Source organism: Camelus bactrianus, unplaced genomic scaffold, assembly GCF_048773025.1.
Source record: "Camelus bactrianus isolate YW-2024 breed Bactrian camel unplaced genomic scaffold, ASM4877302v1 HiC_scaffold_43, whole genome shotgun sequence".
Taxonomy (NCBI): domain Eukaryota; kingdom Metazoa; phylum Chordata; class Mammalia; order Artiodactyla; family Camelidae; genus Camelus; species Camelus bactrianus.
The window spans coordinates 6884448-7131837 of NW_027413959.1; the positions used below are offsets into that span (position 1 = coordinate 6884448).

General features: G+C 44.0%; 1 long non-coding RNA gene across 1 annotated transcript; it reads right to left on the minus strand.

The window, feature by feature from the left end:
• Nucleotides 1-81614: 81614 nt before the first annotated feature.
• Nucleotides 81615-199855, minus strand: LOC141576885 (uncharacterized). The gene is made up of 16 exons (XR_012505311.1): nucleotides 199749-199855; nucleotides 197956-198115; nucleotides 194186-194903; nucleotides 187901-188080; nucleotides 168559-168672; nucleotides 168055-168279; nucleotides 161269-161392; nucleotides 138548-149324; nucleotides 116529-116714; nucleotides 115574-115781; nucleotides 114595-114654; nucleotides 113844-114064; nucleotides 107538-107737; nucleotides 94969-95064; nucleotides 84377-84611; nucleotides 81615-83547 (listed from the first exon to the last, which is right to left on the minus strand). It is a non-coding gene; the product is annotated as an uncharacterized LOC141576885 (long non-coding RNA).
• Nucleotides 199856-247390: the final 47535 nt, after the last annotated feature.

The window sequence follows — 247390 nt, forward strand, 5'->3', positions numbered from 1 at the left end:
TTCTGAGAGATAAGTGTGTGTGAAAGCCGTCCTTCACCTAGCTTGTTTTGAACACAAAGTTTCTTTTCAGTTGCAAACTCCATTCCATATATATATATGGGGAAGTACTAGCTCCAACTCTGTTTTACAGTGAAAACTGCAGGAACTTCTAACCGGCAATAGGAAACAGACTGAGAAAGCAGAGTAAAATGTCTCCTGAAACCCGTTCCCTTGGTGCTAGATGAACGAACGTCTCTCCCCTTGCTCAGTTCTGAGAGATAAGTGTGTGTGAAAGCCGTCCTTCACCTAGCTTGTCGGGAACACAAAGTTTCTTTTCAGTTGCAAACTCCATTCCATACATATATATGGGGAGGTACTAGCTCCATGTCGGTTTTACAGTGAAAACTGCAGGAACTTCAAACCGGCACTAGGAAACAGACTGAGAAAGCAGAGAAAAAGTGTCTCCTGCAACCCGTTCCCTTGGTGCTAGATGAACGAACGTCTCTCCACTTGCTCAGTTCTGAGGGATAAGTGTGTGTGAAAGTCGTCCTTCACCTAGCTTGTTGGGAACACAAAGTTTCTTTTCAGTTGCAAACTCCATTCCATACATATATATGGGGAGGTACAATATTCAACTCGGTTTTACAGAGAAAACTGCAGGAACTTCAAACCGGCACTAGGAAACAGACTGAGAAAGCAGAGAAAAAGTGTCTATTGCAACCCGTTCCCTTGGTGCTAGATGAACGAACCTCTCTCCACTTGCTCAGTTCTGAGAGATATGTGTGTGTGAAAGCCGTCCTTCACCTAGCTTGTTGGGAACACAAAGTTTCTTTTCAGTTGCAAACTCCATTCCATAGATATATATGGGGAGGTACAAGCTCCAAATCGGTTTAACAGTGAAAACTGCAGGAACTTGAAACCGCCACTAGGAAACAGACTGAGAAAGCAGAGAAAAAGTGTCTCCTGCAACCCGGTCCCTTGGTGCTAGATGAACGAACGTCTCTCCACTTGCTCAGCTCTGAGAGATAAGTGTGTGTGAAAGCCGTCCTTCACCTAGCTTGTTGGGAACACAAAGTTTCTTATCAGTTGCAAACTCCACTCCATACATATATATGGGGAGGTACTAGCTTCAACTCGGTTTTACAGTGAAAACTGCAGGAACTTCTAACCAGCACTAGGAAACAGACTGAGAAAGCCGGGAAAAAGTGTCTCCTGCAACCCGTTCCCTTGGTGCTAGATGAACGAACGTCTCTCCACTTGCTCAGTTCTGAGAGATAATTGTGTGAGAAAGCCGTCCTTCACCTAGCTTGTTGGGAACACATAGATTCTATTCAGTAGCAAACTCCACTCCATACATATAAATGGGGAGGTACTAGCTCCAACTCGGTTTTACAGTGAAAACTGCAGGAACTTCAAACCGGCACTAGGAAACAGACTGAGAAAGCAGAGAAAAAGTGTCTCCTGCAACCCGTTCCCTTAGTGGTAGATGAACGAACGTCTCTCCACTTGCTCAGTTCTGAGAGATAAGTGTGTGTGAAAGCCTTCCTTCACCTAGCTTGTTGGGAACACAAAGTTTCTTTTCAGTAACAAACTCCACTCCATGCATATATATGGGGAGTTACTAGCTCCAAATCTGTTTTACAGTGAAAACTGCAGGAACTTCAAACCGGCACTAGGATAAAGACTGAGAAAGCAGAGAAAAAGTGTCTCCTGCAACCCGTTCCCTTGGTGCTAGATGAACGAACGTCTCTCCACTTGCTCAGTTCTGAGAGATAATTGTGTGTGAAAGCCGTCCTTCACCTAGCTTGTTGGGAACACAAAGTTTCTTTTCAGTAGCAAACTCCACTCCATGCATATATACGGGGAGGTACTAGCTCCAAGTCGGTTTTACAGTGAAAATTGCAGGAACTTCTAACCAGCACTAGGAAACAGACTGAGAAAGCCGGGAAAAAGTGTCTCCTGCAACCCGTTCCCTTGGTGCTAGATGAACGAACGTCTCTCCACTTGCTGAGTTCTGAGAGATAAGTGTGTGTGAAAGCCGTCCTTCACCTAGCTTGTTGGGAACACAAAGTTTCTCTTCAGTTGCAAACTCCACTCCATACAAATATATGGGGAGGTACTAGCTCCAACTCGGTTTTACAGTGAAAACTGCAGGAACTTCAAACCGGCACTAGGAAACAGACTGAGAAACCAGAGTAAAAGTTTCTCCTGCAACCCGTTCCCTTTGTGCTAGATGAACGAACGTATCTCCACATGCTCAGTTCTGAGAGATAAGTGTGTGTGAAAGCCGTCCTTCACCTAGCTTGTTGGGAACACAAAGTTTCTCTTCAGTTGCAAACTCCACTCCATACAAATATATGGGGAGGTACTAGCTCCAACTCGGTTTTACAGTGAAAACTGCAGGAACTTCAAACCGGCACTAGGAAACAGACTGAGAAACCAGAGTAAAAGTTTCTCCTGCAACCCGTTCCCTTTGTGCTAGATGAACGAACGTCTCTCCACATGCTTAGTTCTGAGAGATAAGTGTGTGTGAAAGCCGTCCTTCAGCTAGCTTGTTGGGAACACAAAGTTTCTCTTCAGTTGCAAACGCCACTCCATACATATATATGGGGAGGTACTAGCTCCAACTCGGTATTACAGTGAAAACTGCAGGAACTTCAAACCGGCACTAGAAAACAGACTGAGAAACCAGAGTAAAAGTTTCTCCTGCAACCCGTTCCCTTTGTGCTAGATGAACGAACGTCTCTCCACATGCTCAGTTCTGAGAGATAAGTGTGTATGAAAGCCGTCCTTCACCTAGCTTGTTTGGAACACAAAGTTTCTCTTCAGTTGCAAACTCCACTCCATACAAATATATGGTTAGGTACTAGCTCCAACTCGGTTTTACAGTGAAAACTGCAGGAACTTCAAACCGGCACTAGGAAACAGACTGAGAAACCAGAGTAAAAGTTTCTCCTGCAACCCGTTCCCTTTGTGCTAGATGAACGAACGTCTCTCCACATGCTCAGTTCTGAGAGATATGTGTGTGTGAAAGCCGTCCTTCAACTAGCTTGTTGGGAACACAAAGTTTCTCTTCAGTTGCAAACTCCACTCCATACATATATATGGGGAGGTACTAGCTCCAACTCGGTTTTACAGTGAAAACTGCAGGAACTTCAAACCGGCACTAGAAAACAGACTGAGAAACCAGAGTAATAGTTTCTCCTGCAACCCGTTCCCTTTGTGCTAGATGAACGAACGTCTCTCCACATGCTCATTTCTGAGAGATATGTGTGTGTGAAAGCCGTCCTTCACTTAGCTTGTTGGGAACACAAAGTTTCTCTTCAGTTGCAAACGCCACTCCATACATATATATGGGGAGGTACTAGCTCCAACTCGGTTTTACAGTGAAAACTGCAGGAACTTCAAACCGGCACTAGGAAACAGACTGAGAAACCAGAGTAAAAGTTTCTCCTGCAACTCGTTCCCTTTGTGCTAGATGAACGAACGTCTCTCCACATGCTCAGTTCTGAGAGATAAGTGTGTGTGAAAGCCGTCCTTCAGCTAGCTTGTTGGGAACACAAAGTTTCTCTTCAGTTGCAAACTCCACTCCATACAAATATAAGGGGAGGTACTAGCTCCAACTCGGTTTTACAGTGAAAACTGCAGGAACTTCAAACCGGCACTAGGAAACAGACTGAGAAATCAGAGTAAAAGTTTCTCCTGCAACCCGTTCCATTTGTTCTAGATGAACGAACGTCTCTCCACATGCTCAGTTCAGAGAGATAAGTGTGTGTGAAAGCCGTCCTTCATTTAGCTTGTTGGGTACACAAAGTTTCTCTTCAGTTGCAAACTCCACTCCATACAAATATATGGGGAGGTACTAGCTCCAACTCGGTTTTACATAGAAAACTGCAGGAACTTCAAACCGGCACTAGGAAACAGACTGAGAAACCAGAGTAAAAGTTTCTCCTGCAACCCGTTCCCTTGGTGCTAGATGAACGATCGTCTCTCCACATGCTTAGTTCTGAGAGATAAGTGTGTGTGAAAGCCGTCCTTCACCTAGCTTGTTGGGAACACAAAGTTTCTCTTCAGTTGCAAACTCCACTCCATACAAATATATGGGGAGGTACTAGCTCCAACTCGGTTTTACAGTGAAAACTGCAGGAACTTCAAACCGGCACTAGGAAACAGACTGAGAAACCAGAGTAAAAGTTTCTCCTGCAAACCGTTCCCTTTTTGCTAGATGAACGAACGTCTCTCCACATGCTCAGTTCTGAGAGATAAGTGTGTGTGAAAGCCGTCCTTCACTTAGCTTGTTGGGAAAACAAAGTTTCTCTTCAGTTGCAAACTCCACTCCATACAAATATATGGGGAGGTACTAGCTCCAACTCGGTTTTACAGTGAAAACTGCAGGAACTTCAAACCGGCACTAGGAAACAGACTGAGAAACCAGAGTAAAAGTTTCTCCTGCAACCCGTTCCCTTTGTGCTAGATGAACGAACGTATCTCCACATGCTCAGTTCTGAGAGATAAGTGTGTGTGAAAGCCGTCCTTCAACTAGCTTGTTGGGAACACAAAGTTTCTCTTCAGTTGCAAACTCCACTCCATACAAATATATGGGGAGGTACTAGCTCCAACTCGGTTTTACAGTGAAAACTGCAGGAACTTCAAACCGGCACTAGGAAACAGACTGAGAAACCAGAGTAATAGTTTCACCTGCAACCCGTTCCCTTTGTGCTAGATGAACGAACGTCTCTCCACATGCTTAGTTCTGAGAGATAAGTGTGTGTGAAAGCCGTCCTTCAGCTAGCTTGTTGGGAACACAAAGTTTCTCTTCAGTTGCAAACTCCACTCCATACATATATATGGGGAGGTACTAGCTCCAACTCGGTATTACAGTGAAAACTGCAGGAACTTCAAACCGGCACTAGAAAACAGACTGAGAAACCAGAGTAATAGTTTCTCCTGCAACCCGTTCCCTTTGTGCTAGATGAACGAACGTCTCTCCACATGCTCATTTCTGAGAGATATGTGTGTGTGAAAGCCGTCCTTCACTTAGCTTGTTGGGAACACAAAGTTTCTCTTCAGTTGCAAACGCCACTCCATACATATATATGGGGAGGTACTAGCTCCAACTCGGTTTTACAGTGAAAACTGCAGGAACTTCAAACCGGCACTAGGAAACAGACTGAGAAACCAGAGTAAAAGTTTCTCCTGCAACTCGTTCCCTTTGTGCTAGATGAACGAACGTCTCTCCACATGCTCAGTTCTGAGAGATAATTGTGTGTGAAAGCCGTCCTTCAGCTAGCTTGTTGGGAACACAAAGTTTCTCTTCAGTTGCAAACTCCACTCCATACAAATATAAGGGGAGGTACTAGCTCCAACTCGGTTTTACAGTGAAAACTGCAGGAACTTCAAACCGGCACTAGGAAACAGACTGAGAAATCAGAGTAAAAGTTTCTCCTGCAACCCGTTCCATTTGTTCTAGATGAACGAACGTCTCTCCACATGCTCAGTTCAGAGAGATAAGTGTGTGTGAAAGCCGTCCTTCATTTAGCTTGTTGGGTACACAAAGTTTCTCTTCAGTTGCAAACTCCACTCCATACAAATATATGGGGAGGTACTAGCTCCAACTCGGTTTTACATAGAAAACTGCAGGAACTTCAAACCGGCACTAGGAAACAGACTGAGAAACCAGAGTAAAAGTTTCTCCTGCAACCCGTTCCCTTGGTGCTAGATGAACGATCGTCTCTCCACATGCTTAGTTCTGAGAGATAAGTGTGTGTGAAAGCCGTCCTTCACCTAGCTTGTTGGGAACACAAAGTTTCTCTTCAGTTGCAAACTCCACTCCATACAAATATATGGGGAGGTACTAGCTCCAACTCGGTTTTACAGTGAAAACTGCAGGAACTTCAAACCGGCACTAGGAAACAGACTGAGAAACCAGAGTAAAAGTTTCTCCTGCAAACCGTTCCCTTTGTGCTAGATGAACGAACGTCTCTCCACATGCTCAGTTCTGAGAGATAAGTGTGTGTGAAAGCCGTCCTTCAGCTAGCTTGTTGGGAACACAAAGTTTCTCTTCAGTTGCAAACTCCACTCCATACAAATATATGGGGAGGTACTAGCTCCAACTCGGTTTTACAGTGAAAACTGCAGGAACTTCAAACCGGCACTAGGAAACAGACTGAGAAATCAGAGTAAAAGTTTCCCCTGCAACCCGTTCCATTTGTTCTAGATGAACGAACGTCTCTCCACATGCTCAGTTCAGAGAGATAAGTGTGTGTGAAAGCCGTCCTTCATTTAGCTTGTTGGGTACACAAAGTTTCTCTTCAGTTGCAAACTCCACTCCATACAAATATATGGGGAGGTACTAGCTCCAACTCGGTTTTACATAGAAAACTGCAGGAACTTCAAACCGGCACTAGGAAACAGACTGAGAAACCAGAGTAAAAGTTTCTCCTGCAACCCGTTCCCTTGGTGCTAGATGAACGATCGTCTCTCCACATGCTTAGTTCTGAGAGATAAGTGTGTGTGAAAGCCGTCCTTCACCTAGCTTGTTGGGAACACAAAGTTTCTCTTCAGTTGCAAACGCCACTCCATACATATATATGGGGAGGTACTAGCTCCAACTCGGTTTTACAGTGAAAACTGCAGGAACTTCAAACCGGCACTAGGAAACAGACTGAGAAACCAGAGAAAAAGTGTCTCCTGCAACCCGTTCCCTTGGTGCTAGATGAACGAACGTCTCTCCACTTGCTCAGTTCTGAGAGATAAGTGTGTGTGAAAGCCGTCCTTCACCTAGCTTGTTGGGAACACAAAGTTCCTTTTCAGTAGCAAAATCCACTCCATGCATATATACGGGGAAGTACTAGCTCCAAATGTGATTTACAGTGAAAACTGCAGGAACTTCAAACCGCCACTAGGAAACAGACTGAGAAACCAGAGAAAAAGTGTCTCCTGCAACCTGTTCCCTTGGTGCTAAATGAACGAACGTCTCTCCACTTGCTCAGTTCTGAGAGGTAATTGTGTATGAAAGCCGTCCTTCACCTAGCTTGTTGGGAACACAAAGTTTCTTTTCAGTTGCAAACTCCATTCCATACATATATATGGGGAGGTACTAGCTCCAAGTCGGTTTTACAGTGAAAACTGCAGGAACTTCTAACCGGCACTAGGAAACAGACTGAGAAAGCCGAGAAAAAGTGGCTCCTGCAACCCGTTCCCTTGGTGCTAGATGAACGAACGTCTCTCCAATTGCTGATTTCTGAGAGATAAGTGTGTGTGAAAGCCGTCCTTCACCTAGCTTGTTGGGAACACAAAGTTTCTTTTTCAGTTGCAAACTTCATTCCATACATATATATGGGGAGGTACAAGCTCCAACTCGGTTTTACAGTGAAAACTGCAGGAACTTCTAACCGGCACTAGGAAACAGACTGAGAATGCAGAGAAAAAGTGACTCCTGCAACCCGTTCCCTTGGTGCTAGATGAACGAACGTCTCTCCACTTGCTTAGTTCTGAGAGATAAGTGTGTGTGAAAGCCGTCCTTCACCTAGCTTGTTGGGAACACAAAGTTTCTTATCAGTTGCAAACTCCACTCCATACATATATATGGGGAGGTACTAGCTCCAAGTCGGTTTTACATTGAAAACTGCAGGAACTTCAAACCGCCACTAGGAAACAGACTGAGAGACCAGAGAAAAAGTGTCTCCTGCAACCCGTTCCCTTTGTGCTAGATGAACGAACGTCTCTCCACTTGCTTAGTTCTGAGAGATAAGTGTGTGTGAAAGCCGTCCTTCACCTAGCTTGTTGGGAACACAAAGTTTCTTTTCAGTAGCAAACTCCACTCAATGCATATATACGGGGAGGTACTAGCTCCAAGTCGGTTTTACAGTGAAAACTGCAGGAACTTCTAACCAGCACTAGGAAACAGACTGAGAAAGCCGGGAAAAAGTGTCTCCTGCAACCCGTTCCCTTGGTGCTAGATGAACGAACGTCTCTCCACTTGCTGAGTTCTGAGAGATAAGTGTGTGTGAAAGCCGTCCTTCACCTAGCTTGTTGGGAACTCAAAGTTTCTTTTCAGTTGCAAACTCCATTCCATACATATATATGGGGAGGTACAAGCTCCAACTCGATTTTACAGTGAAAACTGCAGGAACATCTAACTGGCACTAGGAAACAGACTGAGAAAGCAGAGAAAAATGTCTCCTGCAACCCGTTCCCTTGGTGCTAGATGAACGAACGTCTCTGTACCTGCTCAGTTCTGAGAGATAATTGTGTGTGAAAGCCGTCCTTCACCTAGCTTGTTGGGAACACAAAGTTTCTTTTCAGTAGCAAACTCCACTCCATGCATATATACGGGGAGGTACTAGCTCCAAATCTGTTTTACAGTGAAAACTGCAGGAACTTCTAACCGGCACTAGGAAACAGACTGAGAAAGCCTAGAAATATTTTCTCCTGCAACCCGTTCCCTTGGTGCTAGATGAACGAACGTGTCTCCACTTGCTCAATTCTGAGAGATAAGTGTGTGTGAAAGCCGTACTTCACCTAGCTTGTTGGGAACACAAAGTTTCTTTTCAGTTGCAAACTCCATTCCATACATATATATGGGGAGGTACAAGCTCCAACTCGGTTTTACAGTGAAAACTGCAGGAACTTCTAACCGGCACTAGGAAACAGACTGAGAAAGCAGAGAAAAAGTGTCTCCTGCAACCCGTTCCCTTGGTGCTAGATGAACGAACGTCTCTGTACCTGCTCAGTTCTGAGAGATAAGTGTGTGTGAAAGCCATTCTTCACCTAGCTTGTTGGGAACACAAAGTTTCTTATCAGTTGCAAACTCCACTCCATACATATATATGGGGAGGTACTAGCTCCAACTCGGTTTTACAGTGAAAACTGCAGGAACTTCAAACCGGCACTAGGATAAAGACTGAGAAAGCAGAGAAAAAGTGTCTCCTGCAACCCGTTCCCTTGGTGCTAGATGAACGAACGTCTCTCCACTTGCTCAGTTCTGAGAGATAAGTGTGTGTGAAAGCCGTCCTTCACCTAGCTTGTTGGGAACACAAAGTTTCTTTTCAGTTGCAAACTCCATTCCATGCATATATACGGGGAGGTACTAGCTCCAAGTCGGTTTTACAGTGAAAACTGCAGGAACTTCTAACCAGCACTAGGAAACAGACTGAGAAAGCCGGGAAAAAGTGTCTCCTGCAACCCGTTCCCTTGGTGCTAGATGAACGAACGTCTCTCCACTTGCTGAGTTCTGAGAGATAAGTGTGTGTGAAAGCCGTCCTTCACCTAGCTTGTTGGGAACTCAAAGTTTCTTTTCAGTTGCAAACTCCATTCCATACATATATATGGGGAGGTACAAGCTCCAACTCGATTTTACAGTGAAAACTGCAGGAACATCTAACTGGCACTAGGAAACAGACTGAGAAAGCAGAGAAAAATGTCTCCTGCAACCCGTTCCCTTGGTGCTAGATGAACGAACGTCTCTGTACCTGCTCAGTTCTGAGAGATAATTGTGTGTGAAAGCCGTCCTTCACCTAGCTTGTTGGGAACACAAAGTTTCTTTTCAGTAGCAAACTCCACTCCATGCATATATACGGGGAGGTACTAGCTCCAAATCTGTTTTACAGTGAAAACTGCAGGAACTTCAAACCGCCACTAGGAAACAGACTGAGAAACCAGAGAAAAAGTGTCTCCTGCAACCCTTTCCCTTGGTGCTAGATGAACGAACGTCTCTCCACTTGCTGAGTTCTGAGAGATAATTGTGTGTGAAAGCCGTCCTTTACTTAGCTTGTTGGGAACACAAAGTTTCTTTTCAGTTGCAAACTCCATTCCATACATATATATGGGGAGGTACTCGCTCCAAGTCGGTTTTACAGTGAAAACTGCAGGAACTTCTAACCGGCACTAGGAAACAGACTGAGAAAGCCGAGAAATATTTTCTCCTGCAACCCGTTCCCTTGGTGCTAGATGAACGAACGTGTCTCCACTTGCTCAATTCTGAGAGATAAGTGTGTGTGAAAGCCGTACTTCACCTAGCTTGTTGGGAACACAAAGTATCTTTTCAGTTGCAAACTCCATTCCATACATATATATGGGGAGGTACAAGCTCCAACTCGGTTTTACAGTGAAAACTGCAGGAACTTCTAACCGGCACTAGGAAACAGACTGAGAAAGCAGAGAAAAAGTGTCTCCTGCAACCCGTTCCCTTGGTGCTAGATGAACGAACGTCTCTGTACCTGCTCAGTTCTGAGAGATAAGTGTGTGTGAAAGCCATTCTTCACCTAGCTTGTTGGGAACACAAAGTTTCTTATCAGTTGCAAACTCCACTCCATACATATATATGGGGAGGTACTAGCTCCAACTCGGTTTTACAGTGAAAACTGCAGGAACTTCAAACCGGCACTAGGATAAAGACTGAGAAAGCAGAGAAAAAGTGTCTCCTGCAACCCGTTCCCTTGGTGCTAGATGAACGAACGTCTCTCCACTTGCTCAGTTCTGAGAGATAAGTGTGTGTGAAAGCCGTCCTTCACCTAGCTTGTTGGGAACACAAAGTTTCTTTTCAGTTGCAAACTCCATTCCATGCATATATACGGGGAGGTACTAGCTCCAAGTCGGTTTTACAGTGAAAACTGCAGGAACTTCTAACCAGCACTAGGAAACAGACTGAGAAAGCCGGGAAAAAGTGTCTCCTGCAACCCGTTCCCTTGGTGCTAGATGAACGAACGTCTCTCCACTTGCTGATTTCTGAGAGATAAGTGTGTGTGAAAGCCGTCCTTCACCTAGCTTGTTGGGAACACAAAGTTTCTTTTCAGTTGCAAACTCCATTCCATACATATATATGGGGAGGTACAAGCTCCAACTCGATTTTACAGTGAAACCTGCAGGAACATCTAACTGGCAGTAGGAAACAGACTGAGAAAGCAGAGAAAAATGTCTCCTGCAACCCGTTCCCTTGGTGCTAGATGAACGAACGTCTCTGTACCTGCTCAGTTCTGAGAGATAATTGTGTGTGAAAGCCGTCCTTCACCTAGCTTGTTGGGAACACAAAGTTTCTTATCAGTGGCAAACTCCAATCCATACATATATATGGGGAGGTACTAGCTCCAACTCGGTTTTACAGTGAAAACTGCAGGAACTTCAAACCGGCACTAGGATACAGACTGAGAAAGCAGAGAAAAAGTGTCTCCTGCAACCCGTTCCCTTGGTGCTAGATGAACGAACGTCTCTCCACTTGCTCAGTTCTGAGAGTTAATTGTGTGTGAAAGCCGTACTTCACCTAGCTTGTTGGGAACACAAAGTTTCTTTTCAGTAGCAAACTCCACTCCATGCATATATACGGGGAGGTACTAGCTCCAAATCTGTTTTACAGTGAAAACTGCAGGAACTTCAAACCGCCACTAGGAAACAGACTGAGAAACCAGAGTAATAGTTTCACCTGCAACCCGTTCCCTTTGTGCTAGATGAACGAACGTCTCTCCACATGCTTAGTTCTGAGAGATAAGTGTGTGTGAAAGCCGTCCTTCAGCTAGCTTGTTGGGAACACAAAGTTTCTCTTCAGTTGCAAACTCCACTCCATACATATATATGGGGAGGTACTAGCTCCAACTCGGTATTACAGTGAAAACTGCAGGAACTTCAAACCGGCACTAGAAAACAGACTGAGAAACCAGAGTAATAGTTTCTCCTGCAACCCGTTCCCTTTGTGCTAGATGAACGAACGTCTCTCCACATGCTCATTTCTGAGAGATATGTGTGTGTGAAAGCCGTCCTTCACTTAGCTTGTTGGGAACACAAAGTTTCTCTTCAGTTGCAAACGCCACTCCATACATATATATGGGGAGGTACTAGCTCCAACTCGGTTTTACAGTGAAAACTGCAGGAACTTCAAACCGGCACTAGGAAACAGACTGAGAAACCAGAGTAAAAGTTTCTCCTGCAACTCGTTCCCTTTGTGCTAGATGAACGAACGTCTCTCCACATGCTCAGTTCTGAGAGATAATTGTGTGTGAAAGCCGTCCTTCAGCTAGCTTGTTGGGAACACAAAGTTTCTCTTCAGTTGCAAACTCCACTCCATACAAATATAAGGGGAGGTACTAGCTCCAACTCGGTTTTACAGTGAAAACTGCAGGAACTTCAAACCGGCACTAGGAAACAGACTGAGAAATCAGAGTAAAAGTTTCTCCTGCAACCCGTTCCATTTGTTCTAGATGAACGAACGTCTCTCCACATGCTCAGTTCAGAGAGATAAGTGTGTGTGAAAGCCGTCCTTCATTTAGCTTGTTGGGTACACAAAGTTTCTCTTCAGTTGCAAACTCCACTCCATACAAATATATGGGGAGGTACTAGCTCCAACTCGGTTTTACATAGAAAACTGCAGGAACTTCAAACCGGCACTAGGAAACAGACTGAGAAACCAGAGTAAAAGTTTCTCCTGCAACCCGTTCCCTTGGTGCTAGATGAACGATCGTCTCTCCACATGCTTAGTTCTGAGAGATAAGTGTGTGTGAAAGCCGTCCTTCACCTAGCTTGTTGGGAACACAAAGTTTCTCTTCAGTTGCAAACTCCACTCCATACAAATATATGGGGAGGTACTAGCTCCAACTCGGTTTTACAGTGAAAACTGCAGGAACTTCAAACCGGCACTAGGAAACAGACTGAGAAACCAGAGTAAAAGTTTCTCCTGCAAACCGTTCCCTTTGTGCTAGATGAACGAACGTCTCTCCACATGCTCAGTTCTGAGAGATAAGTGTGTGTGAAAGCCGTCCTTCACTTAGCTTGTTGGGAAAACAAAGTTTCTCTTCAGTTGCAAACTCCACTCCATACAAATATATGGGGAGGTACTAGCTCCAACTCGGTTTTACAGTGAAAACTGCAGGAACTTCAAACCGGCACTAGGAAACAGACTGAGAAACCAGAGTAAAAGTTTCTCCTGCAACCCGTTCCCTTTGTGCTAGATGAACGAACGTATCTCCACATGCTCAGTTCTGAGAGATAAGTGTGTGTGAAAGCCGTCCTTCACCTAGCTTGTTGGGAACACAAAGTTTCTCTTCAGTTGCAAACTCCACTCCATACAAATATATGGGGAGGTACTAGCTCCAACTCGGTTTTACAGTGAAAACTGCAGGAACTTCAAACCGGCACTAGGAAACAGACTGAGAAACCAGAGTAATAGTTTCACCTGCAACCCGTTCCCTTTGTGCTAGATGAACGAACGTCTCTCCACATGCTTAGTTCTGAGAGATAAGTGTGTGTGAAAGCCGTCCTTCAGCTAGCTTGTTGGGAACACAAAGTTTCTCTTCAGTTGCAAACTCCACTCCATACATATATATGGGGAGGTACTAGCTCCAACTCGGTATTACAGTGAAAACTGCAGGAACTTCAAACCGGCACTAGAAAACAGACTGAGAAACCAGAGTAATAGTTTCTCCTGCAACCCGTTCCCTTTGTGCTAGATGAACGAACGTCTCTCCACATGCTCATTTCTGAGAGATATGTGTGTGTGAAAGCCGTCCTTCACTTAGCTTGTTGGGAACACAAAGTTTCTCTTCAGTTGCAAACGCCACTCCATACATATATATGGGGAGGTACTAGCTCCAACTCGGTTTTACAGTGAAAACTGCAGGAACTTCAAACCGGCACTAGGAAACAGACTGAGAAAGCAGAGTAAAAGTTTCTCCTGCAACTCGTTCCCTTTGTGCTAGATGAACGAACGTCTCTCCACATGCTCAGTTCTGAGAGATAAGTGTGTGTGAAAGCCGTCCTTCAGCTAGCTTGTTGGGAACACAAAGTTTCTCTTCAGTTGCAAACTCCACTCCATACAAATATATGGGGAGGTACTAGCTCCAACTCGGTTTTACAGTGAAAACTGCAGGAACTTCAAACCGGCACTAGGAAACAGACTGAGAAATCAGAGTAAAAGTTTCCCCTGCAACCCGTTCCATTTGTTCTAGATGAACGAACGTCTCTCCACATGCTCAGTTCAGAGAGATAAGTGTGTGTGAAAGCCGTCCTTCGTTTAGCTTGTTGGGTACACAAAGTTTCTCTTCAGTTGCAAACTCCACTCCATACAAATATATGGGGAGGTACTAGCTCCAACTCGGTTTTACATAGAAAACTGCAGGAACTTCAAACCGGCACTAGGAAACAGACTGAGAAACCAGAGTAAAAGTTTCTCCTGCAACCCGTTCCCTTGGTGCTAGATGAACGATCGTCTCTCCACATGCTTAGTTCTGAGAGATAAGTGTGTGTGAAAGCCGTCCTTCACCTAGCTTGTTGGGAACACAAAGTTTCTCTTCAGTTGCAAACGCCACTCCATACATATATATGGGGAGGTACTAGCTCCAACTCGGTTTTACAGTGAAAACTGCAGGAACTTCAAACCGGCACTAGGAAACAGACTGAGAAACCAGAGAAAAAGTGTCTCCTGCAACCCGTTCCCTTGGTGCTAGATGAACGAACGTCTCTCCACTTGCTCAGTTCTGAGAGATAAGTGTGTGTGAAAGCCGTCCTTCACCTAGCTTGTTGGGAACACAAAGTTCCTTTTCAGTAGCAAAATCCACTCCATGCATATATACGGGGAAGTACTAGCTCCAAATGTGATTTACAGTGAAAACTGCAGGAACTTCAAACCGCCACTAGGAAACAGACTGAGAAACCAGAGAAAAAGTGTCTCCTGCAACCTGTTCCCTTGGTGCTAAATGAACGAACGTCTCTCCACTTGCTCAGTTCTGAGAGGTAATTGTGTATGAAAGCCGTCCTTCACCTAGCTTGTTGGGAACACAAAGTTTCTTTTCAGTTGCAAACTCCATTCCATACATATATATGGGGAGGTACTAGCTCCAAGTCGGTTTTACAGTGAAAACTGCAGGAACTTCTAACCGGCACTAGGAAACAGACTGAGAAAGCCGAGAAAAAGTGGCTCCTGCAACCCGTTCCCTTGGTGCTAGATGAACGAACGTCTCTCCAATTGCTGATTTCTGAGAGATAAGTGTGTGTGAAAGCCGTCCTTCACCTAGCTTGTTGGGAACACAAAGTTTCTTTTTCAGTTGCAAACTTCATTCCATACATATATATGGGGAGGTACAAGCTCCAACTCGGTTTTACAGTGAAAACTGCAGGAACTTCTAACCGGCACTAGGAAACAGACTGAGAATGCAGAGAAAAAGTGACTCCTGCAACCCGTTCCCTTGGTGCTAGATGAACGAACGTCTCTCCACTTGCTTAGTTCTGAGAGATAAGTGTGTGTGAAAGCCGTCCTTCACCTAGCTTGTTGGGAACACAAAGTTTCTTATCAGTTGCAAACTCCACTCCATACATATATATGGGGAGGTACTAGCTCCAAGTCGGTTTTACATTGAAAACTGCAGGAACTTCAAACCGCCACTAGGAAACAGACTGAGAGACCAGAGAAAAAGTGTCTCCTGCAACCCGTTCCCTTTGTGCTAGATGAACGAACGTCTCTCCACTTGCTTAGTTCTGAGAGATAAGTGTGTGTGAAAGCCGTCCTTCACCTAGCTTGTTGGGAACACAAAGTTTCTTTTCAGTAGCAAACTCCACTCAATGCATATATACGGGGAGGTACTAGCTCCAAGTCGGTTTTACAGTGAAAACTGCAGGAACTTCTAACCAGCACTAGGAAACAGACTGAGAAAGCCGGGAAAAAGTGTCTCCTGCAACCCGTTCCCTTGGTGCTAGATGAACGAACGTCTCTCCACTTGCTGAGTTCTGAGAGATAAGTGTGTGTGAAAGCCGTCCTTCACCTAGCTTGTTGGGAACTCAAAGTTTCTTTTCAGTTGCAAACTCCATTCCATACATATATATGGGGAGGTACAAGCTCCAACTCGATTTTACAGTGAAAACTGCAGGAACATCTAACTGGCACTAGGAAACAGACTGAGAAAGCAGAGAAAAATGTCTCCTGCAACCCGTTCCCTTGGTGCTAGATGAACGAACGTCTCTGTACCTGCTCAGTTCTGAGAGATAATTGTGTGTGAAAGCCGTCCTTCACCTAGCTTGTTGGGAACACAAAGTTTCTTTTCAGTAGCAAACTCCACTCCATGCATATATACGGGGAGGTACTAGCTCCAAATCTGTTTTACAGTGAAAACTGCAGGAACTTCAAACCGCCACTAGGAAACAGACTGAGAAACCAGAGAAAAAGTGTCTCCTGCAACCCTTTCCCTTGGTGCTAGATGAACGAACGTCTCTCCACTTGCTGAGTTCTGAGAGATAATTGTGTGTGAAAGCCGTCCTTTACTTAGCTTGTTGGGAACACAAAGTTTCTTTTCAGTTGCAAACTCCATTCCATACATATATATGGGGAGGTACTCGCTCCAAGTCGGTTTTACAGTGAAAACTGCAGGAACTTCTAACCGGCACTAGGAAACAGACTGAGAAAGCCGAGAAATATTTTCTCCTGCAACCCGTTCCCTTGGTGCTAGATGAACGAACGTGTCTCCACTTGCTCAATTCTGAGAGATAAGTGTGTGTGAAAGCCGTACTTCACCTAGCTTGTTGGGAACACAAAGTTTCTTTTCAGTTGCAAACTCCATTCCATACATATATATGGGGAGGTACAAGCTCCAACTCGGTTTTACAGTGAAAACTGCAGGAACTTCTAACCGGCACTAGGAAACAGACTGAGAAAGCAGAGAAAAAGTGTCTCCTGCAACCCGTTCCCTTGGTGCTAGATGAACGAACGTCTCTGTACCTGCTCAGTTCTGAGAGATAAGTGTGTGTGAAAGCCATTCTTCACCTAGCTTGTTGGGAACACAAAGTTTCTTATCAGTTGCAAACTCCACTCCATACATATATATGGGGAGGTACTAGCTCCAACTCGGTTTTACAGTGAAAACTGCAGGAACTTCAAACCGGCACTAGGATAAAGACTGAGAAAGCAGAGAAAAAGTGTCTCCTGCAACCCGTTCCCTTGGTGCTAGATGAACGAACGTCTCTCCACTTGCTCAGTTCTGAGAGATAAGTGTGTGTGAAAGCCGTCCTTCACCTAGCTTGTTGGGAACACAAAGTTTCTTTTCAGTTGCAAACTCCATTCCATGCATATATACGGGGAGGTACTAGCTCCAAGTCGGTTTTACAGTGAAAACTGCAGGAACTTCTAACCAGCACTAGGAAACAGACTGAGAAAGCCGGGAAAAAGTGTCTCCTGCAACCCGTTCCCTTGGTGCTAGATGAACGAACGTCTCTCCACTTGCTGATTTCTGAGAGATAAGTGTGTGTGAAAGCCGTCCTTCACCTAGCTTGTTGGGAACACAAAGTTTCTTTTCAGTTGCAAACTCCATTCCATACATATATATGGGGAGGTACAAGCTCCAACTCGATTTTACAGTGAAACCTGCAGGAACATCTAACTGGCAGTAGGAAACAGACTGAGAAAGCAGAGAAAAATGTCTCCTGCAACCCGTTCCCTTGGTGCTAGATGAACGAACGTCTCTGTACCTGCTCAGTTCTGAGAGATAATTGTGTGTGAAAGCCGTCCTTCACCTAGCTTGTTGGGAACACAAAGTTTCTTATCAGTGGCAAACTCCAATCCATACATATATATGGGGAGGTACTAGCTCCAACTCGGTTTTACAGTGAAAACTGCAGGAACTTCAAACCGGCACTAGGATACAGACTGAGAAAGCAGAGAAAAAGTGTCTCCTGCAACCCGTTCCCTTGGTGCTAGATGAACGAACGTCTCTCCACTTGCTCAGTTCTGAGAGTTAATTGTGTGTGAAAGCCGTACTTCACCTAGCTTGTTGGGAACACAAAGTTTCTTTTCAGTAGCAAACTCCACTCCATGCATATATACGGGGAGGTACTAGCTCCAAATCTGTTTTACAGTGAAAACTGCAGGAACTTCAAACCGCCACTAGGAAACAGACTGAGAAACCAGAGAAAAAGTGTCTCCTGCAACCCTTTCCCTTGGTGCTAGATGAACGAACGTCTCTCCACTTGCTGAGTTCTGAGAGATAATTGTGTGTGAAAGCCGTCCTTTACTTAGCTTGTTGGGAACCCAAAGTTTCTTTTCAGTTGCAAACTCCATTCCATACATATATATGGGGAGGTACTCGCTCCAAGTCGGTTTTACAGTGAAAACTGCAGGAACTTCTAACCGGCACTAGGAAACAGACTGAGAAAGCCGAGAAATATTTTCTCCTGCAACCCGTTCCCTTGGTGCTAGATGAACGAACGTGTCTCCACTTGCTCAATTCTGAGAGATAAGTGTGTGTGAAAGCCGTACTTCACCTAGCTTGTTGTGAACACAAAGTTTCTTTTCAGTTGCAAACTCCATTCCATACATATATATGGGGAGGTACAAGCTCCAACTCGGTTTTACAGTGAAAACTGCAGGAACTTCTAACCGGCACTAGGAAACAGACTGAGAAAGCAGAGAAAAAGTGTCTCCTGCAACCCGTTCCCTTGGTGCTAGATGAACGAACGTCTCTGTACTAGCTCAGTTCTGAGAGATAAGTTTGTGTGAAAGCCATCCTTCACCTAGCTTGTTGGGAACACAAAGTTTCTTATCAGTTGCAAACTCCACTCCATACATATATATGGGGAGGTACTAGCTCCAACTCGGTTTTACAGTGAAAACTCCAGGAACTTCAAACCGGCACTAGGATACAGACTGAGAAAGCAGAGAAAAAGTGTCTCCTGCAACCCGTTCCCTTGGTGCTAGATGAACGAACGTCTCTCCACTTGCTCAGTTCTGATAGTTAATTGTGTGTGAAAGCCGTCCTTCACCTAGCTTGTTGGGAACACAAAGTTTCTTTTCAGTAGCAAACTCCACTCCATGCATATATACGGGGAGGTACTAGCTCCAAATCTGTTTTACAGTGAAAACTGCAGGAACTTGAAACCGCCACTAGAAACAGAATGAGAAACCAGAGAAAAAGTGTCTCCTGCAACCCGTTCCCTTGGTGCTAGATGAACGAACGTCTCTCCACTTGCTCAGTTCTGAGAGATAATTGTGTGTGAAAGCCGTCCTTCACCTAGCTTGTTGGGAACACAAAGTTTCTTTTCAGTTGCAAACTCCATTCCATACATATATATGGGGAGGTACAAGCTCCAACTCGGTTTTACAGTGAAACCTGCATTAACTTCTAACCGACACTAGGAAACAGACTGAGAAAGCAGAGAAAAAGTACCTCCTGCAACCCGTTCCCTTGGTGCTAGATGAACGAACGTCTCTGTACCTGCTCAGTTTTGAGAGATAAGTGTGTGTGAAAGCCGTCCTTCACCTAGCTTGTTGGGAACACAAAGTTTCTTTTCAGTTGCAAACTCCATTCCATACATATATATGGGGAGGTACAAGCTCCAACTCGGTTTTACAGTGAAAACTGCAGGAACTTCTAACCGACACTAGGAAACAGACTGAGAAAGCAGAGAAAAAGTACCTCCTGCAACCCGTTCCCTTGGTGCTAGATGAACGAACGTCTCTGTACCTGCTCAGTTTTGAGAGATAAGTGTGTGTGAAAGCCGTCCTTCACCTAACTTGTTGGGAACACAAAGCTTCTTTTCAGTAGCAAACTCCACTCCATGCATATATACGGGGAGGTACTAGCTCCTAATCTGTTTTACAGTGAAAACTGCAGGAACTTCAAACCACCACTAGGAAAAAGACTGAGAAACCAGAGAAAAAGTGTCTCCTGCAACCCGTTCCCTTGGTGCTAGATGAACGAACGTCTCTCCACTTGCTCAGTTCTGAGAGATAATTGTGTGTGAAAGCCGTGCTTCACTTAGCTTGTTGGGAACACAAAGTTTCTTTTCAGTTGCAAACTCCATTCCATACATATATATGGGGAGGTACTAGCTCCAACTCGGTTTTACAGTGAAAACTGCAGGAACTTCTAACCGGCACTAGAAAACAGACTGAGAAAGCCGAGAAAAATTGTCTCCTGCAACCCGTTCCCTTGGTGCTAGATGAACGAACGTCTCTCCACTTGCTGAGTTCTGAGAGATAAGTGTGTGTGAAAGCCGTCCTTCATCTAGCTTGTTGGGAACACAAAGTTTCTTTTCAGTTGCAAACTCCATTCCATACATATATATGGGGAGGTACAAGCTCCAACTCGGTTTTACAGTGAAAACTGCAGGAACATCTAACCGGCACTAGGAAACAGACTGAGAAAGCAGAGAAAAAGTTTCTCCTGCAACCCGTTCCCTTGGTGCTAGATGAACGAACGTCTCTGTACCTGCTCAGTTCTGAGAGATATGTGTGTGTGAAAGCCGTCCTTCACCTAGCTTGTTGGGAACACAAAGTTTCTTATCAGCTTCAAACTCCACTCCATACATATATATGGGTAGGTACTAGCTCCAACTCGGTTTTACAGTGAAAACTGCAGGAACTTCAAACCGGCACTAGGATACAGACTGAGAAAGCATAGAAAAAGTGTCCCTGCAACCCGTTCCCTTGGTGCTAGATGAACGAACGTATCTCCACTTGCTCAGTTTTGAGAGATAAGTGTGTGTGAAAGCCGTTCTTCACCTAGCTTGTTGGGAACACAAAGTTTCTTTTCAGTAGCAAACTCCACTCCATGCATATATACGGGGAGGTACTAGCTCCAAATCTGTTTTACAGTGAAAACTGCAGGAAATTCAAACCGCCACTAGGAAACAGAATGAGAAACCAGAGAAAAAGTTTATCCTGCAACCCGTTCCCTTGGTGCTAGATGAACGAAAGTCTCTCCACTTGCTGAGTTCTGAGAGATAAGTGTGTGTGAAAGCCGTCCTTCACTTAGCTTGTTGGGAACACAAAGTTTCTTTTCAGTTGCAAACTCCATTCCATACATATATATGGGGAGGTACTAGCTCCAAGTCGGTTTTACAGTGAAAACTGCAGGAACTTCTAACCGGCACTAGGAAACAGACTGAGAAAGCCGAGAAAAAGTGTCTCCTGCAACCCGTTCCCTTGGTGCTAGATGAACGAACGTCTCTCCACTTGCTCAATTCTGAGGTATAAGTGTGTGTGAAAGCCGTCCTTCACCTAGCTTGTTGGGAACACAAAGTTTCTTTTCAGTTGCAAACTCCATTCCATACATATATATTGGGAGGTACTAGCTCCATGTCGGTATTACAGTGAAAACTGCAGGAACTTCTAACCGACACTAGGAAACAGGTTGAGAAAGCAGAGAAAAAGTGTCTCCTGCAACTCGTTCCCTTGGTGCTAGATGAACGTACGTCTCTCCACTTGCTCAGTTCTGAGAGATAATTGTGTGTGAATGCGGTCCTTCACTTAGCTTGTAGGGAACACAAAGTTTCTTTTCAGTTGCAAACTCCATTCCATACATATATATGGGGAGGTACTAGCTCCAAGTCGGTATTACAGTGAAAACTGCAGGAACTTCTAACCGGCACTAGGAAACAGACTGAGAAAGCCGAGAAATAGTGTCTCCTGCAACCCGTTCCCTTGGTGCTAGATGAACGAACGTCTCTCCACTTGCTGATTTCTGAGAGATAAGTGTGTGTGAAAGCCGTCCTTCACCTAGCTTGTTGGGAACACAAAGTTTCTTTTCAGTGGCAAACTCCATTCCATACTTATATATGGGGAGGTACAAGCTCCAACTCTGTTTAACAGTGAAATTGCAGGAACTTCAAACCGGCACTACGAAGCAGACTGAGAAAGCAGAGAAAAAGTGTCTCCTGCAACCCGTTCCCTTGGTGCTAGATGAACGAACATCTCTCCACTTGCTCAGTTCTGAGAGATAAGTGTGTGTGAAAGCCGTCCTTCACCTAGCTTGTTGGGAACACAAAGTTTTTTTTCAGTTGCAAACTCCATTCCATACATATATATGGTGAGGTACTAGCTCCAACTCGGTTTTACAGTGAAAACTGCAGGAACTTCAAACCGGCACTAGGAAACAGACTGAGAAAGCAGAGTAAAATGTCTCCTCAAACCCGTTCCCTTGGTGCTAGATGAACGAACGTCTCTCCACTTGCTCAGTTCTGAGAGATAAGTGTGTGTGAAAGCCGTCCTTCACCTAGCTTGTTGGGAACACAAAGTTTCTTTTCAGTTGAAAACTCCATTCCATACATATATATTGGGAGGTACTAGCTCCATGTCGGTATTACAGTGAAAACTGCAGGAACTTCAAACCGGCACTAGGAAACAGACTGAGAAAGCAGAGAAAAAGTGTCTCCTGCAAACCGTTCCCTTGGTGCTAGATGAACGAACGTCTCTGTACATGCTCATTTCTGAGAGATAAGTGTGTGTGAAAGCCGTCCTTCAACTAGCTTGTTGGGAACACAAAGATTCTTTTCAGTTGCAAATTCCACTCCATACATATATATCGGAAAGTTCTAGTTCCAACTCTGTTTAACAGTCAAATTTCAGGAACTTCAAACTGGCACTAGGAAGCAGACTGAGAAAGCAGAGAAAAAGTGTCTCCTGCAACCCGTTCCCTTGGTGCTAGATGAACGAACGTCTCTCCACTTGCTCAGTTCTGAGAGATAAGTGTGTGTGAAAGCCGTCCTTCACCTAGCTTGTTTTGAACACAAAGTTTCTTTTCAGTTGCAAACTCCATTCCATATATATATATGGGGAGGTAGTAGCTCCAACTCGGTTTTACAGTGAAAACTGCAGGAACTTCTAACCGGCACTAGGAAACAGACTGAGAAAGCAGAGTAAAATGTCTCCTCAAACCCGTTCCCTTGGTGCTAGATGAACGAACGTCTCTCCACTTTCTCAGTTCTGAGAGATAAGTGTGTGTGAAAGCCGTCCTTCACCTAGCTTGTTGGGAACACAAAGTTTGTTTTGAGTTGCAAACTCCATTCCATACATATAAATGGTGAGGTACTAGCTCCAAATCGGTTTGACAGTGAAAACTGCAGGAACTTCAAACCGGCACTAGGAAACAGACTGAGAAAGCAGAGTAAAATGTCTCCTCAAACCCGTTCCATTGGTGCTAGATGAACGAACGTCTCTCCACTTGCTCAGTTCTGAGAGATAAGTGTGTGTGAAAGCCGTCCTTCACCTAGCTTGTTGGGAACACAAAGTTTCTTTTCAGTTGCAAACTCCGTTCCATACATATATATGGGGAGGTACTAGCTCCATGTCGGTTTTACAGTGAAAACTGCAGAAACTTCAAACCGGCAATAGGAAACAGACTGAGAAAGCAGAGAAAAAGTGTCTCCTGCAAACCGTTCCCTTGGTGCTAGATGAACGAACGTCTCTGTACATGCTCATTTCTGAGAGATAAGTGTGTGTGAAAGCCGTCCTTCAACTAGCTTGTTGGGAACACAAAGATTCTTTTCAGTTGCAAATTCCACTCCATACATATATATCGGAAAGTTCTAGTTCCAACTCTGTTTAACAGTCAAATTGCAGGAACTTCAAACGGGCACTAGGAAACAGACTGAGAAAGCAGAGAAAAAGTGTCTCCTGCAACCCGTTCCCTTGGTGCTAGATGAACGAACGTCTCTGTACATGCTCATTTCTGAGAGATAAGTGTGTGTGAAAGCCGTCCTTCACCTAGCTTGTTTTGAACACAAAGTTTCTTTTCAGTTGCAAACTCCATTCCATATATATATATGGGGAAGTACTAGCTCCAACTCTGTTTTACAGTGAAAACTGCAGGAACTTCTAACCGGCAATAGGAAACAGACTGAGAAAGCAGAGTAAAATGTCTCCTGAAACCCGTTCCCTTGGTGCTAGATGAACGAACGTCTCTCCCCTTGCTCAGTTCTGAGAGATAAGTGTGTGTGAAAGCCGTCCTTCACCTAGCTTGTCGGGAACACAAAGTTTCTTTTCAGTTGCAAACTCCATTCCATACATATATATGGGGAGGTACTAGCTCCATGTCGGTTTTACAGTGAAAACTGCAGGAACTTCAAACCGGCACTAGGAAACAGACTGAGAAAGCAGAGAAAAAGTGTCTCCTGCAACCCGTTCCCTTGGTGCTAGATGAACGAACGTCTCTCCACTTGCTCAGTTCTGAGGGATAAGTGTGTGTGAAAGTCGTCCTTCACCTAGCTTGTTGGGAACACAAAGTTTCTTTTCAGTTGCAAACTCCATTCCATACATATATATGGGGAGGTACAATATTCAACTCGGTTTTACAGAGAAAACTGCAGGAACTTCAAACCGGCACTAGGAAACAGACTGAGAAAGCAGAGAAAAAGTGTCTATTGCAACCCGTTCCCTTGGTGCTAGATGAACGAACCTCTCTCCACTTGCTCAGTTCTGAGAGATATGTGTGTGTGAAAGCCGTCCTTCACCTAGCTTGTTGGGAACACAAAGTTTCTTTTCAGTTGCAAACTCCATTCCATAGATATATATGGGGAGGTACAAGCTCCAAATCGGTTTAACAGTGAAAACTGCAGGAACTTGAAACCGCCACTAGGAAACAGACTGAGAAAGCAGAGAAAAAGTGTCTCCTGCAACCCGGTCCCTTGGTGCTAGATGAACGAACGTCTCTCCACTTGCTCAGCTCTGAGAGATAAGTGTGTGTGAAAGCCGTCCTTCACCTAGCTTGTTGGGAACACAAAGTTTCTTATCAGTTGCAAACTCCACTCCATACATATATATGGGGAGGTACTAGCTCCAACTCGGTTTTACAGTGAAAACTGCAGGAACTTCTAACCAGCACTAGGAAACAGACTGAGAAAGCCGGGAAAAAGTGTCTCCTGCAACCCGTTCCCTTGGTGCTAGATGAACGAACGTCTCTCCACTTGCTCAGTTCTGAGAGATAATTGTGTGAGAAAGCCGTCCTTCACCTAGCTTGTTGGGAACACATAGATTCTATTCAGTAGCAAACTCCACTCCATACATATAAATGGGGAGGTACTAGCTCCAACTCGGTTTTACAGTGAAAACTGCAGGAACTTCAAACCGGCACTAGGAAACAGACTGAGAAAGCAGAGAAAAAGTGTCTCCTGCAACCCGTTCCCTTAGTGGTAGATGAACGAACGTCTCTCCACTTGCTCAGTTCTGAGAGATAAGTGTGTGTGAAAGCCTTCCTTCACCTAGCTTGTTGGGAACACAAAGTTTCTTTTCAGTAACAAACTCCACTCCATGCATATATATGGGGAGTTACTAGCTCCAAATCTGTTTTACAGTGAAAACTGCAGGAACTTAAAACCAGCACTAGGATAAAGACTGAGAAAGCAGAGAAAAAGTGTCTCCTGCAACCCGTTCCCTTGGTGCTAGATGAACGAACGTCTCTCCACTTGCTCAGTTCTGAGAGATAATTGTGTGTGAAAGCCGTCCTTCACCTAGCTTGTTGGGAACACAAAGTTTCTTTTCAGTAGCAAACTCCACTCCATGCATATATACGGGGAGGTACTAGCTCCAAGTCGGTTTTACAGTGAAAATTGCAGGAACTTCTAACCAGCACTAGGAAACAGACTGAGAAAGCCGGGAAAAAGTGTCTCCTGCAACCCGTTCCCTTGGTGCTAGATGAACGAACGTCTCTCCACTTGCTGAGTTCTGAGAGATAAGTGTGTGTGAAAGCCGTCCTTCACCTAGCTTGTTGGGAACACAAAGTTTCTTTTCAGTAGCAAACTCCACTCCATGCATATATACGGGGAGGTAATAGCTCCAAGTCGGTTTTACAGTGAAAATTGCAGGAACTTCTAACCAGCACTAGGAAACAGACTGAGAAAGCCGGGAAAAAGTGTCTCCTGCAACCCGTTCCCTTGGTGCTAGATGAACGAACGTCTCTCCACTTGCTGAGTTCTGAGAGATAAGTGTGTGTGAAAGCCGTCCTTCACCTAGCTTGTTGGGAACACAAAGTTTCTTTTCAGTTGCAAACTCCATTCCATACATATATATGGGGAGGTACAAGCTCCAACTCGATTTTACAGTGAAAACTGCTGGAACATCTAACTGGCACTAGGAAACAGACTGAGAAAGCAGAGAAAAATGTCTCCTGCAACCCGTTCCCTTGGTGCTAGATGAACGAACGTCTCTGTACCTGCTCAGTTCTGAGAGATAATTGTGTGTGAAAGCCGTCCTTCACCTAGCTTGTTGGGAACACAAAGTTTCTTTTCAGTAGCAAACTCCCCTCCATGCATATATACGGGGAGGTACTAGCTCCAAATCTGTTTTACAGTGAAAACTGCAGGAACTTCAAACCGCCACTAGGAAACAGACTGAGAAACCAGAGAAAAAGTGTCTCCTGCAACCCTTTCCCTTGGTGCTAGATGAACGAACGTCTCTCCACTTGCTGAGTTCTGAGAGATAATTGTGTGTGAAAGCCGTCCTTTACTTAGCTTGTTGGGAACACAAAGTTTCTTTTCAGTTGCAAACTCCATTCCATACATATATATGGGGAGGTACTCGCTCCAAGTCGGTTTTACAGTGAAAACTGCAGGAACTTCTAACCGGCACTAGGAAACAGACTGAGAAAGCCGAGAAATATTTTCTCCTGCAACCCGTTCCCTTGGTGCTAGATGAACGAACGTGTCTCCACTTGCTCAATTCTGAGAGATAAGTGTGTGTGAAAGCCGTACTTCACCTAGCTTGTTGGGAACACAAAGTTTCTTTTCAGTTGCAAACTCCATTCCATACATATATATGGGGAGGTACAAGCTCCAACTCGGTTTTACAGTGAAAACTGCAGGAACTTCTAACCGGCACTAGGAAACAGACTGAGAAAGCAGAGAAAAAGTGTCTCCTGCAACCCGTTCCCTTGGTGCTAGATGAACGAACGTCTCTGTACCTGCTCAGTTCTGAGAGATAAGTGTGTGTGAAAGCCATTCTTCACCTAGCTTGTTGGGAACACAAAGTTTCTTATCAGTTGCAAACTCCACTCCATACATATATATGGGGAGGTACTAGCTCCAACTCGGTTTTACAGTGAAAACTGCAGGAACTTCAAACCGGCACTAGGATAAAGACTGAGAAAGCAGAGAAAAAGTGTCTCCTGCAACCCGTTCCCTTGGTGCTAGATGAACGAACGTCTCTCCACTTGCTCAGTTCTGAGAGATAAGTGTGTGTGAAAGCCGTCCTTCACCTAGCTTGTTGGGAACACAAAGTTTCTTTTCAGTTGCAAACTCCATTCCATGCATATATACGGGGAGGTACTAGCTCCAAGTCGGTTTTACAGTGAAAACTGCAGGAACTTCTAACCAGCACTAGGAAACAGACTGAGAAAGCCGGGAAAAAGCGTCTCCTGCAACCCGTTCCCTTGGTGCTAGATGAACGAACGTCTCTCCACTTGCTGATTTCTGAGAGATAAGTGTGTGTGAAAGCCGTCCTTCACCTAGCTTGTTGGGAACACAAAGTTTCTTTTCAGTTGCAAACTCCATTCCATACATATATATGGGGAGGTACAAGCTCCAACTCGATTTTACAGTGAAACCTGCAGGAACATCTAACTGGCACTAGGAAACAGACTGAGAAAGCAGAGAAAAATGTCTCCTGCAACCCGTTCCCTTGGTGCTAGATGAACGAACGTCTCTGTACCTGCTCAGTTCTGAGAGATAATTGTGTGTGAAAGCCGTCCTTCACCTAGCTTGTTGTGAACACAAAGTTTCTTATCAGTGGCAAACTCCAATCCATACATATATATGGGGAGGTACTAGCTCCAACTCGGTTTTACAGTGAAAACTGCAGGAACTTCAAACCGGCACTAGGATACAGACTGAGAAAGCAGAGAAAAAGTGTCTCCTGCAACCCGTTCCCTTGGTGCTAGATGAACGAACGTCTCTCCACTTGCTCAGTTCTGAGAGATAATTGTGTTTGAAAGCCGTCCTTTACTTAGCTTGTTGGGAACCCAAAGTTTCTTTTCAGTTGCAAACTCCATTCCATACATATATATGGGGAGGTACTCGCTCCAAGTCGGTTTTACAGTGAAAACAGCAGGAACTTCTAACCGGCACTAGGAAACAGACTGAGAAAGCCGAGAAATATTTTCTCCTGCAACCCGTTCCCTTGGTGCTAGATGAACGAACGTCTCTCCACTTGCTGAGTTCTGAGAGATAAGTGTGTGTGAAAGCCGTCCTTCACCTAGCTTGTTGGGAACACAAAGTTTCTTTTCAGTAGCAAACTCCACTCCATGCATATATACGGGGAGGTAATAGCTCCAAGTCGGTTTTACAGTGAAAATTGCAGGAACTTCTAACCAGCACTAGGAAACAGACTGAGAAAGCCGGGAAAAAGTGTCTCCTGCAACCCGTTCCCTTGGTGCTAGATGAACGAACGTCTCTCCACTTGCTGAGTTCTGAGAGATATGTGTGTGTGAAAGCCGTCCTTCACCTAGCTTGTTGGGAACACAAAGTTTCTTTTCAGTAGCAAACTCCCCTCCATGCATATATACGGGGAGGTACTAGCTCCAAATCTGTTTTACAGTGAAAACTGCAGGAACTTCAAACCGCCACTAGGAAACAGACTGAGAAACCAGAGAAAAAGTGTCCCCTGCAACCCTTTCCCTTGGTGCTAGATGAACGAACGTCTCTCCACTTGCTGAGTTCTGAGAGATAATTGTGTGTGAAAGCCGTCCTTTACTTAGCTTGTTGGGAACACAAAGTTTCTTTTCAGTTGCAAACTCCATTCCATACATATATATGGGGAGGTACTCGCTCCAAGTCGGTTTTACAGTGAAAACTGCAGGAACTTCTAACCGGCACTAGGAAACAGACTGAGAAAGCCGAGAAATATTTTCTCCTGCAACCCGTTCCCTTGGTGCTAGATGAACGAACGTGTCTCTACTTGCTCAATTCTGAGAGATAAGTGTGTGTGAAAGCCGTACTTCACCTAGCTTGTTGGGAACACAAAGTTTCTTTTCAGTTGCAAACTCCATTCCATACATATATATGGGGAGGTACAAGCTCCAACTCGGTTTTACAGTGAAAACTGCAGGAACTTCTAACCGGCACTAGGAAACAGACTGAGAAAGCAGAGGAAAAGTGTCTCCTGCAACCCGTTCCCTTGGTGCTAGATGAACGAACGTCTCTGTACCTGCTCAGTTCTGAGAGATAAGTGTGTGTGAAAGCCATTCTTCACCTAGCTTGTTGGGAACACAAAGTTTCTTATCAGTTGCAAACTCCACTCCATACATATATATGGGGAGGTACTAGCTCCAACTCGGTTTTACAGTGAAAACTGCAGGAACTTCAAACCGGCACTAGGATAAAGACTGAGAAAGCAGAGAAAAAGTGTCTCCTGCAACCCGTTCCCTTGGTGCTAGATGAACGAACGTCTCTCCACTTGCTCAGTTCTGAGAGATAAGTGTGTGTGAAAGCCGTCCTTCACGTAGCTTGTTGGGAACACAAAGTTTCTTTTCAGTTGCAAACTCCATTCCATGCATATATACGGGGAGGTACTAGCTCCAAGTCGGTTTTACAGTGAAAACTGCAGGAACTTCTAACCAGCACTAGGAAACAGACTGAGAAAGCCGGGAAAAAGCGTCTCCTGCAACCCGTTCCCTTGGTGCTAGATGAACGAACGTCTCTCCACTTGCTGATTTCTCAGAGATAAGTGTGTGTGACAGCCGTCCTTCACCTAGCTTGTTGGGAACACAAAGTTTCTTTTCAGTAGCAAACTCCACTCCATGCATATATATGGGGAGGTACTAGCTTCAAGTCGGTTTTACAGTGAAAACTGCAGGAACTTCTAACCAGCACTAGGACAGAATGAGAAAGCCGGGAAAAAGTGTCTCCTGCAACCCGTTCCCTTGGTGCTAGATGAACGAACGTGTCTCCACTTGCTCAATTCTGAGAGATAAGTGTGTGTGAAAGCCGTACTTCACCTAGCTTGTTGGGAACACAAAGTTTCTTTTCAGTTGCAAACTCCATTCCATACATATATATGGGGAGGTACAAGCTCCAACTCGGTTTTACAGTGAAAACTGCAGGAACTTCTAACCGGCACTAGGAAACAGACTGAGAAAGCAGAGAAAAAGTGTCTCCTGCAACCCGTTCCCTTGGTGCTAGATGAACGAACGTCTCTGTACTAGCTCAGTTCTGAGAGATAAGTGTGTGTGAAAGCCATCCTTCACCTAGCTTGTTGGGAACACAAAGTTTCTTATCAGTTGCAAACTCCACTCCATACATATATATGGGGAGATACTAGCTCCAACTCGGTTTTACAGTGAAAACTGCAGGAACTTCAAACCGGCACTAGGATAAAGACTGAGAAAGCAGAGGAAAAGTGTCTCCTGCAACCCGTTCCCTTGGTGCTTGATGAACGAACGTCTCTCCACTTGCTCAGTTCTGAGAGATAAGTGTGTGTGACAGCCGTCCTTCACCTAGCTTGTTGGGAACACAAAGTTTCTTTTCAGTAGCAAACTCCACTCCATGCATATATATGGGGAGGTACTAGCTTCAAGTCGGTTTTACAGTGAAAACTGCAGGAACTTCTAACCAGCACTAGGAAACAGAATGAGAAAGCCGGGAAAAAGTGTCTCCTGCAACCCGTTCCCTTGGTGCTAGATGAACGAACGTCTCTCCACTTGCTGAGTTCTGAGAGATAAGTGTGTGTGAAAGCCGTCCTTCACCTAGCTTGTTGGGAACACAAAGTTTCTTTTCAGTTGCAAACTCCATTCCATACATATATATGGGGAGGTACTCGCTCCAAGTCGGTTTTACAGTGAAAACTGCAGGAACTTCTAACCGGCACTAGGAAACAGACTGAGAAACCCGAGAAATATTTTCTCCTGCAACCCGTTCCCTTGGTGCTAGATGAACGAACGTGTCTCCACTTGCTCAATTCTGAGAGATAAGTGTGTGTGAAAGCCGTACTTCACCTAGCTTGTTGGGAACACAAAGTTTCTTTTCAGTTGCAAACTCCATTCCATACATATATATGGGGAGGTACAAGCTCCAACTCGGTTTTACAGTGAAAACTGCAGGAACTTCTAACCGGCACTAGGAAACAGACTGAGAAAGCAGAGAAAAAGTGTCTCCTGCAACCCGTTCCCTTGGTGCTAGATGAACGAACGTCTCTGTACCTGCTCAGTTCTGAGAGATAAGTGTGTGTGAAAGCCATTCTTCACCTAGCTTTTTGGGAACACAAAGTTTCTTATCAGTTGCAAACTCCACTCCATACATATATATGGGGAGGTACTAGCTCCAACTCGGTTTTACAGTGAAAACTGCAGGAACTTCAAACCGGCACTAGGATAAAGACTGAGAAAGCAGAGAAAAAGTGTCTCCTGCAACCCGTTCCCTTGGTGCTAGATGAACGAACGTCTCTCCACTTGCTCAGTTCTGAGAGATAAGTGTGTGTGAAAGCCGTCCTTCACCTAGCTTGTTGGGAACACAAAGTTTCTTTTCAGTTGCAAACTCCATTCCATGCATATATACGGGGAGGTACTAGCTCCAAGTCGGTTTTACAGTGAAAACTGCAGGAACTTCTAACCAGCACTAGGAAACAGACTGAGAAAGCCGGGAAAAAGCGTCTCCTGCAACCCGTTCCCTTGGTGCTAGATGAACGAACGTCTCTCCACTTGCTGATTTCTGAGAGATAAGTGTGTGTGAAAGCCGTCCTTCACCTAGCTTGTTGGGAACACAAAGTTTCTTTTCAGTTGCAAACTCCATTCCATACATATATATGGGGAGGTACAAGCTCCAACTCGATTTTACAGTGAAACCTGCAGGAACATCTAACTGGCACTAGGAAACAGACTGAGAAAGCAGAGAAAAATGTCTCCTGCAACCCGTTCCCTTGGTGCTAGATGAACGAACGTCTCTGTACCTGCTCAGTTCTGAGAGATAATTGTGTGTGAAAGCCGTCCTTCACCTAGCTTGTTGGGAACACAAAGTTTCTTATCAGTGGCAAACTCCAATCCATACATATATATGGGGAGGTACTAGCTCCAACTCGGTTTTACAGTGAAAACTGCAGGAACTTCAAACCGGCACTAGGATACAGACTGAGAAAGCAGAGAAAAAGTGTCTCCTGCAACCAGTTCCCTTGGTGCTAGATGAACGAACGTCTCTCCACTTGCTCAGTTCTGAGAGATAATTGTGTGTGAAAGCCGTCCTTCACCTAGCTTGTTGGGAACACAAAGTTTCTTTTCAGTTGCAAACTCCATTCCATACATATATATGGGGAGGTACTCGCTCCAAGTCGGTTTTACAGTGAAAACTGCAGGAACTTCTAACCGGCACTAGGAAACAGACTGAGAAAGCCGAGAAATATTTTCTCCTGCAACCCGTTCCCTTGGTGCTAGATGAACGAACGTGTCTCCACTTGCTCAATTCTGAGAGATAAGTGTGTGTGAAAGCCGTACTTCACCTAGCTTGTTGGGAACACAAAGTTTCTTTTCAGTTGCAAACTCCATTCCATACATATATATGGGGAGGTACAAGCTCCAACTCGGTTTTACAGTGAAAACTGCAGGAACTTCTAACCGGCACTAGGAAACAGACTGAGAAAGCAGAGAAAAAGTGTCTCCTGCAACCCGTTCCCTTGGTGCTAGATGAACGAACGTCTCTGTACTAGCTCAGTTCTGAGAGATAAGTGTGTGTGAAAGCCATCCTTCACCTAGCTTGTTGGGAACACAAAGTTTCTTATCAGTTGCAAACTCCACTCCATACATATATATGGGGAGGTACTAGCTCCAACTCGGTTTTACAGTGAAAACTGCAGGAACTTCAACCCGGCACTAGGATAAAGACTGAGAAAGCAGAGGAAAAGTGTCTCCTGCAACCCGTTCCCTTGATGCTTGATGAACGAACGTCTCTCCACTTGCTCAGTTCTGAGAGATAAGTGTGTGTGACAGCCGTCCTTCACCTAGCTTGTTGGGAACACAAAGTTTCTTTTCAGTAGCAAACTCCACTCCATGCATATATATGGGGAGGTACTAGCTTCAAGTCGGTTTTACAGTGAAAACTGCAGGAACTTCTAACCAGCACTAGGAAACAGAATGAGAAAGCCGGGAAAAAGTGTCTCCTGCAACCCGTTCCCTTGGTGCTAGATGAACGAACGTCTCTCCACTTGCTGAGTTCTGAGAGATAAGTGTGTGTGAAAGCCGTCCTTCACCTAGCTTGTTGGGAACACAAAGTTTCTTTTCAGTTGCAAACTCCATTCCATACATATATATGGGGAGGTACAAGCTCCAACTCGATTTTACAGTGAAAACTGCAGGAACATCTAACCGGCACTAGGAAACAGACTGAGAAACCAGAGAAAAATGTCTCCTGCAAACCGTTCCCTTGGTGCTAGATGAACGAACGTCTCTGTACCTGCTCAGTTCTGAGAGATAATTGTGTGTGAAAGCCGTCCTTCACCTAGCTTGTTGGGAACACAAAGTTTCTTATCAGTGGCAAACTCCACTCCATACATATATATGGGGAGGTACTAGCTCCAACTCGGTTTTACAGTGAAAACTGCAGGAACTTCAAACCGGCACTAGGATACAGACGTAGAAAGCAGAGAAATAGTGTCTCCTGCAACCCGTTCCCTTGGTGCTAGATGAACGAACGTCTCTCCACTTGCTCAGTTCTGATAGTTAATTGTGTGTGAAAGCCGTCCTTCACCTAGCTTGTTGGGAACACAAAGTTTCTTTTCAGTAGCAAACTCCACTCCATGCATATATACGGGGAGGTACTAGCTCCAAATCTGTTTTACAGTGAAAACTGCAGGAACTTCAAACCGCCACTAGAAACAGAATGAGAAACCAGAGAAAAAGTGTCTCCTGCAACCCGTTCCCTTGGTGCTAGATGAACGAACGTCTCTCCACTTGCTCAGTTCTGAGAGATAATTGTGTGTGAAAGCCGTCCTTCACTTAGCTTGTTGGGAAAACAAAGATTCTTTTCAGTTGCAAACTCCATTCCATATATATATATGGGGAGGTACTAGCTCCCAGTCGGTTTTACAGTGAAAACTGCAGGAACTTCTAACCGGCACTAGGAAACAGTCTGAGAAGGCCGAGAAAAAGTGTCTCCTGCAACCCGTTCCCTTGGTGCTAGATGAACGAACGTCTCTCCACTTGCTCAATTCTGAGAGATAAGTGTGTGTGAAAGCCGTCCTTCACCTAGCTTGTTGGGAACACAAAGTTTCTTTTCAGTTGCAAACTCCATTCCATACATATATATGGGGAGGTACAAGCTCCAACTCGGTTTTACAGTGAAACCTGCAGGAACTTCTAACCGACACTAGGAAACAGACTGAGAAAGCAGAGAAAAAGTACCTCCTGCAACCCGTTCCCTTGGTGCTAGATGAACGAAAGTCTCTGTACCTGCTCAGTTTTGAGAGATAAGTGTGTGTGAAAGCCGTCCTTCACCTAGCTTGTTGGGAACACAAAGTTTCTTTTCAGTTGCAAACTCCATTCCATACATATATATGGGGAGGTACAAGCTCCAACTCGGTTTTACAGTGAAAACTGCAGGAACTTCTAACCGACACTAGGAAACAGACTGAGAAAGCAGAGAAAAAGTACCTCCTGCAACCCGTTCCCTTGGTGCTAGATGAACGAACGTCTCTGTACCTGCTCAGTTTTGAGAGATAAGTGTGTGTGAAAGCCGTCCTTCACCTAACTTGTTGGGAACACAAAGCTTCTTTTCAGTAGCAAACTCCACTCCATGCATATATACGGGGATGTACTAGCTCCTAATCTGTTTTACAGTGAAAACTGCAGGAACTTCAAACCACCACTAGGAAAAAGACTGAGAAACCAGAGAAAAAGTGTCTCCTGCAACCCGTTCCCTTGGTGCTAGATGAACGAACGTCTCTCCACTTGCTCAGTTCTGAGAGATAATTGTGTGTGAAAGCCGTGCTTCACTTAGCTTGTTGGGAACACAAAGTTTCTTTTCAGTTGCAAACTCCATTCCATACATATATATGGGGAGGTACTAGCTCCAACTCGGTTTTACAGTGAAAACTGCAGGAACTTCTAACCGGCACTAGAAAACAGACTGAGAAAGCCGAGAAAAATTGTCTCCTGCAACCCGTTCCCTTGGTGCTAGATGAACGAACGTCTCTCCACTTGCTGAGTTCTCAGAGATAAGTGTGTGTGAAAGCCGTCCTTCATCTAGCTTGTTGGGAACACAAAGTTTCTTTTCAGTTGCAAACTCCATTCCATACATATATATGGGGAGGTACAAGCTCCAACTCGGTTTTACAGTGAAAACTGCAGGAACATCTAACCGGCACTAGGAAACAGACTGAGAAAGCAGAGAAAAAGTTTCTCCTGCAACCCGTTCCCTTGGTGCTAGATGAACGAACGTCTCTGTACCTGCTCAGTTCTGAGAGATAATTGTGTGTGAAAGCCGTCCTTCACCTAGCTTGTTGGGAACACAAAGTTTCTTATCAGCTTGAAACTCCACTCCATACATATATATGGGTAGGTACTAGCTCCAACTCGGTTTTACAGTGAAAACTGCAGGAACTTCAAACCGGCACTAGGATACAGACTGAGAAAGCATAGAAAAAGTGTCCCTGCAACCCGTTCCCTTGGTGCTAGATGAACGAACGTATCTCCACTTGCTCAGTTCTGAGAGATAAGTGTGTGTGAAAGCCGTTCTTCACCTAGCTTGTTGGGAACACAAAGTTTCTTTTCAGTAGCAAACTCCACTCCATGCATATATACGGGGAGGTACTAGCTCCAAATCTGTTTTACAGTGAAAACTGCAGGAAATTCAAACCGCCACTAGGAAACAGAATGAGAAACCAGAGAAAAAGTTTATCCTGCAACCCGTTCCCTTGGTGCTAGATGAACGAAAGTCTCTCCACTTGCTGACTTCTGAGAGATTAGTGTGTGTGAAAGCCGTCCTTCACTTAGCTTGTTGGGAACACAAAGTTTCTTTTCAGTTGCAAACTCCATTCCATACATATATATGGGGAGGTACTAGCTCCAAGTCGGTTTTACAGTGAAAACTGCAGGAACTTCTAACCGGCACTAGGAAACAGACTGAGAAAGCCGAGAAAAAGTGTCTCCTGCAACCCGTTCCCTTGGTGCTAGATGAACGAACGTCTCTCCACTTGCTCAATTCTGAGGTATAAGTGTGTGTGAAAGCCGTACTTCACCTAGCTTTTTGGGAACACAAAGTTTCTTTTCAGTTGCAAACTCCATTCCATACATATATATGGGGAGGTACAAGCTCAAACTCGATTTTACAGTGAAAACTGCAGGAACTTCTAACCGACACTAGGAAACAGATTGAGAAAGCAGAGAAAAAGTGTCTCCTGCAACCCGTTCCCTTGGTGCTAGATGAACGTACGTCTCTCCACTTGCTCAGTTCTGAGAGATAATTGTGTGTGAATGCGGTCCTTCACTTAGCTTGTAGGGAACACAAAGTTTCTTTTCAGTTGCAAACTCCATTCCATACATATATATGGGGAGGTACTAGCTCCAAGTCGGTATTACAGTGAAAACTGCAGGAACTTCTAACTGGCACTAGGAAACAGACTGAGAAAGCCGAGAAATAGTGTCTCCTGCAACCCGTTCCCTTGGTGCTAGATGAACGAACGTCTCTCCACTTGCTGATTTCTGAGAGATAAGTGTGTGTGAAAGCCGTCCTTCACCTAGCTTGTTGGGAACACAAAGTTTCTTTTCAGTGGCAAACTCCATTCCATACTTATATATGGGGAGGTACAAGCTCCAACTCTGTTTAACAGTGAAATTGCAGGAACTTCAAACCGGCACTAGGAAGCAGACTGAGAAAGCAGAGAAAAAGTGTCTCCTGCAACCCGTTCCCTTGGTGCTAGATGAACGAACGTCTCTCCACTTGCTCAGTTCTGAGAGATAAGTGTGTGTGAAAGCCGTCCTTCACCTAGCTTGTTGGGAACACAAAGTTTTTTTTCAGTTGCAAACTCCATTCCATACATATATATGGTGAGGTACTAGCTCCAAATCGGTTTGACAGTGAAAACTGCAGGAACTTCAAACCGGCACTAGGAAACAGACTGAGAAAGCAGAGTAAAATGTCTCCTCAAACCCGTTCCCTTGGTGCTAGATGAACGAACGTCTCTCCACTTGCTCAGTTCTGAGAGATAAGTGTGTGTGAAAGCCGTCCTTCACCTAGCTTGTTGGGAACACAAAGTTTCTTTTCAGTTGCAAACTCCATTCCATACATATATATTGGGAGGTACTAGCTCCATGTCGGTTTTACAGTGAAAACTGCAGGAACTTCAAACCGGCACTAGGAAACAGACTGAGAAAGCAGAGAAAAAGTGTCTCCTGCAAACCGTTCCCTTGGTGCTAGATGAACGAACGTCTCTCCACTTGCTCAGTTCTGAGAGATAAGTGTGTGTGAAAGCCGTCCTTCACCTAGCTTGTTTTGAACACAAAGTTTCTTTTCAGTTGCAAACTCCATTCCATATATATATATGGGGAGGTACTTGCTCCAACTCGGTTTTACAGTGAAAACTGCAGGAACTTCTAACCGGCACTAGGAAACAGACTGAGAAAGCAGAGTAAAATGTCTCCTCAAACCCGTTCCCTTGGTGCTAGATGAACGAACGTCTCTCCACTTTCTCAGTTCTGAGAGATAAGTGTGTGTGAAAGCCGTCCTTCACCTAGCTTGTTGGGAACACAAAGTTTGTTTTGAGTTGCAAACTCCATTCCATACATATAAATGGTGAGGTACTAGCTCCAAATCGGTTTGACAGTGAAAACTGCAGGAACTTCAAACCGGCACTAGGAAACAGACTGAGAAAGCAGAGTAAAATGTCTCCTCAAACCCGTTCCCTTGGTGCTAGATGAACGAACGTCTCTCCACTTTCTCAGTTCTGAGAGATAAGTGTGTGTGAAAGCCGTCCTTCACCTAGCTTGTTGGGAACACAAAGTTTCTTTTCAGTTGCAAACTCCATTCCATACATATATATGGGGAGGTACTAGCTCCATGTCGGTTTTACAGTGAAAACTGCAGGAACTTCAAACCGGCAATAGGAAACAGACTGAGAAAGCAGAGAAAAAGTGTCTCCTGCAAACCGTTCCCTTGGTGCTAGATGAACGAACGTCTCTGTACATGCTCATTTCTGAGAGGTAAGTGTGTGTGAAAGCCGTCCTTCAACTAGCTTGTTGGGAACACAAAGATTCTTTTCAGTTGCAAATTCCACTCCATACATATATATCGGAAAGTTCTAGTTCCAACTCTGTTTAACAGTCAAATTGCAGGAACTTCAAACGGGCACTAGGAAACAGACTGAGAAAGCAGAGAAAAAGTGTCTCCTGCAACCCGTTCCCTTGGTGCTAGATGAACGAACGTCTCTCCACTTGCTCAGTTCTGAGAGATAAGTGTGTGTGAAAGCCGTCCTTCACCTAGCTTGTTTTGAACACAAAGTTTCTTTTCAGTTGCAAACTCCATTCCATATATATATATGGGGAAGTACTAGCTCCAACTCTGTTTTACAGTGAAAACTGCAGGAACTTCTAACCGGCAATAGGAAACAGACTGAGAAAGCAGAGTAAAATGTCTCCTGAAACCCGTTCCCTTGGTGCTAGATGAACGAACGTCTCTCCCCTTGCTCAGTTCTGAGAGATAAGTGTGTGTGAAAGCCGTCCTTCACCTAGCTTGTCGGGAACACAAAGTTTCTTTTCAGTTGCAAACTCCATTCCATACATATATATGGGGAGGTACTAGCTCCATGTCGGTTTTACAGTGAAAACTGCAGGAACTTCAAACCGGCACTAGGAAACAGACTGAGAAAGCAGAGAAAAAGTGTCTCCTGCAACCCGTTCCCTTGGTGCTAGATGAACGAACGTCTCTCCACTTGCTCAGTTCTGAGGGATAAGTGTGTGTGAAAGTCGTCCTTCACCTAGCTTGTTGGGAACACAAAGTTTCTTTTCAGTTGCAAACTCCATTCCATACATATATATGGGGAGGTACAATATTCAACTCGGTTTTACAGAGAAAACTGCAGGAACTTCAAACCGGCACTAGGAAACAGACTGAGAAAGCAGAGAAAAAGAGTCTATTGCAACCCGTTCCCTTGGTGCTAGATGAACGAACCTCTCTCCACTTGCTCAGTTCTGAGAGATATGTGTGTGTGAAAGCCGTCCTTCACCTAGCTTGTTGGGAACACAAAGTTTCTTTTCAGTTGCAAACTCCATTCCATAGATATATATGGGGAGGTACAAGCTCCAAATCGGTTTAACAGTGAAAACTGCAGGAACTTGAAACCGCCACTAGGAAACAGACTGAGAAAGCAGAGAAAAAGTGTCTCCTGCAACCCGGTCCCTTGGTGCTAGATGAACGAACGTCTCTCCACTTGCTCAGCTCTGAGAGATAAGTGTGTGTGAAAGCCGTCCTTCACCTAGCTTGTTGGGAACACAAAGTTTCTTATCAGTTGCAAACTCCACTCCATACATATATATGGGGAGGTACTAGCTCCAACTCGGTTTTACAGTGAAAACTGCAGGAACTTCTAACCAGCACTAGGAAAAAGACTGAGAAAGCCGGGAAAAAGTGTCCCCTGCAACCCGTTCCCTTGGTGCTAGATGAACGAACGTCTCTCCACTTGCTCAGTTCTGAGAGATAATTGTGTGAGAAAGCCGTCCTTCACCTAGCTTGTTGGGAACACACAGATTCTATTCAGTAGCAAACTCCACTCCATACATATAAATGGGGAGGTACTAGCTCCAACTCGGTTTTACAGTGAAAACTGCAGGAACTTCAAACCGGCACTAGGAAACAGACTGAGAAAGCAGAGAAAAAGTGTCTCCTGCAACCCGTACCCTTAGTGGTAGATGAACGAACGTCTCTCCACTTGCTCAGTTCTGAGAGATAAGTGTGTGTGAAAGCCTTCCTTCACCTAGCTTGTTGGGAACACAAAGTTTCTTTTCAGTAACAAACTCCACTCCATGCATATATATGGGGAGTTACTAGCTCCAAATCTGTTTTACAGTGAAAACTGCAGGAACTTCAAACCGCCACTAGGAAACAGACTGAGAAACCAGAGAAAAAGTGTCTCCTGTAACCCGTTCCCTTGGTGCTAGATGAACGAAAGTCTCTCCACTTGCTGAGTTCTGAGAGATAAGTGTGTGTGAAAGCCGTCCTTCACCTAGCTTGTTGGGAACACAAAGTTTCTTTTCAGTTGCAAACTCCATTCCATACATATATATGGGGAGGTACAAGCTCCAACTTTGTTTTACAGTGAAAACTGCAGGAACTTCTAACCGGCACTAGGAAACAGACTGAGAAAGCAGAGAAAAAGTGTCTCCTGCAAACCGTTCCCTTGGTGCTAGATGAACGAACGTCTCTGTACATGCTCATTTCTGAGAGATAAGTGTGTGTGAAAGCCGTCCATCACCTAGCTTGTTGGGAACACAAAGATGCTTTTCAGTTGCAAATTCCACTCCATACATATATATCGGAAAGTTCTAGTTCCAACTCTGTTTAACAGTCAAATTGCAGGAACTTCAAACGGGCACTAGGAAACAGACTGAGAAAGCAGAGAAAAAGTGTCTCCTGCAACCCGTTCCCTTGGTGCTAGAAGAACGAACGTCTCTCCACTTGCTCAGTTCTGAGAGATAAGTGTGTGTGAAAGCCGTCCTTCACCTAGCTTGTTTTGAACGCAAAGTTTCTTTTCAGTTGCAAACTCCATTCCATATATATATATGGGGAAGTACTAGCTCCAACTCTGTTTTACAGTGAAAACTGCAGGAACTTCTAACCGGCAATAGGAAACAGACTGAGAAAGCAGAGTAAAATGTCTCCTGAAACCCGTTCCCTTGGTGCTAGATGAACGAACGTCTCTCCCCTTGCTCAGTTCTGAGAAATAAGTGTGTGTGAAAGCCGTCCTTCACCTAGCTTGTCGGGAACACAAAGTTTCTTTTCAGTTGCAAACTCCATTCCATACATATATATGGGGAGGTACTAGCTCCATGTCGGTTTTACAGTGAAAACTGCAGGAACTTCAAACCGGCACTAGGAAACAGACTGAGAAAGCAGAGAAAAAGTGTCTCCTGCAACCCGTTCCCTTGGTGCTAGATGAACGAACGTCTCTCCACTTGCTCAGTTCTGAGGGATAATTGTGTGTGAAAGTCGTCCTTCACCTAGCTTGTTGGGAACACAAAGTTTCTTTTCAGTTGCAAACTCCATTCCATACATATATATGGGGAGGTACAATATTCAACTCGGTTTTACAGAGAAAACTGCAGGAACTTCAAACCGGCACTAGGAAACAGACTGAGAAAGCAGAGAAAAAGAGTCTATTGCAACCCGTTCCCTTGGTGCTAGATGAACGAACCTCTCTCCACTTGCTCAGTTCTGAGAGATATGTGTGTGTGAAAGCCGTCCTTCACCTAGCTTGTTGGGAACACAAAGTTTCTTTTCAGTTGCAAACTCCATTCCATAGATATATATGGGGAGGTACAAGCTCCAAATCGGTTTAACAGTGAAAACTGCAGGAACTTGAAACCGCCACTAGGAAACAGACTGAGAAAGCAGAGAAAAAGTGTCTCCTGCAACCCGGTCCCTTGGTGCTAGATGAACGAACGTCTCTCCACTTGCTCAGCTCTGAGAGATAAGTGTGTGTGAAAGCCGTCCTTCACCTAGCTTGTTGGGAACACAAAGTTTCTTATCAGTTGCAAACTCCACTCCATACATATATATGGGGAGGTACTAGCTCCAACTCGGTTTTACAGTGAAAACTGCAGGAACTTCTAACCAGCACTAGGAAACAGACTGAGAAAGCCGGGAAAAAGTGTCTCCTGCAACCCGTTCCCTTGGTGCTAGATGAACGAACTTCTCTCCACTTGCTCAGTTCTGAGAGATAATTGTGTGAGAAAGCCGTCCTTCACCTAGCTTGTTGGGAACACATAGATTCTATTCAGTAGCAAACTCCACTCCATACATATAAATGGGGAGGTACTAGCTCCAACTCGGTTTTACAGTGAAAACTGCAGGAACTTCAAACCGGCACTAGGAAACAGACTGAGAAAGCAGAGAAAAAGTGTCTCCTGCAACCCGTTCCCTTAGTGGTAGATGAACGAACGTCTCTCCACTTGCTCAGTTCTGAGAGATAAGTGTGTGTGAAAGCCTTCCTTCACCTAGCTTGTTGGGAACACAAAGTTTCTTTTCAGTAACAAACTCCACTCCATGCATATATATGGGGAGTTACTAGCTCCAAATCTGTTTTACAGTGAAAACTGCAGGAACTTCAAACCGCCACTAGGAAACAGACTGAGAAACCAGAGAAAAAGTGTCTCCTGCAACCCGTTCCCTTGGTGCTAGATGAACGAAAGTCTCTCCACTTGCTGAGTTCTGAGAGATAAGTGTGTGTGAAAGCCGTCCTTCACCTAGCTTGTTGGGAACACAAAGTTTCTTTTCAGTTGCAAACTCCATTCCATACATATATATCGGGAGGTACAAGCTCCAACTTTGTTTTACAGTGAAAACTGCAGGAACTTCTAACCGGCACTAGGAAACAGACTGAGAACGCAGAGAAAAAGTGTCTCCTGCAACCCGTTTCCTTGGTGCTAGATGAACGAACGTCTCTCCACTTGCTTAGTTCTGAGAGATAAGTGTATGTGAAAGCCGTCCTTCACCTAGCTTGTTGGGAACACAAAGTTTCTTATCAGTTGCAAACTCCACTCCATACATATATATGGGGAGGTACAAGCTCAAAGTCGGTTTTACAGTGAAAACTGCAGGAACTTCAAACCGCCACTAGGAAACAGACTGAGAGACCAGAGAAAAAGTGTCTCCTGCAACCCGTTCCCTTTGTGCTAGATGAACGAACGTCTCTCCACTTGCTTAGTTCTGAGAGATAAGTGTGTGTGAAAGCCGTCCTTCACCTAGCTTGTTGGGAACACAAAGTTTCTTTTCAGTTGCATAATCCACTCCATGCATATATATGGGGAGGTTCTAGCTCCAAATCTGTTTTACAGTGAAAACTGCAGGAATTTCAAACCGCCACTAGTAAACAGACTGAGAAACAGAGAAAAAGTGTCTCCTGCAACCCGTTCCCGTGGTGCTAGATGAACGAACGTCTCTCCCCTTGCTCAGTTCTGAGAGATAAGTGTGTGTGAAAGCCGTCCTTCACCTAGCTTGTTGGGAACACAAAGTTTCTTATCAGTTGCAAACTCCACTCCATGCATATATACGGGGAGGTACTAGCTCCTAATCTGTTTTACAGTGAAAACTGCAGGAACTTCAAACCGCCACTAGGAAACAGACTGAGAAAGCAGAGAAAAAGTGTCTCCTGCAACCCGTTCCCTTGGTGCTAGATGAACGAACGTCTCTGTACCTGCTCAGTTCTTAGAGATAAGTGTGTGTGAAAGCGGTCCTTCACCTAGCTTGTTGGGAACACAAAGTTTCTTATCAGTGGCAAACTCCACTCCTTACATATATATGGGGAGGTACTAGTTCCAACTCTGTTTTACAGTGAAAACTGCAGGAACTTCAAACCGGCACTAGGATACAGACTGAGAAAGCAGAGAAAAAGTGTCTCCTGCAACCCGTTCCCTTGGTGCTAGATGAACGAACGTCTCTCCACTTTCTCAGTTCTGAGAGATAAGTGTGTGTGAAAGCCGTCCTTCACCTAGCTTGTTGGGAACACAAAGTCTGTTTTCAGTTGCAAACTCCATTCCATACATATATATGGGGAGGTACTAGCTCCAAGTCGGTTTTACAGTGAAAACTGCAGGAACTTCTAACCGGCACTAGGAAACAGACTGAGAAAGCCGAGAAAAAGTGTCTCCTGCAACCCGTTCCCTTGGTGCTAGATGAACGAACGTCTCTCCACTTGCTCAATTCTGAGGTATAAGTGTGTGTGAAAGCCGTACTTCACCTAGCTTTTTGGGAACACAAAGTTTCTTTTCAGTTGCAAACTCCATTCCATACATATATATGGGGAGGTACAAGCTCAAACTCGATTTTACAGTGAAAACTGCAGGAACTTCTAACCGACACTAGGAAACAGATTGAGAAAGCAGAGAAAAAGTGTCTCCTGCAACCCGTTCCCTTGGTGCTAGATGAACGTACGTCTCTCCACTTGCTCAGTTCTGAGAGATAATTGTGTGTGAATGCGGTCCTTCACTTAGCTTGTAGGGAACACAAAGTTTCTTTTCAGTTGCAAACTCCATTCCATACATATATATGGGGAGGTACTAGCTCCAAGTCGGTATTACAGTGAAAACTGCAGGAACTTCTAACTGGCACTAGGAAACAGACTGAGAAAGCCGAGAAATAGTGTCTCCTGCAACCCGTTCCCTTGGTGCTAGATGAACGAACGTCTCTCCACTTGCTGATTTCTGAGAGATAAGTGTGTGTGAAAGCCGTCCTTCACCTAGCTTGTTGGGAACACAAAGTTTCTTTTCAGTGGCAAACTCCATTCCATACTTATATATGGGGAGGTACAAGCTCCAACTCTGTTTAACAGTGAAATTGCAGGAACTTCAAACCGGCACTAGGAAGCAGACTGAGAAAGCAGAGAAAAAGTGTCTCCTGCAACCCGTTCCCTTGGTGCTAGATGAACGAACGTCTCTCCACTTGCTCAGTTCTGAGAGATAAGTGTGTGTGAAAGCCGTCCTTCACCTAGCTTGTTGGGAACACAAAGTTTTTTTTCAGTTGCAAACTCCATTCCATACATATATATGGTGAGGTACTAGCTCCAAATCGGTTTGACAGTGAAAACTGCAGGAACTTCAAACCGGCACTAGGAAACAGACTGAGAAAGCAGAGTAAAATGTCTCCTCAAACCCGTTCCCTTGGTGCTAGATGAACGAACGTCTCTCCACTTGCTCAGTTCTGAGAGATAAGTGTGTGTGAAAGCCGTCCTTCACCTAGCTTGTTGGGAACACAAAGTTTCTTTTCAGTTGCAAACTCCATTCCATACATATATATTGGGAGGTACTAGCTCCATGTCGGTTTTACAGTGAAAACTGCAGGAACTTCAAACCGGCACTAGGAAACAGACTGAGAAAGCAGAGAAAAAGTGTCTCCTGCAAACCGTTCCCTTGGTGCTAGATGAACGAACGTCTCTCCACTTGCTCAGTTCTGAGAGATAAGTGTGTGTGAAAGCCGTCCTTCACCTAGCTTGTTTTGAACACAAAGTTTCTTTTCAGTTGCAAACTCCATTCCATATATATATATGGGGAGGTACTTGCTCCAACTCGGTTTTACAGTGAAAACTGCAGGAACTTCTAACCGGCACTAGGAAACAGACTGAGAAAGCAGAGTAAAATGTCTCCTCAAACCCGTTCCCTTGGTGCTAGATGAACGAACGTCTCTCCACTTTCTCAGTTCTGAGAGATAAGTGTGTGTGAAAGCCGTCCTTCACCTAGCTTGTTGGGAACACAAAGTTTGTTTTGAGTTGCAAACTCCATTCCATACATATAAATGGTGAGGTACTAGCTCCAAATCGGTTTGACAGTGAAAACTGCAGGAACTTCAAACCGGCACTAGGAAACAGACTGAGAAAGCAGAGTAAAATGTCTCCTCAAACCCGTTCCATTGGTGCTAGATGAACGAACGTCTCTCCACTTGCTCAGTTCTGAGAGATAAGTGTGTGTGAAAGCCGTCCTTCACCTAGCTTGTTGGGAACACAAAGTTTCTTTTCAGTTGCAAACTCCATTCCATACATATATATGGGGAGGTACTAGCTCCATGTCGGTTTTACAGTGAAAACTGCAGGAACTTCAAACCGGCAATAGGAAACAGACTGAGAAAGCAGAGAAAAAGTGTCTCCTGCAAACCGTTCCCTTGGTGCTAGATGAACGAACGTCTCTGTACATGCTCATTTCTGAGAGGTAAGTGTGTGTGAAAGCCGTCCTTCAACTAGCTTGTTGGGAACACAAAGATTCTTTTCAGTTGCAAATTCCACTCCATACATATATATCGGAAAGTTCTAGTTCCAACTCTGTTTAACAGTCAAATTGCAGGAACTTCAAACGGGCACTAGGAAACAGACTGAGAAAGCAGAGAAAAAGTGTCTCCTGCAACCCGTTCCCTTGGTGCTAGATGAACGAACGTCTCTCCACTTGCTCAGTTCTGAGAGATAAGTGTGTGTGAAAGCCGTCCTTCACCTAGCTTGTTTTGAACACAAAGTTTCTTTTCAGTTGCAAACTCCATTCCATATATATATATGGGGAAGTACTAGCTCCAACTCTGTTTTACAGTGAAAACTGCAGGAACTTCTAACCGGCAATAGGAAACAGACTGAGAAAGCAGAGTAAAATGTCTCCTGAAACCCGTTCCCTTGGTGCTAGATGAACGAACGTCTCTCCCCTTGCTCAGTTCTGAGAGATAAGTGTGTGTGAAAGCCGTCCTTCACCTAGCTTGTCGGGAACACAAAGTTTCTTTTCAGTTGCAAACTCCATTCCATACATATATATGGGGAGGTACTAGCTCCATGTCGGTTTTACAGTGAAAACTGCAGGAACTTCAAACCGGCACTAGGAAACAGACTGAGAAAGCAGAGAAAAAGTGTCTCCTGCAACCCGTTCCCTTGGTGCTAGATGAACGAACGTCTCTCCACTTGCTCAGTTCTGAGGGATAAGTGTGTGTGAAAGTCGTCCTTCACCTAGCTTGTTGGGAACACAAAGTTTCTTTTCAGTTGCAAACTCCATTCCATACATATATATGGGGAGGTACAATATTCAACTCGGTTTTACAGAGAAAACTGCAGGAACTTCAAACCGGCACTAGGAAACAGACTGAGAAAGCAGAGAAAAAGAGTCTATTGCAACCCGTTCCCTTGGTGCTAGATGAACGAACCTCTCTCCACTTGCTCAGTTCTGAGAGATATGTGTGTGTGAAAGCCGTCCTTCACCTAGCTTGTTGGGAACACAAAGTTTCTTTTCAGTTGCAAACTCCATTCCATAGATATATATGGGGAGGTACAAGCTCCAAATCGGTTTAACAGTGAAAACTGCAGGAACTTGAAACCGCCACTAGGAAACAGACTGAGAAAGCAGAGAAAAAGTGTCTCCTGCAACCCGGTCCCTTGGTGCTAGATGAACGAACGTCTCTCCACTTGCTCAGCTCTGAGAGATAAGTGTGTGTGAAAGCCGTCCTTCACCTAGCTTGTTGGGAACACAAAGTTTCTTATCAGTTGCAAACTCCACTCCATACATATATATGGGGAGGTACTAGCTCCAACTCGGTTTTACAGTGAAAACTGCAGGAACTTCTAACCAGCACTAGGAAAAAGACTGAGAAAGCCGGGAAAAAGTGTCCCCTGCAACCCGTTCCCTTGGTGCTAGATGAACGAACGTCTCTCCACTTGCTCAGTTCTGAGAGATAATTGTGTGAGAAAGCCGTCCTTCACCTAGCTTGTTGGGAACACACAGATTCTATTCAGTAGCAAACTCCACTCCATACATATAAATGGGGAGGTACTAGCTCCAACTCGGTTTTACAGTGAAAACTGCAGGAACTTCAAACCGGCACTAGGAAACAGACTGAGAAAGCAGAGAAAAAGTGTCTCCTGCAACCCGTACCCTTAGTGGTAGATGAACGAACGTCTCTCCACTTGCTCAGTTCTGAGAGATAAGTGTGTGTGAAAGCCTTCCTTCACCTAGCTTGTTGGGAACACAAAGTTTCTTTTCAGTAACAAACTCCACTCCATGCATATATATGGGGAGTTACTAGCTCCAAATCTGTTTTACAGTGAAAACTGCAGGAACTTCAAACCGCCACTAGGAAACAGACTGAGAAACCAGAGAAAAAGTGTCTCCTGTAACCCGTTCCCTTGGTGCTAGATGAACGAAAGTCTCTCCACTTGCTGAGTTCTGAGAGATAAGTGTGTGTGAAAGCCGTCCTTCACCTAGCTTGTTGGGAACACAAAGTTTCTTTTCAGTTGCAAACTCCATTCCATACATATATATGGGGAGGTACAAGCTCCAACTTTGTTTTACAGTGAAAACTGCAGGAACTTCTAACCGGCACTAGGAAACAGACTGAGAAAGCAGAGAAAAAGTGTCTCCTGCAAACCGTTCCCTTGGTGCTAGATGAACGAACGTCTCTGTACATGCTCATTTCTGAGAGATAAGTGTGTGTGAAAGCCGTCCATCACCTAGCTTGTTGGGAACACAAAGATGCTTTTCAGTTGCAAATTCCACTCCATACATATATATCGGAAAGTTCTAGTTCCAACTCTGTTTAACAGTCAAATTGCAGGAACTTCAAACGGGCACTAGGAAACAGACTGAGAAAGCAGAGAAAAAGTGTCTCCTGCAACCCGTTCCCTTGGTGCTAGAAGAACGAACGTCTCTCCACTTGCTCAGTTCTGAGAGATAAGTGTGTGTGAAAGCCGTCCTTCACCTAGCTTGTTTTGAACGCAAAGTTTCTTTTCAGTTGCAAACTCCATTCCATATATATATATGGGGAAGTACTAGCTCCAACTCTGTTTTACAGTGAAAACTGCAGGAACTTCTAACCGGCAATAGGAAACAGACTGAGAAAGCAGAGTAAAATGTCTCCTGAAACCCGTTCCCTTGGTGCTAGATGAACGAACGTCTCTCCCCTTGCTCAGTTCTGAGAAATAAGTGTGTGTGAAAGCCGTCCTTCACCTAGCTTGTCGGGAACACAAAGTTTCTTTTCAGTTGCAAACTCCATTCCATACATATATATGGGGAGGTACTAGCTCCATGTCGGTTTTACAGTGAAAACTGCAGGAACTTCAAACCGGCACTAGGAAACAGACTGAGAAAGCAGAGAAAAAGTGTCTCCTGCAACCCGTTCCCTTGGTGCTAGATGAACGAACGTCTCTCCACTTGCTCAGTTCTGAGGGATAATTGTGTGTGAAAGTCGTCCTTCACCTAGCTTGTTGGGAACACAAAGTTTCTTTTCAGTTGCAAACTCCATTCCATACATATATATGGGGAGGTACAATATTCAACTCGGTTTTACAGAGAAAACTGCAGGAACTTCAAACCGGCACTAGGAAACAGACTGAGAAAGCAGAGAAAAAGAGTCTATTGCAACCCGTTCCCTTGGTGCTAGATGAACGAACCTCTCTCCACTTGCTCAGTTCTGAGAGATATGTGTGTGTGAAAGCCGTCCTTCACCTAGCTTGTTGGGAACACAAAGTTTCTTTTCAGTTGCAAACTCCATTCCATAGATATATATGGGGAGGTACAAGCTCCAAATCGGTTTAACAGTGAAAACTGCAGGAACTTGAAACCGCCACTAGGAAACAGACTGAGAAAGCAGAGAAAAAGTGTCTCCTGCAACCCGGTCCCTTGGTGCTAGATGAACGAACGTCTCTCCACTTGCTCAGCTCTGAGAGATAAGTGTGTGTGAAAGCCGTCCTTCACCTAGCTTGTTGGGAACACAAAGTTTCTTATCAGTTGCAAACTCCACTCCATACATATATATGGGGAGGTACTAGCTCCAACTCGGTTTTACAGTGAAAACTGCAGGAACTTCTAACCAGCACTAGGAAACAGACTGAGAAAGCCGGGAAAAAGTGTCTCCTGCAACCCGTTCCCTTGGTGCTAGATGAACGAACTTCTCTCCACTTGCTCAGTTCTGAGAGATAATTGTGTGAGAAAGCCGTCCTTCACCTAGCTTGTTGGGAACACATAGATTCTATTCAGTAGCAAACTCCACTCCATACATATAAATGGGGAGGTACTAGCTCCAACTCGGTTTTACAGTGAAAACTGCAGGAACTTCAAACCGGCACTAGGAAACAGACTGAGAAAGCAGAGAAAAAGTGTCTCCTGCAACCCGTTCCCTTAGTGGTAGATGAACGAACGTCTCTCCACTTGCTCAGTTCTGAGAGATAAGTGTGTGTGAAAGCCTTCCTTCACCTAGCTTGTTGGGAACACAAAGTTTCTTTTCAGTAACAAACTCCACTCCATGCATATATATGGGGAGTTACTAGCTCCAAATCTGTTTTACAGTGAAAACTGCAGGAACTTCAAACCGCCACTAGGAAACAGACTGAGAAACCAGAGAAAAAGTGTCTCCTGCAACCCGTTCCCTTGGTGCTAGATGAACGAAAGTCTCTCCACTTGCTGAGTTCTGAGAGATAAGTGTGTGTGAAAGCCGTCCTTCACCTAGCTTGTTGGGAACACAAAGTTTCTTTTCAGTTGCAAACTCCATTCCATACATATATATCGGGAGGTACAAGCTCCAACTTTGTTTTACAGTGAAAACTGCAGGAACTTCTAACCGGCACTAGGAAACAGACTGAGAACGCAGAGAAAAAGTGTCTCCTGCAACCCGTTTCCTTGGTGCTAGATGAACGAACGTCTCTCCACTTGCTTAGTTCTGAGAGATAAGTGTATGTGAAAGCCGTCCTTCACCTAGCTTGTTGGGAACACAAAGTTTCTTATCAGTTGCAAACTCCACTCCATACATATATATGGGGAGGTACAAGCTCAAAGTCGGTTTTACAGTGAAAACTGCAGGAACTTCAAACCGCCACTAGGAAACAGACTGAGAGACCAGAGAAAAAGTGTCTCCTGCAACCCGTTCCCTTTGTGCTAGATGAACGAACGTCTCTCCACTTGCTTAGTTCTGAGAGATAAGTGTGTGTGAAAGCCGTCCTTCACCTAGCTTGTTGGGAACACAAAGTTTCTTTTCAGTTGCATAATCCACTCCATGCATATATATGGGGAGGTTCTAGCTCCAAATCTGTTTTACAGTGAAAACTGCAGGAATTTCAAACCGCCACTAGTAAACAGACTGAGAAACAGAGAAAAAGTGTCTCCTGCAACCCGTTCCCGTGGTGCTAGATGAACGAACGTCTCTCCCCTTGCTCAGTTCTGAGAGATAAGTGTGTGTGAAAGCCGTCCTTCACCTAGCTTGTTGGGAACACAAAGTTTCTTATCAGTTGCAAACTCCACTCCATGCATATATACGGGGAGGTACTAGCTCCTAATCTGTTTTACAGTGAAAACTGCAGGAACTTCAAACCGCCACTAGGAAACAGACTGAGAAAGCAGAGAAAAAGTGTCTCCTGCAACCCGTTCCCTTGGTGCTAGATGAACGAACGTCTCTGTACCTGCTCAGTTCTTAGAGATAAGTGTGTGTGAAAGCGGTCCTTCACCTAGCTTGTTGGGAACACAAAGTTTCTTATCAGTGGCAAACTCCACTCCTTACATATATATGGGGAGGTACTAGTTCCAACTCTGTTTTACAGTGAAAACTGCAGGAACTTCAAACCGGCACTAGGATACAGACTGAGAAAGCAGAGAAAAAGTGTCTCCTGCAACCCGTTCCCTTGGTGCTAGATGAACGAACGTCTCTCCACTTTCTCAGTTCTGAGAGATAAGTGTGTGTGAAAGCCGTCCTTCACCTAGCTTGTTGGGAACACAAAGTCTGTTTTCAGTTGCAAACTCCATTCCATACATATATATTTTGAGGTACTAGCTCCAAATCGGTTTGACAGTGAAAACTGCAGGAACTTCAAACCGGCACTAGGAAACAGACTGAGAAAGCAGAGTAAAATGTCTCCTCAAACCCGTTCCCTTGGTGCTAGATGAACGAACGTCTCTCCACTTGCTCAGTTCTGAGAGATAAGTGTGTGTGAAAGCCGTCCTTCACCTAGCTTGTTGGGAACACAAAGTTTCTTTTCACTTGCAAACTCCATTCCATACATATATATGGGGAGGTACTAGCTCCATGTCGGTTTTACAGTGAAAACTGCAGGAACTTCAAACCGGCACTAGGAAACAGACTGAGAAAGCAGAGAAAAAGTGTCTCCTGCAAACCGTTCCCTTGGTGCTAGATGAACGAACGTCTCTGTACATGCTCATTTCTGAGAGATAATTGTGTGTGAAAGCCGTCCTTCAACTAGCTTGTTGGGAACACAAAGATTCTTTTCAGTTGCAAATTCCACTCCATACATATATATCGGAAAGTTCTAGTTCCAACTCTGTTTAACAGTCAAATTGCAGGAACTTCAAACTGGCACTAGGAAACAGACTGAGAAAGCAGAGAAAAAGTGTCTCCTGCAACCCGTTCCCTTGGTGCTAGATGAACGAACGTCTCTCCACTTGCTCAGTTCTGAGAGATAAGTGTGTGTGAAAGCCGTCCTTCACCTAGCTTGTTTTGAACACAAAGTTTCTTATCAGTTGCAAACTCCATTCCATATATATATATGGTGAAGTACTAGCTCCAACTCTGTTTTACAGTGAAAACTGCAGGAACTTCTAACCGGCAATAGGAAACAGACTGAGAAAGCAGAGTAAAATGTCTCCTGAAACCCGTTCCCTTGGTGCTAGATGAACGAACGTCTCTCCCCTTGCTCAGTTCTGAGAGATAAGTGTGTGTGAAATCCGTCCTTCACCTAGCTTGTCGGGAACACAAAGTTTCTTTTCAGTTGCAAACTCCATTCCATACATATATATGGGGAGGTACTAGCTCCATGTCGGTTTTACAGTGAAAACTGCAGGAACTTCAAACCGGCACTAGGAAACAGACTGAGAAAGCAGAGAAAAAGAGTCTATTGCAACCCGTTCCCTTGGTGCTAGATGAACGAACCTCTCTCCACTTGCTCAGTTCTGAGAGATATTTGTGTGTGAAAGCCGTCCTTCACCTAGCTTGTTGGGAACACAAAGTTTCTTTTCAGTTGAAAACTCCATTCCATAGATATATATGGGGAGGTACAAGCTCCAAATCGGTTTAACAGTGAAAACTGCAGGAACTTGAAACCGCCACTAGGAAACAGACTGAGAAAGCAGAGAAAAAGTGTCTCCTGCAACCCGGTCCCTTGGTGCTAGATGAACGAACGTCTCTCCACTTGCTCAGCTCTGAGAGATAAGTGTGTGTGAAAGCCGTCCTTCACCTAGCTTGTTGGGAACACAAAGTTTCTTATCAGTTGCAAACTCCACTCCATACATATATATGGGGAGGTACTAGCTCCAACTCGGTTTTACAGTGAAAACTGCAGGAACTTCTAACCAGCACTAGGAAACAGACTGAGAAAGCCGGGAAAAAGTGTCTCCTGCAACCCGTTCCCTTGGTGCTAGATGAACGAACGTCTCTCCACTTGCTCAGTTCTGAGAGATAATTGTGTGAGAAAGCCGTCCTTCACCTAGCTTGTTGGGAACACATAGATTCTATTCAGTAGCAAACTCCACTCCATACATATAAATGGGGAGGTACTAGCTCCAACTCGGTTTTACAGTGAAAACTGCATTAACTTCAAACCGGCACTAGGAAACAGACTGAGAAAGCAGAGAAAAAGTTTCTCCTGCAACCCGTTCCCTTAGTGGTAGATGAACGAACGTCTCTCCACTTGCTCAGTTCTGAGAGATAAGTGTGTGTGAAAGCCGTCCTTCACCTAGCTTGTTGGGAACACAAAGTTTCTTTTCAGTAACAAACTCCACTCCATGCATATATATGGGGAGTTACTAGCTCCAAATCTGTTTTACAGTGAAAACTGCAGGAACTTCAAACCGCCACTAGGAAACAGACTGAGAAACCAGAGAAAAAGTGTCTCCTGCAACCCGTTCCCTTGGTGCTAGATGAACGAACGTCTCTCCACTTGCTCAGTTCTGAGAGATATTTGTGTGTGAAAGCCGTCCTTCACCTAGCTTGTTGGGAACACAAAGTTTCTTTTCAGTTGCAAACTCCATTCCATACATATATATGGGGAGGTACAAGCTCCAACTCGGTTTTACAGTGAAAACTGCAGGAACTTCTAACCGACACTAGGAAACAGATTGAGAAAGCAGAGAAAAAGTGTCTCCTGCAACCCGTTCCCTTGGTGCTAGATGAACGTACGTCTCTCCACTTGCTCAGTTCTGAGAGATAATTGTGTGTGAATGCGGTCCTTCACTTAGCTTGTAGGGAACACAAAGTTTCTTTTCACTTGCAAACTCCATTCCATACATATATATGGGGAGGTACTAGCTCCAAGTCGGTATTACAGTGAAAACTGCAGGAACTTCTAACCGGCACTCGGAAACAGACTGAGAAAGCCGAGAAAAAGTGTCTCCTGCAACCCGTTCCCTTGGTGCTAGATGAACGAACGTCTCTCCACTTGCTGATTTCTGAGAGATAAGTGTGTGTGAAAGCCGTCCTTCATCTAGCTTGTAGGGAACACAAAGTTTCTTTTCAGTTGCAAACTCCATTCCATACATATATATGGGGAGGTACAAGCTCCAACTCGGTTTTACAGTGAAAACTGCAGGAACTTCAAACCGGCACTAGGAAACAGACTGAGAAAGCCGAGAAAAAGTTTCTCCTGCAACCCATTCCCTTGGTGCTAGATGAACGAACGTCTCTGTATCTGCTCAGTTCTGAGAGATAAGTGTGTGTGAAAGCCGTCCTTCACCTAGCTTGTTGGGAAAACAAAGTTTCTTTTCAGTTGCAAACTCCATTCCATACATATATATGGGGAGGTACAAGCTCCATCTAGGTTTACAGTGAAAACTGCAGGAACTTCAAACCCGCACTAGGATACAGACTGAGAAAGCCGAGAAAAAGTTTCTCCTGCAACCCATTCCCTTGGTGCTAGATGAACGAACGTCTCTCCACTTGCCCAGTTCTGAGAGATAAGTGTGTGTGAAAGCCGTCCTTCACCTAGCTTGTTGGGAACACAAAGTTTCTTTTCAGTTGCAAACTCCATTCCATACTTATATATGGGGAGGTACAAGCTCCAACTCTGTTTAACAGTGAAATTGCAGGAACTTCAAACTGGCACTAGGAAGCAGACTGAGAAAGCAGAGAAAAAGTGTCTCCTGCAACCAGTTCCCTTGGTGCTAGATGAACGAACGTCTCTCCACTTGCTCAGTTCTGAGAGATAAGTGTGTGTGAAAGCCGTCCTTCACCTAGCTTGTTTTGAACACAAAGTTTCTTTTCAGTTGCAAACTCCATTCCATATATATATATGGGGAGGTACTAGCTGCAACTCGGTTTTACAGTGAAAACTGCAGGAACTTCTAACCGGCACTAGGAAACAGAATGAGAAAGCAGAGAAAAAGTGTCTCCTGCAACCCGTTCCCTTGGTGCTAGATGAACGAACGTCTCTCCACTTTCTCAGTTCTGAGAGATAAGTGTGTGTGAAAGCCGTCCTTCACCTAGCTTGTTGGGAACACAAAGTGTGTTTTCAGTTGCAAACTCCATTCCATACATATATATGGTGAGGTACTATCTCCAAATCGGTTTGACAGTGAAAACTGCAGGAACTTCAAACCGGCACTAGGAAACAGACTGAGAAAACAGAGTAAAATGTCTCCTCAAACCCGTTCCCTTGGTGCTAGATGAACGAACGTCTCTCCACTTGCTCAGTTCTGAGAGATAAGTGTGTGTGAAAGCCGTCCTTCACCTAGCTTGTTGGGAACACAAAGTTTCTTTTCACTTGCAAACTCCATTCCATACATATATATGGGGAGGTACTAGCTCCATGTCGGTTTTACAGTGAAAACTGCAGGTACTTCAAACCGGCACTAGGAAACAGACTGAGAAAGCAGAGAAAAAGTGTCTCCTGCAAACCGTTCCCTTGGTGCTAGATGAACGAACGTCTCTGTACATGCTCATTTCTGAGAGATAAGTGTGTGTGAAAGCCGTCCTTCAACTAGCTTGTTGGGAACACAAAGATTCTTTTCAGTTGCAAATTCCACTCCATACATATATATCGGAAAGTTCTAGTTCCAACTCTGTTTAACAGTGAAATTGCAGGAACTTCAAACTGGCCTTAGGAAGCAGACTGAGAAAGCAGAGAAAAAGTGTCTCCTGCAACCCGTTCCCTTGGTGCTAGATGAACGAACGTCTCTCCACTTGCTCAGTTCTGAGAGATAAGTGTGTGTGAAAGCCGTCCTTCACCTAGCTTGTTTTGAACACAAAGTTTCTTTTCAGTTGCAAACTCCATTCCATATATATATATGGGGAGGTACTAGCTCCAACTCGGTTTTACAGTGAAAACTGCAGGAACTTCTAACCGGCACTAGGAAACAGAATGAGAAAGCAGAGAAAAAGTGTCTCCTGCTACCCGTTCCCTTGGTGCTAGATGAACGAACGTCTCTGTACATGCTCATTTCTGAGAGATAAGTGTGTGTGAAAGCCGTCCTTCACCTAGCTTGTTGGGAACACAAAGATTCTTTTCAGTTGCAAATTCCACTCCATACATATATATCGGAAAGTTCTAGTTCCAACTCTGTTTAACAGTCAAATTGCAGGAACTTCAAACTGGCACTAGGAAACAGACTGGGAAAGCAGAGAAAAAGTGTCTCCTGCAACCCGTTCCCTTGGTGCTAGATGAACGAACGTCTCTCCACTTGCTCAGTTCTGAGAGATAAGTGTGTGTGAAAGCCGTCCTTCACCTAGCTTGTTGGGAACACAAAGTTTCTTTTCAGTTGCAAACTCCATTCCATACATATATATGGGGAGGTACTAGCTCCATGTCGTTTTTACAGTGAAAACTGTAGGAACTTCAAACCGGCACTAGGAAACAGACTGAGAAAGCAGAGAAAAGTGTCTCCTGCAAACCGTTCCCTTGGTGCTAGATGAACGAACGTCTCTGTACATGCTCATTTCTGAGAGATAAGTGTGTGTGAAAGCCGTCCTTCACCTAGCTTGTTGGGAACACAAAGATTCTTTTCAGTTGCAAATTCCACTCCATACATATATATCGGAAAGTTCTAGTTCCAACTCTGTTTAACAGTCAAATTGCAGGAACTTCAAACTGGCACTAGGAAACAGACTGGGAAAGCAGAGAAAAAGTGTCTCCTGCAACCCGTTCCCTTGGTGCTAGATGAACGAACGTCTCTCCACTTGCTCAGTTCTGAGAGATAAGTGTGTGTGAAAGCCGTCCTTCACCTAGCTTGTTTTGAACACAAAGTTTCTTTTCAGTTGCAAACTCCATTCCATATATATATATGGGGAAGTACTAGCTCCAACTCTGTTTTACAGTGAAAACTGCAGGAACTTCTAACCGGCAATAGGAAACAGACTGAGAAAGCAGAGTAAAATGTCTCCTGAATCCGTTCCCTTGGTGCTAGATGAACGAACGTCTCTCCCCTTGCTCAGTTCTGAGAGATATGTGTGTGTGAAAGCCGTCCTTCACCTAGCTTGTTGGGAACACAAAGTTTCTTATCAGTTGCAAACTCCACTCCATACATATATATGGGGAGGTACTAGCTCCAACTCGGTTTTACAGTGAAAACTGCAGGAACTTCTAACCAGCACTAGGAAACAGACTGAGAAAGCCGGGAAAAAGTGTCTCCTGCAACCCGTTCCCTTGGTGCTAGATGAACGAACGTCTCTCCACTTGCTCAGTTCTGAGAGATAATTGTGTGAGAAAGCCGTCCTTCACCTAGCTTGTTGGGAACACATAGATTCTATTCAGTAGCAAACTCCACTCCATACATATAAATGGGGAGGTACTAGCTCCAACTCGGTTTTACAGTGAAAACTGCATTAACTTCAAACCGGCACTAGGAAACAGACTGAGAAAGCAGAGAAAAAGTTTCTCCTGCAACCCGTTCCCTTAGTGGTAGATGAACGAACGTCTCTCCACTTGCTCAGTTCTGAGAGATAAGTGTGTGTGAAAGCCGTCCTTCACCTAGCTTGTTGGGAACACAAAGTTTCTTTTCAGTAACAAACTCCACTCCATGCATATATATGGGGAGTTACTAGCTCCAAATCTGTTTTACAGTGAAAACTGCAGGAACTTCAAACCGCCACTAGGAAACAGACTGAGAAACCAGAGAAAAAGTGTCTCCTGCAACCCGTTCCCTTGGTGCTAGATGAACGAACGTCTCTCCACTTGCTCAGTTCTGAGAGATATTTGTGTGTGAAAGCCGTCCTTCACCTAGCTTGTTGGGAACACAAAGTTTCTTTTCAGTTGCAAACTCCATTCCATACATATATATGGGGAGGTACAAGCTCCAACTCGGTTTTACAGTGAAAACTGCAGGAACTTCTAACCGACACTAGGAAACAGATTGAGAAAGCAGAGAAAAAGTGTCTCCTGCAACCCGTTCCCTTGGTGCTAGATGAACGTACGTCTCTCCACTTGCTCAGTTCTGAGAGATAATTGTGTGTGAATGCGGTCCTTCACTTAGCTTGTAGGGAACACAAAGTTTCTTTTCACTTGCAAACTCCATTCCATACATATATATGGGGAGGTACTAGCTCCAAGTCGGTATTACAGTGAAAACTGCAGGAACTTCTAACCGGCACTCGGAAACAGACTGAGAAAGCCGAGAAAAAGTGTCTCCTGCAACCCGTTCCCTTGGTGCTAGATGAACGAACGTCTCTCCACTTGCTGATTTCTGAGAGATAAGTGTGTGTGAAAGCCGTCCTTCATCTAGCTTGTAGGGAACACAAAGTTTCTTTTCAGTTGCAAACTCCATTCCATACATATATATGGGGAGGTACAAGCTCCAACTCGGTTTTACAGTGAAAACTGCAGGAACTTCAAACCGGCACTAGGAAACAGACTGAGAAAGCCGAGAAAAAGTTTCTCCTGCAACCCATTCCCTTGGTGCTAGATGAACGAACGTCTCTGTATCTGCTCAGTTCTGAGAGATAAGTGTGTGTGAAAGCCGTCCTTCACCTAGCTTGTTGGGAAAACAAAGTTTCTTTTCAGTTGCAAACTCCATTCCATACATATATATGGGGAGGTACAAGCTCCATCTAGGTTTACAGTGAAAACTGCAGGAACTTCAAACCCGCACTAGGATACAGACTGAGAAAGCCGAGAAAAAGTTTCTCCTGCAACCCATTCCCTTGGTGCTAGATGAACGAACGTCTCTCCACTTGCCCAGTTCTGAGAGATAAGTGTGTGTGAAAGCCGTCCTTCACCTAGCTTGTTGGGAACACAAAGTTTCTTTTCAGTTGCAAACTCCATTCCATACTTATATATGGGGAGGTACAAGCTCCAACTCTGTTTAACAGTGAAATTGCAGGAACTTCAAACTGGCACTAGGAAGCAGACTGAGAAAGCAGAGAAAAAGTGTCTCCTGCAACCAGTTCCCTTGGTGCTAGATGAACGAACGTCTCTCCACTTGCTCAGTTCTGAGAGATAAGTGTGTGTGAAAGCCGTCCTTCACCTAGCTTGTTTTGAACACAAAGTTTCTTTTCAGTTGCAAACTCCATTCCATATATATATATGGGGAGGTACTAGCTGCAACTCGGTTTTACAGTGAAAACTGCAGGAACTTCTAACCGGCACTAGGAAACAGAATGAGAAAGCAGAGAAAAAGTGTCTCCTGCAACCCGTTCCCTTGGTGCTAGATGAACGAACGTCTCTCCACTTTCTCAGTTCTGAGAGATAAGTGTGTGTGAAAGCCGTCCTTCACCTAGCTTGTTGGGAACACAAAGTGTGTTTTCAGTTGCAAACTCCATTCCATACATATATATGGTGAGGTACTATCTCCAAATCGGTTTGACAGTGAAAACTGCAGGAACTTCAAACCGGCACTAGGAAACAGACTGAGAAAACAGAGTAAAATGTCTCCTCAAACCCGTTCCCTTGGTGCTAGATGAACGAACGTCTCTCCACTTGCTCAGTTCTGAGAGATAAGTGTGTGTGAAAGCCGTCCTTCACCTAGCTTGTTGGGAACACAAAGTTTCTTTTCACTTGCAAACTCCATTCCATACATATATATGGGGAGGTACTAGCTCCATGTCGGTTTTACAGTGAAAACTGCAGGTACTTCAAACCGGCACTAGGAAACAGACTGAGAAAGCAGAGAAAAAGTGTCTCCTGCAAACCGTTCCCTTGGTGCTAGATGAACGAACGTCTCTGTACATGCTCATTTCTGAGAGATAAGTGTGTGTGAAAGCCGTCCTTCAACTAGCTTGTTGGGAACACAAAGATTCTTTTCAGTTGCAAATTCCACTCCATACATATATATCGGAAAGTTCTAGTTCCAACTCTGTTTAACAGTGAAATTGCAGGAACTTCAAACTGGCCTTAGGAAGCAGACTGAGAAAGCAGAGAAAAAGTGTCTCCTGCAACCCGTTCCCTTGGTGCTAGATGAACGAACGTCTCTCCACTTGCTCAGTTCTGAGAGATAAGTGTGTGTGAAAGCCGTCCTTCACCTAGCTTGTTTTGAACACAAAGTTTCTTTTCAGTTGCAAACTCCATTCCATATATATATATGGGGAGGTACTAGCTCCAACTCGGTTTTACAGTGAAAACTGCAGGAACTTCTAACCGGCACTAGGAAACAGAATGAGAAAGCAGAGAAAAAGTGTCTCCTGCTACCCGTTCCCTTGGTGCTAGATGAACGAACGTCTCTGTACATGCTCATTTCTGAGAGATAAGTGTGTGTGAAAGCCGTCCTTCACCTAGCTTGTTGGGAACACAAAGATTCTTTTCAGTTGCAAATTCCACTCCATACATATATATCGGAAAGTTCTAGTTCCAACTCTGTTTAACAGTCAAATTGCAGGAACTTCAAACTGGCACTAGGAAACAGACTGGGAAAGCAGAGAAAAAGTGTCTCCTGCAACCCGTTCCCTTGGTGCTAGATGAACGAACGTCTCTCCACTTGCTCAGTTCTGAGAGATAAGTGTGTGTGAAAGCCGTCCTTCACCTAGCTTGTTGGGAACACAAAGTTTCTTTTCAGTTGCAAACTCCATTCCATACATATATATGGGGAGGTACTAGCTCCATGTCGTTTTTACAGTGAAAACTGTAGGAACTTCAAACCGGCACTAGGAAACAGACTGAGAAAGCAGAGAAAAGTGTCTCCTGCAAACCGTTCCCTTGGTGCTAGATGAACGAACGTCTCTGTACATGCTCATTTCTGAGAGATAAGTGTGTGTGAAAGCCGTCCTTCACCTAGCTTGTTGGGAACACAAAGATTCTTTTCAGTTGCAAATTCCACTCCATACATATATATCGGAAAGTTCTAGTTCCAACTCTGTTTAACAGTCAAATTGCAGGAACTTCAAACTGGCACTAGGAAACAGACTGGGAAAGCAGAGAAAAAGTGTCTCCTGCAACCCGTTCCCTTGGTGCTAGATGAACGAACGTCTCTCCACTTGCTCAGTTCTGAGAGATAAGTGTGTGTGAAAGCCGTCCTTCACCTAGCTTGTTTTGAACACAAAGTTTCTTTTCAGTTGCAAACTCCATTCCATATATATATATGGGGAAGTACTAGCTCCAACTCTGTTTTACAGTGAAAACTGCAGGAACTTCTAACCGGCAATAGGAAACAGACTGAGAAAGCAGAGTAAAATGTCTCCTGAATCCGTTCCCTTGGTGCTAGATGAACGAACGTCTCTCCCCTTGCTCAGTTCTGAGAGATATGTGTGTGTGAAAGCCGTCCTTCACCTAGCTTGTTGGGAACACAAAGTTTCTTTTCAGTTGCAAACTCCATTCCATACATATATATGGGGAGGTACTAGCTCCATGTCGGTTTTACAGTGAAAACTGCAGGAACTTCAAACCGGCACTAGGAAACAGACTGAGAAAGCAGAGAAAAAGTGTCTCCTGCAACCCGTTCCCTTGGTGCTAGATGAACGAACGTCTCTCCACTTGCTCAGTTCTGAGGGATAAGTGTGTGTGAAAGTCGTCCTTCACCTAGCTTGTTGGGAACACAAAGTTTCTTTTCAGTTGCAAACTCCATTCCATCCATATATATGGGGAGGTACAATCTTCAACTCGGTTTTACAGAGAAAACTGCAGGAACTTCAAACCGGCACTAGGAAACAGACTGAGAACGCCGGGAAAAAGAGTCTATTGCAACCCGTTCCCTTGGTGCTAGATGAACGAACCTCTCTCCACTTGCTCAGTTCTGAGAGATAATTGTGTGAGAAAGCCGTCCTTCACCTAGCTTGTTGGGAACACATATATTCTATTCAGTAGCAAACTCCACTCCATACATATAAATGGGGAGGTACTAGCTCCAACTCGGTTTTACAGTGAAAACTGCAGGAACTTCAAACCGGCACTAGGAAACAGACTGAGAAAGCAGAGAAAAAGTGTCTCCTGCAACCCGTTCCCTTAGTGGTAGATGAACGAACGTCTCTCCACTTGCTCAGTTCTGAGAGATAAGTGTGTGTGAAAGCCGTCCTTCACCTAGCTTGTTGGGAACACAAAGTTTCTTTTCAGTAACAAACTCCACTCCATGCATATATATGGGGAGTTACTAGCTCCAAATCTGTTTTACAGTGAAAACTGCAGGAACTTCAAACCGCCACTAGGAAACAGACTGAGAAACCAGAGAAAAAGTGTCTCCTGCAACCCGTTCCCTTGGTGCTAGATGAACGAACGTCTCTCCACTTGCTCAGTTCTGAGAGATATTTGTGTGTGAAAGCCGTCCTTCACCTAGCTTGTTGGGAACACAAAGTTTCTTTTCAGTTGCAAACTCCAATCCATACATATGTATGGGGTGGTACTCGCTCCAAGTCGGTTTTACAGTGAAAACTGCAGGAACTTCAAACCGGCACTAGGAAACAGACTGAGAAAGCAGAGAAGAAGTGTCTCCTGCAACCCGTTCCCTTGGTGCTAGATGAACGAAAGTCTCTCCACTTGGTCAGTTCTGAGAGATAAGTGTGTGTGAAAGCCGTCCTTCACCTAGCTTGTTGGGAACACAAAATTTCTTTTCAGTTGTAACTCCACTCCATACATATATGTGGGGATGTACTAGCTCCAACTCGGTTTTACAGTGAAAACTGCAAGAACTTCAAACCAGCACTAGGAACCCGACTAAGAATCCATTATAAGTCTTTCTACTGAACCCACTCCCTTTGTTAGTTGAACAAATGTCTCTCTATATGTTGAATATTGAGTGTTAATTTTTTGGTAAGTCTTCAATGTTCTAAATTGTTTAGAACACATTTTTTTTCTGTTGTTATCTGCCCTACATACATATATATGCTGATTACTAGCTCCAACTCAGCTTTACAGAAAAACTTCATGATATTTGCCCGGATCTAGGATAAGATACTGATAAACCAGAGTAATTTTTTCTACTTCAGTCCATTCCATTTATACTGGATAATAGAACTTCTCTTCTCATTCTCAATTCTGACAGATAAATATTTGTGCATGGCATCAGAAAGCTTAATTGTTGGAAAAACCGTTTCTTTTCAGTGGGTAAATACACTACATGCATATATATGGGAAAGTACTAGCTCCAAGTCGATTTTACAGTGAAAACTGCGTGAACTTCAAAGTGTCACTCTGAATCATACTGTGAGTCCAGGGTATGTGATTCTATTTCAACCCTTTTCCTTTTTATATATGAACGAACTTCTCTCCACTTGCACAATTCTGAGTGTTAAATGTGTGTGAAAGTCTTCAATTAAATTTCTTGGGAACACACAGTTTCTTATGAGTGGTTTAATTCACTACATTTGTATAAATGTGGAGATACTAGTTACAACTCGTATTTACAATGAAAACTGCATGAACTTCAAACCAGCACTAGGAAGCATAGTCAGAATCCAGTGTAGGTGTTTCTCCTGCACACCATTCCCTTTACGCTAGACAAATGAATATCTCTCCACATTCTCAATATTCAAAACTGAATGAGTGTTGAAGCCATCCTTCATCTACCTTGTTGATAACCCAGAGTTTCAGTCCAATGGAAATTACTTTTCTTTCATATATATAGGAACTTTCTAGCATGGACTCGGTTTTATACTGTAAACTTCTTTTATTTGAAACCGGCTTTGAGAAACATGCTGACAACTCATAGAATCTGTTTCTGTATATCACTTAACCTTCAATGCTGGATGAAAAAACTCCTCTCCACAGGCTTACTTCTGACATCTGAATTTGTTTTGGAGACGACCTTCACTTAACTTGTTTGAATACCAGAGGTTCTGTTGTAGGGGAACTAAGCTACTTACGTATCTAAGGGCAGGCGCTCACTCCAACGTGGTTTTCCACACTAAATCGCTTTTACATTGAAAACGGCGTTAGGAAACATGCTGAAATTTTAGAGAATGTGTGTCTGTAATACCTCTGCATTTTATTCTGCATGAAGGAACTCCTCTCAACATGCTCAATTTTCATAACTCTATGAGTTTGGAAGCTTTAATTCACCTAGCTTGTTGGAAACCCAGAGTTTCAGTCCAAGGCAAACTAAGCTGCTTCCATATATATCGGGACGTAATAGTACTAACTCAATTTTAAACTGCAAATCGCCTTTACTTGAAATCGGCTTTGAGAAACATGCTGAGAAATCAGAGTAATTATTTCTGTATGTCACTTAACCTTCAATGCTGGATGAAAGAACGTCTCTCCACAAGCTCAATTCTGATATCTGAGTTTGTGTTGGAGCCGTCCTTCAGCTAACTTGTTGGAAATCCATAGTTTCTGGTACAGGGGAACTACGCTACTTACATTTGTAAGGGGGGGCTTTCGCTCCAACTTCGTTTTCCAGATCAAACCGCTTTTACATTGAAACCGGCATAAGAAACACGGTCAGAAATCAGAGAATGTGTGTCTAGAAGTCCCTCTGCCTTTTATGCTGGATGAAGGAACGCCTCTCCACATGCTCAATTTTCAGGAATATAGGAGTGTGGAAGCCACCTTTCACCTAGCTTGTTGGAAACCCAGATTTTCAGTCCAAGGTAAACTTCGCTGCTTTCATATATATGGGGACGTACTAGCACGAACTCAGTTTTTCACTGCAAACCGCTTTTACTTGAAACCGGGTTTAAGAAATATACTGAGAAATCAGAGAACGTGTTTGTACATCTCACTCTGCCTTTTATGTTTACTGTGAAACGGTGGTTTGAAAGAAAAATCACTTTGCTTTGGTAAACTGTTTTGAATCGAGTTCCTCCGCTTTGATATGTAAATTGGGTAGTTCCCGTTTTCCAGAAGCTCTGGTTTTCCAACAGGTTAGGAGAAGGACGTCTCCAACACAAATTCAAGTGTCAGAAGTGATCTTGTGGAAAGGCGTTCTTTCATCCAGCATTGAAGGTTAAGTTACATACAGAAATACTTACTCTGAATTCTCAGCATGTTTCCTAATGCCAGTTTCTAAGGAAGAGTGGTTTGCTGTGGAAAACCACTTTGGAGCGAGAGCCTCTGCTTAGATATGTAAGCAGCGTAGTTCCCCTAGACCAGAAACCCTTGTTTTCAAAGAAGTTATCTGAATGGCTCCAACTCACATTTAGATGTCAGAAGTGAGCATGTTGGGAGGCGTTCCTTCTTCCACCATTGAAGGTTAAGTGACATACTGAAACACTCACTCTGATTTCTTAGCATGTTTCTGAAATCCGTTTCAAGTAAAAACGTCTTGCAGTGGAAATGAGAGTTGGTGCTAGTTCGTTCGCATATATATGAAAGCAGCGTTGTTTCCCTAGTCCAGAAACTGTTGGTTCCCAACGAGCTAGGTGAAGGACGGCTTCCATACATATACAGGTTTGAAAATAGAGCATGTGTAGAGGCCTTATTTCACCCAGCATAAAAGGCAGAGTGACATATAGAAACACATTCTCTGATTTCTCAGCATGTTTACTAACGCCGATTTCAAAGTAAAAGTAGTTAGCTGTGGAAATCCACGTTGAAGCGAGTGCCTCCCCTTAGACATGTTAGTAGCGTAGTTCCCCTAGACCAGAAACAATGGGTTTACTGCAAGTTAGGTGAAGGACAGTTCCAACACACATTCAGCTGTCAGACGTGAGCATGTGGAGATGCGTTCTTTCATCCAGCATTGAAGGTAAAGTGACATACAGAAACATTTACTCTGATTTCTCAGAATGTTTCGCAAAGCCGGTTTCAAGTAAAAGCGGTTTGCATAGGAAAACCGAGTTGGTGTTAGTACATTGCCATATATATGAAAGCAGCGTAGTTTCCCTAGTCCAGAAATTCTGGGTTCCCAACAAGCTTGGTGAAGGACGGCCTCCACACTTATACAGATCTGAAAATAGAGCATGTGGAGTGATGTTCTTTCATCCAGCATAAAAGGCAGAGTGACATGTAGAAACACATTCTCTGATTTCTCAGCATGTTTACTAACGCCGATTTAAAAGTAAAAGCTGTTTGTGTGGAAAACTGCATTGGAGAGAGTGCCTCCCCTTAGATATGTAAGCAGCGTAGTACCCCTAGACCAGAAAATCTTGTTTTCCAACATTTTAAGTGAAGGACGTCTCCAACACTCATCCAGCTGTCATAAGTGAGCATGTGGAGAGGCGTTCTTTCATCCTGCATTGAAGGTTAAGTGACATACTGAAACACTATCTCTGATTTCTCAGCATGTTTCTCAAAGCCGGTTTCAAGTAAAGCGGTTTGCAGTGGAAATGAGGGTTGGTGCTAGGACGTCCCCAAATATAAGAAAGCAGCGTAGTTCCCCTAGTCCTGAAACTATGGTTCCCAACAAATAGGTGAAAGAAGCTTCCATACATATACAGATTTGAAAATAGAGCATTTGGAGTGGCGTTCTTTCATCCATCATAAAAGGCAGAGTGACATGTAGAAACACATTCTCTGATTTCTCAGCGTGTTTACTAACGCTGGTTTCAAAGTAAAAGTGGTTTGCTTAGGAAAACCGCGTTGGAACGACTGCCTCCGGTTACATTTGTAAGTAGCTTAGTTCCCCTAGACCAGAAACTCTGGGCTTCCAACAAGTAAGGTGAAGGACACCTCCAACACACATTCAAATGTCAGAAGTTATCATGTGGAGAGGCGTTCTTTCGTCCAGCATTGACGGTTAAGTGACATACAGAAACACTTACTCTGATTTCTCAGGGTTTTTTTCAGAGCCGGTTGCAAGTAAACATGGTTTGCAGTGAAAAACCGTTTTGGTACTAATGCATCCCCATAGATATGTATGTAGCGTAGTTTCCCTACCCCAGAAACTGTGGGTTCCCAATTAGCTAGTTGAAGGACAGCTTCCAAACTCATACATTATCTAAAAATTGAGCATGTGTTGTGGAGTTCTTTCATACAGCATAAAAGGTGGAGTGACATATAGAAACACTAACTCTGATTTCTCAGCATGATTCTGAAAGCTGGTTTCAAGTAAAAGCTCTTTGGAATGGAAAAGCCAACTGGAGCTTATGCCTCACCTTATATAAGTAAGTACCGTAATTCCCCGAGACCAGAAACTGGGTTCTCAAAAACCTAGGTGAAAGTTGGCTTCCACTCACATATGTTTCCAAAATGGAACAAGTGTAGAAGAATTCCTTTGTCTCACCTAAACAGCAAGGCTAAATCTCAAGCACTTACCATGATTTCTCTGCATGTTTACTTGAGTAGATTTAAAGCTAAAAGCATTTTTCGCTCAGATACCTAGTTAGAGCTTATTCCTGCTGTTATATATATCGGTCGGGCAGTGCCCCAACACCACAATTCTGTTTTCCAGCAGTGTTGGTGAAGGGTGGCTTCCACACATATTCGGTTTTCTCTCATCCTCACTCTTCTGCTTAGACATCAATGCAGGTTGTGTATTGTGGAAGCCAAGGAAATTTTTTTTCATTTAGGATCAACCTCGGAGAAAACTGAGACCTGCTTCTGCTTCTTTTCCCTGCTAGATTTCCTCTTGGTGCATTACCAATCCTCAAGAGTGAGTTCCTTTAACCAAGTAATTATTTCAAAAAAATGAGCAGGTTTCCATATGGCCATTACTTCTTTTATATTCTTGCTTTTTAATACCTCTCTTCCATCTCTTTATCTCCAGGTGTCTTATTTCTATGTCCTTTGGTTTGGGCTGATGGCTAATCAGCATTAGTGTAGAAATTGTTGCTTGATATTACTGATCTATATTCTTTCCATGGATATTTGATTTATCATTGGAATTTAGGGAAGATAGTTTCTTTAAAAAATCTCTGGTAAGTAACTTGCGGAGGACCCTGATTCTGTTGGTCTAGAACTATAATGCTTAATTTCTGAATAAGTGATACTTTCACAGAGCTCAAAATTCCAAAGGTTTGCGTGTCACCTCTGTCCCGAAGACTTTCAAACTTTTCTTTGGGGGCACTCAGAACTGAGTGTGTGTGTGTGTGTGTGTGTGTGTGTGTGTGTGTGTGTTTGTGTGTGTGTGTGTGTCCTTCTGGACTTAGTTTAGCCTGAAATGAGCAAAGGCAAGTACCCCCCATTTTACACAATCAATAGACGACTTTCACAATTTGATACCTTTTAAAAATATATGAACTGTAATGTTGTAGAATTTTACAAGAGGCAGTGACCTTCAGGACTGTCAGCAATGGAGGCAGAACAGTTGGAGGGACAGCAGGTGCTCGTGCTCAGTGGCTGAAGTCACACAACATCCACGGCCACCTCTGGTTAATCTTATAGAGTGGGTGCTGTCTGCAGGCTTTCAGGGCTGTGCCCCCTCCCCACCAAACATATATATTAGGAAAAGTGGTGAGCCTCAGTATGAGAAACAATAAAGAATTAGTAGGGGAAATTGAGTTTATTGTTTTTAAAAGAAAAATTAACATCCAGGTAGTTTAATTTCAGCTCCTAATAGACTGATGTGTTGACATTCACAAGGATGCGTAAACACCTGCAAGATCATGGGGCAGGACCGGAGACTCTGAAGCAGCAATCACCACACACAACTTCCACTGCTGTCCTTGACAGCCTTATAGAATTACTTGATTAAGAAAAGGCCATAGATTTTAAATATCATCATTTTGAGAAACCAGTACTTTTGAAATCTTATATACTAATGTAACTAAATTGGATAAAGAAATGTTAAATGTGTAATAAAGCATCCAAAGAGGTAATGATTACTGAAAACACCACAAATTGAAGAGGACCACAGCATAATGTGCATATATATTTTAATGATCTGGAAGAATCAGCTCAGCAGTCTATTCGAGACATCTAGAGATGATGTCAAAAGTGGGTGTCCTTGGATAGCTTTTTGTGAATGTTAGAGTGAAGTCAGGGTCAGGTACACAAAATTAGTTTAAAAACAAAAGGTGAACCAGATTTCTTTTCAAAAATCTATTGTGTCTTGTTAGAAATCATCAAATCCAGTGTCAAGGGAAGGAAAAAAAAAACCTAGTGACCACGTGACTGTTTCAGGAGCTGGTAGTAAAATGACAGTTGACAATTGTGTAAATTAGATATGATCTTGATGTCCAACTGACCCAAAGATTTTTAGTCCATGTGCCAATAATATATCAAGGAATAAATAGTGATATATGTTTTATCAGCTCTGTTATCCCCCCTTCAAGCCTGCATTTTGATTGGGAAACTAAGAACTTCTACTGCAGGGAGGGGGATTTTCAAAAATGGAGTGTCCCCCAACCGAGAAAATTAAGAAAATGTAGCCATACACTGTAGAGACACAGGGAGATCTGTTGAGCCAGATGACACTTGCTTTACTGTCAACTAGTGGAGGTGCAGCTTTTTGAAGACTTGGGTACCACGTTGCTGCCTTTCTCAAGGTATTGCCGACGGCTCTTGAGAAGCGATGAAGTGAGGCCAAGGAATTAGCCTCCGAATGCCCTTTGCCATGGATGTTGTCTCTATTCGCCACTTTTAAGCTTTAGCTTAGACAAGTTGCCGTGTCTTGCCAAGTGAGCTAAATACAGTAAGTACATCTTGAAGCACACGACTCTTTCCTCCTCACTGCAGCAGAGGTCCTCTGCATTGGAGCATCCTGAGATGTCATCAATGTCATTTTTTATGTTCGGAATCAGTAAGGATGCTATGTCCACATGGATGAGGAGGGTAAGATTTCATTCTCTAAAGTGACAATGATGGGTTGACCTTTTCACTTAAAGGGTCTGACATCAACAAATGCGTGTCTGTTCTGGACCAAGAAGAAACAAGTGTTTGAAAAAGAATAGCTTGAAAGGTCAGTGGGACATGACAGGCATCTTCTTCATGTCCTCAAGTTCGGGTATCCAACATGGTTTTCCTATCCTGAGTGATACTGACAATTTGCCGTGCTCTGTGCCACATGTATACCAAAGGCTTTCCTAAATAAAATATCTAGAAATGGTAACATTCTTGATATGTGTTAAACCGGGGGATGTGAAGGATTTAAAATTAGTCCCTAATGTGCATTGATTTTTTTTAAAGACATCAATTTTATAGAAACTTTTGAAGAATTAAAGTGACAGAAAATTACAAAGCACCTTTTCCTTCTGGTAAGAAAGGGTTCTGTATTCCTTTATTGATGAATGTAACATAGAATCAGTACTAATATTGTTTGTATTGTACTTAGTGTTTACAGAGTGATTCACAGATATTCTCCTATTTCATCTGTGCAATGACCTCTGGAAGATAAGATTTCCTAGTTATGCTTTTTAATGTCTATTTTTAACTCTGTCTAAAAGCAGATTGAGCCCCATTTGCTCAATTTAGAAGGCTGGACTGATATTGTGTCAGAACATTCCATGAGGCAGAGGAAAGGAAGAGACTGGGGTTCTACATGATGGAAGCTGCTCCTGAAATGATTTGACCAGCAGTCTTATCCATTTTTCCCAAGGCTGGAAACAAAACATAACCCAAGACAAGGAAAACAAGGATCCCATGTGACTCCAGCCTTGGCACGTAGAGTCACTGCTGTCTTTCTGTGCCTTGGAGAGGAGGATGCTTTGGGACTGTGTTCTACAAACTCTGTTTTGTTTATCTCCACAGTGTCTTGTTTTACTGGCATATGCTGTAACTTGATTTAAATTTCATAGCTTTAAAACAAAAATCAAGATCTCTTTATCATTTATTAACTATTTTGTAAAGAGTTTTTGGTGAATATTGAACTTTATTATTAGGTCTTACCATGGCAATGTACAACACCTAGTTCCCCAGATAACAGCAGTTGCTTAAACATGCTAAAATTGTATTTCCCTCTTACATAAAGAAGTCAAGCAATCGGTAGCCCAGGGCTGGTTTGCATGATGGCCCCTGGGTCAGAGAACAAGATGCCTGTTATCTTCAGCCCATCAACCTGATGGCCCAAAGTGGCTGCCTGAGGGTCAACCAGGCAGCAGAGAGGAGGGAAGAAAGGTGCTTCAGTTCCCTTTTGGGATGGTTCTGTAAAGTCCCAGGTAGCTTTCCTGCTTTTATCTTGCTTTAGACAGAGGGCTGAGAGACAGCTTGCTATGAGGTAAGCTCAACTCAGGACCAGCCTTCTCCCTCGAGGGGAGGGGAGGGAGTGCGCGGGGAGGAACCGATCATCCTGCACATGGTGTAAGACACCACGATGAGCCGCCGGGGGCCTCTGCAGTCCGCCCATTGCTTTGGGCTGCACTGAGCGGTTGGTAACGGTTGAGATTTTCACGTAGAGGTGCGTGTATGCTTGAACAATTGCTCGGTTCATTTAAACTAGTGGCTACCAGAGCACGTTGGAGAACAAATTTGTTCTCACCTTCTAGCCAGTGACCCTCCCGCCAGGTTTCTGTCCTGCTGTTCATTTCCACGTTATTTTCCAAGACTTCCAGAGGAAATGTAAGCAGCCTGATGCTCAAATGCTTTTCTGTGTGATTCCCCCCTTGTTCTTTGAAGGAAAAACAAATTGCCTAGAGAAGAGTGGACAAAATTCCAACCCTCCATTTCTTTAAAGCTCTGAGATTTGGTGTTAGGAAATAGAAGAAAATTCCAGAAACACCGTTAAGAAACATTATTTCTTTCAAATGTGATTTTTAACAGCAAAGGACAATATAATTTATAGAACAACTTTTAAGACAATTGAATTGGCAGTAAGTTCACATAATGAAACTTCCAACAAGTCTTTATATTTCTCCTGGAAATTCCTTGGCTATTGGTGTAAATTATTAATAATTAATATCAGCTTTCTATTCTTTCTCTTCCTGTAGTTGTAGAGTTAACATGAAAATAGCTTGTTGTGTCACTGAGAAAGCCTCCTGGTCAGCCTTTTAGTTAAACAGCTTGTGTGCATTTCGGTGGCAGGTGTGCTAAATAGTAGTTTTCAGGCACTTGGGGGATGCCCATCACACCAGCACTGTGGGAGCCTATTTCTCACCCACGACCAGGTGAGACCCTCCTTTCCTCCACTGCCTCGCCCAGCCCCCCGCATTCTGGTTATTTCTCACCACCCAATTTCATCAGATTCAACCCTGCACAAGCAGAACAAGTCTTGGTTTCTCAAAGACCAGGATCTTAGTTCTAGGTTTTGTTAAAGGACAGTGTATAAAATCAGGCAAATTTATGTGTCTATTGAGGCCTCGGGATCTCTGCAATTAAAACAAGAAGTTGAGTTACAATACTATTCTTTTCCACTTCTGAATTTCTATAACTCCACACAATAGCTTTTTTATTAATTAGCTAAAAATTTTTCCAGAATATATTTTCCTAAGATTCACAAATATCTGTTACTTTATATTTAAAGATGCTATATTTAAAAAATGGAATAATTATTTACTTTTAAAAAGTAATTTAAGTCAAGAAATGTTTGATACTGAAAGTTTACTATGAGTTCAAGTATGTAAGCTTAATTTTTGTGGTACTGTCGTTAAAACACACAACGTGAGAGTTGTGGGTTAAGTTTTATCTGGGGCAAAATGAGGACCAGAGCCCAGGTGTCAGCATCTCAGGGAGCTCGGAGGAACTGCTCTGAATTTGAGGGGGAGTTCAGCATTATATGAGATTTCATTGAATGCAGGCGTGCAGTCAAGTGTACGTTAAGTCAGAGGCTGCTGCTATTCGAGGAACAGGTGTCTCTGTTAATGATTTTAGTGCTTTTCTAGATAGGAGGATATGCAAGAATTTGGGCTCATAAAATTTCCTGAAAATGTCTAACTATCTGAAAGATTTTCTGCCCATTTTCCCAGAGCACAGAGCGCCCCATTCCTGATCTCCACCCTGAACTACTTTCAGAGGGTGTTCAAGGTCAGCAGCTGCAGTGGCTCATGACTTAATCAAATCAGAGGTAGATGACAAGTGCCAATTTTTAGTTGACAATATGTATATATTGTAGGAAAAAAATGTTACTTTCCAACCCTACCCCTGTTTTACTTTTAGTTAGAGGTCAACTGATAACTGTTAGATGACTTAAGTCAGATGAGGGGTGAAGGAGTCGTCTCGTGAGCCGGCCAGTGCTCTATGTCAGCCTCCTTGATCACATTCAATTTTCTTTCTGTTCAAACAGCATGCATCTGATTTTATGAAGTTTGGAGACTGTCCTGAGCACATGGGGTCTGGAAGTGGCCCTGTTCCTGTGGTCTTTGTTTATTCTGTGAATTATGGTGTGAATCTTTATGTGCCCAAGCTTCATCATAATTTCAAACTTTAAGGATTTAAATATGGGAGATGGATGCCAAGTTCTGGGAATAGATTTTCAGGATAACAGCCAGGATTGGTAAAAAGTAGGGAGAATGGATACAGCCTTTAAAAAAGAAAAGTTATTTTACAATTTCTGGCAGATAAATTAAAGTCCTCGTTGGGATTCTGTCAGGAATGTTTAATTGGGAGACCTACCTCCCATTTTCATGAAATAAAATAATTTTATTATTTGTTTAGTGCCTACTGTCTAACAAATAAGTATCCCCTTTGCATATATTTTTATCATTTAATCTCTACAAAGATTCCCTGGAGAACACACGTGTCACAAGTGAGGGAACCAATATCATCCAGGGTAAGTGGCTGGAAGGCAGATGGGTTGGAGGGCTTACCCTCCTTCAGGCTGAGACAGAGACACCAAGGTTTATTGACAAGCTTGTTGTTGAAGTTGTTTATTTAATACTTTGCTTCCTTGATGAATTGGATCTCTTGAAATTGTTTATGTCTGGCTTATCTTCCCCTCTCTCCTCTGCCTCAGGACTTCTCCTCGTAAGTAGTATGAATTCAGCCTGAGCTGATTCAGGAAAATCAGAAAATAAAAAATTAGCCCACACAAATGACTTCTTAGTCCTTGTAATTCAGTACTTCCTAAAATTCTCAGAAACGCAAGGAAGGTGTGTTACCTCGGGGACTGAGTGCATTTGAAGAGTGAGAAATGTTAAGTGTTATATGGTAAAGGCGCAGGCTCTATAGACAAAGATCCGGGTTTGGATACTGGCTCCATCAAGTACTGGAAACATGACCACCTACAGCCTCAGTTTCTTCATGTGTTAAATGGGCTGATGGAGCTCACGTCCAAGTGGTCAGGTCAAAATGAGATGGTACGAGTGACTCTCAGGCAGAATGCTTGGCAAAGTGCTAGTTGCTCTTGCTGGTTTATAATGTCCTCTTAGGTAATTCCGTTGTCCATTGGCTTGAGAATACCTCCTCATTTGATTTAAGAAAAATAGCATACCTTAAGAATTTTAAAATAAGGAATGAAGATTTACTGATTAATGCTGGGTGTATTTTTATAGGTCATTTATTAAAAAAAAAAGTAGGAGTTCTCTAAAGAGAATTTATTCAGTGTGCCTAGAATATGATTCAGTTAAAAATGGTTTTCCTTTAAATACTTTTCAGAAATTTTCTGTGATATTTTTCTTGAAAAGTACTTGAAGATTTCTGAGGAGGTTTTACATTTAGAAAAGTTTATTCTTGTAACAATTGACACATTAAATAAATGATTCATACCCTGGACAGCATAAAGCACTGGCTTTTTTTTTTTAATATATATAATTTTGGTGGTTAGTTCTATGACATTTTATTGGGTAGAACTATCTCCCATTTCCATTTTACAGGCAGAGAAGATGAGTCATACGATACTCACTATACAAGAGAAGCAGAGGCTGATTAATTTGGGCAGAAGTGTAAAAGGGTGTGGAGAAAAAAATCGTTGACTCACAAACTGGACGCATTCTGTGGTGCTGTGCAGCTGAAACGGATTTGATTTTGCTTCTGGGTTGTCCTAGGTTTTGGCACATGTGCCTGGAAATGTCTGTCGGGCAAAGATGCTTATTTAAGAAGGTTGTCATTGTAAATGTTCTTAAGAGTATTAAACAAATTCCACAGCAAATAAATGAACATGTTTGGAAGGTTTTCCACCCTCATGTAATTTCCAGAAAAGAGACATGATTCACTTGCTAAACCAAACACACAGGTACAGTAATGAGCCTGGCTCACATGACTGGACAGCACGGAGGGAGCCTCATCTATTGGCGTGGGTTACGCTGCAGGAAGCGCAACTGAAATTTTAATTAGAATTTATTTACAGCGAGTGCTGCTTCCGCGTTTTTCTCCCCAAAGTAAGGAAGCGCCCTCAATGCCTGGCCATTAGTCTGCAGAGCCCCGCGGCTCACACACTCCCCTGCTCATCAGGAGGCTGATGGAGCCAGTTTGCTTAGACACACTTAGCTACACTCGCAGCGGGGATCATCAGTCTCTTCTGTGTGTTGATCTCCACGTGCAGGGGAGAAAATCGACTTTTGCTGCCGACAAACGCTAATTGACTACCAGTTGTTTCAGAGGGACTGTGATGTTGAAAACTGGTGTCCCATTCATTTTTATATGTTGGATGCTGACAAATTTCACGGCATCACCTTCACGGTAAGTACACCCACCAGGGAGGGTGTCGGAGTTTGAATCTGTGTGTTTTAGTATTCAGATCCTGGCACTGGTCAGTTTACAGTGTTCTCGCTGGGTTTGGGAGACTGTTTCTGGAGCGATTTCTTTGGCTTCCAATAAATTTGCAAAGCCGTCTCCTTCAGTCGATTTCTGATGAGTTGAGTTGGGAGGGGCATGTGAAATTGGGGCGAGCAGAGAGGTGGAATGAAAACTAGCCACCATCTGGTTACCTTTCATTTTTTGTGGGCCAAAAATGCTTGTCTTCTTTTCTTTTCTCCTCAATTCATCCCTTCAGGTCAGGGAGTCGTCTTCAAGAATTTCTTCCTAAAATGTAAAGTAATGATGAAGGCAGTGTGTTTCTGTGGTTGATTTCATTTGATTTGCTTTCATTGTTAAAGATTTTCTGGTGAGGTTCTTATGAGCTCTTAAAAGCTGGAAGAGCTGCAATACCAAGGAGAGAAAGTCAGAGAAATGAGTCAGCGGCCCCTGTGAGGTCTGGGGGACGAGGGCAGGAGGTGGGGCGGAGGCAGCACCGTGGCCTCACCTGCAGCCCTGAGGGCAACGTGTACATGTAAAGCCAGAGTCTCTTGTCACCATGTGTTCTAACAGGACTCCCACTAAAGGAATGCGAGGAGATTTGGGGAGGCCTTAACTTTTACCCTCTTGCCAAACATCTTTAATGCTGACTGTATTTATTCAAGATGACACAGAGATCACCTGCAGAGTGTGAGGAAGCGGTGCTTGCTTCCTGTCTTGCCCGCCCCAGGCTCACTCATCAGACACCTGATTCTTGCAGGCACTGCAGTGCCCGTGGGGGGAGCTCTGCTCCTCTGGGAGCTGGGCACGGCAGTGCGCACACTGAAGCCGGCCGCACCATCGCTGATCCCACTCCAAATGGTGAGATGAGCCCTTTGTGTAAGTAGTAGAGGTGGGATCCAGAGTCTTCCTGTGTTTAAGGAGTTCTGCAGTAAAGCCAACTTGGAGGAAAGAAAGAAAATGCCTACTGTTCCATGACTGTGTCCTAAGGGTATAAAGCTCACTGTGGAGCACACGTGAGATCTCATTCAGTAAACACTCTGGGGTCTTGATTCTGACTTGTCTTGAATTTGGCATTCTCATGTTATTTCTCTTAAAATATGTCTAAGCAATCATTTTTGTTTGATGGTTATGTGTGCATAAGGGTCCTGAAGAAACTGTTGTGGATGGAAGTGTGGGTACCAGAAGGGCTGGTGGCCCTGGGGGCTGCCCGAGCTCCACACCATTTGTTACCAGCAGTCTTTCAGATTGCATCTTATTCCAGAGCTCATCGGGGCTCCCATCTCTCACTACGTGTCTTGAGAGAATATTTGTTCAGAGGGGAGGGGACGGGGTGCTTCCAAGTTTGGGTTCTGGGGTTCCCTGTCTAAAGGTGGCACTGGAACAAATCATTTATTCATGGAGTAATGAAGCCCCCCAGTCTCGTGGCTAATTGGGACTCCCTGTCCTTCTTCATTTTAGGAGCTGGAGGGCTTGGGTTAGGCCACCAAACCTGTTTTTTGGTGAGCTTTCAGTCTTATAACTCCACCTGGGTTGTCCCGTTTCAGTCACATGACTTTGATTTTTGCAGGTAGGTGTTAATCCTGGATAGTGCCTGGGACTTCCTGGTTTCCCCTACAGTAGGGACACTGAAGAAAGTTCACCCCATAAGGTGTGTTCGGGGGCCTCGAGGACAAGTAGGGACCCACAGACAGATGTCTGGATGGGTGGCGATCAGGCCCAAGTCTTGGAAGAACAGAGATTCCATTACTGTTTTAACAGTGAAATTGAAGGAGTAATTCTGGAAGGTCTGATGCAACTGAGATTAAAATTATTATATGGTTTTTATTGTTAGCAGGAGTGGTTTTTAACCCTTAGACCCAGTCCCCCCTATTGACAATAAATATTTTTTAACCTTTCTTTTCTGGTGCCCGGAAGTGAACGTCATAGAAAATGTAAAGTAACTATAAATATGATAAACAAATAGACAGGTAGATGGAAAGATGTTTTGCCTAAATTCTTATATTATGGGGTATTTTATATTCTATGCTAATTAGTGACCACTCAGGACAAAAGGCACATACAAAGGGAGTCACTTCTAATAAACTATTTTTCCAACCCTTACCTAACTGGGAAACAAGTGGCTTCAGAATGTTAGAGCACCTCCCAAGTCCCTGGGGAAATCTCCTTGTCAGAGTTACACTTGCTGATGGTGTCCTGTGCCAAGTGAAAGCAAATGCGGTTCGGAAGCTGCCCGGAGGCTGACTCCGGGGATTCCTTCTCCGTCGCAGCTGTGAGGGAGCCTTGTCTTTCCTGACCACAATCAAAGAGGCGATTTTGAATCTCTTAAAACTGCCATACCAGTGTATATCACAACCCTCACAAGATACATTGAATAAAGTAGAAAAATTTAAGTGTCTCCTTTAGGATAGAAATAGGGTATAAAAGAAATAAATTAAAAAATTCTAGTGCCCGAATAAGTGCTACATTACACTGGCTGCATTATAAGGTTAGAAAACTTCATTACCGCTTTACATACCACATCTTGTATTTAGATTTTATTTATCTTTTTTTCCCTAAAGAAAAAACAATCATTTGATGAGTTCTTGTGTCAGAGGTGATGAGAAGAGAGCAAGTGTAAAACCGGGAATCGTGGTGCTGGTTAGTCTAAGACCATCTCCGTCACTGCGCAGATCATCTTTACTCATTTTACTGCACTTTTTGGAATCACCTTCTCACTTGAAAAAACTCCCGTGTCAGTTGGATTTGCTAGTAAAACAATTATTTTTCTTACCTAGAACATCAGTGATGTTTTCAAGATGATAAAAAAAATTTGCCCATGGCATTTAAACAGTTGCTTGTTCTCGTAACTCATGGCTCACGGTCTCGTATTTGTCACAATTGGAACTGTGTTTTCTTTCTGCAAATTCTCATTGCTTTGGTGACGCAGGGACACTTGTCCTTACTGGATGGAGTATGATAGTAGTTTTTTGCATTCTCTCCCTAAATCTGGAGTCCTGTGTTATGTTTCCTGTTAACTTAAAAAATAGGAATATTGTTATTTACCTAAATATCTAACCTCACACCAGTGGTGCATATCAAATTGGTCCAAATGGGAATTCCAATATTAAATGAGACAGTAATTTCACAACCCACTTTTCCAAAAATTTGGATTGATGGTTCAATTATACCAGGGACATTAGCTGTTTTAATTGAATCAATCATTGCTTTCTTCAATAAAATTTTCCATTCCATCTGCTCTTTTGGTTTATTGTTCTTCAGTGTTTCATTTGCTTTCTTTCCCAAAAATATATGATTTTGGCTTTTGTCATTGAAAACCCTTACTGGTTTTGCTACCTCTTGCTGGAGAGGAAGGCTTGTGACTGTTTTATAGTCACTGGTTTCATGGTTGTATGAGTGCTTAATGCCACGTTGCAGGGGTGTGGAGACCTAATGAATTGTGTACATAAAAGGCTTAGTCTACACTGAGTGAAGGGTTAGTGTTCGCAGCCCATGTCATCAGTATCATAATTAATCCATTACAATCATCCTCTATTAATCAGTGTTTTCCTTCTAACGTCTCCAGGAGAGGAAATGTAGTAGTCTAAATGCAAATCTTTGCCAAACTTTCAGTCAATTCAAAACCCTTAAAGCTTTGCTGTCAATAGGACTGTGTGCCTTCTATCCCTAATTCTGCTCCTCCTGACCCAGGACGCGGTCTCCACAGCTGATGATCCATGAGACACTGGATTCTTGGTCCCATGGCTCTGTGTGTTCTGGGACTTCTGGGGACTTCAGCACTGTTTTAGGGGCTTTGGGTCCCACCTCTTCATAGCATTGCTGAGATGAGATCTGTGGATTCACCCTCATTCTTGACTGTATGGTGCATTTTTTCTAGAACCAAAACACGCCACCGTGGCAGCACTACTTTGAACACGTGCTGGGGCAGGGTGTGCTTGTCATTTCTTGGATTTAAATTTTCTGTTCTAATTTCTATAATGGGGTATATTGACAGATACACTCCATGTAAACAGAAGCTCTGTGGGGTTTTCAGCAACTTCTAAGAGCATAAATATTCCTGAAGCAGCTAATCTTCCTCCCAACAAGTGAGGAGCAAGCCGGCAAGTCCTGGGTGCCTGTGGCAGCCAAGCTGTGCAGCCCAGGCTGCTCACCGAGGAACAAGGAGAAAATCTTAAAAACCTACTTCCATGCTGTCTTTCACAGAATCTCAGAAATGAACGTTTTAATATCTAAAGAGGGGTGTTTTTTTAAAAAAATTTTATTTTTTTCCTTTTTCAGTTTTATCAGGCAGAATTTTTACAGTTCAACTTCACATACACATATTGCATGTAAATAAATGCATAGAGCATACTGCAGTTTTTAGTTTACATATATGTACTAATTATTGTTTCATAAGAACAGATTAGAGCTTTAGATTTTTAAAATTAGTTACCAGAGGAATAAGGACATCTACAAAAGAATAAACAGAATATGGTAATCCAATCACAAAGGACAGTCAGATGTGCTTGCATATATTCAAAAAATCAAAACAATATTTAGTTCATTTGTGGTCTTATTATTATTGCTATTAATTTTAGATTCCCCATAAATGAAGTCATATGGCATTTTTCTTTCTCTTTCCACCCCACTTCACTTAGAATGACAGTCTTCAGGTCCATCCATATTGCTGCAAATGGCATCTTTTATGGCTGAGTAGTATTCCATTGTATATATGTATCACCTCGTCTTTATCCAGTCATGTGCTGATGGACATTTGTGTTGTTTACATGTTCCTTGTCCTATGTCCCTTCTGGCAACAATTACGGATTTTAAATATTTTCCACCTTAAAATCCTTCCTGAAGGAGATGTGGTAACTGGAATCAAAAACAGTTACAGCACAGGGTTGTTTGTGATGGCCTTGGGGGCTTGGTAGAAAGGTTGGCAGAAAGGATTTCAGATTCTGATCAAATGAGTCCTCCTCTTGTAGCCCTGCTGACCGCCTCTCTCACGGCCTGCCCTACAAGTCTGACCAGTCCCTTCTGTGAATCCTACTGTATTGTGCACAAATTTTGTCCAATTGGTGTCATCCAGTAGGGACCTTAAATGAGGCACCCAAGCTCCTGTGTTGGTTTCTTCCATCAGCCCTTACTTCCTTGGGAGCCAGGACTGTCTCATTGCCCCAAGGATCCCTAATGCCTAGTGAGATGCATGATAAAGCTGATACTTAATGAGCACATGGGTCAAATGGAAAAACCTGATCAAAAAAAGGCCCTCATTTTTCAGACATGCCTACTTGAGCACATAGGGTAAAATGACATGTCTTCTTGGATTTGCTGTCAAATACTTCAACAAAGGACAAATAAAAGAACAAAGGTCTGAATAAAGGAAATATGGAAAAGTTTGTGAATTCCTTAATCTGGGTGATTGGCTTATTGTACTATACTTACTCATGTATACTTAAGTTAGTTTATAATTTTACTGTCATTAGCTGAATAGCAAGTATTAATACGTATTAATTGAAATCCTTAGAACTGAACAAACTTACCCCACACAAAATCCTTAATATCCTAGTAGTTTGTCTTTCAGAAATCTTTTCCCACAAAGACAGGAAAAAAGGGAAAGGCAGATCCGTGCAGTATTTCCACGTTGTCAAAAGACCAAAGGCCGATACAAAAGAAGAGATTGTAAAAAATATAAAGAGGCTGAAATCAATGTCCGGAAAACCTAGCTAACAATCCTAAATGGCCCAACTTAACTAACCTCAGCACTGCTGCATCAAGAATGGGGCAAATAGCACCTAGTGGATTTTTTTTAATAAATAAATAATAATCCAGTTCCTACCACAGGCAATTATGATAAGACTGAGTATAATTTCTAACACCAACTAGTGTACAAATCATAATTTCTACTTGATTCAAACTGCTTCTTCTATAAAATTTGAATCTTTTTATTCTTAAGACAGATTTGTGGCCTATGACCAAGTGATAAAATTTTCAACTGGCTTGTATTAAAAAAGTTCACCATAGTGAGAGTTTATTACATCAAGTATTCCTTTTTGGGAAACCCATGTGCCTTGTCACTCTCTTTCATAAGATTTCCTGTGGAAAATTCAATCCTTCATTCAGGAAAAGGCTGAGCAATATACCTCATGGAAAACCTTCATAAACTGCAACACAAGAAAATGAAAATGACAGTGAGCAGCCCGTGAAGCCGGCAGACACGCAGCGCACGGCTGTGTTCCCGCCTCGAATTTCTGTAACCAGCAGGGAAAATGTGCATTTCAAGAAATAGACATAAACAATTTTCAGGACCTGAGCACACAATTTCCCTTTCAGGGTTTAGTGGGCTTCCATTTAATTCTATGAGAAATGTTTAAAACAACAGAACAACAGCTGAGATAGGGTTTAAAGTAACTTTTATGTCTTAGTGAAAATAAAGCCAACTGATAGTTATCATTTTTACTTTATTTGATCTCACTCTCTTACTTTACCTCCCCAACCTCCTCCAGAAAATGATTGTGAACATCCCCTCCTGTGTCAGAAGGCTAAGTAGAAAGTACCAATCAAATGGAGGTGTGCTTTGTTGTTTTATTTTTCAAAACAAACAAGTTTCATTCATGTGATTTAATAATTTACATCAGAAACAAAGTCTACTCAATAAATGGTAGCCAACACATGTCATCATAGCTGCTCATCAGGTTTGGCCCCATGTTACACACTTTTACATGGACATGTGCCATGTGCTCTCATGGGAAATGGTGAGTGGGGACAGGGCCTCTGCTCTCACAGGGCAGACAGCCTGGTGGGGGAGGTGGTGTTCAATCATTGCCCTTTTTTTTTTAATATACTTACAAATTATGGGAAATGCTATTTAAAAAGAACAAAATGAGTCAATGAAAGTGAAAAATACAAGGACAGTATTTAGGCTGAGGGAAGACAGGGAACCTCTTTGAAGAGCTGACACTCCACTGAGACCCAAAGGACAACTCCGGTGCTGCAGGTGAAGGGCAGGGACACATTGATAAGGGGCTGATATCCAGAATATACCAAAATCTCTTTAAACTCAACAAGAAGGATGAACAACCTGATTAAAAAATGAGCAAAATGCCTGAACAGAGACCTCATCAAAGAAGAAATCTACATGCCAAAGAAGTCTATGGAAAGATGCTCCACAGCATCTGTCATCAAGGGGATGCAGACTGAAACAGCGAGGTACCACTGCACACCTGTCAGAACTGCCAAAACGCAGAACACTGACAGCACCGAATGCTGGTGAGGATGTGGAGCATCAGGAATTCTCATGCATTGCTGGTGGGAATGTAAAATGGCCCAGATACTTTGGAAGACGGTCTGGCAATTTTTTACAAAACTAAACGTACTCCTAACACATAATCCGGCAACTGTGCTCCTTGGTGTTTACTCGACGAAATGGAAACTTATGTCCACACACAAAACTGCATACAGATGTTAATAGCAGCTTTATTCATAATCACCAGAACTCAGAAGCAACTAAGCTGTTCTTCAGTAGGTGAATGGATTAACTGTGGTCCAGCCAGAAAATGGACTATTATTTGGTGCTAAAATGAAATGAGTTATCAAGGCATGGAAAGACATGGAGGAACCTTAAATGCATATTACTAAGTGAAAGAAGCCAATCTGGGAAGGTTCCGCAACTGTCTGATTCCAACTGTATGGTGTTCTGGGAAAGGGAAAACCACAGAGACTAAAAGATCAGTGGCTGTCAGAGGCTAGAGGGGAAGGAGCAATGAATGAGGTGCAGCCCGGACCATTTTAAGGTCACTAAGACAGACTACTCTGTATGATGCTGTGACGGTGGATACATGTCATTGCACATCTGTCCAAACCCACAGAGTGCACACCACCAAGTGTAAATCCTAGTGTCAAGTCTGGGCTCTGGGTGATGATGACGTGTCAGTGCAGGTTCACCGATTGTCGCAAATGCATGCTCTGTTGCAGGCGTCAATAATGAGGAGGCTGTGGGGACAAACTGCAGTTCATACACTGAATCCAGCCCCAGACACAGCTGTTAATAAAGCTCTGTGGGTGTGTGGAATGTCCGGATGCTCTGGCGTCTGAACAGCAGAGCTGAGCAGCTGCACAAGAGATCAGGAGGTTTGCAGACACTGAAATACTTACTCCCAAGCCCTTGACAGAAAAAGTCTGCTGAGCCCTATTCTAAATGAATCAGAATTCACCCTGATGAGACAGGACAGCAGGGCCCAAACCAGGCATGGTTAATGGGACTGAAGCAATGTTTTAGTTCGAACACCTTTGCTGAAGTCCTGCAGATCCAGCGACAGACTGTAGCCAGGAAGCGTCTGGAGAAGGAGTCGGTAGCAGGCCTTCCCGCCAGGCTCCGTAATGCCGGGGGCCACGCGCTGCACGGGGGCCACCCTCTTGAAGAAGGCGGACTTGCGGTGGAAGCCGATCAACTCATAGAGCTCGGAGAGGATGCTGCACTGCTGAATTCTCTCCTAGGAATGCTGAAGCACTGGGAGAAAAGCAACAAGCATTTGAACGAAACATGTAATGGAAAAAATACCCGTAAAAAATTTTCCCTTAAAACAGAGACCCAACGATACAGGAAGGAACAGGAAGGCTGACTTCATGCACTGATGGGACCGGATGCAGAAATGCAGGGAAGCAGCGCTGTGCAGATGCTCCAGACCCACTCTGGGCCCCACCTTTCCGCGTTCCGCCTCTCCTTTTACTAGAAAGGTCCGTATTCCCTGAAACAGAGGAATCTGCTACCTAAACATGGGACACAGAGAAGGGAAATAGGAAAAGGACGGGAAAGTAAAGGAACAAAAGTTCATCTACACCCTAGGGTTTGGGCGGGACTTTCACCAAACACACAACCTCTCATAGCACATAGCACACAGTGAGAGGCTGACAGAGTGACTGCGACTTCTGCTCCTTAAACACCAGCTACCTGCCAGCACACGCTGTGACCGTTACTGAATCATTACAATCATTTCAGAAACTATTACTACCCCGGCTCACAGGCAAGGAAATCTGAATCTCGGGGAGGATTTATTATCATCCTGGACAAATTCCCATGGCCCAGAAGTGTCAGAGCCTCCGGCAGACCCTGGACTAAAATGCTCCTCATCACCACGGGCCCTGAGCCCAGGCTGAGGCCACGTTAGGTCTGCACGGGCCCAGAGCATGAGTCTGTGGGACAGGGAGTGGTCCCATTTGAAGTGCCAGGCCAAGGCCCTCAGGAACATATGTAATGAAACCAAATACCCAAACTCATTTCCAACGCACTTCCCTGTCCGGTAGGACTGCTCGGCACATCTGGCTTATCACCTGTGCACAGGCTGTGCAAGGGGCCCAGACAGTGACGTGACGTCCCCATGGAAGTGGCTCAGAGACCGCTTCATCACAGGACAGACTCTCCCGGCTTCCAACGTTAACTCTCCATTTCATTTCCAACTGGAAAGTAAGTTTAGACTTGTTTTCCTCTCCAGAAACAAAGACAGTGGTAACATCAGCGGGAAACTCAAGACTGAGGAAGAGTCTCCTGGACATTTGGAAGGATAGGCTGGGGAGGGAACAGAGATAGGGATCAGAAAGACCCGTGTTCCAGTCCAAAGTCTGCACATCACTCGCTTTGACAGTTTCCTTATTAATACAGGTGATAAAATCTAATTATGATTGTTTTGAAAACTAAAAGAAATAACGTATGCCACTAGCATAGGTGTAAAATCCTCCATGAGTGTTCCAGAAATGGACGTGACCATGGTTAGATACTGTCTGCCAAGTCTTGTTTGCTAAGCTCACATCAGACAGCCAGAGATGTGCCAGAGAATGCCTCAACAGCCAGCAGCCTTCTCCAACTTGGAAACTCACAGTGTCCGAAGAACAGGCAGTGGTGGATGCTTTGGGACACTGTGGAGGTAGCACTCCAGTGATGACTTTAAAAAGCTGGGGAGAATTTAGGGGACCATACAGTTCAAATACAGTAAACTCATTCCATGTCTACAAATATTCATCTGTAGCCATGATGATTCTGAGAGGAAATATATATTCAAACGTACATCATTTTCCCACATAAGTGCATCAAAACAATTTGGAAAGAATGTAACTTTCTTCTCTAGATCACACAGTGGGGATTACAAGGTTTGTACTGACAGCACTACGTGTAAATCATATGCAAACGTAACTGGGTCCATTATCAGTCATCATCATTTGAAGGGAAGGATGGAAAAGAACAAAGCCAAGCTAATACGCTCCGGTATTTTGTTGGGTTACTATGTCACAGAGGAGACGGACAGGTCATCAAGGAACCACTCTGCCGTGATCACGGAGCCAGGGAACGGGATGGGCGGCAAGATGTATGGCGCAGCCGTAGCTGTGCCCACCCTTCTAGGCAGGTACCCAGTCACTTCGACAAGATGTCAAAAGTGTATGCCCACGTCCTCATCACCTGTCATGCATTAAAGAGAAATGGAAACCTATAAACGGCCAATAACCTCGGTGGGTACACCGTCCAAAGAGCAACGTCACAGTTTGACAACTGGCCATCCCGGTTCCCTGGGCTTCATTCTTGGAGAACCTTAAAAACCACTCCTCTGTCCTCAAGAAGTGCTGCCTACTTGTCCTATCTTTGGCTCAGGGATACAGCACGTTCACGTGGACTTTAATGTCTGCACAGATTTGACTGTCTTTCTCCAGGTTCACTTGTCCATTCTGAAGAGGCCTGAGTTAAGTCCAAACTCCATAAGATCAATTCCCTCCAGTGACAACTCAACGAACCTGCAATTACAAACCAACTGAACAGGACTGTCCTCAGCTAAAAATGTCACCCGCCCTTCACTGCTTTCTTAATCTCCTCTCCTGGCTAATTGCAACAGACTAAAACCACCCTCCACCAAGTTCCCCAACTATGTCAAATAGAAAGTAAGGTCCATAAAAGAGGTGACAACTCCATAGTCACCTCTGAATTCCTAGCATATGTTAATGTTAATAAGTAGAACTATGATTATGGCTTCTTTCCTTTAAAACCTTTCTGGTTATTTAAATGAGACCATGGAAGGGAGGAGTTTGGGTTCAGTATCTTGATCCAGTAGACTCTGGAGACATTTTTCGGAATGGCTGTCCACTGATTCATTCAAAACACAACTTCTCTTTCCGGGAGGAGCTGTGAATTTCTGTCAGGAGCTTGTTGTCACTCTCATGCCAGAACAGATTTAAACTAAATACATACATTGGATATGTTATTTTTCCCCGCTTCCAAAAAATTTAACTTTCCTTACTTCCTTGCCTTGAGGAATGCTTTTTTACTTTTCATTCTAATTCACCCTTTTATAAAGCAGGATTCTCAGGATGTGCTTGGCCTTACATAAGAACAGCCATCCAACTCCCAGTGTGAGAGGCCTTGGGCTCATCTCCTGACCTCCTGTCAAGGCAACTGAAACTCAGTTCAGGAGCCAACTGGCCCCCCAGGGATTCTAAGGCTCGCGTATCTCCCAGAATCCCTGCTTTCTGGTTTGACATGTCTTCTGAGGATTTCCCCTCACTTACTTCACAATTAGCTGTGCAGCTTGAAAGATGAGGAAGGAAGGTCTTATTTCTTAATCAGCATTTTAAGGAACTTATGTAATGAAGGTTTTCAAGACTTTCTAGAACCCTCCATTGCCAAGGCAGAAAACACAATAGATATTTTCTAAATTTAGCTATCATGTGCATTTTTTCTTTGCTTTTGTTTTCTTAACTGCTAACAGACATTTTTTAATTAAAAAATAAAATAAGGCCCCAAATAGGATAGAACATTGAAGAGGAAACAAAATTAAAGGGCAAAGACAGAAAAATGATAAGTACTCTACAAAGTTAATAAAAAACATACACTATGGATCAGATCAGCAATTCTCAGTAACAACTAATTGAAACCTGACTATGAGGTAAAATGTCTCTCCTGTCAGGAGACGGCCAACAGAAAGCAGAATTAAATCAACAAACTAAAATTCTAAGTCTGGCGAAGTAGAGAAGTCTACCAGCTAAATGTGTTTTCTTCTGGAAGAGAGGGAGACTCATAAGATCTTTTCTGTGGAGCCTGAGCCCAGGTGAGGATGGTGAAGTGAGCTCTGTAAGTACCCAATTAGCAAAGTGAGTGATGAATAAAGAGACGTGAGCTTTGATGACAGAGATGATACTACTATTCACTTGTCTTTAAGTATGTCTTCACGTTCAATGATCAATACCTCGGCGTCCTCAGGGATTGAGATTATAGGAAAATGCACAGCCCGGTCCTAGACCTCCTCTGTGATTGTGGCACTGCACTTAGATGTTTCAAGGGCACCTCCAACTCCACCTGCAAAGAGCTGACTTCATGGTGCTCCTCCCATGGCCGTCCTGCCCAGGGCCCCTTGTCGGGGTCAAGGTCTGTCTGCCTCTCCCAGCTCAGTCCCATCACTCACAGATGTGACTGGACCCCTCCTTCAGGGCCCAATTTCCTCAGTCAACGAGTCCCACCACCCACACCTCACCTACCAGGTTCTCACTGGCACTCCCTCAGCACTGACTCTGTGCTGGGGACCACACTGCACACTATGAACACGTTATCTCACTGGATCTCCACAGCAGTCCTGGGAAGTCGGTATATCACTGTTTCAATTAATAAGATAAATTGTTTCACTTCCTTGAGTGTGTCATCCAAAGTGACACGGCTACTGAGACACAAACATGGTACTGAAAATCACTTGAAAATTGAACACTGCTACACCTCAAAAACACCCTACTCTGACTTATCACATCACCTCCTGCCGAGCCTTCTAAATGTTTCTAAGCATTCTACAAGACAAAAGTGATCTACGAGAGCACCCTTCTCCCCTACTTAAAATCTGACAATGACGTTCCACTTCCCTTAGGAGAAAGCCCCACCGGCCTGAGTACAGCCCAACAGCCCGGCATCCGCGTTCCCTGCACGGCCGCGCCGCCTCACCCACCACGCAGCGCTACACGTGCCGTGTCCAGGACAGGGATGCTGACTCCCTACAACCCGGGGATCGTCTCAATCGAACAATGATCACCCTCTTCAGTGGTCACCCTATTCATTGCTGACTCTCAGAAAAATATTTTCTCAGGGTGAATCAATATCTTTTTCCTTACAACTTCCCATCATTGATAATGAGCTCCCCCCAAAAGAGAGAAGACCTAATCCTCAGTCTCCTTATCTGCAATGTATGAATAACAAGGAAATATGAGAGGTTTTAAGCGAAATAATATTGATATGAAGCTGAGGGACAATTCCCAACATACAGTAAGCACTCAATATGTGCTTACTTAATATTAATAAAATAGATTCCATTCCAGCAACCTTAAATCAATGTTTTATGGCTTTGTCCAAAAGACTACTGACAAACTATTGGACGAACCCCTTTGAGCAGATCTGCCCAAGCGCACTGGGATAGGTAAGCCTTGACTCCAGTTACAGCTGCAGCCAACCAGCACTACGGGGCAGGGGCAGTTTGCTCAAACTCTTACATGTTGTTTGAGCATTTAGTTGTAGTTATTGAATAAAGACAGGTAGTATATAGTCAAAGCTCCTGAAACATAAATCTTCAAAGATTGATTCAAATTAGGTTTCAAGTACAACACTCTCACTAGAAATTATTTGAAAATTATTGTCTTAGCTCCTCTGCACATCAAAAGGTCATGTTCTTAATGTATCTGACTATATACACTGAGAGGATTGTTTAAAAGAAATTAAGATGAAGCCATAATGAATAAGCTTTCATTATAATCTGCACAAAGCCCCACCCAAGGGTCTCACTTCTCACTTCCACATAGGAGTTCAGGTAGCTTAACCTGGGTCTTGGTTTCTTATGACACGGGGGTGGGAAGAATTGTGGATAGATTTATGTAGCAAATATAAATCTAGGGTATTTGCTGTGTAGGAATCCTAGAAATAAATAAATTGATATATAGTCCCACCCTTAGGAAGCTCAGCCTTTCAAATTACAACAGCATAAAAAATGAAATGAGAGATACATTTAAGAAAATTTTACAAGATTTTCACATTGAACATTTTGAAGTGTCACCAAAAAAATAATTAAAAGATCTACATATATGGAAGGCATCCCATGTTCATGGAATGGTAGACAATATTGTTAAAAATGTTAAGACTCCCGAAAGTGATCTACAAATTAAATGGAGTCCCTATCAAAATTCCAGCTGACTTCTTTGCAAAAATTGAAAAACTGATGCCAAAATTCATATGGAAGTGCAAGGGGCCCAGGACAGCCAAAACAATCTTGAAAAAGAAGAGCAAATTTGGAGGACTCACTCAAAGGTTACTACAAATCTATAGTACTAAAGTCATTATGGTACTGGCATAAGTTTGAATGCAAAAATCTATGAGACACAATAAAAAATCCAGGGGGGAAACTTACATTTACAGTCATTTTTCCAGAAATGTGCCAACAACACTCCATTGAAAGAATAGTCTATTCAACAAATGGTGCAGAGACACCTGGGTATCTGAAGGCAAAAGAATGATTCTGGAATCTGGACCCCCGTATTTTATATAACAAATAAAATATTAATTCAAAATGGATCACAGACAGAAACGTAAAAACTAAATGTATAAATTTTCTAAAAGAAGACATAGTTTAAATCTTTGTGGTCCTAGGATAGGCTATGGCTTCCTAGATACAATACCAAGAGCAGAAGTGAAAAACAAGAAAGATAAGATGGACTTCATCAAAATTAAAACCATTTGTTACAAAGGACATCATCAAGAAAGTGAAATGAAAGGGGAAGGGGGTAGCTCAAGTGATAGAGTGCATGCTTAGCAAGAAAAATAAAATGAATAAATCTAATTACCTCCACTAGAAAGAAATTGTTTTAATGTTTACAAAAAGTAAAGTGAAACGACAATCTGCTGAATAGGAGAAAAATTTTGCAGAGCATATATCTAATAATAGACTAGTATCCAGGATATAAAACAAATGCTTACAACTGACCAATACAAAGAAAATCGACCCAAATTTTAAATATGCCAAGTATTTAAATAGATACACAATTGGCCAATAAGCATATGAAAAGATGCTCAGCATCACTTGCGAAATCAAAATCAAAATGATATCTGATTTTACACTCACTAGGATGGTTATAATCAAAACATGGACAATAACAAGTGTCGGTCAGGAGGCAGAGAAATGGGAACCCTCAATATGCAGCCGTTGGAAAGGAGCAATGGTGCAGCTTCTTTGGAAAAGCCTGGTGTTTCCTCAAAAGGTTAGAAATATATGGCTCAGCAATTCCACTCCTACATATAGAGTCATCCCTCAGTATCCTCGGGGGGTTCGTTTCAGGAACCCCCCACCCTGGATACCATAATCCAAGGATGTTCGAGTCCCTTTACAACCAGCCATCTGGATCCATGAAGTGGAAACTACAGATATGGCGGGCCAACTGTACAGCCAACAGAATGAAAATATATTCTCACAAAAACTTACACATCAATATTCATGGCAGTATCATTCAGAGTAGCCAAAAGTTACAAACAATATCCATCCATCAATGAATGGGTAAACAAAATTACCAAGAATAGGCCCACAAATTTTTGGTCATTGAATCTTTGACAAAGGAGGTGAGAACATACAATGGAGTAAAGACAGCCTCTTCAGCAAATGATGTAGGGAAAACTGGACAGCTGCATGTAAATGAATGAAGTTAGACTACTCCCTCACAGCATACACAAAAATGAATTCAAAATGGCTTAAAGACTTAAACATGTAGTCAAGACACTATGAACCTCTTAGAAGAAAACATAGGCAAAACATCTGACATACATCTCAACAATGTTTTCCTAGAGCAGTCTACTCAAGCAATAGAAATACAAGCAAAAATATACAAGTGGGATTTAATTAAACTTGCAAGCTTTAGCACAGAAAAGGAAACAATAAGCAAAACAAAAAGACAATCTATGGAATGGGAGAAAATAGTTGCAATAAATGAGACTGACAAGGGCTTAATTCCCAGAATATGTAAACAGCTTTTACACTTCATAAGAAAGAAAAACAAACAATTCAATCCAAAAATGGTCAGAAGTCCTAAAGAAACATTTCTCCAATGAAGACATACAATTGACCAATAGGCACATGAAAAAATGCTCAATATCATTATCAGAGAAATGCAAATCAAAACTGCAATCAAGTATCAACTCTCACTATTCAGAATAGCCATCATTCAGAAGTTCACAGACAGTAAATGCTGGAGAGGCTGCGGGGAATTGGAAACCCTCCTACACTGTGGTGGGAATGAAGTTTGGTGGAGCCATTGTGGAAAACAGTATAGAGGTTCCTCAAAAGACTAAAAATTGACCTCTCATATGACCCAGCAATCTCACTCCTGGGCGTATATCCAGAAGGATCCGTAATTCAAAAAGACACCTACACCCCAACTTTCAGAGCAGCACTATTTACAATAGCAAGACATGGAAACAACCTAAGTGTCCACTGACAGATGACTGGATAAAGAGTTTGTAGTGTATTTGTACAATAGATTACTATTCACCCATAAAAAAATAATAAAATAATGCCATTTGCAGCAACATGAATGGACCTGGAGAATGTCATTCTAAGTGAAGTAAGCCCGAAAGAGAAAGAAAAATACCATATGAGATCCCTCACATGTGGAATCTAAAACAAACAAACAAACAAAAAAACAAAAAACAAAAAATAAAGCAAAGAAACAAAAAGATAAACTTATCTACAGAACAGAAACAGACACAGAGACATAGAAACCAAACTATGGTTACCAGAGAGGAGAGGGTGTGGGAAGGAATATATTGGGAGTTCAAGATTTGCAGATACAGAGTATGTATAGAATAAACAGCAAGTTTATACTGTATAGCACAGGAGAATATATTTAATATCTTATAGTAACTTATGTTTAAAAAGATTATGAAAATGAATACAGTTATGTTCTTTAACTGAAGTGTTGTGCTGTACAAAAGAAACTGACACATTATTAAGTTACTAGACTTCAATGAAAATGTTTTTAAATAGACCAAAAACGAAAAAAAAGAAAAAGGATATTATCAAACTAAAAGAATAAAGTACTGATTCAGGCTACAACATGGATGAACCTTCAAACTTTATGCTAAAATAAGCCAGACACAAAGGCCAAATAGTGCCCTTTAAGGTGAACTGTATCTGAGTGTTTATTGTACTATTCCTGTAAATTTTCCGGAGGTTTGAAGTCTATCAATATCAAAAAAAAGTTTTATTCATTAAAATCATAAAACGCTTCCTCACAGGAGGGCTTTAATTATTAAATGCAAAAATGCATGTAAAGCTCTTGAAACAACACTTTGCACGTCCACACACAGTCACTGCTTTCACTGCCACTCAGAGGTTGTTACCAGCGCTGATGAGAGCTACCTCCACTCGCTCTCCTGCATACAGGAGTGAGGACCTGAGCTCTAACAGGCAGTGTGAGCGTGAACCTGGGTCAGACACAGCCACATCCCAGACTCTGCGTTACCCAACTTTCTTATACAAACTGCAACATATAATGTAAACACGCTACAGGGATGTATCTTACAATGCAGGGAATACAGCCAATGTTTTACAGTAACTATAAATGGAGCATCTATTGTACACCTGAAATATATCATATTTTAAATCAGCTATATCTTTGTAAAAAATTAAAAATAATTTAAAAATGTTATCAGTTTAAAATTCAATTCAGTTTTTAAGTAACTACTAAACAGCTTAGAATGTATAAAAGCATTTAAGTGTGCTGTTTGTTTACATATTTATTTACTTTTAGCCTCCTGCTAAAAGAGAAATTAAACAATTTTTTCAAACACAGCTTAACAACCATAACAACAAAAAGGCAAAACTGAGAGTGAAGAGAAAATGGAGATTCAATACTTAAATGAAACCAGGGGGAGGTAAAGTCATAAAAATGGATTCCATGAAGTCAGGGCAAGTGTTAAAGGCCGACTAGAAATTCAGGTGTAAGATTCTTGACAGATAAAGCAAAAAGAAAAAGATGATGGGGAGGGCGGTACAGCGTGTGCTTAGCGTGCACAGGGTCCTGGGTTCGAACACCAGGGCCTCCACTAACAGATAAATACACCTAATTACCTACCCCCCCAAAGAGCCCCAAAGAAAAGAAAAAGAGAAATTTCTTTCCCAAATAATCCTGATATTAAATTTGGATTAAATACTTAAAAAAAAAAAAAAAAACAGAAAAGATGAGTGACACTGTGAAGGAAAAGCCCAGCTGGGCTAACAAGCTAAGTCACAAATCTAAGTGTGATAAGTGTCCGTTTACTGATGTAAGTTTTGCTGGGCTAACTCGTAAATCCGATGTCAACAATTGTCAGTAATGTGATCTGTTCCAAATTGATAAGCTTCAGTGTACTGATTCCTTGCTTTTTGTTGTTGGAGCCTTATTGGCTAATAGCCCCATACTTGTAATTGAACCTATAAAACCTCACGTGCAGGTCTTGGAGGTGCTCAGAGCTTCGGAACAGAAGCCCCTCTGAGCCCGCCGGGGTAATAAATCTCAGTACTCCAACCCTCTGTGTGGTGCTTATTTCTTGGCTGGCCTGTTGTTTCCAAAACAACACAAGCGACGATGCCCGTGAGATAGTTCTGCAGTGGGTGCTGGCAGGTCCCCATGTCTCACGTGGGAAAATCTGAAACATCCTTCTCACCACTCAGAGTCATCATAAGCCCACACCTCACTTCCCGCTGTTAAATGCAGGAGCACAGGCAGGGCCCGGCCTTTGTTCTCTCTGTGTCATCACAGTGAGATAGGTTGGAAGGGGGCAGAGCACATCCATTCAAGGAAGGCCACAACAATTAACATCATAATGGTGAAGGATTCAACCCCCAATAGGCCTTGAGGCACAGGATGAAGAGATTTAACTTCTAGCAGATCTTGAGCTTCATTATGCACCCACTGTAATAGTAACATGGTGAATAACATGCCCCAGGCACCATGGCAGTCCCAAGGCTAGCCACAAAAGGTCAAAGGGTGGGAAATGGTCAACTCTCTGGGAATACAAGCCCCTTGCCCTAAGGCTGATCCTTCTACTTATTAGCATATGAAACCACCAAGCCCAAGAAAAAAGAGCAACAAAACACCACCTCGGGGTCACCACTCTCTCTCCCTCTTCAGAGAAGGCCCACACTATGTGGAGTGTGTACCTACTTTTAATCTGAGCATCAAACCCCCACAACTCGTGAAGTTTCTCTTGCCTTTCAATGTATCTCTCTGAATAAATATACCTTTACTCAACACTGGCTTGCTCTTGAATTCTTTACTGCATGAAGCCAAGGAACAAAATCTGGTGGGGCACATCCCAGGGGCTCATCCAAAGCCTGAGACACAGCCCTTCTCATGCGTCACGTTTTTTTTCTTGTATCAACAGGATTGGGTTGTGAAAGGAGCTCTGAGGCCCCAGCTAAGGGACAGAAGCAGCCCCCAGGGCTCGAATTGGCGGGCAGCCTCTTCCCCAGCAGGGGCCCTGGGGTCTGCCCAGTTCTGTGTGTTTCCCTGTTGTGCTGACTCCCCAGCCTGACAGCGTTCTCACTAGGCCTGTCCCCACAAAACCCTTCTCTCCAAAATACAAGCACATCATGTCACAGTCCTCTTGTTCAACCAGGAAATGTTCAACCCACTGTTTCCCTCCCCAGTAAAGTACCTAACTGTCCTCCCTCCCATCCCACCACTTCTTTCTTTGTGACAACTCTGCACTCCCCACCCACCATCATGAACGCAGGTGCCTTGCTGGCTGGGACCGAGATGTTTCAGTCTCACACATCCTGCGTCCATTCACTTTCCCCTTGTTACCTTATAAAAGCCTTTCCTGAGTCACCCACGAATCTGATACTGAACATCACAAAGTGCTGAGTTTGCAGTCACTGTGTGCATACCTCCCAGGTTTTGAGTAGGTTTCCTTCACAAGATCTTCATTAAGGAGCTGCATCAAGAAGTTTAAAGAGTCTTTTCTTACATCTGAGCTGAGGAGCCTGCAAAAAATTTAAATGGCTTTGAAGAGAGGGTTAACCAGGGACAGAGGTTTCGCAGGTCCTATTCAACATTGTCATGAGGCAAAATGTTCTTCAAAGGCTCAGAGTGGCTTCTGAACGTGGAGTCAGCAAGGAGGAGGTGACAGGCAGTGAGTAGGGTGGGTGACACTGGGTGCGCTTCCCCAGCTGGGGAAGAATTGGATTTTGTTCTAGTTTTCCAAACAATTTCTTACTACCTTTTTCACCTATTGTCACATACCATTTCCTACGAATTAAGAATATCAATGTCAGTCATTTGGGCCACTTGGGAGAAGCAACACGATGCCATTCACAGGGCTGGGACATGACAGCCACACCAGTCTAGGTTGATAGACCAGTGGGGGTATTTCCAAGGTGATCACGGGCATGCAGCAAACTCCCCAGCTTCAATGACCTCATCTCAAAGGTGGGGCCAATAAAACTACCAAGAAAAGTGCGTGATGATTATTGCCGACAACTGTTTACTAGGTAATTGCCCGTGACAGCTGCAGCTTAATGGGGAATGAGTATGATAACAAGGCCCTGTCTACCTGGCCACACGCTCCCTGCCTTCCTGCCTTGGTGCAGCAGCAGAGTTTGTTTAGCCGATATGAACGCCCCCAGAGCAGCACTGATGGGAAAGCTCGCAGCTCTGCACTGCGAGGTGTGTTCCTTTCCTTCTCAGAGCTGATCACAGTTTGCTGTCATCTGTTTTTATGTTTATCCCTTTTATAACTGCCTCCCCCCGGAGTTTTTGCTCAAGCAGCGCAGGGCCAGTGTGTCTTGCGGCCTGCCAGATATTCTGGGCTGGGAAACAGCTGACCCCACATCTGGCTCTATTGCTGAACGGAGAGGGCAGAAGGCCCTGGGGCACATGCTGAACCGAGGCCACTGCACCCAAAATTATGATCTGACTTTGGGCAAATTACAGTCTTCTTTACCCTGAGATTCCTCATCTGTCCATGAAAATAAATGCCCATGGCACACAGAGTTACAAGGATTAAAGGAAATCACCAAATTCATAACCTAGCCAAGGGGCTACCAGTGCGTCCTCAACAGACAAATGCTGCCTTTACGAATGTGACACACGCGAAGTGGGGCGGCCGCACACAGTGAACACTGATAAATGCCAGTGTGTTAAGTGCTTCATGTGTGCTACAATACTCTTCAGAACTTACAACAATCCCAGGAAGAAACGAATAATATCATGCCCATTTCACAAATTCACCAACAGGTTAAGAGAGGTTACATTCTAGTCCAAGGCCCTATGGTGAGGAAATGGCGATTTAAACCGGATTCTGGGCCCAGGCCTTGTCTCCAACTCTCTCCCAGCCACCTGATCACTTGCCTATGAATTCCACCTGTCCAATACCTAAGTGTGCAGTCGGCCAGCTCTTAAATGCAATGTGTGCTACCGTTTGTCAATGTTGGTTAATTACCATAAACTGTTCTCAGAAACCACTACAGAAAAGAAAGGTGGACTTAAGGAATTCTGCATTGCGTTCTCCTGTAATGTGCAGAAACCCTTCCCTACACCACCAAATCCAAATGTATGCTTCCTCCATGTTTATGTTTGCACACGGCTTATTAAAGTAGAATTACCTGCAGTAATTCCATCTCGGCTGCTTTCCAAGGTTGCAGATTATCCATAATCATTCCGTGAATGAAAATACTACAATGTGAATGAAAATACTGCAACCATGTCAGTAAGCAAAGAATGCTGAAACCAAGTCATTAGCGGCTGCTGCCACCCCCCAGCGAGGAAAGGCCTGCAGCCCAGCCGCTGCAGCAACTCACAATGGTGCCCTCTGAGCAGACTCAGAATAAGAAAGGACAGGATACTGGCCCTAGATAGCTAGGTGCTTGTCTAAAGAATGAATTCAGTGAGTCCAAAATATTTTCTTCCTCCCATATATAGAAAAGCACTAAATTATTGAACTTGAGATACCTGGCTTTCTTTAGATAACAAGCAATCTTTTATTGTTCCAACAACCTTGTCTTTGTTGTAAAGCTCCTATATATCCTAGCTCATCCCAAACCTCTTGGGAGCAGTCCCTCAGAGAGATCTGAGAGGCTGTCATCCCGGCTCGAGTCCTCCCGCAAATAAAACATAACTCTTAAATTTTAGGTGGCACATGTATTTCAGTCAACTGTTTTGGACACCATGAAGGGACCCAGAGCAGACTTTCTCCACCTGAACTCTCCGAGTAACTGGGGCCTTTGTACCAGCAGTGGCCCTTTGTGACCATCCGCCTCCTCGGGGAGTCCAGATGAATTTGGGTGAGTCTCTCCTGGTTCTCGGATCTCATATATTGGTTGATAATCCTGAGTTTTATTTGGCGGTGTTTCCAGGTACCTGGCCCTCCAGTTGAAGGAGACTGGGGGGAATTACCCACCCAGTGGAGACATACTGGGTGGGACCTCGTTGAAAGGTAACGGGAAATACCCACATTGAAGAGACGTCAGAAGTGGGCTGGTGGAAACCTATTAGGAAAATACTCACCCAGTGGAGACGTCCTGAGTGGGTCCAAGTTGAAAACACTGGGTTCAGGACTGAGTGGTTAGGTAAGAGGCTGGTCTAATGTTTTCCTCAATTTGGTTACATCCATTGAATTTTTCAGGATAAAAGTAAAACTCTTACGAGGAACCTTTCAACTCCAAAAATGGGACCATCCTCCTGGCTGGTAACAGCTTTCTCGGGTGACAGAGAATCTTGCAGGAGTGGTAGAGACAAAGACTTCATGCCATAGAGTTGTCCCTGCGGGAAATCTTACTAGCAAATTTATTCTGAGTACCCGACCTTACAATGGGGAATAGAACTTTCAAAAAAAATAAAAAAAAGAAAAGAAAAGAAAAAGAAATGACAGATTGCCAGCCTCCAATTAATACCCCAGCCAGGTTTATGTACATACAAAACTTACAACATTAATTGGGAATTAGAAAAGAAAATCTCAATCTGAAAGTAAATAATCAGGCCTGATAGAAACATTTTTTGGAATTCTGAACTTATAAAAACAAAATCCACTTTAGGGGGAACTTGAATTTCTCTTCCTGTGTCCTTGAAATGTAAACGTTTTATCTTTCTCTGGGTCTTTTAAGTTTGTTTATGTATGTATATGTATGTTTACTTTCTTTTAAAAGGAAACCTTGGACTCTGCCATACAAAAGGTACAAGTATTGCGTACATATGGTGGCCACGTAAATAAATTGGATTCTAAGCAATTCTTTGTACCAATTTTCAGATATTTTGCCATCTTAAACTTTGTTGCATCAGCCTGGACCACAAAGGCCTTTAGCTTTTGGAGAGTAAAGCTTTGAATTTTATTTAGGCAACACCCCCACTCTCATGTGGAAAAGCCTCTTCATCTTATTCATTTAAAATCACTATATGTATATATATATAAATTGATGGCCATATGATGGATCCTTTAATTTGGAAAAGCTTTTAAATTTGTGAAAGTTGAAAGAGATCTCATGATAAACAGCTGTTTAATTGGTACCTATTAAAATCAAGTTTAAAGATAGAATAATATATCTAATTGTTAACCTAAGAACTTAGTTTAAAAAAAAACTGTTTTGAAAAGCTACATTTGTGTTTTTCCTTTCCAATAAATGGTTCTAGAGATGTTAATAAAAACTTAGAATAATTATTGGTAATTAAGTTGAATAACTGGAAAAAGGATTGTAAAAAGTCAGAAAAAAAAAGATAAGGGCTTATCCCAAATGGATAAATATTTTTATATGGTTATTTTGAATGAGATAAATAAAATGGACATTTTTGGAATAGATACAAGGTTTTGATACTACACTAGTAAAGTTAAAAAAAAGGGCCAAAGAGATCACCTACTGTCCCCCAACATTAAAGTTCAAACAAGTCCATTTTATTTGCCACAGTTTAAAATATATGTATATATAGACTGATATACTTGATTAATGATTGGGACAACAGACCAATTAATCAAATTAAAAATTGAGTAGGACCTAAGCACTTTGGCTGAAACTTGGGCATCCTAGAGACTTTTCTATAAAATTAGATACAATGAACAACAACAACAAAAAGGTTCTGGCAATCCTTCTAGAAATAAAAATTATTGATTAAACCTAATAAATATAAAAATTAAAGGTATAAGATTTAAAAAATTTGAGATAAAAGTTTATAAAATTGGTATATTTAAATGGTCTTTATATAAACCTTTTGCTTAATTATGTTGTGGGATAGTTCTGTTTCAATGGAAAAACGCTTCCCCTTCTTGGTATTATAAGGCTGGGCACATATCTGTCCCTCAGAAAATATTAATTGAACAAAGTAAAGGAAACCAATAGAGTTACATGAGCCATCCAATATAACGTAGAACTAAAAACTAATATACAGTGGCTAATAAAAAAAATATAATAAGAGGTTTACCCTGGGTTTAACTTATAACTCAAGGAAAAGAGACATCACTAAATACCTTATGCAAGCTTTGGAAGACATGATAAAGTAAACCTTAAAGTTTTAAAACATTGAATTCTTTGTTTACAGCTCTCCTGATTGATAAAAAAAAATGCCAATTAAGGAGATACAATTGGTTCTGGGTGACAGAGCAGTTCTCTGGGGAACTGGAAGCGTGTGTCTTTGTCTTGCATACCAGAAATGTAAATACAGAAACAGTGACCTAGGACTGAGCCTAGTTAGCTCAATGAGATAAAACTTAGGGCCAAGAAATTTTTGGCATTTTAGAACTCAGAACTCTGACGGGTCCTTCAGACTTTGTCAAGAAATCTTAAATATCTGTTTCATAAATAGTAAGCCTTAGTGATTTGAGCAAGCAAATTCAGCCTACTAGAACTATTATTATACCTATATTATAATTAACTTTTAAAGTGAAGCTATGAGATCTCTAGCTTTTGTCTGTTTATAAACCTGCGTACACATTACAGATGTGAGATATTTATACAGCTAAAAAAAAAAAATCAAAGTCAAAGATCTCTGCTTAATTGACGTAAAAAATAAGAGCTTACAAATTAAGTATTTTTAAAATAAAAACTGAACAAATTGACTTTCAGCATCACGTGAACTGGAAAAATTCAATATTAAGATAATATTTGATATTGTTTAGTTTAAGTTTGTTCTAATTAATATAGACATCTTTAAAGTCATCAATATTAAGTATAATACCTTTACTGTACCTAGGTTTAATGAAAGTCAAATAAGATTCTGTTATATCTGGTGAAGATTTGTCAAGAAAAAAATAACAGTAATGTGGTGTGGTAAAATTTTAAGTAAATTAAATGCAAATGAGATGAGAGCTTTGGGTAAATTTTTAAAATATATTTTTAAAATGTATGCTTAACATAATCTCTAAATGTTTGGTATGTTTAAATTCTAGAGTTGTGCTAAATTAAGTTAAATGATAGGATTTTATTTAATAGCTATGCCATTTTCAGATAAAATAAGATTGAAATATGAATTACTTAACATTTAACTTACTCTTACAGAGAAACTAAAGGTGTTTAGATATATTAATAAATGGTTGGTGCCACCCTGAAATAGACTCTATTTTTAAGGGAATGATCTCAGTATCCTAGGAAAGTAAGATAAATGTGTAAAGGAAGATATAAGAATGGAATTATATTTTGTTAATGAAAAATAGTGACTTTGTCCTGAAGCTGGTTATTTCTGAATGGAAGAGAAAATAAGGGACACACTAATATGAGACTAGAAAGCTGTGGAAGGCTTGTGGAAGAGGTACCCTAAAGAAAGAGTTTCGTACGTTGTCGGAATTGGCTAAATTTAGAATCAACTTGGGCAAAGTAAATGAATCTTAGAAGTAAGTTGGTACAAGACTAGATTTGGTTTTCTCGCTGTTAAGAGGAAACATGTTTTTTGAAATGTTAATCCACCTTCAGCAACAGATTGTAAACCTTCTTATACCACTTAACTGATCTGTTCTGCCTTTACCTTTGACGTATTTTCTTGTTAATGAATAAGTACTGCTTTACAGTGACCTATATGTTTATCTGACCAAGTGTTCTGAAATCTTTTAAAAAGATCCCCAGATATCAATTTCTAATTAAAGTTCTTTTAATCTCCAGTTAAGTTTGGGAAGTTACAGATGGCCCCTGAAACATCCCAAAGAGAGATTTTAAAAGAGTAAGTTTCAATTGGCGTGTTAAATAACATGATATTGTCAAATGAATAATAAATCTTCTAAGGTTATATTGTATGAGAAAATATTATTAATATAGATATTGTAGAAATTATATGGACTCCCTAAAATTCTGGTATATCTGAAATGTTACCAGTGATAATTCTGGGTATAGTGACCAGGTTTCTTTATCGATTATAGTGTAACGGTGTTTAACCATGATTTTAAATCTTTTGTCATTTATAGACAGTTAATGGTTGTCTTCTGATGGTTTTGCAAAATGCTTGCTCTTCAAGGAGATTTACTGATTTCTAATAAATTTCAAACTATAGCAGTGAACTAAACTGGGTAAGAAATTTTAAATTTCCAATGAAAACTGTGATTAAAAGAATTAGTTACATGGGACTGAGTAAACTGGTGAATATGTTTATAAATTTTGATTTTGTTTAAAATACTACTGGCTTTTAACCTGTTTCCCAGACATAAAGAATCTCTTCTCTTTAAGCTAGCTATGATTCACAGCAATTTGATAAATTATACCTATGTAATCAGACTTGGAACAGTTATCTTTTCTCTCTATCTGATCCCTCAATAGACTAAAAACTCTTAGGTCCCCAGTGGCTCTATCAGACAAATGAGGAAGATCATCTCCTAACAAATATAGGAATCTAAAGGTATTTTAAGGATTTTAAAGAGAAAAGAATTTACCTAAATCTGTAAGGCAGAAATCCATGACAAGCCGTTGACGGGGCTTTCCAGGCCTTAGCAAATCTTATTAACATTCTACCCTGAGACTCCTTATTAAAAGTTCCAACACAGCCAATTTAAAAAAGCCTATATGATCAAATAATCAGACTTGACTTGTAAAGAAATTAATCTTGATTTGGCTTTGAGAAAAATGAGGGTAATTTTAGAGAGAAAAAATCTATATTTTACTGGATATTAAGTTCTAGTTTTGTTAATTGAGGTCTATATTTACTAAGACACTTCCCAGATCATTCCTTGCTTTTATGTCATATTGCTGTACAGTTTAATTTAATTATGAAAAGGATACTCTAGGTTTGTTTCCGAAGCTCAGTAATCTATCCTTGTGTAAATTTCCAATGCTCCATGACCTAAGCCAGGGGATTATACATACTGGAACATGCATGACTTAAAGAACTGTCTCCAACCTGAATGGAAAGACCATTTATCAAGTACTCTTAACTAGACCATACACACAAAAGCTGAAGGAAACGGAATTTCGGATTCATTTCCTGTCAGAAACAGCCCCTTCAGTGCACTGGCCTATAGAGCACTTGCTCACCTGAAAACAATGCCAAAATGGTGAAAAAGCTACCAGGCCAGGATGAGAAGAAGACGACATCTGAGCTCGACAGCTGACCCAAGACAACGGACCAGGCTTGTATACCAATTACTTTGACAATTTCTCCTACCTTTGATTATGAACTACTCCAATTGTTAAGTTTATGGTAAATTACCTATGTCTAGTACTTCTGTGTTACCTTGGTGGGTTTCCCTACTCCAAGGCTCTAACTAGATAGCCCTCAGAAACGTTATTCTAAAAATAATTTATAGTTCTCTTTAGGCCACTGTTGATCTTACAACGTGGGAGAACTCACCTGGCCAATTAATACCTGCTCGGAGCCTGACCATAAATATGAACTTTCTCATAAGATCACTCAAACTCAATCAGAAATACAAGCAAAATTTTAACCCAAATATACAACTTCTCTACTATTAAATTCTTACTCGTTACTTAAAAACGTTACTAGCTATATTAGTTATATGATCTCTATTTTATTAAATTGTTGTCTGTTACATTTCCCAACGTGTAACTAGGCCTACAAGATTGATGATGGCTAAACATCCTGAATAAATAGATAAAATTTTTAACCCTGCATAAAATAAATGTAATAGTGTGATTCTAGGTATAGGAATGAGCAACGAAGGGCAAACATTTCCTGGATCATAATAGACTAGTAAGACAGGCGATCCAGAAAACTTTTAGTATCAACAGGCCCTGATAAAAAAACCTAACACCTTGAATGGCAGCTCAGAAAATTCTTCACCTGAAATAGGAATGAGCCATCCTAGCACCGTGGGACAAAATTGGTCATGAAATGTCTCTCAAAATATAGGTCGAATTTAGGACCAAGGGGGAGCACTGTGAATGAAAATACTACAATGTGAGTGAAAATACTACAACCATGTCAGTAAACAAAGAATGCTGAGACCAAGCCCTCAGCAGCTGCTGCCACACCCCAGCGAGGATATGCCTGAAACCCAGCCTTTCAGCCACTCACAGTGGTGCCCTCTGAGCAGACTCAGAATAAGAAAGGACAGGATACTGTCCCTAGATAGCTAGGTGCTTGCCAAAGGAATGAATTCAATAACCCATATGTTTGCTTCATCCCATACATAGAAAAGCACTAAATACTTGAACTTGAGATATCTGGCTTTCTTTAGATAACAAGCAATCTTTTATTGTTCCAAGTACCTGGTCTTTGTTGTAAAGCTCCTATTTATCCAAGCTCCTCCCCTACCTCTTGGGAGCAGTCCCTCAGAGATCTGAGAGGCTGTCATTCAGGCTCGAGGCCTCCCGCCAAATAAAACATAACTCTTAAATTTTAGGCTGAACGATTATTTCAATGAAGTCCCAGAATAGACACAACTCATCAATTCTGTAATGGAACACACTGAGTCAGGAACCAAAAGCATGTTCTAGTCCCGAAAAACTACGGTTTCCTCTTTCTTCCTGTCATTATACAATCCCACCAGAACTCATTAATTTGCTGTCTGCACGCTTGGCAACCAAACTCAGAGAAGATTCAACGTAACAGAGCTCCATGCTGGGAAGAACCCCCCGCAGAAGCACAGCGGTTGGCCTGCCCTCCCGCATGCTCTGCTGACCCCTAGTGTCCTCCGTGGAGACCAGGCCAACAGAACTGCTCCAAACAGCTACAAAGTCCCACAGATTAAATAAAAGCATTTTATTTTATACTATATGTTATGTATATACTCATCTCTGAAAACAGCTTTGCCAGAAGCCCAAATCTTCAACATTAATCTGCAAAGGCAAATCCGGTCCCCAAGGGAAAACAAGTTTTAAGATGATGCTATGGCCTCCAAAGTCCTCTTCAGGACCATCAACCAAACTGCCTGCAGGCCTGCAGCTGCAGGCGGCTACATGTCTGCTTTTAAAGCAACCCCTTCCTGCCCTCGGGCACTACAATGTCCCTCTACGCCCTCCCTTCTCAGGGTAAGAGCAGCTGCTGCAGAACCTTGCAGGGCAGCACTGACAGGACTGGACTAAAGGATCAGAGCTAAACTAAGCCTTCTGATGACACGAGCTGTGTCACTTTACAGATGAAGATATATATAGAGGGTTGGGGTGATATTGCTCAAAGTCACACAGCTAATAAGTGGCAAAGTCCATACCTCTGGTCCTCCCTCTGGCGAGATGCCCCAGCTGGGACGCCCACAGGGTTCTCTCGTGCCTGCCTGACCAGTCCTTTACTGTCACTCATAACCCACAACACGGTCTGACCCTAGCCTGCTTTTTCAGCATCTTTTCCTTCCAATCTTGCAGGAACAAGGCTGCTTGGGCCACTTTATGACTTCTGGCTTCCCAAAACCTCCATGCTCAGGCTGGTCTTGCCTGTGCATCCTTCCCCCTGCTCAGAGGCACTTCTTCCCCTGCAGGAGGACTTTTCCACTCTCCACAGGGACACCCCCTCAGGGGAGCCCTCTTCTTGCCCTCAGAAAGGCAGGTGTCCCAGGCCACATCCCGAGCTGCCCCATTAGGTCTGCGGGTGCTCAGGTCTGCTAGTCAGACCAGCAGCCTCAGAGCCAGGAATTATGCCCGGGTCACCCTGCAAACCTACTGCCCGCCTCACAGCCCCCAGCCAGCAGGCCACCTGGAAGTCACAGCAAGTGCCCCACCCAATCCAGAAGTCTCTTCATTTGCCAGCACCGCTGATGACTTGTCTCCAACCTTTGGTCAGTTTTGCAAAAAAGAGCACCTTCCACAGTGAACAGGGGGTTTTCGCTTCTGCTCCCATCCTTACTGCAAATGTCAAGGGAAACCAAAAGGCCTTTTCTCAACACTTTTCTGATGACACCCTTCCACCCACTATACTCATATGCTCAAGAAAATTGGGTCCACGTGATTTTGTTTCCCTTACACTAAGTGGCTCAAAACACTTTGTGATTTTTTTTTTCCTTTTTTGAGGGTATTTGTACTCAGTTTCTCGGCTTTAATCTGTTTTCGTCTCTCTCTTCAGTATCCCAAGCAGTTACCACTTCTTAGCCCCTTCAGCAGCCTCCCTCCCAACATCTAGTCTAGGAAATCAGCTGTGATGAGGGGCCTGGAGGCAGTCACAGAAGAAGTAACTAAGGGACAGAGAGGCGACATAGTTTGCCCAAGGTGATCAGCCTCAACCCCCAACAGTGTGTTTCACGTCCCTCTGTTTAACTCTTATGCTAAACAAGCTAACTTTTTGTAGATTATGGTTATAAACAGATGAGGTATCAAAATACATACAAGGACACACATCAACTCTAAGATGTTCATTAACTTCACTATTTTGTTTCTATTTTTTTATTTCTATTAAAAAATAATTAAGAACCTCTGCAGTCAATATAGAAAAATGTTACTGGGTTTTAATCCAGAATATAGAGGTGTTGTGTGTCATTACTCATACTTATTTGTATGTTCACAAGACAAAATGATTTGAAGGTCTCTCTCCCCTCCTCCTACTCAGTACCTGCTCTCACCAGATCTCCCAGTCCACACATCTAACAGCCTTTCACTTCACCCACAGCTGAACTCATCAGTTTTCCCCCAGAGCTCCCTCTGCAGCTTTCCCTCCTCAGAGCACAGCAGGACCATCACTTACCTCATTAATCCACCCAGAAACCTGGGCCTTCCTCCATCCTACCTTCACAGACAGCATTCATCCTTTCATTTTTACCATCTAAACATGCCTTCAATCTGTTCGCTTTTACACACTGACCGTCCCACCGCTCAAGTGGAAGCCACCAACACTGCACACCTGGACTCACGAGTCTCCCAAGTGTCCCCACAGCCGCTCTCACGTACTTGAGACAAAAGGGATTGTGTCACTCCCGCGGTTTTAGGACTCTTTTCAAACCCACTCTTCTTAGAAGAAACTCCCAGTTCTTCACCTGATAAAGATCTTTGCCATCAAATTGTCAGCTCAGGGAGGGCAGGACAAGCCCTCTCCCCTCGGCCCCTCCCTCTGGCAGAGCATCAGGTTGGGAGGACCTGCTGAGCTACACCAGCCTGTATTCTAACCCTGGTCTTGAGTTCTTAGCAAACTGCTTCACTTATCCATACAAACCCAAGGTAGATTAGAAAGATTTTAGATGTTGAGCTAGACTATTGATTTGGGGATTTTGCACTAGCAACCTGCAAGTACATGTTCTAATGATTCTGTCTTCTTAAAACCACACCCAGATTTAAGGAGTATTTGTGGAATGTCTTCGGAGTAAAAGGGACTGTACTTTAACAGACTATATGTTTTATAACATGAACAACCCTGACAGGGTCACAAATGGAACCACCTCACAAGTGACAGAAGACAGGTGAGAGGCACAAAGCAACAGGTCACAGAGATGGTAAGAGCAAAGTTGTTTCTCCAACCCCCAAAAAATTTTTTGAAAGAACCGAAAACTCTGAATTTTGAAAGTAAAACACTATCATATAAAGAAATAAAATAAATAATCCTCTTCATCAGTGTTTCAAGATCTGACTGCAGAATTTTTAGCATGCCATACTGAATCCTAGCACAGAAAAATCAGATGGACTAGTGGTGAGTAAGTTCCAGGGAAACGGCAGCAATTCCTCCACTTGTAAGAGGACACACACTCAATTGTCGAAGGTGATTTTAAACCACATTCTGGAGAAATTCAGAAGATTCAGGCACCGATTCTAGATGGTGATGACACGGAAGGACGGGTTGGATGCATGCTTCTAACTGAGTCACCGGCATTCTTACACTGCAGGGGGAAACGGAGGCTCTCAGTTATGAGCAGAGATGTTCCTGTCATGTCTCCCAGGCCGTGCCTCGGGGACTCAGTGTCCTGCAGCAGCCTGGCCCCAGACGAGGACCCGCAGCGTGGCCCACTCAACCAGGAGGGGCACTGTGCTTGAGAAAGCCCATCCCCGATGGGAGAAAGAGGGGCTGGTGGGGTTGTGTGTACCTATAAATGATCATAGAAATACACCTGCATACATTCATTTGATACAATTAATATTAGCAGGCTATTTAACAAAATTTCAATTGTCAGTGTTAATTTTACCATTCCTTTCCTCTTGTCCCCTGCACTCTGAGACAGGCTTAGGCTCTCTCACACCTGCAGCTCTGATGCAATAGTTGTGAAGTCATTTTACTTTGCTGCAAGTGTCCTCGCTCCCCGTGTCGCTGTGACTGTCGTCTCTTAACAGAGTCAGATGTCTTCCTGGATCTCTCCCTGAGTTCCTTGCTCCTGCTTCTCAGATCCTGAGATAAAGAACAGGTGAAGACACATGACTAGAAAAGGCACTGTGGACTTGACCAAGTCCTCAGTGACCCCCTAGGTGAGTGCTGCCCACACCTTACCTTCGATTCTCAACGTTCTGCCCAGGGTGACATCCAGACAGGAAAGAGTCTTGGGCCCAATTAAAAGCTGTGAGGCTTGGGTGCAGGGAAAGGTGCAGGAGCTGGTTCTGGAGCCGGGCCCCTCCCCACCTCTGCTACTCTCTCTACCGAGGCCCTGCCCCCAAGCCCCCAGGCTCCCTGATCTTCTGTCCTTCTCTTCTACACTACTCCAAGCCCTTTTCCCCTTCCTTTATTCCCTGATTATCCCCAGCTGGAGTGATTTTTTCATCACAGCATCTAAAAAAAATTTCCTACAGCTGAAAAAGAAGTCTCCAGAGGTCAATGCCCACATGGTGGTTCCTGAAGAGAGCCCCTGGTTAGGGTGACTCTCACCAACACTCACAGGGCATCAGACATGTTGCAGGGTCGACCACCCCCAACAAGAATTTGCTGTGACCCCTATGCCCGCACAGCATCCCTGTTCACAAAACTGTAGTTGGGCCACTTATCCGTTATTAAGAAGCAAAAGTAAAAAAATTGCTCATGTTTCTTACTAAAATTATCTATGAGGTGGAAAAAGAAATTGTAATAGAAAAGAACAAATTTGACTCCATGTTAGATGTTTTCGTTTGTCTTTAAACCTGTACCCTGTTTTCTAGGCTAAGACTTGTTATCTCTGCACCTTTTGTAAAAGAAAGTTGCCTTTAGCCTGAAATATCCAGAAGGGCCTATTTTGCGGGCTCTGATCTTTAAGGATGTTAGCTCTTCTACACTTATGTAGAGATGGCAAGTTGCAAAATAAAGAATAAACTTTGTTTTTTTGAGGTTTTACAGGGGTGCCATGATTTGACCCACATGGACAGCTGCAAGAACAAAGGATTCCAAGGAAATCAATTCGTACAGCAAGAAGTTTGCAACAACCAACCACACCCCCGCCCCTTTTTAGTAAAAAAGGAGACTGAATTCTGACTTGGGGAAGAGGGTTCTCCAGGATATCAGTATGCCATCTTCTGGGTCTGCCAGCTTTTCAAATAAAGTCACTATTCCTTGCTCTAACACCTCATCTCCCGATTTACTGGCCTGTCATTCAGGAAGCAGAACTAGTTTTGACGTGGTAACTAAATGACTTCATTGGAGGTAGTATGTCTCCACTGTTTCCTCATTTCCTATATGTCACAACCTATCAATTTTATATGCTGTTTAACAACACAACCAAAAAACCTTTGTTAGGGAATTGATTCTATGGAAAGAAAGTTATTTCTACTCCTTCAAACCTTTTTTTTTCTTTTCTATTTTATTTTGTTTTGCTTATTGAAAAGAAAATAAAAGTGAAATCATTTTATTTCACGTATTTTTGTTACAACTACATATTTTAAATTCTACAGAAAGATTTAAATTGCATTATAAATTTGTTCATATATTAATATAAAGATATATACACAATCAATGCGGATTAGGAAAGGAATGGATATTTACTAAAAATCCACTGCACATCCAGTCTTTTACAAGCATATCCTGGAATATAATAAGCTCTAGAATCCAGGGGTCCCCCACCCCCTTTCTCCCTGCCGAGTGCCTTAGTAATCCACAACCAAGGCACCATCATAGAGCCACGCGATATGTATTTTAGGTATAAATGAGGAAATTAACTCATTCAACTCTAAATCAAAAACCTTAAAATAAATACTTAACTTATTTACAAACAAAGAAAATTGAACACAATTAAGTACAGTTTCTTCCCCAAGGTCACTAAGCTAATAACTGGTAAAGGCAAGATTTGAGCTCATCTGCCTGATTCTAAACACTAAGGTGGAAAACACATTTGATTGTGGAGGGTCCAGCAGCAAAGCCTATCACCCTATCTTTATTCAGATCTAGCCTTAGACAGCCTGAGACAGCACCCCATTCCTATGGAACTCGAGGATAACACAAAGGATTTTATATCCAGTAGTTTCTTAGGTCTCATTTATATAAAGTGTCAGCAGGTCAGCAGAAAAAACTCTGGGAAATATGAGTGGGTCCAGAGCTTTTTGCTGATTAGTAACTTTATTTATCAGAACAGCGTGACCTTCCCATGAGAGGCCACAAGGACCTTAACTAAAGGCAGGTGAGCAATGAAAACTAGCAAGACCCTGGAACTCAAGCAAGAAGGATCACTGCCATCCCCCACCAAGTTGCCTCTTCACCCTCGTGGGCACGATGGCAGAAGATCCAGGTTCTTGTCCAAGTTACACTATCATGGATTCTCACCCATAAACAGATACGACTCTATGCTGTCTTAAGTCCTTCCCAACTCAAATATGATGACACCAATATCTGAGCAGAATGTCTATGTCTCCACTTCCTCTCTTCTGTTAGGAGAATAATTCTATGGCCACAAAGCAGAAATCCAACTAAAAACACCATGCATGAAGCCAGGTGAAAGTCTGCGTAAGACACTTTGCTCTCACGGACAGTGAATGAAAACTCAGAATAAGTGGTTCTTCTTCCTCTGTAAGTGGGAGGTAGCCTGATTGTGTGTGTGTGTGTGTGTGTGTGTGTGTGTGTGTGTGCGTGCGCGCGCGTGTGCGTAAATCAAATACAATGAATTCTGGGATGTGTACAGATTTTTTTATGTTACTGTCATTTCATGAGGATGAGACAACCTTTAAAGTAATTTGAATCTAGTGTTCTGAGATATTCTCAGGTTCTTTTGGTGGAGGAGGGGAAAGGGGAAATGAAAGGAGGAAAGAAGTAAATGAAGCAAAGGAGTAAGAATACTGCTAGCGAAAGGCAAGACATTAATTTTGTTCCTACTTGCATCACACACAAATTAGGGACTGGCTTTCCCCAGGTGTGTTGTCGAACACTGAGTTGCAGAAGAGGCAACAGCCCATTTCTCACTGAACTTGTGACAGTACGTGGCATCTTATAGACACAAATCATTTACCCTGATCAAACACTCTAGCAGCAGGCCGTAATTCTCCTATTTTGAGACACAAGAAAACAGGAGTTCAAAGCGGATATATAACTTGACAAAAGTCAGAGGACCATTAAACAAGAGAGGATGAATTCAAACTCAGATCTGAATGCAGAGTCTGCTCTTCTCACTCCCAGGACTGGAAAATCCTTAACACACAGGCTCCCCAGCTCCCCTGCAGTGATCCTGGCGCCAAGCATTTCCCATGTTAATGGTCGCCAGTTCTCACAGTCACAGCGCTCTGTGCAGCCAATGGCCTCCATCGGACCTTGATCATCTACCTGTCACGCCCAACAGGCTTCTCCACAAAGGCAGGAATGCTGGCTTTCAAGTGCATAAAAAGCCATCCCTGGTCTAACCTGGGCTCTTCGGAGGCCTCTCCAGCCTAAAGGCAGCCATGAAAATGCTCACAGTTTGTACATGAGCCACACTACCTCTCTCCATCAGTCTCCCCAAATACACTACTTAGCTACGACCACTTTGATAATCTTGGAAACAAATTTTGAAAAACAGAAAAGAAAGGATTCTGGAACAAGTATTTAATACTTACAATTTTAAATGACAAGTTACAAAGTGAGTATTGACAATCCGAATCTGCCTTCCTAGGTGTCAATTTGAAGAGTTAAAAAATATAATTGCAAAAAATTCTCACTTACAAAATTAAGTAAAACATAAACAATAATCTGGGCTAAACTCAAAAATAATGCCCATGTTGTACATGGAGAAAAATACAGGACTATACTGAGGGGTAAATTAAGAGATGTGAATGTAGAGACATCAACATATTGCATGGAGGAAAGCAGCTTTGTAAAATGAATGCTCTTTTAAAGATAATTCAAAACTTACTAAAAAATCCTATGAAAACCCTTATCTGTTTTTATTCTTTAACTTGAACAAAGTATTTTAGAATTCTTCAGGAATAATAAAGTCATAAAACTAGCCAAGAAAAATTGGGATGGAAGAAAAGAATCAAAAAAAAAATCACACTGTCAGATATTAAATAAATTTTTACAGTATGTAAGTTATGGTGCTGGAGTAATAAAGTAAGATTGACAGAAATAAACCATGAGCTCAAAAAGAGACTTTAGTGTACATAAGTATTTTGTGCATGTGGGATTTCAAATCAAAGAGCAAAGTATGAATTCAATAATTGTCCTGGGAAAATCAGAGAATCACCTGGAAAGAACAAATTCTATTCCTGTCATAATAACCAAAGAAAAATTACAGATAGTGATGTAAATATTAAAAAGTACTAATAACAGCAAATGCAACTCTTTGCTCATATTAATTCAACTTCTCCTCACTATAACAAGTACTATTATCATCTCCATCTTAGAGATTAAAAAACCTACAGAAGAGATTTGTAGCATTATAAGAAAGTATTTCTAAAATAATACCAAAAATAAAACCCAAAAAGAAGACATTTACTATCTTAAGTATATTTTGGGCCACAACAAAAGTAAACCTACTGAATAAAATGAAAGGCAAGAAATGACAAGTAAAAACTGCGTGATACATATTGATGAAGTCAAGGGGTTAATGTTCATAACATACAAAGAGCTGTCACAAAGCAACAAGAAGCTCCCTCACTTAACTGTGTGCGAAGGACAAAAGGGATCATTCATGTTTTAAAAGTCAGATGGCTAATAAGTGAAAAATGCTGAATACCTCATTGGTCATCAAATGCAAACTAAAACAATGAAAAAGCACTTTTGCTCATCATATTGGCAAATATTTTTAAAAGTTGTTCTAGCTAGTGTCCATCTGTGAGAGAACAAACTGTGAGCAACGTGTTTGGGGGACGACATGTCAATGGATATGTAAACTCTGATAAACGTGTGTACACACAGATTCAACTCCCCTTCTAGGAATCGTTTCGTTTAGAAAAAAATCAGTTCAAAAAGATTTACTCATCAGAGCATTTACACAGCACTTTTTACAATGGTGGGAAGAAAAGCTGAAGTGAAATCATATCCAGCGATAGAGAATTGGTTACATAAGTTATTCTACATCTTTTCATTCCCCGCAGGAGAAGGAATTTCTAGAGTCACTTGAAAGGAGCCTGTGATGTATGTAATTGTCACATCCAGGGACTAAATTCCCAGAAACCTTAACTAAAGGAATACTCATACAAGATCACAGGAATGTTTGTACAAGAAGGACGCCAGTCAAACACCCTTTCTGACAGTGGAAAATGGAGAAAACTTAAGTATCCACCATCAAGACAATGATGCGGTAAATCAAGGCGAGCTGTGGGCACTAAGGGGCAGGCGTTTTGGCGTGGTCCAAGGCCTTGTCCACAGTACTCTCCCACCAAAGGTGTCCTTACACAAGAGACCAAATCTACTGCACATCAGGAGACCCCTCTACTCTATCTGAAAGGACCGGGTGAGTCTGGAGTGGGAGGACGTCTATGATATACACCTCAGTGAATAAACCGAGCTGCACAAAACATATAGTGTGGCCTTATTTTTCAATACAGCATATATACACACACATATACATAGATTTCTCATATACATGTATGTATGTATGTGTATATATATATGACAGGCATAAAGGTCATAAAATATATACACCACATTGTCAGCAGTTTTTACTCTCAGGAAAAAAAGGGGAAGGGATGTAGGGGCCTTTCGGTACCACCACAGTTCTCTTTTCAGTATTTCAGTTAAATATACTTGGAATTTAAAAGTTTATTTAAGTCCGAAGTAAAATGGACGATGCCTCCACAAGACAGAATGCTATACTGGTCATTAAAAATCATGCCAGGGGAGAGAGAATACAGTAGAAAAACGTGTAATAAGCCGAATGGAAAATGGATGTCTCCACACAGTAAACAGGCACAGAGTGCTCGCTGGTTTTTATGACAGATGTAATACACACTGATGAAAAGAACAGAAAATAGATGTTAAAGTGTTAATTATTATCTCTGAGTAGTGGGACCAGGATAGACACTTTTGTCCCTTTTTTCAGACTTATTATATTAAATACACATTATTTTTCATCTGAAAAAAGCATTTTTAGATGTCTAGTACCACACATTGAAAAAATTACACTAGTACTTACAGAAATAACTAGGAGACACGGCAGCAGCGTCACAAAGTGTAGAACGGGCAATCCTGAATAACACCGCGCAGTTACATAAGGACCCACAAAGTAAGAGCACCTGCTGTCTTAGGGCGTAGCCCCCTTCTATTTGTCAGTTGTGTCTTCAGGGCTGAGGCAGTTCTGAGCACGGCCAGTGTCAGTGCTGGTGTCTGGATGGATGCCACTGGAGGTGAGGGCACCTGCAAGCCGAGAGGAAGAACAGAAATCATCCTCTGCTTTTTCTGTCTTGTTTCCTTGTTACTTTTGAAGAGAGGTGTAAATAAGATAAACTAAATCTTCCCTATTAAAATTTCAGTAATGAAACCGTTTTTAAAGGGTTCACAACTTATATTCTGCCTATAACTGTCTTTTCAACAAAGCATCATATTTCTTAAGTGTTAATTAACTCAGTTAATTAACTACCTGTTGAAACCTATTAAAGAACATGAAATGCACTATGTAAAATCACCACGCCTGCAGTGACTGGCACATCTGTCTTGATAGCAGTGCAGTCAGCCCCCACCATCCCGTGGCCCTGAGCTCCTTATGCTGCTAAGAGAGCACGCTGCCACCTCAGATGGAGAGAAACGGTGAAAGCGTTTTCTGAAATCTACAGCACTGACAAAACATAACTGACAAATCCCAGGCTCCTTTGAGGCTGTCATTTTCTGTTTCTGGCCTACACCCGTCAATGAGCAGAACCACCCCATTCCCGAGCCATGGGACTCACGTGGGAAGCAGTTTTGGAGAAATTTCCAGGTATAGAATGTAACCAACTATACATAGAACTCTGAAAAAAGAAAAGATGCAATACTCTGATTTTGGAAGAAACTCAAAATATTCTCCTAAGCCTTAGTAGCTGGAAAGGCTGGGCATCTCCTAAGCCACTTATTTATTTCACAGCCAGTGAGCATCTCCCACAAACCCTGTTTCCCTGTGTCTGCTGGGAGCCTCAGGCACACTGTTGCTGTCGATCTTATAAGTCACAGGCCTGAGGCGTGTGTCTCACGCCTGCAACTCTCACACAGGCTCGCCTCCTAGCCTCACTGTCTGAACTTGGCCCCATTTTCTCACCTGTTTATTTGGTATCTGTTCTTCTGTAAGCTGCCTGAAATGCTTTTTGGAACAAGTCAGAAGAATCAGTGGGTACAGAAATGGACAGATGGACAGGTGAGAGTTGGGGAGACAGAGTGACTCCAAGAAAAGGGGAACAAAGAAAATTTCCTTTGCAGAACCCTCTTCTAGTCAGGGAAGAAAACCACCACGGAGAAGTGTGAAGAGGCAGGTGGCTTAGGACGGTTTCCTGGATTCCATGAAAAGTCACACCAAGAGATGAGAGGGTAGAACTATAAATAATAAAAGAAAAAAGCATGCATGCTTGAAAAATATATCTACAATATGTACTTTCTAAAGAATAGATTCAAATCAGCACGGCCCAATAACACAATCCTTGGGTATTTACAGAAGTGAGAATCCCATCTCCAAACCACAAGGCATCCCTTCGGAGCACTAAGAGTCTACACGGGACGGTCATAAAGCTGTCATCGCAAAAGCGATGCTATCCTGCCCTTACGAGGAATGAGCAGCTGTGCTCGGGCTGCCCACGCGCGCCATTTACACCCCACAGCACCTCTACGGGAGAGGGACGCCTAGCGAGCCCCATCTCTGCAGGACAGAAAACAAGTCCGGGAGAGGCTAAGCCGACCTACCAGTTCTCCATCTCACAGGACTGGTCACTCCAGGGCAGGACTCGAACTCGGACCCACGTTTGTAACCGCAGTACTACCGTGATTTGTGTGCTTTTTGTGTGTATAATACATTTGTTTCCGGCATGAAAGGATATTTAACAAATGTTCGGTTGTCTTGTCTATCTCATTAGCTCACAATCTTTATATTTTTGAATTGTACTCTTTTCCCCTGGAGAAAGGAACGGAAAGAGCGGGGGTCAGAATGAGATGGGGCTCCATTCTTTATCTGTTACCTCATCTCTTCCAGTCCCCAACCAGGGAGAAGGAGCAAATGTTCTCTTCATCTTTAAAGAGAGAGCTCCACTGATGGTGACTTACTCAACTCCAAAACCATGTCTGGGGGAAGGGCACAGACAGCAACCAGAGAAGTATCACCCGTAGGAAGGAGAAAAGAGCTCAGGGTGTCAGCCTGATTTAATTTCAATGGATAATATAATACCACAGACTAAAAATACTAGCATGCAGTGAATTTGCTATTTCTTGACATCTAGCAAGTTTTCATAGCCCGCATGAAACATTATCGTGAACTAGTTAAAGGAAGAGTCCACACTCAGGGAAAATCAATGCCACAGGCAGGCTGAAACAGAGGCTGGAGGAAAGGAAGAGAAAAGGCATAGTTAAGAAGAGGGGAAAGTGTGGGAAAAAGACATCATCACAAGGACTCTCCGGCATCATCCAGCTATCATATAATCATTCATTCAAGAGAGAGTTACTTAGGTCCTATTTTGTGCAAGATTTTACACAGGGCAAAGCAAGAGTGCAGCGTCCATGGTGGCAGCAAGTGGCGGGGCTATAATACAATTCTGATCCTGGTACCTTGCAAAATTGTACTCAGTATAAAGGCAAAAAAATAAGGTAAAATAATACTATGTAAACTCTATGCATTGTTGAAAAAAATTAAAGAAGACCTAAATACCTGGACAGACACACCACGCACATTCCTGGATCAGATGACAGAGCTCTTGGGATGGCAGTGCTCCCCAGAGCGATCTGTATACTCAACGTGGTCTCGATCACAATCCCAGCGGGCACCTCTGCAGTAACTGACTAGCTGCTGCTACTATTCATATGGGAATTCGAGGGACTCAGTAACCAAAACGTACTTGAAAAAAAGAAAAAAATGAGAGGACTTGTAATTCTCAATTTCAAACCTTACAACTGTATCTCCAGGTGAGATTAGAGACCATTTTTAAGTTATTACTGGGTTTATCCTTATTTTCAAAATTCTCTACAATGAATATACCTCTTAGAATAAGAAAAATAAAAAGAAAGGTATCTTGTAAAACATGCACAGTGATTCATTCATTGGGAAAAAACTTATTTTAACTATAAAGAGGTAAACAAATATCTAGTGAAAAAGGACTACTTAAAAACAAGTGTGCATTTACAATTTTCATAATTTGAAAACTGAAAAGCACAAAAACATCAAGTTACTAGGGAGACTAGTGAAACATATTAATAGTTATTTTCAAAAATTCTAATTGAACAATGAAAACTCAAGAAAGGGAAAATTGTGATTGACACCCAAGTGCAAACACATGGAGAGCAAACGCCTAGAAATCACAGTTCCTTTAAATCTGCTTCTAACTCAATAGGAGAGGAAATTCCTCACTTAGGGGACAGTGGAATCCCATACATAAGACAGGATACACAGTACAAACTGCAGTAGTATTGGGAGTGAATTTCTTAGAATTCTAATGTTACAACATTGCTGAAAAACTATAAAAACACTGACGGAAAGATTAAAACACACAGTCATATATATTATATAGAAACATATGAAGTCTGCTCCCATGTTGCATAGAAATACAAACATATTTGTTCATTTATAGGCACTGATTACTTTATCCCAGATAGAATATTTCAACTAAAACAAAAAATCAATAATACACTCCTCTTGTCAAATCTACTTGATAAGTTACTCTGCTATGCAACCATAATGTGTTTAAGATAGATCTAAAATTAGTGAAAAATCTTTGTATGGTTTCTTGAATTGTTCTCAAAATTCCAAGCTTAATTTTAAAATAGATCTGAGCAGTATTTCTATATTATCTTTTCCCTTGTGAAATGAACAACACAGTCTGTTGTCAAAATTCTGTCCTTACAATGATTCACAAGCACCGTTTCCTAACAAAACTGCTGAACAGCAAGGCACTATCCAGACACTGTGACCAAATAAATGAAACACAAGGAAGACAGTGACCCTATCCTGGAGGGCTTATAATCTGTGTCAACAGTGGGTTTTTATTTGATTGGTTTGATTGGGTAGCAAAATAAAATCAATCAAGTACTTTCTGCTTTTAGCATTCTGTAAGTCATGACTGTTTTTAGTGTCATGAGAAGGAAAGACTTAAGCATGACTTGATTAGGTCAACTAGCAACAATCATCACTGGAGAGTGAGTAATAAAGAAGTTAACTGATAGAAATACTTCTGACTACATGAAACCTAAAATAAATCTACACTGATATCCGAAAGGAAAATGAGGAGATGAGGTCCCCAATGAGAAAACAAACTAACAAGGAATCAAAAAAGGAAAGACGTTTTCATTAACGATTCCAGGCAGTAGTGGAGCATAGTGGTGAGGATCACAGATGTTTGGGAAGAACATGAGTGCCTGAACTCCCACAGCACTGGGTAGCTGTGAAACTGATATTTCAGAGAAATTTTCTGCATCTCAGTCTTCTATCCATACACTGGGGACAACAACCGCACCCATCTCCTAGAACAGTCTTACGAATTAAGTTATTTTATATATAAAATTTTAAATAAAATACCTCAGATTTTAAATAATACCCCAAAAGCACAAGGAACAAAGAAAACAGAGATAAATTTGAGTTCATCAAAATTTAACACTTTGCTTCAAAGGGCACCATCCAGAAAGTGAAAAAACAACACACAGGAGAAATTTTTTTCAAATCATTTATCTGATAAGGAATTTGTATCTATAAAAAAAAAAGTACCTCCTACAACTCAACAATAAAAAGGCAACTCAATTAAAAGGTGAATAAAGGATCTGAAATGGTATTTTTCAAGGAAAATATACAAATGGCCAATAAGCACAAAGAAACGATGTTCAATATCTTTAGCTGTATGGGAAATCAAGTCAAAATCACTAGGAGAAACCGCTTCACACTCACAACAATAGCTTATAATAAAAAAAAGTGTAACAAGCACTAATAATGACACAGAGGAAGCGGAGCGCACAGCCCTTTCTGGTGAGGACGTAACACAGCGTGGCCACTTTGGAAAACAGCCTGGCAGGTCCTCAGAGAGTTGAACATTTGGTTTCTGAATGACCCAGCAACTCTGCTGTCTGGGCACCAACGTAAGAGAACTGAAAACAAATATCCACATAAAAACTCCTACAGGAATATTCATGGCGACACTACTCATCACAGCCAAAAAGCAGAAACAACCCAATTGCCTATCACCTGATGAATGGGTAAACAGTGGGGCCCAGCCATACAGTGGAATATTATTCAGCAATAGCAAAGCATAGAGTACTGACCCAGGCCACAACGTGGACAAACTTTGATAACGTTACTCAGTGTGAAATAAGTCAGTCACAATAGACGGTTAAATTTACATGAAGTGACTCGATTTAAATGAAATGTCCAGCACAGGCAAATCCACAGAGAGAGAAGAGTGGCTCCTTGGGGCTGGGGGAGGATGGGGAAGATGGGAATGACTGCTTATGCATACGGGGCTTCCTGTTGGGGGAATGAAAATATTCTAAGATTAAATGGGATGCACAATTCTGGGCATAGAGTAAAAACGACTGTATATTTAAATGGGTGAATTGGATTAAAACTGGTAAGAAAAAAAGCACCTCGGGCCAGTACCTTCCCTAGTAAATGCAAATTGCTAACTTTTATTAGAGGAAGAAGAAACTGCCCTCAGCATGAAAGTAGGAGATAAGCAAATGTGAGTTAACCGAAATTGGACAAGAGCATTTCACTTGAAACAGTTGCTGAGTGTACACGAAATATTCAGAAATAAGAAAATCTGTTTCACATCAGGAAGAAGCATTCTGCTTCAAATGCAGATCAAGGATTCGGCAAGCCCAGCTGCTACAAATGACCAGAGAAGAAACCTGGTTTTTAAAACAAGCACCAGAGCCAACAAGGAAATGGTGGTGAGGAAAGCAGGCGGCCGAATATCTGGAACAGTTTGCTACAAATAATTTCTCCACTGAAAATTTAAAAATAAAATGAAAGTGATAAAATGCTCTGTTGACCTCACGTAAATGGGCTTCCTTCGGTGCTCGACTGTTCTGTAACCCCGATTGAGAGACTCAGGAGAATCAGCATGTCTCCTGGGAGTCCCCAAAGGACTGCCCACCAGCACGCTGACCACCATCACATCTACCAGGGATGAATTGCAGAGAAGAGACCAACTTCTGAAAGGCACAGGAAATGTTGACAAGGGAAGAAAAAGCTGCAGTCAGTCCTGGGACAGAGGCCCTCTGAGCAGAGGCCAGAAGGCTGCAGGTGAACTGCAGTGGCCGTGGGACAGGAAGGGACCATGGGGGAGCATATCTCAATTCTCTCCTCTCTCTCCATCGGGTAGGAGAGATAAACCTGCATCCTTCTCACCTGGAACTGTGGGTTGGCTGGCAGAAGTCTTACCGACATGGAATGATTATTCAAGTCTCTGTGGAAAAAGTCAATAAATCGAGAGGGAGTAGGGAGCCAACTCCACGAGCCTCTCAATTGCACCCTTATTTATTGTGTATAATCAAAGGAAAAATTCATTAACAGTTGTGTGATAGTAATAGGAACTTCGGGAAAGACAGTATGAAGCAGAGATTGTAGAATACACAATGAGTACAAAGGATTAGTGTATCTTTAGGGAAGTCATGGGGTGAGGGGAGCAAGATACATTTTTAGACATGTGAATTACAAAGCAGACCACCAGACCAGCCAGGTCCTTGTTCTGTGGATCATAGACTATCTAACAGCACACAAGCTCAGCGTTTATAGCTGAGGGCCTCGGTCCTTGCTTTGCAACCAGCAGAGTGCTATCTAAAAGCTCATCTATGCAAGCAAAGCATTGTCTCTGCTTTTTAAGGCAAGGAGACTGGAGTGAGGATGTACAGGCACTTGCTTGCAAAGCAGTTTTTAAGCATATATTTTTCTTCTTAAAGTTCACAGGAGGCTGGAGTGTGTTACAATTTGTTAAACCAATCATGGGGTCCCACATGGAACCATTATGGAGGACACCCTAGGATGACAAATCCTGCCTCTGGGTCTTTTCCTGCCATCTTCAGCCACTCTAGCATGGTCTAGGCACATCCGTGAATAACGATCCTACAGAACTACCCACACTCTTAACTCCTGGTGCTTGAAACTTAATTTTAGCTCTACACAACTTACCGTAGAAAAGTTTCAGAAATAAAAGATATAATATTCCTTTTATATCTCATTATATTACTGATTTTTCTGATTGCTCTAAGTTGCTTCTAGTTGGTAAAGCACATAATTCTGCAGGTGAATTCAGTAATTTCCATTGGGCATATCTAGCCATTTTGGGCTCTCTAACTTCTATTGGTCAAATACCGATACACTTAATTGATTTCTTTGTTTATCAATTTCAGCCGGGAGGAGAGGGAGTGTCACTCTTTTCCTCAGCCCACCCTCAACCCTTTTCTCATCAACTCAGGCCTCCTGAAAACAAAACAAAGGATTTGTTTCCCTTCTACTCTTTCCACAAAAGCAACAGGAAACATCAGCCTGGAGAAAGAATTCAACACAAATATTAAAACAAAAATCTATAAACCTGGAGCAACTCCATCTCCGAATCATGATACACAATGACATGAGAGTAAGTGTGTCAGGCACAAAGCATGCGTGAGCCTGACCACCTGATTTCTATTCTTCAAAGGAAGGAAGGTTTTCATATTTTTTATTATCATACTTTGTCATTGTTTCTGATTATGCCAAAAAATAGTTTATGAAAGAATTATGCACTGCAATAACAGATTATTATTGTATCAATTATAGAAGGCATTCAGAGGGGATAGGAAAAGCCACCTCTGTAAAAAATGCAAAATTTCTTCCCCTGTTAAGAACACGTATACAAAATGCAACAGAGAATTCAAATTCTTGTGGAGAGGAGCAAAAGCCACAGAACCAAAGCAAAGTCAATAGAATGAGTTAATTCAGAATTCACTGGACAAACATGCTCAATGCATTCAAATAATTTTAAAGGCACACTGCAAACCATTCACTTAATGATCTGCAGGCTAGAGGAAGCATTTCCCGCTTTAACAGACAACAGAAATCAATAGGGTGCCCCAACAAACAAGGACCAAAGAACAATCAGGTTTTTAACAGCTCTGACAAATCAGCATGTTCTAAAGATCAAAATCCAGAAATTTTAAACATTCATTCACACCACAATGAAACAAGCACTTAAAAAAAAAAAAAAAAAAACAAAGAAACTAAGCACATAGATCATGTACATAGATCAATGAGGACTTCATTTACCGCTGGAAGAACAGGCTATAGCCTTCTACTTGAAAAATAAAACTACTTTTAATGATAACTGCTAAAACACATTTCATCATTCATGTTGCCTTGAAAAATCTGAGGCACATGTATCTGATCAGAAAAGCAATTCTGGTAATAGTAGGTTACAATTCAGTGCCAGTTTGCTTTAGAAGAAAAGAGAAAAAAAAGCTACTGTTTCTCATATCCTGCACAAAGTGTGAAGAGTCTCCCTGCCTCTTTCTCCTCCCGTTTTCTGAGCTCATGCTCCCCAACCCTTCTGAAACAAGTATGAGAAACTCTTATTCCCACCAATATGCCAAATGACAAAAGAATATCAATTTATTTGTGTAAATATATGCCTATACCTTGAACTGTAGGAGAAAGGTATCAGAAGTCCATATGAAACATATTTCTAGATTCCTGAAGTCACACACACAAACGTTCACACAGACACAGACACATACCCCCTGGATTACTGGGCACTTCACAAGTTTAGGAATTCCAACTTCTAGAAGATAACTTTGTAGTTAGTTTAAAATACAAATCTGTCAGCTTTTGAAAGCCTTGATCATCTGCTAAACCATCCAAATATCAAAGAGATCCAATTAGCTTTCTCTGTAGAATGTAATTTCACTTGATGGCAAAACAGACCCTAAGAAGTACTGGATCAAAGATTCGTGTTTATCACTACCTATGATCGTTTTTAAGCACATTAACAGATTCAAAAATGTATGTCTCAACAACATTTATTCTTATTGAAAAAGCATACGTGTTCAACTCTCTATACAGTGACTAGGTCCCATGATGGTGTTTAAGAGCTATTTTGTGTATTGAAATATTTATTTTCAAGTGCAGACAAGGAGGGTGTGTATTACTCAGTTGTAGAGCACCTGCTTAGCATGAACTATGTCCTGGATTCAGTCCCCAGTACCTCCAAAAAAATAAATAAAAATAAGTGCATATTTAAAAATAAGAATAAAGTTATATAAAAAAAAGCAGACTAAAAAGCACTGCAATCTATGTGCTACAATTATAGTAAAAAAAAAGTGTTTCTTTCAAATATTGACTATATGCCAATCACAGAGACAATCACAAATCACACCTGATAACCATCACGTGTGATTCTCAGCAACACTACTAAGTAGACATGGATGAGAATCCCGGCACTGCGGATGAGGAGACGGAGCTCGGAGGAGCTGCGGACCCTGACCGTCCTGCTCCCCGTGACACCGCGTCTACCCAGGGCAAGCTCTGACAGACCTGCTCTGAGGGGACACCCAGCTGCATGGAACCTTGGGGCATTGGGGAGTCGCAGAAAACACTAAAAATTGTTCAGTGAAAAACCAGCTCAAATATATTACACTTTGCCACATCCTTTAAAAAGGGAAAATGACTGAGACCTTTTTGATGCCTCCGTGTTCTTTCTGCCATCATCAATTATTTGCCCTCTCAGGGTGACTAGTGATGAACTGGACCCCATATGAAATGCACTCATATGGAAGAGATTTTAAAGTTATTTTAAGAAGTTTGTAAGACCCTGTCTATGCCTCACACAGGTGGTCATCCATCACTTCTCACCGGTGTGGACGTACCACCTGAAATCACTCCTTTCTGCTTTTTAAAATCCCTTCATCTAATCCAGGGTTTTCAACAGCAAAGAAGCACCTCAACCACAGACACTGGACAGCTTTTCACCAAACGGACTCGAACAGCCCATTGGACTACCTGGAAACCCTTTTCTTCTATTAAAACCACTTCCAGGTACTTCATCATTTTCTGATTGGTGGACTTGGCCTCTGACTGGCCTACTCAGAGAGCTCCCAGCCTCACATGCGGGGGTGGGAGAGGACCCTGCTGTTGGGGGAAATCAGTGAGGAAGGCGGACATACTCCCGCCAGGTCTGCAAGGGTAGAAGTGCCACAACGTGCTCAGAAATTATACCGTCATCACCCCTGGGCTCCCATGGACTTGTTTCACATTAACCAAACTCATGACACACTGATGAAAGAAAACCAGAAACTTAACTTATTAATGTAACAGAAGACGTGAAACTATGAACCAGACTGAAATATCAGAGTTCAACCATGAGTACATTTTCTCAATGGCCTAATCACGGGGAGGCAGTCACATGGCAAGCATGGACAGAAACAGAGCAGGAAGGGTTTCTAGATTAACTCAATGGACTAAATTTCTGTTATAAGAACTGATCTACTGCCTGGAAAACAAATAACGCCAATCACGATGCACTCTCGACAGTGGCCAAGACATGACTATGAGCATCTGTGTAACTCTCCTTTCCCTGTCCTTTCTGGGCTAACATATGCACAGAGGTACAAAGATTCAGGGATGCAGATAACTCTAAACACCCAAAGCCCATCTCTGGGAGCCTCAAACCAGTAAGCCAGGGTTTAAATACCAGCTCTGTCACTTACTATTTCTGTGATTTTGGCCAACTTACCCTCTGTGTGCCTCAATTTCCACACTGTAAAACTGGGATAACAATCAAACCTTCCTTACTCGCTTGTTGAGAAGATTGAAGGATTCATTTCTGTAAAACTCTCAGAAAAGAATGTAGCACATTTTGGGTGTTCAACAAATGTCAACTTAATATCAAAGTGATTTACAAGTCTCCCTTCTAATCATCTTATGTGTTTCCTGGCTAGTCTAAGTCCCAAAGAAAATCCTTATTTCTCCTTTTATAAACTCTTGGGGAGGACCCTTCTCTTCCATCCCACCACCTGTTTAAACCGAGGGAGGGAATGCCTCCTAACCACTCCTCTGGGCCATGGAGAGTGCTTCTCCATTCACACCCCTGGCCCCTGGCCAACAGATAGCCCTCGTCACACTAACAGAGTGAGGTGTGAGTCCGGGAAGACAAGCAGGGCATTTGAAACCCTTCCTTTCCCTCCAGTGTTGATCACCATTGGGAAGCACATGGGATGCTCGGCTCCATGGCAGGACAGCCTTGTGTATGAATGGGCAGGTCCTCTCAAGTGAAGGTTCGCTGTGTCACAGAGCTACATGGGACAGGGTGAGTCTCTAATTCTGGGACACAGTATCATGACACGCATTTTCCCACAGCCCTGAAGTTCATGGAGAACGTGGCTTCATCAGTAACAAATAAGACATTTATCGCCTGCCTACTCTTATGTGTCATCTCTCAGTTGGCTGCTGGAGACAACATGTGTATAAGTATTGGATCCCTTTAAGCCCCAAAATATATGAAGTAACAAAGAATTCTGTGGCTTAACGTTGGTTCAGGGCGACTGTGTAACAGTTCTGACTCTGCTGATGCTTAATTATGGGTATAGGAACTAAGGAACCTCCTCAAATATCTCTCAGCATAAAACCAGCTTTTCTTATTTTCCTGTTTCTTAGTAATTGCCAAAGACTCTCAAATGATGGCTTCACACAAAAAAGCAGCTAAAGTTTATGAGCCCTCTTGACATACCCACTGTGGTAAACACTTTACATAATTTCTAATTCTCACAATTCTGCAAAGCAGATACGAGCGTCCCCATCTCACAGACGAGGGAAAAACTCAGAGCAAACTGACTCAGGCTCACGTGGCTCAGTGGCAGCACGTGCACGCAAACCCAAGACAAAAAACTACACCCCTTCTTATATGTACAAAATCACCTCCCAACAAATGATACACAGCTGCTGGGTCAATACTCAGGGAACTCAGTACACTTTTCAGCTTTAAGGTGCTCCAGAGGCCGCTCTTAGCTGCTTTATAAAATTCCGGCTCACTGGTTGCTAACACTGGAAGAAAAGACCGATTTTGCCATTGTTTGCACAGCAAGTCTGAAATGTTCACAGCGAGATGACAGAATAAGTCTAAGACATAAGCAGAATAATTTTTCCAGGTAGACAGACATAATGGACATTGTGCTATTCTGAAGCACTAAGCAACGGAATCAAAACAAAATAACATTTGTTAAGCCTTCTTTTGCAAAAGGAATATTAAGACTGTTAGAAGGTGCAACAGCACCACCTATGGCTAAAATGACCTTCCAGGTTGCCGGGAAAGATGCAACACAAAAATTGCCTGTAGGATCAGAAAAGAGAATCAGATAACTAAAAGCTTATGTAGCACATACTGCACTTTGCTTCGGGGGAAGGGAAGGGTATTCAGTATTTAATCTGATATTGCTAATACTCCTGAATATAAACAAAAGACATAGGTTCATGGAAACTCATCTTAGAAGAGGAAAGAATCCAGTCCAGCCACTTCATTTTACAGGAGGGGAAACTGAGACATGGGTTCTGTCCTGCAATCGGCAGCAAAGCTCTCCCAGGCCTCATGTCTTGCACTGTAGCATAAACCAACAGATCTGTACTAGGCCTATATTCATAAAAGTCACGTTTGTATTTTTCCAACATTAGGTTATCTAAGTATCTTGCAAAATAATTCACAAAGAGCCAGGATATCATACAAGATTGATGAAATACAAAAACATTTATTTATATAATAAAACAGCATGAGCTTTATTCTATTATAAAAGTGACTTGTTAAATCAATGTTTTGATATTTTAAACCTGTTAAGAGTGCAGGAAAACAAATCAAAATTTTGCTTAATCACAAAAGAGAGAAGCTTATTCCCTGAAAATGATCAATGTGGATTTTACTAAACTTAATGAATCTGGTCAGAATCCCACGAATTTAAATGTCTGTGTGGATGGTTACACGGCAACATGAATTCTGAGTTGTAACAATACATATTCTGTGTAAATAATATTCAAGGTCGTCTGATTAAGGCAATTTAACTAGTCCCTGTCTCACTAGTATGATACAGATTTCATTAAAACTTCATACTACACTAAAAAAAAAAATGAATCCTTGTTACTTTAAACCATATTCAAATATATCATATATATAAATATTATAAATATTGAATATGCATCAGAAATAAGCGACACTCTTTAGTATTCAGAGTTGATCCTTCTAAAATATCTGTCATTCTGACAGCACATTTTTATTAAGCACCTCTTGGGTTCTTTGTATACAAGGCGTCTAACTCTCACAGTCAGACAAGTTAAACGATATTACTCAAATTTCACAAATAAGGAAATGTACTTAAGCCATGAAAACAACTTACATATTCACCATCAGGAAAGAAAAGAGTAAAGATTTTACTTATAATATTCACTGACAATCTTTTCTTCCATATTAAGACTACATAAAACCAATTCAGTCTTTGTAAGTATTTCTGTCAATAAGGGCCACTAGAGAAAAACAAGTAACATCATTAACAGTGGTTGGACTTTCAAAGCCCACTTCTCTTTGGCACTATAATTGTTTTTAATGTTTTGTTTTTTGTGCTAACAGACCACTAAATTAAAAAAAATTAACTTTTTAAGTAATTACCTGAGAATTAAACATTTGTGAAAATGTACAATTTTAATTTATGACACTCTGTCTCACATTCTCACTGGTGTCTCTCCTTTGAAGGCCTCATAAGGCTGAGATCACAAAAATCGGCCATTTATGGAGTCACAGCAGTTCGGGTAACCACTCAACGGGAGGCTGATTAGAGGAGCAATTAAGAATGCATCCTGTGCAGCCTGGGTTCCAGCACAGAGCTAGCCACCGCCAGCTGGGTGTGATTTAGGACAAGCTGCTCCATCTCTCAATCCCTCAGCTGCAAAAAAGGAGACGCTGATACCTACCCTCAAACACCTGCTATGAAGTAAAACATGAGGAAAGCATTTTAGTGTTAGGTAGGTGTCCACTCAGAGCGAGTTTGGTCATTATGATGATGAGGATGGCTGTTAATAAATTAAGCTAGACCAAAAAGGAGAAATCACCTTAAAGGAGAAACATTTTAATTCAATCAGCATTTCCTTTTGGATGGATTGCAGAAAGTTCTATTGATGTTTTTAATAAACCAAGTTTTGTCCATTAATTATAGATTTACAGGTTCATGGACAAGTCTCCAGAAAAAGAATTAGAGGCCTCTAACTTCTGAATACTAAGAAAGTAAATTAAAAAAAAAATCATTTGGGAGATTATACCTCATTTGGGAGAGTATGTGCTTAGCATGCATGAGGCCCTCAGTTCAGTCCCCATAAACTCCATTTAAAAACTTTCTTTTTTAAGAAATGGAGAATTAAAGCAAAAAGATGGAGGAATACAGAATTTTTTAGAGAATCATCTCAGATTTAAGATGGGGAGAAAACATCCATTTCTCAGAGGAAATCTTGAGAACTATGTAAACAGGATCTGAGATGTCTAGTCTTCTAACATTATTCATGAATTCATATTACCAAGTCTTAAAACTACCTGATAACCCACAGAGGTGATACTGATCGTAACACCTGCCAACACGGATCGAGCTCCCGCTAGGACTGCTCTGTTCTGACATCTCTGCTCCTGAGGCCTGACCAGGCTGAGAGCACTAAATTCGGTCATTCATGAGCATCTCGTGTAAGTCCTCCATGTGTGCTTCTAACTCTCCCCTCACCAGCCCCTCTGAGGGAAGCACTGTTATCATCATCCCCACCCGCAGATAAGGCCACTGAGGCACAGAGACTAAACCCTTTCCAGGTCACATTGGCATTAAAGGACGTCTGTATTTCTGCTGTTTTCCTTTTGACAAAGTAATCTGAGATATCAATTCAAGGGAGAATGTTAAATAGTCAAGTCTGTCAGTTCTTCACCTCAAAGAGCAGATACTATAAATTCCTGATGTAGGATGAGGCTGCCGCCACATACTGACTCAGCTTGAAATTAATATCCAAGATGAAGCAGCGGATTCATGTAAATATTCACGACTGTCAACTCCGCTCTCGGGTCTGGGCCCTTCACTGCCTGAACGGGGGTGAAATCCCCACCCGTGTCAGGGAGGGACGCGCAGCTCTTCCGGGACTCACCCAGGATTCACGGGCTGTTTCCCCCCACAGGCTGTCCTCAACGATTAAAAAGCTCTCAAGATTTTTACACCATGCAAAACTAAAAGACATTTCTGCAGATGGAGCACTTTCTCAGGCTTAAACCTTTTTTGCCTACACTCAGCAAGGGGCAAAAAAAAAAGAAACATGACTCTACAAAGTCTCTGACCCTCACCACTCACGGGAGTAGAACGGCCACAGCAGCAGATGAGTCTTCTCATTGCACGATGAGAACAAAATAAAGCCGCCCCAACAACAGGCACTCCCAGAGACAGAGCTCAGCAGTCTTCTGCACACTCACAGTTGTGCAGCCCTCACCACCATCTATTTCCTGAACACTTCATCACCCCAGAAGAAACCTCCTGTCACTAACAGTCACTCCCTAATCCCCCTCCACCCAGCCCCTTTCAACCATCACCTGCTCTCTGCCTCTGCATGTGCCTTTTCTGGGCATTTCAGATCACTGAAATCAACAATATGTGGCCGTTTGTGTCTGCTTCCTTTCACTTAAAATGCTGTTTTCAAGGCTTGTCCATTTTGAAGTGGTATCAGCATCTCTCTCTCTCTCTCTTTTTTTTTTTTTGAAAACGTTAAAGTTTATTAGAAGGTAGTAAGTACTATCAAAAAGAGTACGGTGGAGCATAAGTGATTGGGTTTCAAAGGGAAAAGTGCGGGTTGAACAGTCAGGGAGGAGTTCCCAGAACAGGTGGCCTTTTTCATTTTCCCCTTTATTTGTTTTTTCTTTTTTATTCACTCTTACATGTGAATAATGTTCCACTACATGGAGATACTACATTCTGTTCTTCCATTCAGCAGCAATTTATGGACGAAGTCCAGTAGAATGAGTGTAAGAAGTGACTACCATGGATGGCATTTAAGCAAAGGGCAAGACGTGCTTTCAAAAAACAAGCCAACAAACAGAGGCACAAGGAAATTCAGTGCGTTTCTGAGCAAAGAACATGCTTGCTTCGGCAGGACTACCGTGCAGGGCTGGGGCGGATACTGGCAAGAATCACGGTGAGGGAGTCACCTGAGAAGACTCCCCACTGCAAGCAGCTCAGCCAATTCTCCCTCACCCTGTATTGTTAGAGCCATGTTTCTAGGTTACTCTTATTTCAAGTAATAGTACTTTAACTGCACATCTGATCATCTGCCTCAGACCACATTACCTAGAAGCCACAGAAAATCATTCACTGTCCGGAGCAGCTCCAGGACATAACGGTGATGGATCAGGGAGTCCAGCAGCATTCCAGCCTGCAGGCACAAACCCCACATGTGCCCTGGTGATGTCCGGAAAATAAAATGCATGGAAATATCTCATTGCTGGTACACGACATCTGCCCTCAAATTGACCCAAAATCATGCTGGCAAAGCACTACTCAAACTTTTCACTCCAAAAAAAAAAAAAAAATGCTAAGAAGGCAAATTTAGGCCCTTCCATTAAAAACCAGCAACCATCACTGCCAGTATCTGAGCTGGAATTCTCCTGACTTCAAAAATCACCGCGCAGTTACTTTTCAAAAGTGAAAGTCATATATGTATTCCACGTAGATGATATTACAGTAGGATTTTTCTTTTCAAAATTTCCAGTTGCAACATTAGCACAAGAAAGTTTATGTTTCAGCTTTAAAAAAATCAATTATCCTCCACTTTCTTAATTTTGAACCTATTATTATTTTATAAAGGGAGCTATGCTGCATATTATAAACCAACTGTTTGGTTTCTGCAAATAAGACCTTTATGGCCTCACTATTTCAGAGCAAACTTTAATGATGTTTTGAGAGGTGGGGCCTGGGGCGCTCACTAACAGCTCTTTAAATACTGACAATTATGTGCTCTTAACTAATGCAAAGGCTCTAACTCCACACTAGCTCAGAAAACAAAGAAACTGCACCAAAGACTTACTTTAAAATTTTAATATATTCCTATTGTTTTGAATATTAAAGTTCTTAAAAGATATGATTTTTTTTGAGAAAGCCAACAGCTGTATTAAATTTCCTCTCACCAAGAAAGCAATCTTTATCAAGAATAAAAACCCCTATAGAAATCGAAATGACGGGACGTTTCTAGCTAAGTGAACATGCAGATCTGAACACAAACCTAAATCCTATCAGATCTCACTCGAACGAGCTCAACAAAGTCCTGGGCTACCCTGGAACTTAGCTCTTCTTTTCCAAAAGCTGGCTGAGCTAAGATCATCACACAAGGCAGGGAAGGAGAGAAGACGAAAGTCCACCTGGCAGCCTCCATCTGTTTTCTTCCAGCCAAAAGTCGCCTCTAGGGTCGCCCTGCTAACAAGCCCTCCCCATAAGGAAATCCGGCATCCACACTTCCCCTGCCGTCCCCAAGCAGTGCCGACGCCTCTCTCCCAGCCTGTGAATGCTCTTCTAATGACCCCCTTGTTGGTGGCACCCTTCCCCTCTTCCCTGCTACACACACACACACACACACAGAGCCACAGCAGTCTTCCCAAATCACAAATTTGATTACATCACCCCCACTTCAAACCCTTCAGAGGCTCCCTGGTGGAATTCTAGCCCCACCCCAGACACTGCTTGCCCAGCCTCACCTCAGTACACAGGTCCCCAGTGACCTCAGGGGCCCCCTGACTTGCTCCTACTTCCCACTTGTCTCCAGGCTCATTTTGACTGTTTCCCAAGGAAGCCTTCCCTCCTTCCAACTACCACAATTTGTTCCTCTATTCCTAGAACATTCTAGGCTAAGTCTACTTCTGACAATGCTAAGCTCACAAGAAGCAAATACATTTTGCTTACTAATGTGGCTCCACCCTCTCTCCCCTAGACACACAGAAGTGCACGTGTTATGAATAAATGAATGACGGGGTGGGTCTCAAAGGGACAGACATACCTACTCTCACCCGTCCCGACCCTTGTGTCTGTAGAATATCAGAAGAAAAACCAGAATTACCTTTCCTGAGGGTCACTTTCTGATGACACCCTTCACTGACTACTGTGTCAGTTCTAGTAAAACCCAAGCTCTTCCAAAGCCCTCCATCCCGGACTCTCTCCAGTGTCCTCACCAGCAGGGGCACCTTCCACCCTGGACCACACAGGGCACTCTCCCCGTTTTCCCACGCCAAAAGCCTCCAGGCATCTGCCCGGGCTGCACCTGCCACCTGAGCCACATTCTTGACTACTTCTCCTGGCTGACACTTTGTCCTCACAAATGAATGTAGAGTCCATTTCTTCCAGGAAGTCCTCTCTGATAATGTCCTTTAGGTCTTGGTTGGGCTTCATCTATAGCAGCAGTACATGGTGACCAACTGGGTGTTTGCCCGCTCCTTTGAGACCACGAACTCTTGGGGGCCACGTGGGAAGGAGTGAGAGATTACAAGAGGGGTGCGGGAAGCAAAAAGCAAAAATCACAGCCCAAGTCCCAAATTCAAGGATACTTTCTCAGGAAAAAGTATAAACAATTTCACACGTGTGCAATTTGGCTACTGTTTTTGTGGCTTGTGGACAGCAAGAAATTGGTGTTCTAGTCCAAAACCAAGATTACATGCAAAGAAATGTATATATTCATATCCAAAGGAAACCAGAGCTGCTCAACAACAGTTTGCATTTAGAATTGAAAGGAACTTTGATAAAGGCAATCTCTCTCTCTCTCTTCCTTCTTTTCTGGCATCGTATAATTTTAGAAGTATTTGCGTGACCAAGAGATGGCTACAGCCCGTGATTCTTCACTGGAGTGTTTGGGGCTGAGGAAGACCAGATTACATTCACTGCGTAAATGCAATCACACCAACACACTGATAGGTGCCGTGGTGGTGGAGATGATGTTCCAAAGCAGGCAACCTTTTTCTGTAAGAGAACTCTAAATAGAAAGTAAGAAATGCAATGTTCTGTAGTCAATTTCATTTGCTATATGGGTCATTAATTGATAGTATATCTTGTCTAATGAAACCCAAAAATAAATTGTCAAAGTCGATTTTCTTCATCTGACCATTTTATGCTAACTTTGGATATTAAACCCTCACTCCATAAGTAAAACTCAGGCCTACGCTGCAGCATAGTTACATCCCGTGGAAGAAAGCCGATCAAGGGAGAACTGGAGAGTTTCCCTTCAGAAGCTGCTAAGTCTGGTTTTGCACCTGTACGTGATTTGCAACCACGTCATCGAGAATGGAGAAAACCTAACAACTGTGGGGCGAAAAGCACTGCGGTGCTTCAGAAAAATCAAAGAACGCTGAGCTTTGTGAAACAGTCCTGAGGCACTTAAATCGTACTTTTTCTGAAAGGCTCCAAAACTGACCCAATTCACCATTCCAGGTTCAACAGGGAGGTACCGGAATTAGTAGAGAAAACATGCCCTTGAAGTCTGACAAGGCCTTGCTTGAATTCTGCTGCAGCATTTACTAGCCACTAAATGGACCAATTCCTTAACCCTCTGAGAAGGCTTCCCGATCTGCAAAAGGGGGCTGCCACCTCCCACCTGGGAAGCATGGATGTGAATTCAACACGCAAGTAGGGCGGCCGACTGGTACCTGACACGGGGCCTGGCTAGTTTCCCTCCGCTGCCCTTCTCCCCCTTTAAACTTGCACTGTTCCCCCGGTAAGGATCAAAACCACGGAACAGAATGCCCGATTTTTCTGTGTATCCCCGGATACATGACTTACCCTTAGGAGGCCAGAAAAACTGCTTCCTCCCCAGTCACTATCAACGTTCTTAAGATTCTGGGTATTTTTAACTCTATTTTCCAGGGAGACTATTCCAGAACTTTCCAAGCACCATTCTCCAGGTTGGCTCCCCTCCCAGCACCCATCCTTTCTCACTTCAGATACTCTGTATGATTGCCTTCTGTTCATGGGAAAGCGAGTCCGGTAGGGTGGGGACTCCCAAGGACTCCACCCTCCCTCACAGGTGAGTGTGACTACCTTCTGCCCACTCCTCACTCCAACTCCAGCTTCTAAGAACTCTACCCTCTAGGACCCTGCAGATTCTGCATCTTCCCAAGACACACACGTGGCCACGACCCTCCCTTCAGATTTCTTCCTGGCTGGCCCTGCACACACCCCAGCCCCTTAAAGATAAATGGCATTAGGCTGAAAATCGCAAATGCCGCTGACTGACACACCAAAGCTGCATGGTCTGGGCTTTCCTCCAACCCAGGCAGGGCCCTGCCCCCCCTCAGCCTCAGTCTGCAGCTCTCGAGATGATGTAATTCACATGCAAGGCTATGAACACCAGCTAAGAATGACGATTCCCAACGTGTATCTATAGTCCGGCTCCTTCACCTGAGCCACAAACTCATAGACACGAGTGCCTCTTTGAAGTCCTAATTTGGATGACAAATGGCATCTTAAAAATGCCTCATGTTCACCATTTACTCTGGAATTCGATTCCTGGCAGGTACCTCCCAGACTCCCCATTTTAGTAACAGCCCCAGCACCCAACAATGTGTTTGAGGTCACATTCAATTTCCAATGTTCCCTCCCCTAATCCCTGCCCTGGAATCAGTCCTATTATTTCCGTCACTAAGCCCATCTCAAATGTGGTTCTACAGGGACCATGGCCGTAACCCCCCAAGTTCACAGCATGGTACACTGACTAACAGTCCTCCGTAGGGTGCTCCCTGGAGGGGGAGGCATCTCCTGCCGCTGGTCACCTCAGAAGGCACTGGATTCTCACAAAGGAGGCCCAGGAGAAGGGACTCAAGGTTCTCCCGTGGTCTGAGCTTTGAAGGGCCCGAGGTCTGGGGGAGCTCCTAATTAGCAGCCACACTTGCCAGTGAGCAGATGAGGATGGAGGAACCCAGGCAAGGCTGTTCTCACTCCAACCCCTGGGCTCTCGGGAGCCACGGGAAAGGCCTGTGTCCAGGGCACAGCCCGGCCATCACAGATCCCAACCAGCATTAGCCAACACGGACAGCCTAGACTCCATCTAATTGTGACACTTACTTCTGTTCTGTTCCCCACCCAGAATGTGATGGACTCATTCAGATATTATGGCCTGTCTCAAGCGATACAAATTCAGTGATAAATGAAGTGTCCACATTTGGACCAGAGCATGAAAGGAGAAACAAGGCCTCATGTTCAGCATGATGTTGGTGGCCAAACCCTTCCACCGAGTGAGATGAAGCATGATGGGGGTGAGAATCCAAGGTCCTAGGTCGGCCAAAACATCTTCCTTCAAGGTTGGCTGGGGTGTTGCAGACTCCCTACCGCAAACTAACTACACGGCCGTCAGTGGTGTACATCAGCTGCAACAGACACGGAGTCAGCTATTTATGCCAACATGGGTTAAAAGTAAAGGCCGGGGCAGGGAGGCCTGCACGGCTGCTGAGGCAAAGCACAGACCCGGCTCTGAATGCCCACTGGCTGGAGAAGAGAGGAAGCTACGGTCCCCTTTAGCGGTCGCTGTGTCAACAAGATCCAGGTAAGCCAGCTACTTAGGAGAAGGCCATGTTTTCCTGATACTCAGAAAAACCAGCCTCGTAAAGGGAACACAAGAGTGGCATGGATTTTAGACCCCCCTAAGCCACTTTATGAAGGCAAAGTAAATTAAATGGCACAGGGATGTTGAATGCAAAAAAAAAAAAAAAATTAAATAAGTAAACGGTGACTGCTTCCTCCAACAGCGTCCCCTGCAGCTGCACACCCATGAGCCTGCCACTTTCTCACCAGTGACCGCTGGTCAGGAAGTGCCATCACGCACGTCACACAGTGACAGCCAGGAACCGCGTGAAGAGCACGTTTGTGTAAAAGCAGGAATCGAGCAAGATGCTGCAGAATTTGACTTTACAAGTTTAAATACTCCATGAAAAGAATCCCTCAGCAGCCGCCTAAATCAATTCGCATCTCACTTCTTCAAAACAATCAAACAAATTTAATAAGGGCGCATTTGTCACCAAATATAAGGAGGACCAAACAGGTTCCTCAAAGCAAGGATTTTAACAGGTATCAAACACCAGTGGGTGATGTGCTAACAAAGCAAATATTCCAAAAAATTAGAAAATAAAAAATGACTAGGATAATACATGGATCAAGGCAACTGTTAAGTTTTTGCTCTTTAAAGCGATGGAGACAGTACGGAGGGCAATCTGGATATTTCCAATGCAGGGTGTGCACAGCCCACATTTTCAGACGCAACAACATGCTCACTTGGCAGTACAAGAGAAAAAGAATAAAGAAAAAGGAAAAGAGGAACAAGAGAAAATTAGAAACACACAAGAACAAAAATGATTTTGACAGCATGTACAAGAATTTATGTGAGTGTGTGAGGCCAGGGATGCTGGGACGGTGAGACCCACACTCACCTCCTGCTCCGGGGAAGGCAGGGGCCTGAGGGGAGTGGCGCTGCCGGGGGACCCCAACATGATCAGCGCCCCTAACCAAAACTCCACCTATATGCGTCTAGGCAGATTTTGAGCTACAAATTGTGGTCGCATTTCAGGCTGGACAGTTTTACTCACTTCCACCAAGAGTAGCAGGAGAGAATTAGGCTGTTCCTGTACCAAAGCATTGTTTAAAAAATTAATGACTGTGGAATAGTAAAAGCAAAAATTCAGTAAAAGTGACTGGAGGAGAATGTGCTTGACCCGAGCTCACTGGCCACGTTATCTCACTGACGTTAAGATGCTGGCTGAGCCCTTATGGTACCAAAACAGACAGACCCACCAGGAGGGAGGTTTAATGCGCTGCTGTATTTTGATGCCTAGAGCCATGCCTGGTACACGAGGTTCTGGGTAAACAATGGTGACAGTGTCAACCACTATGGGCTAAGCACATATCCAGCTACTCCGCCAAATCCCAAGGGCAGACTTCAAAAGGCAAAAACAAGTTGGCATTCTCTGGTGGGTCTGCAGAGTCAGAGCCAAGCAGTTGCTGAGCAAAAATGTCACCAGTGCCTCCTATGACAAAAGAGGAGGCACTGGCCTGGGGCTGGGGCAGGGCTCTAGGCTTCCACTGCTCACCAACCAATCTGTCCAGGGGGAGAACGTGGTCTCTGCGTATGTTGCACCTATGCACCTACCTTGACTGACGCCTGGGGGCTCAGCAGGAGGTGACATGTGAGGTGAACGGAGCCAGCCTCGGTGTAGCACGGTGCTGGCAGCTATGCCCTCAGCAGCGCCCAGGCTCCTAAACCTGACACCTCGTCTCCAAGGAGCAGAAGGGGAGTGTGGGCATGAAGATCACAGGGCCCTGTGAGGACAAGTACAGGCCATGACATGCCTTGCCCATTCCTTAAGCCATAGAGTTATGTCCGGGAGGAACAGAAAATTCATCCAGAGCCCGCTAGGCACCTCACACACGTGGGGGACTCGGGTCCCCTGTGCCTATCACTCACAGGGCTGGTCTGGACATTCTTTTTATCAATTCTCTGGCATCTTCTCCTCCAACTTACCAACAACCAGAAAGTAGAATCTGATCTTAGTTAATTTCAAGAATCACAGAGCACCGCCTCCACAGTGGGCCCGGCAGCCGTGCCAGGTCCTCCGACCGTCACCTGTCAGACCGCCATGAGTATTCTCCAGACTCAAGGCCTGAGGCCGTAGGCCGTGGGCACACAGCTTCCCTCACTCTCCCCAGCAAAGGGGGACCACCTCTCGGCAAAGGCATGTCACCCTCTTCTGCACGAAGGACAGCACTATAGATACACGGGGAAACAGAGCAGATGGTGGGGGGGGTAGGCAGCCCAGAAGAGCTCGTCTGTAATTCCGAGACAAAGTGGGGCCGTTGACTTAATCACAGGGACAAAGTGAGGATGAACATTTCCCTGCTCTTTCCCATACTCCGTGATACGCCTTTCCCTGCATAAGGAGTTCATTCGGAAGTCCCTGGCGGTGATTCTGATGTCCTAACATGGCATGCTGGCTGTCGGGCAGGAATAGAGGGCCTGAGCCGAACAGGTGCTGGGCCTGGGAGGCAGGAGACAGCGGCTCCAGCCCCAGCTCAACCAGCGCCTCGTTCTGCCTCTCGGGATTCAGCATCTCATCTACAAGCAAAGGGATGAGACTATCTTAAGACAGGCTGCCCAACATAAATGAAATGAGAGCCATGTAAAGAAAGTTTCCCAGTTGCCACATTTAAAACGGTAAACAAAGAAACAAACCAAGAAACAAAAAACAAATACTAGAAAATGATTTTAAGAACAAATCTTAAACTACTGTATGTAAAATACTATCATTTTGACATGTAATCAATATAGGAAGTGATAAGATAGTTTACATTCTTTTTACTAGACAAGTCTCAGCGTCTGATGTTCATTTGACCTACAGCAAATCTCAGCTCAGAGCAGCCTCCTCCCCAGCTCTCCTAGCATCAGTGGCTGTGGCTACTCTATTGGACAGCAACTCCAGGGGTCCCACCAGGGTCCTGGCTGAAAACCTGGAGTAAGTGTCCACAATAACCCTAAAAGGATCTCTCTGAAACAAAGGCGGATTCACTTTTAAATGTCTGTAAACCGGCGGGCTGCACCTCCCTCCACCCTTGGCTACAAGAGAGTCCTCTTCCTTGCTGATCCCTTTCTGGATGTAGGGAAGAAACCCGGCACACAGCCAGGGTGGACTGGCCTCCAGGTAAACTTACCTGCTTTCTGTGTCCAGTCCCATGATGTCCTCCTTTTCAAATGGGATGCAGAGAAGGAGGATCTTGTCCCCAGAATTGTCGGATGCACAGTCCAGCCTCTTGGACTTGGGCAAGATGAAGAGTGACTCAGTGAAGTCCTTGATCCTCTTCTCCACCACCCTGCATTCCTCGTAAATTGAAGGCCACTTTGGTGCGCGGCTGCTCGGCCACCTCCCCATGCAGCAGAAGTCAAAGTGCTGAGAGTCATAGAGCGTGGTGCCATACAGCTCCTCTTCACGTGGAGCTTTTCGAAGCCTTGGCCGAGAGGCAGTCAGTAATGATGACAAGGCCCAAGACCTTGCGGTGGGTCTGGAAGTCGCTCCACCCATTCTTGGGCGCATAGTGGTGGCTGTAGTGGATACAGTTTGCCCACTGGGAGCCGCACGGACTGATCTGACTCACCAAGGTGATTCACTTATAGATGCAAAAGAAATTCTCCTCTGAGATGATCCCCACCTGTTCGACCACCACGGGGAAAGTCTGGTGGTCCTCAGCACACTGCACGTAGTCAGGGATGCTCATGTTGCAGGCCCTGACGAGAGGGGAGAGGAGATCGAGGTACATACTGTACTGTGGGCTGCAGGCCCATCTGGGTTGCGGTGACCTGGTGTGTACCAACCAGAAAGCAAGGGAAGCTCAAGTAAATCCGGGGGTACAGTTTGTCCTCAGAGTCTTCAAATGGCTACCGTAGCTCGGATCACATTACCCAGCTTTTGGTCTAGGCTTTCTGCCCTGCAGAGAAGGGTCATTTCTTGTTTTCTGTTTCCAAGCACCTACCAAGGCCCTGATGCAAAGTCACTGCTGAAAAATGCTGAATAAGGAAGTGAACAAAGGAAGTGCTTTCCCCAACCTCCTTCAGCAGAATATAAAGAAAAGGACTACAGTGGGATCAAAAGATCTGGTTTTCTATCCAATTTATTTGAACTCCTAATCTTCAGAATAATGGATAAGAAAACTTGCCTTGGGGAGGAGGGTACAGTTCAGTGGTAGAGCACGTGATTAGCATGTACGAGGTCCTGGGTTCAAACACCAGTACCTCATTTTAAAAAATGAAACAAATAAATAAACCTAATTACCCTCCTGAAAAAATATTTTTTAATTCAAAATTCAAAAAAAAACCTTGCAATTGACACAACATTGTAAACTTGACTATACTTCAATTAAAAAAAAAAATCTTTGTCTTACATGAATATATCTGGATTACAGAAGTTTGCAAATGTAAAATGCCTAGGGTACCACCTGCATAAAAAGGGGTGACTGTACAAATTTAGTATCGCTCCTTTATGAGTTATATTTCATTTGGGGGGGTTATAACTTCTTAGAGCTAATTTTCTCAGATTAAAAAATATAAACAATACCTGATTCTCAGGACTGCTGAAGAATCAGATAACCCTATGAAAACATCTGACCCACAGAGGTTACTCAATAATGTTTGTTGAATGAATGAATAAACCAGCAAAATGAATGCTGCTCCCTGCCACAGACCATCATAATGGTACTGCCTGGAAATCCCAAGCCCACGTTCCACCCGTCTCGACACTAACCATGTGGGTGACCTGGTCAGGCCTGTGTGATTCTCTAAGCCCCAGTTTAATCGTGAATAAAATTAGGGCAATAAAACAAACCTCAAATTGTTAGTGAGTCAGTAATGAATTGTACCCCAAACTTGCAAGTTGGAACCATTAAGGAAAACTATACAAAGGGTCCATAGGCCCTCTCCATATTATCTCTTACAACTACATGGGAATCTACATTATATCTCAAAATAAAAAGTCTAATTTTTTAAAGAGGCTATTGAGGTTAAATGAGCTCACTGTCTCAAATAAGGAACACAAAGCACAAATAGGACAATGCCCAGCACATGAGATACACTCAGTTAACATTCCCACTCAACCCATTGGTCCCTCCAACTTCAGAGCAAGAGGATGGGTCCTCGTGGCAAGAGGCCACTGCACCTGAAGCTAACAAAACTAATGGTGCCCACTTCCAAGAGCTCCTGTCATCACCCTTGTTCTAATTTTCTATTTGTAATTTTTTTCTTTTTATTAAATAGAAACTCCCAATTGCATAGCCTTCACCTGACTAGACATCATGATGGCAGCCCTTCAAAACCTGACCACAGAGATCATGATGGCAGCCCTTCTTGGTGAAACAATAAAATGAAAAGCCATTTCCACAAGACCTCTGTGTAAATCTACTAGGGAACTTAATCCTGGACTGAGGAAGAGGACTGGGGAGGAGGGGGCAATCAGGTGCACAGAAAACTATGGGCCACCTGTCCCACGATGGACTTTAGACTCAACCCTCACCCTCCAGGAAATTCAAAATACACACCGACAGATTGCTATGGACAAGATTTTTTTTTTTTAAACAAATCCCTGAATCCCTAGCAGGTCTTATTTCTACCGAAACACCAATGGATTATGTGTATAATGTTTCACAAAAGCCCTAAAATATTATCACGCCAACTTGACACATCAAGAAAAACTGAGGTAGAGAAGTTTATCACATTGTACATGATTAGAGAGAGGCCACGTCAGACACCGTATTTAAATCCAAGCCACTGCTCCAGTGCTCACACTAGAAAGTGTGACATACTGCACCTTTCCTGCCCTCTCCCTGCAAGAAATCTCTGAAGAGTCTTTTCTGTGCCACCTGGAATCACAATCACATCAATTTTCCACAAAGTGCTTTGTCACTCCTTGGAGGCTGTATCAAAATCTAAAGGGTTGGGATGGGAGGAGTGATTTGCATTTTCTGTTTCTCAAAGGAAACATGGCTTTAAAAGAAACTGAAAAGCACATATCTAGTCTAAGACCTCATTGTGCAGAGAAAAAAATGGAAGCTCAGAAGAGATGAGGAAAGGTCCTTATTAATAAATATATCCTCAGCGCAGCACCAAGCCAGCCCTGGGCACTGCTGGGGGAGGATCTGGGAGACCCAGGAGAATGAGTGTTAGAAAAAGGAAAGAGAATAAGCATAAAAGGCCCTGTCTCTACACCACCATACCATGGAATTCCACCAAATTACCAAGTAAGGGTGCAGCCAATATTAAGGTGGGCTAAGCAGGTTATAGAAACCTGGAAGTCTCAACCATATTGGAAATTCCAACATTTACTATGTTTTTTTCCCAGTTCAAGCATCAACTCAGTGGGAACTCTGTACCAGGGACTACACGAGGCCTGGAGTTCTCCCAAATACAGACCTATATTACCACGTGTACAAACCACATAAAGGCCACCAGAAGAAAAGCACCCACAGATGGAATTACTGAAACTGAAAGCAGCCAACCAGCATATATTACTAAGAAAAATGTTGCTCCTAGAAATGGACTCATGGACATAGAAAGCCAACTGTGTTTAGCAGGCAGGAAAGGGGGGATTAACAGATACACGTTAATAAATATAAAATAAATGACAAGGACCTACTATATAGCACAGGGAACTATAATCAATTTCTTGTAATGAGTTGTACTAAAAACAATCTAAAAGATATATAGATACATATGCTTATGTTTATAACTGAATCTCTGCTGTACATCTGAAACTAACATTGTAAATTGACTACACTTCAAAAAAATTAATTTAAAAAAATAAGTAAAAATAAAAGCAACGCCATTAAGAAAAAATAAAAGAACACTCTAATCCCCTTAGCTGTAGCTGCCGAAGAATTTTGGTTGCAAGCACCAAGTCCACTAGATCACTCCAGCACTGGCTGTCACTCTTTCTGACCATCAGAGAGTCACTTGGCTTCACTGAGGTTAATTTTCTCTTCTGTGAAAGGCTACAGTTGCAACTAATGATGTATAGAATCTCATCATTCACAAGCCCAACAATTAGTGAGGACTTCCCATGGGCCAGGCTCTGGAGAGGTGAAAATATAGGGTCCCAGTTATATTCATGGTTAGAAGAAGTTTATGCCATAAAGACATTAATTCTTCCTATTTTGATAGACAGATTCATTGCAATTCTGATTAGAATTCCTACCAGATTTTTCATGGAATGTAACAAGTTAATTTATGGTCAAGAATAGACAAGAAACTTCTTTAGAACCACCACTGGGGAGGGGTGGATTGGTCATTCATTTCCACTGGTCTTTCTGATGTGATGAAAATGTTCTGGAATAATAATTGTTGCACAAGTGTAAATATGCTAAAAGCTGCTGAATTGTACCATTTAAATGGGTGGACTTCATGGTGTGTGAACAATATCACAATAAAGCTGTTATATGAAAAAATATTTCTTGACAATTATTTTTCCCTCTATACTACTTAGTCTGCCCCACAATTTAAGAAAAACAAAAAACCAAAACAAACCAAACTGTGCCAGGAGCTCTTTAGGACTGCAATGTCCCTGGGTCTCCAACGCCTCTGGTGGTGCTGTTCCTGTTAACACACCAAGCTGGGCTGGGCTAGTTAGGGAATGTAACTGTCTTTTTAAAATCGATGGTCACACGTTTCACCCTGGGAGAGGGAAGGAAGGAGGATGACACAGCCTTATGCCTTCAGCTCATTTTTAACTGAACCAAGCCCTGCTATCAACACTGTAATCCCTCTCACTATAAAAACACATGACACCAACAAGCATCGCCATCATAACACCTGAAAGTGTTCAAGGTACTTACCTGGGGCAGAAACACTGAGGGAGGAGACAGAAGCTCGCTTGGCACTGAGGATCCCTTTTCCCAACTCCACCAGTAGCTGGGCTTTACAGCCGGAGGCTCTCAGCCCAGGGAGCAGCGCAGACGCCACTGAGCTGTTCCTCAGGGAGCGGGAAAGGAAGACCAGGGCAGCCCCGGAGTCGCGGGGCAGGGAAATGGGTGGAAACGCGGGCTGCAGCCCCGATCGGTGGCCATCCCCAGCCCCAGCCCCAGCTGCCCCGTCCGGGTCCGCAGACCCCGCCCGCCTGGGACGCAGCCCGCCCGGGACGCAGCCCGCCCAGTTGAGGGGACGGGCCGGTGGCCAAGGAGAGGAAGCCCGGGAGGAGAGGACTCGCGGGCGAGAGAGGGGAAGGGGACGCCAGCAGCGGACTGAGTGGAGGCCGGCTGGGTGAGAGGCGGCAGGTGCACACCTGGCCCCGGGAAGCTGTGGCACTGGGGCACTGGGGCAGGTGGCGCGGGCAGAGGGGTCTGGCCCGAGCAATTCAGCTGAACACAGGCTGACTCGCGCCCTCGTGGTCTGTGACACGCGGACCGCCCTCCCGCAGCCACCTGACCCCTTTCCCGGGAGACCCCACATTTCACTTCCACAGCCAGAGGCACCGGCCCCAGGCAGGAGCTAAAGGCCTGCCGGGCGACAGAGCTGAGAAGCCTTTGGGGCTAATCCCCGGCTCGGAGCTGGAGCTTCCAACCCGCGGTCCAGCTGACACCGACCGCCCATGCGCAGGAGGGCCAGCAATCCGCTCTGGGTTCTGCGAGAGAAGGTGGGGCAGTGAGGGAGGGAAAAGATGAGAGGGGGAGGAGAGGAGGGAAAAAGTGGAGGGAGACAGATGGACAGGAAGAGCAGAGAGAAGGGAGGGATCTGGAAAGGGTAAGGTCCTAGCGGGGATGGAGAGAAAAAGCTTTACCTCTGGTGGCACCCTGAAGAAGGCGGCAGTCCTGCCTCTGTACCCTTCTGTAACACTTCAAGGCCCGCAGCTCAAGTTTTACCTCCCTGATCCAGCCCTCCATCCGATGCTGCTGCAGAACCCCTACGGGTATCACACCTGTTGCCCCCACGCGGAGCAGGGTTTTCTGTTGGTCTGGGAACCAAGCACCCGCAGGTGTTGTCGCTCAGAACTACCTTGGGAAGAGTACATATTCCCCTTTTACACGCTGGGAAACAGGCAGGCACGATCTTTGCCTTAGCTCCACTGTCCCAGGTGTTGGGCTGGCAGGGAGCGGGGTGGTTCAAGATCAGAGCCCCAGATAGAGCAGACTGCCTGAGTGTTGGTGCATAGTCCCCATCCGTCCTGGGTAAACCACACTCCACCCTATTGGAACCATCAAGGGCTCAGAGTAGTTCCCTGGGTGTGGGAGAGCTGTCCTCATGTGAAGGAAAAGCCCAGCTGGGCTAACAAGCTAAGTCACAAATCTAAGTGTGATAAGTGTCGGTTTACTGATCTAAATTCTGCTGGGCTAACTCGTAAATCTGAAGTTTAGTGTCAGTTTACTGGGCTAACAAGCTAAGCCGTAAATCGAAGCTCAACAAGTGTCTATTACAAGTTGACAAGCACCAGTGTGCTGATTCCTTGCTTTTTGTTGCTTGAGCCTTATTGGCTAATACACCCTTACTTGTAATTAACCCTTTAAAACTTCATGTGTATGTCTTGGATGTGGGTGCTAAGAACTTCGGAGCAGAAGCCCCTTTGAGCCCGCCGGCATAATAAATCTGAGTACGCCAACACTCCGAGTGGTGATTGTTCCTTGGCTGGCCTGTTGTTTCCATAACACTCAGTTCCAGTGCCCAGCTTGCTAGGTATATAGGAGTGCTACCAAATCCAAATTCATTCTCTTCAGTGCAGGACAGGCCAATAAGTTGGGAGACCAGGTGTTGGGGCATGGAATAGCAAGTTTCTGTAGACCTAGATGGCAAACTAATGTCCTGGAAAACCATCTCCCCAAGTCAGAATTCAGGCTCTTTTCCTACGTGCTTGGTTGTTGCAATCTTCTTGGTGTAGGAATTCCTTCTTGTTAGAATCCTTTGTTCTTGCAGCTATCTGCCTGTGTCAAATCTCTGTAAACCTCTAACAAAACAAACGTTATTTTCTATTCTGCAATTTCTTATCTTTTTATGAATGAAAATGTGTTAAATATACTTAAAGATCAGAGCCTTCAGAATAGGTTCTCCTGTATATTTCAGGCTCTAAGCAACATTGTTTTACAAGCAAGGTGAAGCCTAGGAGACAAAGCATAGGGTTAAAGTCAAAGGAAAAGATCTAATATGGAGTCAGATTTGTTCTGTTCTATTACCCAGGCAGAAGCCACTTGAGGATTTAAATCACTTTAAGTTAAATATAACTAAAACTTTAAAGGAATTTACATACATAGGTGGGAATGTGCATAGCATATCTGGAAAAGCACCCAAAGGATAGTAAACAGTGGCATCTCCAGGGAGGGCTGGAAGAACAGAGGATGAGGGAAAACTTCTTTCACTTGTGTATTTTTGTGCTCTGTTTGAATTTTTTTTAACCATTTGCATGTATTTCTTTTTCAGTTAAAAAAATGTGTAATGGAGCAAAGGAGTAACTAGCTCAGCAAATACAGCAGCCATGGAATCACTGAGTCATCACTTTTGATTTAAGCCAGGAAGCATTTATTGACTCTCACCTATGTGCCCAGTGCTGTTTTAAAAATTCTTTTATTTATTATTATTATTATTATTATTATTATTATTATTATTATTATTATTATTATTATTATTATTATTATTACTATTACTATTATTATTTTTATTATTACTATTTTTATTATTATTATTATTTTATGAAATAATAACAAGGTATCCCTCACCCCTGCCCATGGCTGGTGGAAAACCAACTGAGTTTTTATTGAGTTGTTTTCCAAGGAGTAGAGATGAGTTATAAACTGAACACATCTTCAGGGCAAAAGAGTCGGAGTGGTTTTCCAGCAGGCCAGACAGCTATGAAGGGTTTTCAATAGAGGCCCCCAGAGGCTGAGAGAGAAATCCTCGAGGACCCTACAAAAAGCTGCCCAAACTGTCTTCTCCATGGCAATACTGAAATAGGAAAGAACAAATCTGACTCCATATTAGATCTGTTCCTTTGACTTTAACAAAGCCAAGTTAATACTCTCCGGTCTTTTCATGGGTTATGATGTCACAGAGGAGATGGACAGGTCAACAAGGAACCACTCTGCCGTGATCACGGAGACGGGGAGCGGGATGGGCGGCAACATGTGTGACGCAGCTGTAGCCGTGCCCGCGTTTCTAGGCAGGTACCCAAATTCGCCTCGACAAGATGTCAAACACTTGTGCCCACGTCCTCATCACCTGACATGTATTAAAGAGAAATGGAAATGTATAAAAGGCCAATACCCTTGGTGGGTACACCGTCCAAAGAGCAAAGTCACAGTTTGACAACTGGCCATCTCGGTTCCCTGGGCTTCATTCTTGGAGAACCTTAAAAACGACTCCTCTGTCCTTAAGAAGTGCTGCATATTTGTCCTATCTTTGGCTCAGGGATGGAGCACGTTCAAGTGAACTTTAATGTCTGCACAGATTTGACTGTCTTTCTCCAGGTTCACTTGTCCATTCTAAAGAGGCCTGAGCTAAGTCCATCCTCCGTAAGATCTATTCCATCCAGTGACTGCTCATTGAGCCTGCAATTAAGGGCCAGCAGAACAAGAATGTCCTTAGCTAAAATGTTCACCCACCCTTCACTGCTTTCTTAATCTCCTCTCCTGGCTAATTGCAACAGACTATCACCTCCCTCCACCAAGCTCCCCAACTATGTCAGTTTGTCTCCCCAAAGAGAAAGTAAGGTCCATAAAAGAGGAGACAACTCCATAGTCACCTCTGAATTCCTAGCATAAAGTAATGTTAAGAAATAGAACTATGATTATGGCTTCTTTCCTTTAAAACCTTTCTGGTTATTTGATTGAGACCTTGGAAGACAGGTGTTTGCAGTCAAGTATCTTGATCCTCAAGACTCTGGAGGCCTTTTTCGGAATGGCTGCTCACTGATTCATTCAAACCACAGCTTCTCATTCCAGGAGTAGCTGTGATTCTCTGCCAGGAGTTTGTGGTTACTCTCATGCCAGAAGAGCTTTAAACTATATCCTTACTTTGGATTTGTTATTTATCCCCTCTTCCAAAAAAATTGACTTTCCTTACTGTCTTACCTTGAGGAATTTTTTTTCATAGTTAACCCTTTTGTAAACCATGCTTCTCGGGATGGGCTTGGCCTTACATATGATCAGTCATCCAACTCCCAGTGTGAGAGGACTCGGGTTCACCTCCTACCCTCCTGTCAAGGCAACTGAAACTCAGTACAGGAGCCAACAGGCACCCCAGGGCTTCTAAGGCTCGTGTATCACCCAGAATCCCTGCTTTCTGGTTTGTCTTGGCTTCTGAGGATTTCCCCTCACTTTCTTCACAATTAGCTGTGCAGCATGAAAGATGAAGAAAGAAGGTTTTATTTCTTAATCAGCATTTTAAGAAACTTGTGTAATGAAGGTTTTCACGAGTTTCTAGAACCCTCCGTTGCCGAGACAGAAAACACACTAGATATTTTCTAAGTTTAGCAATCATGTGTAATTTTTCTTTTCTTTTGTTTTCTTAACTGCAAATAGACATTTTTTAATTAAAAAAATAAGGCCCCAAATAGGATAGAGACTTCAAGGGGCATACAAAATTAAAGGGCAAAGACAGAAAAATGATAAATACTCTACAAGGTTAATATAATACTTACACTATGGATCAGATCAGCAATTCTCAGTAACAGCTAATTGAAATATGCCCATGAGGTAAAACGTCTCTCCTGTCAGGAGATGGCTAACAGAAAATAGAATTAAAACAACAAACTAAAATTCTAAGTCTGGCGAGGTACAGAATTCTACCAGCTAAATGTGTCTTCTTCTGGAAAAGAGGGAGGCTCACCAGCTCTTTACTGTGGAGCCTGAGCCCAGGGGATGGCGTGGAAGTGAGCTCTGTAAGTACCCAATAGCAAACTTGTGATGAATAAAGACATGTGAGCTTTGATGACAGAGATGATAATACTATTCACTTGTCCTGTAAAGTATGTCTTCACGTTCAATGATCAATACCTCGGCGTCCTCAGGGATTAAAATTATAGGAAAATTCACAGCCCGGGCCCAGACCTCCTCTTTGAGCTCATGACAATGCACTTAGATGTCTCAAAGGCAACTCGAGCTCCACCTGCAAAGATCTGACTTCACGGTGCTCCTCCCATAGCCGTCCTACCCAGGGCCCCTGGTCGGGGGGCAAGGTCTCCCTGCCTCTCCCAGCTCAGGCCCATCACTCACAGATGTGACTGGACCCCACCTTCAGGGCCCAGATTTCCTCAGTCACCGAGTCCCACCACCCACACCTGACCTACCAGGTACTCACTGGCACTCACTCAGCACTGACTGTGTGCTGGGGACCACGCTGCACACTGTGCACACGTTATCTCACTGGATCACCACAGCAGTCCTGGGAGGTCGGTACATCACTTCTTCAATTGATTAGATAAATTGTTTACTTCCTTGAGTGCATCATCCAAAGTGACACAGCTACTCAGCCACAAAACTGGGACTGAAAACCACTTGAAAATTCTACACTCCTACACCTGGCAGCCACCCTAATCTGACTCATCACATCACCTCCTGCAGAGCCTTCTAAATGTTTCTAAGCATTCTACAAGACAAAAGTGATCTACGAGAGCACCCCACTCCCCTACTTAAGATCTGTCAATGACGGTCCACTGCCCTTAGGAGAAAGCCCCACCAGGCCTGAGCACAGCCCAATGGCCCGGCATCCGCGTTCCCTGCGCGGCCTCGCCGCCTCACCCACCACACAGATCTACACGTGCCGTGTCCAGGACAGGGATGCTGACTCCGTACAATCCGGGGCTCGTCTCACTCAAACAATGATCACCTTCTTCAGTGTTCAACCTCTTCACTGCTGACGGTCAGAAAAATATTTTCTCAGGATGAATCAATATCTTTTTCCTTACAACTTCCTGTCATTGATAATGAGCTCCATCCAAAATACAGAAGACCTAATTCTCAGTCTCCTTATCTGTAAAGTGAGAATAACAAGGAAATATATGAAGTTTTAAGTGAAATAATATACATGTGAGGCTGAGGGACAATTCCCAACATACAGTAAGCACTCAATATGTGCTTACTTAATATTAATAGGAATATATTGCATTCCAGCAACCTTAACTCAATGTTTTATGGCTTTGTCCAACAGACTACAGACAAACATTTGGACGAACACCTTTGAGCAGATCAGCCCAAGCGTGCTGGGAGAGGTAAGCACTGACTCCAGTTACAGCTGCATCCAACCAGCACTACTGGGCTGGGGCAGTTTGCTTAAACTCTTACATGTTGCTTGAGAATTTAGTTGTCATTAATGAATAAAGACAGGTGTTCTTTAGTCAAAATTCCTGAAACATATATCTACAAAGATTGATGCAAATTTGATTTCAAGTACAACACTCTCACTAGAAATTATTTGAAAATGATAGTCTTAGCTCCTCTGCACATCAAAAGGGCATGATCTTAATGTATCTGACTACACCAAAAGTGTTGTTTAAAGGAATTTAAGATGAAGCCATCCTAAATAAGCTCTCAGTATCATCTTCACAAAGCCCCACCCAAGGGTCTCAATTCTCACTTCCACATAGGTGTTCAGGTAGCTTAACCTGGGTCTTGGTTTCTTATAACACGGGGGTGGGAAGAGTTGTGGATAGATTTATGTAGCAAATATAAACCTAGAGTATTTGCTGTGTAGAAATCCTAGAAATAAACAAATTAATATATAGTCCTACCCTCAAGAAGCTCAGCCTTTCCATTTACAACAGCATTAAAAATAAAATGAGAGATACATTTAACAAAAATTTACAAGATTTGTACATTGAATATTTTGATGTATCATCAAAATAATACTTAAAAGATCTACATATATGGAACACATCCCATGTTCATGGAATGGTAGACAATATTGTTAAAAATGTTAAGACTCCCCAAAGTGAGTTACATATTCAGTGGAATCCTTATCAATGTTCCAGCTGACTTCTTTGCAAAAATTGAAAAAGTGATCCCAAAATTCATATGGAAGTGCAAGGGGCCCAGGTCAGCCAAAACAATCTTGAAAAAGCAGAGCAAAGTTGGAGGACTCACTTTAAAGGGTACTAAAAAGCTATAGTACTAAGTCAGAATGGTACTGGCATAAGTTTGGGTAAATAAATCTATGAGACATAATAAAAACCCAGGGGGAAAAACTTACATTTACAGTCAGTTTTCCACAAGGGTGTCAACAACACTCCATTGAAAGAATAGTCTATTCAACAAATGGTGCAGGGAGTGCAGAGTATCTGCAGGCAAAAGAATGAATCTGGAATCTGGACCCCCATATTTTAAATAAATAAAAATTAATTGAAAATTGATCACACACAGAAACGTAAAAACTAAACCTATAAACTTTCTAAAAGAAGACACAGTATAAATCTTTGTGGTCCTAGGATAGGCTTTGGTTTCCTAGATACAATACGAAGAGCACAAGTGATAGAAGAAAAAAGCAGATAAACTGGACTTCATGAAAGTTAAAACCTTTTTGTTACAAATTACATCATCAAGAAAGTGAAATGACAGGGGAAGGGGGTATATCAAGTGACAGAGTGCATGCTTAGAAAGAAAAATAAAATAAATCAATACATCTAATTACCTCCCCTGTAAAGAAATTGTTTTAATGCTTAAAAAAACTAAAGTGAAAGGACAATCTGCAGAATAGGAGAAAAATTTTGCAAAGCATGTATCTAAGAAGAGACTAGTATTCAGGATATATAAAAAATGCTTACAACTGAACAATACAAAGAAAATCGACCCAATGTTTAAATTTGCCAAGGATTTAAATAAATACACAAATGGCTGATAAGCACATGAAAAGAAGCTCAGCATCACTAGCCAAATCAAAATCAAAATGAGTTCTCATTTTACACCCACTAGGACGGTTTTAATCAAAACATGGACAATAACAAGTGTCGTTGAGGAGGCAGAGATTCCTCATTTGCGGCCAGTGGAAAGGGACAATGGTGCAGCTTCTTTGGAGAAGTCTGGTGTTTCCTCAAAAGGTTAGAGTTATATGGCTCAGCAATTCCACTCCTACATGTAGAGTCATCCCCCAGTATCCTCGGGGGGTTGGTTTCAGGAACCCCCCACCCTGGATACCATAATCCAAGGATGTTCGAGTCCCTTTACAATCAGCCATCTGGATCCATGAAGTGGAAATTACAGATATGGCGGGCCAACTCTACAGCCAACAGAATGAAAACATATTCTCACAAAAACTTGCACATCAATATTCATGGCAGTATCATTCAGAGTAGACAAAGGTTACAAACAATATCCATCCATCAATGAACGGATAAACAAAATTACCAAGAATAGGCCCACAAACTTTTGGTCATTGAATCTTTGACAAAGGAGGTGAGAACATACAATGGAGTAAAGACAGCCTCTTCAGCAAATGGTGTAGGGATAACTGGACAGCTGCATGTAAATGAATGAAGTTAGACTACTCCCTCACAGCATACACAAAAATAAATTCAAAATGGCTTAAAGACTTAAACACGTAGACAAGACACTATAAACGTCTTAGAAGAAAACATAGGCAAAATATCTGACATACATCTCAGCAATGTTCCCCTAGAGCAGTCTACTCAAGCAATAGAAATACAAGCAAAAATATACAAGTGGGATGTAATTAAACTTACAAGGTTTTGCACAGCAAAGGAAACAGTAAGCAAAACTAAAAGACAACCTATGGAATGGGAGAAAATAGTTGCAATAAATGAGACTGACAAGGGCTTAATTCCCAGAATATATAACACCTTTTACACTTGATAAGAAAGAAAAACAAACAATTCAATTCAAAAATGGGCAGAAGGCCTAAAGAAGCTTTTCTCCAATGAAGACATACAAATGGCCAATAGGCACATGAAAAAATGCTCAATATCTTTATCAGAGAAATGCAAATCAAAACTGCAATCAAATATCACATCTCACCAGTCAGAATAGGCATCATTCAGAAGTTCACAAACAATAAATGCTGGAGAGGCTGTGGAGAATAGGGAACTCTCCTACACTGTGGTTGCAGTTTGGTGGAGCCATTGTGGAAAACAGTACAGAGGTTCCTCAGAAGACAAAACATTGACCTCCCATATGACCCAGCAATCCCACTCCTGGGCATATATCCAGAAGGAATTGTAATTCAAAAAGATACCTACACCCCAATATTCAGAGCAGCACTATTTACAATAGCAAGACATGGAAACAACCTAAATGTCCACTGACAGATGACTGGATAAAGAGGTTGTAGTATATTTGTACAATAGACTACTATTCAGCCATAAAAAAATAATAAAATAATGCCATTTGTAGAAACATGAATGGACGTGGAGAATGTCATTCTAAGTGAAGTAAGCCAGAAAGAGAAAGAAAAATACCATATGAGATCGCTCACATGTGGAATCTAAAAAAACATACAAACAAAAAGATAAACTTATCTACAGAACAGAAACAGACACAAAGACATAGAAACCAAACTATGGTTACCAGAGGGGAGAGGGTGTGGGAAGAAATAAATTGGGAGTTCAAGATTTGCAGATACTGAGTATGTATAGAGTAAACAGCAAGTTTATACTGTATAGCACAGGAGAATATATTTAATAACTTATAGTAACTTATGTTGAAAAAGAATATGAAAATGAATACATGTATGTTCCTATATAAATGAAGTGTTGTGCTGTACACAAGAAACTGATGCAAAATTATAAACTGACGCAACATTATAAACTGACTAGAATTCAATGAAAATATTTTTAAATAGAGAAAAAACGAAAAAAAAAAGAAAAAGGATATTATAAAACCAAAAGAATAAAGTACTGACTGAGGCTACAACATGGATGAACCTTGAAAGTTTATACTAAAATAAGCCAGACACAAAAGGGCAAACACTGCCCTTTTAGGTGAACTGTATCTAAGCCTTTATTGTACTATTCCAGTAAATTTTCTGGAAGTTTGAACTCTCAAAATCAAAATAAAATGTATTATTCATTAAAAACCTAAAATGATTCCTCACAGGAGGGCTTTAATTATTAAATGCAGAAATGCATGTAAAGCTCCTGGAACAACACTTTGCACGTCCACACACAGTCACTGCTGTCACTGCCACTCAGAGGGTGGTGCCAGTGCTGATGAGGGCTGCCTCCAGGTGCTCCCCTGCAGAAAGGAGTGAGGGCCTGGGCTCTGACAGGAAGGGTGACCGGGAACATGGGTTAGACAGAGCCACGCCCCAGACTTTGTATTACCCAACTTTCTTATACAAACTGCTCCATGTAACATAAACACGCTACAGGGATGTATCTTACGACACAGGGAATATAGCCAATGTTTTACAATAACTATAAATGGAGCATAACAATAAAAATTGTGCAACTATTGTACACCTGAAAATTATATCATATTGTAAATCAGCTATAATTTTATAAAATGTTAAAAAATAATTTTAAAATGTTATCACTTCAGTATTCAATTCGGTTTTTAAGTAACTAATAAACAGCTTAGAATGTATAAAACATTTAAGTGTGATAAGTTTGTTTACATATTTATTTACTTTCAGCCTCCTGCTAAAAGAGAAATTAAACAATTTTTAACACAGCTTAACAACCATAACAACAAAAAGACAAAAGTTAGAGTGAAGAGAAAATGGAGATTCAATACTTAAATGAAACCAGGGGGAAGAAAACTCATAAAAACGAATGCCATGAAGTCAGGGTAAGTGTTAAAGGCCGACTAGAAATTCAGCCGTAAGATTCTTGGCAGCTAAAGCAAAAAGTAAAAGATGATGGGGCGGGTGGTAGAGCTCAGTGGTAGAGCATGTTCTTAGCGTGCACGGGGTCCCGGGTTCAACCGCCAGGGCCTCCTCTAACAGATAAATACACCTAATTACCTACCCCCCCAAAAGAGCCCCAATGAAAAGAAAAAGAGAAATTTCTTTCCTAAGAAAACCTGATGTTAAATTTAGATTAAATACTTGAAAAAAAAAAGAAAGAAAAATAGAAAAAGATGAGTGACACAAGCGATAATGCCCGTGAGATAAATCTGCGGTGGCTGCTGGCACGTCCCCATGTCCCACGTGGGAAAATCTGAAACATCCTTCTCACCACTCAGAGTCATCCTCAGCCCACCCCACCCCTCTCCCTGTTAAATGCAGGAGCACAGGCAGGGCCCGGCCTTTGCTCTCTCTGTGTCAACACAGTGAGACAGGATGGAAGGGGCCAGAGCACAGCCATTCAATGAAGGCCACAGCAATTAACATCAAAATGGTGAAGGATTCAACCCCCAGTAGGCCTTGAGGCTCAGGATGAAGAGATTTTACTTCTAGCAGATCTTCAGCTTCATTATACACCCGTTGTAATAGTAACATGGTGAATAACACGCCCCAAGGCACCATGGCCATCCCAAGGCTAGCCACAAAAGGTCAAACGGTGGGAAATGGCCAACTCCCTGGGAATCCCAGCCCCTTGCCCTTAGGCTGCTCCTTCTAATTATTAGCATATAAAACAACCAAGCCCATGAAAACCAGCAACACAGCGCCACCTCGCGGTCATCACTCTCTCTCCCTCTTCGGAGAAGGCCCACAATTTGTCTGTGGAGTGTGTACCTACTTTTAATCTGAGCACCCAACTCCCACACCTCGTGGAATTTCTCCTGCCTTTCAATGTGTCTCTGTGAATAAATCTACCTTTACTCAACAGTTGCTCTTGAAACCTTTCCTGCATGAAGCCAAGGACCCACGTCTGGTGGGGCACATTCCAGGGGCTCAACCAAAGCCTGGGACACAGCCCTTCCCATGCCCCACATATGTTTTCTTGTATCAACAGGACTGGGATGTGAAGGGAGCTCTGAGGCCCCAACTAAGGGACAGAGGTAGCCCCCAGGACCAAAATGGCGGGCAGCCCCTCCCCCAGCAGGGGCCCTGAGGTCAGCCCGGTTCTCTGTGGTTCTCTGTTGTGCTGACTCCCCAGCCAGAGAGCGTTCTCCTAGGCCTGTCCCCACAAAACCCTTATCTCCAAAATGCAAGCACATCATGTCACAGTCCTCTTATTCAACCAGGAAATTTTCAGCCCACTTTTTCCTTCCCTAGTAAAGAATCTATCTGTCCTCCCTCCCATCCCACCACTTCTTTCTTTGTGAGAACTCTGTACTCCCCATACACCATCCTGAACGCAGGTGCCTTGCTGGCTGGGACCGAGATATTTCAGTCTCACACAGCCTGCATCCTTTCACTTTCCCCTTTCTACCTTAAAAAGCCTTTCCTGAGTCTCCCACCCCTCTGATTCTGAACTTCACAAAGTGCTGAGTTTGCATGCAGTCACTGTGTGCATACCTCCCAGGTTTTGACTAGGTTTCCTTCACAAGATCTTCATTAAGGAGCTTCATCAAGAAGTTTAAAGAGTCTTTTCTTACATCGGAGTGGAGGAGCCTGCATAAAATTTAAATGGCCTTGAAGAGAGAGTAAACCAGGGACAGAGAGGTCATAGGTCTTAGTCAACAGTGTCACGAGGCAAAATGTTCTTCGAAGGCTCAGAGTGGCTTCTGAACACGGAGTCGGGAGGGAGGAGGTGCCAGGCTGTGAGTGGGATGAGTGACACTGGGTACGCTACCCCAGCTGGGGAAGTATTGGATTTTGTTCTAGTTTTCCAAAGAATTTCTTACCACCTTTTCTCTTATTGTCACATACCATTTCCTACGGATTAAGAAAATCAATGTCAGTCATTTGGGCCAATTGGTAGAAGCTACACGATGCCATTCACAGGGCTGGGATGTAACAGCCACACCAGTCTAGGTTGAAAGACCAGTAGGGGTATTTCCAAGGTAATCACGGGCATGCAGCAAACTCCCCAGCTTCAATTACCTCATCTCAAAAGTGGGGCCAATAAAACTACCAAGCAAAGTGCGTGATGATTATGGCCAATATCTGTTTACTAGGTAAGTGCCCGTGACAGCTGACACTGGATTAGGAATGAATATGATCAACGAGGCACAGTCAGCCTGGTTACATGCACCCTGCCTTCATGCCTTGGTGCAGGAGTGGAGTTTGTTTAGCTGAAATGAACGCCCCCAAAGCAGCCCTGAAGGGAAAGCTCCCAGCTCTGCACGACGAGGCGTGTTCCTTTCCTTCTCTGAGCTGATAACAGTTTGCAGTCGTCTGTTTTTACATTTATCCCTTTAGTACCTGCCTCCCCTCCGGAGTTTTTGCTTAAGCAGAACAGGTCCAGGTTTGTGTTGCTGCCTGCCGGATATTCTGGGCTGGGAGACAGGCGACTCCACGTCTGGCTCTGGTGCTGAACGGAGAGGGCAGAAATCCCAGGGGCCCATGCTGAACAGAGGACCCTGCACCCAAAATTATGGTCTGACTTTGGGCAAATTACACCGTCTTCTTTACCCTAAGATTCCTCATCTGTTCATGAAAATAACTGCCCATGGCACGTAGAGTTTCAAGGATTAAAGGAAATCACCAAATTCACAACCTATTCAAGGGGCTACCAGTACGTCCTCAACAGGCACATGCTACCTTTACGGCTGTAACACACGCTAAGCGGGGCGGAAAGACACAGTAAACACTGCTAAGTGCCTGTTAAGTGTTTCATGTGTGTTATAATACTGTTTAAAACTTACAACAAACCCAGGAAGAAACGAATATTATAATGCATATTTCACAGATTCACCAACAGTTTAATGGAGGTTACACTCTAGTCCAAGGTCCTTTGGTGAGGAAATGGCGATTTAAACCTGAATCTGAGCCCAGGCCTGGGCTACACCTCTCTCCAATCCACCTCACCACTTGCCTATGAAATCCACCTGTCCAATACACGTTTGCACAGGTCAGCTCTTAAATGCAAAGTGTGCCACCGTTTGTCAATGTTTGTTAATTACCATAAAGTGCTCTCAGAAACCGCTACAGAAAAGACAGGTTGACCCACATCCCTGCCAACAAAGAAGAGATATTCTGCCTTGCGTTCTCCTATAATGTGCAGAAACCCTTCCCTACACCACCAAATTCAAATGTATGCTTCCTCCATGTTTATGTTTGCACACGGCTTATTAAAGTAGAAGGTACCTGCAGTAATTCCATCTCGTTTCCTTTGCAAGTTTCCAGATTATCCACAATCAGTCTGTGAATGAAAATACTACAATGTGAATTAAAATACTACAACCATGTCAGTAAACAAAGAATGCTGAAACCAAGTCATCAAGGCTGCCGCCACCCCCCAGTGCGGACAGACCTGAAGCCCAGCCTCTACAGCCACTCACAATGCTGCCCTCTGAACAGACTGAGAATAAGAAGACAGGATAATTGCCCTAGATAGCTAGGTGCTTGTCTAAAGAATGAATCCAGTGAGGTCAAATGATACATACAAAGGCACTATATTCTTTAACTTGAGATGCCTGGATTTCTTTAGATAAAAAGCAATCTTTTATTGTTCCAACTCCCTGGTCTTTGTTGTAAAGCTCCTATATAATCCTAGTTCCTCCCCTACTTCTTGGGAGCAGTCCCTCAGACAGATTTGAAGGCTGTCATCCCGCCTCGAGTCCTCTCGCCTAATAAAGTGTAACTCTAAACTTTCAGGCTACATATTTCTTTCAGTCGACAAGTCCCAGAATAGACACAACTCATCAATTCTGCAATGGAACACACTGGATCAGGAACCAAAAGCGTGTTCTAGTCCAGAAAAACTACGGGTCCCTCTTTCTTTCTGTCATTATACAATCCCACCAGAACTCATTAATTTGCTGTCTGCTCATCTGGCAACCAAACTCAGAGAAGAGTCAACTCAGCAAAGTGCTCTACTCGGGAGAACACCCCGCAGCAGCACTGCAGGCTACCTGCCCTCCCGCACGCTCTGCCGACCCCTAGTGTCCTCCGTGGAGACCAGGCCAACAGAGGTGTTCCCAACAGCTGCAAAGTCCCACAGATTAAATAAAAGCATTATATTTTCTACGATATGTTATGTATATTACCATTTCTGAAAACAGCTTTGCCAGAAGCCCAAATTTTCCACATTAATCTGCATAGGCAATTCCGGCCCCCAAGGGAAAACAAGTCTTATGACGATGCTAAGGCCTCCAAAGTCCTCTCCAGGACCATCAACCAAACTGCCTGCAGGCCTGCAGCTGCAGGCGGCTACATGTCTGTTTTTAAAGCAACCCCTTCCTGCCCTCGGGCGCTACAAATTCCCTCTATGCCCTCCCATCTCAGGGTAAGAGCAGCCACTGCAGAAACTTGCAGGGCAGCACTGACAGGACTGGACACAGAGGATCAGAGCTAAACTAAGCCTTCTGATGACACGAGCTTGTCACTGTGTCATTTTACAGATGAAGGTATATATAGAGAGGTGGGGTGATCTTGCTCAAAGTCACACAGCTAATAAGTTGCAAAGTCTATAACTCAGCTCCACCCTCTGGAGTGACGCTCCAGCTGGGACACCCACAGGGTTCTCTCGTGCCTGCCTGACCAGTCCTTTACTGTCACTCATAACCCACCACAGTGTCTGACCCTAGCCTGAATTTTCAGCCTCATCTCCCTCTAGTTTCTCAGGAACAAGGCTGCTCGGGCCACTGTGTGACTTCCGGCTCCCCAAACCCTCAGTGCTCAGGGTGGTCTTGCCTGTGCAACCAGTACCCTGCTCAGAGGCTCTTCCTTCCCTGCAGGAGGACGTTTCCACTCTCCGCAGGGACACCCCCTCTGGGAAGCGCTCTTCTCCCCCTCAGCACGGCAGGTGTCCCAGGCCACATCCCGAGCTGCCCCATTAGGACTGCCTGTGCCCAGGTCTGCTAGTCAGACCAGCAGCCTCAGAGCCAGGGATTATGCCCGGGTCTCCCTGCAAACCTACTGCCCGCCTCACAGCCCCCAGCCAGTAGGTCACCTGGAAGTCACAGCAAGTGCCCCACCCAATCCCGAAATCTCTTCATTTGCCAGCACCGCTGATGACTGGTCTCCAAAGTTTGGTCAGTTTCACACAAAACAGCAGCTTCCACTGAAGCTGAGGGTTTTCACTTCTGCTCCCCATCCTTAATGGAAACGTCAAGGGAAACCAAAAGACCTTTTCTCAACCCTTTTCTGATGACATATTCCCACCCACATTACTCACATGCTCAAGAGTTTTGGGTCCACGTGATTTCGTTTCCCTTATGCTAAGTGGCTCAAAACACTGCAGGATTCTTTCTCTTTTGAGAGTATTTGTTTGTACTGAGTTTATTGACTTTAATCTCTTTTTGTCTCTCTCTTAAGTGTCCCTAGCAGTTGCCACTTCTTAGCCCCTTCAGCAGCCTCACTCCCATCATCCAGTCTAGGAAATCATCTGTGATGAGGGGCCCGGGGGCAGTCACAGAAGATGGAACAAAGGTACAGAGAGGCTACATAATTTGCCCGAGAAGATCAGCTTCAAGCCCCAAAACTGTGTGTCACGTCCCTCTGTTTAACACTTATGCTAAACTAGTTAACTTTTTATAGATTATGGTTATAAACAGATGAGGTATCAAAATACATAGAAGGACACACATCAACTCTAAGATGTTTATTAACTCCACTATTTTGTTTCTATTTATTTTATTTCTATTAAAAAATATTAGGAACCTCTGCAGTGAATATAACAAAATGTTAATGGGTGTTAAATCCAGAATATAGAGGCGTAAGTGTATCATTACTCATAATTATTTGTATGCTCACAAGACAAAATGATTTGAACGTCTCTCTCCCCTCCCCCTACTCGCTACTGGCTCTCACCTGAGCTCCCAGACCACACATATAACAGCCTTTCACTTTATCCACAGCTGAACTCATCAGCGTTCCCCCAAAGCTCCCTCTGCAGCTTTCCCTGCTCAGAGCACAGCAGGACCATCATTTACCTCATTAATCCACCCAGAAATCTGGGCCTTACTCCATCCTACCTTCACAGACATCATTCATCCTTTCTTTTTTACCATCTAAACATGCCTAAAATCTGTTCGTTTTTTCCCGGTGACTGTCCCACTGACTGTCCCACCGCTCAGGTAGAAGCCACCAACACTGCCCACCTGGACTCACGAGTCTCCCAAGTGGCCTTCCAGCTGCTCTCCCCTACTTGACACAAATTGGATTTTGTCACTCCCGTTCTTTTATGACTCTTTTCAAACCTAGTGTTCTTAGAAGAAACTCCAAGTTCTTCACATGGTGAAGGTGTTTGCCATGAAACTGTCAGCTCAGGGAGGGCAGGACCCCCCTCCTCCTTGGCCCTCCTCTTTCCCTAAGCCCCGCCCTCTCCCTCGGCCCCGCTTTCTGGCACAGCACTGGCTCAAGAGGACCTGCTGAGCTACACCAGCCTGTATTCTAACCCTGGTGTTCAATTCTTAGCAAATTGCTTCACTTATCCATACAAATCCAAGGTAGATTAGAAAGATTTTAGATGTTGAGCTAGACTATTGATTTGGGGATTTTGCACTAGCAACCTGCAATTACATGTTCTAATGATTCTGTCTTCTTAAAACAACACCCAGATTTAAGGAGTTATTTGTGGAATGTCTTCGGAGTAAAAGGGACTGTACTTTTACAGACTTTATGTTGTATAACATGAACAACACGGACAGGGTCACAAATGGAACTGCCTCACAAGTGACAGAAGACAGGTGAGAGGCACAAAGCAACAGGTCGCAAAGACGGAAAGAGCAAATTTGTTTTGCCAACCCCCCCAAAAATGCCTGAAAGAACCAAAAATTCTGAATTTTGAAAGTAAAAGATTATCATATAGTGAAATAAAATAAATAATCCTCTTCATCAGGGTTTCAAAATCTGACTCCAGATTTTTTAGCAGGCCATACTGAATCCTAGCACAGAAAAATCAGATGGACTAGTGGTGAGTAAGTTCCAGGAAAACTGCAGTAATTCCTCCACTTGTGTAAGGACATACACTCACCTGCCGAAGGTGAATGTAGACTGCATTCTGGAGAAATTCGGAAGCTTCCAGGCTCCGCTTCTGGATGCCGAGGACACGGACAGCTTGGAAGCATGCTTCTAACTCAGTCACCGGAATTCTTACACTGCAGGGGGAAAAGGAGGCCCTCAGTCGATAGCAGAGATGTTCCTGTCGTGTATCACAGGCCGTGCCTCAGGGACTCAGTGCCTTGCAGCAGCCCGGCCCCAGGTGAGGACCCAAAGCGTGGCCCACCGAAGCAGGAGGTGCACTGTGCTTGAGAAATCCCATCCCCGATGGGGGCAAGAGGGGCTGGTGGGGTTGAGTGAACCTATAAATGCCCACAGAAATATGCCTGCATTCATTCAAGTGATACAAGCAACAGTAGCAGGCTATTTAACAAAATTTCAATTTTCAGTGGAAATTTTGCCATTCCTTTCCGCTTGTCCCCTGCACTCTGAAACAGGCTTAGGCTCTCTCACACCTGCAGCTCTGAAGCAATAGTTGTGAAGTCATTTTACTTTGCTGCAAGTGGCCTCGGTCCCCTTGTAACTGTGTCTGTCCTCTCTTAACACAGTCGGATATCTTCCTGGATCTCTACCTGAGTTCTTTCTCCTCCTCCTCAGATCCTGAGATAAAGGACAAGTGAAGGCACATGACCAGAAAAGGCACCGTGGACTTGACTGAAATCCACAGTGACCCCCTATGTGAGTGCTGCCCACCCCTTACATTCGATTTTCAAGGTTCTGCACAGGGTGACATCCAGCCCAGAGAGGTGGCCCAGGCCCATTGGAAGCTACGTGGCTTGGGCACGGGGACAGGTGCAGGAGCTGGTTCCGGGGCCAGGCCCCTCCCCACCTCTGCTCCCCTCTCTCCCGAGGCCCCGCTGCCAAGCACTCAGGCTCCGTGATCTTAGGTCCTTCTCTTCTACTCTACTCCAAACCCTTTTCCTTTTCCTTTTTTCCCTAATTATCCCCAGCTGGAGTGATTTTTCAATCGCAGTATCTGAAAAAATTTCCTACAGCCGAAAATGAGGTCTCAAGAAGTCAAAGCACATATGCTACATCCTGAAGAGTGCCGCTGGCTATGGGGACCCTCACCAACACTCACGTGGCATCAGACATGTTTCAGGGTCGGCCACCCCCAACAAGAGTGTGCTGTGACCCCTATGCCCGCACAGCATCTCTGCTCACAAAAATATAGTTGGCCCACTTATCGGTTATTAAGAAGCAAAAATACAAAATTGCTCATGTTTCTTACTAAAATTATCTATGAAGCAGAAAAGGGAATTGTAAGAGAAAAGAACAATTTTGACCCCATGTTAGGTCTGTTCCTTTGGCTTTAACCCTGTGCCCTGTTTTCTAGGCTCAGACTTGCTAGCTCTGCACCATTTGTAAAAGAAAGTTGCCTTTAGACTGAAATATCCAGGACAGCCTATTCTCCTGGCCGTGATCTTGAAGGATGCTAATTCATCTGCACTTATGTAGAGATGGCAAGTTGCAAAATAGAGAAAAACCTTTGTTTTTTTTTTTTTTGGAGTTTTCACAGGGGCAACATGATTTGATCCGCATGGACAGCTGCAAGAACAGCGGATTCAAAGGACAAGCAATTCATACAGCAAGAAGTTTCCAACAACCAATCAAAACCCCGCCCCTTTTTAGTATAAAAGAAGACTCAATTCTGACTTGTGGAAGATGATTCTCCAGGACATCAGTCTGCCATATTCTGGATCTGCCAGCTTTGCAAATAAAGTCACTATTCCTTGCTCCAACACCTCATCTCCCGGTTTATTGGCCTGTCATTTGGTGAGCAGAATGAGTTTGGACTCAGTAACAAAATGACTGCATTGGAGGTAGTATGTCTCCACTGTTTCCTCGTTTCCAATATGTAACATGCACATTACTTATGATCTAGTGCAAATAATTCATCAAAGACAACCACAAAAAGAAACTATACTCACCAAGCTATCAACACTGAACACAAAACCTGTCAATTTTATATGCTGTTTAAGAACACAACCGAAAAACCTAACATAGGGAGTTGATTCCACGGAAATAAAATTATTTCTACTCCTTCAAAATTTTTCTTTTCTTTTCTATTTTATTTTGTTTTGCTTATTGAAAAGAAAATAAAAGTCAGATCATTTTATTTCACGTATTTTTGTTATAGCTACATACTTTAAATACTACAGAGACTTAAATTGCAATAAAAAATTGTTCATATATTAGTATAAAGATATATACACAATCAATGGGGATTAGGAATGGAGTGGACATTTACTAAAAATCCACTGCAATCCAGTCTTTTACAAGCATATCCTGGAATATAAGCTCTATTATCCAGGAGTCCTCACCCACGTTCTCACTGCTGAGTCCCTTAGTAATCAACTACTAAGGCACCAGCATAGAACCATGTGATCTTTATTTTAGGAATAAATGAGGGAATTGATTCATTCAATTCTAAAACAAAAACCCTAAAATAAATACTGAACTTATTTACAGATAAAGAAAATTGTTCCCTCAAAAAGTAAAGTTTCTTCCTCAAGGTCACAAAGCTAATAAATGGTAAAGGCAAGATTTGAACTAATCTGCCTGATTCTAAAAACTAAGGTGGAAATCCCATTAGACTGGGGAGGGTCCAGCTGCGCAGCCTATCACCCTATTTGTTCAGATCTAGCCTTAGACAGCCTGAGACAGCACTTCATTCCTATGGAACTCGAGGGCAAACGATAACATTAAGGATTTTATATCCAGCAATTTCTTAGGTCTCATGTATATAAAGTGTCAGCAAGTCAGCAGAAAATCTCTGGGAACCATTAGTGGGTCCAGACCTTTTTGCTGATTAGAAACTCAATCTATCAGGACATAGTGACCTTCCCATGAGAGGCCATATGGACATAAACTAAAGGCAGCTGAACAATGAAATCTAGCAAGACCCTGGAACTCAAGCAAGAAGGATCCCTGCCATCCCCCACCCAGTTGCCTCTTCATCCAAGTGGACACGAAGACAGAAGACCCGGGTTCTTGTCCAAGTTACACTATCATGGATTCTCACCCATAAAAAGTTACAACTCTATGCTGTCATAAGTCCTTTCCAACTCAAATTTGATGACACCAATATCTCAGCAGAATATCTATGTCTCCACTTCCCCTCTTCTAATAGGAGAATATTTCTATGGACACAAAGCAGAAATCCAATTTAAAAAACCATGCACGAAGCCAGGTGAATTTCTGCTTAAGAAACTTTCCTCTCACGCTCAGTGAATGAAACCTCAGAAAAAGAGTTCCTTCTCCTTCAGCAAACGGGAGGCATCCTGATTGTGTGTGTGTGTCTGTGTGTGTGTGTATAAATCAAATATAATGGTCTGGGATGTGTACAGATTTTTTTTAATGTCACTGTAATTTCATGGGGATGAGCCAACATTTAAAGTAATTTGAATCTAGTGTTCTCAGACAATCTCAGGCTCTTTTGGTGGAGGAGGTGAAAGGGGAGAGTAAAGGAGGAAAGAGGTAAATGAAACAAAGAAGTAAGAATACTGCTAGGGAAAGGCAAGACGTTAATTTTGTTCTCATTGCATCACAACAAATTAGGGACTGGCTTTCCCCCGATGTCTTATTGAGCACTGAGTTGCAGAAGAAGAGGCGACAACCCATTTCTCACTGAGATTGTGGCTGTACGTGGCATCTTATAGACACAAATCATTTACACTGATCAAACACTCTAGCAGCAGGCCGTAATTCTCCTGTTTTGAGAGACAAGAAAACAGGAGTTCAAAGAGGATGTATAACTTGACAAAATTCAGAGGACCAGTAAACTAAAGAGGATGAATTCAAACTCAGATCTGAATGCAGAGTCTGCTCTTCCCACTCCCAGGACAGGAAAGTCCTTAACACACAGGCTCCCCAGCTCCCCTGCAGTGTTCCTGGCGCCAAGCATTTCCCATGGTAATGTTAGCCAGTTCTCACAGACACAGCGCTCTGTGCAGCCAATGACCTCCATCGGACCTTGATCATCTACCTGCCACTCCCACCAGGCTTCACCATACAGGCAGGAAAGCTGGCTTTCAAGTGCATACAAAGCCACCCCCGGTCTAACCTGGGCTCTTCTGCGGCTTCTCCAGCCTAAAGGCAGCCATGAAACTGCTCACAGTCTGTACATGAGCCACACTACCTCTCTCCATCTGTCTCCCCACCTATACTACTACTTAGCTATGACCATTTTGAGAATCTTGGAAACAAATTTTTAAAAACAGAAAAGAAAGGATTCTGGAACAAGTGCTTAATACTTACAATTTTAAATGACAAGTTACAAATTGAGTATTGACAAACCGAATCTTCCTTTCTAAATGTCAGTTTTAAGCATTTAAATATATAATAGCAAAAAATTCTCACAAAATTAACAAAAACATAAACAATAAACTGGAATAAATTCAAAAATAATGCCCATGTTCTAAATGGAGATACTTCAGGACTATACTGAGTGTTAAAGTAAGAGGTATGAATGTAGAGACATAAACATATTGCATGGAGGAAAGCAGTTTTGTAAAGATGTAAGTTCTCCTAAGAATAATTCAAAACTTACTAAAAACTCCCATGAAAATTCCAATCTGATTTTTTTTAACTTGAACAAAATATTTTGGAACTCTTCAGGAATAATAAAGTCATAATACTAGACAAGAAAATTTGGGTCGGAAGAAAATATTCAAAAAAAATCAGACTGCCAGTGATTAAATAAATTTTTACAATATGTAAGATATGGTGCTGGAGTAAGGAAGGGAGATTGACAGAAAGGAACCATGAGTTCAAAAAGAGACTCTAGTGTATGTAATTATTTTGTACAGGTGGGATTTCAAATCAAAGAGAAAAGTATGAATTCAATAATTGTCCTGGGACAATCAGAATCACCTAGAAAGTATAAATTCTATTCCTGTCATAATGACCACAAGATAAATTGCACATAGTGATGTAAATATTAAAAAGTACTAATAACAGCAAATACAACCCTTTGCTCTTATTAACTCAACTTCTCCTCACTATAACAAGTACTATTATAATCACCACCTTAGAGATTAAAAAAACCTACAGAAGAGATTTATTCCATTATAAGGAAGTATTTCTAAGAATGTCAAAGATAAAACCCTTAAGGAAGACATTTACTATCTTAAGAGTAGTTTGAGCCACAACAAGAATAAAAAACTTCCTGAACAAAATGAAAGGAAAGAAATGACAAGAAAAAGCTCTGTGATACATGTTGATGAAGTCACGAAGTAAATTTTCATAACATACAAATAGCTGTCACAAAGCAACAAGAAGCTCCCTCACTTAAATGTGGGCAAAGGAAAAAAGGAATCATTCATTTTAAAAAATTCAAAAGGCTAATGAGTGAAAAAAGCTCAAAACTTCACTGGTCATCAAATGCAAACTAAAACAATGAAAAAGCACTTTTGCTTATCATATTGGCGAATATTTTTAAGATATTCTAGTTAGTGTCCATCTGTGGGAGAATAAATCATGAGCGACTTTTTCAGAGGATGACATATCAATGGATATGTAAACTCTGAAAAACGTACATACCCACTGACTCAACTCCACTTTTAGGAATCGTTTCCTTTAGAAAAAAAAAATCAGTCCAAACAGATGTATCCATCAGGGCATTTAAACAGCACTGTTTACAAAGGTGGGAAGAAAAACTGAAGTGAAATAATATCCAGCGATAGAGAATTGGTTACATAAGTAATTGTGCATTTTTTCATTCCCCAATGGAGAAGGAATTTCTAGAGTCACTTGAAAGGAGTCTGTGATGAATGTAAGTGTCACATCCAGGGACTAAATTTCCAGAAGCCTTAACTAAAGGAATATACATACAAGATCACAGGAATGTCTGTACAAGAAGGATGCAAGTCAAACATTCTTTCTGACAGTGGAAAGTGGAGAAAACTTAACTCTCCACCATAAAGACAATGTTACGGTAAATCAAGGCGAGCTGCGGGCGCTGAGGGAGCCGGCGTTTCGCTGTGGTCCAGGGCCTTGTCCACAGCACTCTCCCACCAAATGTGTCCGTGGACAAGAGACGACACCCGCACATCAGGAGACCCCTCCAATCTATCTGAAAGGGCCGGGTGAGTCTGGAGTGGGAGGACGTCCATGATATACCCCTGAGTGAATAAAGCGAGCTGCAGAGAAACATATAGTATGGTCTCATTTTTAAATAAATCATATATACACACAACTATACATTGATTTCTCATATGTGTATATATATGTATCTCATAGGCATAAAGGTCATGAAATATATATACCAAATTTTCCACAGCTTTTACTCTCAGGAAATAATGGGAAGGGAGTTAGGGGCCTTCCTGTACCACCACAGTTCTCTTTTCAGTATTTCAGTTAAGTATACTTGGAATTTAAAAGTTTATTTAAGTCCGAAGTAAAATGGACGATGCATTCCTTAAGACAGAATGCTACACTGGTCATTAAAAATCATGCCAGGGGAGATAGAATATTGTAGAAAAACATGTAATAAGCCGAATGGAAAATGGAGATCTCCGCAGAGCAAACAGGGACAGAGTGCTCACTGGTTTTTATGACAGAGCTGATACACACTGATGAAAAGAACAGAAAATAAATGTTAAATTGTTAATTATTATCTCTGAGTAGCGGGACCAGGATAGACTCTTTTGCCCCTTTATTCAGACTTATTATATTAAATGCAAATTATTTTTCATATGAAAAAAGCATTTTTAGGCGTGTAGTACCACGCATTGGGGAATAATACATGAATACTTACAGAAACAAGTAACTAGGAGACACCGCAGCAGCGCTACACAATGTAGAACGGGCGATCCTGATTAACATCGTGCAGTTACATAAGGACCCACAAAGTGAGAGCACCTGCTGTAACAGAGCGTGGCCCCCTTCTATTTGTCAGTTGTGTCTTCAGGGCTGAGGCAGTTCTGAGCACGGCCAGTGTCAGTGCTGGTGTCTGGATGGATGCTACTGGAGGTGAGGGCACCTGCAAGCGGAGAGGAAGAACAGAAACCATCGTCTGCCTTTTCTGTCTTGTTTCTTTGTTACTTTAAAAGAGAGGAATAAATAAGATAAACTGTGTATCTTCCCTACAGAAATTTCAGTAATGAAACCGTTTTTAAAGTCTTCACAGCTTATATTCTGCCTATAACTGTCTTTTCAACAAAGCATCATATTTATTAAATGTGAATTGACTCAGTTAATTAACTCCCTGTTGAAACATTCTAGTAAAGAACATGAAATGCCGTATGTAAAAGAACCACACCTGCAGTGACTAGCACAGCTGTCTTGACGGCAGTGCATTCAGCCCGCACCATCCTGTGGTCCTGAGCTCCTGATGCTGGTAAGAGAGCACGCTGCCGCCTCAGATGGAGAGATACTGTGAAAGAGATTGTACTCTACAGTACTGACAAAACATAACTGACAAATCCCAGGCTCCTTTGAGGCTGTCATTTTCTGTTTCTGGCCAACCCCCATCAATGAGCAGAACCACCCCATTCCCGAGCCATGGGACTCATGTGGGAAGCAGTTTTGGAGAAATTTCCAGGTATAGAATGTAACAAACTATACATAGATCTCTGAAAAAAGAAAAGAGGCAATATTCTGATTTTGGAAGAAACTCAAAATATTCTCCTAAGCCTTAGTAGCTGGAAAGGCTGGGCATCTCCTAAGCCTCTTATTTATTTCGCAGCCAGTGAGCATCTCCCACAAACCCTGTTTCCCTGTGTCTGCTGGGAGCCTCAGGCACACTGTTGCTGTCAATCTTATAAGTCACAGGGCAGACGTGTGTCTCTCATGCCTGCAACCCTCACACAGGCTTGCCTCCTAGCCTCACTGTCTGAACTTGGCCCCATTTTCTCACCTGTTTATTTGGTATCTGTTCTTCTGTAAGCTGCCTGAAATGCTTTTTGGAACAGCTCAGAAGATTCAGTGGGTAGATAAATGGACAGATGTACAGGTGAGAGATGGGCAGACAGACAGAGAGACTCCAAGAAAAGGGGAACAAAGAAAATTTCCTATGCAGAACCCTCTTCTAGTCAGGGAAGAAAACCACCACGGAGAAGTGTGAAGAGGCAGGTGGCTTAGGACTGTTTCCTGGATTCCATGAAAAGTCACACCAAGAGAGAGGGTAGAACTATAAATAATAAAAGAAAAAAGCATGCATGCTTGAAAAATATATCTACAATATGTACTTTCTAAAGAATAGATTCAAATCAGCACGGCCCAATAACACAATCCTTGGGTGTTTACAGAAGTGAGAATCCCATCTCCAAACCACAAGGCATCCCTTCGGAGCACTAAGAGTCTACACGGGACGGTCTTAAAGCCGTAATCACAAAAGCTATGCTATCCTGCCCTTACGAGGAATGAGCAGCTGTGCTCGGGCTGCCCACGCGCCATTTACACCCCACAGCACCTCTAAGGGGGAGGGACGCCTAGCAAGCCCGTCTTTGCAGAACAGCAAACAAGTCCGGGAGAAACTAATCTGACCTAACATTTCTCCATCTCTCAGGACTGGTCACTCCAGAGCAGGAATCGAACTCGGACCCACGTGTGTAATCACGTTACTACCGTGCTTTGCGTGCTTTTTGTGTGTATAATACATTTGTTTCTGGCATGAAAGGATATTTAATAAATGATCGGTTGTCCTGTCTATCTCATTAGCTCACAATCAGTGTTTATAGTGTTGAATTGTACTCTTTTTCCCTGGAGAAATGAATGGAACGAGCGGGTGTTAGAATGAGGTGGGGCTCCATTCTTTATCTGGTACCTCATCTCATCCAAGTCCCCAACCAGGGAGAAGGAGCAAATGTTCTCTTCATCTTTTAAAGAGAGGGCTCCACTGATGGTGACTTAACTCCAAAACCAAGTCTGGGGAAAGGGCACATTCAGCAACCAGAGCAGTATCACCTATAGGAAGGCGAAAACAGCTCACGGGAGGGCTCAGGGGGTCAGCCTGATTTAATTTCAATCGATAAAACAGTAACACACTCTAAAAATACTAGCATGCAATCGATTGGCTCTTTCTTGACATCTAGCAATTTTCCACAGCCCACATGTAAAATGATCGTGAACCAGTGAAAGATAGTGTCTACAGACAAGAAAAATCAATGCCACAGGTAGACTGAAACCCAGGCTGGAGGAAAGGAAGAGAAAGGGCATAGTAAAGAAGTGGGGAAAGGCTGGGGAAATAAAATCATCACAAGGGCTCTCAAGCATCATCCAACAATCATACAATCATTCAAGAGAGAGAGAGAGTTACTGAGGTCCTATTCTGTGCAAGATTGTAGAGCGGGTGAAGCAAGAGTGCAGCGACCATTGTGGCAGCAAGTGGCGGTGCTCAAATACACTTCTGATTCTGGTACCTTGCACACTTGTCCTCAGTATAAAGGCAAAAAACAAAAAGTAAAATAAAACTCTGTAAACTCAAAGCATTGTTGAAAAAAAAATTAAAGAAGACCTAAATAACTGGACAGACACACCACGCATATTCCTGGATCAGAAGTCAGAGCTCTTGGAATGGCAGTGCTCCTCAAAGCGATCCGTATATTCAACGTGGTCTCGATCACAATCCCAGCGGGCTCCTCTACAGAAACTGACTAGCTTCTGCTACAATTCATATGGGATTTCAAGGGTCTCAGTAACCAAATCGTACTTGAAAAAGAAGAACAATTTAAGAGGACTTGTAATTCTCAATTTCAATCCTTACAACTCTATCTCCAGGTGAGATTAGAGGCCATTGTGAAGTTATTACTGTGTTTATCCTTATTTTCTAAATTCTCTACAATGAATATAACTGTTACAATAAAAAGAATAAAAAGTAAGGTTTCTTTTAAAATATACACACCGATTCACTCATTGGGAAAAATATATTTTAACTATAAAGAGGTAAACAAATATCTAGTGAAAAAGGACTACTTAAAAACAAGAGTGTATTTACATTTTTCATTAATTGAAAACTGAAAAGCACAAACACATCAAGTTTCTAGGGAGACCGATGCAACAAATTATTTTCAAAGATTCTAATTGAACAATGAAAACTCAAAAAAGGGAAAATTGTGATTGACACCCAAGTGCAAACACATGGAAAGCAAAGGCCTAGAAATCACAGTTCCTTTAACTCTGATACTAACTCAATAGAAGAGGAAATTCCTCACTAATGGGACAGTGGAATCCCATGCATAAGACACCATACACAGTACAAACTGCACTAGAATCTGAGGTGATTTTCTTAGAAGAATTCCAAAGTTACAACATTGCTGAAAAACTATAAAATCACTGACAGACAGATTAAAACACACAGTCATATATATTATATAGAAACATATGAAGTCTACTCCCATGTTGCATAGAAATACAAACAGATTTGTTCATTTATGGGCACTGAATATTTTATCCCAGGTAGAATATTTCAACTAAAACAAATAATCAATAATACACTCCTCTTGTCAAATCTACTTGATAAGTTACTCTGCTATGTAACCATAATTTGTCTAAGATAGATCTAAAATTAGTGAAAAAGATCTTTGTATGGTTTCTTGAACTCTTCTCAAATTTCCAAACTTAATTTTAAAATAGATCTGAGCAGTATTTCTATATTAACTTTTCCCCCGTGAAATGAACAACACAGTCTGTTGTCAAAATTCTGTCCTTAGAATGATTCACAAGCACCGTATCCTAACTAAACTGCTGGACAGCAAGGCACTATCCAGACACTGTGACCAAACAAATGAAACACAAGGAAGACAGTGAGCCTATTCTGGAGGGCTTACCGTATGTTTCAACACCGGGTATTTATTTGATTGGTTTGATTGGTTAGCAAAATAAAATCAATCAAGTACTTTCTGCTTTGAGCATTCAGTAAGTCATGACTCTGTTGTTAGTGTCATGAGAAGGAAAGACTTAAGCATGACTTGATTAGGTCAATTAGCAAAAGCCATCACTGGGGAGTGAGTAATAAAGAAGTTAACTGATAGCAATGCTTCTGCCTACATGAGACCTAAAATAAACCTACACTGATCTCTTTAAGGAAATGAGGAGATGAGGCCCCAATGAGAAAAACAAAAACTAACAACAAATCAAAAAAGTAAAGACTTTTTCATTAATGGTTCCAGGAAGGAGTGGAGCATGGTGGTGAGGATCACAGATACTTGGGACAAACATGAGGGTCTGAATTCCAACAGCACTGTGTAGCTTTGACACAGATAAGTCAGTGAAATTTTCTGAATCTCAGTCTCCTATCCATAGACTGGGGACAAAAACAGCACCCGTCGCCTAGAACGGTCCTAATAATTAAGTTATTTTATATATAAAATGTTAAATAAAATACCTCAGATATTAAATATTACCACAAAGGCACAAGGAAAAAAGAAAACAGAGATAAATTGGAGTTCATCAAAATTAAAAACTTTGCTTCAAATGACACCATACAGAAAGTGAAAAAACAACACACAGGAGAAAATTTTTTCAAATCATTTATCTGATAAGGAATTTGTATCTATAAAAAAAAAAAGGACCTCCTACAACTCAACAATAAAAAGGCAACTCAATTAAAAAATGAATAGAGGATCTGAAAAGTATTTTTCAAGGAAAATATACAAATGGCCAATAAGCACAAAGAAACGATGTTCAATATCATTAGCTATAAGGGAAATCAAGTCAAAACCACTAGGAGAAACCGCTTCACACTCACTACAATAGGTTATAATCAAAAAAATAGTAACAAGCACTAATGAGGACACAGAAGATGCAGAGGTCGCAGCCATTGCTGGTGAGGATGTAACACAGCCTGGCCACTTTGCAAAAACGCCTGGCAGGTCCTTAGAGAGTTGAACATTTGGTTTCTGAATGACCAGGAAATTTTGCTTCCTGAGCACACACGTAAGAGAACTGAAAACAAATGTTCATATAAAAACTCCTACAGGAATATTCACGGCGCCATTACTCATCACAGCCAAAAAGCAGAAACAACACAAATGTCTATCACGTGATGAATGGATAAACAGAGGGGCCCAGCCATACAGTGGAATATTATTCAGCAATAGCAAGGCATAGAGTACTGACCCAGGCCACAACTTGGACAAATATTGAAAACGTTACTCAGTGTGAAAGAATTCAGTCACAATAGATGGTTCCACTTACATGAAGTAACTAGATTTACATGAAATTGCCAGCACAGGCAAATCCACAGAGAGAGAAAAGTGGCTTTCTGGGGCTGTGGAGGATGTCAAAGATGGGAATGTCTACATATGCGTAAGGGGCTTCCTGTTGGGGGGATGAAAATTTTCTAAGATTGACTGGGATGAACAATTCTGGGCATAGAGTAAAAACCGCCGTACATTTTAATGGGTGAATTGTTATTAAAACTGGTAAGAAAAAAAGCACCTCCAGCCAGTTACCTTCCCATAGTAAATGCAAATTGCTAAATTTTATTACAGGAAGAAGAAACTGCCCTCAGCATGAAAGCAGGAGTTCAGCAAATGTGAGTTAACCGAAATTGGAAAAGAGCATTTCAGTTGAAACAGTTGATGAGTGTACACAAATTATTAAGACATGACAAGGAATATCAGTTTGACATCACGAAGAAGCATTCTGCTTCAAATGCAGATCAAGGATTCGGCAAGCCCAGCTGCTACAAATGACCAGAGAAGAAACCTGGTTCTTTAAACAAGCACCAGAGCCAACAAGGGAATAATGGTGAGGAAAGCAGGCGGCCGAAAATCTGGAACAGTTTCCTACTAATACTTTCTCCACTGAAAATTCAAAAACAAAATGAAAGTGATGTGATGTTGTGTTGACCTCACGTGAATGGGCTTCCTCCGGTGCTCGACAGTTTTGTAACCCCGAATGAGAGACTCAGGAGAATCATCATGGCTCCTTGGAGTCACCAAATGACTGCCCACCAGCTCGCTGACCACCATCACATCTGCCAGGGTTGAATTGCAGAGAAGAGACCAACTTCTGAAAGGCACAGGAAATATAGACAAGGGAAGAAAAGGCTGCAGTCAGTCCTGGGACAGAGGCCTTCTGAGCAGAGGCCAGAAGGCTGCAGGTGAACATGAGTGGCCCTGGGGCAGAAAGGGACCACGGGGGAGCAGACCTCAATTCTCTTCTCTCTCTCCCTCGGGTAGGAGAGATAAAGTCTGCATCCTTCTCACCTGGAACTGTGGGTTCTGGCTGGCAGAAGTCTTACCAACATGGAATGAATTACTCAAGACTGTGGAAAAAGGAAAGAAAGCGAGAGGGATTAGGGAGCCAACTCCAAGAACCTCTCAAATGTTCCCATATTTATTGTGTATAATCAAAGGAAATAGTCTTTAACAATTGTGTGATAGTAAGGAGGAACTTCGTGAAAGATGGGATGAGGCAGAGATTGTAGAATCCGCAATGAGTAAAAAGGCTTAGTTTACCTTTAGGGGAGACATGGGGAGAGGGGAACAAGATAAATTCTTTAGATATCTTCATTACAAAGCAGACCACCAGATCAGCCAGGTCCCTGTTTTGGGAATAATGTACTATCTAACAGCAAGCACGCCCAGCGTTTATAGCTGAGTGCCTGGGTCATTGCTGTGCAGAAATCTTCCACGCAGGTCCGCACAGGTAGAAGTGCCACAACGTGATCAGAAATTATACCGTCAGCACCCCTGGGCTCCCATGGACTGGTTTCAAATTAACCAAACTCATGAGAGACTGATGCAAGAAAACCAGAAATTGAATTTATTAATGTAACAGGAGATGTGAAACTACAAACCAGACTGAAATATCAGAGTTCAACCATGAGTACAGATTCTCCTCAACAGCCCAATCACAGGCAGGCAGTCACATGACAAGAGTGGACAGAAGCAGAGCAGGAAGGGTTTCTAGATTAACTCAATGGACTAAATTTCTGTTATACGAAAAGATCTGCTGCCCAGAAGACATTTAACGCCAATCACAGTGCACTGTCCGTGGACTGTGGCTGAGACACGACTGTGAGCACCTGTGTAACTCTCCTTTCCCTGTCCTTTCTGGGCTATGTGATGCACAGAGGTACAGATATCCAGGGATGCAGATACCTCTAAACACCCAAAGCCCATCCCTGGGAGCCTGGGAACCAGACAGCCAGGGTTTAAATACCAGCTCTGTCACTTACTAGCTCTGTGACTTTGGCCATCTTACTTACTCTATCCGTGCCTCAATTTCCACATTGTAAACCTGGGATAACTATCAAACCTTCCTTACTCACTTGTTGTGAAGATTGAAGGATTCATTTCTGTAAAACGCTCAGAAAAGAATGTAGCACATTTTTGGTGCTCAACAAATGTGAATTTAATAAGAAAGTGATTTACAAATCTCCCTTCTAATCATCTTCTGTGTTTCATGGCTAGTCTGAGTCCCAAAGGAAATCCTTATTTCCCCTCTTATAAACTCTTGGGGAGCACCCTTCTGTTGCATCCCACCACCTGTTTAAACTGAGGGAAGGGATGCCTCCTCCACAATCTGGTCCATGGAGAGTGTTTTTCCCTTCACACCCCTGACACCTGGACAACGGCTAGCCCTCCTCACACTAACAGATTGAGGTGTGAGTCCGGATCTACAAGCAGGGCATATGAAACCTTTCCTTTCCCTCCAGTGTTGGCCACCATTGGGAAGCACCAGGGATGCTCAGCTCCATGGCAGTGCAGCCCTGTGCATGATGGGGCAGATCCTCTTAAGGGAAGGCTCACTGTGGCCCAGAGCTAACTGGGACTGCATGAGTCTCTAGTTCTGGGCCACAGTATCATGACACGCATTTTCCCACAGCCCTGAAGTTCATGGAGAACGTGGCTTCATCAGTAATACAGGAGACATTTATCGCCTGCCTGTTCTTCTGTGTCATCTCTCAGTTGGCTGCTGGAGAAAACATGTGTATAAGCATTGGGTCCCCTTAAGCCCCAATATATATGAAGTAACAAAAAATTCTGTGGGTTAACATTGGTTCAGGGCGACTGTGTATCTGTCCTGAACCTGCTGTTGCTAAATTATGGGTATAGGAACTATGGAACCTCCTCAAATATCTTTCAGCATAAAACCAGCTTTTCTTATTTTCCTGTTTGTTAGTAACTGCCAAAGACTGTAAAATGATGGCTTCATACAAAACAGGAGCTAAACTTTATGAGCCCTTTGACATTCCCACTCTGCTAAACACTTTACATAATTTCTAATTCTCACAATTCTGCAAAGCAGATACGAGCGTCCCCATCTCACAGACGAGGGAAAAACTCAGAGCAAACTGACTCAGGCTCACGTGGCTCAGTGGCAGCACGTGCACGCAAACCCAAGACAAAAAACTACACCCCTTCTTATATGTACAAAATCACCTCCCAACAAATGATACACAGCTGCTGGGTCAATACTCAGGGAACTCAGTACACTTTTCAGCTTTAAGGTGCTCCAGAGGCCGCTCTTAGCTGCTTTATAAAATTCCGGCTCACTGGTTGCTAACACTGGAAGAAAAGACCGATTTTGCCATTGTTTGCACAGCAAGTCTGAAATGTTCACAGCGAGATGACAGAATAAGTCTAAGACATAAGCAGAATAATTTTTCCAGGTAGATAGACATAATGGACATTGTGCTATTCTGAAGCACTAAGCAACGGAATCAAAACAAAATAACATTTGTTAAACCTTCTTTTGCAAAAGGAATATTAAGACTGTTAGAAGGTGCAACAGCACCACCTATGGCTAAAAACACCTTCCAGGTTGCTGGGAAAGATGCAACACAAAAATTGCCTGTTGGATCAGAAAGAAGAATCAGATAATTATATCTTATGTAGCACATACTGCACTTTGCTTCGGGGAAGGGAGGTGTATTCAGTATTTAATCTGACATTGCTAATACTCCTGAATATAAACAAAAGACACAGGCTCATGGAAACTTCTTAGTAGAGGAAAGAATCCAGTCCAGCCACTTCATTTTACAGGAGGGGAGTCTGAGATCTGGGATCTGTCCTCCTGGCAATCAGCAGCAAATCTCTCCTAGGCCTCATGTCTTGCACTGTAGCAAAAACCATCAGATCTGTACTAGGCCTATATTCATAAAAGTCACGTCTGTATTTTTCCAACAGTAATTAATCTAGGTATCTTGCAAAATACTTCTCAAAGAGCCAGGAAAACATACAAGTGTATTGAAATTCAAAAACATTTATTTGCACATTAAAACAGCATGAGATTTATTCTATTAAAACAAGTGACATGTCAAGTCAATGTTTTGATATTTTAAAATCTATTAAGAGTGCAGAAAAATAAATCAAAATTTTCTTTAATCACAAAAGAGAGAAGCTTATTCCCTGAAAATGATCAATGTAGATTTTTCTAAACTTAATGGTTCTGGTCAGATTCCTACGAATTTAAATGTCTGAGTGGATGGTTACACGGCAACATGAATTCTGAGTTGTAACAACACACATTCTGTGTAAATAATATTCAAGGCCGTCTGCTTAAGGTGATTTAACTAGTCCCTGTCTCACTAGAATGATAAAGATTTCATTAAAACTTCATACTGCACACACACACACAAAACCCTGAATCCTTGTTACTTTAAGCCATATTCATATATTCATAAATATGCATATTGAATATGCATCAGAAACAAGCCACCCTCTTTAGTATTCAGAGTTGATCCTTCTAAAGTATCTGTCCTTGTGACAGCATATTTTTACTAAGCAGCTCTTGGGTGCTTCATATACAAGGCGTCCACCTCTCACAGTCAAACAAGGTAAAGGGCATCACTCAAATTTCACAAATGAGGAAATGTACTTAAGCCATGAAAACAACTTACATATTCATCATCAGGAAAGAAAAGAGTAAAGATTTTACTTACAATATTCACTGACAAAACTTTCCTCCATACTAAGACTACATAGAACCAATTCAGTCTTTGTAAATTTTTCTGTCAATAAGCACCACTAGAGAAAAACAAGCAACATCATTAGAAATGGTTGGACTTTCAAAGCCCACTCCAATTTTGCACTATAATAATTTTTAATGTTTTGATTTTAGTGTTTACAGAGCACTAAAATAAAAAAATATAAAGTTTTTAACTCATTGCCTGAGAAAGCAACATTTGTGAAAATGTACAATTTTAATTTATGCCACTCTGTCTAACATTCTCACTGGTGTCTCTCCTTTGAAGGCTTCATGAAGCTGAGATCACTAAAATCGGTCATTTATGGACTCACAGGAGTTCGGGAAACCACTCAACTTGGGGCTGATCAGAGGAGCCATTGAGAAAGCATCCTGTGCAGCCTGGGTTCCAGCCCTGAGCCTGCCAGCGCCAGCTGCGTGAGATTTGGGACAAGCTGCCCCATCTCTCAACCCCTCAGCTGCAGAAAAGGAGACACTGATACCTACACTTAAACACCTACTATGAATTAAAACATGAGGAAAGCATTTTAGCCTTAGGTAACTGTCCACTCAGAGCAAGCTTGGTCATTATGACGATGAGAATTACTTTTAATAAGTTAAGGCAGACCAAAAATTAGAAATCACCATAAAGGAGAAACATTTTATTTCAATGAGCATTTCCTTTTGAATGGATTGCAGAATGTTCCATTGATTTTTTTAATAAATCAAATTTTGTCCACTAATTATAGATTTACAGGTTCATGGACAAGTCTCCAGAAAAAGAATTAGAGGTCACTAACCTCTGCATACAAAGAAAGTAAAGTTTAAAAAAAATCAGGGGGGAGATTATACCTCACTTGAGAGAGTATGTGCTCAGCATGCATGCGGCCCTCAGTTCAGACACCAGTAACTCCATTTAAAAACTTTTTTTTTTAAGAAATGGAGAATTAACTCAAAATGGTGGAGGAATGCAGAATTTCTTTAGAGAATCAACTCAGATTTAAGATGGGGAAAAAAATATCCATTTCTCACAGGAAATCTTGAGAACTATGTAAACCGGATCTGAGATGTCTAATCTTTTAACATTATTCATGAATTCATATTACCAAGTCTTAAAACTGCCTGATAACCCACAGGGGTGATCCTGATCATAACAGCTGCCAACACGGATCGAGCTCCAGCTACGAATGGTCTGTTCTGCCATCTCTGCCCCTGAGGCCTTACCAGGCTGGGAGCACTAAATTCGGTCATTCATGAGCATCACGTGTAAGTCCTCCCTTTGTGCTTCTCACTCCCCCCCCACCAGACCCTCTGAGGGAAGCACTGTTATCATCTTCCCCAACCGAAGATAAGGCCACTGAGGCACAGAGACTAAACCTGCTCCAGGTCACATCGGCAATAAAGGACGTCTATAATTCTGCTGTTCTATTATTGACAAAGGAATCTGACATATCAATTCAAGGGAGACTGTTAAATAATCAAGTCTGTCAGGTCTTCACCTCAAAGAGCAGATACTATAGATTCCTGACGTAGGATGAGGCTGCCGCCACATACTGACTCAGCTTGAAATTAATATCCAAGATGAAGCAGCGGATACATGTAAATATTCACGACTGTCAACTACGCTCTCGGGTCTGGGCCCTTCACTGCCTGAACGGGGGTGAAATCCCCACCCGTGTCAGGGAGGGAAGCGCAGCTCTTCCGGGACTCACCCAGGATTCACGGGCTGTTTCCCCCACACAGGCTGTCCTCAACGATTAAAAAGCTCTCAAGAATTTTACACCATGCAAAACTAAAAGACGTTTCTGCAGATGGAGCACTTTCTCAGGCTTAAACCTTTTTTGCCTACACTCAGCAAGTGGGAAAATAACACATGTCTCTGCAAAGTCTTTGACCCTCACCACTCACAGGAGTAGAATGGCCTCAGCACAAGATGACTCTTCACGGATGAGAACAAAATAAAGCCGCCCCCAACCACAGGCACTCCTAGAGACAGCGCTCAGCAGTCTTCCGCACACTCACTGTTGTGCAGCCCTCACCACCATCTATTTCCAGAACACTTCATCATCCCAGAAGAACACCCCTGCCACTAGCAATCACTCCCCAACCCCCCTCCACCCAACCCCTTGCAACCATCACCTGCCCTCTGCCTCTGCATGTGCCTATTCTGGGCATTTCAGATCACTGAATTCAACAATATGTGGCCGTTTGTGTCTGGTTCCTTTCACTTAACGTGCTGTTATCAAGGCTCGTCAAGGTTGAAGTGGTATCAGCATTTCTCTTTTTTTTTTTGAAAGTGTTAAAGTTTATTAGAAGGTGGTAAGTACTATCAAAAAGAGTAGAGAGGAGCATAACTGATTGGGTTTCAAAGGGAAAAGGGCGGGTTGAGCAGTCAGTGTGGACTTCCCAGAACAGGTGGCCTTTTTCATATTCCCCTTTATTTATTTTTTCTTTTTTATTCAATTTTACGTCTGAATAATGTTCCACTACATGGAGATACTACATTCTGTTCATCCATTCAGCAGCTATGTATGGACGAGCTCCAGACGAATGAGTGTAAGAGGTGACTAGGCAGGGATGGCATTTAAGCAAAGGGCAAGATGTGCTTTCAAAAAAAAAAAGCCAACAAACAGAGGCACAAGGAAATTCAGCGCGTTTCTGGGAAAGTGCATGCTTGCTTCACGATGACTGCCGTGCAGGGCTGGGGGGGGGAGTGACAGGAGACACAATGAGGGAGTCACCTGAGAATATTCCCCATGCAAGCAGCTCAGCCAATTCTCCTCCCTCATCCTGTATTTTAGAGCCATTTTTGATAGGTTTTCTATTTCAAGTAATAGTACTTAGTTACACATCTGATCATCTGCATCAGATCACCTTACCTCCAAGCCACAGAAAGTCATTCACTGACTGGAGCAGCTCCAAGACATAAAGGTGATGGACCAGGGAGTCCTGCAGCATCCCGGCCTGCAGGCACAAACCCCCACATGTTCCATGGTGATGTCCGGAAAGTAAAATGCATGGAAATATCTCACTGCTTGTGCACGATATCTGCCCCCAAATTGCCCCAAAATCATGCTGGCAAAGCACTACTGAGCCCTCTCACTACAAAAAAAAAAAAAAAAAAAAAAAAGAGAGAGAGAGAGAACAGAAAAGAAAAGAATAAAGCTAAGAAGGCAAATTTAGGGTCTTCCATTGAAAACCAGCAACCATCACTGCCAGTAACTCAGCTGGAATGGTCCTGACTTCAAAAACCACTGCGCAGTTACATTGCAAACGTGATAGACATATATGTATTCCACGTAGATGATATTACAGTAGGATTTTTCTTTTCGAAATTTCCAGTTGCAAATTAACACAAGAAAGATTATGTTTCAGCTTTAAAAAACTCAATTATTTTCCACTTTCTTAATTTTGAACCTATTATTATTTTATAAAGGGTGCTATGCTGCAAATTATAAACTAACTATTTGGCTTCTGCCAACAAGACCTTTATGACTTCACTATTTCAGAGCAAGATTTAATGATGCTTTGAGAAGTGGGTCCTGGGGCGCTCACTAACAGCTCTTTAAATACTGACAAGGATGTGCTATTTAAGTAATGCAAAGGCTCTAACTCTACATTAACTCAGAAAGCAAAGAAACTACACCAAAGCCTTACTTTATCATTTTTAAATTTTGCTATTCTTTTGAATATTAAATTTCTTAAAAGATAAGATTTTTTTTGAGAAACACAGCAGCTGTATTAAATTTCCTCTCACCAAGAAAGCAATCTTTATCAAGAATAAATACCCCTATGGAAATCCAAAAGACGGGACGTTTCTAGCTAAGTGAACATGCAGATCTCAACACAAGACTAAATCCTATCAGATCTCACTCGAACGAGCTCAACAATGTCCTGTGCTACCCTGAAACTTAGCTCTTCTCTTCCAAATGTTGGCTGAGCTAAGATCATCGCACAATGCAGGGAAGAAGAGAAAATTCCACCTGGTTGCATACTTTTTTTCCAGCCACAAGGTGCCGCTAGGGAGTCCCCGTTAATAAGCCCTCCCCATGAGGAAATCCGGCATCCACACTGCCCCTGCCGTCCCCAAGCAGCCCCGATGCCCCTCACCCACTGGTGGCCCCCCAGCCTGTCAATGGTCTTCTAATATCCCTCCCAGTTGGTGGCATTCTCCCCCTCTTCCCTGCTTCACACACACACACACAAACACACACACACACACACACACACACACACACACACACACACACACACACGGAGCCAGGACAGCCTTCCCAAAGCACAAATTTGATTACATCACCCCCACTTCAAACCCTTCAGAGGCTCCCTGGTAGAGTTCTAGCCCCACCCCCGACGCTGCTCGCCCAGCCTCTCCTCAGTACCCAGGTCCCCAATGACCTCAGGCGCCCCCTGACCTGCTGCTACTTCCCACTTGCCTCCAAGCCCATTTTGACTGTTTGTCAAGGGAGCCTTCCTTCCCTCGAACCTCTACACTTTGGGTTAGGTGCCCCTGCTGTGTTCCTAGAACATTCTACGCTAAGACAACTTCTGACAATGCTAAACTCTCAAGAAGCAATACATTTTGCTTACTACTGTGAGTCCACCCTCTCTCCCCTGGACACTCAGAATTGCATGTATTATGAATAAATGAATGAAGGGGTGGGTCTCAAAGGGACGGGCAGAGCTGCTCTCGCCCACCCCGACCCCTTCTTTCTGTAGAACATCAGAAGCAAAACCAGGAGTACCTCTCCTGAGGGTCACTTTCTGCTGACACCCTTCACTGCCTCTTCTGTGTCAATTCTAGTAAAAAATCAAGCTCCTCCTAAGCCCTCCATCCCTAGGCCCACTCCAGTGTCCTCCCAAGCAGGGGCACCCTCCACCCTGGACCACACAGTGCACTCTCCCCGAGTCCCCACCCCATAAGCCTCCAGGCCTCTACCCGGGCTTCTCCTGCAACCTGAGTCACCCTCTTGATTCCTTCTCCTGGCTGACTCTTACTCTGTCCTCATAACTGAATGTAGAGCCCATTTCTTCAAGGAAGCCCTCTCTGATGATGTCCTTTAGCTCTTGGCTGGGCTCCATCTACAGCAGGACTGCTTGGCGACCAACTGGTGTTTGTCCACCTGCTCCTCTGAGACCATGAACTCTTGGAGGCCACGTGGGAAAAAGGAGTGAGACGATAAGAGGGGTGGGAAGAGCAAAAAGCAAAATCACAGCCCAAGTCCCAGATTCAACGATTCTGTCTCAGAAGAAAAGAATAAAATGTTTAATACGTATGTCATTTGGCTATGATTTTTGTGGCTCATGGAAAGCAAGAGGTTGGTGTTCTAGTCTAAAATCCAAGTTACATGCAAAGAAATGTACATATTCATATCCAAAGGAAACCAGAGCTGCTCAACAACAGTTTGCCGTTAAAATCAAAGGAAATTTGATAAAGGCAATCTCTCTCTCTCTCTCTTTGTTTTTTTTTTTTTTTTTGTATCATATAGTTGTAGAAGTATTTGTATAACTAAGAGATGGCTAAAGCCTATGATTCTGCACTGGAGTGTTTGGGGCAGAGGAAGCCCAGATTACATGCACTGTGTAAATACAATCACACCAACACACTGACAGGTGCCCTACTTGCTGAGCTGAAGTTCCAAAGCAGACAACCTTACGATGCAAGACAGCTCTCATTAGAAAGTAAGGAATGCAATGTTCTGTACTCAATTACTTACGTTATATGGGCCATTAAGCGATAGTGCATCTTGTCTAATGAAACCCCAAAATAAATTGTTAACGTCGATTTTCTCCATCTGACCCTTATTTGCTAACTTTGGATATCAAACCCTCACTCCATACAGAAAGCTCAGACCTACGCTGCAGCAGGTTACATCCAGTGGAAGAAAGCCTATCAAGGGAGAACTGGAGAGTTTCCCTTCAGAAGCTGCTAAGTCTGGTTTTGCACCAGTACGTCATTTGCAACCACGTCATCGTCAAAAGAGTAAGACCTTACCTCTGTGGGGCGAAAAGCACTGCGGTGCTTCTGAACCATTAAAGAACACTGAGCTTTGGGAAAGAGTCCTGAGGCACTTAAATCGTACTTTTTGTGAAAGGCTCCAATACTGACCCAATTCACCAATCCAGGTACAACAGGGAGGTACCGGAATTAGTAGAGAGAACATGCCCTTGAAGTCTGACAAGGCCCTGCTTGAATCCTGCTACAGCATTTACTAGCCGCGAAATGGACCAATTCCTTAACCCCTCTGAGAAGGCTTCCCAATCTGCAAAAGGGGGCTGCCACCGCCCACCTGGGAGGCACGGATGTGAATGCAACACGCAAGTAGTGAGGCCGACTACTACCTGACACGAGACCTGGCTAGTTTCCCTCCGCTGCCCTTCTCCCCCTTTAAACTTGCCCTGTTCCCCCTGGTAAGGGTCAATCCACGGACCAGACTGCCCGATTCTTCTGTGTATCCCCTGATACATGTCTTACCCTTAGGAGGCCAGAAAAAGGACTATCTCCTCCAACGTCACTATCAATGTTCTTAAGAGTCTGGGTTTTTTTAACTCTATTTTGCAGGGAGACTATTCCAGAACTGTCCAACCACCATTCTCCACTTTGGCTCCTCTCCCAGCGCCCGTCCCTTCTCACCTCAAATCTTCTGTCTGCTGGCCTTTTGTTCGTGGGAAAGAGAGTCCGCTAGGGTGGAGACTCCCTAGGCCTCTGTCCCTCCCTCACTGGTGAGTGTGACTACCTTCTCAACACACCCCACTCCGACTCCATCTTCCGAGGAGGTTCCCCTCCTGGAACATGCAGCCTCTGCATCATCCCCAGACGCGCACGCGTTGCCACAACCCTCCATTCAGATTTCTTCCTGGGGGGCCCTGCCCACCCCCAAGACCCTTAAGGATAAATGCCATTGCTCTGAAAATCCCAAAAGCCACTGACTGACACACCAAAGCTGCATGGTCTGGGCTTTCCTCCAACCCAGGCACAGCCCTGACCCGCCTCAGCCTCAGTCTGCACCTCTCAAGATGAGCTCATCCACCTGCACGGCTGTGAACACCAGCTAAGAATGACGACTCCCAACGTGTATCTCTAGTCCGGCTCCTTCACCTGAGCCCCGGGGCCATAGAACCGAGTGCCTCTTTCAAGTCCTAACTTGGATGACAAATGGAATCTTAAAAATGCCTCATGTCCACCATTTACTCTAGAGTTCGATTCCTGGCAGGTACCTCCCAGGCTCCCGATTTTAGTAACAGACCCAGAACCCACCTAGGTGTTTGAGGTCACATTCAATTTCCCCTGTTCCTCCCCCCGGCCCTGCCCTGGAATCAGTCTTGTCATTTCTATTGCTAAGCCAGTCTCAAGTCTGGTTCTGCAAGGACCACGGATGGAACCCCACAAGCTGACAGCAAGGTGCAGTGCGTCACAGTCCTCCGAAGAGAGCTCCCTGGAGGGGGAGGCATCTCCTGCCACTGGTCACCTCAGAAGGCACTGGATTCTCACAAAGGAGGCCCAGGAGAAGGGACTCAAGGTTCTCCTGTGGTCTGAATTTTGAAGGGCCCGAGGTTTGGGGGAGTTCCTTGTTAGCAGACACACCTGCCAGTGAGCAGATGAGGATGGGGGAACCCAGGCAAGGCTGTTCTCACTCCGACCCCTGGGCTCTCGGGAGCCACGGGAAAGGCCTGTGTTCAGGGCACAGCCCAGCCTTCACAGATCCCAGCCTGCATTTGCCAACCCAGAGAGCCTAGACTCCTACTTGCGATTCTTGTGTTCTGTTCCCCCCCAGAATGTGATGGGCTCTTTCAGAACGTCTGGCCTGTCTCAAGCGAGACCAAGTCAGTGAAGGATGAAGTGTCCACAATTGGACCAGGGCACGAAAGGGGAAACAAGGTCTCATGGCCAGCATGACGGTGGTGGCCAAACCCTTCCCCCGGGTGAGATGAACCAGGGTGTGGGTGAGAATGGAAGGTCACTTCACAGCTGACTAGGGTGTTGGAGACTCACTACCGCATAGTAACGACACGGCCGTCAGTGGTGGACGTCAGCTGCAACAGACACGGAGTCAGCTATTTACTGCCATCATGGGTTAATAGTAAAGGCTGATGCAGGGAGGACTGCATGGCTGCTGAGGCAAACCACAGACCCGGCTCTGAATGCCCACTGGCTGGAGCAGAGAGGAAGCTACAGTCCCCTTTAGCGGTCCCTGTGTCCACCAGATCCAAGTGAGCCAGCTACTTAGGAGAAGGACATTTTGTTCTGATACTCAGAAAAACCAGCCTCGTAAAGGGAAAATAAGAGTGGCAAGGGGTTTAGGCCCGCTCCTGCCTCTCTATGAAGGCAAAGTAAAGTAAATGGCACCGGGAAGGTGAATGAAAAAACAAAAAACAAAAAACCGGTGACTGCTTCTTCCAACAGCATCCCCTGCAGCTGCTCACCCCCGAGACTGCCACTTTCTCACCAGTGACCGCCGGCCAGGAAGCTCCGTCACGCACGTCACACAGCGACAGCCCTGAATCGCGTGCCAAGCACGTTTGTCTAAAAGCCAGAATCAAGGAAGATTCTGCAGATTTTGACATTCCAAGTTTAAATGCTCCTTGAAAAAAATCCCTCAGCAGCCGCCTAAATCAATTCACATCTCACTTCTTCAAAACAATCAAACATATTTAATAAGGGCGCATTTGTCACCAAACATAAGGAGGACAAAACTGGTTCCTCAAAGCAAGGATTTTAACAGGTATCAAACACCAGTGGGTGATGTGCTAACAAAGCAAAAATTCCAAAATCTAGAAAATAAAAAGATGACTAGGATAATATATGGATAAAGGCAACTATTAAGTTTTTGCTTTTTAAAGCGATGGGGACAGCACGGAGGACAATCTCGCTATTTCCAATGCAGGGTGTGCACAGTCCACTTTTCAGACGCAACAACATGCTCACAGGGCGGTACAAGATAGAAAGGGAAATAGAAAAAGGAAAAGAGGAACAGCGAAAATTAGAAACACATGAGAACAAAAATAACTGAGAGCAATTATAAGAATTTACGTGAGTTTGGTGAGGACAGGGACGAGGGGATGTTGAGACCCAACCTCACCTATTGTTCCAGGGAAGGCAGGGGCCTGAGGCGAGCGGCGCTGCCGGGGTCCCCAACATGGTCAGCGCCCCTAACCTAAACTTCACCTAGATGCGTGTAAACAGCTTTTGAGCTACAAAATGTGGTCGCAATTCAAGCTGGACAATTTTACTCACTCCCACCAAGAGTAACAGGAGAGAATTAGGCTCTGTTCCTGCACCAAAGCATTGTTTAAAAAATTAATGACTGTGTAATAGTAAAAGCAACAATGGAGTAAAAGTGACTGGAGGAGAACTTACTTGATCCGAGCTCACTGGCCGCGTTATCTCACTGACGTTCAGATGCTGGCTGAGCCCTTAAGGTACCAAAACAGACAGACCCACCAGGAGGGAGGTTTAATGCGCTGCTGTATTTTGATGCCGGGAGCCATGCCTGGTACACGAGGTTCTGGGTAAACAATGGTGACAGTGTCAACCACTATGGGCTAAGCACACAACCAGCTACTCCGCCAAATCCCAAGGACACACTTCAAAAGGCAAAAACAAGCTGGCATTCTCTGGTGGTTCTGCAGACTCAGAGCCAAGCAGTTGCTGAGCAAACATGTGACCAGTGCCTCCTGTGACAAAAGAGGAGGCACTGGCCAGGGGGCTGGGGCAGGGCTCTAGGCTTCCACTGCTCACCCACCATTCTGTCCAGGGGGAGATGTTGGTCCCTGCTTACGTTGCACCGATGTACCGACATTGACTGACGCCTGGGGACTCAGCAGGAGGTGACAGGTGACGGGAATTGATCCAGCCTGGGAGTGGCACGGTGCTGGCATCTGTGTCCTCAGCTTTGCCCAGGCCACTACATCTGCCAGCTCATCTACAAGAAGCAGAAGGGGAGAAAGCCGTGTAGATCACGGGGCCCTGTGAGGACAAGTACAGGTCATGGCCACAACATGCCTCGCCCCTTCCTTAAGATATAGAGGTATGTCCGGGGAGGAAGTGAAAATTCATCCAGAGCCCGCCAGGCACCACAAGCAGGTGGGACTCGGGTCCCCTGTAACTGTCACTCACAGGACTGGTCTGGACTTTCTTTTTATCAATTCTCTGGCATCTTCTCCTCCAACTTACCAACAACCGGAAAGTAGAATCTGATTTTAGACTCACAGAGAATCGCAGAACACCTCCTCCACAATGGGCCCGGCAGCACGTGCCAGGCCCTCCGACCGTACCTGTGGGACCGCCATGAGCCCTCTCCAGACTCAAGGCCCGAGGCCGTAGGTCGGGGGGGCACAGATTCCCACACTCTCCCCAGCAAATGGGGACCACCTCTCGGCAAAGGCATCTCACCTTCTTCTGCCCGAGGGACATCTCGATAGATATACAGGGAAACAGAGCAGAATGTGGGGGGGTAGGCAGCCCAGAAGAGCTCGTCTGCACTTCCAAGGCAAAGTGGGACCGTTGACTTAATCACAGGGACAAAGTGAGGACGAATCTTTCCCTGCTGTGCCCCATGCTCCGTGACACGCCTTTCCCTGTGTAAGGAGCTCATTTGGAAGCCCCTGGCAGTGTTTCTGTTGTCCTAAATTGGCATGGTGGTTGTCAGGCAGGGAGAGAGGGCCTGAGCCGTGCAGGTGCTGGACCTGGGAGGCAGGAGACAATGGCTCCACCCCCAGCTCAACCAGCACTTCATTCTGCGTCTCAGGATTCAGCATGACATCTATAAGCAAAGGGATGAGACTGTCCCAGGACATGCTGTCCAACAGGAATGAAATGACAGCCATGTAAAGAAAGTTTCCCAGTTGCCACATTTAAAAATGTAACCCCCCCAAAATAACCCCTAGAAACTGATTTTAAGAACATATCTTACTTATTCTACAGTATGTAAAATACTATCATTTTGACATGTAATCAATAAAGAAAGAAACAAGATAGTTTACATTCTTTTTACTAGACAAGTCTCAGCGTCTGATGTGCATTTGACCTACAGCACATCTCAGCTCAGAGCAGCCTCCTCCCCAGCTCTCCTAGCATCAGTGGCTTTGGCTACTCTATTGGACAGCAACTCCAGGGGTCACACCAGGGGAATTGGCTGAAAAGCGGGAGTAAGTGTCCATAATAACCCTAAAAGAATCTCTCTGAAACAAAGGCGGATTCACTTTTAAACGTCTGAAAACCGGCGGGTTTCACCTCCCTCACGCCTTGGCTACAAGACAGCCCTCCTCCTTGCTGATCCCTTTCTGGATGTAGGGAAGCAACCCTTCACACAGCCAGGGTGTCCGGGCATCCAGGTATACTTTCCTGCTCTCTGTGTCCAATCCCACAAAGTCCTCCTTCTCAAACAGGATGTAGAGCAGGAGGACCTTGTCCCCAGTCTTGTCGGATGCACAGTCCAGCCACTTGTACTTGAGCATGATGAAGAGAGACTCAGTGAAGTCCTCGATCCTCTTCTCCACCACCCTGCAGTCCTCGTAAATTGAAGGCCACGTCGGTGCGCGGCTGCTCGGCCACCTCCCAATGCAGCACAAAGACAAAGAGCCGAGAGTCATAGAGCGTGGTGCCATACAGCTCCTCTGCACGTGGAGCTTCTCGAAGGTCTTGGCCAAGAGGCAGTCGGTAATGGTGACAAGGCCCACGACCTTGCGGTGGGTCTGGAAGTCGTTCCACCCATTCTCGGGCGCATAGTGGTGACTGTAGTGGATACGGAGTGCCCACTGCGAGCCGCAAGGGATGATCTGCCTCACCAAGGAGATTCGCTTATAGATGCAAAAGAAATTCTCCTCTGAGATGATCCCCACGGGTTGGACCACCACTGGGAGAGTCTCGTGGTCCTAAGCACACTGCACGTAGTCAGGGATGTTCATGTTGCAGGCGCTGACGAGAGGGAAGAGGAGACCGAGGTACATACTGTGCTGCGGGCTGCGGGCCTCACTGGGTTGCGGTGACCTGGTGTGTACCAGTCAGAAGGCAGGGGAAGCCCAAGCAAAGCCGTGGGTACAGTTTGTCCTCAGCGTCTGCACATGGCTACCGCAGCTTGGATCACATTACGCAGCTTTTGGTCTAGGCTTCCGCCCTCTGCAGAAAAGGGTCATTTCTTCTTTTCTGTTTCCAAGCACCTAGCCAGGCCCTGATGCAAAGTCAATGCTCAAAACTGCTGAATAAAAGAATGAATAAAGGAACTGCTTCCACACCCCTCAGCAGGATATAATGCAAAGAAACACAGTAGGATCAAAAGACCTGGATTTCAACTCCAATTTATTTGAACTCCTAAGCTGTAGAATACTTGATAAGAAAACTTGCTTTGGGGAAGAGAGTACAGTTCAGTGGTAGAGCACATGCTTAGCATGTATGAGGTCCTGGGTTGAATCCTCAGTACCTCATTTTAAAAAAAAATGAAACAAATAAATTAACCTATTTACCCCCCTCAAAAAATATTTTTTGAATTCCAAATTCAAGAAAAAATAAACACCTTGCAATTGACACAACGTTGTAAACATGAGTATAATTCAATTAAAAAAAAAATCCTTGCCTTACAAGAATATATCTGGATTATGGAACTTTACAAATGTAAAATGCCTAGGTTACCACCTGCATAAAATGAAGGAAATGTACAAATTTACTATCCCTCATTTATGAGCTATATTTCCTTTGGGGGGTTTATAACCTCTCAGAGCTAATTTTCTCAGATTAAAAAAAGAAGGAAACATTACCGGATTCTCCATAGTGCTGAAGAATCAGATAAACCTATGATAGCATCTGACCCACAGAGTTTACTCAATAAATGCTTGTTGAATGAATGAATAAACAAGCAAAGTGAATGCTGCCCCCTGCCACAGAGCATCATGTTGGTACTGCCTGGAAATTCCAAGCCCACGTTTCACCCGACTCTACACTAACCATGGGTGACCTGGGCAGGCCTGTGTGCTCCTCTTAACCCCAGTTTAATCATGAATAGAAATGAGGGCAATAACACAAACCTCAAAGGGTTAGTGAGTCATTACTGAATTGTATCCCAACTTTGCAAGATGGAACCTTTAAAGAAATTTGGGCAAAAAGTCCGTAGGCCCTCTCCATATTATCTCTTACAACTACATGGGAATCTACATTATATCTCAAAATTAAAAAGTCTAATTTATTAAAGAGGCTATTGAGGTTAAACGAGCTCACTGTCTCAAATAAGGAACACACAGTACAAATAGGTCAATGCCCAGCCCATGAGATACACTCAGTAAACATTCCCACTGAGCCCACTGGTCCCTCCAACTTCAGAGCACGATGATGTGTCCTCATGGCCAGAGGCCCCTGCACCTGAAGCTAACAAAGCTAATGGTCCCCACTTTCAAGAACCCCTGTCACCACCGTAGGACTAATTTTGTACTTGTAATTTTTTTCTTTATATTAAATAGAAAAACGTAATTGCATAGCCTTCAGGCCACCAAAACCTGACTACAGAGATCATGATGGCAGCCCTTCTTCGTGAAACAATAAAATGAAAAGCCATTTCCACAAGATCTCTGTGTAAATCTACTAGGGAACTTCATCCTGGACTGAGAGGAAGAGGACTGGGGAGGAGGGGGCAATCTGCGGCACACAGACCCATGGGCCACCTGTCCCACGATGGACTTTAGACCCAACACTCACCCTCAAGGAACTTCAAAATAGACACAGACAGAGTGCTGTGGACAAGATTTTTTTTTTTTTTTAAAGAAATCCCTTATTCCCTCGCAGGTTTTGTTTCTACTGAGAAACAAATGTCTTATGTGTATAATGTTTCACAAAACACTTAAATTATTATCACCCCAACTTGACGCATTAAGAAACTGAGGGAGAGAGGTTTATCACATTGTGCAAGATTAGAGAGAGGCAAAAAAAAAAAAAAAAAGATTTGAGAGAGGCCACGTCGGACACCGTATTTAAACCCAAGCCCCTGTTCCAGTGCTCACACTAGAAAGTGGGATATACTGCCCCTTTCCTGCCCTCTCTCTGCAATAAATCTCTGAAGACTCTTTTCTGTGCCACCTGGAATCACAATCACTTCAATTTTCCACAAAGAGCTATGTCACATATTGGATGTGTCAAAATCTATATGTTGAATGGGAGGAGAGATTTGTATTTTCTGTTTCTCAAAGGAAACATGGCTTAAAAGAAACTGAAAAGCACTTTTCTAGTCTAAGTCTTCATTGTGCAGAGAAGGAAACGGAGGCTCAGAAGAGATGAGGAAAGGGCCTTATTAACAAATATTGCCTCAGCGCAGCACCAAGCCAGCCTTGGGCACTTCTTGGGGAGGATCTGGAAGGCCCAGGAGAATGAGTCTTAGAAAACGGAAAGAGAAGAAGCATACAAGGCCCCGTCTCTACACCATCATACCATGAAGTTCCACCAAATTACCCAGTATAGGTGCAGCCAACATTAATGTGGGATAAACTGGATATAGAAACCTGGAAGTCTCAACCATAGTGGAAATTCCAACATTTACTTTGTTTTTTTTCCCAGTTCAAGCATCAGCTCAGTGGGCACTCTGTACCAGGCACTACACGAGGCCTGGGGTTCTCCCAAATACACAACTCTTATATCACGTGAGCAAACCACACACAGGCCCACCAGAAGGAAAATGCCCACAGATAAGGTGGAATTACTGAAACTGAAAGCAGCCAACCAGCATATATTACTAGCAAAAACGGTGCTGCTACAAATAGACTCATGGACATAGAAAGCAAACTGTGGTTAGCAGGCAGGAAAAGGGGGATTAACAGATACACGTTAATAAATATAAAATAAATGACAAGGACCTACTATATAGCACAGGGAACTATAATCAATTTCTTGTAATGAGTTGTACTAAAAACAATCTAAAAGATATATAGATACATATGCATATGTTTATAACTGAATCTCTGCTGTACATCTGAAACTAACATTCTAAATTGACTACACTTCAATAAAAAATAATTTTAAAAAATAAGTAAAAATAAAAGCAACGCCATTTAGAAAAAATAAATGAATACTCTGATCCCCTTAGCTGTAGGTGCTGGAGAATTCTGGTTACAAACACCAAGTCCACTGGATCACTCCAACACTGGCTGTCACTCTTTCTGACCATCAGAGAGTCACTTGGCTTCATTGAGTTTATTTTCTCTTCTGTAGAAGGCTTCAGTTTGCAACTAACAATGTATAGAATCTCATCATTCACAAACCCAACAATTAATGAGGACTTCCCATGGGCCAGGCTCTGGAAATATGAAAATATAGGGTCCGAGATATATTCATGGGTAGAAGAAATTTATGCCATAAAGACATTAATTTTTCTTGCTTTGATAGACTGATTCAATACAATTCTGTTTAGATTTCCTACCAGATTTTTTATGGGTAACAAGATAATTTATGGTCAGGAACAACCAAGAATCTTCTTTAGAACCAGCACTGGGAAGGGGTGGATAGGTCAATCATTTCCACTGGTCTTTCTGAAGTGATGAAAACGTTCTGGAATATTAATGGTTGCACCACTGTGAATATGCTAAAGCTGCTGAATTGTAGCATTTAAGTGGGTGGACTTCATGGTGTGTGAACAATACCACAATAAAGACGTTAAATGAAAAAATATTTCTTGACAATTATTTTTCCCTCTATACAACTAGTCTGCCCCACAATTTAAGAAGAACCAAAAAACCAAAACAAACCAAATTTTGCCAGGAGCTCTTTAGGACTGCAATGTCCCTGAGTCTCCAACGCCTCTGGTGGTGCTGTTCCTGTTAACAGACCCTAGCTGGGCTGGGCTAGTTAGGGACTGTAACTATCTTTTTAAGATCGACGGTCACACGTTTCACCCTGGGAGAGGGAAAGATGGAGGATGTCACAGCCTCATGCCTTCAGCTCATTTTTAACTGAATCAAGCCTTGCTTTCAACACTGTAATCCCTATCACTATAAAAACAGTGACATCATCAAGCACCGCCATCATAACACGTGAAAGTGTTCAAGGTACTTACCTGGGGCAGAAACACTGAGGGAGGAGACGGAAGCTCGCTCAGCACTGACGCTCCCTTTTCCCGACTCCACCAGGAGAAGCTGGGGTTCACAGCCGGAGGCTCTCAGCCCGGGGAGCAGCGCCCACACCACTGAGCTGGTCCCCAGGGAGAGGGGAAGGGAGACGAGGGCAGCCCAGGGGTCGCGGTGCAGGGAAAGCTGGGGGGGGACGCGGGCTGTAGCCCCGCTCGGAGGCCAGCCTCAGCCCCAGCCGCCAGCCCCCATCCGGGTCCGCAGACCCCGCCCGCCCGGGACACAGCCCGCCCAGGGGCGGGGACGGGCCGGCGGCCGAGGAGAGGCAGCCCGGGAGGAGAGGACTCGCGGGCGGGAGAGGGGAAAGTGACTCCAGCCGCGGACTCAGGGGAGCCCGGCTGGGGCGAGAGGCGGCAGGTGCACACCTGGCCCTGGACAGCTGTGGCCGGGGCGCCGGGGCAGGAGCCAAAGTCCTACCAGGCGAAAGAGCTGAGCAGAATTTGGGGCCGATCCCATGCTCGGAGCTGGAGCTTCCAACCCTCGTTCCAGCTGGCACCGACTGCGCATGCGCAGGAGGGCCAGCGATCCTCTCTGGGTTCTGCGAGAGAAGGTGGGGAAGCGAGGGACAGAGAAGATGGGAGGAGGAGGGGAGAAGGGGAAAAGTGGAGGGAGAGACATGGACAGGAGGAGCAGAGAGAAGGCAGGGATCTGGAGGGTGGAGGAGAGTAGCAGAGATGGAGAGAAATAGTTTTAACTCTGGGGGCATGCTGAAGGAGGCAGCAGTCCTGCCTCTGCACACTTCTCTAACCCTTCAAGGCCCGCAGCTCATATTTTACCTCCCTGGTCCAGCCCTCCACCCAAGGCCTCTGCAGGACACCTACGGGGATCACACCCGTTGCCCGAAAGTGGAGCTGGGTTTCCTTTTGCTCTGGGAACCAAGCACCCGCAGGTGTTGTCGCTCAGAACTACCTTGGAAAGAGTACCTATTCCCCTTTTACACGCTGGGACACAGGCAGGCAAGATCTCTGCCTTAGCTCCACTCTCCCAGGTGTTGTGCTGGCGGGGAGCGGGAGGTACGAGGTCAGATCCCAGAAGGAGCATACTGCCTGAGTGTTGGTGCATAGTCCCCATCCTTCCTGGGTAAACCACACCCCACCCTCGGGGAACCATCAAGGGCACACAGTATGTCCCTGGGTGTGGGATAGCTGCCCTCAATTCCAGTGCCCAGCTTGCTAGGAAGATAGGAGTGTTACTGAGTCCAAATTCATTCTCCTTAGTGCAGGACAGGCCAGTAAGTTGGGAGACCAGGTGTTGGGGCATGGAATAGCAACTTTCTGTAAACCTAGATGGCAAACTAATTTCCTGGAAAACCATCTCCCCAAGTCAGAATTCAGGCTTCTTTCCTACGAGCTTGGTTTTTGCAATCTTCTTGATATAGGAATTCTTTGTTGTTAGAATCCTTTGTTCTTGCAGCTATCTGCCTGGGTCAGATCCCTGTAAACCTCCAACAAAACAAACGTTATTTTCTATTATGTAAATTGTTATCTTTATATGAATGGAAAAGTGATAAATATCCCTAAAGGTCAGAGCCATCAAAATAGGCTCTCCTGTATATTTTAGGCTCTAGGCAACATTGTTTTACAAGCAAGATGAAGCCTAGGAGACAGAACACAGGGTAAAAGTCAAAGGAACAGATCTAATATGGAGTCAGATTTATTCTTTTGTATTACCAGGGCAGAAGACACTTGAGGATTTAAATCCCTTTAAGTTAAAAATAAGTAATACTTTAAAGGAATTTACATACATAGGTCGGAATGTGCATAGCATATCTGGAAAACACACAAAGGTTTGTAAACAGTGGCATCTCCAGGGAGGGCTGAAAGAAGAGAGGATGAGGGAAAACTTCTTTCACATGTGTAATTTTGTGCTCTGTTTGAATTTTTTTAACCACATGCATGTATTTCTTTTTCAGTTAAAAAAATGTGTAATGGAGCAAAGGATTAGCAAGCTCAGCAAATACAGCAGCCATGGAATCACTGAGCCATCAATTTTGATTTAAGGCAGGAAGCATTTATTGACTCTCTCCTATGAGCCCAGTGCTGTTTTAAGACTTCTTTTATTTATTTTTTTATAAAATAATAAAGTGCTATTCCTCACCCCTGCCCATGGCTGGTGGAAAACCAACTGAGTTTTATTGAGTTGTTTTCCAAGGAGTAGAGATCAGTTATAAACAGAACACATCTTCAGGGCAAAACAGGAGGAGTGGTTTACCAGCAGGCCAGATAGCTTTGAAGGTTTTTCAACAGAGGCACACAGAGGCTGAGAGAGAAAGCCTCCAGGACCCTACGAAAAGCTGCCCAAACTGCCTTCTCCATGGCACTACTGAAATATGAAAGAAAAAATCTGAATCCATATTAGATCTGTTCCTTTGACTTTAACCCTGTGCCCTGTTTCCTAGGCTTAGTCTTGTTGGTTCTGCACCTTTTGTAAAACAATGTTGCCTAGAGCCTGAAATATACAGGAGAACCTATTCTCAAGGCTCTGAATTTGAAGGATATTAACACTTTTCTAGTCACATAAAGATAACAAGTTACAGAATAGAAAATAACATTTGTTTGTTGGAGGTTTACACGGATGTGACCCAGGTGAAGAGCTGCAAGAACAAAGGATTCTAACAACAAAGAATTCATACACCAAGTTTGCAACAACCAAGCATTCCCACTTCCCATTTTTAATATAAGAAGAGCCTGAAATCTGACTTGGGGTGATGGTACCCCAGGACATTATTCTACCATTTCTCAGCTGGCTTTCCAAATTAAAGTCGCTATTTCTTGCCCCAAAACCTGGTCTCCAGATTTATTGGCCTGTAATGCACGAGCAGAAGAAGCCTGGACTCGGAAACACAGACATTGAAAGTACCCATTTGGTATATTAAATGACCTGCTTCTACTCATCTTCCTGACGTTTTATTCTCTTGACCACTCCTGCAATGTTTATGAAAAACCTGTCATGTGGACACATTTCCACCTCTAGCCACTACCCTTCCAGGTAAGAACTGATGCCAAGAAGGCAATGGAAGTTGCTAGAAGGTATTACCTGGACAAAATAGAGCAGAAGTGGGTTCTGGCTGATGTTCAGGAGCAGGCTGGAACACATGACAAGATGTTATAAGTACGGATAGACAGCTGGGCACCAAAGGAGAAGCTTCTAAACTTCCATGAGGGACTTGTTGGATAGGAAGGAAAAGTCCCAGACTATAGCTAGGATCCCACCACGAGCTTCCTGGGCGAGTCTGGGCAAGTAATTTAAAATCTCTAGGCCCGTGCTGTCCAACATGGGAGCCACCAGCAGCATGCAGGAGTATGAAGTTATTCTGTAGCCAGACAGAATTATAAAAAGACATTTTATTGCAAAGGCCCAGCAGGTATAATATTTAAAAACTTTATTGGTTATCTTGACCTTACGAGTTATTTTTGTATGTGTAGGTTTCTGTGGTTTGTAAGGCCTGTGACTAATGATTCCGTTACAGTGAAGTATTTTGAAATTATAAGTTACTAGACACAGTATCCTCATATCACAGTTGAAAAAACTGATCCACATAAGCAAGGTGATCTGACTTATTAGTTATGAGCAGGGGCTCTTGGGCCAGCCTGCCTAAGTATAAATTCTCACTCTGCCTCCAGGGGGTTCTGTGTGAATCTTGGACAAATTATTGTTGTTTTTGTTGTCGTTGTTATTATTTGTGCCTCTTTTTCCTTACCTTTTAAGTAGCGAGGAATATGTGGACTCTATCTCCTACTGTGTTGGCAGGATTAAATGAGTAAACGTCTGTGCTGCCCACTTCCCTGGGTTTCAGCATTCTCCAGGCAATCAGTGCCAAACTCAGAGGCATTCTCCACTGTCTTCGTCAGTCTGGGATGCTGTAACAAATTACCGTGTGTCGGGTGGCTTAAACAACCAGCATATTCCTTATGGTTTGGAGGCTGAGACTTTCAAGGTCAAAGTATCCTTGAGAGGATTGCCAGCTCGAAGATGGCTGTCTTGCCAATATCTTCATATCCCAGAGAGCAGAGAGAAGCAAGCACTGTGGGGGCTTGTATAAGAACACTAATCTCATTCATGAGGGCTCTACTCTCATGACCTCATTTTATCCTACAAATCACCTCCCAAAGGCCCAGCCTCCCAATACCATCACCCTGGGAGATTGGGTTTCGACATATGGATTTTGAGGGGATGCAAACATTCAGTCCACACATCGGCTAAGTCTCCCAAACATGCAGTCATCAAACCTGTAGCTAATTTCAAAGTAATATTTATATCTCTCTGCCCATTTCCATTCCTACATCCACTATCACTGAAGCCCTGTTACATTTTATTCCTTATTTTTCTGGTAGAGATTTAATTGATTCCTCTAACTCCAATGCTCCCCTCGCTCCAGTCTGCTTAACAGCCCTGCCAGGTAAGTCTTCCTTAAAACACCTTCCCATTTCACCTGGTTGTTTTTTAGGTATAAATGTCAGAATCCTCTCCACACCCCATCCTATACCTTTAATCCGTTACACTACGGCTCACTATGTTATTTTCCTTTTACCAATGTAAGAAATTTCCATAAGCTTAAGAGCTTAAACCAGCACAGATTTATCAGCTTATGGCTGTGGAGGTCAGAGATCCAACACAGTTCTCATTGGGCTAAATTCAAGGTAGCAGCAGGGTTCCTTCCTTCTAGAGGGTCTAGAAGAGAATGTTTCCTTGTTGTTGTTGTTTTTTTCCAGTTTCCAGAGGTCACCCACCTTCCTTAGCTTGTGCCCCACGACTTCCTCCATTTTCATGATCAGCAGCCTTTCTGAACATTGCTCTATGGCTACACCTCCCTCTGATTTTAAACTCAGCTGGGAAATGTCCTCCATTTCAAGGACCCCTGTGATTACATTCGGCCCACCTGGACAATCCAGGCTATTCACCCTATTGTCTCATCTCAGGATCCCCTTGTCCCATCCAATTCAGGCATTATGGATGTGGCTGCGACACTCACCTGTGTAACATTTCCTCTCATTAGCATTTTATGGTTCAAGGCACTTATGAATGACTTTTTGTTTTTCTTCCTTAGCCTTTCTGCATTCAGTATGTCTGGTGGATTATATGAATCCTTTTTATTTGTCCCCCTGCACTAATCTTTAATAATGTATCATGGGTTTAAAACGCTAACTGATAGACAATTTAGAAGACAGAAATCCTCTAAGATTTTTGTCCTAAAATATCTGTCATGCATTTTGCCATGTACAGTAACATGTCACAGGTGGCTACCCTGTGGCCGGGGAGGGACATGATTCTGCCATCACACTCCCCTCATTTTCACCAATGTGCTGATCACCTAACCAAGGATCTATGCTCCCCACTTCGCTCACTTCCTCCTCCTTTCCATTGACTACCCTGTTCCCATCACTTCCTTCATTCAGCACATCAGTATTTCATGACCATATTCTTCTCTAAATGGAAAGGGTATCTTGAATCTAATGTCTTACAACACTTCTTACTCTATATGCACACACTGACCTGCACAGAACCCCGTCCAGCTCTTTATTTTCCTAGAATCTCCCAGAGGAATCAGTTCCATGATGATGGTGATGATGATGATGATATTGACAATGATGACAGGGACCGCTCGAGGATTCTGATAAAGAGGGAATCAATAAAGGGAGGGAATCATTGCAAAATTGCCCCAGAGACAGGCTTAAAAGTAAATAACTGCTATAGTGTTTAATGAAATTGCCTAATATTTAACTATTTTTAAAAATTTATATCGCTGAATTTAAAATTTTAATGGGAATTCTCATTCACCAGTAACCAAGATTCAACTCTAGGGCCAAAGTCTAAGGATTTTGATCTTCTAACAAATTGTCCACTAGCCTTTTAAACACGTGATCCTTTTAAAAAGCTTAGTGCTGGGCTGAAAATAAGCAGGATTCATATAATCTCACCAGACACAGTGAATGTGGAAAGACTAAGGAAGAAAAACAAAAAGCCATTCATAACGTCTTGAACTTCACGTTGCTCACAGGAGAAAATGTTTGCCAAGTTGAGTGTCACATCAACATGATGCCTGAGTGGGATGGGGAAGCTGATCTTCCTCATCAGACATTTATCCTGATTTGTTAGATTCCAACTCAGTTTCCTCATTTGATTTGCTTCTAACAAGTATGGAAGAATTTACGTTCTACCAAAAGCAGTCTAAACATTTTCCCCTGCTGTCAGGTCTCTGGACTGAATGTCTCCACAAGAAGGACATGAATATGCTTCATAGGGAATTCTTCCTGAGAAGCAACAGGATTTTCGAGGGCAGAACTGCAGGCCCCCCATGGAGGGCTGGAGGAGTGCTAGAGGGGGCACTGGAAAAACAGCAGGAGTGAGTTCAGATACTACCACTCAGGTCGCCAAAGACAGCATTGCTATCTCTGAGGATATGACATTCTCCCAAAAGTTCCATGAGTGAAGGTACCTGTGAACACTAAGCTGGTTGTTAAGAAACAGCAGCACATAATTTGCGTCACAACTCAATTACAGTATGTTTTGATATTTGGAAAATAATTAGCCCATTGTCCTTTGAAACTGCAGCAGTAGCAATAGAAATAAAAAAGGCTGAGCCGTCTTGGAGACAACAATCAATAAACAATTCTAAATCTGCAGGATTCCTTGACGATATGCAAGCAAAGAGCTAGATGTGTCTTGCAGATACCTCTTACTGCAGGGCGCTCTCCTGCAAAGCATAGAACTAGTTTTCTCAGCAGACAGAGGGAACCAAGTCAAGATTCCAAATCTTGAGATATTTACTATATGGCAGGAAAGATCACACAAGTACATCCAGCCAAATATGAATAAATGTAATCAAATATTATCAAATGTGATTGGAGCACAGATGAAACAGAAATTCCTTTCACCTGGGATGTAGAGAGACTTCTTCAGAAAATGTGGCTTTGGAGATGGCCAAAGACATGGGTGGAATTTTGGCAGAACAGGATGTAAGGAATTTTAAAACTGATTCTAAAATTCATATAAAAATACAAAGGATCCCAAATATCCAAAATAATTTTGAACAAGAAAAACAAAGTTGGAAGACTTGCACTATCTGATTTTCAGCTTTTTTTTTTTTTTAAACTACAGTAATCAGAAAGTATGGTGTTGGTGTAAAACAGGAAAATAGAATAATGGAGCAGAATAGAATGTTCAGAACTAAACCAACACTTATATAGACAATTGATTCTCAAAAAGGATGCAGTGGGGAAAGGATCTTTTCAACAATTGGTGCTGGAAGAATTAGAGAGTGATATGCAAAAAAAAATAAATAAACTTTGATCCACACCTCACAAAATATACAAAAATTAACTCACAATGGATCATAGATCTTAATAGGAAATCTAAAACTACAAAACAGCTAGGAGAAAAAGCATAAGCTTAAGCTTTATGACCTTGGGTTTGGCAAATATTTCTTTGCTATGACACCAAAAGTATAATCTATTTTATAAAGAAACTGATAGAGTGAACTTTATCAAAATGAAGACTCTTCAAAGCTGTTCTAAACACTGCTAAGCAAATGAAAAGACAAGCCATATTCAGAAGGTATTTGCAGATCATATATCTGATAAAGGTCTCTCTTTGTATCTGATCCAGAATAAAGAGGTCTCAAAACTCAATAATAATGCAAACACCTGAATGAATGAATGAGGCCAGAAAACACACTTCAGTAAAGATATCCAGATGGATAATAAGCATATGAAAAGATGCTGATTAAAGGTGCCATTAGTCATTAGAGAAATGCTTTTAAAAACCACAGTGAGATACTAGTACACATACATACAAGAATGAATACGATTAGAAAGACCGACCTTACAAAGTGCTGGTAAGGAAGTAGAGCAAGCAGAGCTGATACACACAACAAGGAATTTACAATAGTACAACCATTTTGGAACAGTCTTTAACAGTTTCTTTAAAAAAGGTAAATACCTATCTACCATATAACCCAGATATTCCTCATCTGGTGCTTTAGAAAAGAAAAGCATATGTCCATATGAAGACTTGTAACAAAATATTCACTGCAATTTTATTTATAATAGCTCAAGTTGTAAATAACCCATGCATCCATCAAGAAATAAATGGAGAAACAAATGATGGTCTATCCAAACACTGCTCACAACAAACTATTCAGTAAAAACCCAGCACAAAACAATACTCTGCTATAAGAAAAATAAGCTATTAATACAGCAACACAGATGACTCTCAAAATAATTACACTGAATGAAAGAAGTCAGACAACATAGAGTAGATACTGCATTAATCCATTCATACAAGGATCTTGAAAATGCAGACCAATATGTTGTGATGGAAAGCAGATCAATGGTTTCCAGGGGAAGAGATGGGGAGGGAGGGAGGGACAACAAATGGCAGGAGAGAAGCTTTGTGGGTGATGGGTATGTTCACTCTCTTGAATGTGGTCATGGTTTCTTGGGGATATACTTATGTCAAAACGTATTAGCTGTACACTTTATACGTGTGAAAATTACTTTGCCAAGTATACCTCAAAGCTGTTTTAAGAAAAAAGGCACTTCAGTCCTGATCCACCTCAGCGCCTGATTGGAGTGACATGATCAGTCCCTCACCCTGTTTGATTAACAGGAAGGTAGAAAACCTTTCACGGAAAATAACATATGGATTTTTCATTTGCAATGTCTGCCATGTAATAAAGAATTTCAAGACATGCAACATGTCAAGACTATATAACGGATAATATGAGAATAAGAAACATTAGACAAAGGATGCAAACCCCCAGGTGATGTAGGCATCAGAGTTACCAATAAAGGCTATGAAATACTTTTAATATTTTCAAGAAAATAAGGAAATTATGGGAGAAGAGATAACAGGGTAAAGACTTTCACCAGAGAAATATACTGGAATGTATTTTTAAGAGAAATCAAACAGATACTCTAGAACTGAAGCTTTCAGCTCTGGAAAAAGTTAAACAGAGCTAATTAGGATCCCTTTTAAGTAAAACTTTCAGTAATGCCGGGTAAAATACAACAACAAATGTAACACAGAGCTAACTATGGAAAGAGAAGTTCCCAGGTGACAATACAAAGAGGACACTTAAAGCCCAGAGTGGTAATCTTGTGAGCTGATGCCACCACACCCTGGAGGGAAGGGGTTTTAATCTGCACATAAATAGAGATACAATGTCCATTTAGGAAAAAGGGTCCATACCAGATGTAGAAGACTCTTCCTTTATATCTATATAGGCAGAGACAGAGATGTAAAGTGGCAGCAGAGGTCACAGTGACACAGGGCCCTGGGCCAAGGAGTGTGAACACCTCTGCAAGCTGGGAATGGTAGGAGGACGAATCCCTCCCTAGAGCCTCGGTGTGGAACGTAGCCTTGGCCACACGTTGGTTTTAGCCCATGACAATGACTTTGCACTTCTGCACAATAGAAGAGTGAGACGATGAATGTGTATTGCTTTAAGCCACTGAGTCTGTGGACCTTTGTTACAACAGCAAAAGGAAAGAAACTCAGGAACCAACATGAACATGAACCCCAAGCTGCCTGCTGTGCTGGCAGGAAGTTCTTTGTCTCTGATCCTGAGGGAGTCTCCCGTCTTCTGGCAGCATCCACAAACTACCTCATGCTAACTTGACAGCTTGCAGAGGGTTAAATCTTAACCCTGCACATTTCTTGATATTTAGTTAATAAAAATGATGGTGTCATCATGGGTATTTTTCCATCTTTTAAATACCCTTCAGTCTTCTAATAAAGCTACCTCTAATTGAGAGACAGTGTAAATAATTTTCAATCTTCATAATAAATAACTGTGGTTTTATTTGGTTATTTAAATTATGAATAATAATATTCACATTAGTAAAAGTTATTAAAATCAACATTGTTTAATGAAAATATCATTTCTCTTTGCATGAACATGTATTAACTACAATAAATGTTCCATGCTTTGTTCTACGATTTACTGTTAGAGCCTTATAGAATAATATATGCCTCAAAAGATTTTATGGCAAAGGGATTTCTTTTGGTGGAACAGTTCCTACATCAAATCTGGTGCATGGCTCAGGCCACTGGGAACCTAGAGTTGATAGAAATTAGGAGGCATTATAAACACAAAATGATTTTTAAAGATTTAAACAACTGGATGTGTGAAAACAAAGAATCCGAGAATATTCTAGTGAAATAAATGTATTTTTCAGCTTAAGCAAGACACTGGGTGAATAAATCTAAAATGAAAAAAACACCCAGAGATCAGCAGTGAGTCATGCATGCAGTGTGACTGATCAAAACCAAGTTGTTTCCAAACCAGTGTGCAGGCTTGATGCCTTCATGAATCAAGTCTGTGTGGCACCAGGTCACCTCGAATACATGTTGATGAGGTATTTATAAGCCCTTCACCATCCCAGCACAAAGCCCACACATGAGCCACAAGACCATCACCTACACATCTGCAAAAGACACAGCATGGTGAATAGCACTTTTCTTGTTCAGTAGCCGGTGGCAGGGCACTGTGAGCAGACAGAGATACAGGGACACAGAGACACAGAGGCACTTCCCCTCACTCAGCTGATAACCTTCCGTGCATTCCTGGGGACAGGATTGTCATAAAATGCACCATGGATTGATCCTCCTCCTAGGAAAGGAACGGTAGGTCTGTCCTCAGGTTGGAGCAAGGGTGGCCGGAGGATCTCAGAAGAGCTCTTTCAGCACAACCAATAGAATTTTCGGCCACCGTGACCACGAGAGACAGGTCTCCTGCCATCCCGGTAGGCACTTGGGCTCCTGACAAAAGCTGGGCTCAGTAAAGGCTTGAGTAGAAGGCACAGAACTGAGGGTTGCCCCAGCAAGAGACAGGAGGTAGGGCCTGGTTTATACTGCTCTGGGTGTATCCCAGCCTCATCCGAATACGAAATCAGAAATTTGCAAAACAGCAGAGCTGGGATGGATCATCTACTCCAGACTCCTCACATTACAGTTTAAAGGGTGGCAGCCCTGGGAGGCAAAGCAACGTGCTAAAGGCAGAACGTGGAAGAGGCAGCGCGAGATAAAATGCACCGTGCCAACCCCTGTTCAAGGATGCTGACACTGAGTGTGGGGCCAAGGTTTCCAACGAGGAGAATGAGACAGTGTAAATACTTTGTTCCCCCCAATACCCCAAATATTTTTTAATGGCACAAAACTCACCTTAACTAGCTCTCTTCTGAGGGGGCTCTCTTCTGCTTCTTCGTCTTTCTGTCTGTATCCATTTCTCTCTCTCAGACAAAAACACATACAATTATGTGAAAGGGGACTTCCTGCCATACAAAGACAAAATTCATATCTTCAAAAAGACACCTGACAAAGCACGTTTCTCAATTCAAGTCTTTGTGTGGGGTCTGGGCAACTGGCTTATTTTCTAGAACATTCGGTGGTTCGAAAATCAGATCATCTTCCCCAAAGGAAGAGTTCTGGTCCGTGTTGATGAAGTTGGGGATGTCACATTTCATGAGCAAGTTCGGCTCCTCCTCTGGCCACCTGCTGCATCTGAAGGCTTCCTGGAGCCGAACATCACTGTCAAGGGCTATGTTTGGGATACCAGCTTTGGCCTTGTCGAAGTGTCCCACTTCATTGACGTAGCTGTGAAAGATGGACCTAGATTCGTCATTGACCTGCCAGAGAACATCTTGGGCACCAGCGGTCTCCCAAAGTCTGACACAAATCTGTTCAGGCTGAATCTGTTCTCGGGAGACTCTGCATTGCTATAAAGAAAACCAAAATAAAATATCGCTCACACTCTAGCTCGGTGACCTGAAGAATCATAGTTTTTGCCATCTACTGAGAGCAAACCCCTGCAGAGAGCATGCTGACAAGCACTGGAAGTGAAAGACATCACTTCTGAACACATACAATTACACCCAAGGCAAAAGTCTCAAGTGAGGACCCTTGGAAAATCCTGAAAAAACATCGCTCCCTGAGAATCCTCAATATTGGTGTCTCGCACACCAGTGTTTCTCAGTGGGACAATCAGATCATCTTCATCAGATTTAGTTAAAGTGCTTCTTAAAATGCAGAATTCTGGTGTGCACACCGTCATAGTCTCAGAGGTAAGGACTGGTAGTCTGTATTTTCATAGCCACCAAGATCACTAAACATGCTCAGGTTTAGCACCGCGGTCTACATCGGGTCACCTCAGCATCGAAAATGCTGTCTCATGTGGTGGGGTGGCCATGTGTGTCAGGGTGCTGTCCTACCCACGTGACTCCCCTGATTCTCAAAACTCACAGTGCAGCCCCATTGGGCAAGAAATACTACCATTTCACAATGCATACTCAAGGCGCCCGACTGACAGATACAATCAGTGATAGGAGAGGGGACAAAACTCAGCTTCCTGATACCTTCTTTCACTTACTGTGGGACAAATGATCAATTCAATGGTAATAAATTAGTGAATGAGTGAATAAGATGACTCGTTAGTCCCACGAGTGCCTGGAAGAGCGAGCCTGGGCACACTGAGAACCGTAACAGCCCATCTACTTAATTGCCATCCTCCCCAGATCTATGTAAAGGTTACTACCACGCAGGCAGTGTCTCCTGAAGGGCAAGAATCATGTCTGAACACACTCTCAAATCCAGAACAGAACCTGACAACAATTAGGCTCTGGAGTCTGTGTTTAGCGAGTGTGGAATCTCAGTGATTTCAGCCCTTAGACCTTGTCTTCCCATCCCACCCCTCATGATATGGCCCCTAAGACCAGTTCTTTCAGGGCTGGGGCCACGGAACACATTTACAGGACTGGAAGAATCTGATCATATAAACCATCCCCCAGATTATCATCAAGTGTCCCCTGCATTTCAGGGATCAGTAATTCCAGAAGCTTTGCAGTTCAGGCAGCTGAGGGATTTTTATATCAGCTCTGTCTTCTACTGTGACTGCCTGGGTGACATCCGACAAGGAATTCTCAAAAGCCTGAGCTTTTCCTTTCAGGAATAATCTAATTAACAAATCTCGCCGACCACTCAACCAATGTGATGTGAAGATCAATGATTTACACAGGAGTACAACATTCACTAGGTCGTGGATTTAGAATCAGAGAAAAATCATTTGAGAAAGATTGACAGAATTTAGCTTTAATGCAAATTTAAGTATTCTTACCTTTCAGTAAATCATCTTCCCCTACTTATCACTTCACCCAAGTTTAAAAGATATTTGAGAACAGGGATGAGTGTGCCAGCAATCTGTGACCCAATAACCTAAAATGTCACCTAGGAAAAAGAGAGGAGTAACACGTTTTTAAAAAGCATGGTGAGGATGGCGGGGCCATCCCCCAACTCCACACTAAGGAGCTCTGAGTAATAGCTTTCCTGCCTGCCTGGGGCATCAGCTGATGTGAAAACCCACACAGAAACCTCACTGTCCAGCAGCTCTTCCGTAACACAGGCTACACTTCCTCAGAATTAAGAATTGGGTCAAGTAACCCCTTCGCTGAAGAATAAAGACAAAGGAGAACAAGAGGTTTCTGCCCCTCCCCAGGGGAGAGCCCAGACCTTGGGCTGCATGCACTGCGCCCACCTCCCAGGAGAAGAATTAACTGGAGAAGGGCGTTCTGCGAAACTGGGGCAGCAAAGTTTGAGATGTGAACAAATTGACTAGCTCGCCAGGGACAGCCCCCTTCGTCGCTGCCTTGGCAGCTGCCTCCGCCCCCTCAGCACATTCTGCCCACCTCCAGTGGCTAAGCTGTCAGGGAAACTGTGCTTTGGGACCTGGGGCAAAAGAGGCTGCCCCCCAGGCCAAGCTGCGGAAGAGATGGGAGCTAAACCACCAGCTCCCAAGCGGCAGGCTCCATACCCCCGCCAACATCCCGCCGCCCCCTCAACCTACTGCAACCCCGGGGCAATATGACCCGGAGAAACGTGACCTGGGAACGAGGGTCGGCCACGTCAGGCCTCCAGAGAGATGGGAGCTTATCCTCCACCTCGCCAGGGGCAGCCCCTCTCTCCTCTCCAACACCTGATCTCACCGCGCCCACCTCCCAGGAGCAACCTGACCGGGTGTGGGGTGTCAGGCGAATCTTGCTCGGGAGAGGCCATCCCCAGGCCAGGTCAGTGGAGAGGAGAAGAAGTGGCCCCATTAGGCAGGGCAGCCGGACATCGCAGCTGCCTCTGGCCTTCGAACGCATCGCGCCCTTCTCCCAGGAGCAAGCTGACCTGGAGACGGTCATCCGGCTTCTTGGGCAACAGAGGACGCCCCCAGGATTGGCAGCGGGGAAGAGGAGAGCAAATTGACAGGCTCAGCGCTGCAGGTCTTCTACCCTCGCCGTCGCCACCCCCGGACCTTAAAGGCACCGCCAAGGGCACCCCTCCCCCAGCAGGTTGAATGGGACAGGTGTGTCTGGTGATCTGGGGGAGGAGAGGCCACTCCCACACCAGGCAATCGGGGAGACGGGAGCCAATCCACCAGCTCCCCAAGGCAGCCACCTACCCCCGCAGCAGCCACCTCTCTTGCCCCCTGACCTCACGGTGGCCTCCTCTAGGGAGCAGGCTGACCTGGAGATGGAAGTCCGGCGAACTTGGGACAACAGAGACCGCCCTCAGGGCAAACCATGGGGGGAAATGGGAGCAAATGGACCGGCTCCATGGGAAAACCTGCCGCTGCTGCCACCACCCCCAACGTACCACGCCCGCCTCCCGGGGTCAGGCCGACTAGGATACACGTGTCCCGTAACCCAGGGCAACAGAGACCGCCCCCAGGACAAGCCGCGGGGAAGATGGGAGCAAATGTGCCCGCTCCCCCGCTGCAGGCCCCCGACCCCGCCACCCGTGCACCCTGACTACCCTGCCTCCCGCCCCCAGCAGGCAAAGTGGGACAGGGGTGTCCGGGGACCTGGCGCAGCAGATGCCGCCTGCAGGCCAAGCGGCACTGACATTGGAGCTAATACACAAGCTACCCCGGGGCAGCCTCCCTATCCCCGCAGCCACCACCTAACCAGCCCCCTGACTGCACCGCACCCATCTCCCAGGTACAACCTCACCTGGAGTCGGAACGCAGGCAAATCTCCGGCGGCAGAGGTCGCCCTCAGGCCAGGCCGCGCGGGACAGAAGAAATGGAGCTACTCCCTGGAATGGACCCCCTCCCCCTGCAGCCGCCGCCGCCGCCTCCCAGGGGCAAGCTCACCTGGAGACCGGCGTCCCGCCTCTAAGCAGCAGAAGCTGCCACTGGCTCCGCCGCGGGGGAGAGCTGAGCGAACTGACCGGCTTCCGCGCGGCAGCCCCCCAACCCCGTGGGCCCCGCACATTAATGGCACCGTCCCCACTCAGCAAGCTGAGTGGGACAGGCGTGTACGGTGACCAGGGGCAGCAGAGGCCGCTCCCAGGCCCGGCAGCCGGGAGAAGGCAGCTATTCCACCAGTTCGCCAGAGGCAGCCGCGCTCCGCCCCCCTGTCGCTGCCGCTGCCCACTGACCTAACCGCCCCACCTCCCAGGAGCAAGCTTACCTGGAGTCCAACATCTGGAGAATCTCCAGCGGCCAAGGCTTCCCTAGGCCAGGCTGCAGGGAAGAGAAGAAATCGACCGGCTTGCCCGGGCAGCCTCCCACGCACCGCTGCCTCCGCCGCCCCAAACGATTGCACTAGCCTCCCGGGGTCAGGCTGACTGCGAGGATGTGCACTTGCCTTCTAATCCTGGCCACATGCCTGAGCACCTCCCTGCATCCCTACACTCCCTGCACCTCTGCACCCCTGCCACTATCTGCACTTCTGCACTGCCTGCACTTCTGCACCCCTGCACCCCCGCATCCCCTGAACTGCCTGCGCCCTCCACAGCCCCTGCACCCCTGTCACCAGTTACATTTTTGCACTGCCTACACTCCTGCACCCCTGCATGTCCCACACACCACCTCTTGGGCCTGTGGCAGAGTCTCTGCTGTTAGACCAATGCACAGGAACTCACATCTTTGCCAGTATATGATGCATCAGTGGACGTCTGGGGTTGGCTGCAGGAAGGTACATGTTCCCGGTCACTAGCTTGGGCCACTAGGGTGATCTCTCTGAGGTCACCAAGGGCGGGCTCAGAGATGCTGTTTTCCAGGAAGAGAGGAGTTGAAACAGGTCTTGAGGGCAGAGCTGTGCTCACCAGGCCGTCCACGCTTCATGTTTTACACAGGGCTTCAGAGAAGTGAAATGGATCCCGCCAAGTAAGACCGGCCTGCTGTACGCCCACCTCAGTCCTGGGCTCTGAGTCAGACCGACTGGCTCCCACCCTCACGGCCCAGTTTTGGTACCTGAATGGTCCCTTTGAGGCATCCCATCAGTTCTCAGGAAGAAGTCTGGCTGCTTCCACCCCATGGCCCTCCCTCCTGTGCTGGCCTCAGGAAGTTTCCTTATTTGGGGAAGAAGGCAGCCCACCCCCTACCCCACCCCTCACCATGCTCTCACCCAGGCTGCAGCTCTCTCTGCCCATCAGAGTCTGGAAAGCCATCCCTCTTCAGTTATGTCCCTTCTGAGATGGACTTACTTCCACTCAATTCTAGGCGAGGATGCACCATGGAATGCACTGGGTAAGAGAACCAAAATAAATAATTTCTTCTGTGAGGTTTTCTGTTTATCTACTGGGATGGGCTGTGTGTAGTTTGCTACAGCTATTGGTGTGAGAGGCTAAAACAGCCTGTGTGTCCTTGTTTTCATCTCCCCGCTGTCTTTGGGTTTTCCCTTGACACTCCTGAGACATTTACTTCTTTTAGTTTTATTCCTGTTATTACACAGGGGCCCTACTGACATGGAGGTAAGTTGTTGGGGGAGCAGGACAGAGCAGGGCATCTGTAGTCCTGTGATTAGTTCTCATTGAGCCTATGCCCTGAGCTGTGACCTCCACAAGTGTGTCTCTTTCCCCCCACCCCAATTTGGGTGAGACAGAAGGGATTTCCCTTCTCCCAGGTTGGTTAGGCTCTGGTAAAATAATTTCTCATTAAAAAAACAAACAAACAAAAAACAACTTCCCCAAATGAAACAGAATGTTTTGGGTATATTTCAATAGAGTTATTTTCTCCTTTCCAGGCAGGAAGCATGAGGAGTTATCCTCTGAGGCCTTCATTCTGAGAACAGGACACGGTCCTGGAGGTAAAATGCATGAAAAAGAGCAGGGGGCCCCTCTGACTGGCCCCCTGGAGTTGTCACACTCGGACTTCCCCATGCTGAGATTTCCACTGGCCTCAGGGACCTGTTAAATCTGCCTGCCCTGGGGGTTGTTACAAAAGCGGGTTCTGCCCTGGGAGCTGTGACTCGCCAAGCCTGCCTGGCTGCCTCTCTGTGTTGGGAGCAGATTTTCCCCTCATTTTTCTGGGATCTAAGAAGTACAGTGGGATTGCAGCTAGCTCAGCTCTGGTGTTGTTTTCAGGACAGAAGGAGCAATTTCTGAGCTCCACACGAGCTGGAACAAAGGCTGGAATCCTCCCCTCCTCTGCCTCCGTGCAATAAGTGGCTGTGGTTCTAGCCGAGTTTCTGAAGATGTGGATTTAAACACACACATCCCAGCCCCTACAGGAGCACACAGTCCCATAAATCCCCCCAGTTTCCTCTGGTAACTACTAGGCTGATGGGGACACGGGTTTCGGGTCCACAGAGGCCTGACTGCACTACTTGCTCCGTGGCCTATTAACGTGGTTGCTCTGGGTCTTGTCTGAAGTGGCTTGCTTACCGCACCTGGTACATGGGAAACACAAAATAAGTTCTAGAAACTTCACTTTTTCTCCCTCCAGGGCCTTCAAACATAGAAAGTATTAAGTGAACTCAGACGGCCTAGTCACCGCAATGAGGTCCGTCCAGCCTGGCTCTCCTGAGTGATGGGCACTGACTTGCACCTTAACTCGGAACAGTAGGGGAACCGCCTTCTTCTAACTGGGCCTCTCCCCACACCGGGCACGCCCTCAGCTGAGACGGTGTCAACTCCCCCATTGAGGTGTGTGCTGGTGGCTTCAGTGTGACCTGGCCCTGCCGGGATATGAACCTGCAGTGAGTGAGGTGGAGGGTCGGGTGGAGAGGGGTCCCTTCTGGGGTGGCAGGGGGCCCGGTAGCACCCAGCCCGGCCTGGTGCCTGGGGCTCCCTAACACCTCCTACAGCTCCTGGGTTGGCTCCGGTCCTGGCCAATCCATACACCCTCCCAGCATCTTCTCATTAAGTCCCTTTTTGCTTTTATCAGCGAGAGGTGGCTTCTGTTGCTTGTTCAGTGAAACAGTACATAGGGAAACCAGACTATTTCTAACATCAGTAAAATACCAACCTCAGTTATCTCGCCGGGCAGACCGTGCAGCACAAAGGCCTGCAGAGGGCTGTGCGAACGGCTTACGTGAAGGGTCCTCATCATCTGTCTTCAGAGATGCAGAAGCTGGTGGTTCAGGTAAAACCTCAGGGAGGGATTGAGGAATCCAAAGCTGGTTGGTTTCAAAGGCTAACTGGTCAGACCAGACCCCTGAGCTGTGGTCAGAAGCCTAGCTCAACATCACGCAGACTCAGCACCCTAAGTGCCAGGTGGGGGCGGTGGTGTTCCCTTTGCAGGCTCTCATTGGGGATTCACTGTAGTCCCTTAAATGCAGCAGAGATTCCAGCCCCCTTAGCCCCCACCCTGCGTGTTCCATGACACAAATCCCGGGAGTGTTTAATTTTCATCTTTGTTTAGGAGGATGAAGGAGGGGCAAGAGGAGACATAAATTCATACTGACTGACACAAGGTCACAGCCAGTACCTCCTCCTTGGAGAGATACGTGCTCCCAAAGTGGTGGCTGGGGGGCTGGGCGGAGACCCTCCACTGGTCCCAGAGGGACTCCCTCATCTGGCCACAACTGATGGGTTGGACAACAGATCCAGAGGGAGACAGAGCATCTTTCCTGGGAACTTGGAACTGACACACAGAAATCAAGTTCACCCATCTGGGGATTGGCGAGGGTGAGGGGCGGTGGTTGGAAGTCAAATGAAACCAGAGCATGAGAGAAAGTTAGAAGTGAAAGAGAGAGAGACAGAGAGACTGAGCTTGTGAGAGCAAATAGTCAGAAAGAAGGAAAACAATCTGGAGACAGAGGAATTCCAGCTCTTGACTGTCTAGTCTGTCCTAGCCCATCAACGACCCCGCGGGATGGTTAATAAAATTCCAGTTTTGCAGATAAGGATAAAGGCTGAAAGAGGTGGGGGCTGGGTTTGGGTGCACAGTTAATTCAAGTGCCGCTGGACCCCTCATTTCCCATTGCCTGAAGGCACTGTAATCCTCACTGGGACCCCTGCGGTCCCCTGACAGCCCAGCACCCTGATCAAATGGCCCCTGCGGGAGTGGGAACCCCTCTGAGAGTGAAGAGTTCCCTGAACCGAGATGCCATGCATCAGCAGGCTCCTGCACACCCCAGGTTAACATCTCCCCAGCTGTGCAGTCTCCCGACACACTTCCCTCCCTGCCAGGCACCCCTTCCTTACCACCGAGTGTACTGCAGGAATTCAGACACAGGGATGCCCAAAGCAACACGAGCCCACCGGCTATACAAACAGCAGACTCCCAGCCCCACCTGGGTTCCGAGGGGACAGTAGGCGTCCTCAGCTTCCATGTGTCTAAGATAATCTTCTTCAGCTGGAGGTTTTAGAGAAAAATAAAAGGTCCAAAACATAGTTCAGTGAGGAATTCCTCCAAGGACCTGACTCCAGAGACTACAACCAGGGGTCCCTACCCCCCGGACTTGGGGTGAAGGTGGATTATTGATCAGCACAACCTCCGGTGGCCCAGCTCCTCAACTTGGCTGCCCAGAGTGGGCTGGGGGAATGGGTAAAGCCAGGGCACTCAGGAAGAGCACAGAGGACCTGATCTCCCCTCTCAGCACTTGTAAAACCTTCCTCAAATCTCAAGGCATCTGACAGAGAGCAGCCACCACAATAAGGAGATGCTCCCATCTCTTCACTCACTCCAGTCTGTTCACTTACGTGCTGAGCATCCACTGGGTCCCAGGACATGACACATAGGATGGCCGATGGGACAGGCTTGGTCCTTCCCCCTGGACCCTGTTCAATCTGATGGAAGAATGATCACTCATAAAGAGTTTCTCAAAATTATACAGAGACCAAAGACAAACTGCACAGTGAACCAAATTTAAAAATATATATGAAGATCCCCCAGTCTCCCTGCCTAAGGTTAACAGCATAAAGCAAAAAGATCTTGCCTTTGATCACCAAGGAAGTTGTCACCCCCTCTCAGGTGGAAAGGACAGTTATTCTTTGAGCAGGACACAGAAGTGCTCCATCGGATTGGACCAGGGCATCTACAGTCATTCAGCAAATGTGTATAAGCTCCTACTACGTACGGGAATCTCCTAACTAGACCAATTCACAAGGTTCTCGGGCTTTATCAGTCAACAAAATAGACATGACTCCCCATCACTGGGGGCTCAGAATTTTAGTAGAGGAAACAGGCAGCATGTTGGGGGTAGTAAGAGCTTGGAAATATTAAAAAAAAAAAAAGAGTGATATGAGCAAACTCCGGTGATGGCGGTGGGGTGGGAGGCAGGCAGGAGGGAATAAGGCAATCCTGGCAGATCTCACGGAGTAATGAACTTGAAGCAGAATAGATCCGGAGGAAGAAGGAAGAGCCGGAGCCAGAGGCCCGCTGAGTGAGGGGGAGAGTGTGGGCAGAGAGGCAGAGCACGCCGGGTCCTGAGGCCTTTGTGACGACTTTGGCTCCTAATGAAATGATGACCCGTTTAGTGAGTTTTGAGGGGAGGGGTGATATAGTCCAACTTAAGCTTTTGTGTTTGTGTTTTTTTGTGGGAGGTAATTTATTTATTTTAATGAAGGTGCTGGGGATTGAACCCAGGATCTCTTTTTTTTTTTTAACATTTTTTATTGATTTATAATCATTTTTGAACCCAGGATCTCTTGCATGCTAAGCATGCGCCCTACCACTGAACTAAACCCACCCCATCAATGTATGCTTTTGCAGGCTCCCTCTGACTCTGTGTGGATGAGAGATTGTAGGAAAGCAAAGATGGAAACAGGAGGCTATTGGTGTCCAGGAAGGGCTAATGGTGGCTCTTAGGAGGGCGGGGAGCAGGGAGCAGGTGGTTAAGAAGACAGAATACCCAGAATTTTCTAACAAGCTGGATTTGCTGTCTGTGTGTGTAAGAGAAAGACAGAAAGAACATTGTTCCAACATCTGGACCTGGACAATGGGAGGGATGTCCTCTCCATCCACAAGGGATGGGACAAGGTGGGGCTGAGCAGGTGGAAAGGGGCTGGTATCAGCTCAGATCTTCAATGTCATGGTTAAGGTGTGTATTACATATTGCCACAGAAATGCCTAATAGGTAGAGGAGTCTGTTTTCTTTTTCTTTTTAACATTTAAAAAATATAATTTAAATGTGTTAATTGTATTATGTGAATGATTTGGGAAGTTTGTTTCATGCCAAGGTATATGTTATATATAGCCAAATGGAAAATATATCAGAAAGGGGAGAAATGAGGGCTTTCACATAAACTGACTGTCCATAACGTAGGTAAAATTTCAATAAAACCAGTGTTCAGTGCAAAAACCTCATCTTGGTGTTACATAAAAATAAATGAAAAAGGACTATGTTAATGTATCATTATTTCATGTTACATAATAGCCCCAAACAAACACACTGTTTAACTATGAGGCTTGTAGAAATGCTATTCGCTTTTTTCACATAAATACAGAAATGCAGAAAGGTTCTAAGGTAGAATAAGCATCTTAGTGGAAATAATACAGATTTGAGCATTTTACATGATATATATATTTACTGATACAAAATTTGGAAAAGTAATTACATAGTAGAACATATGTATGAATGTGAAAGCAAGATTAATGAAAGAAAAAGAATGTGAGTCTCAGGGATAAAGGTCCAGATGGAAAGGGCAAATCAGGGAGTTTTGGAGAAATCGAGAAATTGATGGCATGCCAATTTCCAAGGCTGGGTTGCTTCCACCAAAGGAATAGCAGAGAGAGAGATGAGAGGCCCAGGAGCCAACACTGGGGCACACCCACAGTGTATGTTTGGGAAAAAGAGGAGACATTGGCAAAGGACCAGCCAGTAGACCAAAAGCAGAAAACAGACAGAGCGATGGGCTGGAGTTTAAGTGAAGCAGGAACACTGGGGAGGAGGGATGGAAGAGCTGGGTCAAATGCTGCCGAGGGTCTACGCATGATGAGGACTGAAAATTGACCGCTATATTTAGCAACGTGTGGTCACTGATGGCCATGACAGGGCAGTTTCCGTAGAGCGAGGGATCAGGGGAAGAGCCAGAGTGGGTGTAAAATGGGATGACTCAAGAGAAGATGCAGACAGTGAGTTTAAACAACTCCTTAAAGATTTGCTGCAAAGACACAGGGTGGCAATTGGTGGGGGTGAATTAGGGTCAAGGAGTGCTGTTTGTTTCTTTTAAGAAGATGGACGTTTATATACTGATGGGAGCCAACTAGCAGGAGAACAAAATAGTTGAGGTAGTGAAAGAGAGGATGGTTTTGGGAGTGACAACCCAGAGAAAATGGGAGGGATGGGGCCCTGGGGACTTTTCGAGGAATTGGCTTTCGATGTCACCTGTAATAAGAGGTGGGGCACCGAGAGTGAGGTCACAGACAACACTAGGTGAGCGGATGTGCTGGGAGTTGCTTGTGAAACTTCTCTTCTGTTGGCTTGTTTGCTTGTTCATAGTAGAAAAGTAACCTTACCAGCTGAGGGATGAGGAGGAAGAAAGAGTTACTGGAGCCATGAGAAGAAGATAAGAAAGAGCCTTCCAGGGAGAATGGGACAGTGAAAAGAGCAGGGGGAGATGGGGGAGTGCGCTCCCAGAAAGTTACATTTTCTCTTTGACGTCCCCAAATGTGTGATGTGTGATTACACTTCCTGCTGTCTACGAAATTAAAATTAAGTATGGTTCAGAGGAAATGCCATTTCATTCTAAGAGGCTACCTGTTTCTCAGGAATGGCCATCTTAAACTGCAAATATTACAAAAAATGTTGAAAAGATGTACCTGTGTACCTAAAATCCCCTATTTTCTATTAATCTGGTTACTATTTAATTCCCCTATCAATAACTCATAACCAATACTGCCATGATGGAGGTACACTGATGCTTAAAAGGAAATGAGATCTGTATCCTTTTCCTAAATTCCATGGCTTCCTTAATATACAGTTCCCCTTGGAATTTAGGAATGTCTGGTATAAGAAGTGAGAAACAGTTTGAGAAAATCCCGGCTCAGAATTACACAGCACAACCGCATCTCAGAAGTATATACAGCCGTAAAGAATTTTAGAAGCAAAACTCCGTAACTACTCTTAAAGACTTTTGCAAACCTGGGCCTGCCCAGATGTTTCCAAACTGGAAAGGGACTCCAATCACTTGCCTGGTACCGGACCAGAGGCTGGCCAGCCTTTTCTGTAAAAGCGAGAGAGTAAATATTTTCAGTTTTGCAGATCATTTTGTTGTAACCATGCAGGTCTGCAATAAGAAAGCTAAGAGCACTGGGAGACAGGAAACAAATGGGCATGCCCTCACCCTCCCTTCCACTCAGGGCAGCTTCTCTGTGGTGGGCAGTTTTGCCACAATAACTTGTTTCTTTGTTTCCATTGGTTTCTTTTTTTCCACCTTACTGCTCAAGCTCAGAAATTCAGGTGGTCCTGGTCCTTCAGCATCCATGCAGAGAGAAGGCTGAGTGGGGTTGGGAACCCCACCTGATGGAGAAGAGAGATTGCTGGGAGGGACACTACGGTGGCCATCATGACACGAGACAATCACACCTTCTGGGGTGAAAGGGAATGAAGACAAGGGAGGGACAGAGCAGTGGGACCCCTAGGTCGCCTTCCAGGCTTTCTCTCCCTCCACAGCCACCCTGGGTGCCTGGGGGGTGTTGGGATTCAGCTACGGATATTAGGCTGAAGGGACTCAATATAAAGGCCCATCCAGCTCCTCACTAGGTTCCAAACGCAGCCCCTCAAATTCCACCCTCTGAGTTTCTGGAACTCAGCTGGAAGAATAAATGAGCAGGCCAGATCCAGAGCCCAAGCCAAACACGACGGTGGTCACGTGGGGTTGTAACCCCATGCTCAGTGGTAGGGGACGCCTTGCAAATCTGCAGAAATCCCTGTTCCACCTCATTCCTGGGGGAAACCCCAGATCTCCTTCTGCTCTGTCTGTTCTTCTCTTGATGCTATTGTCCTGGATGGATGCAGAGTCTTTGAACCTGGCCCTCCAAACGTACATAAGCAGCCTGTTCGATAAAACAAATTATGCACTTTTTCACATTTGCCAGTTTTTTGATTCCAGAAATTTTGCGGGACTCATTCTCACAGTCTCCTGTGCCCCCACCACTTGGTGGCCCTCTGCTCATGGAAACACCATTTCCCACAACTGCACCCTGCCTCCCAGCTGGTCAGAGGGGAGTGACCCACAAAGACACAGGAGTTTGTGAGGATCCTGTCCCCCAGCAGAAAGCCTACTCCTGGAGCCACGGACAGGGATCTGGCCTCCTGAGCCGCTCAGCTCTAATTCAAAGCCTAAACTGGGGGCCCCGAACATTGCTGAATGATTTTCTGAGTCACCTGGACTGGAGGGGCCTGATTTTTCTTTCCAGGAATGGATGTAGTGCAGCCTCCATTTTCAGGGCTGATATGGACGATGGATCTAGTTCCCCCCACTGCACCGCAGGAAGGAGGGGCCCTTCCATCCCACAGCTTGGAAACCCAGCCCAGGTAAGTTCTGAAGCAGTGTATTGCTGCCAGGTCCAGTATCCCTGCAGAGTGGCCTCTGTCCCTGAATGAGCCCCTTACCTGGGCCTTTCCTGCCCCGACACAACCACAGCCCAGTCTGTGCCAGAGATCTGGGGCTCTGTGTGTCCAGGGCACACAGTTGGGACCTGAGCCAGGTGTCCCCTGGGCCTCAAGGGGGAGAGGTCTGCCTCTGCATCAGGGGAAGGTGATCCCTCATGGCTGGCAGGACGCTCTCAATATGGACCTCCAGGCGCCCAGGGAGCAGTTTCCCTGCAGGTGTTAGAAGCCATCATGAGGAGGGCAGGCCCCTCTTTGTGCAGACCATCCCGCAGTGCTGGGCCCACGTGCTGACCACAGAAAACTACATGTCCCCAGGTTACCCCAGGCAACCTCACAAATTCGTCACTTGTTGACCTAGGTACCACGGGCACATTGGCCATCCCATGAGGGTGGTCCTTGCAGGCATGGACTCCAGGTGCTCCCGTTAAGAAATCCCCCTGGGTTTCTGTGGTCACAGAGCCCACACCAGAAGATTCTAGTCCTGCAGTGACCACCACAGCAGTCACCTCCCCTGTGCATGTCCAGGAACAAATGACAGCAATTTATTGCCAGGAATCCTGATGAACAAGGGGGTGGGATTCCATACTAATTTTAGGATCCTGGTATCTCACTCTGCACCCCAAAAAGCATCCATGAGAAATGTGTTTATTGGGATATCTGTGCCCCTAGAAGAGCTGTTCCTCAGGGCTCCTGGGACCCTCCAGCCCCTCTCAAGGTTCTCAGAGCTTGGGTCTAAATTTCTATCTCCCTCCTTTGGTGTACAGCCACCTGTGTCTCGTGATCACAGGTCACTTTATTGCATGACTTGGCATGTTCTTAGTTCTCGTCCTCCACCCCTGCACTAGACTCCCACGATGTTCCCACTGACCCTTGGCTCCCTGGGTGGGTCAGGGGGCCCTAAGTCTGCACCCTTCACTCTCCTCCTCTACCCCCAACTCTGAGGCCACCCCTAGGTGGACTGGAAGGTGTTTGTAAATGAGTCTTACACAAGGACATGACTGGAGAAAGCAGGGCTTCACCCCCGGAAAGCACACCTGCTCCCTTCTCTGATGAGGACCCCACAGCCCCACATTGCCTCCAGGGGTCTACTCAGCACACAGTCCCCCAGTTCTGGGCAAGGCGTCTCCCTGGAATCCTTGCTTCCAGGCAGAGTCTCTCTGTCCTTCTGAGTTTAGAGTTGTTCCCATGTTCCTGAGCACCAAGGTGCCCAGCACATACCCTTCACTGACCTGGAGAGACAAGGAAGATATGTGGCCACAGGTATCACAGGACACACCTGCTGGGACCCCAGGCCAAAGGGCCATCCTTCTGCCTTCTCAGGTGTGGATCCCGTGGTATCTTTTTGCAGGGGGCCCAAATGGGGAGTGGGGCCCAAAGCAGTTCATGGGGCTCTCTGGGCAGGGAAGACTTGGGCCAGGCAGCCTTGCCTGGTTTCCCTCCTGGGGCACTCTGAAAACTCCTGCTCCTCTGGCTGTGGCTGGAGGCCCCCCAAACTTCAGGGAGGGGCCCTTTCTCTCAGCCTCCACTGCCTCCAAAGCCACGCTGGAGCTGGCATGGGGAAAGAGCTTTCTTGCCCTCTTGTGGCCAAGCTGCCAGAGGTGGATGCTGCGGGGAACTGGAAAGAGTTAGCAGTTGCTCAGATGTGAGTGGTTAGGCAATTTGACACCCTGTCAACTAGCCTTAAACATTGGAAAGAGGGCTTTCCCGGGAAAGCTGGAAGTTACTTTCAGTAATTTGTTTAAAGATTTCTTTTTTTTTTCCCTTAAAGACTCATAAAATCTCTCCCAGGTCATTCCTGGTATGGACCATTATCCAGGGATCAATCGGGAAATGCAGGAGGAGAGTGGTGGGGGTAGGGGAGAGGGGAGGGGAGATCAGAGCCCACAGAGAGGAGATGCCCCTCCCAGGAGCCACAAACTGGGCAGTGGCTGCTGGCATCCAGCTCTCCTGTTCTCAGGCCCATTTCATCTGTGGGGTGTTTCCAAAAGAAACAATGGTGGAAGGGCCATGGAGGACCCCTAGACCTCCCAGAATAGACAGGGGGAGCAGAGTCACCATGCTGGCCCAGAGCTTGGAGACAGACCTGCAGTGGAGACCACAGGTCTTCTGAGAAGCCAGTTTCGAAATAAAGGAAGTATGCGCTGGAATACTCATTTCGAGCAATTGCTTCATCATAGACATGTAATTTACATAGTTCTTCTCACCACGAAACTGTGTTCCCAACACGCTACATGAATGACGGCTTCAACACACATTCATTTCTGAGATGTGAACAAGTGTAGAGCCGCTCTTTCGTCCAGCATAATGGGCATGGTTACACCTAGGAAAGCTTACCAAGATTTCTCAGCAACAGCCAATTTCGAAATAAAGGCAGTGTGCGCAGGAAAAGCCGGTTGGAGTGAGGGCTTCCCCATACACATGTAAGTTATATAGTTCCCCTCACCATGAAACGCTGTTCCCAACATGCTACATGCATGAAGGTTTTGACACACATTCAGTTCTAAGAAGTTAGCATGTGGAGAGCCGCTCTTTCATTCAGCATAAAAGGCCTGGTTACACCCAGGAAGATTTACTCAGATGTCTCAGCTGGTTCCTTCACCCAGATTCAAAATAAAGGCCGTTTTTGCTGGGAAAGCCTGTTGGAGCGTGTTCAGAGCTGTTTCGGGCTCTGTCCCAGCTGGAGGGTGCAAACCCCAACCTCCAGAATGAGGGACAAGGACCCCACCGGCCAGGTGGTGTTGCCTTTGCTGGGGAACAGTGATATTTGGGTTAGATATTTTGCAGCTCTCTCTAAAACCTGTTTTGACTTAAGTTTGCATCCTAGTCACCAGTTTCAGGGCAACAGAAAAAGCATATCCTACATCCCTTTGCACTGAAATCTTCCCAAAAGAGCAAATATTTGCCCATGAAAATACCAGCTGCTCTTCTAAGGCCCCCTAAATACCCAGCAGTGTGGCCGGTGCACTCTTGATCAGGAACAGGATGAGAGGGACCAGCGGTCTTCCAGCAGGCTTGGCCTGGTGTGGCAGCTGCGCTGTGGGTCCGTGGTGGGAGGGCCATGCAGGGAATCCTGTTTGAGGGGCCTCTGTGCACGTCTGCATTATGCTCTGAGGTTTCATACAAAGCTCCAGGCATCCTAACTGGTCAGATACAGCCCCCACCCTCAGGCTGGAACCACCAGGACCTCAGTACCTGTAACAGGGACGGTGCCCGGTGTGGGGAGAGGTCATGGGACACTCCGGGGGCAGGGGTAGTGGTGCTGGGGAAGGCAGGGTGTGCAGTGAATGGTGGAGGGAGCAGGGTCCCTTGCTTGGTGGTGAGAGTTCTTGGGGAGACCACAGAGCATGGCACACACAATCCCCACCCCATACCCCAAATTCCTAGCCCCGCCAACACAGGGGCTTCTCTGAACACTCTCACCGTGGCTAGCCTGTAAGACCGCACCTAACCCGGCATCTGGCACCCCTGCCCTATCTCCCCTCTTAGGACAGATCCCGTCTCCTTGGAAACTGCCCAGCAGCGTGAATTCAAGGCCGGCAGCGGGCCTGGCGGATCTGCACTTCAGGTGCCCTTCCTAGCCAGCGGTTTGTGCCTTGGCTCAGTCCTCTATCTTGCCCAACGGCAGCCTGGGTCCACGTCCGGTGCAAGGGGAGGCCGCGGAGCCCAGGCTGAGCCACACACACGGACAGGTGAGGGTGCCCCCGCCCCGCTGCCCCACCGCCCCGCAGCCCCGCCCACTGGTGGCAGCACCGCCCCAGCATCCGGCCGGCGCCAGCTGCAGGTGAGGAAGTCTGCTCGGCACCGCCCGCCCCGGCCCCGCCCAGCTGCCCCATAAGCCTCCCCCCAGCCCCCGTCCTGGCCGAGCCCTGGCTCCCATTGGCTCCGCAATTTCTGCCCTCTCACGTCTAGCCTCGGGAGGACACAGACGCAAGCGCTAGAGGAGGGCCCCGCGGCGTTGCCATGGCTACATGCGCCGCGCTCTGCGCGGGCCGGTGTGAGCTTCTGGGGCGGGCAGCGGGCTCCGGAAGTGTGCAGCTACCCGGGACCATGGAGGTGCTTGCTGCTGGGGCTGGCGGCTTGCTCGCCTGGGCGACTAGTTCTTGCCTGGTCAGTCGGCGGCCGACATCCTGTCTGGGGCGGCGTCCCACAGACGGTAAATGTACGGCCGCGCCGTTGGCGGGGCCAGTGGACATGGACCGGGGTGGGATCCGGGTTGGTGTGGCTGCCGGGGAGGCGCTGTGGTGCCAGGGAGCGGGTTGGGGCGGGGAGGACAGGGCTGGGGCACAGCCTCGGGCTTTCCTCCCCCTCGGGCACTGGGGCTGGGACCGCGAGTCCGGGTAGCCCTGCTTGGCCGCGGCCTCCCAGAACCCCCGGGAAGGGCAGGCGGAGGACCTGAATTTTATGAAGCGGGGCCTTATCCGGGTTTTGAAGAGCCCCAGAATCAGATGTTGGAATGGGGTGGTTTATCAGCCTTGTTTATCTGCAGGGAAATTTCAGTTCCATCCAGATGTTGGCTCCTTCGGTAAAACTCAGGAATAAGACAAGGGTCATTGCCGATTAGCAGTTATCTAGGGCTTGACTCAAAATAGACTGTGCGGGGTGTAGGGATGGTAGATGGGCCTTCCCTCTCAAAGTTGGCAGTCTTCTGGGATTAGAGGCCCCAGTTGAGGATTACATCTTCATCTGCGGTAATGGAGGTTGTGGGAACATTAACACAGAGAAGGGAGGAGTGTGGCTGCGATAACTCATTAAAGAAGCCAGGACCCTTGCCTGGCTCTTGTGTAGGAGAGTCTCGCCTAGGGTAGGGCAGCAGTTATCAAAGTGTGTCTGAGGCCCCTGAGATGCAAGACTATTTTCATAGAAACGCCAGTATGTCACCTGCCTTTTGCACACTCTTGCACTCCCGAGTTTCCTGTGGGGATTTCCAGGGAAAACCTGGTCTGTGATATCACAAAACAGGGAATTTAGAGGCAGATAGAATTCAGAACTCACCAGTCCAAAAGAGTTTTGCAGAAATTAAAATCACTGCTCTTCTTCTCATTAATGATTTTTGTTTAGAAAAATATACTTATTTTTTGCTTAAGAGTATTAATGGTAACATGTAGTAGGTTGTTATTATTTTTAAGTGAAATCATAAGCATTTTTTAAAGTTCTTATTTAAGTTCTAACACAGGAACTATTGATAGATTTAACCCACATAAACAGCAGCCTTTTGGAGTCCTCAGTAATTAAGAGTGTACAGGGGTCTGTAGGCCAAGAAGCTTGAGAGCCCCTGGAGAACGTGTGCTCAGGTACTAGTCAGGTACTTAGCGTTGTTAGACAGATGCCAAGATGTCTTCTGCATGTGCTTCCGGACTCGAAGTAATTGGCCACATGGAGACGGGTGGGCAATGCCTCCACTATACAAACCAGAAGCTGCTGAATGTGTCTGGATTGTAGGCCATGGGCTGTGCAGGGATTCCCGTTGTATCTGTTCTATCTAAGCCGGGATTCCTGTGCAGAGGCTTGGCCCTGAAGACCCGCTCTCCTTTGCTCCCTGCCAGGTACCTTCTGTGTGACGTCAACCCTCCAGAGGGCTTCAGCCTCCATAGGAGCGTCTGTATCCACATCGCCTTCCTCCTGAAGACCCTGCTGAAAATGGAGGAATCGGTGCTGGTGATACCCCCTTGGGGCCGCCTCTACCATTGGCAGAGCCTGGACATCCACCAGGTCCGGATTCCCTGGTCTGACTTTTTTGATCTCTCAAGTCTCAACAGAATCATCCCTGACACTGAGTACCAACCGTTCATTGCAGGGGAGATGGTGATCGTTTAACTGGGGCCAGACGGTTGTTGTTCTGGTTCTGATGTGAACATCAGGCCATCTTGCTTCGGGCTTGTCGGTCTGCTAAGGGGTCCTGCTCATGTTTCCCGCACTGCAGGTGAATTTGGTCTTTCCATAGTTTTTCTCAGGAAATAGATCTGAAGTGTATGAGATATGTGTTCCCTCCGCTCTGAAAATCCTGGCCTCCTGGTGAGATGGAGCGGTGACAAGAAGGCCACTGCCACACAGGCCTTGTCTAAGGAGGACTCTCTCCCTGGGCAGTAAGGGCCATTCTTACCTGAAGGAAAACACGATGTGTGTGTAGCATGGGCCACGTGCTGGAGAAGGTATGTAACCTCTCATTCAGTATAATTTGGTCCTGCTCAAGCTTCCCATTTTACTTTCCGTAAGAGGTAAGAGTTGAAGATTTTCTTTGAATAAAGGTATTTAGAACTTATCTTTTTCTTTAATTGAAATGTGGTTGATTTACAATGTTTTGTTAGTTTCAGATATACAGCTGTTTTGTTAGTTTCAGGTATACAGCATAGTGATTCAGTTGTACATATACATAGTCTATTCTTTTTCAGGTTCTTTTCCATTAAAGGTTGCAAGATACTGAATATTTTCCCCTGTGTTCTGCAGTGAATCTTTGTTGTTTGTCTATTTTACATATAGTAGTTTGTAATTGTTAATCCCAAACTGCTGTTAGTTTTCTAAGTCTGTGAGTGTGTTTTTGTTTTGTAAATAAGTTCATTTGTATCATTTTTAAAAATTCCACATACAAGTGATATCATATGATACTTGTCTTTCTCTGAGTTATTTCACTTTAGTGTGATAATCTCCAGGTCCATCCATGTTGATGTAAATGTCATTATTTCCTTCTTTGTTATGACTGAGTAATATTCTTCTATATCTAAATTCTACATCTTTATCCAATCATCTGTCTGTGGGTGTTTAGTTTGTTTCTATGTCTTGGCCATTGTAAGCAATGCTGCTGTGAACATTGGGGTGCAGGTATATTTTGGAATTAAGGCTCCCTCTGGATATATGCCCAGGAATGGGATTGCTGGATCAAATGATAAGTCTTTTTTTAGTCTTTTGAGGACTCACCATACTGTTTTCCACAGTGGCTGCACCAAACTACATTCCCACCAACAATGTAGGAGGGTTCCCTTTTCTCCACAGCCTCTCCAGCATTTGTGGTTTGTGGATGTTTGAATGGTGGCCATTCTGACTAGTGTGAGATGATAACTTATTGTAGTTTTGATTTGCATTTCTCTGATAATTAGCAATATTGAACCTTTTTTTCATATTCCTATTGGCCATTTGTATATCTTCATTGGAGAATTGCTTGTTTAGTTGTTCTGCCCATTTTTGGACTGGGTTGTTTATTTTTTTTTCTTATTAAGTTGTATGAACTATTTATATAGTCTAGAATTTAAGCCATGTTCAGGCTCATCTTTTGCAAAAATTTTCTCCCATTCCATAGGTTGTCTTTTTGTTTTGCTTATGATTTCTGTTGCTGTGAAAAAGCTGATAAGTGTAATTAGGTCCCATTTGTTTATTTTGTATTTTATTTCTGTTGCTTGGGTGTATTGCCCTAGGAAAACATTGGTGAGATATATATCAAATAATATTTTGCCTATGTTTTCTTCTGAGAGATTTATAGCGTCTTGTCTAATGTTTAAGTCTTTAAGCAATTTTGAGCTTGTTTCTTTTTTTTTTTTTTTGCGACTCTATTGTATGCTTTCGATTTGTGGTTATCTATTTTTTCAAGTATATCAACTCATTACTATATCTATTTCCTTTAGACTGATAATCACGTAGGCTCCAACACATCCTAAGAATAATGAGAAAAAAAAAAGAAAGAAAGAGAAAAAAATCTATCTTTTCATGCTACCGTCTCCCATTACCACCTTTTTGTATTTTGATGTGCTTTTTCTTTTTTCTATCTTCATGTTTATTGTCTTGTAACTCGTTATTGCATTTCCAACTATGGTTTCCCGTTTGTATAGCATCCTGCTTTCTTTCTGTTTAGAATAGAAACTTTTAATGTCTCGGTTTGGTTCAATAATGCTGAATTATCTCCCCACTCCCCTCCCCCCCTGCATCTCTGAATCCTCAGTGCAGGGAAGCCAAACCATCCTTGCCTTCATCGGTTCTGGGAAAGCAATCTTCATAGTGGGAAAGAAAACATTGAAAAATAATATTCTGTGTGTTGCTTTCTACCCTTGCCCAGAGAGTGAGAATCACCTCTGAAGGCGGAGGAAGAAAGTTGGAGGTGCGGGGCACAAAGTCTTTTGTCCTTTTGCTGCTGAAAAAATGATTGCTTTTGTAATTAGTGATGATGCCCTTTAAATTGGTGAGATCGAGATTCTACAGCTTCAGCGCCTGTGAATAACCAGCCGGGAGAAAGCTCTCCAGGGCCCCTGCAGTGGGAAAGGCAGCCCCTCTGAGCACCTGTTGTTCTGTATTCTTCCTGACTCCACATGGGTTTGCTACGCACCGCACCGTGCAGGACGATGCAGTTACCCGAGGTGGAGGACAGGGAGACCCCTGCTGGGTGGAGAGCCACAGGAGCCCACATTTGAAGGACAAAGTGAAGAGTAGTGGGGCGGGCATAGGAGGAGAGGATGGTTGAGACCCAGGATGGTGTCCTGGAGTCCAGCAGGCGAGGCTGGCGGGGCAGATGGGGCCCTGGGGCATGGGCAGTCCTTGAGGGATCTGAAGCAAAGATATGAACCAAGAGACTGGATTCGTGTGGGCGTACAGCGCCCCCTGGATGCCGCGGGGCAGTTCAGCAAGCCCAGGAGGAGCGGGCAGTTCCCCAGAGTTGGGTTGACAGGTCACAACCAATTCACTGGGGACCGAGAGGTACCGAGATATTGTTAACTTTTTGTCCCTCTTCCTGGAAAAAAGCTGCTTCCTGTTGAATAGCCTGTGTCATTAGTGAGAATTAAAGACATGAAGCAACATTTCCTCAAAAGTCATCCATTGTGTAGTTGTTAATAAGGGTCGAATGCAGACTTGAATAGACTAAATCAAACATTCATCATCGGATTTTAAAATCCTTTAAAATAAAAATTCTTGCTGTCTTTGTTCTTCATTTCAGGGTTCACTTGGTGATAATAATAGTAAACAAAGCAACAGCAAACCCTTACAGAACTCTGTCCTGCTGTTCCAGGAACTCTGTGTTCACGACAACCCAATGAGGTGGCACTTTACAGGAAGGACAGTCATTAATCACACAGCTAGTAAATGGCAGACCTGGGACTTGAACCCAAGCTGTCTGGCCCCAGAGCCCCCTCTCAGGCCTTTCACTGCAGCTCATCACTTGGCATGCCCGACACAGGCCAGCATTAAGGAGCAGCGTGACCTTGGCCAAGGCTGCTTCACCGCTTGGTCTCTGTTTCCTCATCTGTAGAATGGGGGTGTGGGCAGTGAATTCTGTGAGCTCAGTGGTCACTTCCTCCAGCTCTGCTATTCTACTGCTTTAAGTTAATTTATTAAGTATCTGAGCCTCTGAATGGGCCACACTGGAGCTTTGCTAGGACCTGGGTTACGGAGAAAAGTAAGATCAGCCTGCTTCTCCAAGGAGCCTGTCTCCCTCCACGGGAAACAGCTGCAAGGCCCAGGTTCCCTCGCTGGCGGACGGGGGCTGGGCAGGAAAGTCTGATAGAAGATGGAGGCAGAGCCCCTCCGAGAACAGTGTTGGCCACACAGCTCTCAAGAACGGGAGCGTCTGTCCAGGCTGCTGAGAGGGGTGTCCTCGTGAGGCCAGCAGCCCCCCCAAATTAAGCCCTCAGTACAAAGATCCAGCCAGCCCTGCAGTGTCACCATAGAGCCAGTCCATCCTCATCACTGTGCCCCTGTGCTACTTTGTCCTGGGGCCTCTCTTTCCCCTACACCCAGAAGACTCTTCTCCCTCTGTTTTCTGAGTGTCCCCTCACTTCACCCGTGGTCCCTGCTTCCTGGCCCACCATCTCTGGAGTTGACACTTTGCCCCCTCACACCCCCCGTTTGATAAGGAGCCAGGGTTTGCCTCCTTGTGCTCACTTTCCCCTTTCAGATGATTGCTCCTACTCTCCTGGGAGCACCTGGAAAACCCAGATCCTTTCCTAGCAGTGCCTGCCACCCTGGCCTCCCTGCTCATCTGCCTCAGTCAGGAGCACCTGGACCACCAGCTCTGTATTGCCTCGCCTCCTACCATCAAGACGTCAAAGTTCATTCTCCCTCCACCACCCAGTATGTTCATTTAGGGTCTTCTTCACCGTCAGCCTGAGCCAGCCACCCCCCATTCACCCTACCCACGGGCTCATACCCGGGTGTGTCTCCGCCCCAGTTCTAGCCTCTCTCTTTTAAGTGCCCACCTCTAGCCATCCAGCTGCTTCTCCACCAGCCTCGTTGGCCCTCATTCACCCTCACTAAGGCCTCATGCACTGACTCCTCTGCTTTCCTGCCTGTCCACATTCCTCTTACTTCCACTACCCCACCTTCCAGCTCTGCATCCACAGTCAGCACTCTCTTTATGACAAACAAAACCCCCTTGAGCCTTGACCTTTTCAGTTCCTCACCAGGCCGACTTCCATCTCGGTTCACCCAGCTCTATTTGTTCTGAGCCTGCAGGCAGCAGGCTCTCCCAGCACAGGTTTCTAAGACTACAAATCAATGCCCACCGTGTTGCCACTGCCAGGCAATCCTCCAGGATTTCTCTAGTGAGCACATTTCCCCACTTATCACTCAGTGGTGTCAACATTCTCTGCTCTCTGCACACCTCTAAGCTTCCCTCTGTCTCTTCCCTGACTCCCAGCAGATGGTCTTCCCTCCTGCTTCAGAGAGAATGACATGTCACTGGAAAGGAACTCGCTCACCTGCAGCAAATCTTCTCACCTCATCTTTTATCTGTCCCTCTCCCACCTGGACTCTAGCTGTAGTTCTTAATTCAGTGAGTTTAGTTGACATATATATACACAGTTAAAAGCATAGCACACTATCGCCTACCTTCTAGGGCTTATGTTTCAATTTAACATAGAGTGTGTGATTCATCCACTTCGCTGCATGTACCTACAGTTCATTTGTTTTAACTGATCTTAAGTGTTGTGTGTGTGAAAGTAACACAAGGCAAGGGTAAGCCAGGATTCAGGATGCTGGTTACTTCCTGTGAGAAGAGGCCAAGTGCAGGTTAGGACACAGTATGTCACTGTCAATAGTCCTGTTCTGATGCTGGGTGAAAGGTTCACAACTGTTTCTTATAATATTAATTTTAATACATAAATACTTCTCAAAGGCACCTAAGGTGAGATTGTGTCATGAACCAAGGCATACAATGTGTAATATTACATCATTATTGTTATGTAATCTTGTTATAAAATATATTAATCATAATCCTACATTGTTATGTATTATATATTATATAGATGCATGAATTATATATTATGTATATAAATACCTACATACGTATTATATACTATCTGATAATAAATAAACAGAACATATTATGGTAGTATATCTACTATTATGTATTATTTAATAAATAATAACATACTGTATCCTGTTATATGACATGGCACCTAATCTTTAATCAAATAAAAATATGCCACTATATGTAATGGTAATTAATAAAATTAAATGAAAAAGCCCGCAGCTTTTAACGCCAACACCGCTTCAGCTGTCACTATCTTTTTTCTTCCCTTTCATGGCCGAGGTCCTCACAGTGCTATCTGTTCCCCCTTTCATCTCCTTGTCCTGAGCCTTCCTCTTCCTCCCATCCCATGCTGCCTTCTGCCCCGTGGCCCCTCTAGTCACCAGCGGCCTCTGGGGCACTGATTTTCGGAGATTGTCTCAGGCCCCTGCTCACCTGCCTGTCCGCTGCCTCTGCCACCGCTGGTGGGGGCGGGGTTGGGGTCAGAATGCACCTCTTGTCCTGGAAGAGAACACAGCACAGACTGTGACCAGCAGCAGGTGTGGCCGGGAACTGCAGGACTGGGGGGAGAGCCAGACTGTCTGCATCCAGACCGGGGGCTCTTGGAGTGTGAAGAAGCCCAGTCCTCACTGCCCCTGAAGTGAGGAAAACACCCTCAGGTGAGTTAAAGTGCTTAAGACCAAGGTCTGTTGGCTGGAAAAGACAAACGGGTCCCTAAGGGGAGGGTAGTTGATGTTCCAGTCCCCACCAAGGCCCTAAGGGCTGGCGGGGAACCAGGCTGGATGCTCCACTGGACCCAGTGCCCCCACGGGGCTGGGGCCTTCGGGAACAAGCAGAAAGCCCTCAGTCTCTGTGGGGAACGGGGCAGTGTGGGAGCATCCCTGCAGCGAGTCAAGTGACGTCAGGGCTTGTCGGATCCGTTTTTATGGCCACACCGAGCCTCAGCAGAAGCCATGGCAAGAGTGGATTCCTGTCTCTCCAGGTGCCATCTTGTCTGAGTTCCAGGATTCAGACCCGATCCCCTGGGGTGCTAGGACATTTATACACAGAGGCGGCTCGAGGAGGCCTCAAGAGGGTGGTAATGGCCTTCCTGCCAACACGATTACACAAAGATCAATCAATCGATGGGAAGTAAATAAGAACCATGGTCACATCTGGACCCCAAGCTTAGACGTGGTATATGGGTGACATTTATCGACAATCCAGCGAGGTTCTGGTCAGAGCTAGAGGCCAGGGCAGCAAGATGGGAGTGGCACTAAGGAGCATTGTGGTGCAGAGGCTAGACTGGGGGTCTGCAGGCTCCTCCCAGGAGGATCCTCAGAGTTTTGGAGGTGGCTAACTTGCCTGATTCGTGTCACCAGCAAGTGATGCCACGTGCTGAAAATCAGCTATAATCCTGAGCCGGGTCAGCCCTGGGTGATGTGATAAAAGCTCCTACAAGAGGGAGCACCAGGCGGATAGTGAACCAACCAACAGGCTGATGCGTTTCTGGCCTGTGTTTATCGTGCTTTCATAGCCAAGAATGAGGAGAGAGTTGAATGGCTCACCATGAAGATTTTAACAACTTAAGAGGTTTCCGTGTCTCACTGCATTTCAGTGTCACCCGGAGGAATTCAGGAGGTGTTTAGACCCAGTGGAGACTAACGGCATCTTGGTTCCTCAACCTGGCAAATCTACCAGCCCTCTATGGCCAGACCTTGTCAAGTGCCTTCCCTTGTAACAAAACCTTTCCACCCACGATTGTGGTATGCTTTTATTTTTTTTAATTAATGGGAATGAAGATACCTTACAGCCTACTCAGACCTTTCCTTGGGGCTTCTGCCCTTAGACCCCGGCAAGGGGACCCTCTGACCTGGGTCCTGCACTACAGAGGGTCCCTCTGGCCCTGACACTTCCTCTGGCCATGCCCTCCATGGGGTGGAGTCAGCAGGGCCAAGGGGACATGGTCATTGGCTCCGCCCTGTGCTCTAGAAACCCAGACCACAAATGCCCTGTCTCAGCAGCCCCTGACCCATTTCTAGTGCCTGCATCAGCTCTCCCCGGAGTTCAGATTCCTAGGACTCACAGAGAGGCCAAAGCATAGCTGTTTGCATGGAGGGTATGAGCAGAGCCCGGACATGAGGTCTGTGTGTCCCCCTGTGCACATCCAAGGCCCCTTGTGGCAAGGGATGGACCCAGCATTGGGAAGAAAACGGTCAGGCTAGTGATCAGAGACTGGGAATCAGCTCTCCCCACACGCTCACTTTCTTTGCCGGACTCCCCTGTGTCTGGGAATTCTAAATTTGAACCTGGCCTTCCCCCTTATAATGAATGTATATTTGTAAAGGCAGGAGATTAGACCCTACTGCACTTAACATGTTTACATGTATAGGATGTGAGCTCCCAGGTATGCTCTGGCCCTGCACTTCCAAAGGTCCAGAGCAGTTATGTTGGCTCTACTGAGACTGTAAGTGGTAAAGACCATCTCCAGAGAGGAGGGGTTCCTGCTTCACGCTCCAAAGTCAGGATCTTCTGAGTGGATAAAACAATGGACACTGTGACCCTCAATTGTAAATTGATTTAGAATAACGCCAAAGTGTGTAAGACGTGTGTGTACGCATGCACGCACCTGGGGACGTGTGTGGTACATGACTGTGTGTGTGTGTGTGCATGCGCATGCCTGGGGATGTATATGGTTCTGTATGTTATGTATGTGTGTGCGCCTGAGAGCGTGTGTGGTTGTGTGTATGTTATGAGTGTGTGTGTGTTACATGACTCCATGTGTGTGTGCCCGTGGGGATGTATGTGGAGCAGAGCCAGTGTGTCTGCACGTGTGTTTGTCTGTACGTGCATGTATTAGTTTTAATAGTAGAAGCTGTCCTTTAGAATTATGAAGTAGTAAAAATTGTATGATGTCCTTGGCTGTATAATTCAAAATTAAAATAATCTTCAATCACCAGAAATTTAGTCCCCCTCAGATTCTGATTTTTTTTCCATATTGATTATGTCTTCATTTCACTGATGAGGAAACTGTAGCTTAGAGATGTTAACTGACTCAACCAAGGACATGGAGCTAGCGAGCCCAGGACCAGGACGCAGTCCAAGCCACGCTGTTCCAGAGGCCTGGAGCCCTGCTCACGATCACACGTGGCCTCTTGGCGGGGGAACAGATTCTGATGGGCTGTGGCCAGCGTGCAGGCTGCCCAAGCCGGGGATTCGGGAAGCTGGGCGGAGAGTACCAGACAGCAGACAAGAGTGAAGGGCTGCTCAGAAGTCAGATAGGTTCCTAGGACTTGGATGAGGAAGGATGCTCACTGATAATCCTTGATCACTTTGCTGGTGGCTAAAAGGGACCAAGGCCTATGAGAGCAATTCTGGGAGCTGCCTGCCAAAACCTGGAAAAGGACTGCTCAGGACTGGCTCTGCAGTAGGAGCAGAGGAAGGAAATGCCGCCTCTTGGTGGACATTATTGGTGATGGCAGTAGGAGGCCTAGCAGCCTTGGCATAGAGGTGGCAGGACAAGGTCCTAGTGGATGATCGTTTTCAAGTGTCTTAAAAATCATTGCTTCATATATTTTATCCATTTTGTGGTTTATTGTAGGGTGGTAATTATGGTCAGTGTTACTCCATATTACCTGGATTAATTAATTTTTTTATTGTTAATTTTCTCTTCAGTGATTTGGAAGCTATATTACCTCTTAATGAAAATTCTCTCTAAATTTTTAAAAATCATCTCTAAGTTCGTAACTTTATATGCAATTGGACCAGTATTCCTATAAGAGTCTCAAAAATGAAATAATCTATTAGATCCTGTTCCTCAATAATGAAAAATTTAGCATATTTTACCTCTCTGCTCTTCCAAACTGTGTGTGTGTGTGTGTGTGTGCGTGTGTGTGTTTGTGTGCTCCAGTTACTTTTTAGACAGTTGCTTTAAGTTTGTTACATTAACAAAGAAAATATAGGTATAAACATCTTGGATTTCATTGCTCACTAACACTATTTAATTCCATGTGTTTCCCACTTTTGAGTTATTTACTTATCGGGATTTCCCAATCAACTGGACACAAGATTGACTAATTTTTTTCAAGCGGTTGACTTGGAAAACTTTCATATCTATATGCAGATTTATGTTCTCCTCATCAACAACTCTCAGTGTGTTGTTCATAGCCCAAACCTTATTTTAAATTAAGGCATTGTCTTTCATCACCAAAAAAAAAAAAAAAAAAAAAAAAAAATTCTTAATTTAAGGTGCTGTCTTTTTATGGCTGGCTAGTCTTGTATGCTGAATGGATATTAATAGAGATTTCCTTAACCTTCCTCCTTCTTTTTGCCATAAATCGAATTCATTGAGAAGCATGTTTTTACCATTTATCACATGGGCTTCCACTTTGACTTCCACCTTAAACCATCACCCCACTCTTTTTCTCCATGCTTATTCCTGAAAAAGTGAGCTCTCTATCTGTTTAAAGGTGGTTCCAGTTAAAGATGTGTGACTCCCTGTCCAAAGGTCCAAAGGAAGAGAAAAGGAAAGATTCCTGTTTCTGGTGGTTACATTTCGTCAGCTTAGAGATCTAGTTATCCGTGTGGCTGCAGTGGAATCTGCAATATCTTGGCACAGAGTTTCCTTTTTCTGGCTTACTAGGGGAGCCTCATTAGCTGGGGTCAAGGCGCTGTGGCCGTTGTCAGGATCCCGGGGCTGAGGCAGCCCCTCTCCCTCCTTGTTATTTTGATCTTGCAAACTGGGTCCCAGCTATGTGAACCCTGGACCTGGCGGCCAGGATCGCCCCCATGCACCGTGTCCCCAGTTCCTCGGCGTCCCTCACTGCTATCAGCTAGTTCCAGTAGGAGTACGAGATGGCTTCCACTGCGGTCCTTCCTCCTTCCTCTCCAGGCAGGCCCTCCTTTCCCACTAGTTGGCCCTAAGCCTTCTCTCCTGCGCTACATAAGCTGACGGAATTCCTCAGGGTTTCCAGCAGGTAGATGGCGCTCTTCTATGTTTGGACCACTTCAGTGCTTGCAGTGGAAATTTAGGAGGTGGGAAGGAGGAGCTTGGGGGTTCTCCGGATCTAGGGGCTCCCTATCCAGCAGATTCAACTAACTGTGGATTGAAAATACTCGGGAAAAAACACAAAGTTTCAAAAAGCAACACTTGAATTTGCCATACACTGGCAACTACTTACATAGCATTCATGTTTTATTAGATACCAGAAGTAACCTAGAGATAATTTAAAGTACACAGGAGGACACAGCAAAAGAGAAAGTGACAACAAATATACGTGTATATTCATGTATAACTGAAAACTTCTGCTGTATGCTGGAATTTGATACAATGTTGTAAAATGACTATATCTCAATAAAAAAAGTTTGTATATATATTGAAAAAGTAGATGGGAGGATGTACATGAGTCCCATGCAAGTCCTATGTCATTTTATACAAGAGGTGTCAACATCCATGGATGTTGACGTCTGGGGGGAGTCCTGGAACAAGTGCCCCATGGTTACCAAGGAATGACTGGAGGCCCAGGCTCCTTATCCCAGCCTGTCAGGTCCCCATGTGGTCTGAATCCTACCTGTACCACACTTCCCTTGTCACTCTCCTCCAGCCCTGGCAGACTGCCCTCTGATTTTTGAACAGGCCACACTCACTGTGTTTCATATCTGGCCCCTAGAAATACACGTTACTTTCTGAGAATGGCTCTGCTTTCACAAAATGGGCTGCATTGTTACTAGAGAAGACAGTGTGGATGTTCCTTTAAAAACTGAAAATGGACTTAACTCATGATCCAGCCTTCCCACACCTGGACATATGTCAGAAGAAAACTCTAATTCAAAAAGTCACATGCACCTCAATGCTCACAGCAGCACTATTTATTATAGCCAGGACATGGCAACAACACAAATGTCCATCAGCAGCTGACTGGATAAAGCAGTAGTAGTATACTTATACAATGGAATACTACTCAGCCATGAAAAAACAAAACAATGTCATTTGCAGTAACATAGATGGACGTAGAGATAGTCATTCTAAGTGAAGTAAGCCAGAAAAAGAGAAAAATGCCATATGATTTCACTTATATGTGGAATCTAAAAAAAGACACAAATGAATTTAACTACAAAAGAGAAACAGACCCACAGACATAGAGAAACAAACTTACGGTTCCCAGGGAGAGAAGGGGATGGGAAAGGATAAATATGGGGATTCAAAAAGTGCCCGTCTTGGGGAGTGATGGAAATGTTAGCTATCTTGATCGTGGTGATGGTTTTCTGGGTGTAGACATTTATCAAATTCATCAAATAGAACATGTGAAATATGTGTATTTTACTGTACAGGAATCATACGACAATAAACGTGCCTGTAAAAAAACAAGAAAAGATTGGCGGCATTTTGTCCTACTTTTTTATGTGTCTTTAGTGAGTGGGTCTTCAAGTTTCTGGTCTGCCATATTTTCTGAACCAGAAGTGCCCTGCTTCCCTTTCCTTTGTTAAACTGTCAGTGGGTGGCATTCATTCCCGTGGCTTCAACTGCTCTCTGTCCACTGATTAACTGTCAAATCTTTTCCAGCATGGGCATCTCAGTTCAGTCCCAGAAATATATGTATAATTGACAACTAGACATTCCCATTTTATTAGCCCATAAAAATCTCAAGCACTGTATGTTTGGATTTACACTCGCTCAGACCTAGGTTTACTTTTTCAAACAACGGCATCACTATCCCTTCTGTTTTCCGTGCCAAACATCTGGGAGTTTTCCTTTACTTTTCCACTCCCTCAGCCCCGTCAGTACTACAATTCTATTCCTTAATGTCCCCCAACTAAATCCCTGCTCCTCGCTCCCCACTGCATTAATTCCCACCCCTTGCTAGTCTGCCCAGTGCTGTTCTTTAGAGTGAACAATCCACTTTGCTCACTTTTAATGACAAATTTGTGTCACTCTCCTCCTTAAAACCCCAAAGAATTCCCCGCTGCGTATGTGAGGAAGTCCCCGCTCTCTGATTTAACGTCACACCTTCTCATAACCTAGTTGCTGCTTTTTTACAGCCTCAGCTTCCGTTAGTTCCTCACAGCCTCTAGCCTCACTGACCTTCCTTCCCTAATTGCAAAGTGCTGTTAGACACGACCAGACCTCTGCACGAGACACGCAAGCTGCTGAGAATCCCGTCCCCACCACGCAATCTCCTGGTCTACAGATTTGCTGGAATCCTTCAGATGTCAGTGCAGAAAGCATTTCCTCTCTGACACCTTCCCTACCTTCTAGAACCCTGCCCCAGGCAGTGCAAAAGCCCCTCTGAACATACAGTAAACATGATGCCAAGTGAATCTTAACACATTGTTTTGAAAACCTATTTAAATATGTCTCTTCCATGACACACTGTGATCTCCTTGAGGGATGGGGGCTGTTTGGTATTTGTCTAGACAGCTAATGTCTGGCACAGACCCCGGGCCATCGGAAATAGTCTGCTGACTCATCAAGAATTGTCGTCTTTGCGATGTAAGAAAGACTACATGATGTCTGATCTTACACCATCCGGCAAGGGTCAAAATAATTTCACATAGAACTACACAGGAAAAATATGTGTATACTTTTCCTCTTTGTGAGCCCAAGATCATAGGCAGCCTGGAACGGAGGTGTCACTCTAAGCTGTCTGTCCCCTAGGCTGTCACGTCCAGCTTCAACATATTTTTTAGAATTTGTAGGGATACGTGTACATCACCCCGTCTTAGAACAAACGGTGCTTCAGCCTGACCAACTTTAATGTCCATATAAAAATCAGAAATCTTCCAAACTGAAGCCTGAAGAAACATTTCACTTCTCTCCTTCCAGTCTGTCTGCCATCTGCATCCCACATCCCCACTGCTCACCTGCGTCAGACCACCTTCTATCTAGAAACATTTTAGGTGGGACACTTGGATGAGAACTAATTACAGCAGTCATGAAAATGGTCCCATGAACGTACGCTCTGCACAACAAGGATGTTTTGACCGGAGGCCTCAGCCGTGACCTTCAGGGTCTGTTCACATGTTCTGCCTGGCTTCCCTACAGATGTTCTGCAGAAAATCAAGCCTGCAGTTAAAGTCATAGAAGTCCCAAGAAATCCAGAAAAATAGAGTGAGATTCATTTCCTTGGGAATATTTTTGAAAACCATCCACTAATAGGAAGAAGAGCTTTAAGAGGGTCATTTCAGATCAGATGATGTCCAACTGCAGGTGGGTCAGTTTTGTCATTGTTGCTCGCTAGTTGGCTTTCTGCTGCTTCTAACATGCCGCTGTTTAGAGAAGTGGCCTGAGTAGGCCCTCAGAGAAGAAAGGTGAGCTGGGCCTGGAAACAGCCAAGCTCCTCTGCTGTGTAGTGACCCGCTGAGAAGGAAAGGATGGCCCAGGGCTTCCTCTGACTCTCTCCCTCAGTAATAAACTCTATGAAGGGAAAATGGAACAAAAAATCTTAATTCAATATGGTATTGTCAAAGTATAAAAATAATTGTCTTTGGAGGGGATGGTATAGTTGAAGGGGTAGAGTAAATGCTGGGTTCAATTCGCAGTACCTCAATGTAAAAATATAATAAGAAAAAGTCTTTACAATAAAAGAAAAATAACAAATAAGAAAAGAGATCTCAAAGAACCCAAGTTTAAAAAGAAAAAAATGTCTTTTAAAAATAGTAGTCAGCTCGGTCTTTTGCTAGATTAGGAGTTTGGGATTAACAGATACACACTACTATGTATAAAATAAATAACCAACTCCCAGGTCCTTAATAACCTAGTTCAACCTGAATCATTTCTCTTTTTTCCCCTAAGCAACCCGTGGAAGCATCTGAAATTCTCATCTTATAAAAGAATTCATTTAAAGGCGTTTTGAAAGTTACTGGTTAAAAGTTATTTGTGGTTCCATGAATATAGGTCTAGTAAGAATGACAGACAATAAACCACTAAGCAAATTAATATATGACGTACTGCCAGGTTCTAATAATTGCCAGAAAGAAACATAAAGCATATTAGGAGAGAAAATGATTGAATAGGAAATATGTGCGTGCTATTTTAAATAATGTGGTCAGGTAAGTCCTCTCTGAGAGTAAAATAATTTGAACAAAGTCCTGAATGAAGCAAAAGAATAAGCCACATAGGTAACAGACAAGAAAAGCCTCCCAGGCCGGGAGAATTGTAAGTACGAGACTTGGAGTTACAAACACAGCTGTCCTGGTGGGGACCATCTGGGCGTTGAAGATGGGCTGGAGCAGAACGGTGAGAACTGAGGCTGCAGAGACGGGTGAGGGACCGGATCACACAGGGCCTTGGTAGGGACTCTGGATATCCTTCTGAATACAATGGAAAATTACGAGATTATTTTGAAAAGCAGAACAGCTTGATCCGATTCATTATTTAATAAGACCGTTGTGGGTAATATTTGTGGAATAAGCAATGGAAGCAGGGCAAGGTAAGCTGATGGGAAGCCAATGGGAAGAGTGCTGCTGACCTGGAGAGAGACACCGAGGTTGGGCTGGGATGATGGCGGGAGACGGGCTGAAAGGGGGACACGATTTGACAGTAATGGTAACAGGCCTTAATGCTCGAGTTGGACACAGACACAGAGTGGTTCAGGGTGATGGTTATGTGATATTTGGGGCTGAGCCACAGTTTTTGTGCAGAGACCTGAAAGGAGAATAAAGTGGGGACGTTGACATCGGTAAGAAGGGTTGGTGGGTGTTTAATACCCCCTAGAGCCGCGTCTCTGTTTCTCTGTAGATGAAGTCAGCAGAGCAGGGATAGGTGTTCCTAATTCTGCAGTGAATTGCGTGTCCTTCTCATCGACAAATTCGAGAGGCCGACCTGCCCATCCAATTGCAACATCTTGAATCTGCTTCTTTCTATCCAGGAGGAGATTTCCAACTAAGATGCCACTCAAAAATTCCCATGCCCACAGTTAGAGCTGTGTGCCTTTGGAATGATGTCAGAGATGCCTCCACAGAGGCTTAGTGTGCTCTCTCTCCCTCAGAGCACACAGTTCCCTTCAGTCTGGTGGGTCTCAGCAGAGAAGATTTCACAAGTAGCCCCTCTCAGGCCCTGGGGACCAACCTCATGCTTGGCAGAGCTCTGAAAATGAGCACGAGTTCCGGGCAAAGGGCCTTCTCCAGGGCGCCATCTGGCAGATTACATGAAGACAGTGTACAAAAGAGTGGGAGGGTTGATGGTATAAATGGATTTTACTTTTTGCTCTGAATCTGATTCTGTCCTTCCATTTTATTAAGGAAGAGTTCTTAGGCCAGACATGATTCTCTTTTTTCTTTCTATTTGATCATCCAAGAGGTTTGATAGGGTATTTGTTTTAGGGTAAGAATCTTTAAAAAAAAAAAACAAACAACTATGCAAATTGTATCTTGTTAGGTATTTGGACAAGTAAATTCTCCCAGCAGTATTGAACCCCCTTGTACCTCCAGGGGTTCTCCAAAGGTTTACATGTTCCAAATCTGACCCAAAACCAATGAGCCTTTTTGTTTTAAGCACTTCACCATGGACAAAAGATGTCACTAAAGAAGGTGAGAAAAGAGCAGGTCCCCATCATCCAGAGTCCCTCCCAAAGGGCACACAGAAGTAAGGAGGAGATGAACGAGACAAACGGTTTATTTATACACAAGCAGGAGCCAACCAGAAAAGTAAGTACCATGTTAAATGGTGAAAGTTAAAGGCTTTTTTATCAACCTAACTTAATAGGGCAAAGGGAGAGGAGAGAATTGGCTTCCATGACAGGTTTTCTTCTACATCTATTGAATCTCAGGTGTCTTCAGCTTAAAGTGCTTTTGTATTAACCATGGGTTCCATCTGACTTTCCATTCCTCGAACTTTGTTTTCTTTTTCAACATTCACTCATGTATTCTGAGCCCCTGGATTTACCACATGAATTTTAGATTGATTGTCAATTCCTGCAAAACACCACCTGGGATTTGGGTAGGCATTCTTTGAATCCTTAGATCTATTCGTGGACTATTGTCATCTAAGTAGAATGAAGCCTTCTGCTCCATGAATATGAGATTATTCTCTGTGAATGTAGGTCTTAGTTTCTCTCAACAGAATCTCTAATCTATTGTAGTCTTAAGTGTCCAAGTCTGGTACTTCTTCCTCACCTCTTTGGATGCTGATTCAGAAGAGACACGACCTCCTGGAGAACCTCTGCTGCCATGGAGCTGACATGGAACTGCGTCCTGAGAAGACTTTAAATTCTTTTAAAATAGGATTAATGTACTTTAATTACTAGATGAGTAATGAATGGGTCACATTAAGATAGGATTTTAATCCTTTTAGAATTAGTAGAATAATATAGACACAGTACAAAAAATTGAAATATTGCCTAAAAGAGAAGAGATTTGTAATTCCCACCCACAGAGGTGACTATCATGAATGATTTGGTTCTTATGTCTCAGTCTCTGTGTCTCTCAGTATGTCTTTCTCCATCTCTGTCTCTCGCACACTCACAATCAGATCAGTTTACATCTATACTGATTTCACACATATGTGGTCATGCAGATGGGACCCTGGGTGCAGACAGTGGGTCTGCATACTTCCACCCTGAGGCCTCCCTTGACATTGGGTTGAGACCAGACACCCACTTTTCCAACTGCACAGCATTCATTCATCCACATGAACCAGAAAAAATGGACCCCATACACTCTTCATCAACATTAGTATTGCTTTAATTCAGACTGTTTCAACCAGTGCTGTGATGATCACCCTTGAAAAGGCATCTTTGAATAGGTGTGTAAGGATTTTAGTGGGATGAACTGTAAGGATCAGAACTTCTGGGGAAGAGCTGCATCTGTGGCCCTTTGATGCGTCCTGCACCCTGTTCTCCTGAAGAGGAGTGTCCCTTCTCTCTTCCCTCCAGGGGATCTCCTGGAGCCTCTGCCTGCTTACATTGTCACCAGGGCTGGTTGTCACCTGACTAAAGACCCGCCAGTGTGATGGTGACCGGTGCTCTCTCTGCAGTTTCCTTCTGCCTGTGTTCTCACCTGAGAGGTCAAGCATCTCTAACACACACTGGCCACCTGCATTGCCTCTCATTGGAACTGCCCATGTCTGTTCTGTTTCTGTTTAGAACACTGCGTTTCGAAAGGATTTTGGACTACAGGGATGGGAATCCTTTCTCCAACCTTGGGTTATGAGGAATGCTTTTTTCAGGTTGTGGTCTCACTTTCAAGCAGTTTTTCTGGGCTTTTGCTAATTTTTTTGATTGGTTTTGTTTTTGCCACAGGAAGAGCTAAGCATCTCCCTTATGTCTTCTGGCTGTGGTGTCACAGGGGGAACAGCAGTGTCTACCCTGAGATTATGCACAGAGTTACTAAAAGGGCTTCATTTTGTACATCACATCTTTAATCCCCCTGGATATCCCCTTAAAATGATAAAAATGCTGTTTCAAGTGAAAACAAAAAAAAATCCCCAGCCCCAGCTAAAAACAAGTGGGCAGGGACAAAAGAAAACTTTTTTAAAGTTTCATTGACAGGGAACACCAAGGAGAGTTAAAGACACTCAGAGAGAAAGAGGACTTGGTGTTGTCAGGAGCTGGGTGAGGAGGGAGGGGAGTGCGCGCTCTGGATCCAAGATTTCACTTTGAGGAAAGAAATAGTATGAAACTAGATGGTAGTGATGGTCGCACAACATTGTGAATGCCTCTAATGCTCCTCAGTTGCACAATTTAAAAGGGGAAAAGTCTATATTTTATTAATGAAACTCCAAAAAGAAAAATAAACCTTGCCATAAATGAAGTGAAACAAACAAAGGAAACTAAAGAAAACCAAACAAAAACATCTCCAGAGGAAGGGAAGTCAAGTTTGGGAGGGGGAGGGGAATGATAGTGGGAATTTGGAGAACATTTTGGAGAAGAAGGTGTGGGTGGGTGCAGAGGGGGCTCTACCCCAGTTGGTGGTGATGCCTGAACTGTTTCTCCATTGTCCAGCAGTCCAGCTGCAGATGCAGGTTCAGGAGGAGTTGCAGGAGCGGCAGGAGGGAACTCGTGGTCTCCTGCTGGATCCAGATCATCCTTTTTTTGGTCTCTGACATCTTCCCCTGCCCCTGCCTCCTCTGTAACTATTGGATGTGGAGAGAGATTTAAGTCTTGTGGAAGAGCTCATGCTGTGTGAGAGGAAAAATTTACCCACCTGCCTCCCTTTCCATGTGCCTCTTCAAGGACAGAAAACTTCCCAGAGCTTTCCAGACAGCTCCCACCCAGAAAGTGCCCACAGGATGTGTTCTGTGACTGAATTTTTCCAGACAGGTGGTCTGAGGCCATTCTTTTCTCTGGTCCCAACAGTAGCTTCTGGGTACACCTCCTTGTGTGGCCCAGCCCTCGCCCCTCCCTCACCTACACACACGCATCAGCCCTGCCTTCCTGAACTTCGGGCTCTGTTTTGGGGGCTCCTGGTCCTCCACCTGACTTGCAGCGAGGTGGGCACTGTGCTCCATGTCAGAGCAGGGTGTGCTGAGCAACCCGTCATCCACAGGCGGGTACCAGGGGAGAGCCCTGGGTGATCTCTGGGTCAGAGGCGTGCCCCACTGATTTGTGGGCCACGGTGGAGGGGACCCTGCCATATCCAGACCCACCTGGATCCTGCGCTGGCCCTCAGAAGAGCGGCACATCAGCCCTTCACTTGGGGGAGGGGGCGTTGGTTTTCTTATTCATCAGCTGCTGTTCAATATGTGGTATCTAGCTCTGCAATGACAGTGACCAGCAGCTGACCCGGCCTGGAAGCCTCAGAGCCCTGCCCGGCCAGGAACACTCCTGCTTCTGTCCACTCGACCCTCTGCTGACAGATCAGACCGAGACCTTGTTCAGCTCAGACACCCGGGAGGGAAAAGACATACCCAGAATGCATGGGCTCCACCTTGGGCAGCAGGACCCTTCCCTGGCTCTCCACATCCCAGCCAGCCAGCTTTGCCCTGGGCTGTGGATGTGGCCGGCCCACCAGGCCTCTGAACTGCTCTTGCTTTGGGCAGAAACCCATCCCCAAATTGACTGCTCCACCTCCACCAGCCAGGACGGGGCCGTCGGGATACCTGGGTGGGATCAGAGTGGTGGCCTGGCCTGGGCGGGCCTGCCCTGGGCCTCCCTGTGTTACCTTTGGGTCTCTCTGGCCAAAAGTCCAGAGGCGCCTTGGGTGAGACATGACCCAGCGCTGGCAGCGTTGGTTAAGCCCCTCGCTGCGGGCTTTCCGGGGTCTGTGGCCTCGGGATATTGGGATGCAGCAGAACGTGACTCTGTCTCCAATCAAGTGAGCTGAGTAGGAACTTCTCTACAGAGTGGGTGCCTGGTGACTTTAGTTCCAAGTTCTGTTGGGCTCTATTGCTGGGAAAATGAGATCACTTCCTGAGGTCAACTTACCCAAGCTTCCTCCTGACACATAGCTCCCCAAGGACCTTTCTGGGCTGCCGATCTATCATTTCTCACTCCATGCCATGTCCACACACAGTGACACCAACTCAGCCCCCCTCATAGCCCTGGGGAGGCGTGGATGCAGCCAGTGCTGCAGCTCTGAAGATACAGCTGGGTTCAGACATGGCTCCCCCCACTCAACAGTGCTATCACCATGGAAAAGCCACGTGCCTCTCAGGGTCTCCCCAATCTCCCGTCAGCACAGTGGGGACCATTCTGGCCCCTGCTTCCTAGAGAAGCCATCCTGTCTCTAGACCTAGAAACACCTACTGCATCTGTCACCCCCATGGGCTGGCATCACAGGGAGCTCGTGCACAGACTTAGCAAAGGAATGACCCCACAGAGGGATGGCGGAGCGCAGAGAAGATGCCACACAGGCCTGGGTCTGCCCTGAGGTCTGGAGAAAGTCACTTTCCTTATTGCTTGCTTCCCAGCTCCCAGTCGTGCGACTAAATTTAAATACAACTCTGACGTCGTCAGCTCTGGCAAACAACCTCCTAGGTCTTTCTGTCATGTTGACATACAGGCCCAGATTCTGATCTCGGCCTCTGTGGTGGACTGCCCCACAATGTCTTCATACTTTTTGCCTTCAGTTCCCACGCCCTTTTGTGATCCCCACACCCTCCCCTGGAGGATGGATGGACTTTGAGACCAGGTTCTGACATGCAGACTGACTTGTGAAAATATGCGTGAGTTCCACTCCTTCCCAGCTCCAGTTTTCCTTCTCTCTGTCTCTGTCTCTCAGTGCCTCTCTCTCTGTCTTTTCTCTCTGTTTCTCTGTCTCCCTTGCTTCTCTGTGTTTCAGTCTGTCTGTCTCTTTTCCGGTATGTATGTGTGTATATATTTATGTGTATATGTGTGTATTTATGTGTGTGTATTGTTCGGGCCCAGGGCAGGTCACTTCTGAAAATCCCTTGATGACATATTGATTATTTTGAATTCATGTTACTAAAGAAAAATTATCTTTGAAAATTGTGCAAGCACTTTGGTGGAATCTTCTCTAAGGACCAGCACTGCTAGGGAAGTGATGTTCCTGTGGCACTTTGATGTATCCTGTACCTTGTTCTGCCGTAGAGGAGCGTCCATTTGCTCTTCCCTCCAGGGGACCTCCTGGGGCCTCTGCCTGCTCACGTTGTCACCAGGGCTGGTTGTCACCGGGCTAAAGACCTGCCAGTGTGATGGTGGCCAATGTTATCTCTGCAGTCTGTCCATCTGCCTATGTCCTCACCTTACAGGTCGAGCATCTCTAGCACACACTGGCCACCTGCACTGCCTCTCGTTGGAACTGCCTGTGTGTGTTTTGTTTCTTTTCAGAACACTGGGCTTCAAGATGTTTTTGCACCACAGCGATGTGAAGCTTTTCTCCGACCTTGGGTCATGAGGAAAGCTTTTTCCAGGCTGTGGTTTTTCTTTCCAGCTGTCTTTCTTGGCCTTTGTTTTCTGCTTTAGTTTGGTTTTATTTTGCCACAAGAAGAGCTAAGCATCTCCCTTCTGGCTCTGGTTTCACACTTAGAACAGCAGTGCCTACCACGAGATTATGCACAGAGTTACCAAAAGGGCTTCATTTGGTACGTCTCATCTTTAATCCATCTGGATTTCCCTCTCAAAATACAAAAATGCTAATTCACGTGAAAACAAACAAACAAAAAATTCACCCGTCCCTACTTAAGATATGAGGGCAGCGAGAAAAAAAAGCCACCTTTTATATGATTTCATTGATAGGGAACATCCAGGATAGGTTAAGACAGAGAGAGAAAGGGGATTAGTGCTTCTCATTGGCTGGGGGTGGTAGGATGTGGGGTGCGCTTTGTATACAAGCTATTAGTTTGAGGAAGGCAATTGTCTAAACCAGTGGTGTTGGTCTCACAACATTTTTAATGCACTTAATGCTCCTTAAAATTGCACAATTTAAAATGGGAAAAGGCTAAACTTTATTCTTGTAAACTTAAAACAAAAATAGAATATACTATAATAGTAAAGAAAAATATCTGACTCCATAGAAGATCTGTCCTTTTGGCTTTAACCCTGTGCCCTATTTTCTAGGCTTAATCTTACTAGCTCTGCACCTTTTGTAAAACAGTGTTGCCTTTAGCCTGAAATATACAGGAAAGCCTATTTTCAAGTCTTTGGTCTTTAAGGATATTAACACTTTTGCACTTATATAAAGACAGCAAGTTGCAGAATAGAAAATAACTTTTGCTTTGTTAGAGGTTTTACAGAGGCCCTATGACCTGGTCTATGTTGACAGCTGCAGACCAAGATAATGGCAGACTAATATCTTGGAGAACCATCTTCCCCAAGTCAGACTTCAGGCTCCTTTTCTAGTAAATAGGGGAGGGGCTGTGGTTGGTTGTTGCAAAATTCTTGGTGTCGGATTTCTTTGTCCTTTGAATCCTTTGCAGCTGTCCACGTGAATCAGATCACCGTGTTCCTGTAACACCTGCAACAAAACAAATTTTTCTATTCTGCAACTTGTTATCTTTATAAGAGTGCAAAAGTGTTAATATCCTTAAAGGTCAGAGTTTTGAGAATAGGATCTTCTGTTTATTTCAGCCTAAAGGTAACATTATTTTACAAAAGTTGCAGAGCTAGCAAGACTAAGCCTAGAAAACACGGCAGAGGGTTAAAGGAAAGGAAAAGATCCAATATGGAGTCAGATTTCTTCTTCTCTATTACAGTGCCTTTGGGTGAGAGCTAAGAGGATGACTCCTGGGTGGGTCCTCTACAGTCCCAGGCTGCAGTTCAGGCAGGGTCCCT